We start from the raw sequence: 272,460 nt of genomic DNA, 5'->3' as shown, positions 1-272,460 counted from the left end.
TCTCTACTGCCTGGAAATAGCCGCCATCACAAGTATTCTTATAGTTTCTTGAAAACTTAGATGTTCCCTCATTTTAGTTAAACTTTGACCTTACCTGATGTCGAGTCTCGGTCGGTGTACAGAAAAGGTAGTTCTTGTCGTCTTATATATCACTTCATGTCAAAGGTTATCTGACCAAGTACAAAATTGGCACATTTGCAACATTTTCGTGAAGACCCGTGTTCTGTTAACAATATTGACATTATGCTGGTTGAGACAGATTTATATATTCACCTAAAGTCTCTGGAGCAATGGAAATGATATCTGTTCGGGGCAGGTCTATAAAGAATATATAGTGAGAATATACTACGGAATATAACAATTACTAATAGTCCCTTTGGTGTGTTATTGGTGATTCATTTATATAACTGAATCGATCAATAATTAAAACATTAAGGTAAAATATATCTCAAGAAAATGATTACGCCATCTATATAATTATTCATTCACTTAAAACCAGATATACCAGATCACCGCTACAGTTAAATAAATGCAACAATCACATATGACAGTTATGACAGACATAAAAGATAAACACAAAGTGCACCTAAGCCACTTTGTCAATGGACTGTTCAACTGAACGGATTTGAAAGGTAGGAAAACGGGCAGCGATACGCTACTCATTCACTCGTTACTATGTAGTCAGTGTTGAAATGACTTGGTGATTGATAGTTCGGTAAATTTAACACAATTGTATGTTAACCGTAATATTTTTATGCATATATGTATATAGTTAGTATTTTCCTATTTGCTAAAACTAGAGAAGGTATCGAAGCTTTTATTATTTTTTAAAACCAATTTTCTTCAATTAGCGTGAAACTGATTTTTTTGGATTTTTTTGTTTTTGTTTTTGCTTTTGCTGTTTGCTTTTTAAAATTTTTTAGCGTTGATTTTAAGGAATTCAATGTATAAAGAATGGATAAATAACAATTTGCGATATCACTGTGATAAAGCATGGTCGATATAGGATGTTTTCGTGATATCTGATTGATAGGATTTGATCTAGTATGGACTTTTCGACATAACGAATAATCATGTTACTGGTCTGGGGTCTAAACTCAGTAAGAACATCTTATATTTTTTCACGCTGCTCAGGGTGCAGTTAGAGTGATTTTAACTTATTGTTAACTAACAGTCTTCTATTACAAGCTACATGTATCTTGAATCGTCCGCAGTAACTGGAGTTCTTTGGTTTAAAGACGCATATACTATAGTGGGCAAATATAATCTACATATTGGTTGAGAGTTTGAACGTCTGTGACAATGACGTGTGTCAATATATTTCATTTCGAATAACATGCAAATGATACAGAAAAAAGAATCTAAGCATTCACAAACCGTCTTTTGATTATGCTAATTTTGTTTATTACTAGTATTCATTTTAAATATGCATACTCTAGATACATTTATCAGTTGTAAAAAAAGAAAACATGAAAATATTTTGCACATTTTGGGGGTGGGTGTGTATTTAAAGTTTTAACGCGGTAGATCTAATAAAAGATGACCTGTATTATTTGAGTTTATTGTATCCTTTTAAGACCCATAAAGATAAGTCATACTACATCAGTTCATTTTTAAATAAGTGAATAAATGTAGAAATGAAGATTTATTTCCTTTTTATTATATTTTACACAAAATGTTATCTCTTTTTGTTTTTTTTTTCAAAACATGGATTATGTATAAAATTTACTTTACTAGACCTTAAGCATGCTTATTAATGTTTACAGCTATTGGATTTCCGTGGTTCGGGACGGGGTAGGGCAGTTTAATTCACATATGTTCAACAATGTCATTGTTTACAAAAATATATAATCACACAGATTTTGTTATTTTTTACTGTTATATACTTTCATGTTTAATACTGAAATCTAATTGGTTTAGACGCAGTTCATAATCTGTTCTATTACCCTCAGCGTTAGCAACGCACTTAGCAACGGGTAACATTACGAATTGTTACATGCGCGAACATCATGCGCGTACGGTTCGGCTTAATATTAACGTTATTCCTATATGTATCTAAAAGCAGTGATGTTTTCTTTAACATAAAGACATTCATTATAACAAAATAAATAGTGCCTGTTTGGGAGGATAACAGTTGAAATTGACACCCCGAGAAAACCATTGTCAACCGACGCTTCGCGTCGGTTGACAATGGTTTTCTCGGGGTGTCAATTTCAACTGTTATCCTCCCAAACAGGCACTATTTAAATAATGGCAACCCCCAAAATACTGTACTTTAACAGAGACACATAATTTCAACGGATATATTCAAACATTGAATGCATTCATATAATGTTTTTAATGGGAATGGTATCACTACTGGCTCTAAAAAGTACTTGAAGTACCAATTTTACTGATAACGTCTGATATTTACTGATAATGTACTGAATTTGCTATAAATTGCTGATAATTATTTTGTACTGTATACGTAATTGCTGAGAATTGCTGATATTTACTTATATCTTTACTGTTATTTATGATAATCACTTGATGTTTATAATTACTACGAATATTTTTAACGTCCAAATCATTGTCTTTTAATTATTAAAAGAGACATCATTCAGATTAAATGCGATATTTTTTCAAGTTTGTGTTATGTAGTTATATGTTTAACTTAGAGTTTAATTTATATATAAATTTGATTGTTAAATTGATGGCCTCTTTTGAAGTTATTATTAACACAGGAATAAAACTTTCTTAATGGTGTTGATTTTTTTTTCATTAATGAAATTCTCAACATGATTATTTTTACCTTTAAAATAGAGAATATACCTGATCAGGACTTCAAAATGTCGCAATAATCAACATTGTACATTTTGTAAATTCCCTTACAGAATTGCAGCATAAATGCAGTACATATGCAGCACATTATCAGTATAAAATCCCAGTAGACTATCAGTAGAGCTACAGTAGTACTGCATATGTACTGCAGAGCTTTTAAATGGAAAAATACAATGAAGCAGCAGACTTGCAATATGTTTCAAATATGTTAATTAAGACTGCAATTCTACTGCAAATAAGACTGCCAGGCAGTATATACTGCCAGGCAGTATATGCTGCCCTGCAGTAGAATTCTTGAATATCTCTAAAGTCTACTGGTCTGCACTACTAAATAGTGCTGCTAAGCAGTAGAACTGTTGCAGTGGGTTTCAAATATCTACTGCACAGCAGTACTGTATACCCAAATATGGAAGCTTTGGTTGGCGGTAGAGTTGCAGCATGTTTCAAATATTGAAATTCGTACTGCAAAGCAGCATTGAGTATCCAAATATGAAAGCTTTGGTTGGCAGTAGAGATGTGGCTTGCTTCAGATATTTCATGTTCCCCAGCCGGTAGGACAGCAAAACCACTGACATATAGTGATATACCGTGAATGTGGTTGGCAGCCTTTGTAGAATACAACAACTATTCATAACAACTTAAGTAATATATTCAGGTTTTATTACTCTAGATACATATACATTTAATTATAAATAATTTGGAAATATATCTATATTCCCAATACTCATAATAATTATAAAAACATTACAAAACTTCCAGATTATTTCAGTTACTACAGTTATTACAGTAAAACTATTTATAGCATACGCAGTAATTTATAATGTGTATATACACACGCCTTTATGAACTTTCATTGCTGTACTGCATAGTTAACTTTCCTGCTTTTGGTCCTTGCTAAGTTCAATTTCGCTACCACTATCTGCTTGGTGAAGATCCCCTGTTGTAGCGCAAGACTTGTGCGCTAAAAAATCTGAAAACAAATTAATGATAATAATATATAATTAAAGCATCATTAATTTAAAACATGTTAGGTCTAAAGTGTTTCTTAAAATGCAGGCCATTTAAGAATTGTATTTATACAGAGAGATACAGGAATGAAAAAAAACCCTAGATGGAACTCTTTTATAAATGCATGGAAGGAGGTATAAAAAGCGTTAGATGTACAACACTGATATCAAGTGATACGACAAAAGAGTCAGATACAAATAATTCCATAGATTCTTAACCAATAGAATAGTAATAACTATGAAATGAAAGTTTTTAAAAAAAAAAAATAAGTTACACAATTTTAATATTTAAAATGAACAGGTCAAAACTTAAAAACCTTGAAAAAATGTATTTTAAATAATTTATAACTTAACTTTGACTTGTACAATTTGCATTTTAGAATGCCACTTTCATAGTCTACAAATTTAACTCTCAAACTCTCGAACTATCTGGCCATTTTCACCATCTGAACAGCATCTATTTAAATTGACTTATATGTGATATTATACATTAAGAGAAAAATAATTCAGATTACATGTGGTTCTGTTTAACGAGGCCGAGTACAGAACGAGTACGCACGCTTTCGCGCAGCGTTTCATTTGTATTGTGACGTCATCTTTCTGCTTGGTTGACGCCATGGCGTGATAGTTTCAACTGCAGATATTTAGCGAAAATTGTTGAAAATAGCTCGTATGATGCGTAAAAATAATGTTATATTGTGGAATCAACATAAATGTCTCGAAGTATAAGCTATATTTGGGCTCGGGTCGAAAACGTGAAGAGGGTTCAGCAAGCCTAGCCCTCTGTCACGTTTTCTTAACCCGCCTAAATATAGCTTAATTCATATTTTTCAAGACAGTAGCCATGTATTTTATATTAATGACCCTTTATATGTGATGTTATATATTTTTTTATTACTTAAATATGTTTGAATGTTTTAATAATACTGTATAGATCACCTTTTCCGCCTTTGTCAAATAAAAAACAGCCATTATCTGACGAATCTGGGAAATTGGGCATACAAAAATCAACTTTGATAAGACCCCTGGAACAAACCAGGAGGTAAAAGATTTTTTTAATTTGACCATTTGATGCCTTTTAGCAATCACTTTAATATGTAGAACAGAAAAAGAAATCCCTAGGGCAGAAGTTTTGAAAAAATTTTAAAAATATGCAAAATTGATACATTTCAAGCAAAATCCCATAGGGTCCTATGTTAAAGATTAACAAACTTTGAGATGACCCCCTAAACAAACGGTATGGTAAATGTCTTATTTTTTAATCTTAAAATAATAATTATATCAGTAGAAATTAATGTAAAAAGTTTCATCCAAAAATCTAGGGCAGAACAAATTAGACCCGGCCTCGTTAAGTGTTAAAATCATAAATAATCATATCGTCATCTATAACTATTAACACTTCACATTGAGCATAATTTCTATACATTTAACCTATAGCGACATCAGCCCCGTGGCTGTTACATTCTAAGCCGTGTACATAGCCAACACTCTGTTTGACCAAAACAAATAAACTATTCATCATAACTTAATGTTAATTATATGGCTGTCGAGGCGCTTAATATAAATACGTCAACATTAAAGAATCGACCTAACATTTTAAACTGTTGATAATTTCAGCAAATAATTTAGTGAATAAATTTCATATAGCAAATCATTGTTCGTTACCTTTTTCGACTACCTGTAATTAAAAATACGGCCAAGTCGGCTACTTAATCTGGATACAAACGTTAACCTAACAAACGAAATATCCCAAAGGTAGGTTTCTTCCATCCGGTGCTCGGTGTAAAAATTACCCTTTAAAATCTTCTCAGTCAGCAAAACTTTCTAGTGACAAACCAGTCGGAACATCTATATTAAGGAGTAGAATTAAGTGTGTATTCCCTTTACCAGTTTGGGACACCACGATATTATAGTTATTGAATAAAATGTACACAATAACATAGTTACACAGAATCTTTTGATTGTTACAAACGACAAGTCAATACAGATCAATAAAACTTACACCAACGATAATAATCAATGTCAAGTAATTTAAGTCAAAGAATATCACTACCAATAATACTCGAAAATCAAATTAAAATACAATCATGATTAATGAATGTCGACCAAAATTGTCAACTGGTTGATAATAAAAGTTCAATTTATTCAAATAGTATGTCCATGATTAAATGGCAATGTCTACAAAACATATTTAAGACTTTCATAAATCACAAAAGCATACTTTCTTAGTTGACACAGTTACGCATACAAAGACTTCATAATAAAGTTTTTTCGGTATCCACAGAATAACAGCCAGTCAAAGGAAGGCGTATCGGTGATCGGGATAATGTGTACATAATTCAGAGTTCACGAATTGTAATTGCAGTTTGCAGTTCTCCAGAACTGAGTTCAGATTATTGAATTTTAAACGACTTATTTTAATTCGCTCATTTTACATTGCGAGATTCATTGCATACACAATATTCATTTGTATATCAACGGCATTTACGGATGGCGAGGTGACATAGAGAACATCTGCTGCATTCATCTATTCCTTAGACAAAAACTAGTTTTCTTCAAGGTATTTAAGTGTCAATTCCGAGTCCGGTCTGTAACATTCAGGCCATGGTAAATCATAGTTCCTTCCCCTTCACTCAGTTGGCGCGCTAGTACTGCAAAATATTTTGCGAGCTACCAGTTCCAATTCGTCGGGGTTTCTAAGGGGTCGGGCGTCCTTCACCAAGAATTACGTCTCTAAAGTCTCGTTAAAGTTTCGTTTCCCAGGATTCACAATTTACGAAAAGTCCGCCAGAGCTTTTCTCATCTCTGTCACTACCCCCTTTTCGACAACCTGACCAGCAACCACAGTTAAAAAAAACACAAAAAAAACCAAAAACCTAAATACATCCCATACAAACTGATAATTCAATAGATTGTAAATTACTGTTTTCTGGCAATTCCGCCATGAGTGTGTTCATAGGGAAATCCTTTCTGTCTTTTAATTTGTCAGGATTCTGAAATTGGCATGCTTCGGGACACTTTAGGTATTTACAATGAAACAAAAAAACAACAACATGTCCTTAACTTAAGATATTTATCGTTATATTTTATCAATTGTTTTTACAATTAATCTTAAATATCTAAATTTTCAGTCGTCGATTCATATATTTCGAACTGATAAATCTTCTAACTCCGCATTCACAAATTTCTTGGTGCTACGTTTGTTTTTACTACACTCAGGTGCCAAAAGTTAGTGGTATTTCATTATCCGGTCAAAGGCGTGTAATATATAATTGTTATGCACAATTCATGTGTTAATGCGATTACGAGTAATTTTGGGGATCTAGGTTCCGATACCCATAATTTTTCCCATTAAGGTTAGAACTACTTCAGAGGACCCTCCCTCAGCCACGTCATGATTATAAATATCTAAAGTCGATCATTGTCCCTATTTTCAGTCTCACTTTAACAAGAACGTCTCAAGAGGGCATCATCGATAATTCCGGTATCTAATCTATCAGGATTACTAGACATCTAAAATTAAATAACTTACTTTCCCAGTTTTTTTTACCAATTGCTTCATTCATTTTTCTGCGTATAATATTATATGCAAAGCTTAGGAATATTCAATATCTTTTTTTTTATTTAAAAAACGTTATATCATTTCTTTAATCACGTCAGCCTTTGTCCGTCATAATAACAAGACAATTTTCTACATGCTGTTGTACACTAACCGTTATATTTCTATGCAGTTTGGGGACTGGTTTACGCAGTTTGGGGTTAGGGGTGAAGCATAAACCTACTTCATCCTTCATTTCAAAAATGTCTATATCTTCGTCTACGGGTAGGTTTGGGGAGCCTAAGGGAATCTCATAGTTTTGATCATTGTGTTTACCTTTACCTGCTCCGGGTTTGCATCCGATCCTGACTCCACAGACTGATCCTGCTTATCGTTAAACTGTCTTCTTCGTCTGAAAAATCTTCTCGTGTTGTTTGAACTGTATGGCTCTTCGACATCATTTTCCATAGATACTTCCTCTTCCGGTGGCAACACATAATTGGTTTTTCTATAGAACTGAAAGAAACCAAAAGAACAAACTTAGGTGGTATATATCTCATTGAATGCAGATTGTTCTGAGTTGACATTTATTTCTGTCTAAGAAAAGATAACGTCAGTGTGTCTCCATCGACGCATGAGTTCTAAGTATAGACTGAATTTTTCTTGTTCTTAAAAAAGATCCAATGTCGACTAATTAATATAGAGTAACATATTTTGAGTCAAAGTTTCAACATTAATGTGCAAAATTTAAAGTTTTTCTCAACAAATCGTTGTAGAGAGGATATCTATGAACCCTCTTCATATTTTTCAGATATTTAGATCTTCAAAAAATATGCAGTTCGACAGCTCTTCTTAGTAATTAAAAAGGCATAGTTTTATACTTGTATCATAGGGGCATCGTGTCCCCTCTACACTCTATAACATATATATATATAATTATACACAAGGGAAGAATCGAAAGTAGAACACGATTTGTAAACAATGTCAAAAAACAACTTACTTCACAAAAGTTACGCAAATCCTCGCAAATGTTGTCAAAAAACACGTTCACACTCAAATATTCCTAATACACTCAGTAAAAAGCATTTTTATCCCATTAAAACCGCTGTCTGCTGCAGAAACCCAATCTCTTCGCCCAAGAAAAGATAACTCTGTACTTTCGCCATCCGAAAACTCTCGGGACCATCTATATGTTCAGTCATGATACATTGTAAAATTCCGCTAAACACCAATAACAAAACAAAGAAATAAATTTTATACATGTCATCTGCAGATCTGAATTTGCAGCGGGGGTAGGGGTGAATTTTGAATGATGGACAATCTTATTTTTAAAATAAATAAGTAGAATTCAATTTAAAATGTCAAAATATATGTATAATTTTTTATATAATGTTCAGATCTGCTGTCACAATGTATATTTATGGTGAATGTATTTGTGGTCTTAAATATAATGATAGGAAATTTGAGAACAATGAATTGTTCGACCTACTACTGCAATTACTTTATACAGACCACTAGAGCAAGACCATTTGATTTAGAAGAAAAAGACTCGTATAGTTTAAATTTAAGTAAGGAATATATTTAGTAATTTTAGAATGAACAATTAATGATGATGAAAAAGTGTAGAAACAGTTTTTACTTTTAAATATTTTTCTCTTCTCTAAAATGTTAATGAAAAACTGCGTTAGTGTTGACATATAATTTTTTTAAATTATTTTTTTATTCAATAATTAAAATATTCATAATTCATTTATTGTCTTTGCAACCCATTTCTTCAAAATTAATTGTCGTTGCCTAAGAATTTCAGCATTGTTTTAATTGTCAACATCAAATTACTAGTATATGTACATTTCTACAAAAGATTTAAAAATGATAGGAAAGATATTTGTTTTTAAACAATTTGCATATTAAATTACGCTAATTAAAGTACATGCCAAATATATCGGAACGAATGTTACTATGCCTACGGTAGTTACATAAGACGGAAATATCCCCAGACATTTTACAGTTTATGTTTACCGCCGACATTTCTACTATCATTACTGAAAATATAGAGAGAGAAAGTACAGAGTTATCTTTTCTTGGGCGAAGAGATTGGGTTTCTGCAGCAGACAGCGGTTTAATGGGATAAAAACGCTTTTTACCGAGTTTATAAGGAGTATTTGAGTGTGAACGTGTTTTTGACAACATTTGCAACATTGTGTGCGAGGATTTGCGTAACTTTTGTGAAGTAAGTTGTTTTTTGACATTGTTTACAAATCGTGTCCTACTTTCGATTCTTCCCTTGTGTATAATTATATATATGTCATAGAGTGTAGAGCGGATACGATGCCCCTGTGCGTCAGGTCTTATGAACTTAGCCAAAAAGTATGTCAATCTATTCGTTTTTTGCCATTCCGTTATATCAAACAGACAGAGCGGGGTTGCTTCTCAATTCAATCAAATATGGAAGAGACATCCAAACCAAAACCTACTGGACCCGTTGTGTTTGATGGAATGGTCGTTCCGCCGTTCCCGCCACTTTTACAAGATGCCGGGAAACGATTTGAAGAAATAAAAAACATGGAATGCCGGAAAGACGACGTCATTGTAGTCACTTATCCAAAATCAGGTAATTCTAATTTTTCTAACGATAGCACATTGACATAAACAAATACTAGGTTTACATAACGATTTTTTAAAATAAAGTTCAAATTAATATGACTTATTATTCAGTATACAAAGGAGACAAATCTAATTATCTTGTTATTTTCATGTCAGTAACCTGTAGAACATTTCAAATTATGAAATGGAAAAAAATCATGATTGATGAACATCGGATATTAGTGGAAATAAATAATAATTTAAATGGATTTTGCTGAGTGTAATGGAACGTCCTAAAGCAAAAACAAAAAATAAAAAAATAAAAAAACAAACAAACAAAACAGAACATTATGCAGCATATACAAAAAGTGGCCTTATTTTCGGTAAAAAGACATCGGGTTGAAAAATAAGTGGGTCGCTGTCATCAACAAAAGAACGTAAATGATAGCAGCGTGTATACAGATTGACGTATTTATCTATTTTATTTAATATTTTAAGGTCAGTAACCTGTTTAACATTTAGAAGGTTATAAAATAGAACAACTTTATGGTTTGTGAACAGTGAATATTCAGTGGTAATTAATAATTATTAAAATGGAATTTGCTTACTGCAATTGAATCTCCTAAAGCAAACAACAGTGTGTTATTTATAGAAATGACCTTAATTTTGGATTAAAAAAAACAACAAACAAACAAACATCGGGTTGAAAATAAGTGGGTCAATTACAAAAACAGGTAATTTCTGTGACCGAGTATAACATAATTAAAATTTGAAATTATCATTTGTTTAGAGAAAGTCTAGGCATACAAGATATAGAAAAAATATTAATTTGTTTATTTATAATCAATAAAAGCTTCTGACTAAATAATTGTTTGATTTTTTAGTCATATTACATCTACAATATATATCGTCTTAAAGCTTGTGCATTTGAACGTTTATAGTCTAGCTAAAGGGTTTCCAAGACATTTCCGAGGGATACTTTAGCATAGATTTTTGCATCTTTGAAGGACGAGCAAATGAGAAAAAATATTGTTGTTGAATAAATTGTAATAGTCTTGTGAAAGTTGATGACAAGGCCTGTAAATGTTTCTTTATTTCCATTACGATTTTTTTTTATAAATATAACACTCTAAGTAAAAGAATTAATGTTGTAATCCATATTTCCCAACATGCATATGTTTTTACGTAAATAAGCTGCATTGCTGCTGAATAGAACTGGGTCATTTTTTATACAGAGGTGATAAAACTTATTCAAAAAATATGCCTAAATGTAAAGCAAAATTTTATTCTGTCATGAGAGGACAAGGACTCATTCATTCTATTCTACTGACCTATCGTCAGTAGTTGGTTTGTGTAAAAATTAATAATTAATTTCTTAAATATGAGACCAATGCATTATGAATGTTTGTACGGTGATTTGGCAGTCAGAGTTCAGTGTTCTCATAAATAAAATGCTGTTAATAGATTTCAAATAAATAAAAAATGGATGTTTTTCTTTGTATGGGTCTTTGACTTTTAATTTTCATATAAATGCGCTAGAAATCTTTCTCCCTTACTGTTTTCTAATATTAAATCTTGATGATACGTTTGCCGGTTTGGTTTATGTTGTCAGAAAGAATTCAGGATGCTGAGCAATGTGGGTTTTTTTATGTAGCACATATAATATCCAAACTCATAACAAGATACAGCAAAACTCGTTTAGAGCGAATTTCAGGGGACCACAGAAAAAACTTTGTTATAGCCGTAATTCGTTATACGTTTATAGCGAATTCGCAATTTTTTATAGCGAATTCGCTATAATACTACACTTAAGCTGACAATTCTTCAAACTATTGTACGTTAATAGAGACCATCGTCGGTAAAAAGAAATAGTCAATACAATATTTTACTTTATTCATGTGATTGTTCAATTCAACGATATTGTGCGTAAGATATAATCTGTTTTTTTTTTTAAATGTTGTAACTAGCAAAAATAAAGAAATAAAACTTATCATTATTCGTCATTTAACTTCATACCACAAACTTGCAACCGGATACATGTCTGGCAAATTAAAAATAGAACAAATTCAATAAAGATATATATTTATAGAATTTCTTTTTATTGTGGTAGACAATGAAATTGTATACAATTTATAAACATTTCTTTTATTGTGGCAATCAGTAAAAATGAATTAGATTTACAAACATAGATACATGAATATGTGTTCACGGCATAAACCGGTTTTTATCTCGGGCATTATGCCACGTTAAAGTAATCGTCGGGTTTTAACTGCTTTGATTTACTGGCATGTATGAACTTTTCAATTTCACACAGATAAGTAAAGAGACGTTCTGGGGCATTTTCACTTCATTCAAGACATTGCCTCAACGAATGAATAGAGTTAATGCCATCGTCTGGATTTGGAAGATCTGTCGATTCTACGAGTTCGTCATCATTGTCGCTATCGGCGCTGTTTGGTTCAGAGTTAACGCCAAGAATATCGTTGACGATGTCATCTTCGGATCTTGTCTCAACACTTATCACGTTCTCGTCCACACGAACAATATCTTCAAATGACCCGTTGAATCTCTGAGCATACAGCGCTAACGGAACATCATCATCGTAAACACTTTACTATTTACATCACTGCACAAGACAAATTTAAAATTCTTACGTACATTTTTTAATAAATTTTGCTGAAAAAATATATTCAATATAGGAATTTTCCCGTATCTTAAATGAATTTTTAGTGAAAAAAAATTCGTTATAGGAATGATAAAAAAGTTCAAATTTCATCAGCGGGGATCTTAAAATTACTTTGTTATAACCGTAAATTCGTTATAGCCGTGTTCGTTATACGCGACAATTTTATAAAGGATTATATAAGGACTTGGCCGGGACTTGAAAAAAAAATCGTTAAAGCCGTAAATTCTCTATATCGGTGTTCGTTATAAACGAGTTTTGCTGTAATATGTAACACCTTCCTTAAATGAAAAAAAAATTAGATAACAACAATGTTGATCCAAGAACATTCTATTTAGTTACATGTAACATTAACTGCGGGTGGGAATTCATCCTGAGATTCAAAATCTTCCTCCACAAACTGTGAACATGTGAACTTTGCACATCTATTAAAAGTCTCATTTTGATGATGGCAATATAACAATTTAACTCTGTTGCTAAGCGCTTGCAAAAATGCGATGTATATCACTGACGTCAGCAGTGCTGCCCTTGGATGTTTAGAGATAACTCAGCAGGAGGTTAATGTTTTGAACAATATGGCAGCGATAATGGATTGCGAAAAATAGCTATTATCAATGGTTTGTCTTTTTACTGCAAGAGGCTGTGTCTAAATGGTTTTCAGATATCCTTACATGTGTCATACTGACCAATTTGAGCTTTTTTTTCATGTTCGCTGCCTTTAAGGTCAGACGACACGTTCCTCGAGAAACCTTTTGTATCTCCTCGTTATAAAGAGTTCCAATAAAAAATATTAATTTTGTAGATACTTTAAAAATGATCAAAATTTACTTGTAAGAGGTAATATGTCTGGATGGTCGAGTGGTTAGAACCGTGGCCGCTCAATGCCTGAAGCAAATAGGTTCTAGAGGTCGTGAGTTCAAAGCCCCGCCCCGGCGGAGATGTTTTTCTAAGAAGATTGTCATTTACGTACGTTTTTTTCTGTTCTTGTTTAGGCACGCACTGGGCGTGGGAAATAGTAACCATGTTACTGAAACAAAGAGCGGAATACTCAAAGGAACCAATGGAGTGTTTCTTTTTGGAAGCTATGCCAGATTTCAATTTTGTGCATAATGTGCCTTCCCCTAGGATCTTCAACACGCACATTCCTATTCGATGGTTTCCAAATCAGCATATCGAAAATGGCGCGAAAATTGTCCACGTTCTAAGAAATCCTAAAGATATCGCTGTGTCAATGTATCACCACTTCAAAAATGTTGGGATGCTTGGCGATGTCGAAAACTTTCAAATCTTTTTGGAAAAGATGTTCATGAATCCAAAAGGTAAGACAAAGACAAATATTAATACAGAGAGGGAGCAAGAAGGATGTTTGAAGAAATGTTAATTGGTTAACGTTGGTTGTAGAGTTTACAATCAAAAGATTTTTGGGTTTTCTTCTTCATACAAATGTCAATTGATAAAGCAGAAATTAAAACATATTTTATTTGATAGCTCAAGTTATGGATGGATGGTTTAAGTTTGAGAAGGACTTTGAAAAAGCAAAAAAGAACGACGAACTTGGAGCTATTATAACTGTTCATTATGAGAGCTTAAAAAAGGTAATTTCAATAAAAAGCTGATGACTCCATTTTGGCTACTCCATTTTGTAGCTATTACAAAAGCAAATTATTTTTGTTAACACCAGTATCATTGACGTGTTTAGAAAGAAAACCGTTTTGTTTTATAAATATATTAGGTTAATTAAAGCTGCATATGTTTTGTGGACTATAAAAGTAGAAAGAAATATTTAAAACAAATTACTCTTCATTTTACAAATCATGGTATTAAACTTATTTGCTTTATCAACTGCTAATGACGAAGTCGCATAACAATCAAACCTGTCTTGCTGGGGGGGGGGGGATTAATATTATTATAAATATCACTATTAAATTCAATAGTGGTTAGGGATACCTTTCATTTCAACCACTATTGAAGTAAAGTATTTCAATAGTGGTTGATGATGCATTTCATTGTTTTGTCAATTATTATGTCTGTTTGTAACACTTTCCTTTCTGCTAGGGGAGTTTCTGAATATAAGAAGTATGTCTTATGAGATGATAAATTCCTTTTTGATTATGATGTTCTTTGATTTACCTCTATATGGTCATGTTTCCCATACCACCTGTCATCTGGAACCGAAAGTGTCATGCACAGTCGGAATAATAGGCATTAAAATGACATGCATCTCCACCACTATTGAAATAGTTTATTTCAATAATGGTTGTAATGAACCACATCCTTAACCATAATTGAAATACTTAACTTCAATAGTGGTTGTAATGAAATGCACACCTAACCACTATTGAAATAATTTATTTCATTCAATATTGGTCATAATGAAGTACATCCCCAACCACTATTGAAATTATTTATCTCAATAGTGATATTCATTAAAACATATATCTATAATGGCATGTAAGCTATAAAATATTTTTTAATATGCAGGGGTTTTTAATAGAAGTTATTGCGTTGTCCTCTGGTACGAATAATTTACAATTTTCATAAAACCTGATATATCTATAGAAAGAGAAATAGGTAAAGAAAAAACATGAAAACAATTCTATATGTTAATCTGCGAGGATTGGTTATTTCTGCACAACAATGAAAATCCTAAGATAAGTACATTTATTTCACAGTCTTGATTATCATAACCGTAAAATATGCAAGTCTTTAGTACCTTAATTGTGTATTTGAAATTGTTTGTTAGATAAAAACAAATGTATTTGCATGTTCATTTGCGAGAATTGGTTATTAATTTCTACACAGCAGTGAAAATTGCAACATACTTGTGTATTTGATATTATTCATTAGATTTCTTTTATTTCAAAATAGTTTGCAAATATGATATTCAACTTCTTTTTTCCAAATGTGTTACATTAGTGATTACATAGTTTTATTTATAAAGTAATTCATTCCCATCTACGATTGAAAAAATAAATTTACTAGTAGTTGAACTTTAATGGTGTTTGTAAAGTAGTTCTTTTAATGAAATACATCCCAAACTTCTATTAAAATCATTACTTCAATAGTAGTAGTGGTTGCAAAGTGATACTTCAAATGAAATGCATTCCCAACCACTATTGAAATAATTTATTTCAATAGTGGTTTTATTTCAATAGTGGTTGCAACAATGTTTTTTATTAAACTTTAAAGAAAAACAAACTAATAAAAGGTGAGTCATATATAATGATGTGCTAAACAAAGATATACCAATTACTTTGTACACTTTCAGAATCCAATTCAAGAAACCAAACGACTGGCTGAGTATTTGAATGTTGAACTTAGTAAGGAAGAAATCACAGAAATATCGGATAAATGTAGCTTCAAGAAGCTAAAGCTGGCCAGTCAGACTGTCAAAGACAACTCATTAGTGGCGAATGTTGAACTTTTTAAAAAGACGGAGCCGTTTGTTCATAGGAAAGGTATGGATTTTATCACCATATATTTACATTTTTCCAGTGTCTATGCCTGTGATAAAACTACGTATCGATTTTTACTAATTAACTCATAAAGCCAAATTGAAGCGGCAGCGGGGTTTGCTTATTCATATTTAAACATTTAATACTCTATTTTATAGTACCGCGGCGCGTGCGCGGCTTTCTTAGAGATGACGCGAGAGATTACGATATTTTGTTTACTGGGTGCAAAATGTTCGGCAACCTATAAGGTCATTATCATTATGGGTGCAAATGACCATTGTTGTGTGGTTCACTGCAGTAACAGGAGATCGGCTTTGCCAAAAGGCTACGCTTTTCATCAGATACCGGCAGCACCGATTTCCCGTCGCAATGCGTGGATCAGAGCGACAGGCAGGAAGCTTGGGAAGAAACGAGGAGAATTGACGATTACACAGAATACGAAGGTGTGTGGTTTACATTTCGTGTCGGGAAGAAAAAGCAACGATCCCACTAATGTTGATTATATTCCCACTCAACACTTACCTCTTCAACATAGCACACCTACTTTAAAACGGCGAACAATAAATAGTGAACGTGCTGAAAATTACTCCATGGCACTATCGAAAGCGACTTCTAACAGAAGAAAAACAATACAAAGATCAGGAAACGTTCTATTTCCACTCGACTTAAATGATATCCAACATGAAATTGTAGTATCTGATGATAGTGAAAGTGAAAGTACAGGTAATTCAGACATGCCTCTGTATTCTGGTTCTACACCTGATCATACCTACCATAAATTCTGGGTGACACCAACCAATCTCATTGGAGACAACGCAAGCTCTTGTACCGATAATTCATCGCAAACAGTGTGTGATACCAAAAACACCTCAGTACAAACAGATACTACAAGTGTGTATAGTTCAATTTCTACTGGTGTTCAAGTGGACACTTTTGAGGGACATACCACAAATCTTACCAATATTCAGCTTAAACAGCATCAAAAGCTTATTAGTGAATTAAACTCAAAAGTTAAAGTTCTTGCTAAGGAAACTGCATGTTTGAATCGAAGACTGTTTTGTGTTGAAAACCTTATGACTTGTGACGAAAAAGCTCAGTTTTACACAGGTTTACCAAATATAGCAACTTTTAAAGCCCTATTTTCCTATTTTGAACCAAAAGCATCAGAAATGACATATTGGCAGGGAAATGAAACTACTGTTAGAACTCACAAAAACAAAGGCCCTTCTAGGAAACTGAGTCTTGAAAATGAATTCTTTGCAGTGTTAGTTCGCTTAAAACTGGGGCTTTTGGTTGAAGACATTGCCAACCGCTTTGACATCTCTGTATCACTATTTTCTAAAATATTTAACACATGGATTCGTTTTCTGTGTCTTGAGTTAGAGTTGCTTTTTCCATATCCTTGTAGAGAAAAAGTGCAAAGTTTAATGCCAGATTCTTTTAGCAAATTTCCAAACACTCGAATAATATTGGACTGTACTGAAATTCCTATCCAGAAACCTTTAGCTCTAAAAGCTCAACGAGAAACATGGAGTTCTTATAAACATCGGAACACCTACAAAGCACTGGTTGGAATTACTCCTGATGGCACTGTGTCCTACGTATCATCTTTGTATGGAGGAGCTGCATCAGATAAATTCATTGTTAAAAACTCGGGTGTTCTTAACCTTATTGAAGCTGGTGACAATATCATGGCTGACAGGGGCTTTGACATTGATGTAGAATTAAACAAAAGGGGTGCCAGTTTGAACATTCCACCTTTTCGCAACCAACATTTTCAGTTGTCAAGCGAACAGGTTGAAACTACCCGCCGTATTGCTGAAGTCAGAATCCACGTCGAGCGTGCAATTCAAAGAATAAAAACTTTTCATATTTTGGACAAAACTATGCCACTTAGTTTGCATATTGTTGCAGACGATATTTTCAAAACTTGTGCACTGTTAACCAACTTTCAAACACCTATGATAAAAATGATTCAATGAAATGTGTAGTTCTTGAGGTGATGTTACCGGTAAGTTAAGATCCTGAGTAGTACATCCTTGACTGCAGTTTGGAGAGAGTCTGAATTTAGTACATGTACATTATCTACTTTATTGAGAGTGTGCTTTCTTTAAAGGCAAAACAAAATTATGTGTTTCTAGTACCGGGTAACCTGACTGGCTCTTCTTTTTTTTCTGATTAATTAATATTGCAAATGAAACTTTTAGGTTTGTTGTTTACCAATATCAAAATTGTTGAAATGCAGAACAATACATTTTTAGAGTTGCTTGACCTAAAAGAAAAAAACTTTGAATATTCATACAACTACAAAATTTAGGTTATAAAACGTAATTTGTCATGGTTATCTGTTTTGAAAAAGCTAATTTAAAATTAAAAAAAAAATGGCGATAATATTTGGCATGGCATGATACAGGAAACATGTAATTTTGTGTGACCATACAATAAACAATTTTATCTGGAATTCCTTTTTGATTATGCATATTTGGAATAAAGACCTACAATATACATGTACTTCACATAAATTTGTTTGATGTACCCAGTCAATGTCATCAAAATCATCACATGAAATCAATTTTGGGGGATTTTTTTCTTAACCTTGAATGAGAATCACTGAGAATGAAAGATAATTTGGGGGGTTGGGGATGCTAATATCCATTTTAAAATTTTCAGGCTTAGCTGGAGTACATCAAACAATTTTTTTTTAAAGACGAGACAACCATTGGACTCTATCCATACTTGACCTCAGTTCATAGTATCAGCGGTTAAAAATGCCACATGTATATCATTAATAAGTAAAAGTTTAAACCACAGAAATGCTGGTGCCCGTTTGCGATTGTGATAATTGATAACCTATTTGTGGTACATGTATTGGTACATGTACTTATGAGTGCATGTGCTTAATTTAGAACATTGTTTTCCTTTGAAACATCATCCATATTTAAAATGCCAATATAGACATTTTATATGTTTTTTCCAAGTCTGCAGAAAAAAATGTTTTTAAAGATGCATGAACTATTTCATAATTTAACTGGACATGATTAAATTGTCCATTTTCTGAAAACACTTCAGTTTTGGCTACAAAATTTTTTCTGTGAAAGAAAAGGTAATGATGGACAAAGAATAAACAAAAAGAATTTGGTTTAATTTAGTAGCAATACTTGCATGTAAACAATGCTAGGAAAGAAAAACACCAAAAATGAAACGATGCCACTTTTTAATGTACATGTAATCACCTTTAAATAAAGATGTATCATTACATAATTATCCATTAAAATTTAGATATGTCAATGGCCGGCAAACCAAACTTTACTGAAGGGTAAACAATTTCTGGCAACATAAAATTATCATAAAACTGAGTAAGTTTACATAAAACTTTCCCCCAGAAATGCTTATCAAATGTAACTTTTTCAATGTGAATGTCATTTTTAGTGCATAAAACAAAGTAGCATTTTGAAATATTCAAGATTCCCATTTGTCCCTGAATCTGGGTATAATAAGAATGCTTTATATTTAAGCAGAGTTCATTATTTTCATTAACTTTTAAACATGTCAACTTCTTTGCCGCAGATGAAATGTACATGTCCCATGTTGAAGCAGGATTTTTCAGCTCCAGAACAAATTTTTCACCATTTATTAATGCTATACCATCAACTGAAGCTCCTAGAAATGTATAGTGCGAATCAACAGTCAGGCCTTTCTGTTCCACAATCACTTCACATACACCCTCTGCCTCCAACTTTGATTCAAATTTCTCAATCGCATGTTTTTCCTGCCTAAGTCCAAACAGCATTGCATTTGTTGGTTTTATTTTATTGTACAAAAAATATTTCAAAAGTGTTGATGGTTCAGTTGTACTTCTGCGCACGAACACTTTGTGAAAGTCAGATGCAGTAAGTCTGTATTTTCTAGCATTGTGCCAGTCTTGCGAGCTTGACTGACCCCTTGTTCTCATTTCAAGTTCAGCTATTCCATTTGGATCCAAATTTAAAGAGTCCTTAAAGAACATGCATGCACTTTTGATGTCAAAAATACTAGCAGGTAAATCAAAATCTAAAAAATGTTTCGCAGTATACACTATTTCTTGTGTATGTAAAGAAGATGCTGTATCAACGGGAATGTTGGCAACTGGTTTGTTATATTTCATGAATCCACATGTTGGATTTGCACCACCAAGAACTTCTATCAACTGCCGTGCAGATTCCTCATCCTTAACTTGATGTACCTGTTGCCGGGGATCATATTTCAATGAAGCCAAAGTCTCCCTCCCCTTTAGCACTTTCCCTGGCTCCTGTCTATAATATAAAAAACCAAAATTATAAATAAAATCACCATGATCACAATGAAATAAATTCTTTGCCTTTATATCTACACAAGTGCACAACCGCAGTCCAAACATTTTAATATTGAAATGTAAATAATGCAGGCTTTGTAAATTTAAACATTAATTTACATTTTGTTTCAAATTTTAAAGTATAGTAAACATCAAAGCTTGCTTACAGTGCAGTTCAAGGGACATTCCAATTTGCTTTGTTATAAGCATGATTCACTACTAGTATCATGAGTATGCTCTAGCAATAATTAGTTATTATCAAGACAAAAATTAATTTGGAATAAAAAAAAAATGAATTCATTTTAATTAAGTGTGTTTGCTATGGCTGTTTTTTTACAGTACTGTATGTTTGAAAGTAATATTCTACTACATTACTTTCACATTTTTCTATAAGTGAATGTAAGCACCACTCTGAGGCGAGTGCTCAATAAATTCCTGTATTTACCTTTCTATGAATTCTGACAATTTCACAGTACATGTATTTATTCATTAAGAGTCTACACTATTCAATAGTATTACCCACAGTGACTAATATACATACTTGACTATCCTGATACTGTGAATGGTTTTAGGCTCTGTCTTTCTTTTTGCTGGTTTGTTCCACTGGCACAATTTATCGGTAGAAGACCTGTCTTCTGGTCGATCTATCAGTCCCTTAGCAATAAAGTCGTCCAATGCAAACAGTAATGCTGCTATGTGACTACATGCCTCACCCTTTCTACAAAATATATTTTAAAATATTTCAAATATTGGTGAACTTGGTTTAGAGCAATTTTTATATTTGATGAAGGATTGTACTGACATTAAGATATTAAGAGACCATAGGCGACCTAGAGGGGGGGGGGATCAGAGGCCAGACCTCCCTGCAAAATTCTTTGAATATTTACACTATAAAATTACCAAAAATATGCCTCAGACCCCCCACCCCCCACCCTCTGGCTAACTCAAATAATCGTGAGACCCATATAAAAAATGTTCTTGGTCCGCACATAGGCGACATCACTCCCTATAGATTCTTGCGCCTATGAAGGGTGGAGCCAGGACTGACTAGAGGGGTCTATCTCATAAGCACCATTTTATTTTCTTATATACACATAACACATACACCATCTTATAGCATTCGGATTGCATGTTTCCTTGGAATAGTTATATGATAATATTTGTCTCTCAGTCTGTATGTCAAAGTGGGTTAAGGTTTCAATATTGAATTATAGAATATGGCATATGTATATGATGACTATTGTTAATGTATTTGCTTTGGTCATACACACGATGTTCAACAAATCCTGGATTTATGTATCATATATGCATGCAATGTGTATATTTAATATATTTATTACCTATACCAGGGACGTATATACTAGTATATAGGTCCCTGCCTATACGAGTATTAATGTCAATTTCAATCTTATAAAACGGTTTTTAAAACAGTTCATATCGTATGTTTATGTTGAAAACTCATAATTAAATTATCCTTACCCCGCGACACAATCACATGAGCCAACTCGGACATCGCCTTTTAGACTAAGGCAAACGTAGGGTTTGTAGACTCTCTGCGCCATCGAAGCCATCACTTCAGCTCAAACGAGGAAAGAGTTGTCAATCTGTAGTGACGAAATCTTCTGCACATACCCCTCCTCAAAAAACTTGTACGCTTTAAGTGATTTGTAGGCTCTCATGCCCTCTGTGTCAAACGTCTTGTTTCTGTTTTCTGTCAAATAATATTTTTTCCCGATATCAAACTCGGGTATGTTAGACAAATTACGCACCCAATCACCCTTTTGGTGTAGGAACCATTCACGCGTAAATCTGTCGGTCTTCTCCATCACTTATATAACGGAAAGATACTCGATAACGTGTGTGGTGTACTGTTACGCCATCTTTGCACCGGTTACCCTTTGCACCCAGTTTGTTTAAGTCACGTCCACTCGCGCGTGACTTCGGGTAAAACGCATCAGTGATGCTGCAATCGCATTCGATATAATGTTTACCCTAAAGTAGAGTATTGTACGATGGTGGAAAATTATATAATTAAAATAATAAGGAATCATTCTTTGAATATTATGAGATGATAATTTCGGTCGGGCGTGATCAAATCTATCATAACGCCTTTCGAGCTTTATTGGATTTGATCACGCCCCGACCAAAATTATCACCTCATAATACTCAAAAATGAATCCTTATTCCTTATTTAATAGAAATAACAAATATTGAGTTTGATGCACTAAGCATACTGCAATATAGCAGTGATAAACATTTTGTTTTAATATGATTTTTATGTATTTACATAGCCAAACAGATTTCGCGATTATTGAACAATTTTATAACCCAGGAATATATATGTTCTTCTGTTTCAGGAGAAATCGGAGACTGGAAGAACCATTTTACCGTTGCTATGAATGAAAATTTCGATGCAATCTTCAAGGAGGAAATGAAAAATTCTAATATCCAAGTGCAATTCGAGTGACAATTGGTTTTGAAAGTACCAATTCAATCTACGTTTATTTTGGAACGAATATCAATTAAATGTATAAGGTGACGTCGAAAAGGAAGCATAAAAAAGAACCCGTTTCATATTTTCCTTTTTTTTGTTTAAGGTAGTTTTAGATGTTGGAAGTGCTCACTTCTTGCAAAGCACATTGCATAACTAGGTCACAAATTGAAAGTATTTTGATTTTTTTAGTGCATTGGTTTTTTAAGCTAGTAGTCGTTTGCTTGCAAATAAGAATTAAAAATCTGGTTGAAATAGAGTAATCTAGGATAACAGAAAATATAGAAACATTTTTTTTCACATTGCATTGCTTGGTTACATATTCAAAGGATTTGTTATTTTAATTGCGATGATTTTTAAGACAGTGCCCATTTGCTTGCAAAATGAACTCAAAACGTAGTTAAATTCCACGTAAGATCACGTGTGATGAGGTGCATGCTCCAAAAAGTTGCATGTACTGTGATCATCTTTTTGCATTAAGAAAATGATGTTTGAATACAAACTATGTGCATGAGGCAATTTTTTTCATTCATTTGTTTTGTAATCATTCTAATGTACAAGTAGCGAACATTCTGTATATTGGTTTCATATAACGTCTGTCTTGTGCCAAAAGCGGTTTATCATATTTGTAATGTCACTGACAAACATCAGAAGGAGGAGAAAGATGAAGCATAATTCAGAAAATGATATTTAAATGCAAACAATGTGCATGAGACAATTTTTTTTATTCATTTGTATGAATATGTTTCAACGTCATTGCCTTTATGGTTATTTAAAAATAATCCACATGTTAGATATATTTTAAATGCCCACGAAGAATAAATCTTCTTTTCTTTGCTAAAGAATACTGTAATCTTTTGTGATTTTTTTTTTACATTTAAAAAGGTTTAGAATTTGCTCAGTTTTTTACATGGCTTTTCGCGGGGTTACTGGTAGTATCCATTATTAAAGAAAACAAAAATTAAAGCATATGTAACAGCAAGTATACAAAGCAATCCTTTTCAATCAAAAATGAGAACCGAATGAATTTTTGTTCTAAGGTTAACTTGTTGCAAATGAAAAAAAATCATAGCTCATGTTATGTACTAAGTAAACGTACCCAAATGTTAAATAAGTATTATAATGTCTTTGTACTTGGGCATCGTTGCTAAAAACATGGCGTTTTGCCTTTTTAATCAATCACACCGCGTTATCAGATTTTCTTTGAGGTTCAATTAAATGTGTCCATGTTTCACCACCTATAACAATATTCGATAAACGTCGTCCATTGCAATTTTTGTATATTTTAAGTAATTTTCTACAGATGTTTCCATCTTGTACCTACCTTTTTGAGTCCAAGTTGTTCCTTAAAAATTGTAAATACTGTTCCCGATGAAATGCCTACTAAATTTGCTTTTGTTTAATGTCTAATGGACCATATTCAGTAATGATATCGGTAATTTTGCATCCGTTTAAGCCATACGAGGTGCTCAAAGACGTTGCTTATCCTCGTATTCAGTCTACCTGTAAACTCGGTGACATACACTTGTTTGTATACAAATCACACAGCGTTTTGAAAACTTTGTTCGAGTTTTTACCAAGTATGACACTTGTTTTTATGTAGCCTCTTATTTCAGCCTTATTGAATGATGACTTACCAGTTACATTTTGAAACAGTGTCTCGAGTACGAGTTATATATCAGCTTCTCAAAGAGGTATTCGGTGATGAAACGTGGTCAGATAAACGACCATAAATAGAATATACACAAAATCATGCGTTAAAGACATTGAACCCTGTATTTTGTAGAATCAGATAACTGAATTTATTTTCGAACACTCCTCGTATGGCTACAACTTTCTAGTCATCTTAATTAAATCAAGTGTGTGTCTGAGTGTTTATGAACATCTATAAAATAACTGTTATATATTAAAACATAGCATTATTTATTTAAAAGCAAAATCGGACAACTTGAAGTATCTTTAAGTTAGCTTAAGGCATATGTTCTCCTCATTTAATGTTAAAATCTAGTAAATAAATTGAGCTTACATTGAATTTTTTTAATAATGTTTCATATTATTAAATTACAGTTATAATGTTAACGGGGCTTATATGACAAAAACAAATTGTGTTTTATACTGTCTTTTCAATATATTATGAGGGAAACTTGCAACAATCTTTTTCAAATGGTTTTGATGAATGAAATATATGAAGAACGCCTATAGTTACTAAAAGAATGCTTTTGAAGATATTAAGTATGCGGAAAGATATGTTAATTAGTTTGAACACCGTAACATCTTAATCCTAAACACACTTGGAAATCATTGACTACGTATTTAGCATTTTAATTTTTTATCACAAATATATGCAAATCTTTTGAACTCAGACAAAAAGTAGGTCAATGTATTCGTATTTTGCATTCCGTCAAATTTAAAATTTGTTTTTTTTTTCAATAACACCTTCACAAAAACAAATACCACTTATACTTTAATAGTTTCTTTTTTAATTAAAATAAATATGACTCATTTATTAAAATATTTATTAAAATACAGAGGAGAGAAATGTATCTTAATAGTTTAAGCTCTGCAGCCCGTAGAACATTTAGAAAGTTGTGAAATAAAAAAATCATGGTTGATGAACATTGGATATTCAGTGGCAAGGAAGACTTTTTTTAAATAGAATTTGTTAATTGTATTTGAGCGGCCAAAAATCCCAGTGCGTGGTACATACATAAAGTGACCTTACATCGGGTTGAAAAATAAATGGGTCAATTTCAAAAACAAGTAAAAACAGGTAACTAATGGAAACATGTTCATTTGTGCGTGTATGCTATATAAAATCTTTTTATGTGACTGAGTTTAACAGAGTAACAATATTATAAAGTATTATTAATTTAAGCAAAATCTCGGCATACAAGATTTATTTTAAAGCAATTAACCATCTACTATATCTTGGTGTGCATTTGAGTGTTTACAATTTAGCTTGAGGATTTCAAGGTGCCTGTAATAAAGTTGATTCTGTTTTGTATATACTGATGTTTATATTTGTGTTCCTCTTTAATTTTGTTATGAATGGGTTACCGTATGTGAGTGACGAGTGTCGGGTGAGTGTGCTATTTTTAGATCGAGTATTTAAAGTGACCGGTTTGGGTGTAGTGGTCAGTAGAGGGTCCGGTAACGACATCAGCCGGGTGCCACGTTTTGCAGCTCCTGTTTTAAGATATGGTGAATATCTCCAGTTAGCTTAATACTAAGGAGAAACGGGTAGCCATTGAATTTTGGATTCTGTTAGGCGGGCACATGTTTTCCTAGCCGGTAAGGTTGTTTTGTTGTTATTTTGTACATTTCGCTGGTAATTTAGTTCTTAGTGTAATTGGAAGTATGTTTGTATGTTTATCGGGACTTTATTAGTCACAGTATGTTATTTTCAGTGCGTAAGGGTGTTTGATACAATTTCCTGAAATACAGACTGGTGTGCTAGACGGGAATTTTCCTATGGAAGGTCAGGTGGGCAACTGACGAATGTCGGGGACGCATTCTGTGCTGAGTGGGGCGAGGCTTTCTATCCGGGCAGTGGTCGTAGACTGGAAGCGAGAGACCTGCGAGTCCGGGGCTTTCGGTTAGGATAGCGACAAGAGGAACAGGAAATTTGACGAGGGCAGGAGCGTCTCGAGTGCATAGTGACCTTGAGTTCATTTTCAGAGAGGTTTTAAGTGTTTAAAAGCGACTGTTATTACAGGCTTAATTTTCATATACACAATTTTGAGCTGAAATTTGAACTAATTGTAATATCACGGTATTTTGAATTATTGAACTTTAACATTTTTCTAGTAAATTTTTCAACAAGAGTTTTATTGGTTGAAATAGCTTATAAACAACATTTTGTAGTTTACTTCCATTTTATATCTGATACAGTGTGATTTAATCTTGAATTTAGTTGATAGTATCAGATATTTGTTCATTGGTTTAATTGAATTATTATTCTTTTTTTTTTGTTATGTTCGAATGGCAGTGGTGTGAAAGGGGGAGTGAGAATAATAATTTGTTTTGTTTATTATTTTTTTTTTCAAATTAAACTTGTTTATTTTTTTTTTACAAAATCGTATTGTTCATTCAGCTGACAAAATCCAAAAAGAACTCATTACAGTGCCCTTGGAGTGATACTTTAGCATTGACTGTATCATCTTTTAAATACATGATAAGGCTTTTGATACAATTGTATTACTTCGCAATGGTAAACACTTATTTAACGCTTTTAATAAGAAATATGAAAGGTAACATGCATATGTGGCCATCATTTTAAAAATAGTATATATGTATTAAAATAAAAGAGAAACTATATTCTGAAGTCGTAATGCAATCACACCCGTCTCGAAGTTTTGGGCGAATCTTCATAAGTGTAAACTACTGTGGTCTCCTCTTATGCAGCGTTTGTTTTGTAAAGAAATTTTGCACATCTTTTTCTACTTTTCCAATAAATGACCGGAAAAACAACTGCAATGCTAATTATTATACACATTTCAACACATCCATCGTTTTAACACTTCGCTGTCTTGTTAAGTTTTATTTCAATATGCTTTGAATATGTTTATTTTAACTTTAAGAATAACAAACTAACAAAAGATGTCACATAATGAATGACCATCTCCTTAAAGATAGCTTAAAGGTGCTTAAAGGGGCATGGTCACGATTTTGGTCAAATTCTATTTTTCTGTTTTTATTTTTTACAACGCTTTAGGAATGCATTTCTAATGATCAAATGAAATTTAAGAGCCAGTTTTTAAGTTAGAAGCAAGGCTCACAATTCTTTGTCATGTAAACAAGGCTCGTGCCCTGTTTTTGTTTACATAGGTTAAATATAAGACTAAAAAAATTTAAAGCTGATTTGTCTCAAGGTGCTTAAAGGTGCTTAAAGGCGATCTTTAACCGACCTTTAAGCCACGTTTAAGCTATAAATGCTGCTTAAAGACTCCTTTTAAACGACGTTTAAGCGAACTCTAAAGACAACTTATTGGTCCTTAATGTCCAAACGTATTTAAACCACCTTTAAGCCACCTTTTAGCTATTTTTTATTGAGCTTAGAAATAATTACAGTTGAAAGAATACATTCAATAAACTGATTATTAACTAAATCGTGTATTATTTCTTCTTTTTAACTTTGTTTAATGAACGAATACACTTATTTAATGAAAAGAAAGAAACCCATTGTCGTTGTTAGTTTGTGTGATAGCGTGTTCTTTTACGAAAACAAATTTTGAATAAAAACGAAAAGAAGTAGATTTGTATTGAATTATAAATCCGGTACAATGAAAAAAAATGAATTTAAGATCGCGTGTCACCATCCAAACAGAGAGAGAGAGAGAGAGAGAGAGAGAGAGAGAGAGAGAGAGAGAGAGAGAGAGACAGAGACAGAGACAGAGAGACAGAGACAGAGAGAGAGAGCGTGACAGAGAGAGAGAGAGAGAGAGAGAGAGAGAGAGAGAGAGAACGAGAGAGAGGGAAAGAGAGAGAGAGGGAGAAAGAGAGAGAGAGAGACAAACAGACAGACAGACAGACAGACAGACAGAGATTTCACCGATTAATAAAAGGCAGAAATAATACTTTAATCTTATTCCATGCGCATATCTAGAGATATGGACGGCGCTTGCCGCTACAATAATTTTGAAAAAAATGGACCAGAAAATATTGTACCGGCGATTTATTTTCATCAAATTGTTGTTGATAATGTTGTTGATAATGGCAATATGTGTTCAATGGAGCGGCAAAATGTTTACGCCAGCAAAACCTGGGTGTAGATACATGTTTCTGCATGATGTGTATAGACAACTAAGACCACCATGGACACCAACCCCAACCCCCCAACCCCCCCCCCCCCCACCACACACACACATTTGAAACTTTGTCATCACTCAGATTGCCCCCCCCCCCTACTTTTACAAAAGAGGTCTGGCATTAAATGTCATTGATAAAGTTAACTGATAAAGGAACTTAAAGACGGTGTGATGACGACTTAAAGGTAGCGTAAACGCCACTTAAAGGCGATTAAATGTGGGTTAATGGTGGCTTAAAGACGTTTGGAATTTACTAATAATTTATAAGGACCTACGGTGCTGTCATCCTAAAAGTTGACAAGAACAGGAAATGATAGGATGCAGGATGCACAATACATGATAAAAATATAAAAGTTAAACCCCACTCTATTCTATCCTATCCTGCATCCTGTAGCCAATCAGATTCACGTATAAATTTCAGAGTGATTTTGCAATAGCAATATTGTATTAGGTGTAGCTTAATGGTGACTGAAAGGTAGCTTAAAGATTATATATTTTTTAAGGTGTAATATCCCTCTGCTATTAATTTTGCCATATATTTTTAAAAAAAATTCATATTGATTTTCATCAATGTCAATATCAATCGATTCATATGAAACAAAAATGAAGTGATGAAGCGCTGCTAGATTTTTCAAAAATTGATAATGTGTCTAATCATGATAAGACGAAATCTAGACATAGTGATTAGAAAAGGCAAAATTTTATTATCGAAGCATAAAATTAAAAATCCAAAATGTATATGAAAATAATATATAGTTATATACATTTCCATTTCATATTACAAAACATATTGAAGCGCTGCATTTTAGTTCAGAATTGCACTTTGTTGTATAGGTTTGCAACAAAAATTGCTTCAATCAGCAAGAGTTATCTTTCTTTATCATAGACTTTTGAAGGTTTTACATACATGTTTTACATACACTGCATGATAAATTGCCATAGTTTCTAAATTTTCAGAAAAAGGTTTTCTGTTTTCAAATTTGGATAAGATAATTGTAAATGGATCCATATATTAAGAAATCCAAAAAATGTAAACCAGAGCATAAATTTTGTTATAACACAACAAGGGGAGCAAGCGAATAATCGTCCAGTAATTGGTATAATATCAATATAGGGATTCATTGTCTTGAATCAAATGAGATATTGGTGTTTTCCCATAGCTGCTCCCTCAGAATAGAAAAGCCTAATTAAATTTTAAACATTTGAAATGTTATAAGTTTTAAAAGATTATAACTAAGTATAGAATTTGTAATTGTCTTAGTCACATTTTTCCCAATTATAATTCATTCAGCTCTGTGAACGAGCTATAGATAGAGAAATAGAAACATTCCATCCAAATATTCTCTGGCCTAAAACATCAAACATCAACTGTACATGTAATGAACAAGTACATAAAATTTTGTTATGTTTAAAAAAAAAATAATCCATCGGGGGAGGGGGAGGAATAGTTATGTATAGATACATGTATTGCCTCATAAATACTTAATCATAATGATACACGTCTTGTAATATTTTGTAAAAGTTTTCTTTACTTTTTTGCCCCCTGCTTCAAAAAGCCCTGGGGTTCAATTCGTTCCAGTCAATTTTTTTTCTATATTTGAATTTAAATAAGTGTATCGCCTTCCAACATAAATTAGGACCCAGCACCACCTCCCTTGTTGTTACATGCCTTAATAATTGTGAGTTTACAGAGACAAAGTGATATTTTTTTCTATAGAAGTTATCTCTCTTATCAGAGGGACATTCCACCTTAAGGTAGAGACGGATTGACAGATTTCGCCACTTAGCACCAGCTATTTTTCCGGATTTCTGAACGCCGTCAGATTATTATCTCCGTTTATACATTATTGTCTATCGAAACAAAATGCCCGACGGGGCAGACGATTCAGAGTCGAAACAAATACCACGAATAAAAGGCAAGTTTGTAAGTCGTATAAAACCATGGCGGTCATCTAGATTAAAACATATGAACAAGAAAAGGGATGTAGGTGAAATAGAGGACGACCATGACTATTTCTATGACAAAAATGCCGCCTGTCCACCGGCTCCGTGGCCGGACGTGCCTGACGTTGCTTTGCATTTGGATGTCGAGGACCACGATTCAGAAGATGTCCAATGGTATGATGGAAGAGGAATTGTGGAAATTAAACATTTAGCCGATCAACTGTATTGTTGTAAATGCCGGTCACATTTACACCTCTCTGACATAGTGAATGAAACAAGATACGGACTCGGAAGCTTGTTTAACATTATCTGCAAGAATCAAAGGTCAAATACTAAGTTTCTCTACACTATGTTTCGATCGCCCCCCCCCCCCAAAAAAAAACAAAAAAAAAAAACAAAACAAAACAAAACAAAAACAAAACAACAACAACACCGCAGACATTCTGTTTGTATACAGTTAACAGGAATAGAACTAATTTGCAGACACCACAAAAACAATTTTACAACTCATCGACGCCTTACTAGATGATCATATCGACAAGAGCACCCACTAACCACCCTCGTCTCCTTAAAAGAACACGAAAGCGGCAGAGAATTCAACTTTACTTCGACATATATCATTGAGAGTGTGATAGAGAGGAAACCCGACGATGATAGAAAATACGTATATGATATACAAATGACAAAAACGAATACAGCATGTTATGTTATATTTAAAATTTATACATTATGCACTATTTTCTACTTTATCTATTGATACGTAATATTAAATACGTTTTGCAAAATGATAATCGTTCAAAGAAAAATTAAATATGCACTATTTTTTTTACTCTCCCGTACGTTCTGTTTTCCGAAAAACGACTCACCCTACGTTATCGTTACGTCTGAATAGAAAAGGCCTAGATTCTTTATTTTTCCAAAGATTTCTCAAGAATTGATTACTGCACTTACAAGGTTGATTAATTTTTTAATTGTTTCAACTGTCTGTGACCCAAAACAAATAGCATATATTTTGCAAGTCATGCATAATTTGACCAATCGATTACCGTGAATTTGAAATCTGCTTAATAGTTTCGAAGCGTTTGAGACTTCAAGACGCATTAAGCACTCGGACCAATGACCGACACAGCTTTGACCATCGCTGTTTTCCGTGCGGTATAGATTATTTAGAAATGCTTGCTATGGATACCTATAAAAGGCGTGAACTAGATTTCTTCGTTTCCGCAGCGGAGAAAATCGACTCCCCCATACGTTGAAATCGACTCCCCCATTCTTTTTGTCGACTCTCCTGCGTTAGGGGTGTATACGGTGAATTTCCAATACCCCCTCATCACGCTCAGGGAAATTATTTAAATCGCGTAGAGCAAGTTCTAGTCTAAAGACAATTGAAAGCTTTATTGTTGGGGTTAATTATGAGCAAGCATTTTTTTCACCGGGTGCAGGAAATTAAGAATTGAACTCAATGTCTTCCCAAGTTATACGAGTATAGCCTGGGTTGGGACAGTTAACGCTTTATAAAACGCAAAGCGGATTTTAAAAAAAACGTAAATTGCTCCAACCCAGATTATACGAGTATAACTTGGGTATATATTTCTTTTAAAATAATTTTAATCAGTTCAAAATTCAAACGTAACGTCAAGCAGATAAGTTAGTACATTTTTGACGTTGGTGCATTATGACGTGTCTTGTGACGTGCTAACCGGGTAATACAAATTTGACATAATTTTTTAGCCAATCAAATGCCGCGTTAGAACCAGAATTAAAGTATTCAGAGAAAAAAAAATATTTCAAGTTGCACCCTGGGTATAAATTTTATGACTTTAGGTCTCCATTCTCTACGTTGATAAGCACCCCTTGGGTCAATATTCAACGTTGAAAAATGACTCCTGTTTCAATGTTAAGCCCAGGTCAATATAGAAGCATTGAATGTTTATTTTTGTACATCGCCGGTCCAAAAACACAGCGGGTCGTGTAGACAAATTGAATACCGCGAGTTAGAAACATTTGTTTATATAAACGAGTATATAAACACCAAGCAATTTCTTGAAAATAATGATCATTCACCACAAGAGCATCATAACGATGTCTGTATCAATTCGTTGCTGAATTTTAAAATAAAACAATCGTTGCAGTTTTCACTTCAATTCTTTATTTAGCTACCATCGAATTACATTTTTCACAAAGCAGAAGGATAAAAAAAAACAGCAATATTTGAATATTATTTTCCTCCTGAAATTTTAAATAATATCACCAATTATTATGCATAATATATACAAGCGGAAAAAAGACACCGTGAATTGTAAAATTTAATGTAATTTTTCTATATCTATTGTTTGTATTTATAAAATTTAAACAATCGATAATGGTAATAATTTTGACAATATCGGATGGTTACCGTCCGGGTGCACGGACTTTTTCATGGTTAGTTGTTTATTGAAGAATTTGTACGCACTAGTTTTACGGGTCAATACTGTTGGGAATAAGAACTAGAAAGGATTTGTTTAAATTTTTATTGTTAAGGAAATCACTTTAGTTTCAACAAAATCAACACCTATGTCATGCCACGACTCAACGAAAACTAACGTAATCGTGCTGTTGGGATGCTGCAAGCTGGAATGGCACAAAATACCGTAGCAAGACACTTTGGAGTTCAACAGAACACCACCCAGTCATTATGGAGACGTTTTCAGCAATATGGCAACACCCAGGATCGACCGCGCTCTGGGCGACCTCGTGTGACGTCACGTCAACAAGACAGCAACTTTTACTTATTAGGTTCGTTACTGACTGTTTACAAAAATTTGTGGGGTCGGTAAAGTCCATAGAAGGCGAGGCGGAGCCGAGCCTTCTATGGACTTTACCGACCCCACAAATTTCTGTAAACAGTCAGTAACGAACCTAATAAGTGTTTTGTTTTGTCAAGGACCTACAATTTGATATGTAAACAAACAAAAGATAATATAAAACGATATAATTCATAGCTTAATTCTCTAATTGTTTACCTTCCTCGTCAGTCGTTTGTGCAAACCTCGATGCTATTGTAGGATCATAATATTATGTCACGGGCAAAGGGGGGGGGGGGGTCACTCTTAATATTTTGGGGCTTAAAAATTAAAGGTATGGTTGAACGTTTGTGTAAAAAATCAGCTCAAATAACGTTACGTCCGCCATGTTGCCGTTTAAATTTTGACGCTTGCCCTGTAAAGAAATTTATGAGGCAACCACGTGACGCGATTCGTCCAATGACGTCGAGACATTCTAGTCCGAGGCAAAACAAATTAGACTTGTGCATCTGAGAAATCGTTTCCAGACAGCAAGTTTGACTGTCTGTAGCATTCCAGGGCTTCGACCAATTAGTCCAAGAACTGTGCGTAAACATCAGACCAAGACGTCCAGCGGTGCGCCTAGTACTGCTTCAACGTCATCGTATCGCCAGACTAGCGTGGTGCACACGACATATGCGATTCAGAATACAGAAATGGACCAATAGTCTGTTCACTGATGAATCCAGATTTCATTTGGATAGCAGTAACGGCCGTTGTAGGGTGTATCGTCGCGTTTGGGAGCGTTACCAGGACGCTTGTGTTATGCAACGTCGACAATTTGGTGGAGGTAGCGTTATGGTGTGGGGTGGAATATCAGCACTTGGAAGGACCCCTCTACAAATTGTCAATGGAAAATGTTACCGGCGTACGCTATCGAGATGAAATTATTCAGCGTGAAATTATTCATGTGATACCCTTCATACAGAGACATCAAAATCACATCACTCTGCAGCAAGACAACACAAGGCCAGACGCTGCACGTGTATTCAGGGACTTGTTTGTTAAACAGAATGTCGATGTCTTTCCTTGGCCAGCTGCTTCCCCGATTTGTCACAGATCGAGCACGTCTGGGGTGAAATAGAAAGACGTTTACGCTGTTTACCAAATCAGCCAGTGACATCGGCTGATTTAGGCCAGGCTTTAACCTACATCTGGAACAACATCCCTCAAGCATTTCTGAACACTTTAGTGGCATTGATCAATGAGGCGTCGCTGTCAAGCATGCGTGAACGCAAATGATGGTCACACGCGTTTTTAATCTTGTTAATTCAATTTCAAATAACAGTGACTTTCGAGTGTGCCGAAATTGACGTTATTCGACAATGACATTAATGTGTTCTGAGATGTTGTTAAGAAAACATGTGTTGACAGTATCACAAAAAAAAAATTGTTCATTGTAATTTTTTAATGTTTTTTCATATATCAAATAATACACAGTTTCTTTTTTCCGATAGTATGTTTACGGGTGCAGCATATGATTAAATATTTGTATATTTCCAGTGTTTTTGTCTGTGATAAAAACTACGAATCCTATAAAATCAAGCTCTGTACCTAAAGTTGCCGTCTGTTTACACATACATTGTAATATTAACTGCATGTTTAAATCTGACTATGTATTGCCAGATTGTTTTTATATTTTATAACCAGCCCTCTGAGTATAACACAATTTGATTTGTTACAAAATCTTAGACCGGCCTAAGCATCTAGATCATAAAATCACTATCGGTATCTAAAGCTACCTTTGCGATTCATTTATATAGTTAAATCAACTATGCAAGTTTGAAATAGTACTACTTAAGGAATAAGGAATCATTCTTTGAGTATTATGAGGTGATAACTTCAGTCGGGGCGTGGTCAAATCCAATAAAGTCCGATGGATTTATGACAGATTTGACCACGCTCCGATCGACATTATCACCTCATGATATTCAAAGAACGATTCCTTATTACTTATATTTTTAATATTTCCAATTTGTACACTTCAAAACAACATTATTTTAAAAGCATTATTTTTTTTAATGTAGCATATTCTATGTATTACTAGGCAGGGCAGCCAATACCGTTTTCGGTTATGCTATAACATTCGCCCATTTTGTGTCACTCATGTTTTATGAATTTATTGGGTTTAAGAGTTCAAAATTTATTCGTAATGTTTTTACAGACAAAGACAGTTGAAAATGTAAATAGTATCTAGTAAATAAACATGTGGCCTGTTCCAAAAACTAAACCCCCTCCAGCATCTAGAACATATGGCTCAGATTCAGCATCCAATCTTGTCAGGTGTAATCGTATCATAAAGACGCACCATCCACGCAAGTTTGGTGAAGTTAGAAGCAGTAATAACTAAGATATAATCATCGGAGGGCACTTGCTTCAAAATCCTTAACCTCAATTAAGCATTCAAGCTTGTCTGATGCATCAGTATTATAAGACGTGCCATCCATGCAAGTGTGATGAAGTTAGAACCAGTAGTAACTTAGAATTGCTATCAAAGGCCACCTGCTCTAAAAACTTAAACGTGGTTTAATAACATTAACCTCCTCCGTCATCTGCAATCCATGATCCAGATTCAGCATCCAAGTCTTTCAAGTCCATAAGGTCTAGATGCACCATCCATGCAAGTAAGGTGAACATAGAACAAGTAAAAACTTAAATACAGGACCTGCACCAAAAACTTTAAACAGGTCCGTACGCCGACGCCGGGGGTATAGTATAAGCTTCGCCCGCCTTCGTTTCGGTAAGCTAAAAAGTCAAAATTATCTGTTCTAAAACGCCCCCTCTATCGCTTCAGGTTTCAATAAACAACCAAAAATAGAAAGCTTACGGGGATTTTGCATTGTTAACAAAATTAAGTACTCTGGATGATAACTAAATAAATGTGCGAGGTGTTCCGAGTACTTCCGAATGGAGAAAATTGTTAAAATGTCCCATTTTGAACCTCTGTACGATGTTTGTTTCTGTTCATGTGAAATTCTCCGCGTAGAAACAGATGATCAATTAAATAGGAAATCTTGGATATTTTTTCCCTTTGATCAATTTGAATTGCACTTCATTGACAGGCTTGTTTATTTTAATAAAAAATCTTCAAAATATGATGGAAGCAATAACTTGAAACAGACTATTGTACAAATTTGAAAAAATGATTTTTTTTATTTTAATAAAGGGCGAAAAACTCCTTCAAAAGTTTTCAAGTGCAAAACATTCACTCAGTGTTTCTGAATTATCTCCTGAATTAGAGTTATGCTACTTTCATATTAAAATATATTTTTGGTGTAGTTTATATTCATCAGATTCGTTCTGTTCACCTCAATAATACATGAACTATCAGAATATAAAACTTTGACTTTATCTTAAGATTATAAGAAGGTGACTAACTCTTTTTATTTAGGGAGGTATGGACAGCTGTCAATGTTAGTGTGAAAAAGTACATTATTATCAAAATACTTTCACCGATTCAGAGTTTTTAAATTTTACAATATTTAACTAAAAATATTTTCTAAAACTTTTTGATGACAATTCAAAAAGAAACTATTTATAAATTAAACTTCATTTTATTGTTTATTTCGAAATATAGTAAGTCACAACATGATACCATCTTAAAACTGAAATATACAGATTTGAGTTATTCCCCTTTTACTATGATATTAAGCTAATATGCAAGATTTCCTGTGTACTTCTCAAAAATGAAAAATAAAACTTCGTCACACACAGCAAAAATTTCAAGGGACAGCCTTCACCTTTCACCAAACTGCATCCGGCCTTATAAAAAATGTTTCAAAGAATATAAATACAGGGCAAAAGTGTAAAAATACTGATACTATACCTATTACAATCTACAGAAGTTATACGTAGATAAAACTTATAAAAATTACAATCACTGATTACTGAGTCATATACAAAGAACACAGGGTCCATTGGTGACACTTTATAGTTACAGTACCATAACATATGTAATAAAATAGTAATAAATAAATAATGTTTGTAGCCCTCTGTATAATACCATTATCACTCTAGTGAACGTTATACGAAATGGACATGACATAAAACATAGTACATGTATAGGTCTCTTAAAAAAGAATAGTATTGAACATTATTTTACAACAAATAAAAATGAGGATAATTAAAAACCTAACCAAAAAATCACAAGATAGATAATTCTCAAAAGTTAATTAAATGCTAATTAGAAAAATTGTATTTCATTGTCTTTTAAAAACTTTGAACGGATTTCGCTCATAAGTGGGGATGATCACCATGGATAAATTGTCTTTTAAGTACACACCCTCGATATATTATGTAGCAAGCTTCCGTTGGATCGTAGGGTTCGGTTTATTTTACGGATAGTAATGAGTTCTTGTCCGTGAGCCAATCCACGCAATTCTAGATGGGTACACAAGGGTTTTGTATGTAGGAAGGAATTTTACTGGAAGTCGGTGCAAGTCAGCTAGAATAGAAGTGATATGAATATTTCTTTTTTCTTTGTAACAAGTCGAGCTGCAGTTACTCCACCACAAGGCATGGACATAAAATTGGCTCACCTGCATAAAACAGAAATAACAATGAATGATTTTGTATATGATTATCATTTCTCAAAATGGTTACATGATGGCATATCTAGGAGGGTTAAATTTAATCCTCAAACCTATAATGTTCAATTTTGTTAAAATATCAACTTTATTTGAATATCTGATAGATGTTTTATTCCCTATATAGCAACAGACAGCCATGTTTGGAGTATCTCCAAGTGTGAAATAAACAGGAGTCAGTATTACAGTCCATGTGAATTATACACAGCTCAATTTCAGTTACAGAAGTTGAACAAAGTGACAAACAACATGTGTGGTTTTGAGAGCAGACTAGATTTGTACGAAAACATTTACAACCTGTCAATATCCAAGCTATCTCCATTATACGGCTGGTGTTCAGCTGGACAAGACATCCTCATCAGTTGAGTGTGTACCCTCATATCTTGAGTGTGTATCCTCATCTACAAGAATCATCAATTAGCTGTTCATTAATAGATATTATTAACAAAGCCCATACTTACCAATATATGTGTCAATATGTCTTACTGGCTAATCAAATGACCTCAAATTTATTAAATCAACAAAACACATTGCAGTGGTACTGTACAATGACATCCAATTATTGAATTAATATATCCACATTCTACAAATTTTATTTGAAGAAATAATTTGCAATGACTGGTAGATGCCACTAACCCTGTAACAATGAGCTGTTCATATTGACAAACAATCACACAGATAAACATGTCTTATATATATGTAACTTATTAACTGATAATTAACACGGACTGTGTGTCTTACTTATCTATTTCTAATTAATGTAAATGATAATGACTCAGACTTACCTGTTAGAGCGTCCTGTGTATCTATATAACTGTAGACGCACACCTTGTTGTCCTGTGATCCGACCCAGAGACGGTGAGTGTTAACATCATAACTCAGGCTCCGTGGTTCACCCATCTCTTCTGATTCTGTCAGTAGATGTGACAGGAACTGACCGTCACTGTCCAACATCTGCACTGTGTTGGTCCTACCATCACACACCAGGATGTGTGACAGCGGGTCAGTACAGATTCCATGTGGATCTAGTCCTGATCCTGATGGATGTCCTGTGTAGGAGAAACGATGTCTTCCTCCACGCTCTGTCGACGTCACCACTACAGCACTATAGTCAGACACCACGACATCCCCATTGTTGTTCTCTGTTATATAGTGAGGATGTCTATACAGTCCCAGACCTGTGTTGTCGTTCTGTATGGTCTGTATGAGTTGTCCACTCTGGTTGTATCGGGTTACCTTGCATGTCGCTATCCTTAAGTTCCACATCCCGACCAGTAGATCCCCAGTGGACGGGGACCAGTACACACACCGTGGTATCCATGTAGAGTCTGTTGTCTTTATACATGTGGTAGTTGTTTTCATATCCTTTGACAGTTTGTTGATGTTATATTTCCTATCTATATAAATCAGTTCACTCTCACTGTTCACTGTGTATAATCCATAACCAAGACATGAATCCTCCACACGATGTAGAGGGACACCTGTTGTGTCTGTCAAGATGAGATGGTTATAATCACTGACCCAGACCCGGTCTGATGTCACACAGGAAATGTGATCACAACGATCAACACCTGTCAGTGTGAGAGATTGATGGAACTCAGCACCAGACGTCAGTTTCAGCAGACACTGGTTTCCTACGCATCGGTTTCCTCTCTCTGTGATTTGGATTGCACTCAGTGACTCCATCACATCCTCCTTGTTGAGTGACTCAGTCATGGAATGCCGGCTGGTGTGGAGTTTAACAGCAGTGTCTGCATTAAAATACACATCAGACATGTAATGATATAAATATGATAAATGAATAAAAATAATAAATTTTATTTAAACAGTTGTCTGCATACTAACACACATTCAATGTGTATTAATGCAGTTTATCACTAACATTGTAATTACAATGGCATGTGATTGTATTTAATTGATTCATTAATTGAAATTATAATACACAGATGTATCTAAATAATAATAATATTCCTATGTGTTTTTGAATCTAATAAGCAATCACCTTGCTGTGGTTTTTCTGTCCCTGTGGTTGAGATTTCACTCAGTGACTCAATTACATCAGCAGAGGCTGCAAGAAAATGTGCAAACATCAGACATAAACAGTTTAAATGCAGCTTATATTAACTAATTATGTCATGTAATCGTATTTACCGGTAATTAATTGATTAAATTAAATCATACACAGATGTATCTATAAATAACTAATTATAATAGCATATTCCTTTGTGTGTTATTTGCATTTAACTAGCTATCAACAAAATCTTGTACATGAAGTTAATATAAATAAGGTGCTACTGACAACGTGTTAAGTGTGTTCTTGTATGTCTCAAACAAATCAACCACAACAAGACATATGATACATAAACGTTCTACATGATTGTAAACAACAATGACTCAAACTTACCTGTCAGAGCGTCCTGTCTGGTGATATACCTGTATATAACCACCGTGTTTTTGTCATCTGATCCGACCCAGAGACGGTGAGTGTTGACATCATAACTCAGGCTCCGTGGTGAGAATATCCCTGATGGTCTTATCAGTAGATGTGACAGGAACTGACCGTTCCTGTCTAACATCTGTACTGTGTCGGTTGTATCATCACACACCAGGATGTGTGACAGCACGTCAGTACAGATTCCACATGGATCTAGTCCTGATCCTGATGGAGGTCCTGTGTAGGAGAAACGATGTCTTCCTCCACGCTCTGTCACCACTACAGCACCAGATATAGAGATATAGTTATAGTCAGACACCACGACATCCCCATTGTTGTTCTCTGTTATATAGCGAGGCTGTCTATACAGTCCAAGTCCTGTGTTGTCGTTCTGTATGATCTGTGTGAGTTGTCCACTCTGGTTGTACCGAGATATCTTGCCTGTCAATAGATTATGCATGTACCCGACCAGTAGATCCCTAGTGGATGGGGACCAGTACACACACCGTGGTATCCATGTAGAGTCTGTTCTCTCTATAAATGTGGTGGTTGTTTTCATATCCTTTGACAGTTTGTTGATGTTATGTTTCCTATCTATATAAATCAGTTCACTCTCACTGTTCACTGTGTGTAATCCTCTATCATCACCACTGAATGAATCCTCCACACGATGTAGAGGGGCACATGTTGTGTCTGTCAAGATGAGATTGTTTCTATCATCACTGACCCAGACCCGGTCTGATGTCACACAGGAAATGTGATCACAACGATCAACACCTGTCACTGTGAGAGATTGATGGCACTCAGCACCAGACATCAGTTTCAGCAGACACTGGTTTCCTACGCAACGGTTTCCTCTCTCTGTGATTTGGATTGCACTCAGTGACTCCATCACATCCTCCTTGTTGAGTGACTCAGTCATGGAGAGCTGGCTGGTGTGGAGTGTAATATGTATCTGGGGGAGGGCTGTCTTTATGTAAGAGAGGAATTGCAGCGCACTGAATGTTGACTGTTCATACATGTGTACATATCTCTGTAGGCTGACAATATGTCTGTTTGTTTCCATCTTCTGTTTTAAACATCTGTGTTTGAAATCAAAGTCACAAAACACATTGTTCAATAAATCATAAACCACAAGGTCAATGAGATTATTCAGTCTCTGGGCCTTTGTTAACATCTCTGATTGATAGCGGGAGAATTCTGAGCGACAGGTTTTGATGTCATCTGTGATTCCTGGCAGGAGAACAGGTCTGTAAAAGAGAGCCTCACTTCTGATGGTGTGAATGGTTCCTCTGTGTTGTTGTCGCTTTGTTTTATAAGCTCCTCGTAAGCTAAGAATCTTGTGCTTACTTTGTCGAAAGAGAGAAACAGGAAATCTGTGAGATTTATGTCCAAACCAAGAATCACACACAGGAACTTGACACGGTCCACAGTACTGTATATAAACATAACTAGGATGTCTCACACAAAGTTCTTGTTTTGGGATGTAGTTGAATTTATCACGGTATGTGGCAACATTGTGGTCTATTGTTGTGAGGTTTTTCACATGGTTTTCTTTACACTTTTGACACAGATCACATAGACACGATACACAATAGTACTCTGTGCCCCCCGGACACTTTGAGCACTGATGCACTCTATATGTTGTACTTGCTGGGTCCATGGTCTGGAGGGTCAAGGTCTTTAATCCTTGCCTGCATGTTCAATGAAAACAGAGAGTGTTGTCAATCAGTGTCATTCATGTAAATTTCTTTCTTTCAAAACTGTTTTAGGTATAATATCAAATCTTTAGAAAATTTTAATTAAAACAGATGTTACTTTAAGATAAAAATGTATTTCTCTTCATAAATATATGATGGTTCATCAAACAGTAGAAAAATTAAAATTATTCCCCCAAAATGACTGTGTAGGAGAGAGAGAGAGAGAGAGAGAGAGAGAGAGAGAGAGAGAGAGAGAGAGAGAGAGAGAGAGAGAGAGAGAGAGAGAGAGAGAGAGAGAGAGAGAGAGAGTTTCTCAAATAAAACTGTATAATTTTTAGCAAGTATGATCATCAACTAGAGTTTAACCTCAGAAGTATGCTATGTTCATGTATTTTCTATCTCTCTCACACTTTCTCTGCAAAACGTGTACTTATGTGTATATGCGTCTTTTGTTATACCTAACTTTTATTCTCTTTCAGTCATGTGATTTATTTCTTCTCTCTCTCTCTCTCTCTCTCTCTCTCTCTCTCTCTCTCTCTCTCTCTCTCTCTCTCTCTCTCTCTCTCAAACTCACTATTGTAATTTTAAAATAAATATTCATGCATGACTTGATACGTGTTTAAATTAGTTTTCATTACATGTAAACTTTTACCGTGTAGTTTTCAAGAAGAAGATAAGACTGCTGATGGATTACACATGCACAGCAATACCTTAAGTAACAAGAGGCCAACAGGCCTTAACGGTCACCTGAGTTCCACAGCCTATCCACACACCTTTTGAGGATTATCATATGTATATGCATTTAATTAAGGTTTATTCTGGAGTAAAATGTTTTTAAAATCTTTTATATGGTAATGACCACCACCTTCCTACCTGAAATCTTACACAAGGACATTGATAGGAAATATCTGTTCTATATTTGTTAACTTTCAAGATAGCTTTTTATAATTTACATTTATACATGTTTTCATCGATAAAACAAAGATGGCTGGTATACATGTTTATTAAAAACACCCCTCCTTTCAACAATACCATCTTGCATTTATTCAAAAATGATTGTACACATACCATACTTCAGTATTTTTGGCCAGCCGATTTTTACGTTAATATTAACAAGTCTACTGTTAATTTTTAAAACTTCAAATACTGTTTTAGTTGCTTTGTTTTAAATAAATAAAAGACCTCTTTAACTCTTTTAAGGTCTTTCCACCTTTCAGGTTAAAGACTTGTATTTCTTATGTTTTTTATTATTTTTTTTTCTTCTCTTTTTTCTAGGGACAACTTTTTTATTTCTAGAGGTTTTGAAACAATTTTGTGTTTATGATATTGACCATTTAAGGTTATGGTACCAAATGACCCTTTGCTTGATAACTCTCAGAACCTACGAAGTTATTGCCCTTGTGTACTAAAAGCATGTTATCGCACTCCTCTGAAACCAAAAGAGATGGAGACTTGAAACGTTTACCAATGTCTTAAGTACACTAATAGGGTTCTTCAATATATTCATACCTAAAGGATCTGAAGTCCCCTTCTAGTAGTTATTGCCCCTGAATATATTTGAATTTCTATAAAAAACACTTTCAACTTTTTTATTATTTGTCATACAGACTTCGGACCACTTTGGATGGAAGCGTCTACCTTGATCGAACAAAATGACATAAAGGTCAAAGGTCAAAGTCATTTGAAAATCTGTTAATTAATGAGTTTTTATATCTCTTTTGTTAAGGATGGTACAGAAAAACTTTTCAGGAATGTTTTAGGACTTCTTGAGACATTTCAACATATATATCCCTTCAACGCCTACCTTAAAACAATTGTAGAGTTATAGTCCCTATTGTACAAAAAACTTGTTATTGCTATTTCTCATAAATTGTTAGAGATAGAGACTTGAAATTTTTACTAATGTATTCAGTACTCTTAAATAGGGTTCTTCAGGTTATTAAACCGAAAGGGCTTCTACCCCTTTTATCAGTTATTGCCCCTGAAAGTTTCTAAAGTTTGTTAAAAACACTTACAACTTTTGAACCTTACATCGTAGGGTCATCCAACCTCTTTATACTAAATGTTGACCTTTACCAGTCAATGTGACATAAAGGTCAAAAGTCAAAGTCAAACCCAAAAAATCCTATATTTAAGTTTTTGATTTTTGTTTTATAAAGTTACGCAGAGAAAATGTTTTATTAATTATATTGCAACAAAACATAAAAAATAATGAGGTGGAAAGACCTCTAATTGTTCGAGAACAATTAGTCTACTAGTTATATTTTAACTTCTCAATTACATTATTTTACAATTATATATTATTAAATATGAACAGGCACGGTAGGATAACTCCATTCATTGTAACAACCCCCCCCCTTTTACCCAAATTCTTTCCAAAGGCTTTCATGATATCTTTGATTTTGATAGACAGTTTCATTCATTCTCTTTTCTAAGTATGTACACATTTCTTTTATTAAAATTCAAGAGCTGAATAAAAATTAAAGTTTTTAACATAATATACAGTCCACTCACATCCATTATATGCTTTAATTTTAATTAACATTATAAGACTATTTTGGCCCTACCCTTGAGTCAAAACCCCTTCCCAGGTGGACATGAAATTTACAATTTTGGTAGAGAACTTCCTGTTCTACATAATTATGAATTCAGTTTTCTTACAGATGTGTGGCAGTAGAGAAGAAGATTTTTGAAAGTAAAGTATATTTCCAAAAAAAGAACACATATCAATTTAATATTGCCAAGTGTCAATTTACCATGCACCGGTAGTTTTCAAGATGAAGTTAAAATTGTTAATGGATGACAACCAGCAATTAACCTTAATAATAATACATGTTCAATATATGGGCATATTTGAACCCCCCCCCCCCCCCGCCTGCCCTCAACTTCTGCCCCATGGCCTGGGGACCACGAGCCTCACCATTTAATATCAGGACATTATGAACATAATACCAATGCATGACTTTATCTCCAACAACTGTGATAGCACAGTAGTAAATACCGAGTCAATATACAATTTCAATATGTGGCCACATTGGCCCCACCCGAGGGCCTGAACCCTGACCCAGGAACCAGGAATCTCACAATTTTTGTAAAGGCATTCATAGACATTATTACCATGTCATTAGTTTTCTCAAATATGTATTGGGGTAGAGAAGATTTTTAGTACCGTGGTAATATATTTTTACTAAATATGGCCATATTGGTCTCCCTTAAGACCTGAACCCCTTCTCAGGGGTCATGAACACAACTTCGGTAGAGTGCTTCATAACCATGCATTTCGTTTTTCTCATATGTATATGGAAGTAGAGAAGAGGATTTTTCTAAGATTAATTACATTTTTACTGTATGGCCATATTAGCCCCACCCTAGGGTATGAACCCCTGACAAAGGGGCCATGAATTTTTAAAATTTGGCAGAGGGCTTCATGGACATCATTACAGTGAATTTATTTTTTCCCCAACATTTGTGGAAGTAGAGAAGTAGATGTTTGATATTTAAGCTTTTTTGTATATTCAGCCCATCTATGGCACCCCAGGGGTGGTAGAGCCATGAGTTTCACATTAACAATTTTGATTTCTCTTACCATAGAGATGCTTCACACAAAAAATGGTAACAATTGGCCTTGTAATTTTTTAAAACGGAAGATAAAAATCTAAAATTGTTATTAATGCAAGACACACACCGCACAACGACGAACGAAAACTAATTGCAATAACGGTAGGTCACCTGAGGTGACCTAAAAATACATGTTCAATATATGTCCATATGTATCACCCCTGTCCCCTTTCAACGTATGCCAAGGCTACACAAGAAAGGAAATTCATTCAAAATGGAATTACAAATGGGGTTGGGTTTAAAATATTATTAAAACATGTTTGTTAAACATGTATTTTCAATTAGGAAAAGTATTTAAAATGAAATCAATGTTTATGGTAATTGTTTATAAATGTTTTTATGAATAATTTAAATGAGCAAGTTTTACAAAATCATGTTTCATAATGAAAATGATTCATCATACATGTGATTACCGGTAGTCATTGGTATCCATTTAACAACAGTAAAGATATGAATATGATGACATTGAAATTGCGACCGAACATGATGCTTTGCAAAAACTATTATCTCTCTCTCTCTCTCTCTCTCTCTCTCTCTCTCTCTCTCTCTCTCTCTCTCTCTCTCTCTCTCTCTCTCTGATAAGACTCAATACCTAATATTATTTAACTATTTAATTTAAATTCTAAATTTAACAAAATATTTGCATGATCAAGGGATCAAATCACATTAAGTGCTAAATTCATTTACCTACTTTACATGTACATGTATATATGTTCTGTTTTTATCACTTATTGTAGATGGCTGTTATGTGTTTACTTAACTTCCACTGGCCAAAATATGTGCCTGAATTAAAAAGAAATATTTAAGGTATGGTGAACCAGGACCCCTGTAAGTCTAGTCAAGAACTCTACCACATGCACTCAGCTACCCAGGCCAATATCCTCAGTTCATATAGCCCCATCTACTACACTCCTCCCTCCTCAAGTGATCTTTGCCCTCGAAGCTAGATCACTCCAGGTTATTCCACCGACAGGAGTAAACCTGTTAGTTCCAGGGGCAGGTCACGGTACCAAATGTAATAGAAAAGGAGGAAAATTAAAAACATATGGCTGGACCGGAAATCGAACCCGGGACTCCAACATGGGACCCCTGTAACTCTAGTCAGGAGCTCTACCACATGCACTCAGCTACCAAGGCCGATATCCTCAGTTCATATAGCCCCAACTACTATACACATATATGTACTCTTGCATGAATATTCAATTACATTGACACACCGTTGTTATTTATTCATTGCACCTCTCCAAAAATCAAAGTTTTATTTGAAATTCTCATACCTGATTAAAGATATTGACTACCCTCCTCAAACATCACGAAAAGTTTATCTACATAAACAATTTATATAACACTTGTGTGCTCTCTATCAATCTCCGTGTATCTCTCTCTCTCTCTCTCTCTCTCTCTCTCTCTCTCTCATTCATCGATTCTTCATTATTCTGGTTGAATAAACGTATCTACAATGAGCTAGACCTTATATTGTAATTTGACATTTCAATAAAAGCGGTCCCTTCAATTCCATTAACAGACCATCGTCTTTTTTTCATTTAAATGGAGTTATTGTACAGTTTGAACAAGTCTACCTATTTAATATATATTCCAGGTGCCGTTCTTTTGAATTGTTCGTCCTCGCTCTATTTCGCTTGTGCTATGAATGTGGAACGTTGTTTATTTTTAGAAATTTAAACCTAAGTATCCAAGTGTTAGGCAGAACTTTTCAGTTTATAATGAAAAGAAAAATGCTTTAGGGAAACATAAAAAGGATCATGACGCTGTTGGTTTTTTTTTTCTTGAGCTACATGTACATGTAAGCATTCGGTGTATCGTCTGGTGTTTAAGGTGATTTAATAACAACAACATTTAGTCTAAAAGAGAGAGCGTAGACAATGAATAAACATATTTCCCAAACATTTACTTAATGTTATCTTCATATCTTCTCCAACAATCATCACCTGTTCGGATTACCAGTACCCCCCCCCCCCCCCCCACACACACACACACACACAAATTCGATATACACATACGTATATTTCACTATCATTAATACCCCTGAAGATAATGCATATACCTGTAAGTGATATTCTGTATACTATTAACATCTCTTTAAAAACCAGTGCTAAACTTATATATTATATATGTACTTAAATCAAGAACCTTAACTTACCTGAATAAAGACCAATCCTTATTTACCCATAATTCTTATCCGGTCTTTTTCAGATATTTAAATGTCCGCAAAAGATAAGAATCACTAACGTCACGCATTTGGAATTCAACTTATCATGCCAATACATTAACGAAGCGTATTGCTACCTGGTTGATACCTTTAAATAATTTCCAACAAATGTATATGATTATATATACAACGGATGTCAAGATATCGTTTTTCAGAAAAAAATGCATCCAAATGGAGGGAAGCGAGTTGGTGAAAAGTCAAACACTCGAACCGTCAATGCAACTGTCATTTGTGTGTCTTTAATTACAATGTCAATAAGTATGTTTGCGTCACTACTTATCAATATCAATACAATACTGTAACGGTGTTTTTACTTTTAAAACTTTCCCAGTGGTTATCTTTGGGTTGTGTTTGGTTTCTTCACTTTTTCTTTATATATATTATGGCAGAATTTACTTTTCTATAATTATGGAAAGTCACGTGACTATTTTGGATTTGTCTTCCATGATTTGTATCTTAGGTGGTTGATAGATTAATGACTTTAAACAGACTGCAAGGAGTTCATTTATAATTTGGATCTATATATTTGTTGGATAGAAATCGGTCCTACATGTACATATAACAGGAGGATGTGGTCATCCAGCCCTAAGGCTGTGTCTCCGTCCCTGTCCTCATCAAGATTCTAGGAGTCATCTCGAGGATATTTGTGGAGCTAATCGATTGAAACCCATATATTTACATCTACCATGTATAATTTCCTCTTTTTCTTACGGAAAAATAAAGTCAATTCATACATTGTAGCTCTATAGAAACAGCAAAACTGAAATTTACACGCCCCATTTATCGATTGGTCGAAATCTACAGCGGCTACAGGACTGAAATTGACACGCCCTGTTTATTGATTGGTCTGAATCTACAGCGACCTAAGTAAAATCAAGGACTGCACGAACTAATCATGATCATGCTAGACTCAAAGTCTCACAGGAGACGAATTGGCTGTTTCTTTTAGCTAACGTACGAAAGCCGAGAAGGATCATTCGAGATTCGAGATTCAAAATACGAGATTCGAAATACGAGATTCGAGATTCGAAATTCGAGATTCAATATCTAAATTAACCAATCAAATCATGGATCTGAAACCTGTACCCTAGCAACATCAAACTGTTCTAAATGAAGATCATTCGTACATGCTCTTTCCTACAAATAAATGTCTTAATAGCTCTTATATAGTGGTTATAACATGGTTAAATTAACATTGATGAATTAACCCCACACAATATAAACAATTAATTTAAAAATAACACTGTTGGCTTTGCGAATCTAAGTGGTTTTGTTTGCCCTGTATGTATTTTCCCCCGAACAATTTTAACCCGAAGTGTATTCGCCCCAACTGTGTAAAAATCGGCTCGCGAAGAAAGATCTGTTTAATCTAAATGTTTTAGCTATGAAACGAAACTCAATGAAATAATCGACATGTCAAAATATAGGTTATGATAAAGTTTTAAACCATAGAATATATAATGATTTACAACCTCAAAGACAAAAATCCAGATAAGAATATTGTATTGAAGGGTATGGCAATGCCATTGTCGATATGAGAGAGAGAGAGAGAGAGAGAGAGAGAGAGAGAGAGAGAGAGAGAGAGAGAGAGAGAGAGAGAGAGAGAGAGAGAGAGAGAGAGAGACAGAGACAGACAGACAGACCAGACAGACAGACAGACACAGAGATAGTTTTGTAGTGTCAAATTCAGTTTTGATTTAGAATGTGAAATTGATTTGATTTGTTACAAGCATATATAGACAATAATTAAGCCTCTAAAAGGAGAAAAGAGAGGAGGTAGCTAGGGTAGGGCAGACCAACAAGCAAGCTTTAATTTTAACGGTGTTAGCGCATTAGTGATTTACATCGACTCTCTCTCTCTCTCTCTCTCTCTCTCTCTCTCTCTCTCTCTCTCTCTCTCATCACCTAGCATTTCCTTTTCCGTGAGGGGGTTTTGGGTATTTGTGATGTCTTACATTAGCTAGCGAAAATGATAAAAAAAAAACATGAAATTTTCTTTAAATTGTGTGCGGATGTTGTACTCCAATAATCTGTTTTCAGTATATACATTTCAAGAGGGGGAGGGGGGGGGGGGCTATAAAGTCCTAATTAGTTTGCTAGTTATTCTGTCCCCACTTTGTTTTCTCTTTGTTTTCCAGGGTTTTTTTATTTGGCTCGGCAAATTAATATAAAACTTTTTGTGTAGCTCCATAACGATGCACTGTAGATAAATTATGAGTAGTTTTACTTTTGATAAACAGGTACATATATCCATACTTGATTTTTAATTTGACTCTTATAATCGGATTTAATATTCCAATAAATATAGGGTAGGAAAGAGTAGACGGGACTTTTTTGCGCATATCCTACTGTACCATTCATTCAACACAGGTATTACATGAAGCACTCATCGAGTTTGACTTGCTTTCCTTTTTTTCATCCACTGGATTTAAAGCTATTAATTTTTTAAAATATTTTGAATTTATGGCCTGATTATATATAAATAAGAGCTGCGCTGGTGCATCTATTTACCCAAATGGACCAAAATATAACCAAATGAATATAAAAAATTTGACAAAATTAGTTTTAAACGTACGACTCTTTTTCAATTCTAATCGGGTATGTCCTTTAGAAAAATCTTGAACCACACACATTTTATCAAATAAAACGACAATATTTTCATTTTTTATGGGGAGGGAGGTGGTGCCGGTAAAGGACATGTATCGCTTGTGGCAGTTGTGCTATACTCTCATTTGTTATAATAGGTAATACTACATATTGATATAAAATGAAAGTTTCAAATTACACTGTACATAGCTTCTTTCATGCATTTTGACCCGTGCGATAGTTTAAAACAATTTTCAAAGCATTTAATGTAATTCAACCAATCATTTTTTAAATTTAACTTTCTGGATCCCCGCCTGATAAGTCCGCCTTCTTGTATATTAGAATTACATGTACGTTGACCATATGTACACATTAACTTAATCGGCTATGTTATGGGACGATAACATTTTTTATCAATGTTTTTGCAGGATATGTAACAAATAACAGTCTATTTGTTGGTTTTTGCACTGATTATTTGAGATAATTTGCCGCCATCTTTTATGCATTCCACACACCACTCACAGTTTCTTTATTTGGTGTTCTATGTGTATGGCGACAAATTGGTAAATTTGCACCACTCACCCCTTGTAGCTTCATCCTGATTACATTTGATCTGGCTAAGTGTAATGTAGTAGTATATTAAATACACACATCTTTGTTTGCAGTGCTTATTTACATCCTTAGAGATTTACTTACAAAAAAAGTAAACATTTGTATGACTTATATGTTATTATTGTCAATTTTGGTGCGGGGGGGGGGGGGTAGGAAACTACAGAGAAACTTAACTTGGCTGTGAAACATATGCTTTTAATCTTTCTTATTGATATATCAATGAATGAATTATAACAAAATACATGTACAACAATTAATTTTGAAATATTCATGCACAATCAAATTTTTAAAAAGTTTTACTGTTCTCTGCACAAGAAATCGGCAATGTGAACAAATTGGCACCCTATCATCCCTACCTTTAATTGAAGAGAGTAGGTATCCTTCTATATAGAAAACAATTCCAAAAGTAAGACTCATAATAAGTTGTTTACTGAGGAAAAGGAAAAAAAATTGTATTTATTAATAATTCCGTATAATGTGATAATATCTCAATGATTTGTTTATAATCATAGTGCTAGTGTATCACTGTATGCATACATAGAAACGATAATTAATGCTTATATTTATTAGTGAAACAGGACAGGTTATTTATATTTAGATTATTTAGATACATGTACTAATCTTCATGCGGGGATCTAGAAAGGAGGGGGTCAGGGGATTTGGACCCCCTCCTCGGGAAAATTGGAGCTTATTAAATTTACATAGTAAAATTTTTTAAAATTGGCCTAGGACCCCCTACAGAAAAAATTAGCTACGCCTATGAAGTTCTCTACCATAACCGCATTTTTACACAAAACGGGTGAATAAACCCGGGTTTTAAACTATTACTGGTGGTGAAATACCCCAGGGTTCAAACGCATCTGGTGGAAATGCACCAGGGCAAACAAAATCACTTAGATCCGCGAAGCACACTGCATTATTACTAGTCAACTTAGATATTCTGTGTAAAAAGTAAATACACATAATTATTTAGTTAGGTAGGGAGAAGTGAACATAGCATTTATTAAGAGCTATAAAGACATTTATTTGTAGGAAAGAGCATGTACGAATGATCTTTATTTAGAACAGTTTGATGTTGCTAGGATACAGGTTTCAGATCCATGATTTGATTGGTTAATTTAGATATTGAATCTCGAATTTCGAATCTCGAATCTCGTATTTCGAATCTCGTATTTCGAATCTCGAATCTCGAATGATCCTTCTCGGCTTTCGTACTAACGTGCTTATGTACATTAACAGTAATTGAGTGAATTTTACTAACTTTTCATAATCAATTTATTAATTAGTTAAAGAAAGATGTAAATATAAACACTAAAAGCGGGTTATGTATTCTTCCTGCAATGTCGCTACCTTCAATCAATGAATCACCAAAGAAAGCATTTTATTGTTTAAATGAATCATGTTCCATACGGACCCGAGGGGAGGGGGTAGGGCTACATTAAAATTGTCAAAATTTGATAATTAAAAAAAACACGTGATTTCTACTTCTGCACATCGACCGGCATGCAGCCTAAACAGCATTCACAGTTCTGTAGAACAGCTAGGAAACCGTTGACCATTTGTTTTCTTCTTTAATTAAGGTCTTCCGTTTCCAACGGAAGACCTTATTGTTTTCGTTCTGTTTCTTTTTCTTCGCTATTTTTCTTTTTTTTCCAACAAATTTTGTGCACGCGATTTCTCAAAAACGACTCCACCGATTTTCATGAAACTTTCAGACATGATAGATACTGATCTAAACTTTATACGTAATTTTTTATTTTTATGACGTCATTTCCGTTTTTGATATATTGACGTTTTAGCGATTTTCAGAGGGTCAGCTTGTCCTGGGATCTTCTCCTTAACGATTGAAGATATTGAGTTCAAACTTTCAGGGATTGTAGTCGAAAGATTGTAGATGTGTCTTTAGGCATTCATTAGTGTCTGACTCAAAAGGCGCTGAAGCTCGCCTGGACCCGGAAATTGGGATTTTAAAAACGTCGTTATTTTTTCTGGTTTTCTTTGTTTATCTCTTTTCTAAAAAATATTTTTTATAAACATGTTATGTAAAATGTGTTACGAATTAAATGAACTTTCATTTGATATCAAGAAAAAGGGACTGGCCCCTCAAATTAGGGAACAAAGGGACTCTTAAGTCTTTCATCTGTAGCCCTTTACTGAGGGATATTTTGTGAAAGGTTATAGAAGCAAATATGTTTATTTTACAATTATGTATCCAAGCAACGTAATGATTTTATCATGTGTTACGTAATTAGGGGTTTTTAGGGGCCGAAAGTCCCAAATTTCGATCACCCATATCTCAGAAAGGAAAAATATATTGAAATGCAATACAGAGGAGAAGTTGTTCAAATTAATGTTCTTAACAATATGCAACCTTCAAATTTTCGTTAAACGGCCCTTATAAGGAGATAAGGGATCGGCCCCTAAAACCTTCTTTCTAATATATCTCCAGAACGGTAACGATTTTCTGAACACTTGTTGAACAAAAATTGTTTAGAATTAAATAACCCTTCATATAAAAACAAGAAAAAGGGGCTGGCCCCTAAAATTAGGGGACCAAAGGGCTCTAAAGTCTTTAATCTGTAGCCCTTTACTGTAACATATTATGTGAAAGGTTATAGAAGCAAATATGTTTATCTTACAGTTATGTATCCAAGCAATGAAATGATTTTATTATGTGTTACGTAATGAAGGGTTTTTAGGGGCCAAAAGTCCAAAATTTCTGTCCTCCATATCTCAGAAAGGAAAAATATTTTGAAATGCAATACAGAAGAAAAGTTGTTTAAATTAATGTTTTAAAGAATATGCAACCTTCAAAATTTCGTTAAACGGCCCCTATAAGGAGATAAGGGATCGGCCCCTAAAACCTTCTTTCTCATATATCTCCAGAACGGTATCGGTTTTCTAAACACTTGTTGAACAAAATTTGTTAAGAATTAAGTGACCTGTCATTTAATATCAATAAAAAAGGGGCTGGCCCCTCAAAAAAGGGGACCAAAGGGCTATAAGTCTTTAATCTGTAGCCCTTTTCTGAGAGTTATTTTGTGAAAGGTTATAAAAGCAAATATGTTTATCTCACAGTTATGTATTCAAGCAATGTAATGATTTTATCATGTGTTACTTAATTATGGGTTTTTAGGGGCCAACAATCCAAAATTTCGATCACCAATATCTCAGAAAGGAAAAATATTTTGAAATGCAATACAAAAAAAAATTGTTCAAAATGATTTTCTTAACAATATGCAACCTTCAAATTTTCGTAAACGGTCCCTATAAGGAGATAAAGAATCAGCCCCTTAAAACTTCTTTCTCATGTATCTCCAGAACGGTAACGAATTTTTAAACACTTGTTGACAAAATGTGTTCAGAATTAAATGACCTTTCATTTAATATCAAGAAACCTTTTTCTTGATATTAAATGAAAGGTCCCTTAAATTAGGGGATCAAAGGGCTCTAAAAAAATTATCTATAGCCCTTTAATGAGAGCCATCTTGTGAAAGGTTATTAAAGCTAGATTAGGTATAATACGTTTATATATCCTAAAAATATAATAATTTTCTCTTGCATTACCCAATTAGGGTTTTTTGGGACCAGATGTCAACAAGTTTAATCTTTTCAATCTTCATTGGAAGAAATGCAAGTATTTTAAAAAGCAATGTAATAGAACTTATAAAAAGCGATACAATAAAGCATTAGTAGTTCACTCCTTTTTTCATACCATGTTTTGTTGTCAAAAATCATAGTTGATGATGTCATATTTTCTTCTAAAAATCGGACGGAAGACCTCCTCGTTGCTCGCAACGAGATCGTATCTAGTTTCATGGTCTCTTTGGTAAAAGTTTTGATTCCAGAACAAGGATTATATTGCTATATAGTGTTAATGTGTATATATGTTTAAATTTCTTCTGTTAAATTGATACTAAATTTGATCTGACGACTAAATCCTCTACTAAAATGTTCAATTCCATGACCCCTTTTGGTGAGGGTTTTGACTCTAGAGCGTAATGTTAAAAAATGGTCTTTATTTCCGCTGAAGGTGAATAAAAGGTCTGATGGTATACTAAGAGAGACTCTTCAGCCCTCTACCAAATTTTAAATTCCATGTTGCTCAGGGTAAGGATTTTGACTTTACGGCGAGGCAAATATAATCATATCGTGTTAATGTATATATTACGGGTTAATGTTTATCTTTTTTCCTTGACTTCTACTGAAACCTAATTAAAACTGACTTCATGATTCTAACCTCTACCGTAAATTAAAATTTCACAACCCTCAGGGTAGGGGGTCTTACCGGAGGGCGGGGCCAACACGATCAAGTAGGATACTTTATACAGTGCTTAACAATGTTAATTTTACTTTTGGGGGCTGTAAATTCTCCATATAATCACTTTGTTCCAAAAACTTTGTAAAACGATTCCTCTTGGTTTATCCTACGTTTCCGAATTTCCTTAGAGATGAACTGAAATCAATTGTATGTTATTGTTTTTATTCAAAAGAAAGAAATATGTCTGAAAATCACTGTGAAGTTATTCGTAAACAAGAAATTACTATAATCATCATTTTGTTTTACAATTTGTATGCTAAGTACATATACTGTGGGTATGGGATACATGATACTGAAGCAAAAGACAGAATATTCGAAAGAATCAAAGATTTTTATCTTCATAGAAGCCACGCCAAACCTTAGCATGCATGGTACAAGGAATGCTAGGACATACATGTACACGTATAAGCAACATGGACGTCCTCTACTGATGGCTTCCAAAGCGGCGGGAAAATCATCCACGTGGTTAGAAACCCAAAAGTTGTTGCTGTATTACGTATATATTTAAAAAATGAACTCAATGTTTACCCAAGTTATACGAGTATAACCTGGGTTGGGGCAATTTATAATCCAACAATCTGGCATGTTGTGACTTGTTACTACCAGAATATATGTATCGACAAATAAAACTTGTGTTTGTTTTCATTTCTTTATTTAAAAAAATTACATCATTAGTATATTTCCGCAATTGTCCTTCCTTGTTAAAGGTCAGGATATGCCGTCGGTCCTTGGAGAGATTGGTGATATCAGGTAAGTTGTTGGAGAGTTTGGTGATATCAGGTAAGTTGTTGGAGGGGTTGGTGATATCAGGTAAGTTGTTGGAGAGTTTGGTGACATCAGGTAAGTTGTTGGAGAGTTTGATGATATCAGGTAAGTTGTTGGAGAGTCTGGTGATATCAGGTAAGTTGTGTGGGAGTCTGGTGATATCAGGTAAGTTGTTGGAGAGTCTGGTGATATCAGGTATGTTGTTGGAGAGATTGGTGATATCAGGTTAGTTGTTGGAGAGTTTGGTGATACCAGGTAAGTTGTTTGAGAGTTTGGTGATATCAGGTTAGTTGTTGGAGAGTTTGGTGATATCAGGTAAGTTGTTGGAGTGTTTGGTGATATCAGCTAAGTTGTTGGAGAGTCTTGTGATATCAGGTAAGTTGTTGGAGAGTTTGGTGATATCAGGTAAGTTGTTGGAGGGGTTGGTGATATCATGTAAGTTGTTTGGGACTCTGGTGATATCAGGTAAGTCGTTGGAGAGATTGGTGATATCAGGTAAGTTGTTGGAGAGTTTGGTGATATCAGGTAAGTTGTTGGAGAGTTTGGTGATATCAGGTAAGTTGTTGGAGAGTCTTGTGATATCATGTAAGTTGTTCGAGATTTTGGTGATATCAGGTAAGTTGTTGGAGAGATTGGTGATATCATGTAAGTTGTTTGGGACTCTGGTGATATCAGGTAAGTCGTTGGAGAGATTGGTGATATCAGGTAAGTTGTTTGAGAGTTTGGTGATATCAGGTAAGTTGTTGGAGAGTCTGGTGATATCAGGTTAGTTGTTGGAGAGTCTGGTGATATCAGGTAAGTTGTTGGAAAGTTTGGTGATATCAGGTACGTTGTTGAAGAGTCTGGTGATATCAGGTAAGTTGTTGGAGAGTTTGGTGATATCAGGTAAGTTGTTGGAGAGTCTGGTGATATCAGGTTAGATGTTGGAGAGTTTGGTGATACCAGGTAAGTTGTTGGAGAGTCTGGTGATATCAGGTAAGTTGTTGGGGAGTATGGTAATATCAGGTAAGTTGATGGAGAGTTTGGTGATATCAAGTAAGTTGTTGGAGAGGTTGGTGATATCAGGTTAGTTGTTTGAGAGTCTGGTGATATCAGGCTAGTTGTTGGAGAGTTTGGTGATATCAGGTAAGATGTTGGAGAGTTTGATGATATCAGGTAAGTTGTTGGAGAGTTTGGTGATATCAGGTACCGGTAAGTTGTTGGAGAGTCTGGTGATATCATGTAAGTTGTTGGAGAGTTTGGTGATATCATGTAAGTTGTTCGAGAGTTTGGAGCAAGTTCTAGTTTAAAGACAATTGAAAGCTTTACTGTTGGGGTCAATTATCAGCAATCATTTTTTTCACCTGGTGGAGGAAATTGAGAATTGAACTCAATGTCTTCCCAAGTTATACGAGTATAGCCTGGGTTAGGACAGTTAACGCTTTATAAAACGCAAAGCGGATTTTTAAAAAACCGTAAATTGCTCCAACCCAGGTTATACGAGCATAACTTGGGTAGATATTGACTTCATTCCCTATAATTTAAATTTCTGTAATTTACTGTACTTTAAGTGGCGTTTTCTTTTAAAATAATTTTAATCAGTTCAAAATTCAAACGTAACGTCAAGCAGATAAGTTAGTACATTTTTGACGTTGATGGATTATGACGTGTCTTGTGACGTGCTTACCGGGTAATACCAATTTGACATAATTTTTTAGCCAATCAAATGCCGCGTTAGAACCAGAATTAAAGTATTCAGAGAAAAAAAAATATTTCAAGCTGCACCCTGGGTATAAATTTTATGACTTTAAGTCTCCATTCTCTACGTTGATAAGCACCCCTTGGGTCAATATTCAACGTTGAAAAATGACTCCTGTTTCAATGTTAAGCCCAGGTCAATATAGAAGCATTGACTGTTTATTTTTGTACATCGCCGGTCCAAAAACACAGCGGGTCGTGTAGACAAATTGAATACCGCGAGTTAGAAACATTTGTTTATATAAACGAGTATATAAACACCAAGCAATTTCTTGAAAATAATGATCATTCACCACAACAGCATCATAACGATGTCTGTATCAATTCGTTGCTGAATTTTAAAATACAACAATCGTTGCAGTTTTCACTTCAATTCTTTATTTAGCTACCATCGAATTACATTTTTCACAAAGCAGAAGGATAAAAAAAACAGCAATATTTGAATAATATTTTCCTCCTGAAATTTTAAATGATATCACCCTCGCGTGCAATTATTATGCATAATATATACTAGCGGAAAAAAGAAACTGTGAATTGTAAAATTTAATATAATTTTTCTATATCTATTGTTTGTATTTATAAAATTTAAACAATCGATAATGGTAATAATTTTGACAATATCGGATGGTAACCGTCCGGGTGCACGGACTTTTTCATGGTTAGTGAACACCTGTTGAAGAATTTGTACGCACTAGTTTTACGGGTCAATACTGTTGGGAATAAGAACTAGAAAGGATTTGTTTAAATTTTTATTGTTAAGGAAATCACTTAAGTTTCAACAAATTAACACCTATGTCATGCCACGACTCAACGAAAACCAACGTAATCGTGCTGTTGGGATGCTGCAAGCTGGAATGGCACAAAATACGTAGCAAGACACTTTGGAGTTCAACAGAACACCACCCAGTCATTATGGAGACGTTTTCAGCAATATGGCAACACTCAGGATCGACCGCGCTCTGGACCTCGTGTGACGTCACGTCAACAAGACAACCACTATTACTTATTAGGTTCGTTACTGACTGTATACAAAAATGTGTGGGGTCGGTAAAGTCCATAGAAGGCGAGGCGGAGCCGAGTAAAGTCTATGGACTTTACCGACACCACAAAATTCTGTAAACAGTCAGTAACGAACCTAATAAGTGTTTTGTTTTGTCAAGGACCTACAATTTGATATGTAAACAAACAAATGATAATATATAACGATTAAATTCATAGCTTTGTTCTCTAATTGTTTACCTTTCTCGTCAGTCGTTAGTGCAAACCTCGATGCTATTGTAGGATCATAATATTACGTCACGGGCAAAGGGGGGTCACTCTAAATATTTTGGGGCTTAAAAATTAAAGGTATGGTTGAACGTTTGTGTAAAAAATCATCTCAAATAACGTTACGTCCGCCATGTTGCCGTTTAAATTTTGATGCTTGCCCTGTAAAGACATTTATGAGGCAACCACGTGACGCGATTCATCCAATGACGTCGAGACATTCTAGTCCGAGGCAAAACAAATTAGACTTGTGCATCTGAGAAATCGTTTCCAGACAGCAAGTTTGACTGCCTGTAGCATTCCAGGGCTTCGACCAATTATAGTCCAAGAACTGTAGGTAAACATCAGACCAAGACGTCCAGCGGTGCGCCTAGTACTGCTTCAACGTCATCGTATCGCCAGACTAGCGTGGTGCACACGACATATGCGAATCAGAATACAGAAATGGACCAATAGTCTGTTCACTGATGAATCCAGATTTCATTTGGATAGCAGTGACGGCCGTTGTAGGGTGTATCGTCGCGTTTGGGAGCGTTACCAGGACGCTTGTGTTATGCAACGTCGACAATTTGGTGGAGGTAGCGTTATGGAGTGGGGTGGAATATCAGCACGTGATTGTCAATGGAAAATGTTACCGGCGTACGCTATCGAGATGAAATTATTCAACGTGAAATTATTCATGTGATACCCTTCATACAGAGACATCAAAATCGCATCACTCTGCAGCAAGACAACACAAGGCCAGACGCTGCACGTGTATTCAGGGACTTGTTTGTTAAACAGAATGTCGATGTCTTTCCTTGGCCAGCTGCTTCCCCGATTTGTCACAGATCGAGCACGTCTGGGGTGAAATAGAAAGACGTTTACGCTGTTTACCAAATCAGCCAGTGACATCGGCTGATTTAGGCCAGGCTTTAACCAACATCTGGAACAACATCCCTTAAGCATTTCTGAACACTTTAGTGGCATCGATCAATGAGGCGTCGCTGTCAAGCATGCGTGAACGCAAATGATGCCCACACGCGTTTTTAAGGAAGTATGGGACTCACGATTTTGAATCTACCGCGCAACTCCGAATGACGTAAACCAATTCGCAGTCGTTAAATCTGTTGGTTCAATACTAAGCTATTAAATTACAGATTTTATCGTAGAAATGATTTAATAGCCTCTATTTACAATATAAACAAAAATAAATGATTAAAAAGTTTAATCTAACGCAAAAGCCTTATTTTACGACATAAAAATCGGTTTTCGGCAATGTAAACAGATGGGTAGTGACAGCTCGTCTGCCACTATCATTTTGCCACAATGCGGAGGAAACGTGGGTTTGAATCAACTAAGAAGATTACAAAGTACGTAAATGTTGCTAATGCCCAGAGGAAACGATGGTCTAGTGCCCAAACAGACGCTATAGAACAGACTGATCACAGTTACGTTGATCTGCAGTTGCAGGAAGATGAAGATGACACGACGCCAGCGAAAGCGATCTGTCTGGGTATGTCCTACATTCTTGAGACTTGTAAATTGAGTAAAAGAAATTGTGATTTTAGAATAAAAGCAAGTGAAGCTAAGAAATTAACATTTTTATCTAAATTGATATGTGCATTGCATCGAACATTGATTTGTTTTGTTCTATGTATACATGTAGTATTCCGGCGTAATGCACAGGTGTTTAATCATGCGGTTTATTGGGTATTTGGCTCATGGATATTTACGTATGAGCAAAGGCTCAAGCATCTGTGGTGCCTAATGCCATAAATAAAAAAAAATAATTATAAACATTCATAAAAATTAATCTGAAGTATAAATCGGATTTTGTATATGTATCAATGAAAAAAAATACAGATTGAACACCTTAGATAATTATATTTACATATTCCACATATTGAACACCTTAGATTATTATATTTACATATTCCAGTGTCTTTGTCTGTTATATTAACACTACAAATCGATTTTATAATGTACAGACCAATAGGTATTGTTAGAGGCAAGCAGGGTTTGCATATTTAATCAAAAGAAATGAAATCCATTTAAAAATACATCAATATTTATATATTTAATAGTACAACTGCTGAAAATTACATAATTATATCTTTGAATAGCCTATTACAAATTGTTAATTTTGAGTCTGGCCTGATCAAATCCTTCAGGAATAAAAATTGATTTAAATAATTGTTATATTATGTCCAGACTAAAATTGACAACTCAAAATACTTAAAAACTGATTCCGTATTCCTTAGATATTTGTTATTGGTATATGTTATTGGACAACTAAAAGTAAAGAATAATTATTTACTGCCCTTATCTAATATTAACAGTAATACTATATCCCTTGCCCAGAAAATATAAATGTCTGTCAACTCATGACTGATGTTCAATGTTATATCTGATTTAAAGTTCGCATTTTTATGCATTGTAATACCAGGTACATGTACATATTGATAAACTTTGTTTTTTTGTGTGGTGGTTTTTTATAATAGTTCATCACATTTACATTATATAAACATCACATAAAAGTTTACAAAAATATATAAATAATTCCCAAAATATGAAAGGATATATTAGTTGAAGAATGAGAAAAAGATGGCGATTATGATGTTGAGAGAGAGAGAGAGAGAGAGAGAGAGAGAGAGAGAGAGAGAGAGAGAGAGAGAGAGAGAGAGAGAGAGAGAGAGAGAGAGATTACTAATTTTGAAATGAAAATAAAAACCTTGTCAAGATCGAGCATATATATATTGTAATCAGACTATTGAATAAATGATGTTTTCTATATTGATTGAAATATTTATTATACATGTAATTTTTCTATTGTTATACGGAACAACTTCTTATTAATATTTTTTCATGGTGCCCAAAAAAATTGAATGGGAAAACTTCAAGATGATAAGCACAGATCTGTTTATTTATAATGCTTAATATTACAGATGTTGACCATGAAGAGGTTGTTAAAACGTGTGATTGTGGTTGGAGACAGGGGAGAAGAGTGGTGGAAATATCCAGAATTATGGACTTTCAGCAATACTAAAGGTAAATTGTATTTGTCAAGATGCCAACTTTTGTTTTTATTCCACATGTTTTTGCCAATTTCAAGTTAATAAAGGTATATCTAGTACAGTGGGTATATATATATATATATATATATATATATATATATATATATATATATATATATATATATATATATATATATATATATATATATACCGGACACTGCGATATTTTTTGGATTTAACTATATAGATATAATAAAAAGAAAAAAACTAGCACTTAACTACAAAACATACATAAGCGCTTTCGTTGTTAGAAATCTTCATCTTCAGAACGTCTGAAGATTTTAACAATGAAAGCGCTTATGTTTGCAGTTAGTGTTGCTTTTTTTCATTTATTATATTTTTACCGGACACTGAGAAAATACTTTTGTGATTTGATATATTTATAGTCATGGTATATTATTTTTCCTTTAGATACCTTGCTCCAATACAAACTGTGGACAAATGAACCATGTACCTACAGGAAAAAAGCATGGCCGTGTGTGGGATGCGAACACAAAACTAGCAGCTGGTATATAAAATGCAAATGAAATTTCTAAATGGAATTTTCACTCTACAAAATTTTGTTTTCTTATTTATACAATCATCTCCTTTTTCAGCAATGGTTCACTCAGGAATAGGAGAAAAGCAAGTCAACAGTCTCCTTTCAACATTGAATATACCAGCAGTCTGTCACAAAACACTCTCTTGTCGTCAGAAGGAGATTGGTGCTGCTGTTAATTTTGTTGCCCAAGATTCAACAGAGAGAGCTTTGAAAGAAGAAATAGATCTAACAGAGAAGTATGATCAAATTTTCAAATACATTTTGAGTTCACAGAGTCAATCAGCTAGCGTTCCATTTTAAATTCCTTTGTTATTTCATTTATTAAGTAACAAAGATTTTGTATAGCATCTGCAAAAAAGGGATTTAATTTTTATAAGGCATAGAATAAGGCATATCTCATATACCACAGTTTAACACGTACAATGTACCATCACTTTACTGAACACTTCTATTTGATAAATGAATGACATGATACTCGATCCTCTGGTCAGATCACACGTACACTTTGTTAAAAAAAATGTAATGATATCAGTCTGCATGTGACTCAAAATTGATCTTGTTTTATCTTAAACTAAAATGACAAAATGTAATGGATGGAAACGCATCAGGTGACTGACCTCAATATATCTATATAGTTGATAAGTAGCGAATAATTGTTGGAATCATGGCAGTACGTGGAAACATCCTGTTATATTTTCATTCCACATAATCTTGGCTTGTAAAGTGTGTTGAAAGCTACAGCAGTTATAACAGTGTAATGCACACAGGGTACTCGAAGGTTAAATGACAAGTTTTATTATGACGTCACAAAGGTTGCATGATCGAATGCTATAAACTGCAACATCACAAGCGAAAATCAAAGTTCACGCTTGTGGCTGTTAGAGTAGCTCTTCCATTAATATGAACTTACTCTTAGGACAAGATAGGAATTTTAAGGTATAAATCACATGTGCAGACAAGACAAGAAGTTTAAAAAATGTAAATATATAAGCATCAAATCATGATTTTTTGAAAGATACAGTCTCATAACTGCAGCAATGTGTGCATACTCATTGAAATCATACATGTACTTTCATATTTCATAATTTTTGTAATTACTGATGCAAATTTTTAAATAGTTTCATTTAGTAATGTTACATGCTGACTAGTACTGTTAATTGCCTTTTTTAATTACTAGGAACATGGAAAAAGATGGATTGATTGTTAGTGTTGATGCTGGTTGGCAGAAGAGAGGGAGTGGGAGGTCATATGACAGTTTGTCAGGTATTTGATAAATATATATAAACTACATTGGTAATACTGTGATTGGTTCAGTTTGTGAACGTCATCACCCCTGGGTCAGGGGTTCAAGTCCTAGGGTGGGACCAATATGAAAATAAAGTGAAAATGTATTCAATCTTAGATAAAATTCCTCTCCACAACACCCCTGCGAATGTTATTGTCATTTAAATTTTAGACCACATGATTTTATTTGACCCTCTCAGTGTCGCAGTAAAAATCATGCCTCGTGTTTATTCATCCTCAGGTAGTGCAGATTCAAGTTTGTTCAAATCATGGTCCCCAAGGGTAGGGTGGGGCCACAATGGGGGAATGAATTTTTAAATAAGAATGTATATAGAAAATCTTTTAAAAATCATCTTCTTAAAGGTTATTATGATAGAAAAGCTCAAACTTTGGTGGAGGCATCCTCAGGTAGTGTAGATTCAAGTTTGTTTAAATCATGTTCCCCAAATTATTACATAGGAATATATAGAGAAAATCTTTAAAGATTTTCTTTTCAAAAACTATTTGGCCAATTAAAAGCTCAAATTGGAGTTGAAGCATCCTCAAAAATAATGAAAAATCCTCAAAATGAAAAATATGATGATGACAGGGAAATATGAAGTTTAATTTCCCTGGCACATTATTGTATAGAACCAATCAGATGTCGTGTTGCATAAAATAATCATATTGAGTAATATCAAATGATGCTATTTCAGGTCATTCATCTATGATTGGGACACTATCAGGAAAAATAGTCAACTTTTCAACAAGGTCCAAATCCTGTCACATATGTAGTCTGTATACCAATTCAACTCCCCCACCACACGATTGCAGTATCAACTGGCACGGAAGCGCAAAAGGCATGGAGAGTGACATGATAGAGGAGATGGTGAAGGATGTGAATGAGGGGTCTGTCCATGTGAAAGCAATATAGTTGGTGATGAGGACAGCACTACAATTTCCAGACTTCGGACAAATATTGACACAAATATTGGCAAAATATCAGATGCCAATATTTGTGAAAAAAATCTTTGGGAACCATCTGTACTCAGTGAAAAAACAACACAAAACTTTAACTTTCAAAGTTATTCAATATCTCAAACGATGTTTTAACTTCATCCTTGCCCAAGGAAAAGGAGATGCTGCCAAGATAAGCCAAGGACTCAAAGCTCTTTCCCATCATCCTTTTGGAGATCACAGTCAGTGTATGTCTAGCTGGTGTCGATTCTTGGCAAATCCAAAGGAAAAGTATCACTCCCTGCCCCATGGTAAAGCCTTATCTGACATACAGTTACAGGGTACCATCTATAACATGATGGAAACATATGCAGCAAATTCTGAAAAGTTGGCAACCCTAGGAAGCACCCAAGGAAATGAAAGCTTCAATCGATTAGTGGCATCCAAAGCTCCAAAGGCAAACCACTATAGCTCCTCATGTAGTTTGAAATACAGAGTACAGTGCTGCTATCGTGAAAGTTGACAAAAGTATCCTATCCTATCCTATATCCTGTATCCTGCATCCTATCCTGCAAATAAGCTCTATCCTATCCTATCCTATCCCATACTTTCAAAATATAGGAATGCAAGTTAAATGAAACGAAATTTAAAAATAAAATGATTTTATCAATTAAGGTAGTACTCAAAATGAATAATTAAATCTTAAAACCGAATATTCATCGAGCGGGATAACTTAATTACCTGTGCTACGGTAAAATTAAATCGTACGCGGGATGGAAACAATAACGTAAACAAACAAAGTAAGCGATTAGATTTTTGATTTAATTATATTTATGCATAAAAAACAGATAAATAACTTCGATGCACTTATTGAGGAACTGTTTAGTCACACATTTTTATCAAATTATTTTCTTATCACATATAACTGAGCGTAATTCTCATTATTCGAGCGATTCGTTCGGCGATAAATGTAAACACGATCTGAAAATAAATGATTCCTTTAGGAAGTTTATATCGTTTATAGTTAAACCACTCGGAGTTATTTTTAAAGTATAAATTCTTAAGCCTTTATAGCTATCTGATATTTATTAATTCGATATGTTCAGGTTAATATCGGACAGAAATATGCGTCCCTGTTATTGGGCATCGAAGAAATTATATGAAACGTGAAGCAATGTCTGTTTCTTGTATACATGTTTATCTTTTAAAATGCCAAATTAGTCGTTTATAAATTCAAGCTTTTATTAATTTGCAGACTTTAAATGAAGTAAATACAGAAATTTATTTCTGACGTTGTCAAATGTTGCAACGAATTCTCGCAGTAACTCCGTACTTGCGTACGAATTGACAAAGATGTAGCGCCGACATTTTAGCACGCATTAATGTTATGCACCGCGTTCTTGATAAAATGATTATTCTTAAATGGTTTAACTTGTAAAACGTATTAAATTGACATTGTTTAGCCAATTTTCGTTTCGCAAAATAACTCTGAAATTTATACTCGAATCTGATTGGCTACAGGATGCAGGATAGGATAGGATAGGATAGGATAGAACTTAACTTTTATATTTCTATCATGTATCGTGCATCCTGCATCCTATCCTATCCTATCCTTGTCAACTTTCAGGATAGCAGCACTGTAGCTGCAAGTGTTCTGCAGAAGAACGAAGGACACATATGTAATGCATGTAAGTGATTTCATAAATGCATAATAACTTTAATGATTTTATTTTTTCCTACTCATTTGACCGGTGTAATTTAATCAAGCGAAATTAAATATAATGATATTTAAAATATAGCACAAATATCCCTGAACATATATGGGAAGGGGGGGGGGTGGTAGGGTAGTCTTACCTATAACTTCTTTTTCTTTCTTTATTTCGCTATTTCATATAAAATTATACATACTCCAAAAAAGGGGGGGGGTGCATCTCCATGATAATTCAATTTTTTATATGTTAATTTACAAAAATCCTTGTTGCAAGAAAAAGTGGAATGGGGGGGGGGGGGGGCAGGCCTGCCCCCCCCCCCCCGATGCTAAGTCCCTGTTACAATTTTAAGAGTTTTTGGACAGCTTTCAATTTTAAGTGTTTTGAATATTTGATATGTTTTTCAGGTCAACCGTCGCCTAGGACTATCACCAGGCTACTTTACTGAGAGATTAGCTAAAATTAGAGATCTTCAGCACAAAAAGAGGAAAGCTATTGCCACTTCCTTCAAGGCTAAACAAAAAAGACGACTACTGAAATCTAAAAGGTGCATTATATAATGTTTTTCTCTACATGTCTTTCTTTTCCTATCACTGTGTCAAAAAATGTGTATCTTGTTCTTAAATTAAAGCTTTTTCCTCATAATTGAGGTAAAAAATAACTGCAATATTGATAAAATGCATTATGAATTATTTCCATGAACTGTATTTGTATTTTTGTCTGACCTTTGACAATAAAAATCTTACAGACAACAAGGCAATGACACAGGAAGTCAGAGAGGGTATAACTTATGCAGAGGGAGTAAACTTTGAAGTTATACAACCCACTGATGTGCAGGAAATACCTCCCCCAACTTCTCAGCCATCTTTGGAAGCACTTCCAGTGAAAGAACATGAATCTCAGGATGAAGTTATATTTGATATTTGATATTGAAGCAACAGGTCTAGGTAATTGCAATTTGATTTTACTTTTTCAAAACAGACACTCATAAGGGACATTGTTTGGATGCAGGTCATGCCAATCAATATGAGGGCTCGCTCTGTTGCCTTTCTTAAATGATCAGCCTTATAATCCATCTGAAATCACTTGTTCCGAACACATATTCTCTTCTCTCGGTCCTTTTCAGCTCATACTCTCATACTTTATACATGTACTTAGATAATACTTTTAGGTAAATGGTGTGCAGTGACCTTGAACCACATTTCCAGGCAAAATGTGAAGGTCATAGCAGATCTTAAGACTTTAAGTTATCTCCCAATGGCTCACTCAGATTAAATCAATAGAATGCCTATAATAGTTAATGGATTTGCACTGACCCCGTATTCAAGACTATAAGTCATAGGTGGCTAAGATCTTATTTATGAATAATCATATCTGAATGCTTTACATCATAATGTTCTTTACATAAGCAGGACACTTTCAGTTTGGTCATCACCAAGTGATGTATAGTTGCCGATAATTTTCTTTCTTTATTTACGGTATGCTAACACAGCTCTGTTTCATATTTCAGCAAGAACTTCACACATCCTGCAGATATCTGCGATTCAACAGGGTAAACAATTCAACGAATACATTCTCCCTAAACGACCAATCAGTAAGAAAGCAGGGGAAATAACGGGTATTACAGTGAATGGTGTGAAGATGTACCATAACAACAAAGAGGTGTTTCCTGTGTCAATCAGAGTTGGACTATCCCGCTTTAATGACTTTCTAAACAAAGATTCGTGTAAGAAATCTGTCATCACTGGACACAATATTTTATCATATGATATCCCAGTATTGCTGAAAGCACTTAATAACTGTGAAATAGCCAACTCATTTTCTGATGCAGTTATTGGATTATATGACACTCCTCAGCTTTTCAAAGCTGCCCATCCTGGATTGAAATAATACTCACAGGTTAATCTTTATCAGCATTTTTTGGAAGAGGAATACGCAGCCCAAGACGCTTTACAGGATGTTGTAGCACTTAATAGGCTGATAAATCATGTGAATCCAAATCCTGAGATGAAGCAGAAGTTGACATTCCCCTTTGAGTCCTTTATTAAGAGATTGAATTTTAATGAAGAGGCCAAAATCAAAATATTGTCTCTTTCTCCTCTAACAGATTCGAAAGCGGTCTCAAAAGGAATGTGTCATACAATTGCTTACAGTGGTTTAGCTTTTGAACATCTCAAGCTTGGTTTTAATAGAAATGGGCGACAGGGAGTTATGGATGTATTGACGGAAGAAGTAAATGGAAAGGCGCGAGTGACGCGTTCCAAAAAAGTGGCGGATTCCATCTCTGATTACTTTCAGTGCAAAGCTTCAGAAATTTAAAGTCACAAAGTGTCTTTCGCACAGATAACTCTTGATTTACAACTTTTGGCTGTGGTCATACATATGTTTCTACAATTATTGCTGTTTTTGCAATTGTATATATAAGATTTGAAATTGTAATTTTAATGGGAGTGTTGATTCGGGGGCGGTATTTGTCCGCTCCAAAATTTGTGTAACATTTGAAATTGTAAAATTTATGTAATTTTGATGGGCATGTTGATTCGGGGGCGGAAATTGTCCGCTCCCAAATTTGTGTAAGATTTGAAATTGTAAAATTTATGTAATTTTGATGGGCATGTTGATTCGGAGGCGGAAATTGTCCGCTCCCAAATTTGTGTACGATTTGAAATTGTAATTATGTAATTTTGTTGGGAGTGCTGATTCGGGGGTGGTAAATGTCTGCTCCAAAGTTTGTGTAACATTTGAAATTGTGATTATATGTAATTTTGTTGGGAGTGTTGATTCGGAGGCGGAAATTGTCCGCTCCAAAATTTGTGTAACATTTGAAATTGTAATTATGTGTATTTTGATAGGAGTGTTGATTCGGGGGTGGTAATTGTCTGCTCCAAAGTTTGTGTAACATTTGAAATTGTGATTATATGTAATTTTGTTGGGAGTGTTGATTCGGGGGTGGTAATTGTCCGCTCCAAAATTTGTGTAACATTTGAAATTGTAATTATGTGTATTTTGATAGTAGTGTTGATTCGGGGGCGGAAATTTTCCGCTCAAAAATCTGTGTTACATTTGAAATTGTGATTATATGTAATTTTGTTGGGAGTGTTGATTCGGGGGTGGTAATTGTCCGCTCCAAAATTTGTGTAACGTTTGAAATTGTAATTATGTTTATTTTGATGGGAGTTTTCATTAGGGGGCGGTAATTGTCCGCTCCAAAATCTGTTTTACATTTGAAATTGATTTTATGTAATTTTGATGGGAGTGTTCATTCGGGGGCGGTAATTGTCCGCTCCTAAATCTGTGTAACATTTGAAATTGTGATTATATGTAATTTTGTTGGGAGTGTTGATTCAGGGGTTGTAATTGTCCGCTCCAAAATTTATGTAACGTTTGAAATTGTAATTATGTGTTTTTTGATGGGAGTGTTCATTCGGGGGCGGAAATTGTCCGCTCAAAAAATTTGTGAAACGTTTGAAATTGTAATTATGTGTATTTTGATGGGAGTGTTCATTTGGGGGCGGAAATTGTCAGCTCAAAAAATTTGTGTAACGTTTGAAACTGTAATTATGTGTATTTTGATGGAAGTGTTCATTCGGGGGCGGTAGTTGTCCGCTCCAAAATCTGTGTTACATTTGAAATTGTGATTATATGTAATTTTGTTGGGAGTGTTGATTCGGGGGTGGTAATTGTCCGCTCCAAAATTTGTGTAACGTTTGAAATTGTAATTATGTGAATTTTGTTTGGAGTGTTGTTTCGGGGGCAGAAATTGTCCGCTCAAAAAATTTGTGTAACGTTTGAAATTGTAATTATGTGTATTTTGATGGGAGTGTTCATTCGGGGGCGGCAATTGTCCGCTCCAAAATCTGTTTTACATTTGAAATTGTGATTATGTAATTTTGATGGGAGTGTTCATTCGGGGGCGGTAATTGTCCGCTCCAAAATCTGTGTTTCATTTGAAATTGTGATTATATGTAATTTTGTTGGGAGTGTTCATTCGGGGGCGGCAATTGTCCGCTCCAAAATCTGTTTTACATTTGAAATTGTAATCATGTGTATTTTGATGGGAGTTTTCATTCGGGGGCGGTGATTGTCCGCTCCAAAATCTGTGTTGCATTTGAAATTTTGATTATGTAATTTTGTTGGGAGTGACTTTTCTGTGAAATTTTCGTTAAGGTCTAGCATTGTTATAGTGAGAAATTTGTGAGAATAAATGTTTGATAAACAAATACGTTGGTTTTGATATTTTTATCTACGCTAGAATAGTGGGTTTTGATATTTTTATCTACGTTAGAATAGTTTTCAAGTAAAAATGGCGCGATATTGAAAAACAGACCAGAGGAAATTCAGACTACCATATTTTTTTTTCTGATTCATTGACATATGAGTGTCTCATTTTCCAGTGAAAGCAGAACATTTGAACATTTAATTTCAGTTAAAAAATAAGACTTTGAATTATATCAAAATATATTATTTGACCATTTTGCATTTAAGGTCAACACAAAAAGCAACAAATTAGCACCATACAGAGGAAATTGGGTTGCAGTTTGTAAAATACTGAGGAGGTGTTGACAATTTTTTTGGGGGAAAAAATCATTCTTCTTTTAGTGTGTTAGGAATAGCGTATAAGAAAAATGAATTCAAATAATTGCAAACACTGTAGCATTACCGAATGGCTTAAAATTAAATTCACCCTTTGTACTTTGCATATTGTACATAACGTAATGCTGATTTCGGTCTTTTATATGTTTCAGAGTTGAAACAATAATTATGAGATACATACATGTAGCAAATCATAAATTAAATATTTTTTTGTTTATACCTATTGGAATTATTTTGTTCCTACCTGGTATCTTGTTATAAGGTGCAAATAGTTTAAAAATTTGTACTTTAACAGAGGAATTTCAAGTTAAACAGAGGAAATTTGGGATTTAAATGAATATTTTTGTACTTTTTTGGTGAATTTTTTAAAGTACTAGCATTGTAATAAAGATATTATTATTTGACTGAGTGTTTATTGAACAAAAAGTTGGTATTGATTATTTTATCTACATTAGAATAGTGTTTAAGTGAAAATGGCGCGAAATTTTAAAAACAGACCAGAGAAAATTCAGACTGCAATATCTTTTTATCTAAGTCATTGACATATGAGTTTCTCCTTTTCCAGTGAAAGCATAAAAACTCGAACAAAGTTTTCAAAACACTGTGTGATTTGTAGACAAACAAGTGTATGTCACCGAGGCAAGTTTACAGGTAGACTGACCATGAGGATAAGCAACGTCTTTGAGCACCTCGTATGGCTTAAACGGACGCAATACTTGCAAAATTACCGATATCATTACTGATGATGGTCCATTAGACATTAAACAAAAGCAAATTTAGTAGGCATTTCATCGGGAACAGTATTTACAATTGTTAAGGAACAACTTGGACTCAAAAAGGTAGGTACAAGATGGGAACATCATCTATTTAACAGAAAAACAAAAACAATTGCGGGTTGAGATATGTAGAAAATTATCTAAAATATACAAAAATTGCAATAGACGACGTTTATCGATTTTGATTTTAAAAAGATTATAAATAACGATTAAATTCATAGCTAAATTCTCTAATTTTTTACCTTCCTCGTCAGTCGTTTGTGCAAACCTCGATGCTATTGTAGGATCATAATATTACGTCACGGGCAAAGGGGGGTCACTCTAAATATTTTGGGGCTTAAAAATTAAAGGTATGGTTGAACGTTTGTGTAAAAAATCATCTCAAATAACGTTACGTCCGCCATGTTGCCGTTTAAATTTTGACGCTTGCCCTGTTAAGACATTTATGAGGCAACCACGTGACGCGATTCATCCAATGACGTCGAGACATTCTAGTCCGAGGCAAAACAAATTAGACTTGTGCATCTGAGAAATCGTTTCCAGACAGCAAGTTTGACTGCCTGCAGCATTCCAGGGCTTCGACCAATTATAGTCCAAGAACTGTAGGTAAACATCAGACCAAGACGTCCAGCGGTGCGCCTAGTACTGCTTCAACGTCATCGTATCGCCAGACTAGCGTGGTGCACACGACATATGCGAATCAGAATACAGAAATGGACCAATAGTCTGTTCACTGATGAATCCAGATTTCATTTGGATAGCGGTGACGGCCGTTGTAGGGTGTATCGTCGCGTTTGGGAGCGTTACCAGGACGCTTGTGTTATGCAACGTCGACAATTTGGTGGAGGTAGCGTTATGGTGTGGGGTGGAATATCAGCACGTGATTGTCAATGGAAAATGTTACCGGCGTACGCTATCGAGATGAAATTATTCAGCGTGAAATTATTCATGTGATACCCTTCATACAGAGACATCAAAATCGCATCACTCTGCAGCAAGACAACACAAGGCCAGACGCTGCACGGGTAGTCAGGGACTTGTTTGTTCAACAGAATGTCGATGTCTTTCCTTGGCCAGCTGCTTCCCCCGATTTGTCACCGATCGAGCACGTCTGGGGTGAAATAGAAAGACGTTTACGCTGTTTACCAAATCAGCCAGTGACATCGGCTGATTTAGGCAAGGCTTTAACCAACATCTGGAACAACATCCCTTAAGCATTTCTGAACACTTTAGTGGCATCGATCAATGAGGCGTCGCTGTCAAGCATGTGTGAACGCAAATGATGCCCACACGCGTTTTTAATCTTGTTAATTCAATTTCAAATAACAGTGACTTTCGAGTGTGCCGAAATTGACGTTATTCGACAATGACATTAATGTGTTCTAAGATATTGTTACGAAAACATGTGTTGACAGTATTAAAAAAAAATAAAATTTGTTCATTGTAATTTGTTAATGTTTTTTTCATATATTAAATAATACACAGTTTCTTTTTTCCGATAGTATATTTACGGGTGCAGCATATGATTAAATATTTGTATATTACCAGTGTTTTTGTCTGTGATAAAAACTACGAAAGATAGTCAGAATCAAGCTCTGTACCTACAGCTGTTGTCTTTTTACACATCCATTGTAATATTAACTGCATGTTTAAGTCTGACTATGTATTGCCAGATTGTTTTAATATTTTATAACCAGCCCTCTGAGTATAACACAATTTGAGTTGTTACAAAATCTTAGACTGGCCTAAGCATCTAGATCATAAAATCACTATCTGTATCTAAAGCTACCTTTGCGATTCATTTATATAGTTAAATCAACTATGCAAGTTTGAAATAGTACTATTTAAGGAACAAGGAATCATTCTTTGAGTATTATGAGGTGATAACTTCAGTCGGGGCGTGGTGAAATCCAAAAAAGTTCGATGGATTTATGACAGATTAGACCACGCTCCGATCAACATTATCACCTCATAATATTCAAAGAATGATTCCTTATTGCTTATACTTTTATCATCTCCAATTTGTAAACTTCAAAACAACATTATTTTAAAAGCACATTTTTTTAATGTTGCACATGCTATGTATTACTACGCGGCGCAGCCAATACCGTTTTTCGGTTATGCTATAACACACGCCCATTTTGTTTCACTCAGGTTTAATGAATTTTTTGGGTTTTAGAGTTCAAAATAGATTTGTAATGTCTTTAGAGACAAAGACAGTTGAAAATGTAAATACTAGTATCTACATAAACATGTGGCCTGTTCCAAAAACTAAACCCCCTCCAGCATCTGGAACATATGGCTCAGATTCAGCATCCAAGCATGTCAAGTGCATTCGTATCATAAAGACGCACCATCCACCCAAGTTTTGGTGAAGTTAGGAACCGTTATAACTAAGATTTAATCATCGGAGGGCACCTGATCCAAAATCATTAATCTCAATTCAGCATTCAAGCCTGTCAGATGCATCAGTATCATAAGACGTGCCATTCATGCAAGTGTGATGAAGTGAGGACCAGTAGTAACTTAGAACTGCTATCAAAAGGCATCTGCTTTAAAAACTTTAACATGTTTCAAAAACATTAACCTCCTCCGTCATCTGCAATTCATGATTCAGATTCAGCATCCTAGTCTTTCAAGTCCATTAGGAGGTCTAGATGCACAATCCATGCAAGTATGGTGAAGATAGAACAAGTAATAACTTAGATACAGGAGATGCACCAAAAACTTTTAACAGGTCCGTACGCCGACGCCGAGGGTTTAGCCTAAGCTTCGCCCGACTCCGTTGTGATGAGCTAAAAAGTCCAAATTATCTATTCTGAAACGCACCCTCTATCCCTTTAGGTTTCAATAAACAACCAAAATTGGAGAGTTTACGGGGATTTTGCATTGTAAACAAAATTAAGTACTCCGGATGATAATGTTAATAAATGTGCGAGGTGTTCCGAGTACTTCCGAATGGAGAAAAATGTTAACATATCCAATTTTGAATCTCTGTACGATGTTTGTTTTTTGTTCATGTGAAATTCTCCTCCCATAAACAGATGATGAATTAAAGAGGTAATCTTAGATTTTTTTTCCCGTTGATCAATTTGAATTGTACTTCATTGACAGGCATGTTTTAAATTAATTAATCAAAAATCATCATAATATGACGGAAGCAATAACTTCGAATAGACTATTGTACAAATTTTAGAAAATGATTTTTTTTCTTATTATAATAAAGGGCGAACAACTCCTTAAAAAGTTTCAAGTGCAAACAATTCACTCTTCTGAATTCTCTCCTGAATTAGATCTAAACTACTTTCATATTTAAATATACTTTTGTTGTAGTGCATATCCATCAGAATCGTTTTGTTCACTTCAATAATACATGAACTACCTCTATATAAACCTTGACTTTATCTTAAGATTATACGATGGTAACTAACTATATTTAGGGAGGTATTGGACATCTGTCAATGTTAGCTAGTGTGAAAAAAGTACATTATTATCAACATACTTTCACCCATTCAGAATTTTCAAATAATTTTACAATATTTAACAAAAAAATATGTTCTAAACATTATTAATTGTTTTTTTAGATAAATAGTACGTCACAACATGATACCAACTTAAAACTAAGATATACAAGTTATTCCCCTTTGACTGACATATTTAGCTAATATAAATGATTTCCTGTGCACCTCTCAAAAATGAAAAATAAAACTTCGTCACACACAGCAAAACTTTCAAGGGACAGCTTTAACCTTTCACCAAACTGCATCCGGCCTTATAAAAAAATTTCAAAGGATATCAATACAGGGAAAAAGTGTATAAATACTGATACATGTACCATACCGATTACAATCTACAGAAGTTTTACCTAGATAAAGCTAATAAAAATTACAATCACTGATTACTGATACACAGAACACAGAGTCCATTGGTGAAACTTTATATTACCATAACATATGTAATAAAATAGTAATAAATAAATAATTTTTGTAGCACTCTATATAATAACATTATCACTCTAGCGAACTTTATACAAAATGGACATGACATAAAACATAGAACATGTATAGGTCACTTAAAAAAGAATAGTATTTGACATTATTTTACAACTAATAAAACTGAGGATAATTAAAATTCAAACCAAAAAAATCACAAGATAGATAATTCTCAAAAGTTAATCAAATGCTAATTAGAAAAATTGTATTTAATTGTCTTTTAAAATTTTTGAACGAATTTCGCGCGAGGAATACACATCGGAAGACTGTCACAAGTAGGAATGATCACCATAGACAAATTGTCCTTTAAGTGCACACCCTCGATAAATTAAGTAGCAAGCTTCCGTCGGATCGTAGGGTTCGGTTTATTTTACGGATAGTAATCAGTTCTTGTCCTGGACCTGATCCACGCACTGCTAGGTAGGCGTACACAAGGGTTTTGTATGTAGGAAGGAATTTTAGTGGAAGCCAGTGCAAGTCACTAGAATAGAAGTGATATGACCCTTTTTCCTTTTCTCTGTAACAAGTCAAGCTGCAGTTACTCCACCACAAAGCATGGAGATAAAGTTTGCTCACCTGCATAAATCAGAAATAACAATTAATGAGTCTGTAAATGATTATTATTTATCAATTGAATATTATTATATGATGGCATATCTAAGAGGGTTAAAATTAATTCTCAAACCTATAATGTTCAATTTTGCTAAAATATCAACTTTATTTGAATATCTGATGGATGTTTTTTCTCCATATAGCAACAGACAGTCATGTTTGGATGATCTCCAAGTGTGAAATAAACAGGAGTCAGTATTACAGTCCTTGTGAATTATACACAGCTCAATTTCAGCTGCAGATGTTGAACAAAGTGGCAAACAACATGTGTGGTTTTAAGAGCAGACTAGATTTGTACGAAAACATTTACAACCTGTCAATATCCAAGCTATCTCCATTTTACGGCTGGTGTTGAGCTGGAAAAGACATCCTCATCTCTTGAGTGTGTATCCTCATCTCTTGAGTGTGTATCCTCATCTCTTGAGTGTGTGTCCGCATCTCTTGAGTGTGTATCCTCATCAGTTGAGTGTGTGTCCTCATCTACAACAATCATCAAATAGCTGTTCATTAATAGATATTATACAGTACATGTAAATGTACATGTATTGATAAAGTTAAATTCCCCAAAAAAGTTTAGAACAACTTCATTTTCACATTCTTTAATGTTCTAGCTAGTCAATAGAATTAATTAAAATGAGTTGTAACAAAACACATAATTAAAAATAAATGTGTCACTATGTCTTATTACCTAATTAAAATCACCTCTAATAAACTAAATCAACTACATGTAAATACATTGCGATGGTACTGTACAATAACATCCAATTATTGAATTAATATATCCACTTTCTACAAATTGTATATGAAGAAATAATTTGCAATGATTGGAAGATGCCATTTACTCTGTAACAAAAATCTGTTTATATTGACAAACAATCACACAGACAAACATGTCTTACATGTATCTTATTGACTGTTAATTAACACGGATTGTGTGTCTTAGTTATCTATATCTAATTAATGTGAATAATAATGACTTAGACTTACCTATCAGGGCGTCCTGTCTGGTGATATACCTGTATATAATCACCGTCTTGTCCAACCATGATCCGACCCAGAGACGGTGAGTGTTGACATCAAAACTCAGGCTCCATGGTACACCCATCTCTTGTGATTTTGTCAGTAGATGTGACAGGAACTGACCGTCCTTATTTAACATCTGTACTGTGCTGGTCTATTCATCACACACCAGGATGTGTGACAGCGCGTCAGTACAGATTCCACGTGGCCCTAGTCCTGATCCTGATGGATGTCCTGTGTAGGAGAAACGATGTCTTCCTCCACGCTCTGTCACCACTACAGCACCAGACTCATAGTCATAGTCAGACACCACGACATCACAATTGTTGTTCTCTGTTGTACAGATAGGTTCTCTATACAGTCCCAGTCCTGTGTTGTCGTGCTGTATGGTTTGTGTGAGCTTTCCGCTTTGGTTGTACCGGGTTACTTTGCCTGTCCCTGTCCTATAGTTCCACATCCCGACCAGTAGATCCCCGGTGTACGGGGACCAATACACACACCGTGGTCTCCATTTAGAGAATTTTTTTTTTCATTAACAATGCCTTGGTTGTTTCCATATCCTTTGACAGTTTCTTAATGTTATATTTCCTATCTATATAAATCAGTTCACTCTCACTGTTCACTGTGTGTAATCCATTACCAAATGTATCACCACTCCATGAATCCTCCACACGATGTAGAGGGACACCTGTTGTGTCTGTCAAGATGATATTGTTTCTATCATCACTGACCCAGACCCAGTCTGATGTCACGCAGGAAATGTGATAACAACGACCAACACCTGTCACTGTGAGAGAGGGAAGTAACCCGGGGGGAGACATCAGTTTCAGCAGACACTGGTTTTTCTTGCTGTGGTTTTTCTGTCCCTGTGGTTGGGACTTCGTCTATTGACTCCATTACTTCAGCAGTGGCTGCAATGAAATGTGCAAACATCAGACATAAACAGTTTAAATGTAGCTTATATCAATTAATTACAATGTAATGCAATTGTATTTAATTAATTGATTAATTTAAATCATACACAGATGTATCTATAAATAAATAATTATAATAGCATATTCCTGTGTGTGTTATTTGCATTTAACTAGCTATCAACAGTTAAAAACTTTTACATGAAGTTAATCAATTAATATAAATAATCTGCTACTGACAGCGTGTTAAGTCTGTTCTAGTGTGTCTCAAACAAATCAATCAATACAAGACATGATACGTATACGTTCTACATGATTGTAAACAATAATCACTCAGACTTACCTGTCAGAGCGTCCTGTCTGGTGATATACCTGTATATAATCACCGTCTTGTTGTACGGTGATCCGACCCAGAGACGATGAGTGTTGACATCATAACTCAGGCTGTGTGGTGAAAATATCCCTGATGGTCTTATCAGTAGATGTGACAGGAACTGACCGTCCCTGTCTAACATATGTACTGTGTCGGTTCTATCATCACTCACCAGGATGTGTGACAGCACGTCAGTACAGATTCCACATGGCTGTAGTCCTGATCCTGATAGATGTCCTGTGTAGGAGAAACGATGTCTTCCTCCACGCTCTGTCACCACTACAGCATCAGACCAGTAGTCAGACACCACGACATCCCCATTGTTGTTATCTGTTATATAGTTAGGTTCACTATACAGTCCCAGTCCTGTGTTGTCGTTCTGTATGGTCTGTGTCATTTGTCCGTTCTGGTTGTACCGGGTTACTTTGCCTGTCCATGTATCATTGTTATGCATCCCGACCAGTAGATCCCCAGTGGACGGGGACCAGTACACACACCGTGGTAACCATGTAAAGTATGTTGTCTCTATAAATGTGGTTGTTGTTTTCATATCCTTTGACAGTTTGTTGATGTTATTTTCCTATCTATATATATCAGTTCACTCTCACTGTTCACTGTGTGTAATCCTCCATCACCACTCAATGAATCCTCCAAACGATGTAGAGGGACACCTGTTGTGTCTGTCAAGATGAGAATGTTTCTATCATCACTGACCCAGACCCGGTCTGGTGTCACACAGGAAATGTGTAAACAACGACGAACACCTGTCACTGTGAGAGATTGATGGAACTCAGCACCAGACGTCAGTTTCAGCAGACACTGGTTTCCTACGCGTCGGTTTCCTCTCTCTGTGATTTGGATTGCACTCAGTGAATCCATCACATCCTCCTTGTTGAGTGACTCAGTCATGGAGAGCTGGCTGGTGTGGAGTGTATTCAGGTTGCACAACACTATTAATTTTTACTATATATTCTTACCAAAATTACGCAACTTAAGATACGGGTAGCAAGTTTAAAACAAACTTCTGGGTAATTTCCTCTTTACAACTTTTAAAACAATTGTTCCTAGCCAATTTAGTAGCAGAAAACACACAGCCATCCACAAAGGCACGAGAGTTTGTTTACATCAAAGTTACACATGTGCTTGAAAATCATGTCCGAGCCCTTTCACACCCCTGCCTAAACAACTGGCATCAAAAATTCAAGTGACCTCGTATTTTTACAAAGGTGGGAAAATCAGGCATTTTACATGTTGTTTTTTATCTCATAAAAAATTACAGTCCCTGTCGCTGGCGGAAAACTCCTAAAAGCGAAGGGGAATACGGGAATTTTTTTCACTCAGCCATGTTTTGACGTGAACCTTCGAAAAAATAGTGTTGTGATACCTGCAAGTAATCTATTATTTTACACTCGCAAAAATAAAATCTGAAAACACAAAAACATTTATTGTGGAACACATGTGGAAAGTTTTACTGAATTCTGTAGCTATATCAAAAAGTTATGAGCGATTATTAAAACCATGTTGCTCGCGGTGGCCTATGATTTATGAAAATATGTTAAAAGTTATACTGTATGTAATTTCACGGCGTGTTAATTTTGAATGATTTTCTTGGTTCTAATTTGTGCAAATATGCATGTCTATTCAAAAGACAATGCAAACTTGTTTATATCATGACGACCCGAGAATATATTTTACATGTTGTTTTTTATCTCATAAAAAATTACTGTCCCTGTCGCTGGCGGAAAACTCCTAAAAGCGAAGGGGAATTCGGGAATTATTTTCACTCAGCCATGTTTTGACGTGAACCTTCGAAAAAATAGTGTTGTGATACCTGCAAGATGTATCTGGGGGAGGGCTGTCTTTATAGAGGAGAGGAATTGTAGCGCACTGAATGTTGACTGTTCATACATGTGTGCATATCTCTGTAGGCTGACAATATGTCTGTTTGTTTCCATCTTCTGTTTTAAACATCTGTGTTTGAAATCAAAGTCACAAAACACATTGTTCAAAACATCATATAGCACATAGTCAATGAGATCCCTCAGTGTCTGGGCCTTTGTTAACATCTCTGATTGATAGCGGGAAAATTCTTTGCGACAGGTTTTGATATAATTTGTGATTCCTGGCAGGAGAACAGGTCTGTAAAAGAGAGCCTCACTTCTGATGGTGTGAATGGTTCCTCTGTGTTGTTGTTGCTTTGTTTTATAAGCTCCTCGTAGGCTAAGAATCTTGTGCTTACTTTGTCGAAAGAGAGAAACAGGAAATCTGTGAGATTAATGTCCAAAGCAAGAATCACACACAGGAACTTGACACGGTTCATAGTACTTTCTATAAACATTACTAAGATGTCTCACACAAAATTCTTTTTTTGAGATATAGTTGAATTTATCACGGTATGTTGCGGCATTGTGGTCTATTGATTTGAGGTTTTTCACATGGTTTTCTTTACACTTTTGACACAGATCACATGGACACGATACACAATAGTACTCACGTCCCCCGGACAATTACAGCACTGATGTACTCTAAATGTTGTACTTGTTGGTTACATGGTCTGGAAAGTTTAGGTGTTTAATCCTTACCTGCAAGTTCAATGAAAACAGAAAGTGTTGTCAATCGGTGTCATTCATGTCAACTTCTTTCTTTCAAAACTGTTTTATAGATATTATATCAAATCTTTAGAAATTTTTAATTAAAACAAATGTAACTTTAAGGTAAAAGTTTATTTCTCTTCATAAATATACGATGGTTCATCTTTGTGGTACATATCATAGAAGACCCAAACAGTTGGAAAATGAAAATTATCCCCCAAAAATGACTGTGTAGGGGAGAGAAAGAGAAAAAAAAGAGAGAGTGAGTTTCTCTAATAAAACAGTATAATTTCTGATCAAGTATGATCATCAACTAGAGTTTAACCCCAGAAGTATGCTATGTTCATGTACATTGTATTTTCTATCTCTCTCACACTTTTTCGCAAAACGTGTACCTATGTGTATATGTGTCTTTCTATTTCTCATACTTGCTATACTTAACTTTTATTCTCTCTTTCAGTCATGTGATTTATTTTTTCTTCTCTCTCTCTCTCTCTCTCTCTCTCTCTGACTTTATCTGATAAATATATACTTGTGCTCTCACTTTCTATCTCCATGTCTTTCTGTCTTTTTCTACTAGCATGTACTTCTCTCTCTCTCTCTCTCTCTCTCTCTCTCAAACTCACTGCTAAACATGTTCTTTCTCTCTCTTACTCTGTGCAACATGTACATGTACTCTTCCCCCACTTTCTCTGTCTGTCTGTCAGTCTGTCTCTGTCTGTCTTTCTCTCCCTCTCTCTCTCTCTCTCTCTCTCTCTCTCTCTCTCTCTCTCTCTCTCTCTCTCTCTGACTTCCTCTGCTAAACATGTATTCTTTTCCTTTTTTCTCTGATTTCCTTTCCAAAACAGGTACTCTTGCTCTTTTTTTCTCTTTCTATCTACCTTTCGCTGCTTAAGCTTTAACTTCCTGTCAATCATACAGTATGTACATTGTAAATTTATCATACTTATGTACTTTTGCACACTGTCTTTCCTCTCTTTCTCTCTCTGTAATTTTGCTCTCTTTCTCTCTCCCTTGCTTATACTTTCTTTATTAAATATGAATATTTTCCCTGTCTTCTTTTCTTAACATGTACATGTAGACTTCCTCTCTACACCTCTCCCTTTTTTTCTCTGTATGTGTATCTCGCTTTCTCTTTTTCCTCTTTCAAACAAACTTTTACTCACTCTTTCTTTCTCTGATCAATACGTACTTATGCTCAATCTATTGAACTTTCTATGTCAAACATCGCGGGTAGGTTAAGGCAACTCCGAGTTTAATGACCGTAAAAATTATGATCAATTTAAAAAATGTTTATTTTTATGAAAACAGCGCGGGATAATAATACCAAGTGAAAAAGTTCACCAAGATATTATATTTCTACTTTGGAATCGACTCAATCTTTGAAGCTGCCGTGCCATGGTATCACGTGACAGTTAAAAATAGATCACTTTTTTACCTTAACAAAAAATCAAAAAGTGTAACACTACCCCGAAGTTCATTTGTATGTTTGCTACAATAATTCGATTGGCAATTAGTTCATGTTTATTAGTATTACTGCTAGAATCCTATTGTACATCGCATAAAATAAATATTGTAACTATTTATCGGAAACCCTCTCAACTTCTAAAATTTCATTGAAAATACTACGTATTTTTCGTTTAAAACAACAAAGCACACGATTCTAGCAGCACTTTTCAGGTAGTTTAGGTCATATACCGTTGCTATTCACCAAAATCATCTTTCCTAATATCCGGGGTAGTGTTACACTTTTGCCATTTGTTGTACACACTTACAGGGGAAAGGCTGGTCAAGCCATATAAATGTCGATCTGCTTACCTTATAACACTCGCTGATTAAACAAAATATCCATGCCTGTATTATCCTGATTATATTCTAACTGCCACTCATCTAAATCTTAGGTATCTGTATTAAATAAGTCTTATTTCGGCATTGTTTACACTGCATTCCGATAATTTGTCTCCCGACATGATCTTCTCTTTTAAACATGCTTGTGACGTCATAAATGTTAATTATACGTGATAGAGAGAAGTTGAAGATATATTCAGTTAGAAGAGTTTCTAGTGATATTTTATGTCTGTAGTTTTTATAATTTAAACCAGAGATAAAGTTAAAATCGACATGTTTCTGAGTAAAATATGACATCATGCTGCTTATTGTGACGTCATATCGATCAGAGGAATTTGATCGCTGTTAGTTGCCTTATCATACCCGCGATGTACGAGGGTTGTCCAAAACGTTCGCGGACAATCGCGCTTTCGTCATTCTAAATGGGTTTATATATACATATTGTATATCAAAATCTTTGTCATAAAATTTTAAATCAAACTAAAGTGGTTTTGAATGTTTTCAATAAAAACAATAGTTGTTTGTAAAACACTTATGCCCCCCTCCCTTGGAAACATCAACATAGAAAATGAACGTAAATTGCAAATATTTGGAATTTTTCTAAGTCTAAGGGCCATAACTCTGTCAAAAATTGCTCGACCTACCCAATATCGTACTTGACCTAGATATTATCTTGATAAAGCTGTATACTAAATTTCATTTCAATATGTTCATCCTCTGCAAAGAAAATGAGCAGAAACTGCAAATAACTGGAATATGTCTACGTCTAAGGGCCATAACTCTGTCGAAATTGCTCGATCGTACCCAATATCAAACTTGACCTAGATATTATCCTGATAAACCTGTATACCAAATTCCATTTCAATATGTTCATCCTCTGCGAATTAATGAGTGGATACTTCAAATAACTGGAATTTTTTTGCGTCCAAGGACCATAACTGTCGAAAATTGCTCGACTGCACCCAATATCGAACCTAGATGTTATCCTGATAAATCTGTAAGAAATCTGTAAGAAAATGAGCGGAAACTGCAAATAACTGGAATTTTTCTAAGTCCAAGGGCCATAACTCCGTCAAAATTGCTCGACCGTACCCAATATCGAACGCGACCTATATATAATCCTGATAAACCTGTATACCAAATTTCATCTCAATATGTTCATCCCCTGCGAAGAAAATGAACGGAAACTGTTGGTGGACCGACCGACAGACTGACGGACCAACAGACCGACAGACAGCAGCAAAGCAATATGTCCTCCCTTCTTCGAAGGGGGGCATAATAAACTAAATTTCTAATGTATCAAAGGGTCGCGGAAAGTAGGCACAGTCCAGCGTAAAAATTGTCCAAAGTTTGTAATTGAGTTTTTAACTATGAATAGTTATAGTTTTTATAAAATATTTCCAAACTTCATAATCTTCTATTGTGATGTAGTCTGTATGGTGTACGTCATTTACATACGTAATTTGAAGCTATTTTCAAACTAGCAGAGGACTTTTAAAAGATATTGCGGCAATAACATGTCTTTAAAAACGCCTGAAAAAGCGACTACAACTGACCGCACGGAACAGCGCGCCATTATAAAATTGTATCAACTGAGGCAAATCATCGAAAGAAACAAAATAAATGGTGGAGGAAACAGGAAAAACATCGACATAGTTCGAATTTACTTATTCAAAAGTGGGACAAGCGATATTGTGATGGAGTATGCTATTTTACCATCTGACCGATCGGTGAAAGTGGCATATTACTCTCAGATAAACCCAGGACTACAACGTTATAGAAACGTCATTATAACTCGTCGTCAGACTGGGCCATGCGGTCGGTATAGGCAATGAATATATAAAGACAACTTCAATACAAAAACGTACATTGCTCTTATTTATATACATATACATTATTTTACACTATATTAAGATATTATAATACTTTCTTGAAAATGTCGCCATGATTTTGAAAAAAAATTACATGTGTCCACGAACGTTTTCGACAACCCTCATACTCTCTTTCTCTCTCTCTCTCTCTCTCTCTCTCTCTCTCTCTCTCTCTCTCTGACATTCTCTCCTCAACAAGTACAGACTTTTCTCCGACAATGATCTCTCTCTCTCTCTCTCTCTCTCTCTCTCTCTCTCTCTCTCTCTCTCTCTCTCTCTCTCTCTCTCTCTCTCTCTCTCAGATTTTCTGTCCTTAACATGTACTCTCTATTTCTCTGTAAGACCTTCTCTCCTGAACATGCAGCTTACTAGTACTATACCTCTCTGTTTCTCTCAAATTTTCTCTCAATAGTATGTACTATCTTTCTCTGACTTTCTCTCCTTAACATTAATGTACTCTCTCTCTCTCTCTCTCTCTCTCTCTCTCTCTCTCTCTCTCTCTCTCTTGCTCTCTGTTTTACATGTAATATGTATTTTTCCTTTATCCCTCTGCTTTCTATCTGTCATTCTTTCTCTCTTTCAGACTTTCTCTAAACTAGAACTTGATTTTGATTTAAGAGAAGATGTCTGACAACGACTTTGCCTTTTGGTTGATCCTGGTTTTTAAAATAAATTGGCCCATAACTACTGCATTTGTAAGTTATAGTATTAAAATATACGACGCAGTTGTGTCTCAGCTCCAGGTAGAGAACAGACTATAATTGTTATCAAACCACAATTCACATCTAGTTATCAAATATGGGCGAAACAGGAACACAACAAGTTTTATATGAGGTCGTTTGACTACTGGCTTATGGCCCATGCTTTGCTATTCTACATAACCTGGCTGATTATTTGACTGTCCCCCATGGCAAATAATTTGACAGTATTCCACATAACCACATGGATTTGCTCCCTTGTTTGAAAAAACAATCCCTAAATTGGAATGAGGGCGGTTCTTATTTTGTTAATCTCTTTGTAAGAAATTGCTATGCTCTCAAGCAACAGTTCTTACCATATGATTAACACAATGACTACTGCCTCATACCCATTTAAGAGCTGTATTCTATAATGTCTAAGAATGACACACAACAACGAACGTATGATAGCAATAGGTCACCCAAGTAACCAAGAAAGGAACAGATTAGCTGCCTTATGAACAGTTTATAATATTCATGAATACTATACCGTATACAATTCCTCTTTTCTTTCTCTTTTCTACTGTATCTGTGAAAACCATACTCTATAGACCTAAAACGAGACCACACAATGCTACACAATAGTAAATGTATTAAAAGACAAACAGGAGAACATACATGTTAAAAAACAAATACTGAACAAATGCTGATTACAGAAACAGTTAAGAACTATTTAGCTGTTCAGCTACTTAAATCAATGATGGGTAAAAATCTGAAAAACTTGACGGTCAGACCGGTTGGGATGCCGGCGCCAGATAGCTCAGTTGGTAGATAAGACTAGAAATTCAGAGAGTCTGTTGATTGAATCCCTGTTTGGTATGTCATTATTTAAACCATCCAGTTATATAATCAACCATTGAAAGTTATTGGACACATAAACATGGATTGATAATCAATTCTGTTTAAAGCTGATGATAAGAAAGAAATTATGTAGGATTTCTGGGGAGAGGAATTGACTTGTAAGCAATCATCATCATGTGTTCGTGTCTGTCGGGAAGTGTTTGCATTCAATCATTTCAGGTACATGCATTTATTCAAGGAATTTTATACTAGTATTTGATTAATTTCTTTAGGATATTCTGCATTTTACTTATATTCTGATTGGATAATGGAAAAATTTGATTACTCTGTGCATTGCTATCTATATTAAACATGAGTGTCATGATCTAAGATCAGAGAAAAAATTGTACAAAAAAAGGAAATTGAGTTGTTTCCCTTTTCACTCAGTTTGACCAGAAAGACTTTTTGATCTAACATGGTAGTGTCCAAGACACTTAGCTGAATCAACCTTCACATTTGTTTGTAAACATAAAATCTAGTTATCAATTCATCAATTTATTCTATTATTGAAAGAAAACAAAAAGATAAGCTCATAAAATATGATTAAAAAGACCAACATTACCGCTTTAAGGTAACTCACTACACCTAGACTTATACTTTTTGAGACACGACGTCACAAGATGTTACAGTACCCGGAACGTTATTTTTTACAAGATAAACGATAGGATAGGATTCACGCACGATAGGAAAGGATTAACGCACGATAGAACAGTAAACACACGCACGATATGATAGGATTGATACACGATGGGAAAAGATAAACGATGTTCATGATAAACGTATTACCGCATTAAATGATCTTCACATTTAACCTGACAATGGCAGATTTTGAGAAAAAACTCGTACAAATCAAGATATACATGGCATATTTCTTGTTATCATCAAACGCCCAGTTGTTGTAATCGCTGCATCATTTATATAATGTATCAAAATGACCAGTTAAATTTTCTTAACAAATATTATGAGCTGAAATGATCAACTATATGTATTGTTTACATTGTTTTCAATACCGAACAACCCAGCCAATCGCCGCGAACATTTCAACCCGAGAGCAAATAACACGGAAAATAGCGGACTCAATGAAAATACAACTCTTGCTCTAAATAAATATAAAATTTATCATAAATACATTTATTTATTTATTTATTTATTACACATATACACATTCCGCGTACGATTTGTTGACATTGTTTACATTACCGCGCACCCAAACCGATCGCTGGGAACATTTTAGCCCGAGATCAAATATCACACGGAAAATATAGCGAGTTCAATCAAAATAATACTTTTGTTTTTAGTAAATATTAGTTATATAATAATTACTTCTGTTCCCATAAACAATGATGCATGCAAAACGATTTATGTTACACACAAGTTAATGTTTACACAGGTACAAAGTCTGCGTACGATTTAATATATTCGACATACAGGTAAATATGTTACCTTGTTCCTAAGAACTTCAATAGTTTAAAATCATTTTTCACTTCCACCGCTTACAGATATGATTTACATGTACTACTGGTTAATTTGATCTAAAGAATTAGGGATTTAGTATCAGGATAGAATGCTAGATAGGAAATCACATTTTTTGTTCGATAAATGTCCGTACATGTGTAGCGAGGCACGCATTTTTGTTATAGAGTTACCTCCCTTAGTTATATAGATTTACATCATTAAATGCTTGTTAATTATCTCTAATCATTAGTATATTGTTTGATCTTCTTTACAATAATAATCATTGTATATAAATACTTAGATTTAGAGATAACAGAGGTTTCTGTATAATACAGGCAGTATTATTTATTCAAAGTATGGCATGGATGAAACTAAACACCCATTTATTGTTGAGAGCAGTTTATTTATATAAGGCTCTTCAGTGTGTGTAAAGGAGAATGACTACGTGGTTATAGCCTGTGTACGTCTCTCTGAAACTCTTGTCTTTGAGTACTCTACGAATTAAAGTGTTGATCACTTTGGTAGCGGTTACGTTCTCGACGGAGATAGGGGTGTTGGCATCCTCTATCGTTAAGCTACAACTCGGCAGAGAACTTGTAAGGCTAAACGCATAGTGAGTTAAGATAAGAGAAGTGTTGGTATCTTCTCTAGGGTATCGGGCTCTTCGAGGTGTTGGTATCCTCGGTTGAGCATCTTGGCTACAAGGGGTGTTGATATCCTCTATAGAGATCTGGGCTATAGACCCGGTAGTAGCGCAGATACCCTTGTTACTGAGAAGTAACCTGGTAAAGGCTCACCAGGTAGCACATAGACCTTGTGCTTGGGCACTTGGTTAGAGACAGGTTTGGGCCACGGGTCTAAGACACCTATCTGAGACAGTGCTCGGTTTCATCCATAGCCTGGTCCAGGAAGACCAAGATCTTGTAAATACGTTGTGTCAATCTGTTTTGTTCTCCGAGGTCTGATTCTACGCAGACCCTTATCCCATAGTAACGTCAGACAGATAGTCTACCCCCTACACGTTATACAAAATTTGGTGGCAGCGGTGGGATATCGGAGAGCTGCAAAACATTGTAATAAGTCATCATGGATGAAGTTGAAAGAGAAATCTCGTTCATAGATCAAAAGCTGAAGAAGCTTCAGGATAGTTTGGCGCACAGAGACCACTCCACCCCTCTGCCCAGAGAAACTAAGGAACCTGCTTTATACGACTCTGGGATGGACACGGGACGTCCATCTATGTTACCAAGACGAAGTGCATCACCAGTCTTGGCAACAAATGCAATGCCTCAGACACAACAGCCTGGTGAAAGTCCAAGAGCGCAGAGCACCGAGGTTTTAAACTATGCTGGTATGGGTGCCAGACCAAAAGACAAAAGACCTTCCAGGACTGAGTTCTTAGATGATGATTACTTGGAACCGAGAGAAAAAGTGTCTCCTATGACTAATTTCTTAGAGGATGATCACCTTGCTCCAAGCGTAACAGTGCGCAAAGCACCTAGAGTCAGGTTCCCATCTCCTATTAGGAGAGATGCCCATGACACACGCGAAAAAGCGAACAAATCTACTGGTGTGAATATGAAGCCAGCCACATATGATGGTTTGATCCCTTGGCAGGACTATCATAGCCACTTCGAGGCCTGTGCAGATTTAAATGGTTGGACAGAGAGAAGTAAGGGCACTTACCTAGCTGTATCGTTGAGAGGAAATGCATTGGGGGTTCTTGGAAACTTTCCCAAAGGAGCGATTCCTGATTATTATGAACTGGTTAAAGTTATCGAGGAGAGATTTGCCCCTCCAGGCAAGACAGAACTATACAGGGTGCAAATGAAAGAACGTCGGCAGAGACCAGGTGAATCACTCCCAGAGCTAGCCCAAGCCATTCGTAGACTAGCGAATCTGGCATACCCCACGGCTAATTTAGAAATACGAGAGACCCTGTCCAAAGATCAGTTTGTGGATGCTCTGGTAGATTCTGACATGCGAATCCGGATAAAACAATCGCGTCCCACAAACCTCAATGAAGCTGTTAAGTTAGCTGTTGAGTTGGAAGCATTCAACAGGGCTGAACATAAGAGCCATTTAAGAGCCACAGTGAGTGAAACAGTAAACGAGGTACAAAGTTCAAACGAGAGTGATCTAGCGATGATGATCAAAGACCTCACTAGCAAGTTTGATAGGCTCCAAAGAGATGTAGACAAAATACGACAAAGAAAACCCTCGTCTTTGGCAGCAAGTGACGATAGAAGGGAGCATACAAAGAGAAAAGTCATAAAGTGCCATTACTGTCACAAGCCTGGACACATGCGCAAAGACTGCTTTGCACTAAAGAATCGGGAGTCGAATGCTGGGAATTTTAAACAGCATGAGGAAAAGCAAAAAAAAGCAAGTGAGTGGTTCAGTAGGCGCCAATACGATTGGTGTAGAAGCCGGAATGTTTCTACGGTCCAGACTTCAAGGCATTGAAGTGAACCTACTGGTTGATACGGGTGCTACTCTGACACTTGTTTCCTCAGCAATAGCCTAAAGAATTGCTCATGACCGCATGCCTGCTCTAGAGCTTATGCAGAAGAATGTACTAGATGCAGGTGGGAAAATGTTAAATGTGTCTGGAAAGGGAACGTTTCTTTTGGAGATCGACAATTTTTCCTGTAATGTCACAGCCGCTGTAGCTGAATTAACTGTCGATGGTATTATTGGCCTAGACTTCCTAACAGAGTATCGTTGCATGGTCGATGTGCCGAACCAAGAACTTTGCATTGGGAAGTTTAATAAATTTCACATGGAGAAGAAAGGTCATTTTGGTTGCTTTAGGGTTGTGAATATGAACCAAGTTACGATCCCTGCAAATCAAGAAGTTATTGTGTCTGGTCAGATTTGTGTACCTAAAGGTGAATGTCTCTACAATTGTGATGGTATTATTGAACCTGTGGAGAGAGATAGAAACGACTTACCAGCAATTGTTGGACGAACATTAGTACAGAGTGCTAACATAGTACCTGTAAGATTGCTGAACCCCTCTGACGAATCATGCTTAGTCAGAAAAGGAACACTCTTGGCTCAGATAACTCCTGTTGAACATGTTGGTATCGTGCACAAAAGTGCCGCACAGTCCTCAGGCCTTGATGATCAGTTGAAGAGTTTGTTAGGTCGTTGCAGTGAGGACTTGTTAGACCAACAGAAAGAAGCTGTGTGGAGTCTTCTAAGAGAATACAATCATTTGTTTGCAAAGGACAACTCTGAGCTTGGTTCTACCAATGTTGTAGAACATGAGATAAATGTTGGTAATGCTAAACCAATAAAAGAGCCTTTGCGTCGACTTCCATATCATTCCGCTGATACCGTAGATGAGCATGTGCAAGAGATGCTCAGGGATGGAATCATTGAGCCGTCGTCCAGCCCATGGGCAGCTGGAGTAGTTTTAGTGCGTAAGAAGGATGGTTCCACACGCTTCTGTGTTGACTATCGGAAGCTTAACAAAGTGACAATACAGGATGCTTACCCGCTTCCCAGGATCGACGAGTCATTAGATAGCTTGTCAGGCAACAAGTGGTTTTGTACTCTCGATCTATTTTCCGGGTATTGGCAAGTCTCAGTTAAGCCAGAAGACCGTCCAAAGACAGCATTTATGACAAGGAAAGGGCTGTTTCAATTTAAGAAAATGCCATTTGGTCTAAGTTGCGCACCGGCAACATTTCAGAGACTGATGGAGAAAGTTATGACAGGTTTGCAGTGGGAAACCTGCTTGATCTACCTAGACGATATTATCATCGTAGGGAAGACATTTGAAGACATGATCCAGAATTTAAGAACCGTGTTTGATAGACTTCTTGATGCTGGCCTTAAACTGAAAGCTAAGAAGTGTACATTGTTTGCCAAGAAAGTGTTGTACCTGGGCCATGTCATTTCAGAGGAAGGGATCTCAACAGATCCAGAGAAAGTTGAGGTAGTGAAAAACTGGCCCGAGCCATGCAATGTGAGCGAGGTGCGTTCTTTCCTTGGTCTCTGTGGGTATTACAGACGGTTTAGAGCACAGTTTGCTGAAAGAGCCAAACCGCTGACCAAGCTTACAGAGAAAGGAAGTGCCATGGAATGGACAAAGGAATGCAGAGAAGCCTTTCTTGATTTAAAAGAGAGACTATGTAAGGCACCTGTACTGGGAATGCCAAATTTTAGCCATGAATTCATCCTGGATACGGATGCCAGCAATATGTCGATAGGGGCCGTTTTATCTCAGAGCATTGACGGTGTAGAAAGGCCCGTTGCCTACGCTAGTCGTACTCTCTGTAAGCCTGAGCGCCAGTACTGCGTCACCAGAAAAGAGTTGCTCGCAGTTGTCTACTTTACCAAGTATTTTAAACATTTTCTATATGGAAAGCAGTTTACAGTTCGCACAGACCATAGTTCCTTGCGTTGGCTTCTGAACTTCAAGAATCCCGAAGGACAGTTGGCTCGGTGGCTGGAGTCGCTAAGCGTTTTTGATATGAAAATTGAACACCGTCCCGGCAAACAACATGCTAATGCTGACGCACTCAGTCGCAAACCATGTAAGCAATGTGGTTTTACTGCGGATCAGGAACGTGAAACTGCACAAGTTGTCTCTCATGTCGAAGTTAAACCTTCCTCCATGTCTATGCAAAGTCTCCAAGACAGTGACCAACGCTTAAAGATGGTCAAGCAATGGGTCGAGAGTGGAAAGAAACCCGATTATGCTACAATCAGCAGCGAAGGACTAGTCCTTAAGTCACTTTGGTCTCAGTTCGAAATTCTGACCATTGACAACGGCATTTTGTATCGGAAGTGGGCTGATGACAAAGGTACAAAGATGCAAGCCATTGTGCCATACAGTGAGCGACGCACGGTCCTGGCTCAATACCATGACAATAGATCATCAGGACATCTTGGTGTGTCTAAGACAATATCAAAAATCCGTCAGGGCTATTATTGGCCAGGGATCCAGTCTGATGTTCGGGCATACATCGCTGGATGCGACAAATGTAGTCGAAGAAAAGGGTGTCAGAAAAACAAACGAGCGCCCATGCAGATAATACAGACAGGAGTGCCAACGGAGCGCATTGCCACTGACATACTTGGAGAACTACCAATGACAGAGAAAGGGAATAGATATATCTTGGTAATTTCTGACTATTATTCCAAGTGGACAGAAAGCTTTCTAATGAAGAACATGGAAGCTGAAACCGTTGCAAAAATTATTGTGGAACAATTCATTGTGAGGCTTGGGGTTCCCTATGTAATTCACTCTGACCAAGGCTCGCAGTTTGAGAGTCGCTTATTTACCGAGGTCTGCAAGCTTTTAGGGATAAAGAAGACAAGGACAACGCCGTATCACCCCAAGTCTGACGGCATGGTCGAGCGCTTTAATAAAACATTAGCAACAATGCTTAGCGCCTATGTAGATGAACACCATAAAGACTGGGATGTTCACTTGCCGTACGTTATGATGGCATACAGGTCTGCAGAGCATGATACTACGGGGTTTACTCCAAACTCTCTGATGCTTGGGAGAGAGGTTGCGACACCTCTCGATATTATGTACGAGATGCCACCAGATGTTAATGAAGTTCCACAGCATAAATGGGCATGGGAGCTAAAAGCTCGTATGGAAGAAGCGCATAGTGCAGTGCGTTATCACACGGGGCAAGAAATGCGCAGACAAAAGCGGTATCATGATGCAAAGGTGCACTGGCAACGCTTTGCTAAGAACAACAAAGTGTATGTTTTCTTCCCACAGAGGAAGGTAGGCCACAGTCCCAAGTTTTCTAGTTACTGGAGAGGGCCATACACTATTGTAGGCAAGAAGTCTGACCTGCTCTATGAGGTAGACTGTGGATATCGGGGCAAGTTACAGGTCATTCATGCAGACAGACTGAAGCTACACAAGTCCCAAGTGTTGGCAGACGAAGAAGTAGATGCAGATCTAAAGGCTGATGATGATGAGTTACCAAGATCCGATGGGGACGAATCGGATAGGGAAAGCAATCTCGAGGGTGTTTGCTCAGAGAATAAGCGAACACGGAGACCACCAGTCTGGTTGCAAGACTATGTTAGATATTAGCCAGTTGTCTTAGGCAAAGACATATTTTATGCGAGGGCGCATAAACTTAGGGAGGGGGTGATGTAGCGAGGCACGCATTTTTGTTATAGAGTTACTTCCCTTAGTTATATAGATTTACATCATTAAATGCTTGTTAATTATCTCTAATCATTAGTATATTGTTTGATCTTCTTTACAATAATAATCATTGTATATAAATACTTAGATTTAGAGATAACAGAGGTTTCTGTATAATACAGGCAGTATCATTTATTCAAAGTATGGCATGGATGAAACTAAACACCCATTTATTGTTTAGAGCAGTTTATTTATATAAGGCTCTTCAGTGTGTGTAAAGGAGAATGACTACGTGGTTATAGCCTGTGTACGTCTCTCTGAAACTCTTGTCTTTGAGTACTCTACGAGTTAAAGTGTTGATCACTTTGGTAGCGGTTACGTTCTCGACGGAGATAGGGGTGTTAGCATCCTCTATCGTTAAGCTACAACTCGGCAGAGAACTAGTAAGGCTAAACGCATAGTGAGTTAAGATAAGAGAAGTGTTGGTATCTTCTCTAGGGTATCGGGCTCTTCGAGGTGTTGGTATCCTCGGTTGAGCATCTTGGCTACAAGGGGTGTTGATATCCTCTATAGAGATCTGGGCTATAGACCCGGTAGTAGCGCAGATACCCTTGTTACTGAGAAGTAACCTGGTAAAGGCTCACCAGGTAGCACATAGACCTTGTGCTTGGGCACTTGGTTAGAGACAGGTTTGGGCCACGGGTCTAAGACACTATCTGAGACAGTGCTCGGTTTCATCCATAGCCTGGTCCAGGAAGACCAAGATCTTGTAAATACGTTGTGTCAATCTGTTTTGTTCTCCGAGGTCTGATTCTACGCAGACCCTTATCCCATAGTAACGTCAGACAGATAGTCTACCCCCTACACGTTACACATGTATACGGCGCACTGATTGACTCCTAACTTTGATATAATGTACTTGCTTATTAAAATGGATAAAACGATTAACAGGATAGGATAAACGGAAAAACTGTTAAAATTAAACGATAATCCGTATAGGATTAACGCACGATATTATAGAATTAACACACGATAGAACAGTATACACGCACGATACACACGATAGGATTGATACACGATACGATATGATAGGATTGTAAAGAATAACATTGCGGGTACTGTAAACTGTTTAGAAAGTACGATTGGGTTGTATATCGTAGTAGCTCAGTGGTTAAAGTACCGGTATTGGGCTTCTGAACCACAGATCATGAGATCGAATCTGCCTGGAGTTTTTGTTCATGTTTACTGAATTAAATTTTCAAAAATGTAATTTTTCATCAAAACTTGCACATTTCTGCCTATTCGACTTAAATACTTCTTATCCATTATGATATCTATCATAACGAGGTAATTTTCTGCTGATTTGAGAAAATGTTTCAAGGTGTAGTGAGTCACTTCAAAACTGATTAGGAATAAGTGTCAGCTTCATTCTGGCGTAAAATAAAATCTAAAAAATGGTAATGACCACCACCTTCCATAGACCTGAAATCTTACAAGGACAGTGATAGGACATAATTGTTCTATATTTGTTAACTTTCAAGATAGCTTTTACATTTATATGTTACAAAGATGGCTAGTATACATGTTTTATTTAAAAACAACACCCCCCTAACGATACCATCTGACATTTATTTTAAAAAATATAGCACACATACCACACGCCAGTATTCTTGGCCAGCCAATTTTTACTCTAATATTAACAAGTCAACTGTTTATTTAAAAACTTAAAAAACTGTTTTGTTGCTTTGTTTTAAATAATTTTAAAAAAAACCTGTTTAACTCTTTTTATATTCTAACTTCTTATTTACATTTTTTTACAATGATATATTATTAAATATCAACAAGAAAGACTCCATTCATTGTAACACGACCTCCCCAACCTTCTTACCCAAGCTCTTGCCAAAGGCTTTCATGATACCTTTGATTTTGATAGACAGCTTCATTCATTCTTTGTTCTAAGTACGTACACATTTCTTTCATTAAAATTCAAGAGCTGAAAAAAATAATTTAAACTTTTAACAATATATACAATCCACTGACACCCATTATATGGTTTAATCTAATTCAACACTTTAAGACTATTTTAACCCCACCCTTGAGTAAAAACCCCTTCCCAGGTGGACATGAAATTTACAATCTTGGTAGAGAACTTTCTGGTCTACATAATTATGAATTCAGTTTTTCTTACAGATGTGTGGCAGTAGAGAAGATTTTTGAAGATTTTTGAAAGTAAAGTAGATTTCTAAAAATAAAATACAAATCAATTCAATATTACCGAGTGACAACTTCTGCCCCATGGGGACCACGAGCCTCATCGTTTAATATCAAGACATTATAAACATAATAACATAGTAACAATGCATGACTTTATCTCCAACAGCTGTGATAGTACAGAAGTAAATATCAAGTCAATACATTTTCAATCTGTTGCCACATTGGCCCCGCCCTAGGGCCTGAACCCTGACCCAGGAACCAGGAAGTTCACAATTTTTGTAAAGGCTTTCATGGACATGTTTACCATGTAATTAGTTTTTCTCAAATATGTATGGTAGTAGAGAAAAAGATTTTTTGTAATATGTGTTTACCCCCTTACTAGTAAGGGTCTGAACACCTGTCCCAGAGGTCATGAATATCACAATTTAGTTAGAGAGCTTCATGGACATCATAACCGTGCATTTAGTTTTTCTCTGAAGTAAATGGAAGAAGAGAAGAGGATGGATTTTCTAAAATTAAATACATTTTTATATGACCATAATAGCCCTACCGTAGGGTATGAACCTGGATTTTTGTATATTAAGCCCCATCTATTGCGTCCCAGGGGTGGTAGAGCCATGCATTTCAAATTGTCAATTTTGATTTTTCTTACCATAGAGATGCTTCACACCAAAAATGATAAAAATTGTACATGTAGTTTTTAAAAAAGAAGTTAAAATGTAAAACTGCACACCACATAACGACGGACGAAGACCAATTGCAATACCGGTAGGTCACCTGAGTGACTCAGGTGAACTAAAAATAAATGTTCAATATATGGACATATTTATCACCCTAGCCCTCTTTCAACTTATGCCAAGGCCATTTAGCAGAAGTTGAAGAATTTCACAATTTAACATCAGGACATTTTGAACACATGAGCAATGCATCTATCTCTTACGGCTGAGATAGTACAGAAAAAAATATGCAATACATTTTCACTTTGTGGTCATATTGGCCCCGCCCTAGGGCCTGATCCCCTGTCCCAAGGACTTTTTTTAGGTAGAGGACTTCATGGACATCATAACCATGCATTTAGTTTTTTACAAATAGGCAAGGGCGAGGCACAGAACATTTTCTAAAATTTACTACATTTTTACTATATGGCCATATTGGCTCAACCCTAGGGCCAGCATTCTTGTTCCAGGGGTCATGGATTTCACAGTATAGATAGATGGCTTCATGGATATCATTATCATGCATTTAGTTTTTTCCCCAAATGTGTGGGTTTATAGGATATGTTTGATAATTTGGCTATTTTACATACATGCATTTGGTCCAATTTTTCTGTTTAAATTACTCCCACCATAGAATAACACACTTGATCTAGCAGCTTAGTTGATCTAAAAACACATGTAAAACATGACCTGTAACTTGGACGAAAACAAACTGTTCATACATCATATGAATCTGCATAGAAAATTTGTTCCTAATTCCATTATCAAGGTAAAGCTACCCAGGAAACGAAATTCCTTAAAAATTGATATTACAAATAGGGTTGGGTTTAATTAATTCTAAATGCATGTTGGTTAAAATGTATTTTCAATTAGGAAAAGTATTTATAATGAAATCAATGTTTATAGTACATGTCAATAAATGTTCTAATAGATAATTTAAATGAGCAAGTTTTATAAAATTATGTTTTATAATGAAAATGTTACATCATACATGTAATTAGTCATTGGTATCCATTTAACAACATCAAAGATATGAATATGATGACATTGAAATTGTGACCAAACATGATGCATTGCAAAAACGCTTCAATTCCAGTCTTGCCAATATCTGTGCCTGAATTAAAACAAACTATTTTAAGGTATGTTGAACCGGACCTCTGTAACTCTACTTAGGAGCTCTACCACTGAGCTATCCAGACCGATATCCTCAGTTCATATAGCTCTATCTACTACACTCCTCCCTCCTTAGGTGATCTTTGCCCTCGAAGCTAGATCACTCCAGGTTCTTCCCCTGACAGGAGTAAACCTGTTCGTTCCAGGGGCAGGTAAAGGTGCCAAATGTAATAAGGAATGAGGTATATTGAAAATATATGGCTGGACCGGGAATTGAACCCGGGACCCCAACCTTGGACCCCTGTAACTCTAGTCTGGAGCTCTACCACATGCACTCAGCTACCCATGCCAGGCCGATATTCTCAGTTCATATAGCCCCAACTACTATACACATATATATGTACTCTTGCAGGAATGTTCAATTACACTGACACTCCGTTGCTATTTATCCATTGCCCCTGTCTAGAAATCAAAGTTTTATTTGAAATTCTCATACCTTACTTAAAAAAATGACTTAGTAACCCTCCCCATAGAAACATTACGAAAGTTTATCTACATAACAATTTAAATATTACACATGTGTGCTCTCTATCACTCTCTGCGTATAAGTTCTCTCTCTCTCTCTCTCTCTCTCTCTCTCTCTCTCTCTCTCTCTCTCTCTCTCTCTCTCTCTCTCTCACCTGTATTGTTGGATACATGTGTGGTGGTCAGGGTTATTGACCATGCGTATGATATCCCCTCAGTGGTAAATTTTCTGACTATGCACGGGTCCCGGGTTTGCCTCCTGTACAACGTCATGATAAGAAAAAGTTCATTGATATAAATTTGGTTCAATACCGGAAGTTGCATTAGTTTTTAGCTTACCTGAGCTGAAAGCTCAAGTGAGCTATTCTGATCACCTTTTGTCCGCCGTCCGTCCGTCCGTCTGTCCGTCTGTAAACTTTTCACATTTTGAACTTATTCTCTTTAACCACAAAACCAAATTCAACCAAATTTGGCTTAAAGCATTCATATGGAAAGATGAATATAAATTGCAGAAATGATAGAAAAATTTTCATTGAAAGCGAAGAAAACCTCAAAACTGTTAAAAAAAAAAAAAGGGGGGGGGGTTGCATTTTAAGAAATCTTCTTCTCAAGAACTACTGAGGCAAGTTCAACGTAATTTAGCATGAATAATCCTTATGGGAAGGAAAATATAAATTGCAAAAATTATGTGCTAATTCTGTTTCAAATCTGAGTTATTACGAAAATAATAAGAAAGAAAAGGCGTGTTTCAAGCAAATTATAGCATACATGAGTCTTGGTTAAATGGGTAGGCAAGACCGGTCCAGGGCAAAACAAAAGATTAACAGTTATTAATATGCCAATCTCATTAAAATTTCAAGATATTTACTGACCAGTATATTTGTATTCGCTGTAAATATTGCTGCCAAACAATGCGTAATTGGAACTGATGATTGCCGATCTGCCCCGGCTTTTATTTTGCCCCGGCCCGGGTTTGCTTACCCATTTTACCAAGACTCGTATTCCATAATTGTAAAACGAGGTTCTTTGTTTAAAGCAGCCATGACACTATATGATAAACGGGTCGATCTGACAAAGATGAATTTATTTGTTGTGCAACAGTTCGTGTACTAAGGGAATCTTTGAAACATGCAAAATACATTGGTGCCGATTTTATGAAGTAAATTGAGGCTAGATATTTCAATGCGTTGACAGTTTTCTCATATGACGGTGGTGTTAGCTGGTTGTGATTTCGTTTCGTTTTCATTTATGCATTGCGTTGACCTGGGAACTGTCGCTTGTTTTTCTTGATTTTTACGTATCAGATCAAACAAAGACTTCGGTAAATCAAACAGTAAGTCTTACGTATATATATATATATATATATATATATATATATATATATATATATATATATATATATATATATATATATATATATATATAATCACGTTTTAAAAACTGTAAAAATTTTAAACGGCCATATTGCTATCTCTAACATTCCTGACCAGTCAGGAGTTAATGCATTTTGCAACTTGTATATACATGTATCAATGGTGTTAGAAGCAATTTGAAAGGGGGGTTAGACTGTTAGACTTCAAATCAAACAATACGTAATTTTTTAAAACAACGTTTAACAGCTCAAGCGTGCACCCATCCGCACCCCACCCCCTGTATTATTATGGAGTGAATAAAATGTTACAGAGAAAAATTACAACAGAATCTACAATGAGTGAGGGAATGATTTGTTTTGTAAATCAATCCACGTGAGTGCTCAAATCAAATTTTAAAATAACAGTTATATTTACTTAAAAAATATCCACATTCACTCATTGTACGCATATCTACTCAAAAGGTTTACAATTAAAATGCCAAAAAATATATGCAGTACCTTTATCCGAGGAATATCAAAATACACCGATACTTCAGAAACAATAGCATGTGTTTTTCTTAAGCTGTTTTCCTATCCCCATCAATCAAGATCATTTGACTGATTTGTAAATAAAGTACCTTGCTTTAGATATATAAAACTCAATTTACTTGGAAATAAAGCTAAAAACAAGGATTCATTAAAAAAAATCATACCCTTGAAAAACCTGTATATTTTAATTTTAAAAAATATCGAAAGGAGAAATATAAACTAGGAAAAAGTAGAAGTTAGTATTGGTGTTGGTATTGGTGTTGGGTTTTAAGGACGTAAGGAATAGATAACACTTTTAAAATTACCTGCATGTTGTTTATCTCTCTCACTCTCTTACTCATTGATTCTTCATTATTCTGGTTGAATATAATCGTATCTACAGTGAACTAGACCCTATTTTGTAATTTGACGTTTCGATCAAAGACAGTCTATTCAATTACCAATAACAGACTGTCGCATTTATTCTTCATTTAAATGGTATTGATTTACAGTTTGAACAACTTTACCTGTTTACATGTATTCCTAGTGCCGTTCTTTTGATTCTTTTGTTTATTTGGAGAATTTTAAACCTAAGTATCCAAGTGTTAAGCAAAATTTTTCAGTTTAAAATGAATAGAAAAATGCTATTTGGAAACATGAACAGTGACTCTGTCGTGTTTTTATTTCTCTTGAGCTACATGTATGCATACGGTGTACCTTCTAATGTTTAAGGTGATTTAATAACAGACATATTTTTTTCTAAAAGAGAGAGCGTAGACAATGAATAGACATAATTTCTAAAACATTTAGTTAATGTTATTTGTTGTCTTCACATGTTATCATCACTTGTTTATTAACTGTACCCCCCCCCCCCCCATTTCCACACACAATCGATATACATGTTCTCAATTTTAATATCATTAATACATGTAACCCTGAAAATGTTGCACATACATTTAATGGTATTCTGTATACTATTAACATTTCTTTAAAATACTAGTACAAACTAATAAAGTTATACTGTAAATTCCTAATTAAACGCGAGGAATTAATATCCGCGTAAAATCGCGAGAAGCCCGTCTCGCGAATTTTAAAATCTCGCTTTTAATTTTCAAACATATGTAAACAACATGAAACTATGCTAAAATTCGACATTCGCGATTTTATGTTCTCGTGATTTGGTGGAAAACCGTTGAATCGCAGAATTAAGTACTCGCTTAAAATAAGGAATCTACAGTATCTTATATATACTTTAATCAAGAACCTTACCTTATCTGAATAAAGATCAATCCTTATTAACCCATAATTCTTATCCGGTTCCTATCCGGTTTTAAATATTAAAATCTCAGGCCTGGATACTCCATATGTAATTCTACGCTTACATTTCACTTACGTCACGCACTCGGAATTCAACTAATAATGCTTGTACATTTACGAAGCGTATTGCTATCTGGTTGTTACCTTTAAATATTTTCTAACAAATATATATGAATACACAATCGATTAAATTCACATAGAATATCGTTTTTCAGAATACATGCATCCAAATTGAGGAAACCGATAAATGAAGAGTTAAACACTCAAACCAAAATGTAACTGTCACTTATGTGTCTTTAGTTTAATAAAAATGTCAATAGATATATGTGTGTGTCATTACTTACTAATATCAATACAGAACAGAGTACTTTTCAAACTTTTCCTATGGTCTTCTTTGGGCTTTTGTGTTTGGTTTCTTTTCTTTTGGTGTTTGTACATATTTCGGCAGATTTACTTGCCTATAATTATGGAAAGTCACACGACTATTTTGGATTTGTCTTACATGATATGTATCTTAGGTGGTATATAGATTTAAATTTACATTCAGTGTATATTTCCCCTTAAGTCTGCATTGGAAATCGGCGATGTTCAATTTTCTATGAATACACTTTGCTAATTCATACGCCATGAGCACAAATATAAACGTCACGACATGTTTAAGTATATTTAATTTTGTAAGATTAAAAGAAACGTTCAACCTTACATGACCAATTTGATAGGTCCTTTTGAAAAATAATGATTAAATTATATCTACATCTTAATTAACTAGATGCTGTCATTAGACAGTAATACCCGCACCAAGTGTTTGCCCTAAATAACACTGTTTTGTACCAGTTTAATTAAAAATGAAGACCACATGCAAACTCCGGTAATACATTTAAAAATTATAATTTTCATAACTGAAGGATGAGATCCCTTCCCATATGATAATACATATGAGCAGCACTTTATGTGCAATTTGGGGTTAAACTGTTTGCAGTGAATTTTCAGTTAATCAATAATCTTAACATTTGATGTCACAGAAAGTATAACGGTCTATATAATTATTACAAACAAAATTAAAAATTAAATTATGCCCCCTCCCCGTGGCTGTTGCCGGTTTTAGATTTGCTTCTGTGTGCATACATATGTACATCATCGTGTGCACATGCAGATTTAGAGAAGGGGTGGGAGTGAGGGGTCCAGACCCCCCCCCCCCCCATGAAAATTCAATTATATCAATTGTAAAATTACCAAAAATACACCTTGGACCCCAATGCTCTTACAGACATGTAAACGCTCTAACCCACTGCGCTTCAATGTTAGGTAACATTTTTGGGGGGTAAATATTTAATTAATATTTAATATACTTTGTTGTTTATCTCAAAAGGAAGTATACATCACAATATGCAGGTGTCCTGCACCACCTTAAAGCTGTTATTTACCTAATACAATGGTGCAAGTGGATTTGAAGAATAGGTCATAAAAATACATCCATGTTACAAATAACTGATCTTTGTCTGAAGTTACGTACACAACACAGGTCTGCAGGTATCATTAGCGGGTACTAATTTTACCCAGCTCTTCGATTAGATGCGTTCGCGTGTATACATACATGTCTGTGTTTTCCATATGCAGAAAAGAATTAGTTAAGATCAGCTAAAGGAATTCATTATTGTGTTTTAATTGGATTATCATTATGATGCTGATAAATATAGGTAAGCATAATACATGTAGTAGCAGTAGCACAATATAATGAGATGCCAGCATACATAAGTTCTACTTTCACTTTCTAAATGTGATCTCCCTTTGACAGCATACTGTATCATCATCTTTTAATATTTAAATATGCTTATCATCGTTACCTATCCTATCCGATTTGTAAAGTTTCTGTCATTTTAGTTGCAAAAGTTTTTTTTTCATTTGTCAGACTTGCACTATTGAGTTGACCCCATCTTGACCCTGTATAAACAATTTCTTATTAGATTTGTGTATTACATGTAAGTAAGTGTACTAGACACTTAATTATCATTTTTATATGAGTAGAGTATTTCTTTCTTATTGTATTATAATGCATCAAATAGTGTAGGTCATGGCCTTATGGGACTAGCTGTTCTGACCCCACGAAACAGGAAAATACAAAATATCTTCTAATGTCATTATGATGCATCAAATGGTGTAAAGTACATTAATGACCCCCAGGTGTTGTCTTTGACTCGCTTTGCCCGAGTAAGTGCATAGGAGAGTTGAATAAAATCAACTCCCAATAAAGTATTTTATCTTATTCATATGTTACAGTAGTGTTTGATCCAGTGGGTAATTCCTAGCCTAATGATGTCACTGCTTTGTTTAGAATTGCCCCAAATAGGCGAATACACATGCATATAACATTTTGTTTATAAATCTTAAAAATTGAATTAAGCAATTTCAAAATGTTAATGTTCATCAGGAGAGAAAAAGCAATCAAGAAATGATTTAAAATTTATTACTGCACACATGTAAGAATGTATTAAGATGACTGAATCTTAAGAACCGGGTTAGATTGGGGGGGGGGTGAATGTGGAGTATGACCATTTATAATTTGAATCATTTATTGTTATTAATTTTAACTTGTCAATGAATACTAGTTATGCCTATCAAAAAAGGTGTGTGTTTAGGGTAACACTGATGAAAAAATTAGGTTAGGTAGGTAGGGATATTTTTTTATTTTATCATTTTTTTTTTGCATGAATCCTAAGAATGTTTGTTTGTGTCATATCTAAAAACAGATTTTTTAATAGAAATAATATGAAATTCACAATCGGATGAAAACAGACATATAGAAATGGAAGGATTGGGGCTTTTTTCTAGGTTAGGTCGGGTTACCCTAAATACACAACTTTTTTTTTTGGCCTTATTGATCCTAAGGTAGAAATATGACCTTTGATCATATCTCAATAGATCCTTTGTCAATTATGCAAGGTGTAATGTAATTTGTTTAAAGAATAACATTTTTTACCAGTTTATAAAAGTTTTTAGACACCCAAATTCTATTTTGATTTAATAGACCATTCGACAATTAAGGGGGGGGGGGTTATATTTGAGTTTGTTTGGGGATGGGGGTTCCAAGTCATATATTTGACAATTTTTTAATGTAATTTAAAATAAGACTAAGCCATACTACAGTCATGAACATGAATAGTATAGAACAAAACACAAACTAATACATGTATATATACATAGGAAGTATTACAATACATAGTTGATTGATCTATATCTGGGTTCTTAAATTGAGTCATATATCATGTACATATTATATTATTGTTTCTTTGTTCAAGACATTTCAGATGGTATGTAGGTCATGATCCCAAGTGCTCTTCCTGAAATTATCAAATATCATAAAAACCATTGAGATCCCCACCTTAATCCAAAGATATTATTCCTCCTTCCTCTGGCGCATCAGATCATTATGGCATGTAAGTCATGACCCTAACGGGTGTCAAAATGGTGTGGGGTCTAACATTGAACCTTGTAGGAAGAATCGTAGACTCTATTTTAAATGATAACTTAATATAGGGTTTTCATAATCATATATTGACTGTTACTGGCAATATATAGGGTTTATTAGATCTGACCCCTGGGGTCATTCCCACCCCCAGGAATTTGAAATTACCATATATCTCAGAATCTGTTATAATCATGACCCCTAAACTATATATATTCATGTTTCTGATGTCAAGGGGCATCAAATGGTATGTAGGTCATGGGCCCTGTGGGTGGTCCTGACCCCCTCAAACAGCAAGTCCCTTAATATCTTCAAAACAGTTGAGATCCCCACCCTTAAACCATATATATTCTTGTTCCTTGTGTCAAGGGGCATCAAACGGTATGTAGGTTATGGGCCCCGGGGGTGGTCATGACCCCCCTCGAACAGGAAGTACACGAATATCTCGAAAACAGTTGAGATTCCCACCCCTTAACCGTATATATTCTTGATCCTTAAAGGGCATCGAAAGATATGTAGGTAATGGGCCTCAGGGTTAAATTAAATTTTTCAAAACCGTAATGCACATCTACATTGACCTATGGAACAGTTCCTATCATATCCCAAGATATGATGTGTCTATTCATTAAATCATAAAAGGATTTCTAGGATCTATGTTTTTTTTAAGTGATAAACGTCAATTTTCTGCTACTTTTTGACTCCCTGGATGAAATCTAAATTTTTAAAACCTTACTGCACATCTATATCACAGTCCCTATCATATTTCAAGATATGATTGTCTATCCATTAAATCATAAGAGGAGCTCTTGGATCAATGTTTTGTTTTTTAGTAATAAACGTCAATTTTCTGCTACTATTTGACTCCCTGGATGAAATTTAAATTTTTAAAACCTTATTGCACATCTATAGGACAGCCCCAATTATATCCCAAGAGATGACGTAGCTACTCCAAAAGTTGTAAAAGGAGTTCTGGGAACCATATTTTTTTGGCCAAAAAACGTCATTTTTTGTTGCCCACTGATCCCCTTAATAAAAAATAATTCTGGAACCTGATAACGCCTCAATATGACATCCCCAATCATATTATAGAAGATCATTTGGCTACTGCCAAAAAAAAGTGACGTTTTTGAAACCAGTTTTTTGTAAAAAAAAAAACAAGTCATTTTTCAGCCATTAAATGACCCCCAGGACAAAATTGAAAATTCCGAAACCTTATTGCGCATCTATAGGATACCCTAAAACATATTCCAAAAGATGATTTGTCTACTGTTGAAAATGTAGGAGGAGTTCGAGGAAGAAGGTTTTTTGTGAAAAAACGTCATTTTTTACCAATTATTTGACGCCCAGGACTAACAGAGAATTTTTGAAACCTTTTTACAAAACAACATGATACCCCAAATCAAACTCCAAGAGTTCAGTTTGCTGGTTTATAAGATGTAAGAGCAGTTTGAGAAAGTAAAACGTGACAGACGGACGAACAGACGGACGGAACAGAGTAACAACAATATACCCGAACTTTCTTTAGAAAGTGCGGGTATAATAAGATTTGTCTCCACAAAGTTTCTGGCTCTTTATTTTTAGCTGCAGAAGCGTACTAGATAACATGTTAATATTGCTGTCCCATGTATGTTTCAAATCCCTGACTGAGATCTAAAGCTTATATAATGACTTTACAGCGACGATACACATATATATCATTCAAAAAACATCATTATGAATATAAATATAAGCATTTAATGCTTATTTTTGGATGTCATCGGTCCTATGGCACACCAAGTAGTGCAGACAAATTATTATACCGCGCTAACGCGCGATATTAAATTTCTCTGCACCGCATAGATGTATCATATGACCAACGACATCCAAAAATAAACATTCAGTGCTTAAATGGCCTTGGACAGAATGGAGTTTATCTATTATTCAAAGCCATTTATTTGCAGGATAGAAATCGGTCCTACATAATAGATGGATGTGGTCACCCAGCCCCAAAGTCTGTCCCTGTCCTAATCCGGATTCTAGCAGGCATCTCTAGAATATCTATTGAACAAAGCGATCGGACCCATACAGGAAATGTTATTTTTAACAACAATGCTAACAAAAATGGAGCCAACGTTTGGACAATTTTGTCTAGATTTGTTTTTATTATTTGAGTATGAAAGAGGGTTTGGTCATCAGATAAATAATTACTGATGATAAAATAAAGAAACAACTCTTTAAGCTATAAGAACACAGAACAATGGCTTTATTGGGACTCCACACTGACACTGTTTAAATCGGCATTGACAGAACGATACCACTGATCAAAGACAGATTCCATGGGCTTGGTATTAACAAAACACTTGAAGATGTATGATTGGGAGTTGTAATTGTCACATGTCGAGGGAGACTGCTTATAATATCAGAGCATCTTTAGTGAAATTAGGGTTAAGAAAATTAGAAATAACAAAAGTCAATTTATAAAAAAAAAACATGTACTCTTTTTATTCTAATTAAACACCTCTATTTGTTTTATTTATTTATTATTATTATTATTTTTGGCACTAATAAGACACACGAAGATTGGATTGGGAGCTGTGATCGTAACATGTCGAGGAAGAGGCTTTTTATTTGCTTATTCAAAAAACACAAACAAAACCCCTCCCTTATATTTTTGTCTTAAATATACTCAAATATTTAGTTATGAAGGTGTTTGTGTGCGTATATGGGGGTGGGGGGGGGGATTCAACCGGTTGATGGTCAAGGGAAACGGGAACCAAACGCCGCTTTCAGAGTGCAATTCTCTTCAAGAAATTATCAAAAAGACATAAAAAGGAGAATAATAAATTTGTTAAAGTATACACGTACAAGCAAGTTGAATGTTATTTTTCTACTAACATAATTATTACATGTTATAATTCGACTGTATATGGTAAACATATTGTTTTCCTTTGAGTCAATACTGTGTTAAACACTGTGTGATGTTCTTGATCCGTCGAGTCAGAGAAATGATATTGGGTGTATACCTAGAACTCATAGGTGACCCATGTCGAATATTACCGTCTTTTTCTCTTCATCGTGTTGGATACTTGTTTTCTATTTGAAAGGTTGATGTCTGACTGATATAAGTAAGTAAGAATTTAAAAGTTATCAATTTAATCTAAGCCATCATTTCTCCTATATTTATTTTTTTCCATTTACATTTGGTATATTTTAATTAAATTTGGTAAAAATGATACTTCATTCTAAAAGTAATAATGCTGAGCGGGGGAGGGAGGGAAGACGGGTTAGAAATTCGTGAATACCTTTCCTCTTTATGGATTAAGGAACTTATTGTTTGTTACTTGTTTGATAATACTTGTACAATGGTAACAACAGATTAATGTTAAAACAAAATCCTATTTTACATGTTTACAATGCAAAACCGCAGACATTCTGTTTGTATGCACTTAACAGGAATAGAACTAGTTTGCAGACACCACAAAAACAACTTTACAACTCATCGACGCCTTACTAGATGATCATATCGACAAGAGCACCCACTAACCACGCTCGTCTCCTTAAAAGAACACGAAAGCGGCAGAGAATTCAACTTTACTTCGACATGTATCATTGAGAGTGTGATAGATAGAGAAAACCCGACGTTGATAGCAAATACGTATATGATATGCAAATGACAAAAACGAATACAGCATATTATATTATATCCAATTTATTAGTGCGCTTATATAAATGAAAACAATCGAATTACACACACACACACACACACACACACACAAAACCCACAGGAAATAACAAATTACAACAATTTTGTGAATGTTGCTTTGTACCTCACATGCAATTGATATGGTGTGAGATACACAAATTATTAGAAAAGAGAACAAGTAAAGTTGTTAATATGATATATTTTATTTGAACACATATTTTGCATTTCTACCTACTGTTTACAAAACCCTTCATATATACTACATGTGTACTTTATCTATTGACAATTATTATCAAATACAGTTTGCAAAAAAATAAATGTTCAATGTAAAGTTTATACAGTATGCAATATTTTCTACTCCCCCGTACGTTCCGTTTTCCGAAAAACGACTCACCATACGTTATCGTTACGTCTGAATAGAAAAGGTCTCGATTCTATATTGTCCCTAAGATTTGTCAAGATTTGATCATTGCACTTACAAAGTTGACTAATTTTTTGATTGTTTCAACGGTCTGTGACCCAAAACAAATCGCATATATTTTACATGTCATGCATATTTTGACCAATCGATTACCGCGAATTTGAAATCTGCCATATAGTTTCGAAGTCTTTGAGACTTCTAGACGCATAGAGCACTCGGACCACTGACCAACACAAGTTTGACCATCGCTGTTTTCCGTGCGGTATATATTATTAAGAAATACTTATAAATACCTATAAAAGGCGTGCCCTAAATTTCTTACGTTTCTGCAGTGGAGAAAATTGACCCATACGTTGAAATCGACTCCTCCATACTGTTTGTCGACTCCCCCGCGGTAGGGTTGTGTACACGGTGAATTTCCAATACCCCATCAACACTCTCAGGGAAAATTTCAAGTAGTTTTATTTAAATCGCGTAGAGCAAGTTCCAGTTTTAAGTCAATTGAAAACTTTTGTTGTTGGGGTCAAATGTCAACAACAAAGTTTTTTTTCACAGGGAACAGAACATTAAGAAATGAACTTAATGTCTTCCCAAGTTATTCCAGTATAACCTGGGTTGAGAAAGTTTAAGCTTTATAATAAGCAAAACGGTTTATAAAAAACCGTAAATTTCTCCAACCCAGATTATACAAATATAACTTGGGTTGATATTGAGTTAATTCCCTATAATTTAAATTTCTGTAATTAACTGTACTTTACGTGGCGTTTTTCTTTAAAAAAATAATTTTAATCAGTTCAAAATTCAAACGTTACGTCAAGCAGATTAATTAATACATTTTTGACGTCGGAGCATTATTACGTGTCTTGTGACGTGCTTACCGGGTTATACAAATTGAACTTAATTTTTCTAACCGATCAAATGCCGCGTTTCAACCAGAATTAAAGTATTTAGAGAAAAGAAAAAAGTTCAAGCTGTACCCTGGGTATAAATTTTACGACTTCAAGTCTCCATTTTCTTCGTTGATATAAGCACCCCTAGGATCACTATTCAACGTTGAAAAATTACTCTTGTTTAAATGTGAAGCCCAGGTCAATATAGAAGCATTGAATGCTTATTTTTTATATCGCCGATCCTAAAACACATCGGGCCGTGCAGACAAATTGAATAACGCGCGTTAGAAACATTTGTTTATATAAACGAGTAAATAAACACAAAGCAATTTCTTAAAAATAATGATCATTCATCACAACGGCATGATAACGATGTCTATATCAATTCGTCGCTGAAAATTAAAATAAATCGTTGCTGTTTTCCCATCGATTTTTTGATTACCGAGCAGAAGGATAAAACACTTCAATATTTGAATAATATTTTCCTCCTGAAAATTTTAATAATATCACCCTCGTGTGCATTTATTATGCATAATATATCTACGGGTGCAGCATATGATTAAATATTTGTATAATTTCAGTGTCTTTGTCTGTGATAAAAACTACGAATCCTATTAGATAATTAAGATCAAGCTCTGTATCTTCAGCTACCGTCTATTTACACATCCATTTTAATATTAACTGCACTATATATGGGCAGATTTTTTTAATATTTTATAACCAGCTCCCTGAGTCTAACACAATTTGAGTTGTTACAAAATTTTAGACATGTCTAAGCATCTAGATAATCAAGATCACTCTCTGTATCTAGAGCTACCTCTGCGATTCATTTATATAGTTAAATCAACTATGCATGTTTGAAATAGTACTATTTAACGAATAAAGACTCATTCTTTGAGTATTATGAGGTGATAACTTCAGTCGGGGAGTGGTCAAATCCAATAAAGTCCAAAGGGCTTTAAGACAGATTTGACCACGCTCCGATCACCATTAATACTTCATAATATTCAAACATGATTCCTAATTACTTAAATTTTTATTATTTCCAATTTGTACACTTCAAAACAACATTATTTTAAAAACACTATTTTTTAATGTAGCACATGCTATGTATTACTACGCGGCGCAGCCAATTCCGTTTTTCGGTTATGCTATAATACAAGCCCATTTTGTGTCACTGATGTTTTATGAATTTATTGGGTTCTAGAGTTCAAAATTGATTCTTAATGTTTTCACAAAGACAGTTGAAAATGTAAATAGTATCTATATAAACAGGTGGCCTGTTTCAAAAACTACACCCCCTTCAGCATGTGGAACATATGGCTCAGATTCAGCATCCAAGCCTGTCAAGTGCATTCGTGTCATAAAGACGCACCATCCACGCAAGTTTGGTGAAGTTAGGAGCAGTAATAACTGAGATATAATCATCGGAGGGCACCTGATCCAAAATCCCTAACCTCAATTCAGCATGCAAGCCTGTCAGATACATAAGTATCATAAGACGTGCCATCCATGCAAGTGTGATGAAGTAAAAACCAGTAGTAACTTAGAATTGCTATCAAAGGGCACCTGCTCTAAAAACTTAAACCTGGTTTAATAACATTAACCTCCTCCGTCATCTGCAATTCATGATCCAGATTCAGCATCCAAGTTTTTCAAGTCCATAAGGTCTAGATGAACCATCCATGCAAGTATTGTGAAGATAGAACAAGTAAAAACTTAGATACAGGACCTGCACCAAAAACTTTAAACAGGTCCGTACGCCGACGCCGTGGGTATAGTATAAGCTTCGCCCGCCTTCGTTTCGGTAAGCTAAAAGTCAAGATTATCTGTTCTAAAACGCCCCCTCTATCGCTTCAGGTTTCAATAAACAACCAAAAATAGAAAGTATACGGGGATTTTGCATTGTTAACAAAATTTAGTACTCTGGATGATAACTTAATAAATGTGCGAGGTGTTCCGAGTACTTCCGAATGGAGAACATTGTTAAAATTTCCCATTTTGAATCTCTGTACGATGTTTGTTTTTTGTTCAAGTGAAATTATCCTCGCTTAAACAGATGATGAATTAAAAAGGAAATCTTGGATATTTTTTCCCTTTGATCAATTTGAATTGTACTTCATTGACAGGCTTGTTTATTTTAATCAAAAATCATCAAAATATGAAGGAAGCAATAACTTGAAACAGACTATTTGTACACATTTAAGAAAACGATTTGTTTCTTATTTTAATAAAGGGCGAACAACTCCTCAAAAAGTTTTGAAGTGCAAAACATTTACTCAGTGTTTCTGAATTCTCTTCTGAATTAGAGCTATGCTACTTTCATATTAAAATATATTTTTGGTGTAGTGTACTATATTCATCGGATTCGTTCTGTTCACCTCAATAATACATGAACTATCTGGTAGTATCACAATATAAACTTTGACTTTATTTTAAGATTATAAGAAGGTGACTAACTCTTTTTATTTAGGGAGGTATTGGACAGCTGTCAATGTTAGTGTGAAAAAGGACATTATTATCAAAATACTTTCACCGATTCAGAGTTTTTAAATTTTACAATATTTAACTAAAACTATTTTCTAAAACTTTTTGATGACAATTTAAACAGAAACTATTTATAAATTAAACTTCATTTTATTGTTTATTTCAAAATATAGTACGTCACAACATGATACCATCTTAAAACTGAAATATACAGATTTGAGTTATTCCCCTTTGACTATGACATTAAGCTAATATGCAAGATTGCCTGTGTACTTCTCAAAAATGAAAAATAAAACTTTGTCACACACAGCAAAAATTTCAAGGGACAGCTTTAACCTTTCACCAAACTGCATCCGGCCCTTTAAATTAATGTCAAAGGATATAAATACAGGGCAAAAGTGTATAAATACTGATACTATACCTATAACAATCTACAGAAAGTTTTACCTATATAAAACTTATAAAAATTACAATCACTGATTAGTGCGTAAGTCATATACAAAGAACACAGAGTCCATTGGTGAAACTTTATATTACCATAACATATGTAGTAAAATAGTAATAAATAAATAAGTTTTGTAGCGCTCCATATAATAACATAATCACTCTAGCGAACTTTATATAAAATGGACATGACATAAAACATAGTACATGTATAGGTAACTTAAAGAATAATAGTATTGAACATTATTTTACAACAAATAACAATGAGGATAATTAAAATTCAAACCCAAAAAATCACAAGATTGATAATTCTCAAAAGTTAATTAAATGCTAATTAGAAAAATTGTATTTAATTGTCTTTTAAAAACTTTGAACGGATTACGCATGAGGAATACACATCGGAAGACTGTCGTAAGTAGGAATGATCACCATAGACAAATTGTCCTTTAAGTGCACACCCTCGATAAATTAAGTAGCAAGCTTCCGTCGGATCGTAGGATTTGGTTTATTTTACGGATAATAATCAGTTCTTGTCCTGGACCCGATCTACGCAATGCTATGTAGGCGTACACAAGAGTTTTGTATGTAGGAAGGAATTTTAGTGGAAGCCAGTGCAAGTCACTAGAATAGAAGTGATATGACCCTTTTTCCTTTTCTCTATAACAAGTTAAGCTGCAGTTACTCAACCACAAGGCATGGAGATAAAGTTTGCTCACCTGCATAAAACAGAAATAACAATTAATGAGTTTGTAAATGATTATTATTTATCGATTGAATATAATTACGTGATGGCATATCTAAGAGGGTTAAAATTAATTCTCAAACCTATAATGTGCAATTTTGCTAAAATATCAACTCTATTTGAATATCTGATAGATGTTTTTTTCCCTATATAGCAACAGGCAGTCATGTTTGGAGTATCTCCAAGTGTGAAATAAACAGGAGTCAGTATTACAGTACATGTGAATTATACACAGCTCAATTTCAGCGGCAGATGTTGAACAAAGTTACAAACAACATGTGTGGTTTTTAGATCAGACTAGATTTGTACAGAAACATTTACAACCTGTCAATATCCAAGCTATCTCCATTTTACGGCTGGTGTTGAGCTGGAAAAGACATCTTCATCTCTTGAGTGTGTATCCTCATCAGTTGAGTGTGTGTCCGCATCTACAACAATCATCAATTAGCTGTTAATTAATAGATATTATACAGTACATGTAAACATACATGTATTGATCAAGTTAAATTCACAAAAACAGCTTCAATCTCACATTCTTTATTTTTCTAGCTAGTCAATAAAATTGATTAAAATGAGTTGTAACAAAACACATAATTACAAATATTTGTGTCATTATGTCTTATTACCTAATTAAAATGACCTCTAATAAATAAAATCAACTACATGTAAATACATTGCGATGGTACTGTACAATAACATCAATTATTGAATTCATATATCCACTTTCTACAAATTTTATTTGAAGAAATAATTTGCAATTACTGGTAGATTCCACTAACCCTGTAACAATGAGCTGTTTATATTGACAACCAATCACACAGATAAACATGTCTTACATGTATCTTATTGACTGATAATTAACACAGACTGTGTGTCTTAGTTATCTATATCTAATTAATCTGAATGATAATGACTCAGACTTACCTGTCAGAGCGTCCTGTGAGTCTATATAACTGTAGACACACACCTTGTTGTTGTCCCGTGATCCGACCCAGAAACGGTGAGTGCTGACATCATAACTCAGGCTCTGTTGTTCACCCATCGCTTGTGATTGTGTCAGTAGATGTGACAGGAACTGACCGTCTTTGTCCAACATCTGTACTGTTTTGGTTCTCCAATCACACACCAGGATGTGTGACAGCGCGTCAGTACAGATTCCACGTGGATATAGTCCTGATCCTGATGGATGTCCTGTGTAGGAGAAACGATGTCTTCCTCCACGCTCTGTCACCACTACAGCACTGTACGAGTCAGACACCACGACATCCCCATTGTTGTTCTCTGTTATATAGTTAGGTTCTAGATACAGTCCCAGTCCTGTATTGTCGTTCTGTATGGTCTGTGTGAGTTGTCCGCTCTGGTTGTACCGGGTTACCTTGCCTGTGCCTGTCTTTGTATCATAGTTATACATCCCGACCAGTAGATCCCCAGTGGACGGGGACCAGTACACACACTCTGGTCTCCATTTAGAGAATTTTTTTTTCATTAACAGTGCTTTGGTTGTTTTCATATCCTTTGATTGTTTCTTAATGTTATATTTCCTATCTATATAAATCAGTTCACTCTCACTGTTCACTGTGTGTAATCCACACCTATCTAAATCACTACATGAATCCTTCACACGATGTAGAGGGACACCTGTTGTGTCTGTCAAGATGAGAATGTCCCAATCACTGACCCAGACCCGGTCTGATGTCACACAGGAAATGTGATAACAACCATCAACACCTGTCAGTGTGAGAGATTGATGGAGCTCAGCATCAGACGTCAGTTTCAGCAGACACTGGTTTCCTACGCGTCGGTTTCCTCTCTCTGTGATTTGGATTGCACTCAGTGACTCCATCACATCCTCCTTGTTGAGTGACTCAGTCATGGAGAGCTGGCTGGTGTGGAGTTTAACAGCAGTGTCTGCATTAAAACAAACATCAGATATGTAATGATATATATATGATTAATGAATAAAAATAATAAATCTTATTTTAAACAGTTGTCTGCATACTAACACACATTATTCTAGGTGTATTAATGCAGTTTATCAATAACATTGTATTTACAATGGCATGTGATTGTATTTAATTGATTAATTAATTGAAATCATACACAGATGTATCTAAATAATTATTTCAAATAACATATTCCTATGTGTTTTTGAATCTATAAACAATCACCCTGCTGTGGTTTTTCTGTCCCCCCTGTGGTTGAAATTTCACTCAGTGACTCCATTGCACCAGCAGAGGCTGCAAACATCAGACATAAACAGTTTAAATGCAGCTTATATTAATTAATTACAATGTCATGTAATTGTATTTAATTAATTGATAAATTTAAATCATACACAGATGTATCTATATATAACTAATTATATTAGCATATTCCTGTGAGTGTTTTTTGAATTTAACTAGCTATCAACAAAATCTTGTACATTAAGTATATATAGATAAGCTGCTACTGACAACGTGTTAAGTGTGTTCTTGTATGTCTCAAACAAATCAACCAAAACAAGACATATGATACATATACATTCTACATGATTGTAAACAATAAATACTCAGACTTACCTGTCGGCGCGTCCTGTCTGGTGATATACGTGTATATAACCACCGTGTTGTTGGACTCTGATCCGACCCAGAGACGGTGAGTGTTGACATCATAACTCAGGCTCCCTGGTGAGAATATCCCTGATGGTCTTATCAGTAGATGTGACAGGAACTGACCGTCCTTGTCCAACATCTGTACTGTTTTGGTTCTCCAATCACACACCAGGATGTGTGACAGCACGTCAGTACAGATTCCACGTGGCCGTAGTCCTGATCTTGATGAAGGTCCTGTGTAGGAGAAACGATGTCTTCCTCCACGCTCTGTCACCACTACAGCATCATCATCAGACACCACGACATCCCCATTGTTGTTCTCTGTTATATAGTTAGGTTCTATATACAGTCCCCGTCTTGTATTGTGATGCTGTATGGTTTTTGCGAGTTGTCCCCTCTGGTTGTACCGGGTTACTCTGCCTGTGTCTGTCCTATAGTTCCACATCCCGACCAGTAGATCCCCAGTGGACGGGGACCAGTACACACACCGTGGTCTCCATGTAGAGTCTGTTCTCTTTATAAATGTGGTAGGGATTATCGTATCCTTTGACAATTTTTTGATGTTATAATTCCAATCTATATAAATCAGTTCACTCTCACTGTTCACTGTGTGTGATCCTCCAATACCAGTAAATATATCACCAATACATGAATCCCACACACGACGTAGAGTGACACCTGTTGTGTCTGTCAAGATGAGATTCTTTCTATCATCACTGACCCAGACCCGGTCTGATGTCACACAGGAAATGTGATAACAACGACTGACACCTGTCAGTGTGAGAGATTGATGGAACTCAGCACCAGACGTCAGTTTCAGCAGACATTGGTTTCCTACGCGTCGGTTTCCTCTCTCTGTGATTTGGATTGCACTCAGTGACTCCATCACATCCTCCTTGTTGAGTGACTCAGTCATGGCCAGCTGGCTGGTGTGGAGTGTAAGATATATCTGGGAGATGGCTTTCTTTATGGAGGAGAGGAATTGTAGCGCACTGAATGTTGACTGTTCATACATGTGTACATATCTCTGTAGGCTGACGATATGTCTGTTTGTTTCTATCTTCTGTTTTAAAAATCTCTGTTTGAAATCAAAGTCACAAAACACATCGTTCAATAGATCATATAGCACATAGTTAATGAGATTCTTCAGTGGCTGGGCCTTTGTTAACATCTCTGATTGATAGCGGGAGAATTCTCTGCGACAGGTTTTGATGTCATCTGTGATTCCTGGCAGAAGAACAGGTCTGTAAAAGAGAGCCTCACTTCTGATGGTGTGAATGGTTCCTCTGTGTTGTTGTCGCTTTGTTTTATAAGCTCCTCGTAAGCTTAGAATCTTGTGCTTACTTTTTCGAAAGAGAGAAACAGGGAATCTGTGAGATTTATGTCCAGACCAAGAATCACACACAGGAACTTGACACGGTCCACAGTACTTTATATAAACATTACTAGGATGTCTCACACAAAGTTCTTCTTTTGGGATATAGTTGAATTTATCACGGTATATGGCAACATTGTGGTCTATTGTTGTGAGGTTTTTAACATGGTTTTCTTTACACTTTTGACACAGATCACATGGACACGATACACAATAGTACTTTGTGTCCCCGGGACACTTTGAGCATTGATGCACTCTATATGTTGTACTTGCTGGGTCCATGGTCTGGAGGGTCTAGGTCTTTAATCCTTAACTGCAAGTTCAATGAAAACAGAGTGTGTTGTCAATCAGTGTCATTCATGTAAACTTCTTTCTTTCAACACTGTTTTTAGATATAATATCGATTCTTTAGAAAATTTTAATTAAAACAGATGTAACTTAAAGGTAAAAATGTATTTTTCTTCATAAATATATGATGGTTCATCATTCTGGTACAGATTATAGAAGACTCAAACAGTAGGAAAATGAAAATTACCCCCCAGAGAGAGAGAGAGAGAGAGAGAGAGAGAGTTTCTCTTATAAAACTGTATAATTTATGAGCAAGTATGATCATCAACTACAGTTTAACCTCAGCAGTATGCTATGTTCATGTATTTTTTTATCTCTCTAACACTTTCTCTGCAAAACGTGTACTTATATGTATATGTGTCTTTCTCTTTCTCATACTTGCTATACCGAACTTTTCTTCTCTCTTTCAGTCATGTAATTTATTCTCTCTCTCTATCTCTCTCTCTCTTTCTCTCTCTCTCTCTCTCTCTCTCTCTCTCTCTCTCTCTCTTTCTCTCTCTCTCTCTCTCTTTCTGACTTTATCTAATAAATATATACTTGTGCTCTCGCTTAATTTCTCCATGTCTTTCTGTCTTTTTCTACTAACATGTTCTCTCTCTCTCTCTCTCTCTCTCTCTCTCTCTCTCTCTCTCTCTCTCTCTCTCAGACTTAACATGTACTATTGCTCTTTTTTTATTTGCTCTTTCCATCTAACTTTCTCTGCTTAAGCTTAAACTTCCTGTTAAACATATAGTCGATACATTGTAAATCTATCAGACTTATGTACTTTTGCACACTGTCTTTCCTCTCTTTCTCTCTCTGTACTTTTGCTCTCTTTCTCCTCTCCCTTGCTTATATTTTCTTTATTAAATATGAATCTTTTCCCTGTCTTCTTTTCTTAACATGTAGCCTACCTCTCTACTTCTCTCTCTTCCTTTTTTCTCTGTATGTGTATCTCTCGTTCTCTTTTTTTCATCTTTCAAACATACTTTTACTCATTCTTTCTTTCTCTGATCAACACGTACTCATGCTCCATCTATTGAACTTTCTGTGTCAAACATGTACAAGGGTTGTCTAAAAAGTTCGTGGACAATCGCGCTTTCGTCATTTTACATTGGACAACCCTAATCTCTCTCTCTCTCTCTCTCTCTCTCTCTCTCAGATTTTCTGTCCTTAACATGTACTCTCTATCTCTCTGTATGACCATCTCTCCTGAACATGCAGCTTACTAGTAGTATCTTTCTCTGTTTCTCTCAAATTTTCCCTCCTTAGTATGTACTAACTATCTCTGACTTCCTCTCCTTAACATGAATGTACAGTCTCAGCCTCTCTCTCTCTCTCTCTCTCTCTCTCTCTCTCTCTCTCTCTCTCTCTCTCTCTCTCTCTCTCTCTCTCTCTCTCTCTCTCTCTCTCTGTTAAACATGTACTATGTATTATCTCTATATCCCTCTGCTTTCCATCTGTCATTCTTTCTCTCTTTCAGACTTTCTCTCAACTAGAACTTGATTTTAATTTAAGAGAAGATGTCTGACAACGACTTTGCCTTTTGGTTGGTCCTGTTTGTTTTAAATTAATTGGCCCATAACTGCTGCATTTGTAAGTTACATTATCTATAAAAAGCATTAAAATATACGAGTGCGACGCAGTTGTGTCTCAGCTCCAGGTAGAGAACAGATTGTTATCAAACCACAATTCACATTTAGTTATCAAATGTGTGCGAAACAGGAACATAAACAGTTTTATATATATATATTTATATATATGAGGTCGTTTGAATACTGACTTATGGCCTATGCTTTGCTATTCTACATAACCTGGCTGATTATTTGACTGTCCCCCTGCGCAGATAATTTGACAGTATTCCACATAACCACATGAATTTGTTTCCCTTGTATGAAAAAAAACAATCCCTAAATGGGAATGAGGGCGGTTCTTATTTTGTTAATCTCTTGGTAAGAAATTGCTATGCTCTCTAGAAACAGTTCTCACCATAGGATTAACACAATGACTACTGCCTCATACCCATTTAAGAGCTGTTTAATATAATGTCTATGATTGACACACAACAACGAACTTATGATAGCAATAGGTCACCTGAGTAACCAAGAAAGGAACAGGTTAGCTGCCTTATGAACAGTTTATAATATTCATGAATACTATACCGTATACAATTCCTCTTTTCTTTCTCTTGTCTACTGTATCTTTGAAAACCATACTCTATAGATCTACAAAGAGACTACAGAATTCTACACAACATTTCACTTATTAACAAAAACCAAAAGACGAGCAGGATAACACATATGTGTAAAAAACAAATACCAAACAAATTTCAGAAACCATAAGTTAGGGATTACGCTATTCAGCTACTTAAAACAATTATGAGTAAAAATTGTGAAAACTTGACAGTCAGACCCGACACTGGTTGGGATGCCGGGGCCGGATAGCTCAGTTGGTAGAGAAAACTAGAAATCCAGAGGACCCCGCAATGGAATCCCTATTTGGTCCATCTTTATTTAACCCATCCCGCTACGTATACATAATCAACCATTGATAGGTATTGGACAATAAAACACGAGATTGATAATCAATTCATTTTAAAGTTGATGATAAGAAAGAAATTAAGTAGGGTTATCTTCGGAGAGAAATTGACTATGAACAATCATCATCATGACTTGTGTTTGTGTCTGTCTGGCAGTGTCTTAATCAATCATATCAGGTACATGCATTTATTCAAAGAATTTCACATTAGTATTGGATCAGTTTCTTTAGGATACTTTACATTTTACTTATATTCATACTAGGTAATGGCTTAAATTTGTTACTCTGTGCATTGGTAGCTAAATCAAACTTTAGTGCAATGATTTAGGTAGATGAATAAATTTAACATTAAATAAAACCTTGCTTTAAAAAACATGTGAAAGGGGGAATAACTCCTTTTTGTTTAAGCTGGTGAAAAAATGAAATGGAGTTGTTCCCCTTGTTACACAGTTTGACCAGTAAGATTTTTTGATCTAACGTGGTAGTGTCCAAGACAATTAGCCGAATCGACCTGCACAACCGTATGTAAACATAAAATCTAGTTATCAATTAATTATATTATTGAAAGAATCGGAGAGATAAGCTCAGTAAGATATGATTAAAATGATCAACATTACTGCTTTAAAACTGATTAGTAATAAGTGTCAGAGAATGTTAATTTACCTCGACTTGTATGAAATGTAAACAGATATTAATCAATTCACCAGACTTATACCATTGTTGAAAGAACAAAATATCTGTGAGCCAATGCTCACTAGTAATACCAATACTCCTGTTCTGAGGTGAATGTAGAAACTAAGTAAATTAAGTCATCATTTAACAGGAATTAAGTTGACGTCCAATTGGTACAAAACTAAATCCCATGAAATGGCATGCCTAAAAAAATAGTGTGTTAAAATTTCAAGCATCTGCATTAAACAGTTACTGAGAAATCTTTAACAAAAATTTGTTTGAAAATATAGGCTGAAAATAAATAAAGTCATCATTTAACAGGAAGTTGACGACAGATTGGTACAAAAATAGGTCTCAAGATATGGTGTGCATATAAACAAATGGTGTGTTAAAATTTCAAACATCTGCAATAAATAGTTGCTGAGAAATCTTTAACAATAAACAAAGTTGTCTTTAAACACGAAGTTGACGTCCGACTGATACGAAACTATATTCCGCCAAATGGCATGCCTTAAAAAAATAGTGTGTTAGAATTTCAAGCATCTGCAATGAACAGCTGATGAGATAAATGCGACAGAATTTTTGTTATGGACAAACAGGCAGACGGACAGAAGGACGGATGGATGGACAGATTGCCACACACGGGAAAAACAGTATACCCTGTATTCCCTCGGAGCAGGGGTATAATAATGATTGATTGTCTGTATAAATCATTAATGTTTCATAATTGAATACATGTACATACTAAACCACGACTATTTGTTGGTTTTCCATAACTGGACAAGTTGTTACTTCCTTGAATGAGGATAAAACCTAAAAAGTGAGCACATCATATTCGAATAAATATTAATGCATCACTTGATACGTGTTCAAATTAGTGTTCATTACATGTAAACTTTGACCATGTAGTTTTCAAGATGAAAAAAACTACAGCTAAAATTGTTAATGGATTACACATGAACAGCAATACCCTAAGTAACAAGAGTCCAACGGGCCTTAACGATCACCTGAGTTCCACACCTTTTGAGAATTATCATATATGCATTTAAATATATATTAAAAAAAAGCACTGAATAGAATCAACAACACTAGGCATCTTTAAGGTGTCGGATCTAATATAAAGATACTAAGCCAGTAAACTGAATATATAAAGCACTAAAAATGGCTAACACCACGTACAATAGAAATTGTCAAATTTTTGGGACAATCCTTCACACCAAAAATGGCAACAATTGGTCTCGTAAATGACATCGAAAAATAATGTGACTATTCCGGAACTATCGTTTCCGTTCGTATTTAGACTTGGTTCCCAAGGGTAAGAACTGTGCACAATAGAACTTCCGGTTTAGGGACACAATGTAAGCAGATGCTCGCATTTGTAAGTTTATTACTTATTTATGGGTTGGGGAAAATTTCAGAGCCCTATCGATTTGATTGGGCCGATTTTTTTGGGGTTTAAATCATGCTCAGCGTTTTTTTTTTCATTGTATATATGTTATTTCAGTTTGTGTGTTAGTATGAGAGGAAAAAATGTACAGAGTGGAATTACATGTTTGTGTCAATATACGTGTCTCTTCTCTTCTCATGAGCCATTTTCAGTCATACATAATGCATATTCTCATTTAAGAAAATCTGCAATATGTTCTTAACATTATCTATTATAACGGTTAATGAGTTTGTCTTTACTACCTTTTAACTGTAGAGGTATGCATGGTATAGAAAAGAGAAGGGATGTTTTTAACTTTTTGAAACAGAAACAAAAGTCAATTTTATTTTTTACAAGATACACATTTCACAGAAGATGATGTTATTATGGTATGATCAGTGTGGGGATATGAAATCTTTATTAGCCCAGGTAAAACTGACTCCAGAGGGGTGGCAATCGTATTTAATAATAATTTTGAATATGAAATCATTCAAGTAACAACTGATGAAATTGGTAACTATTTAGCAATTGATCTAAGAATAGAAAAAAACAATATCCTTCTTATAAATATATATGGCCCTAATCGTGACTCACCTGATTTTTATGAAAATATTCAAAGTAAGGTTGAAAACTTTTATGGAGACTGTTGTTATAGGTGGAGATTTTAATTTAGTTCAAGAAACACCTCTAGATTATTATAACTACAAACTCATAGGAAATCCAAAAGCAAGGAAAATAGTTTTAGAATTAATAGAAAAACTTAACTTAAAAGACCCATGGAGAAGCTGGCACGAAGATCAAAAACAGTATACATGGTTTGGTCCATCCAATAAAAAAAGCAGAATAGATTTTTTTTTGGTCTTTTCACATTTGTTAAATTTTGTAAATAAAGCAAAAATAGATATCACTGTCGTGTATCCGCGCCGGTAGTGACGTGTTTGGATAAAGTGAAAATGGTGGTTCCGTTTGCTTCTTGAAAAGTTTTCGTGTTATTTAAGGCATACATTGTCTACTTTTACATGAAAAAGATCGTGAGATCTATTTAAAAGTGTATAAAATCTTTAAAGTTCTACGAAGTTTATGTTAAAATTATGTAAATAAGCAGTTTATGTCGATTAATTGTGAACAACGGAACAGGTTTGGATGACCTTGTTTTTCATAATAGGAACGGTTTGAATACGCATCTGATACGGTTTGGATGTAATTAATATGTGAGTGTAAACAGTTCCTTTTATTATCCCCTTGCGAAGGGGATATAGCATCGCTACTGTGCGATATACATGCCCTCACTGAAAATGCTTTCAATATTATGGATATCATCATGTAATAGACATATAAAGTCACATTGTTTAAAAAAATAAACATACACGTTACAGACTTGTGCATTTAAGCCAACAAAGCTTAGAATACCGTAATTTGAATTTAAATTTTACACACACTCCAAGTAACTTGCAATTGGCTTACAAAAATGGCATACAGAGTGCTTTACAAATATCTTAAATCTGTTGTATAATCATTCCATCGATATTAATTTCGAAAGATTTAGCCTTACCAAAATCTTTACCGACACAAAAAGCATGTGTTTACGACAGTTTCAATTGTTATGCTTCTATAACGTTATCGGCTTTAAACGTGAAAACGTCAAAAAATCAAAAGAGATCAGTCAAATACAGAATTATACCAACTTTAAAAAATTTAAAGTCTGTAAAATCATCTAATGATACAAATATTTTTTTCTCTTTTAAAATTGAAACGATATAATATATGACTGCCGTCATGAGAAAAGGGCCCTTATCTTTTGACGTCACAATGCTCAGAAAACGACGTCAAAGTTGCGGCATTGTAAACGCATTTTTTTTTTCTGTTTCTATTTTTTCTGTGTCTGTGTTGTGTTTTCTGAATAATTAGAGTCTAACCTTGTTTTAATACCGCGATTGATATTTTTTTTCACTCCAATATTACATGTTGATTAAAAAAATAAACATTTTATAAATGAAATATACACATTTAACGTCAATATCTACACATTTCGAACGCGTAATATTGCACACAAGATGATGCTGAGACGTCATAAAATTGCTGCTTTTGCATCCGCTATGAAACACCACAATTTACATTCTAGTGTATGATGAAAAAATGCTCTAATTGGGAAATCACTTTTTCATAAATCATCGTTGAAAACCAAAGGCCCGCCTCGCATACACTTACTCATTGCGTATAATTCAATGCGAGACTGGTCGTGGATTTCCGATGATGAGTTATAAAGTAATCTGAGTAAAATTATGCAACTTTAGTTTGCATAATCAAAACATGTATGATTTAATAAAGTAAAAAAACAAACAAAAAAAACCTACACTGCACACTCTTTGTTGATAAGAGGGGTTGAAGGCTGAGACCTACCGACCTACCTAATCGATGCAGAGCAGTATTGTTCAAATCTAACAGTTATCTGTGCAGTAATTACTGTGAAACAATAAAAGTCAAATATTTCAAATCATAAGTATGGAAGTTCCCTCCCTGGAGACGATTCTACACTTTTTGAATTAGTCGGAAGGAACACGAGAGAAGCTATGTCTCAATTATAGTGCTACCGCCAACATACAAAATAAATTCTAGCATATTCTACGTGTATTACAATTTGCGATCAAATTTTGAAATTATTTAACGAATAAAAAGCTATAATTAACGGATAAAAAGAGTTTGAGAAATATTTTGACAGGATAAAAATCTACTCTGATATGTCGCATTTGATTTCATGGAAAAATCTGATTCTTGGTGACATTTTCATGTAAAGTGCCTTTTTAAAATGAAACAACATAAAAGTAAATATACCTGTACGAATGAAAAAAACTTGTTTATTATTTGAGCGCAACATTTTTTTTTTTGTGCAGTTTAACAACCCAAATCCACATGTGTACTTTTTGAGCTAACTTACATTAAAAAAAAAATCAGTTATAACATGCCTGAAAACTCACCACATGGATTTATAGCATTTTATATGATTATGTTCATCTCCAATCAGTTACATACATGATCGATTTAAAATTCCTTAAATTAAATAGGTTTGTAAATGCAATCATTATACATGTACTACAATACGTTTGATATCAAGTCGATAAAATTTATGTTTTATAAATCAATTCATGTTTATCGATAAATACATGTATAAACACTACATGTGCGACATTTACAATTAATAACATCCATAGCAATACAATTTGGCTTCATAGATGATGGTTTCTCATCTTTTCTTTTTTATACAAGAAGCAAATTTCGATGATACTGAAGTCAATTTTTATGTGTGTTTGTTACAATGTACAGCAATAAAAAAAAAATCCGAGAATCGCGATATTTCTTAAAACTTCGGAATACCGTATGCAACTTTATGCACTCTATAAACGTTTATCATTTAATTTGTCATTTTGTTTAAAATTGATAATCACTTGGCCGATATTTGAGAGAGAGAGAGAGAGAGAGAGAGAGAGAGAGAGAGAGATTCAATCATCGTTTAACATCGATAATAAGAAAATGAAATTTAGTCAACATTTAAAGATGTTACTTCTCACTGAGAATATGCTACGTTTATCGGCACGTACTGTACTACCAATTAGTGTAAAAGATAAACATAATTATTGCAGAAGTCTTATTGAAATTTACCTGCAATCTTGCATTTTGAAAAAAAAGTGAATAATGCTGATATAATATTTAATTATTTCAACGATTATGGTTTATAAAAATCGCATCACAAAAATACCACGGTATGCGTGAACTTACAAAGCGATTAAATAGAAGTGTAGATTCAGCACGTGGGGTGACTTTTGTACAGTGTTGGTCTGTCGTATTTGATACACTTAATTAGGTGTGTACGACTATTTTAAAACAATAAACCTAAACAAAAGGTAGCGATCAATACCGAAAAAATTAACGTAACCCGCGTTCTGTAATGTGGCTATCTTTATAGCCCGCGTGTACAGGTATTGCCGAAGAAAGCATTTTATTGCTTTTATTTACATCTTTCATTTAATAAATTAATGAAATGAATTGATCGTAAAAAGTAAGTAAAGGTCATTAAATTATTGTTAATGTACACCAGAACGATAAATGAAAGCTATAGCCAAAGCGTCTTATATGGTATTTGAGTTTGGCATTATCATGATTATATAGTTCGTGCAATCCGCGATTTTTCTTAGGTTGCTGAAGATTTCGAACGATCGGTAAACTGCATGGTTAAAATTGGACCGAGTTGATTTCAGTCCTGTCTGTTTCTATACAGCTGTGAATTACAATTAATTTTCGTAAGAAATAGAAGGAATCATACTTAATGGATTTAAATTTAAATCCATAAATATAAGATGCCATTTTTGTTAAAATCTTTTCTCTCAAATCAACTGTTCACATTCTTGTAGTTGTAATTACTTCTCAGTGAGAGAGTCGAAGACGATTTTTTTCCATTGGTAATTTTATAAAAAATTAAGTGTTTATAACGTATAAAAGAGAAGAGCAATCATGACAATAATTTAACACAATAACACTCGAGTTTCAAAAACAGCTATGATTGATTTTAAACTTGCTTCAGAACTATGAAGATACTTAATAAGTAATATCAGTAAATATGCGATAAAATTTCCGTGCAAAAGGTTAATTAAAAAGAAAAATATTTCTCTTTTTGAAAATAAATTCGTGTATGCAATTTGACTATGCCCCGAAATTGTGGAAACATAGGCATCGAATTTGACCATCTTTATGTTTGTTACATGTTTGCTTACGAAAAAACTTTGATGTATTTTAAGGTTGGGAGAAGTATTTGTTTTCCTTAGATATCCTTTATGTATCCATCTTACATGTATGTTGGGGGGGGGGGGGGGGGGGTATTGCATGTGGAGTCATCACAAGTGTGCAGAACTTAAACTATATCTGAATATTCAAAATGTTTTTTTTCTCTTTTGTTAAAATTGTAAGAAATCTAGAATTGTAGAAATTTATTAATTAATTCTACTTCAAACAATTAAAGACGATGTGAAAGGAGGTATAGAAGAAAAAAATTTAATGCAAAAAAAATTTTGACTTTCGTGACGTCGTGACGTTTTTAACGAGCTACGTCAAAGTGTGTTAACATATCTTACTAAAATTGTCATAAAATGCTTAAAACACACAAGATCTTGGATATCTTTGTATATTTGTATTCGGAAAGAGTTGACTAATCAGAATTAACAAAAAAGTGAGTTTGTGAAATTTTGACCTTAAGGGCCCTTTTCTCATGACGGCAGTCATATAGATACACTGCACAGAACAAACCGTGATAACGTGGATTTTTAATTACTGGTTTCCTGATATGAGTTTCATGAAAATGAAAAAAAAATCACTTTTGATACAGAGTATTTAACTTATCAAACATCATACTTGTCTATTTTTTTAAATTAAAAATAGAAACGTCCCCAAACAACTTTTTAGTTTTGCAACAGCCTAACAACTGCGCTTTGGCAAATTTTTAACTATGAAATTTTTATCATGATACTTTCATGTTAAATACTAACGCGGGTTTTGTACATTTTTCTGCAGTAACGCCAACTTCATTTCCCGCATGAGTCACCAAAACTTCTTGATATACATTAATACATATTTATCGTTTTGATTTTCTGGTGAGAATTATGATTGAATAAATGTACATATAAAATGGCTATGTTTACTTAGGTCTCGACATCACTTGAATTTTTGGGACCAACTATTTCTAACAACAGAGTAAATATATGACTTGGCAGACATCTATGGTAATTTGTAATATATCACTGGTAGTGAAATAATTGTAGAAATTTCTTTGTCTAGCGATGTACAGGCTTGGATTGAATGAAAACGAGGCTCACTTTCATAATATTATTACCAAACACGTTCTCCGTTAAACGTACTTCACGATTATATCATTTCAGAATAACTAAAAAACACATCATATAGTCGCTTGCCATAAAAGTAGTAGATAGTTGTCTGTTAAGGTGTTAATATGATGTATTGCTTTTCAGGTTAAAGGTGAATTTTTTTTTTATTTTTTTTATTTTTTTTTTTACATTTTATTGTGTTCCTCATGTTTCATCTCATATTTTCTTTATAATTTAGAATTAAAGAAAGTATTCTTTTGAACTGTTAATAAAAAAACTTGATATAACTATATTTACATTTTTCAGTGTTTTTTTCCATGTGTTAACACTAAGTATCAATTTGTTCATATTCAGTCCAATAAATTCAAATGACGTTTGCTTATTCAAATATTTGAAAGTACAATTGCTGTGAATATTAAATTAATATAAGTAATGAGAAATCATTCTTTCGATATTGTGAGGTGTAATTTCGTTTCGAGCTTTATTGGGTTTTACCACGCCCCGACCAAAATAATCAACTTATGATATTCGATCAAAGAATGACTCCTTTTTCGTTAAATAATCAATTTCTGATCAATTGTATACCTAATACATTTGTATACCATTTAATCAGAGGAAAAAAACATGCTTGTCAAAAGAAATGAACTAGTCATCCAATTTTAGTTCCCTTCGAACATGTGGAAGTAATTTGGTTTCATCACATTTATAAAAATGTCGGATAGGAAAGACAAATTCATCGTCTGTACATTAAGTTCTTTTCATCTGACTTTAAATACATCTTTTGCATGCTGTGTAATTGAATGACCCAATATTTTTTAAAAAGATGTATCTTCGGTTACACACCGATAAAATGCAAACTGCTCTCTTTATGTCTAAAATATCAAAAATGCTATAACTTTAAATTATTATTCAAACCGTACCATTTGCACAATTTATATTTTAGCATCCAAACCGGAATAATTTATTTATCCAAACCGTACTACTTCTTTAGCAGGTGCATGAAGTTATTGCTATTTTTATACATATTAATGTATTTAAAAAACATCGGTTTGATTTTATTTGATTAATTTAATGTTTTAAATAAATTTTGGCTGCTTCAGATTTTTAGTATGTGTTATATTATCTAAGTAATCTAGAAATAGTTCTTGGTTTTAGCGTTAAAATGACACGTTAACGATTGATTTTTCTACAAATAAGTCGTTTTTATTAACGATGAACAAAAATAACGCACACTCTTTTCAACTGCAAAACCTTCAGAAAAATATGAACGACTATTACAATATTTTAATTAATATTTACCTCGTTGTCGATAGAAAAAAGGACACAACACTCATTGTTTTTGCAATGGATACGCCATTTTCACGTTATCCAAACATGTCACTACCGGCGCGGATACACGACAGTGGATATAGGGTATAGGTCAGACCACTCTATTGTACTTATTGATATTGTTTTCTCACATTTTGTCAGAGGGAAGGGATTTTGGAAATTTAATTATTCTCTGTTGAAAGATCAAGAATATGTAGTTGGGGTGAAAAAAGTTATAGTTTCTCTAAAACATCAGTATGCAGAAAAATCTGACTCACTGGAAGCTATAGAACAAATACCTGATGCCCTGTTATCTCTAACTATTGATTACCAGTCCTTCTTTGAGCAGATCTTACTCCATATTAGAAGATATACAATTGAGTACAGCTCGAGAAAAAAAAGAAATAGAGTAAATATGCAAAAAGAAATAGAAGAAAAGATGAATACTATAAGAAATAATGAATATGAAACTAATAATGATGAACTTATTATTTTGCAAAATGAGTTAGAATTAATCAGAAAAGAACACATGAAAGGTTTAATGGTAAGAGCTCGTTCTAAATGGATTGAAGAGGGCGAAAAGCCTACAAAATATTTCCTTGCTCTTGAAAAACGAAATTATATAAACAAAACAATATCCAAAATTGCCAATGACAGTGGAGTTTTAATCACAAATCAACAAGAAATACTTAATGAAAAAATACTTTTATCAAACCTTATATAGCAATAAAGATAATGACTTGAATGATGTTGATATAGAAGAAATTATAGATAAAAGCTTGGTAAACATACTTGATAGTAATATGTGTGAAAAACTAGAAGGAAAAATAACCTATTCAGAAGCCTTAGAAGCTCTAAAAAATATGAAAAACGATAAATCACCAGGTTCAGATGGCTTTACCGCCGAATTTTTTTTAATTTTTCTGGAAAGATATATGCCACTTCTGGTGAATGTCAGCTAATGAAGGCTTTGAAAAGGGACTACTATCAACAACTCAGAAACTAGGAATAATATCTATCTTGCCAAAAGAAGATAAATGTAGAGAATATTTAAAAAATTGGAGACCAATATCACTTTGAAATGTATCTTATAAACTAATATCAGCAAGTATCGCAAACAGAGTAAAACAAGTACTAGACTACATTATAAATGAAAATCAAATGGTTTATTAAAGGGTAGGTTTATCGGAGAAAACACCCGTTTTGTTTATAATATTATTAATGAAACAAAAATAAGGCAAATTCCTGGAATGATATTACTTATTGATTTTGAAAAAGCTTTTGACTCAATATCATGGTCTTTTATGTTCAAAGCACTTAAATTTTTCAATTTTGGTCCAAATATTATTAGATGGGTGAAAACACTTTATACAGATGCAAAGTTATGTGTGATTCAAAATGAAATTTTTTCAGATTTTTTCAATATTGGGCGCGGATGTCGACAAGGAGATCCTATTTCACCATATCTTTTTAATATATGTGTAGAAATCATGGGTATTATGATAAGACAAAATAGACTTATCAAAGGTATACACATACAAAGAGATTTCTGTTTGTTTCAATATGCAGATGATACACTTATGTTTTTAGATGGAACAGAAAAAAGTTTAAAATCAGCTTTAGATCTTCTCTTTCAATTTTCAAAATATTCAGGGTTAAAACCAAACTTCGGAAAAACCAAGGCCATTTGGATAGGGTCAAAGTTAGGAAACAAGGATATTTTATGCTCTTTTTTAAAAATACAATGGACAAACGAGGATTTCAATGTATTAGGAATTAAATTCAACTCAAGTCTAAATAATATTACAAAAATAAATTTTGACCATAAACTTTCTTTGATAATCAAGGAAATTAATAACTGGAATAAAAGGCAGTTAACCCCCTTAGGAAAGATAACTGTTATAAAGTCAATATTACTACCTAAACTGACACAACTTTTCATAACGTTGCCTACACCAAGTAAAGAGTGGTTAAAACAACTGAAAAAAACTTTTTCCAATTCATTTGGAATGGAAAAAATGATAAAATATCAAGAGCACTATTAATTCAGAAGTATACTGATGGGGGGCTCCAAATGGTACATTTAGATTCATATATCAAATCACTGAAACTGTCTTGGTTCAGAAGAATTTTACAATCAAAAGATAATCTACTGAGTACTTTCTATAGCGTAATTACAAGAAGTACAATATCTAAACTTTTGCAATTGGGATCTGATTATCCAAAAAATCTCTCAAATAGTATCAACAACTTATTTTGGAAAGAAACTTTAATATCATATAGTGATTACATTGACATTGTACATAAATCATCGGATGCACAACACATTCCTGTCTGATTTAATCCCCAAATCAAAATTAATAAAAAAAAATCACTGTTTTTTGAAAGTCTATATAAGAAAGGCTTTATGTATTTGTCTGATTTTTTTAATGATCTTGGAGAGTTTATCCAGCTTGATGAATTTGGTGTTAATCTGCCATTTACCACTGTACTTGAATTAAAAAAGTCATTTGTCTACATATTAATGACAACTATTATGCACATAAGCAATTTCCTCTCCTACCAGCATCTATAAATATTTTACAAAAAAATAACAAAGAAGTGTATAATGTGTTTATTCAAGATATCCATTTTTGTGCTAAACATGAACATAAATGGGAAACTTTACTTGAGTTAGATGATACATTTAGTTGGAAATCAAAGTATAATGCACTTTTTAATTGTACAAAAGACAGTAAACTATTATGGTTGGAATATAGGATATTCCATAGAATTCTAGGAACAAACAAATATGTATTAAATTGCAAAATCACATGCAATAACAAATGCAATCTTTGTACAAAAGAACCTGAGTCAATTGAACATTTATTTTTTTATCGTCATAAGAGTAAGCAATTATGGGTGCAATTAGAGCATTTTTTTGTCTTTTTATTGTCATTTTGATATAAACTTCTCCTTAAGTGAAGTAATATTTGGCTATACAAGAGAAAAAAATGATATTGTTAATATGTTGATATTATTAACAAAACAATATATTTTTTACAAATCAAGAAAAAGTTCTGATCTGCATATTAGTGAATTATTGAAATCAATATTGGCATATTATTTTGTAGAGAAAAAGTTGTTTGCAATAAAAATGAGATGTGATGAATTTATTAATAGGTGGAAACCTATTAAGAATCTTATTGCAAACATTCATGTTTAATTATTTTTAATCATCTCCATATGCTTACTTGCTATAATAGGCATTACACATATATCTATATCAACATGTAAATTTGAAATGCATCATATACTGCAGTAACCCCTTAGTAACCGTGGTAAATGTACATTTAGAATGAGTGTGAGCGTGAAAGTTTGTGTTCTGTCTTTTTGGTGTGTTTGTCTTTATGTAGAACTATTGTATTGAATGGTAATAATAGAAATAAAGTATGGAAAAAAAAAATTGGTCTTGTAGATTTCAAAAAGGATCGAAGTAAAAAATGTAAAATTGTTAATGCAAGCAATTCATTTTTATTATGTGGCAATATTTAATTGGACCCGTCCTAGGGCCTGATCCCCTGTTCCAGGGACCATTAATTTTAATTTAGGTAACGGACTTCATAGACATCATAACCATGCAATTAGTTTTTCACAAGTAGGCAAGGGCGCAGCACAGAACATTTTCTAAGATTTACTACATTTTTACTATATGGCCATATTGGCCCCACCTTAGGGCCTGCATCCCTTCCAAGGGGTCGTGGATTTCACAATTTAGGTGGAGGACTTCATGGATATCATAAATATGCCTTTGTTTTTTTCCCAGGGGTCATGAATTTCACAATTTAGATAGAGGGCTTCATGGACATCATAAGCATGCATTTAGTTTTTTCCCCATTTGTGTGGGAGTGTAGAAGATGTTTGATTATTTGGATACAATACCGATCAGACCCAACCTAACAGAAAGTAAACCAAACTAAACTCTAAATTTACTTTCTGGGTTTATTCGGGGTTTACTTTGGGTTTTCTAGAGTGGACCCAGAGTAAACCCAAAGTAAACACAGAGTGGACACAGAGAGTAAACCCGGTCAGAAGTATACCCCTAAAAGCAAACGCTAACTGTGTATTAGGAATACACAAGAGGCAGAAATTATAGGCAGTGGGATGGTAAGATAGAAGACAGGTATGCTTCACACTTCAATGCATAAATTTGACCCCAATAGCCATTTCCAATTAAACCCAAAGTAAACCCCGAGTAAACCCAGAGAAAACCCCAAGTAGACCCAAATTTTCAAAAAAGTAAACACAGAGTAAACCCCAAAATTAAACCCCGGGTCTGATCGGTACTGTATTTTACATACATGTATTTGGTCCAATTGGGGTGGTAAAACCATGCATTTACCATTTTTAAATAAGGAATCATTCTTTGAGTATTATGAGGTGATAATTTTTTTTTCGGGGCGTGATCAAATCCAATAAAGCACGAAGAGCTTTATGATAGATTTGACCACGCCCCCACCGAAATTATCACCTCATAATAATCAAAGAATGATTCCTTATTACTTATATTTATATAATTTTAGGCCATCGCACGATTAAATCTTTAAATATGAATAAGCAAACCCCGCCGGCGCCTCAATTTGGCGTCATTTGTATTATGGGTTATATACTACAAAATCGATACGTAGTGTTATCACAGACAAAGACACTGGATAATGTAAATATAATGGTTTATTGTCGCTTGGAATACGCCGAAGGAGTTGATACATTACTCATAGCTTTGCTTTACGATGCTTATTCTGATGACCGATCATGTACGAAATTTGAACAGTAGTGTTATCGTGAAAGAGTATAGGCCTATATAATCGTTATGTTTATTCCGAAAAAGGAACAGCCAGCCTCGCAGTAATGTTGATTGATCTCAAGCAGACGAAATCGTGAGAAGACGCTTAACTTTCTATTTCATTAATCAAATAAAGTGTATTTTATTATTTTAGAAGGTTAAACTTACAAGTTTTTTTGGTTATAAAGTTGTATTTTGTTTGCTGACAATAAAACAAGCACAACTTTACATTTTGTTGACAGTGTTTATTTTGGAAATTCCCGTTCTATAAATTGTGTTAGATCAGAACAGTTGAGAAAAGTAGATCCGGCGAAAATTTTGTTGATGCAGGTATCAAAGAAATTTTTCGACTAATCAGAAACGCCGATATCTCATCAAACGAATAAATATTAAATGATATACATTTAACAACAGTGGAGATATAAATATGATGACTGTGAAATTGTGACTAAACATGATGTATTGCAAAAACTATTCTCTCCATTTACCCATCCATTTACCTACCTTACTTAATACATGTTCTATATCATTGATTGTAGATGGCTGTTATGTGTTAACTTTCACTGGCCAATATATGTGCCTGAACAAGTTGTTGTCCTTTAAAAAAGGACTACAATACGTGGACCATTTGCACGTGTTTCCAACGAAAACGTGAAAGCCTTAAGGTAACTCCATGCTCGTAAACTTCTCTATTGAAAGTTGAAAAACCGAACTGATTTCAACTAAATAGACTTGAATTTCATCAATTGTTAGAAAAATATACATGTCATCACACTTTTTGAGATGCCAGTTAAACATAAACTAAAGCATATTTTAGTATCAGAAAACCGTATTTTTGTTGGTCATAAGTAAATTTTTTGTAGACAGAAATTTGTTTAATTTTATTTTCAACTTTATCAGAAAACTAAAACTACAAAAATATTTTAAAATTATTTGTTTGGATAAGAAAAACTATGGCATTTAGACATACAACTGAAAGAAAAGTCAGGAAAAGAGTTATAAAATTAGGCTGCGAAAATACTTTGAACTTAACAGTATTTCTAATTACATCCATGTGATTATATTCACATAAGATAAATTAAACTATCTTGCACAAATTTTAAGATCTCAAAGTTTAAAAAAAAAGTATGACATCACAGAACACTGGATCTTCTCTATAATTATCAGAGATTCCACTCACTCTAGCCACTTGCTTTTAACCACCAAATTTGTACGTTGTATTACGTATATGTATAGCCCTGATATTTTATCTCAGAAATTAAAGGGTTCATACTTCTAAGATAATTATGATATATCTATTAATAAAGTTAGCATGTATAGTATCAGGCATTCGGCGAATACTACTACTGTTAGCCAACTTTTATTCCCTTGTGAAAAATCTCCGCGAGGTTCGCGAGGGCCTCGTTGTGGCGAATATTTCCCGCAGCGAACCATTCGTCGTCGTATGGCTGTTATAGTAATGCCGGTATGGAGAAGGCTTGGCCGCGAACATTAGTCGTAGCGAACCAATTTATCAGAAGTAAATCGCGAAATAAAGTCGTCGCAAATAATAGTAGGTTTACAGTACTTGCGCACACATTACGATTTGCACTACTTTCTTAACTATGCAGTGACAGGTTTATGTAAATTAATTTCATTTTTCTTGATATTTAGACTTTTATACAGTGACATATTTATTGAATCATACTTAAATGCTTAAAAATGTTTAATCGGGAAGTACTCTAGCCTAATAGGAAATGAGGAATAATGATAACATATGGCTGGACTGGAAATCGAACCCGGGACTCCAACCTAGGACCCCTGTAACTCTAGTCAGGAGCTCTACCACTGAGCTACCCAGGCCGATATCCTCAGTTCATATAGCCCCAACTGCTATACACATGTATGTACTCTTGCATGAATATTCAATCAAACTGACACATCGTTGTTATTTATTCAGATATCAAAGTTTTATTTGAAATTATCATATCTGATATCATATAAATATTGACTACCCTCCCCACAGAAACAACACGAAAGGTTTATCTACATAAACAATTTATATAACACTTGTGTGCTCTCTATCACTCTCTGTGTATACAGCTCTCTCTCTCTCTCTCTCTCTCTCTCTCTCTCTCTCTCTCTCTCTCTCTCTCTCTCTCACCAGTATTGTTGGATACATGTGTGATGGTCAGGGTTATGGTCCATTCGTATGATATCGCCTCAGTGGTAAATTTTCTGACTATACGAAGGTCCCGGGTTTGATTCATGTACAACATCATGATAATAAATCGTTCATTTATATAAATTAGGCTCAATACCGGATGTTGCATTCGTTTTGTTTTTTTAATACCGCTCAAGTACATAAGAATTTTTTTTGAAACTTCCCGTGACATGATCACTGGTATTTTACGAAAGTCCTAACGTTAACCTAATTACAAGTTGTTCGATGGTGAAAAATTGCAAAGCAGATCACATCGTACAATGTAAACATAATTTAAGCAAACTTGCATATTTCTTTTCTCAAACAGTCACAATTTAAACTAAATGAATACAATCGTCCTTGCTCTTTCTACATGTTCATAACACGGCCAAATGATGTTTGGACGTTTAGGCATCAAATAATTCGACCCCAATTCGTTTTGGTCCCAGATAATGAATTTAAGAAATATTGATAATTATTATTCAAATAATCCGTTTTAATGCTATGATTAGCAATAGCTACAATTTGTAAGTTAATATGAAATAACTATCTTTATTTCAGTCATCAATAGGTCAATACTTAAAGATATCACTTTTTTGAGTTTGTGGGGATTCAACCGGCATATAAGGCATCAGAAAAGGAAATATTAAACCTTTATAACAAGGGCTGTGTTGAATATTATAGAAACGTTCTGTATATACGAGTTAGTTGGTGCACCGTGGGGTGGGTTGATCCATGTTTGCAAGTACGTATAAAATAGTTTTGATGCCACATATGATTATAACATTCCTATATTTACAAGAATCTTTTGTATTAGGTCAGAAAGAAAGATAATGCTCATCATAAAATAATGCTACACAAGTTAATTCACCAGTTTACTGCCCATTTGCACTGCATTGTCTGTTTACTTCATTTATTTTACAAATGCATATACTGTTTATAAATAATCACGTTTTAAAAGAATGTATAAATTTTAGAATGCCATATTGCTACCTCTACCATTCCTTGCCAGTCAGATGCTGACGCATTTGTCAGTGACTTCGGACTTGTTTGCAATTTTAATAAATTTCATCATTTAACTGGATGTCAGATTCTGACACCATGTCTGACACCAGCAATCGTGTTTTTTTCAGCAGCAAAACCACCGCACACTGCCACTTGTTGGTAGGAAAGCTTATATACATTTATCAGTAGTGTCAGAAGCAAATTGAAAGGAAGGGCAAAACTGCTAGACTTTTCAAATTTCTTATGGTTATGTATAATTTCTAACTTTTCAGCAAAAAAAGAGGGAGGGGGGACTAAGCCCCTTAGCCCCCTCCCCCCGGTCTCGGCGCCTATATACTATATGTATATAATGAAATATCAAGCATTTTAGGTATATCATGAACTTCTGTACTAAATAAGATAATCAATGAAATCAAATTTAACTGTTGAAATAAACTATGCGTATTTTTTTGAAATGCGTTTAACAGTTCAAGCTTGCCCCCATCCGCACCCCACCCCTACATTATTATGATGTAGATCAAACGTTTAAGAGATAAAGTACAACAAAATCGACCATGAGTGACAGAATGAATTCTTTCGTAAATCAATCCACTTGAATGCTCAAATCAAATTTAAAAATAACAGTTATATTTACTAAGAAATCTATTCAAGATAAAATATCTCGAAATTTTTATCATTGACCTTATATAATGTTAATATCAACATAATTCAGGCAATAAAAACAGTTTTATTCGATTGTTTTGAGCTCCTATAAGTCAGTGCTTTTAAAAACTCGATCAAAAATGGGTACAATTTTGGAAATTGATAGAGGAAATTCGGACTAAATTAAACTTAAAATTTGAGCTTCAAACGATTCATTCAAGAATAAAATTAATAAAGCTATTCATATTATATCATTTCCTAACCTACAAATTGTTTTATTGTTTCTAATAATAACAAAATAAAGAAAACCTTGAAAATGGTGGACAATTCTGACAAATTTTACAATTTTTTTCCAAAAAAAACATTCAGAGGTCACTAGCACAAAAAGTAGGTCATTAACCTAATATTTTGAAAGTGAAAAATAGCTCCACATTGGTGGGGCTATAATTTACAATACGTAGTTTTCGTTCTTACATTTATTATTGGATTTTTTTTCGCCCCTGAGTAAACGTAATCCTTAAGAAAAGTCCAAATGATCAGATATGACAAAAAGTGAGGATAATTTATCTGCTGAATAGATAGTATATGCGTAATAAGCTGTGCAGTGGAATGTAATGTGACTTGTTAAATAGGTGTGTTACATCATCCGACAACAACTAGTACAAATTCGATCATATTTAGAGGTTACTGGAACTGTACCAGTTAATCGGCTAAAAAAATTAACAATTTCTTTTTGTATTTCCTAATTTCTTGATATATATCGATAAAATAAGACATACTTAACATGTTGAAATCCTTATTTATCCTACGATTAGCTCTCGATTATATCATTATTTAGAACCAAAAAATCGTGCTTTTGTGCTTTATAACACGTCCCAAATTTGCCGAGTTTTTACGATGTACTGTACCAGATATCGGCTTCGTTTACACTAAGACCCTCTAGCACCCCCCCCCCCCCCACCATCGGTTCCGACGCTTATGTAAGTGAGTTTAATTACATCTGATATAAATTTAGCTAAACAACACATAACGAGTTTTTTTTTTAAAGTAAAACAAATGTATGCATGTACTCAGACGCGAAAGTCGTTTTACTTAAATGCGTAGTTTTCTGGCTTGTAATCTCAAAACTATATATAAACTATAATCGATTTTCATAAGAAATACAGAAGTACATTGCTTATATAAAATAAATCACGACCTGTTATATAGAATACGTGATAAGGACGATTTTAAAAGAATGTATTTGAAATAATTATAATATTTTGACTAAGATTGAAAAAATCGTCATTTAGGTAACTCCATATACTCGTAAAATTCTCTGAGGAAAGTTGAAAAACCGAACTGATTTCAACTTAATAGACTTAAATGTCATCAAATGTTAGAAAAAATTTATATGTCATCACACTTTTTGAGATGCCAGATAAACATAAACTAAAGCATATTTTAGCATCAGAAAACTGTATTTTTTTGTTAAAAGTAAAATCATGTAGGCAGAAATTTGTTTTTCTTGTTTAATTTTAATGTCAACTTTATCAGAAAACTAAAATTACAAAAATATTTTAAAACTAATCGTTGGAATAAGAAAAACTATAGCATATAGACATACAACTGAGAGAAAAGTCAGAAAAAGAGTTATTTCCCCTTTGCATAGATAAGATGTATAAAAATTTGGAAATTTATGATAAAATTAAGTGCGAAAATATCTTGAACCTACCAATAATTCTAATTACATCCATGTGATTATATTCACATGAAATAAATAAAACTACCTTGCACAATTTTTAAAGAATTCAAAGTTTTACAAAAAAGTGTGACACCACAGAACACTGGATCTACTTTAAAACAGGATTAACAGTTGTTTTAAAAATTTATAGATCCAAAAGAAAGGGGATCCGGACCCCCGGATCCCCCTCCCCCACCCATGATCGCCATTAAAACCTACCTTTTTAGGCTAATTAGGATTCAAATGATTGTAAAGGTGCAACATAACATAACCCTTTTTCTTTGTAGGCGGTTTATCAATCAGGACGTCTTATCTAGGGTAAAGTCGTATATCAGTTTATGTAAATAGTGTGTGTCTGAACGCGATCTCTCTTTAATCGCACACAAATTTAAAATAGCAATCTCCTTCCTTCTGATAAAGATGACGAAAAGGACATTTGAAAATGCATAAAGCAACTTCACGAAATGATTACGTATGTATGCTTAATTAAAATCAATTACATTTTATTACATTTAAAAGAACACTGTTTACATAGGGAATTCTAAAATTGATGATGAATATTGAATATTATCTGGATATTTCTACTGATGTGAAGAGGATAACGTACAGTAGAATAATATTCATATTACTTAAGATTTTTCACATTGCCTTTATGTATATATAGAAGTATCCTAGATTATCTTTTTTTGTTCCTACAAATACATAAATATAGATTTACAATCTGGCGCTTATCAAAAATGTTACATTGTAAGTCAGACTATTTGTTCATGAACACGATAACCGTATCTTATCAATAATTCCATGAGTTTTATAATTCAATATATGACGTTCTATATTCACATACGCAAATATCTATTTACTGTGCATTCGTTCCTAACCCTTCACAATTCAACATTTGCGTACTAATACACCGTTCTTTTTTATGTGTACAACCAAATTCTGCTTTCTTAGTGCAATTGCTACTTTAAAATGCTTTATAAAAGTTTGAAAAAAAGACATAAAAGAGTGAATAATAAATTTAATTTTTAAAGTAAACATCGTACATGCAAGTAAAACGTTATTCTACTGCTAACTATATTGTTACATGTTACAATTGGAATGCATATGATACACATCTTGTTTTCGGTGAAGTTAATACAGAGCTTTTCTCTAGAGACATGGTTATTTACTGTGTGGTGTCCTTGATTGGTCGGCTCAGAGAATTGATATCGTTGTTTATATTAAAACCAAGATGTCATCCAGGTCGTATGTTAAAGTCCTCATCTCCTGATGACCATGGTGTTTACTTGTTTTCTATTGCATGGAGTGGCAGGTGGTCTGAATTAATAAAAGTTATTTGAAAGTTTTCGATTTTATCAAGCAGAAACCAAGTGGTCATTTTCCCTTGTGACGTTTTATTATTAAGATATTTAGGGTTTTTTTTAAATTTACATTTCGTATATTTTAAAATTTAATTTGATAAATATGATACTTTTGAAATTTTCCTCTTTTGAATAAAACCTGGAAATATTTAAAGTGTAAAGTAATTCCGCCTCACATGTTTTCTTCATACGTTTAATTACCGAGATCTCTATGGGGTTTGTTTTATTAACATTTGGTATATTTTAAGATTGAATTTGATGAATATGATACTTAAATATCAAGCAGTTATGCCGTTGGTTTTTTTAAAATCCCTTTTTGAAGGCCCCTACTTAAAGTTAAACGAATTTATTTAACGAAACAGGGGGGTGGCTGCCATTTAAAAGCGCTTTTATCTCTGTACAAAAAAAATTCACTTAAATGTTCTATAACTCTTACTTTTTTTCTAAAACTTTTTGATGACAATTTAAGAAGAAACTATTTAAAAAATTTAACTTCATTTTATTGTTTATTTCAAAATATAGTACGTCACAACATGATACCATCTTAAAACTGAAATATACAGATTTGAGTTATTCCCCTTTGACTATGATATTAAGCTAATATGCAAGATTTCCTGTGTACTTCTCCAAAATGAAAAATAAAACTTCGTCACACACAGCAAAAATTTCAAAGGACAGCTTTAACCTTTCACCAAACTGCATCCGGCTTTATAAAAAAAATTCAAAAAATATAAATACAGGGCAAAAGTGTAAAAAATACTGATACTATACCTATGACGATCTACAGAAGTTGTACCTTGATAAAACAGATAAAATTACAATCACTGATTACTGCGTAAGTCATACACATAGAACAAAGAGTCCATTGGTGACACTTTATATTACTATAACATATGTAATAGAATAGTAATATATAAATAATTTTTGTAACGCTCTCTATAATAACATTATCACTCTAGCGAACTTTATATAAAATGGACATGACATAAAACATAGTACATGTATAGGTCACTTAAAAAAGAATAGTATTGAACATTATTTTACAACAAATAACAATGAGGATAATTAAAATTCAAACCAAAAAAATCACAAGATTGATAATTCTCAAAAGTTAATTAAATGCTAATTAGAAAAATTGTATTTAATTGTCTTTTAAAAACTTTGAACGGATTACGCATGAGGAATACACATCGGAAGACTGTCGTAAGTAGGAATGATCACCATAGACAAATTGTCTTTCAAGTGCACACCCTCGATAAATTCAGTAGCAAACTTCCGTTGGATCATAGGTTCGGTTTATTTTACGGATAATAATCAGTTCTTGTCCTGGACCCGATCCACGCAATGCTAGGTAGGCGTACACAAGGGTTTTGTATGTAGGAAGGAATGTTACTGGAAGCCAGTGCAAGTCAGTTATAGAAGTGATATGACTCTTTTTCCTTTTCTCTGTTACAAGTCAAGCTGCAGTTACTCCACCACAAGGTATGGACATAAAATTGGCTCACCTGCATAAAACAGAAATAACAATTAATAATCTTGTATATGATTATTGTTTCTCAAAATGGTTACATGATGACATATCTAGGAGGGTTGAAATTAATTTTCAAATCTGTAAAGTTCAATTTTGCTAAAATATCAACTTTATTTGAATATCTGATGGATGTTTTTTTCCCTATATAGCAACAGACAGCCATGTTTGGAGTATCTCCAAGTGTGAAATAAACAGGAGTCAGTATTACAGTCCATGTGAATTATACACATGTCAATTTCAGCTGCAGATGTTGAACAAAGTGACAAACAACATGTGTGGTTTTGAGATCAGACTAGATTTGTACAGAAACATTTACAACCTGTCAATATCCCAGATATCTCCATTCTACAGCTGGTGTTGAGCTGGAAAAGACATCCTCATATCTTGAGTGTGTATCCTCATCTCTTGAGTGTGTATCCTCATCTCTTGAGTGTGTATCCTCATCAGTTGAGTGTGTGTCCTCATCTACAACAATCATCAATTAGCTGTTCATTAATAGATATTATACAGTACATGTAAATGTACATGTATTGATCAAGTTAAATTCACAAAAAAAGTTTAGAACAACTTCATTTTCACATTCAATTTTCTAGCTAGTCAATAAAATTAATTAAAATGAGTTGTAACAAAACACATTATTACAAATATATGTGTCACTATGTCTTATTACCTAATTAAAATGACCTCTAATAAATTAAATCAACTACATGTAAATACACATTGCGATGGTACTGTACAATAACATCCAATTATTGAATTAATATATCCACTTTCTACAAACTTTATTTGAAGAAATAATTTGCAATGACTGGTAGATGCCACTTACCCTGTAACAATGAGCTGTTTATATTGATAAACAATCACACAGATAAACATGTCTTACATGTATCTTATTGACTGATAATTAACACGGACTGTGTGTCTTAGTTATCTATATCTAATTAATGTGAATGATAATGACTCAGACTTACCTGTCAGAGCGTCCTGTGTGTCTATATACCTGTAGACACACACCTTGTTGTTGTTATGTGATCCGACCCAGAGACGGTGAGTGTTGACATCATAACTCAGGCCCCGTGGTACACCCATCTGTTGTGATTTTGTCAGTAGATGTGACAGGAACTGACCGTCCTTATTTATCATCTGTACTGTTTCGGTTGTATAATCACACACCAGGATGTGTGACAGCGCGTCAGTACAGATTCCCCATGGCCGTAGTACTGATCCTGATGGATGTCCTGTGTAGGAAAAACGATGTCTTCCTCCACGCTCTGTCACCACTACAGCACCAGAAAAACCAATACAGTCAGACACCACGACATCCCCATTGTTGTTCTCTGTTATATAGTTAGGTTGTCTATACAGCCCCAGTCCTGTGTTGTCGTTCTGTATGGTTTGTGTCTGTTGTCCGCTCTGGTTGTACCGGGTTACCTTGCCTGTGTATGTATCATAGTTACACATCCCGACCAGTAGATCCCCAGTGGACGGGGACCAGTACACACACCGTGGTCTCCATTTAAAGAATTTTTTTTTCATTAACAGTGCTTTGGTTGTTTTCATATCCTTTAACAGTTTCTTAATGTTATATTTCCTATCTATATAAATCAGTTCACTCTCACTGTTCACTGTGTGTAATCCATTACCGAATAGATCACCACTCCATGAATCCTCCACACGATGTAGAGAGACACCTGTTGTGTCTGTCAACATGATATTGTTTATATCACTGACCCAGACCCGGTCTGATGTCACACAGGAAATGTGATCACAATAACCAACACCTGTCAGTGTGAGAGATTGATGGAGCTCAGCACCAGACGTCAGTTTCAGCAGACACTGGTTTCCTACGCGTCGGTTTCCTCTCTCTGTGATTTGGATTGCACTCAGTGACTCCATCACATCCTCCTTGTTGAGTGACTCAGTCATGGAGAGCTGGCTGCTGTGGAGTTTATCAGCAGTGTCTGCAATAAATCAAACATCAGCCATGTATTGCTATATATATGATTAATGAATAAAAATAATAAATCTTATTTAAACAGTTGTCTGTATACTAACACACATTCTATGTGTATTAATGCAGTTTATCAATAACATTGTAATTACAATGGCATGTGATTGTATTTAATTGATTAATTAATTGAAATCATACACAGATGTATCTAAACAATTAATTTAAATAACATATTCCTATGTGTTTTTGAATCTAATAAGCAATCACCTTGCTGTGGTGTTTCTGTCCCTGTGGTTGAGATTTCACCCAGTGACTCCATCGCATCAGCAGAGGCTGCAAGAAAATGTGCAAACATCAGACATCAACAGTTTAAATGCAGCTTATATCAATTAATTACATTGTCATGTAATTGTATTTAATTAATTGATTAAATTAAATCATACACAGATGTATCTATAACTAACTAATTATAATAGCCTATTCCTGTGTGTGTTATTTGCACTTAACTAGCTATCAACAGCTTAAATCTTGTACATGAAGTTAATATAAATAAGCCGCTACTGACAGCATGTTAAGTGTGTTCTTGTATGTCTCAAACAAATCAATCAATACAAGACATATGATACATATACGTTCTACATAACAACAAACAATAATGACTCAGACTTACCTGTCAGAGCGTCCTGTCTGGTGATATACCTGTATATAACCACCGTCTTGTTGTCCCCTGATCCGACCCAGAGACGGTGAGTGTTGACATCATAACTCAGGCCCCATGGTGTGAATATCCCTGATGGTCTTATCAGTAGATGCGACAGGAACTGACCGTCCCTGTCCAACATCTGTACTGTGTTGGTTGTATCATCACACACCAAGATGTGTGACAGCGCGTCAGTACAGATTCCACGTGGCTGTAGTCGTGATCCTGATGGAGGTCCTGTGTAGGAGAAACAATGTCTTCCTCCACGCTCTGTCACCACTACAGCACCAGACCTAGAGATAAAGCTACAGTCAGACACCACGACATCCCCATTGTTGTTCTCTGTTATATAGTTAGGTTTACTATACAGTCCCCGTCCTGTGTTGTCGTTCTGTATGGTTTGTGTGAGTTGTCCACTCTGGTTGTACCGGGTTACCTTGCCTGTCTTTGTCCAATAGTTACACATCCCGACCAGTAGATCCCCAGTGGACGGGGACCAGTACACACACCGTGGTATCCATGTAGAGTCTGTTGTCTCTATAGATGTGGTGGTAGTTTTCATATCCTTTGACAGTTTGTTGATGTTATATTTCCTATCTACATAAATAAGTTCACTCTCACTGTTCACTGTGTGTAATCCATATAAATCACTACATGAATCCTCCACACGATGTAGAGAGACACCTGTTGTGTCTGTCAACATGATATTGTTTATATTACTGACCCAGACCCGGTCTGATGTCACACAGGAAATGTGATCACAACAACCAACACCTGTCAGTGTGAGAGATTGATGGAACTCAGCACCAGACGTCAGTTTCAGCAGACACTGGTTTCCTACGCGTCGGTTTCCTCTCTCTGTGATTTGGATTGCACTCAGTGACTCCATCACATCCTCCTTGTTGAGTGACTCAGTCATGGAGAGCTGGCTGGTGTGGAGTGTAAGGTGTATCTGGGTGAGGGCTGTCTTTATGGAGGAGAGGAATTGTAGAGCACTGAATGTTGACTGTTCATACATGTGTACACATCTCTGTAGGCTGACAATATGTCTGTTTGTTTCCATCTTCTGTTTTAAACATCTGTGTTTGAAATCAAAGTCACAAAACACTTTGTTCAATAGATCATATACCACATAGTTAATGAGATCCTTCAGTTTCTGGGCCTTTGTTAACATCTCTGATTGATAGCGGGAGAATTCTGTGCGACAGGTTTTGATGTCATCTGTGATTCGTGGCAGGAGAACAGGTCTGTAAAAGAGAGCATCACTTCTGATGGTGTGGATGGTTCCTCTGTGTTGTTGTTGCTTTGTTTTATAAGCTCCTCGTAAGCTAAGAGTCTTGTGCTTACTTTGTCGAAAGAGAGAAACAGGGAATCTGTGAGATTTATGTCCAAAGCAAGAATCACACACAGGAACTTGACAAGGTTCACAATACTTTCTATAAACATTACTAGGATGTCTCACACAGATCTCTTGTGTTGGGATGTTGTTGAATTTATCACGGTATGTGGCAACATTGTGGTCTATTGTTTTGAGGTTTTTCACATGGTTTTGTTTACACTTTTGACACAGATCACATGGACACGATTCACAATAGTACTCCGTGCCCCCCGGACACTTTGAGCACTTATGTACTCTATATGTTGTACTTGATGGGTCCATGGTCTGGAGGGTCTAGGTCTTTAATCCTTGCCTGCAAGTTCAATGAAAACAGAGAGTGATGTCAATCGGTGTCATTCATGTAAACTTCTTTCTTTCAAAACTGTTTTATAGATATAATATTAAATCTTTAGAAAATTTTAATTAAAACAGATGTAATTTTAAGGTAAAAATGTATTTCTATTCATAAATATATGATGGTTCATCATTCTGGTACAGATCATAGAAGACTCAAACAGGAGGAAAATGAAAATTATCCCCCAAAAATGACTGTGTAAGAGAGAGAGAGAGAGAGAGAGAGAGAGAGAGAGAGAGAGAGAGAGAGAGAGAGAGAGAGAGAGAGAGAGAGAGAGAGAGTTTTTCTAATAAAACTGTATAATTTCTGAGCAAGTACGATCATCAACTAGAGTTTAACCTCAGAAGTATGCTATGTTCATGTTTTTTCTATCTCTCTAACACTTTCTCTGCAAAACATGTACCTATGTGTATATATGTCTTTCTCTTTCTCATACTTGCTATACCTAACTTTTATTCTCTCTTTCAGTCATGTGATTCATTTATTTCCTCTCTCTCTCTCTTTCTCTCTCTCTCTCTCTGACTTTATCTGATAAATATATACTTGTGCTCTCACTTTCTATATCCATGTCTTTCAGTCTTTTTCTAATAACATGTACTTCTCTCTCTCCCTCTCTCTCTATCTCTCTTTTTAAAACTCACTGCTAAACATGTTCTTTCTCTCTCTTACTCTGTGCAACATGTACTCTTCCCCCACTTTCTCTGTCTCTCTGTCTCTGTCTCTCTGTCTCTGTCTCTCTCTCTCTCTCTCTCTAACTTCCTCTGCTAAACATGTACTCTTTTCCTTTTTTCTCTGATTTCCTTTCCAAACAAGGTACTCTTGCTCTTTTTTTTATTTTCTCTTTCTATCTACCTTTCTCTGTTTAAGCTTTAACTTCCTGTCAAATATATAGTATGTACATTGTAAATCTATCAGACTTATGTACTTTTGCACACTGTCTTTCCTCTCTTTCTCTCTCTGTACTTTTGCTCTCTTTCTCTCTCCCTTGCTTATACTTTCTTTATTAAATATGAATCTTTTCCCTGTCTTCTTTTTGTAACATGTAGCCTTCCTCTCTACCTCTCTCTCTTTCTTTTTTCTCTGTATGTGTATCTCTCTTTCTCTTTTTTCCTCTTTCAAACAAACTTTTACTCACTCTTTTTTTCTCTGATCAACACGTTCTCGTGCTCCATCTATTGAACTTTCTATGTCCAAAAAGTTTGTGGACAATCGCGCTTTCATCATTTTAACCCAGGCCTACGACGTTATAGAAACGTCATTATAACTTGTCGTCAGACTGGCCAATGCGGCCTGTATAGGCAATAAATATATAAAGACAATTTCAATACAAAAACGAACGTTGCTCTTATTTTTATACGTATACATTATTTTACACTATATTAAGATATTATAATACTTTCTTGATAATGGCACCAAAATTTTTTAAAAAAATTACATCTGTCCATGAACTTTTTGGACAACCCTAATACTCTCTCTCTCTCTCTCTCTCTCTCTCTCAGAGTTTCTGTCCTTAACATGTACTCTCTATCTCTCTCTGTAAGACCTTCTCTCCTGAATATTCAGCTTACTAGTACTATCTCTCTCTGTTTCTCTCAAATTTTCTCTCCTCAGTATGTACTATCTTTCTCTGACTTTCTCTCCTTAACATAAATGTACTCTTTCTCTCTCTCTATCTCTCTCTCTCTCTCTCTCTTGCTCTCCCTGTTTAACATGTATTATCTCTATCTCCCTCTGTTTTCCATTCTGTCATTCTTTCTCTCTTTCAGATTTTTTCTAAACTAGAACTTGATTTTAATTTAAGAGAAGATGTCTGACAACGACTTTGCCTTTTGGTTGATCCTGTTTTTTAAATTAATTGGCCCATAACTACTGCATTGGTAAGTTACAGTATCTATACAAAGCATTAAAATATACAGGTGCGACACAGTTGTGTCTCAGCTCCAGGTAGAGAACAGACTATAATTGTTATCAAACCACAATTCACGTCTAGTTATCAAATGTGTGCGAAACAGGAACACAAACAGTTATATATATGAGGTCGTTTGACTACTGGCTTATGGCCCATGGCTTGCTCTTCTACATAACCTGGCTGATTATTTGACTGTCCCCCTGGGCAGATAATTTGACAGTATTCCACATAACCACCATCTTCGCTAGCCAAGGGTTTTCGGTCCACTTTGCTCCCCATAAACCATTGGCGGATTTCATTACGAAAACTCGGTGATGTGGTGGCGCTATCTAGTGAGCAACTTGAGTTGCGCCCCTTGCATATGTAGTAGATTTACAAATACATCGGGTTCGTAATTCATGTTCTCTTTCATCTATTAGGACACAGACCACAATTATTTTTCCCTCTTATTCCTTTATACAAAAATAAATCATATAAAAAATTCCACCGGCTCAAATGAGTTCAAATACAGCATACCTATAGAATGACACTAGTCCAACAACATATCCAAACTACAGGAAAATCAATCGAGAGGGGACTGAGATATGGGCCCCAAAATAACCCCTACCATGAAAAATTCACTTTCACTTTGGAATTTGTGTAAACATTGGCCTCCTCACACCCTTTCTATTGCGCCTGTAAAGATAATTTTTCTAAATTTTTTCCTGTCTGTATTTTTTTTCAAACCTTCTTCTTTCCATCCATGCTAATAAAGGAACCAAATTCGACCATTTAGTACCCCTAGGAATTTTTGAAATAATACATACATTTTTAGAATGGAACTACTTGCGTGGTCAATGAGCACGGGGTAAAAATAGTGGTATGTGACCATTATAAACCGTAAATTCTTATTGGCCAATTCTGTTAAAAGTGTTCACTATTGTTTAACAAGTATATAAACCCGAGCACATTCGTGCGCGGGGCTTCTTCTCTGAACCTTGCATCAAGGTACGAAGTCGCCCTCCTTGTGGCAATTTTAAGTTGACTCAAATTCCATATTTATTTTGGGAAATTATTTTTTTTCTTTAAATTTTCGTTATTTATTTTGGTCACTAATTAAGGTACACTAGCTCCTCCTCGTAATTAATTATTGTTTAATTACGAATAACTTATATTTTCAATTTATCAAATTCTTCTGTTTTTCTTCTTGTTAATAGCCTTAACAGGCGGACTCAAAATTATCTGGGTTAAATATTATGTAAAAACACAACGGGAAGTCAAAATATATTCATATACAGTAGTGTAAAAGACCAAACTACTACACATATTTACATTTTAATCGAATTTAACAACAGGTTGTATACACACTACGGCATTAATACAACTTGAAAACATGTTGACTACCGAATATCGGGACATAATTAACGATGCTATTAAATAGTTATAACCTAGGGAAAGCACGGAATGTTTTATTCATAGTGTTTTGTAAGGACCTGTACCGGGAGTGAAAAAGTCGCCGATTTATATGAAAGCTTTCATGCCATAAAATCAGGAATCGTTGTCGTGAATATTGCGGACCAAAGAAATTAAATAAAGCAGAGCTCACTGAACCTTTAAAAGCAAAAACCATATGCAGGAACGTATATACTAACGGGATAGGCAACTTCTACATTCGCCATTCTTACTTCCCATATCCTATCACGCGAACCTTGACAAGTTTGTAGAACTATGGTCCATCCCAGTAAAATATATAGGTTTTTAAAGTGATCTGGTTAGACCATCGTTGGGGAGGCACTGAACTCGAGAACTTGTGTCTCAACTTGTTAAAAGCACTGAATGTTTTACAAAAGATCACACATGTGTTTTCTTTTAAAGTTTATATTTACAAGCACTGTGATTGGATCAGCTACTCGCAGCTGCAGCCAATCATAAAACGGAGCTTGTCATCGAGTTTTCGTAATGAAATCCGCCAAGGGTTTATGGAGAGCAAAGTGGACCGAAAACCCTTGGCTATAGCGAAGATGCATAACCACATGGATTTTTTTCCTTTGTTTGAAAAAACAATCCCTAAATGGGAATGAGGGTGGTTCTTATTTTGTTAATCTCTTGGTAAGAAATTGCTATGCTCTCAAGTAAAAGCTAGTTTTTTACCATAGGGCTAACACAATGACTACTGCCCCCAAACCCATTTAAGAGCTGTTTAATATAATGTCTATGAATGACACACAACAACGAACTTACGATAGCAATAGGTTACCTGAGTAACCAAGAAACAGTTTATAATATTCATAAATACTATACCGTGTACAATTCCTCTTTTCTCTCTCTTGTCTACTGTATCTTTGAAAACCACTCTATAGATCTAAAAAGAGACCACACAATTCTACACAATGGTACATACCGGTATATTAACATCAAAGGCCGAAACGGCCACAAAGGCATCGAGCTGACATTTTTTTTCATTTATATAGAATGATATCAATAATTTGAATTTCTGTACTAATAGTCATATCAAATAATGTTAGACTTAGAATAGAAAAGTATATGAATTCTGTTTTCTGCTGCTTTAAGAACAAAAATCAGTATATTTTCTTCTAAAATAGGTAGTGGTGCTTTTATACTACAATAACTCATCATAGTTGCAAAAATCGAAGAAATTTTAAAGTTCAAAAATAATTTTTTTTTATTCTTTCTGCTTCAGTCTTTGAACAACTTTCACAGGTTCATAATTTGAATGCATTGACAGTGTGTCCCTGATTATAATAATTAAACATACATTTATTTATTTCAATAATGAAACAAGATTTCCTATGGTATGGTTGTTTACAAACAAATCCACAACACGTGCTATCTAAAATGCTCGACCGAACCAACTGCATTATCGTTTTTATTTTTTGCAACAAAATTGCTAGATACGTTTATCGCTTACAATTATTTTGGAGACCGTGCCCGATAACAAATAAATTTACATCTAAAATGTTATTTCTATCGGGCACGGTCTCCAATTAAAATGTAAGCGATAAACTAATATAATATTTAGTGAATCTTTACACCTAGGCCTGATTGTATTCGTCCGCCATTTCTTGATTAAGGAAATTTATTCTTATGCAATGAGTTGTCAATAACCAGGGAGGCAAAGTTGGGTTTTTTTGTACACAATTTAGTTGAATAAATGGAAAAAAATCTTGTAATACGTTTAATACTTTAAGGAACTTATTTCTTATGCGCATTTAAAAGGCGGTGCAGAGCATGAATTTTTGGAAGATTGCCAATCCAGACAATCGCTAGAAGGCTGCCGAGCATTAGCTCGACGCCTTAAAAAACCAAAAGACAAGCAGGATAACACACATGCAAAAAAAGAAAAAAAACAAACAAATGCTGATGGCAGAAACCATAAGTTAGGGATTGAGCTATTCCGCTACTTAAAACAATTATGGGTGAAAATTGTGAAAACTTGATGGTCAGACCCGACACCGGTTGGGATGCCGGGGCCAGATAGTTATTGGACACTAAAACACGACATTGTCATAATCAGTTTTGTTTAAAATTGTTGATAAGAAAGAAATTAAGTAGGGATATCTTGGGATAGCAATTGACTCTGAACAATCATCATCATTACTTGTGTTTGTGTCTGTCTGGCAGTGTCTTAATCAATCATTTCAGGTACATGCATTTATTCAAAGAATTTTACATTAGTATTGGATCAGTTTCCTTAGGATACTTTACATTTTACTATTCTGACTAGGTAATGGCTTAAATTTGTTACTCTGTGCATTGGTAGCTAAATCAAACTTCAGTGCAATGATTTAGGAAGATGAATAAATTTAACATTAAATAAAAAACTTGCTTTAAAAAAACATGTGAAAAGGGGAATAACTCCTATTTGTTTAAGCTGTTGAAAAAAAGAAATTGAGTTGTTCCCCTTTTCACGCTGTTTGAGCAGTAAGACTTTTTTGTCTAACGTGGTGGTGTCCAAGACAATTAGCCAAATGAACCTGCACATTCGTATATGTAAACATAAAATCTAGTGATAAATTCATCTATTAAATCTATTATTGAAAGAATACAAAGATATGAGCTCAATTAAATATGATTAAAATGAACAACATTACTGCTTTAAAACTGAATACATAGGAATAAGTGTCAGAGAATGTTAATTTACCTCGACTTGAGTTTTGTATGTAATGTAAACAGATAATAATCAATTCACTTAAACCATTGTTGAAAGAGCAAGATATCTGTGAGCCAATGCTCACTAGTAATACCCCCGCTCTGATGTGAATATACAAAATTAGTAAAGTCATCATTTAACAGGAAGTGAGGTCAAATCTAATTTGTGTAGCGATCTAATAGGAGCGGATCAAAGATCTAATTTTAATTAGATTGAGTGAGGTCCGATTGGTACAAAAAAATATCCCACTATATCGCATGCCTAAACATATAGTGTATTAAAATTTAAAGCGTCTGCAATAAACAGTTGCTGAGAATTCTTTGACAAAAATTTGTTTGTAAATTTAGGCTGAAAATGAACAATTTCGTCATTTAACAGGAAGCTGACGTCCGATTGGTACAAAAATATGTCTCACGATATAGTATGCCTTAACAAATAGTGTGTTAAAATTGTAAACATCTGCAATAAATAGTTACTGAGAAATCTTTGACAAAAAATTGTTTGAAAATTTAGGCTGAAAATAAACAGTCATCATTTAGCAAAAAGTTGACGTCCAGTTGGTACAAAAATATATCCCACGACATGGCATGCCAAAACAAATAGTGTGTGAAAATGTCAAGCATCTGCGATACATAGTTGCTGAGAAATTGTTGACGAAAATTTGTTTGAAAATTTAGGCTGAAAATAAACAAAGTCCTCTTTTAACAGGAAGTTGACGTCCGATCGGTACAAAACTGTGTTTCATGAAATGGCTTGCCTAAATAAATAGTGTGTTAAAATTTCAGGCATCTGCAATGAACAGTTGCAGAGATAAATGTGACAAAATTTTGGTTACAGACAGACAGACGGACAGACAGACACACAAGGGTAAAACAGTATACCCCCTAAGGCCTAAAAAAAAAATTGTGTGTTTAGGGTAACACTGATGAATTAATTAGGTTAGGTAGGTAGGGATTTTTTTTTTAATTTTATCATATTTTTTTTTGCATGAATCCTAAGAATGTTTGTTTGTGCCTTATTTAAAAACGGATTTTTTTTTAATAGAAATAATATAAAAGTCACAACGACAATCGAATAAAAACAGACATCTAAAAATGGTAGGATCGGGGCATTTTTGTAGGTTAGGTCGGGTTACCCTAAACACACAACTTTTTTTTTAGGCCTAATGGCTATTCCTTCAGAACGGGGGAATAATAATGATTGATTTTCTGTATAAATTATTAATGTTTCATAATTGAATAAATATACATACTATACCACAACGAGTTGTTGGTTTTTCATTAATGGACCAAATGTTACTACCTTGAATGAGGATAAAACCTAAAAAAAAAAAGAACACATCATATTAAAATAAATATTCATGCATCACTTGATACGTGTTCAAATTAGTGTTCATTACATGTAAACTTTTACCATGTAGTTTTCGATAAGAAGTTAACTGCTGATGGATTACACATGTACAGCAATACCCTAAGTAACGGGAGGTCAACAGGCCTTAACGGTCACCTGAGTTCCATAGCCCATACAAACACCTTTTGAGGATTATCATATATGCATTTAATTAAGCTTCATTCTGGAGAAAAATGTTTTTAAAATATTAAATATGGTAATGACCACCACCTTCCTACCTGAAATCTTACACAAGGACATTGATAGGAAATAACTGTTCTATATTTGTTAAATTTCAAGTTAGCTTTTTATAATTTACATTTATACATGTTTTCATCGATAAAACGAAGATGGCTGGTATACATGTTTAATTATTAAAAACAACACCCCCCCCTTTCAACAATACCATCTGGCAATTATTCAAAAATGATTGTACATATACCATACTTCAGTATTTTTGGCCAGCCAAGTTTTACTTTAATATTAACAAGTCTACTGTTAATTTTTAAAACTTCAAATACTGTTTTAGTTGTTTTGTTTTAAATAAATAAAAGACCTTTTTAATTCTTTTTAGGTTTTTCCACCTTTCAGGTGAAAGACCTTTTGTATTTCTTATGTTTTTTATTTTTTTTTTTCTTCTTTTTTTTCCAGGGACAGCATTTTTATTTCTAAAGATATTGAAACAATTTTGTTTTTATGATATTGACCATTAAAAGTTATGGTACCAAATGACCCTTTGCTTGATAACTCCCAGAACTTACGAAGTTATTGCCCTTGTGTACTAAGAGCATGTAACCGCACTCCTCTGAAACCAAAAGAGATGGAGACTTGAAATGTTTACCAATGTCTTAAGTACACTAATAGGGTTCTTCATTCTATTCATACCTAAAGGATCTGAAGCCCCCTTCTAGTAGTTATTGCCCCTGAATGTATTTGAATTTCTATAAAATCACTTTCAATTTTTTTATTATTTGTCATACAGACTTCGGACAACTTGGGATGGAATCGTCTACCTTGGCCGAACAAAATGACATAAAGGTCAAAGGTCAAGGTCATTTGAAAATATGTTCAGTACACTAAGAGGGTTCTTCAGTCTATTCATACCGAAAGGATCTGAAGCCCCCTTCTAGTAGTTATTGACCCTTAAAGTATTTAAATGTTTAAAAAATCACTTCCAACTTTTTCATTTTTTGTCATACAGACTTCGGACCACTTGGGATGAAAGCGTCTACCTTCTATCAATTCAATATTGCCAAGTGTCAATTTACCATGTACCAGTAGTTTTCAAGATGAAGTTAAAATTCTTAATGGATGACAACCAGCAATTAACCTTAATAATAATACATGTTCAATATATGGGCATATTTGACATTTGACCCCCCCCCCCCCCCCGCCTCAACTTCTGCCCCATGGCCTGAGGACCACGAGCCTCACCATTTAATATCAGGACATTGTGAACATAATACCAATGCATGACTTTATCTGTGATAGTACAGAAGTAAATACCAAGTCAATACAATTTCAATCTGTGGCCACATTGGCCCCGCCCTATGGCCTGAACCCTGACCCAGGAACCATGAATTTCACAATTTGTGTAAAGGCATTCATGGACATTATTACCATGTAATTAGTTTTTCTCAAATATGTATTGGGGTAGAGAAGATTTTTAGTACCGTGGTAATATATTTTTACTATTATATGGACATATTGGTCCCCCCTAAGACCTGAACCCCTACTCAGGGGTCATGAACAGAACTTCGGTAGAGTGCTTCATAACCATGCATTTCATTTTTCTCATATGTATATGGAAGTAGAGAAGAGGATTTTCTAAGATTAAATACATTTTTACTGTATGGCAATATTAGCTCCACCCTAGGGTATGAACCCCTGACCCAGGGGCCATGAATTTTAAAAATTTGGTAGAGGGCTTCATGGACATCATTACAGTGAATTTATTTTTTCCCCAACATTTGTGGAAGTAGAGAAGTAAATGTTTGATATTTAAGCTTTTTTGTATATTCAGCCCATCTATGGCACCCCAGGGGTGGTAGAGCCATGAGTTTCACATTAACAATTTTGATTTCTCTTACCATAGAGATGCTTCACACCGAAAATGGTAACAATTGGCCTTGTAGTTTTTAAAACGGAAGTTAAAAATCTAAAATTGTTATTAATGCAAGACACACACCGAACAACGACGGACGAAGACTAATTGCAATAACGGTAGGTCACCTGAGTGACTCAGGTGACCTACAAATACATGTTCAATATATGGCCATATTTATCACCCCTGCCTCCTTTCAACTTATGCCAAGGCAACACAAAAAAGGAAATTCATCAAAAATGGAATTACAAATAGGGTTGGGTTAAAACAATAATTAAAACATGTTTGTTAAACATGTATATTCAATTAGGAAAAGTATTTAAAATGAAATCAATGGTAATTGTTTATAAATGTTTTTATGAATAATTTAAATGAGCAAGTTTTACAAAATCATGTTTCATAATGAAAATGTTTCATCATACATGAAATTATAAGTCATTGTTATCCATTTAACAACAGTAAAGATATGCATATGATGACATTGAAATTGTGACCAAACATGATGCATTGCAAAAATTATTCTCTCTTCTCTCTCTCTTGCTCTCTCTCTCTCCCTCTCTCTCTCTCTCTCTCTCTCTCTCTCTCTCTCTCTCTCTCTCTCTCTCTCTCTCTCTCTCTCTCTCACAAGACGCATTACCTAATATTATTTAATTATTTGATTTAAATTCTAAATTTAACAAAATATTTGCATGATCAAGGGATCAAATCACATTTATAGTCTGTCCCAAGATATTTATGCAGCACATTTGGACGATTTAAAAAAAAATACACATACCTGTGAAAGAAGTGCACTTTTAATAGTTGAAAGGGATAATTTCCAAGATAATTTCATTGACACATTATCAACTGTCACTCAGAAAAATTCACAGGAACGAAAACAGATTCCTTACGGAGATTTATAATGGGGAATGTTCGGCACGTCTTTTAACCCCAAGGAACCCCAAGGAAACCCCAAGGAACCCCAAGGAAACCCCAAGGAACCCCAAGGAACCCCAATTATAGAATTTAATAACTATTAATACCCTAGGGGGTCTCATTAGAGTACAAGGGTCACCCCTCGGTACCCCAAGGATACCCCATGGATACCCCAAGGAACCCCAAAGATGCCGAAATAATACAGATTTATAACTCTTGATGCACCATAGAATCCAAAGGAACCTCAAGGATACCCTAAAAATAAAAAATTCAAACTCTTGGTACCCCTGGGGACTCATTAGTATCCAAGACCCACCTCTAAGAACCCCAGGGAATCCCATGGATATCCAAGGAACTCCAAGGAACTCCAAGGATACCCTAATAATACAGATTTATAACTTCTGATACACCATAGAACCAAAAGGATACCATAATAATACAAAATTAAAACTCTTGATACCCCTGGGGACTCATTGACTTTCCAGACACACCTGTAAGAACCACAAGGATATCCCAAGGAACTCCAAGAATACCCCAATAATACAGAATCATAATTCTTGATACACCATAGAACCCCAAAGATATCTCAAGGAACCCCAAAATTACCCCAAGGATACCCTTATAATACAAATTTAAAATTCTTGATACCCCTTGGGACTCATTGTTATCCCTTACACATCCTACAGATACTTCAAGGAACTCCAAGGATACCAGTACACCAGTAATTTAAATTTTATAATTTTTGATATCCCAAGGAACCCTAAGGATGCCCTAATAACACAATTTTATATCTCTTGATACACCTTGGGGTCTTTTTGATATCTCAAACACCACAAGGTATCCCACAGAACCCCATGGATACCCCATGGAACTTAAAGGATACCCTTTTAATACAGATTCATAAAAGTTGATACCCCATAGAACCCAATGGAACCCCAAGGGGACTCATTGGTATCCCAGACTTACCTCTAAAAAGCCTAGGGAACCCCACGGAAATCCCAAGAAACTCTAAAAGATACCCTAATAAAACAGACTTATAAATCTTAATACACCATAGAAAAGGATACCCTAACAATACAAATAAAACACTTGATAGGTCATCACTAGGTATCCGAAGGAACCCTATGGAACTCCAATGATACATCCATACATTTATGACCTTTGATACACCAGGGCACTTAGTGTATACCATTAATACTCTGTGTAATTTGGTTCAATTGGAGACCATAATACATCATATATGCTTTATATGCATTGTTTTTCAATGCCTATTTGTGACGACTTTATTTCCCAAATAACCTAAGATAAACTCATCTATGGTGACTTATTTTTGCGATCAACCTTAATCTACAACTGTGTTGTTCTAACACCTATAGGGCAAGAACTGATTCTTAGCAGGAAATATTTGTGAGGATGAGGTTCCCGGGACCTCTTGAAAAATTCTTTCCCGCAAGTAAAAGTTAATTGCTTTCCAGTATTTGATAAACACACATGAAAAAAATGACATTCTCAAAAAAATGTCAACCCGAAGAACCTTAAATATACTCTAATGTACTCGAACAACACTCCAATTGTATGGTATTTACATGTACCTAGTATTACCTAAATTGATAAACTAAAACAAGATGCATTGATTATTTGAATGACTCCTTTTAGGAAAAAGGAACAACTAGCTCTCGGTCTTTATACACAAGTTATTTACTGATGATATCTGTTTAAGCTTAAATAATAAGCTTAAAATGGTTGATATAAATCAATGAGGTTTTTTTTAATCATTATTTTTAGTTTAGTATGTAAAGTTCTACTATGTAAGGGGGGGGGGGTATATATTTTTCGCACAGTAAACAGCACTCCTTGCACACGCTTTTCACCGCTGCAACCCGAGTTCGATCCCCTATCGACAGCGGTTGTATGTGATAGGGTATAGCGGTCGCCTGCTTGGACACGTGGGTTCTCTCCGGGTACTCCGGCTTCTTCCCACACCAATGACCCCCTCGTTTTAACATCCGTGCCAACGAGAGATATTAATATTAATATAAGTTGTAAAACTTGCTTATTAATCGTTGTAAAATAAAAAAAAGTTCAGTTTTTTAAACAGCATTTCTTGAAACATATTTTCCAAGTTTTTGCATCCTCTTTTCCTTTGATTTTTATGCACATCATAAGTTTAATGTACCTCAAATACAACCAGGCTGGTATATACTTTTTATTATTCTTTCTCCTTGTAATTTTATTCAAATTTTTTATTGTCTTATAAAAAAAAAACCTTTTTTTTAAGGATTTTAAGTAAGAGAGAGGAAGAGAGGAAGAGAGAGGGGGGGGGGAGAGAGAGAGAGAGAGAGTATTAATAAAATTGTTTGATATCGTCAATTATCAATCAATGGCCTACATGTCTATGACTCAACAAGTTAATGAGAGTAATATAATAGTTCAGATTTCATCTTTGTGAAAAAGGGCTAAAACTATTCATTGTGTTTTAATTTGAGTTTTGATAAACAATTTGCTGTAGGGATTCTCCAGATGTACATTTTTATTAAACATAATTAATCAATACAAATTCAGCAACAATTAATAAGGATTGTCTTGGGTCCAAACTGTGTACTGCTTTTGCTTTGAATTCCCCTTGTAATCCAGACAAAAAGTCCATTGGAGCTAACCAAACTTCATGAGGGTTGTCTACCCCCAATAAACAAGGAGATGTAGGTATGAGGGTTGTCTACCCCCAATAAACAAGGAGATGTAGGTAAACGTAAATATATTGCAACAGTGATGGTGAAGCCATTGTGTCTACATGTAAAGGGTGATGTTGGCCCTTTAATCCCTGTCCAAGAGCTACTACGAATAAGGAGATTAATAATAATTTAGTTTAAAATGACCATCCAGCCCTCTTAAGGTACTTCACTACACCTAAACTTATACTTTTTAAGACACTAGTCACAAGATGGCGATATAATGTTTTTTAAATTTTGTATCAATCCATTCAGATGTATATCGTCATAGCTTTGTGGTTAAAGTATCAGGCTTGTGAACAGCAGATCATGAGTTCGAATCTGCCTCTGGCTTTTGTTCATGTTTACCAATAGAAATTTTTTAAAATATTGTTTTTATCCAAAATCGCACATTTTTTTACCTACCGGGTATTTGACAATACTTCTTATCCTTCATGCTCTCTATCATAATCAAGTAATTTTCTGCTGATTTGAGAAACTATTTGAAGGTGTAGTGAAGTACCTTAAGTCAGATAAACTTAGTATACATGCTGCAAATGAACTCAAAGTAGAATATCCCTCAAAACTTGCATTGCTCCATCATATCTTCCTTTCATCGCCTAATTCTTTTCATCTCCCTATGTCAAGTGCTTCTGGCATACTCCGAGTAGTGGAGGGATCGGAAACCCTTGACTTAGGAAGATGAATTCATCTATTCTCTATATTGCTTCAAAACAGTTTGAATTATAAGATGGTTTATACCTGATGTGTATACACAACTTGCACAAGCATTGTTAATAGTGTTGTCAAGATGAACAATTTTTAATCGTTGATCAGTTAAAAAGGTTGTCAATTTACATAATCGATTTTGATATTAAGATCAAGTCTATTTAAGAATCAAAATTCGGTGGCCACGCATAGTCACTGATTATCTTCGTACTTTAAACATGTTAAAATTTGATAGATTTTAATAAGTAATAAAGCCTAACAACATTTATTTGTTGCTATGTGGTCCTGTTGTCATGGTAACAGAGCATAAAGATGTAAAAATGACATTTTAATGCTTATTAGAGATATTATTGTAAGTAATGTACATAACCTGGGGCTTTTAGGAATGAATAAATTATTGAACAAAATTGTCATTTTTCAAGTAAAACATTTATGGGGAAACACATCTTTTAAAAGTGTTTCCATGGTAACTAAAGAGAAATTTCAAAATATGATTTTATCTTTTAATTTGAATAATAATTGTAAATCTCTGTTTTTTGGTACACACTATCATGGTTTTTTTAAATTCAGATTTCAAAAATAAAAATTGAAAACCGTTGCTATGGTAACAAGCTGAAAAATAAAGTATTTTTATAAATAAGGTTACCCAGAGATGTTTTTATGATATTCCATTGAGTCATTCGGTATTAATTAGAAATATGTTTTACAGTAAAACCATTGAGGTGGTTATTAGATTGTATCATTTGGGTACCTTGGGGTTCCTAACTTCCTACAGGTATCCTTGGGGTACCAATAGTTGACCCGTAGACTCCAATAAGTATCCTTGGGTATCAATAGTTATCAATTTTTATCATTGTGTTATCCTTGGGGTTCCTTGAGGTGACCCTTGATATCAATGAGACTCCTGGGGTATCACTTGTTACTAATTTCTATTATTGGGGTTCTTATGAGTATCCTTGGGGTTCCTAGGGGTATCCTTGGGATACTTGGAGGTGACCCTTGGATTCCAGTGAGATCCCTTCGGTATTAATAGTTATTAATTTCTATCATTGGGGGTACCTTGGGGTGAGCCTTGGATTTGAATGAGACCCCTGGATTTTCAGTGGTTAATAATTTCTATCATTGGGGTTCATAGGAGTATCCTAGGGTTTCCTTGGGGTGTCCTTGGGGTACTAAGAGGTGACCCGTGAACTCCATTGAGACCCCTTGGGTATTAATAGTTATTAATTTCAATCATTGGGGTTCCTTGGGGTTCCTTGGGGTTCCTTGGGGTTAAAAGACGCACCCGGGAATGTTTAAATCTTTACTCCATTTGGAATACACTCGGAATACATCGTGCAATTTTTCAACGTTATCATCTGGGCTTGCTGCAATACAAAATCTCTGTAGACATCACATTTTTTTGCATTGAATTGAAACCTGATAAGCTAACAGGGGCGTTTTGACTGAGAAATCTTGGATTTTTATTATACTTTTGAATGAACATCGTTTGAACTCTGAAGTATGTATAAATATCAAGCAATTAAGCAAAATGTGAATCCAAGATATATTGGGACAGACTATAGTGCTGAATTCATTTACCTACTTTACTTTATATATGTTCTGTTCTTATCACTTATTGTAGATGGCTGTCATGTGTTCACTTCCACTGGCCAAAATCTGTGCCTGAATTAAAAAGAAATATTTTAAGGTATGGTGAACCACAACCCCTGTAACTCTAGTCAAGAGCTCTACCACATGCACTCAGCTACCCAGGCCAATATCCTCAGTTCATATAGCCTAAACTACTACACTCCTCCCTTCTTAAGTGATCCTTGCCCTCGAAGCTAGATCACTCCAGATTATTCCCCCGACAGGAGCAAACCTGTTATTTCCAGGGGCAGGTCACTGTACCAAATGTAATAGAAAAGGAGGAATATTAAAACATATGGCTGGACCGGAAACCGATCCCAGGACTCCAACCTGGGACCCCTGTAACTCTAGTCAGGAGCTCTACCACTGAGCTATACCCAGGCCGATATCCTCAGTTCATATAGCCCCAACTACTATACTCATGTATGTACTCTTGCATGAATGTTCAATTAAACTGACACACCGTTGTTATTTATTCATTGCGCCTCTCCAGAAATCAAAGTTTTATTTGAAATTCTCATACCTGATTAAAAATATTGACTACCCTCCTCAAACATCACGAAAAGTTTATCTACATAAACAATTTATATAACACTTGTGTGCTCTCTATCACTCTCTGTGTATACAGCTCTCTCTCTCTCTCTCTCTCTCTCTCTCTCTCTCTCTCACCTGTATTGTCGGATACATGTGTGGTGGTCAGGGTTATGAACCATGCCTATCATATCGCCTCAGTGGTAAATTGTCTGACTATGCACGGGTCCCGGGTTTGAATCCTATACAACAACACGATAATTAATTTTTCATTGATATAAATTTGTTTCAATACCGGATGTTGCACATCTTTGCTAACCAAGTGTCCGATTCGTTTTTCTCATGGAGATGAGACAAACGAATTTGCATTAGTTTTTGGTTTTTTAAAATACCTCTCAAGTACAGAGTAAAAATTTTAGAAACTTCCTGGTCACTGGTATCATACGGAAGTCCTAACATTAACCTATACCTACATGTTCGAGGGGAAAATAAATTACAAAGCAGATCACATCGTACAATGTAAACATAATTTAAGCAAACTTACATATTTCTTTTCTCAAACAGTCACAATTTACACTTAATCAATAAAATCGTCCTTGCTCTTTCCTACATGTAAAAAGTCGTCTGTTCATTACACGGCCAAATGCATTCTCTCACCAGAGGTCGTGCTACAGCGAAGCAGCACGAGGCAAGATGTTTAGGCCCCAAGATGTTTAGGCCCCAAATGTTTAGGCACCTGTTGTTTAGAATAATAACTGATAGTTGAAAGAACATGGCTTTTAAGCACTTTTGTAAGAATATTACCAGAAGTTGTTGCAGCTAGTGGCAATATTCTAGGTGCATGTTAATATAATTTTTTACAGAAATTTATAACTCCAATAGTATTGCCAGAATGTTGCCAGAAGTTATTGCCACTAGCGGCAAAACTCCAGCAGTATTGCCACAATGTTACCAGAAGTTGTTGCAGCTAGCGGCAACATTTCAGTATAGTCTGTCCCAAGATATTTTTGCCGCTTATTTTCTTAAATTATTCAATATAAATACCTCTTGGTTCAGACGATGTTCATTTAATAGTATGAAAAAATCCCAAGATTTCCCCTTTGAAACGCCCCCTCAAGCTTGTCGGGAATAAGAATATGACCGTGCTTAGAATCGCGGTGAAAATTGGACAAGTCAAGACTAACTTTTCAGTAAACAATATATGGCTCTATCATATTTAGTTTGGCAAAATCATCAGTACATGTAAATAAAATATAGTTAAAGACAAAATCTGATACATATGTCTCATTAAAACTTGTTTAATTTCATTAGACATTTGTAAACAAACGGTCGGCCATTTTTTTTTTTTTGGTTAATCACGTGTTACAAATACAATTGTAACAAACACACGCCAATACTTTGTCGTATTTAACCAGGAAATACTGACTCGGACAGTTCTTATTTAAAATAAATATACATGTAAAAAGTATACTTTTCGGTAAAAAATGATAATTTTGATTAAACATTATTCATTTTAAACTATCCCAAGATGCACTTTTCCAAGGTTTAGCGGGTTCTGATTGGTCAGTATTGGCGCACTTAAAATGGACAAGAAGGTGCTGTTGTAAAATGGAGAATTGAGAAGCATTAATAGCCTCTACAACAAGGAGATAATGCAGGAACGAAGAACTCATGTCAAGGTAACTTAATTCACAATATAGATACTCCCAATAACATTTTCAAGGCTCTAATATATCTCTCATTTGTAAACGAGATCTCGCGCCATCAAATCAAAATGGCGTCATTTTTTCAAACTTGGTTCGGCGTTTTAATTTTTATTACCGTATCTCTTTTAAATATACGTTTTGACCAAGTTAACCATTAACCAACTTTATATGCATGATAATCAAGATTATCCAGGGTATACACATATATAAACGTCCCTAATATATGAATGCTTGGTTGGTAAGCAAGACGAACAATGGATCTTTCGCACATTATACAATTTACAAACTCTAAATGTAACGAAAAAAAAATTATTAATTAAATCCGGAAAATGAAATCTTTCACGTTTTTCTCTTTCAGCATTGACAGCATACAAAGTCAATGTTTCCGGTGATTAGTTGCATCCTCTGTTCGGTGATTCGGGTGAATGTTTTGACCAGCTGGACGATGTGAACGCAAGGTATTGCTTTGAAATTGATTATTAACACCATTAACTTTTACATGTGTTGGATGTTTATAATTAACTGTAGTAATTTTTGGGAAATCCAGGTCTAAGTTCTTGAAAAGGAGGTTGATGGGGGGGGGGGGGGGTGAAACACACTTATTGTTGATAAGTTTTTCCATTGTTCAACAAACAATAATTGAATCAAAATGAAAATAACAAAGCTTCAAACATAAAATGAAACATTTTAGACCAGATACTACTGTAGTCATTATATGACATAGTTTAAACAGCAACTGGCAACTGCATAGTAGCTTCTGTATTCAGAATTTTATTCAGAATGCTTTTATTACATGTTAGGCTGAATGACTTATGTTTATTGTTTACAAATCTAAATGAAACTTTATTATTCATGTTTAAGATAAATAGAACAGACATAAAGTACAGCCCAGTGAAAGGAACAAGTTCATCGCAAGAAGAAGAATTTTAATGCTACCACTGTCCAGAACTACTAAGTCTGCTGTAGCCATGATGTGATCATATGAGTGCTTCACCGGTCTGGACAATGCTCGAAAGTCCCCCAAAAAGGCCTATTTCCATAAACTACGACTCGGGTTACATCAACAACAGCCAAGGACACTCCTTATTGATTCGAATAGACACATCTCTACGACCCGACTAAACCTCTGAAGAACAAGACTTTTTAACTGTAAAGTATTCTCATTTCAAAAAACCTATAAACTATAAAAGTACTTTTCCTATATGATCAAATACCAGTATATTACAATGTCTGTCTGTAAGCTAGAATCTTAGAAAATAAAATGGTTTTGACTTATTAAATGATTGATTAGACCTTGCAGATATTAACTTTCATTTTCTTAAATAATTTGTTATATTTGCAAATATTGCATAAAATATTAGACTCCATGTAACATATATCCTCACACCTCCAAGTTGATAAGTGTTAACTACTTTTTTTCCATTTTCTTTGTTTAAACATTTATTGATAACTTAGATTTTATTTGCAGCAATATATGAAAAATTAAGAAACAAATCTTAAATGTAAAAACACTGCATTAGGAGATGAATGCATGGGTCATAGAAATGATAAAATACACCAAACAATATTCAATTATGTCGTATATGAAAATATATAAAGACAACATATACCCCATGTATTACAATTTTTATATAACAAAATTACTTGGATGGAAAGTGGGTTTTATTTTAAACTGTGTTATGTAACTAATATATAATTGGAATTAGCTTTTATATCATAAGTAAAATGCTGGTATTGATGAGAATTGTAAGCTGAATGATCTGTGTGATACTTTGTATTTTATACATTCATGCTACAAAAAGCAAGTACATGTACATGTTGTAATACTTGTCATATATAAACAATGTATATTTTACTTCGTGTCTTGGATTTAAAAATATTAATGTAGGTAAAGTAGTGAAATGTAGGAAGGTAAACCATGTGTAAAGAAGAATATTCATCAGGAATGAAGTGTGTTGCAATCAGCATAATTAATTAAATGTGTACATCATATTTTTGCACATGATTTGACAGACTGCTCCATTGTTAGCTTTTTATTGGCCAACAAGCTTTTCATATCTCCCTCTGGGTCATCTATTAAATACTGACAGGCTTATGATATTAAAATCTGATCAGTTGGTACATCATGGGTGGAAATGAAAAGTTCACTTTGGACTTAATGGATTATCAAAAAAATGATATCAAATCCTGTTCTATTGTAAAACATTAGATTATATTACTAACAAAGAAAAGGTTTATCCCAACTTGTAAGTGGGTCACTTTGACCTCATTTTGGATTTTATTGACATATTCAAATCAAATCTGGGTCAAACTTCTATAGTCAACTACTATCTTGTAGTGTATTTTTTTTTTTTAAAGATGGATACTTTAGAAAAATATTTTATGGTGTACATATTCATTGCAGTTCAAAACAAATTGAGACAAGTTTATCATGTTCATGTAACAGTGAAGTTTTCTTTGTTTATTCATGTACGTGCAGTTATTTTGTAAATTGCATTCATATTTTTAAAAAAGTAAGATCTTTGTTGCATTTTTAAAGGGAGATTTGATAGGCATTTAATCGAGATGAAAAAAAATACAAATGTAAAGATTTCTATGGGAGTTTTTTTTTCTTGTGCAATTTTATCATTTTTTAAATAAAAGTCCCTAATACGGGAATTGCCATATGGATGTTTCTCCATTATTGTATCTTGGCTGTATTTTATTTATTATTGGAAACAATTTCAGATTTTTGAACAAAATAAATTTGGAACTGTTTGAAATTGTTTTGTTTTTACATAAAGTAGAAACCTTGCTCAGCTTTTGTGAAAGCAAAAATATAAAAAAGTTTCAGTAAGTTTCAGTTGCGGAAACCCTTTGTAAACAATATGTTTCCCAATTGTATATGGAGGTTGAAACTATGCAGAAACTTCAAGTTTCAGTAAGTTTCCGTCGCGGAAACCATTTGTAAACAATATGTATCCCAAACGTATATGGAGATTGAAACTATGCAGAAACTTCAAGTTTCAGTAAGTTTCCGTTGCGGAAACCATTTGGATTCATGGACAGCCTAAGTTTCAGCACTGCGGAAACTTAATGAAACTTGAAGTTTCCGTGCTGAAACCTGTCGGAAACTTAAAGTAACCTTAAGTTTCCGCAGAGTTTCCAAAGGGTTTCCGCAGCGCTGAAACCAGATATTTCATCCAGTGCTAGTTCGATCACAAACCACGGTCGCCGTAGTTCGACTAAAATGAAACCGTGGTCCAACCAACAGAGAGTCTCTGGTCTGTCTCTGGTCAGGTAGTTTAAAGATGGCGCCGGGAAGCCAAACCTCCAAAAATTGCTTTTTTTAATCAGCACAACATGCAATGTGTTAAATGTTAGCGCGCACACTTATGATGTAATGTGTTAACAAGGTATTGTCCGTCCTTTTCATGAACAGTAAACTTATGAGTAGCAATTAACATCTTTCTCATTTTTTTAACCAGACATCGACCAATGTGCGTTCGAACACAGACATGCGCACCATACGTTTTCCTTACTACCGTGGTTTAACTCTAGTTAATGATCGATCTCGCCCGATGTTTGGACGTTTCGGCATCCAATAATTTCGACCCCAATTAGTTTCGGTCCCAGATAATGAATATAATAAATAATTAAATATTGATAACTATTCAAATATTCCGTTTTAATGCTATAATTAGCTATAACTACAATTTAGCGAGTTAATATTACTAAAATATATCTTTATTTCAGTCATTAATATACTCAAAGATATAACTTTTTTGAGTTAGGGGGGATTCAACCGACCTGTAGTCAGGGAAAAAAGGATAACGAAAGACTAAACAAACGACATTAGAAAAGGAAATATTCAACCTTTATAGAAAGGGCTGTGTTGAATATTATAGAAACGATCTGTATTTATATACGAGTTGGTTGGTGTACCGTGGGTTGCTGTTTTTCCTATTTTACAAATGATCCCCGTCAAGATCATGTGACTGATTTGTAAATAGGGTACTTAAAATTACTTGCACGTTATTCATTTTTCTATTTGTCTGTCTGTCTGTCTCTCTTTCTTTCTCTCTCTATACATATCCCACTCCATCTCTCTCTCTCTTTCTCTCTCTGTACATCTCTTTCTCATCTCTCTTTCACCTGTTGATTACCCGTAACCCCCCCCCCCCCCACACACACACACACAGAATCGATGTACACTTAGGTATATTTTTATATCATTTATTACCCTGAAGATAATGCAGATACCTGTAACCCAGGCAGTAGACAGAACACCAGTGAGGGTCATACAATGTATTTATTCAATATATACGAAAAACCTGAAACATACAACATTGACTCATTTGACAATTATCTCAGAATACGGTACAATAACTTGGATAAAGATTATTTAATATATAGCATGGAATGGTTAAATTATAAACATAGAATATATTTATAAGTAATAAATTACACAAGAATTACCAGACACCGGCAGCTAATCGCAGACAAAGCTTGCGCTTAATCTTCATACAGGTCTGTCCCCTCTCAAGGCAAGACAAAGTGTGCGCGGGCCTGGTTAGTTAGGCGGGAATATTGGTTAGTAGAAGTTAAATTTAGAATGTTGTCAGACAGGTCAAACGGGTAGTCGAATGGTCAAATAAAAATAAACAATTACACGTGGACAATCTCACCTGGAGATGTAAATAAAACACACACACATGCACACAGAAACAATTACGTTTACAAATAGACAAACATTATATATTAATTACTTACACTGGTTACATATTCCCCCCTTTTGTTTAAATGGCTCCTGACATGGTCTGAAATAAACAATTTATTTATTAATAAAATTCTATTGATCACCAAGCAATCATAACCACCATAGCACAAACACTAAATATCAGGGAACTTCACTCAAGATAACCACCAGCTTGATATATAAAACCCATCATCAGAACAAATAATCACTATTTACAAACATATACATAAACCTTAATCCAAACCAATTCCTCTAACTGAGACTTTCCCCAGATGACCAACATCCATGATCAACAACAAATGGATCAAGAAATGTACAATGCACCCATGACAACTTTACAGTTGAAACCGATCAATTCTCACATCAACAGCAATTTTCAAATAGCATTACTGCCTAAGGTTGCTTAATTTGCATATTATATATTAGGGATTCAGTTAAACAACATTCAGTATGGATTAGGTACAAATTCAGTTTATTACCCCTCAATTATAAACACAACCATATGACAACAATTATGACAATTAATATAAAAGATGGTTAAAATATCAAATCATTCACTTTCACTTTGTCTTTTCCACATAAAAACATTCTATTCACTACTTGTCTGTCCAATTCCCATACCAATCTGGTCTCCTCTTTTCTCTGCCTGATCGTCTAAGAGGCGGATTCTTTTCCCTTGTAGTTTTCGTCTCTTCAATCTCTTCGTTTTCTTCCTTAGCCATGTCCTTCAATTCTGTCAAATCCATATGGGTTGGAAGGCTAAAATTCTGTTCTGCTATCTTATTTGCTTCCATAGGATCGATGGAGGCTGGATGACTAAAATTCTGTTCAGCAAACTCATCCACTTCTGTAAGATCACTCGGATGTGACTGGTTAACATTCTGTAAAGGAAAAGATATATTTTTAGTTAAAGAACTTTCTTCCTCAGAAAAAATTGAACCCACATCCTCTGAATCATTGTTCCTATCAGTCGTACGAGTAACATATCTCATAATAGCCACATCAGAATCAGAATCTGATGAATTAGAAGACATCCGCTCTTCAATCAATGAACCATCAGATGTGCCTTTAGATCTCACTCTGTCATGCTTTTCTTTAGGCTGGGGCTTCTTCCCCTCTGAAAGATTGGGACAGGGTAACAACATGTTCCTATGCAATGTCCGCATTCTACAGCCCTCTGTTTTTACTTTATAAACTGGCAAATCAGGAATTTTCTCTTTCACAATATAAATTGGTTCATCCCACTTATCAGCCAATTTATTTTTTCCTTTTAACCCCACATTTCTGGTCAACACTTTGTCTCCCACTTCTAACCTTGCTTCACGTATCTTAGCATCATACCTCTCCTTGTTCTTCTCTGCAGACTTCTTTGCTTCAGCTGCTGCTATGTTGAAAGCTGTTTCCATTCTCATCTGTAACTTACCAACATAGTCGCTGTGATTCTTATGTTCCTCCTCATCAGGATTGATACCTAAAAAAGAATCAATAGGAAGCCGTGGGTGCCACCCAAACATTAAAAAGTGTGGAGAATAACCTGTCGCGTCACTCTTTGTTGCATTGTACGCTTGGACTAAAGGAGCTACATGTGATTTCCAATCTGCTTTCTGTTCATGTTCCAATGTACCTAACATTTTTAGGAGGGTCTGGTTGAATCTTTCAGCTGATCCGTTACCCATTGGATGATACGGAGTGGTGCGAGTCTTTTTGATGCCTAACATTTTACACAGTTCCTTGATAACCTTAGACTCAAAGTTCCTGCCTTGATCACTATGCAGTTTTTCTGGAAAACCATAGTGCAGGAAAAAATTTTCATATAATGCCTTTGCTGTGACCGTGGCTCTTTGGTTGCGGCAAGGTATGGCCTGCGCAAAGCGTGTAAAATGATCAGTTATGATCAATATATCCTCTGTCCCCCCTTTGCTTTTCTCAAGACTTAAAAAGTCAATGCACACTAATTCCATAGGGTGTGTACTTTCAATTGGGACCAACAGAGCAAAAGGCTTTGCTGGGGTTTTGCGCCTAATACATCTAGGGCAATCGTCTACCTTCTGACTAATTTCCCTTTCCAAACCTGGCCAAAAATACCTATGCTTAGCTAACCAAAGAGTCTTGTCCTTACCTGGATGACCGGTATCTCTATGAATTCCCTGAAAAACTACTTCTCTGTACACCTCTGGGATAACTAACTGATTCACCTCTCTGTCCTCAATTTTCGCGTTCCTGTATAAAATCCCATCTTTAAGATGAAGTTTCCTCCATTCCCTACAAAATCTCTGGACGGGAAAAATCTCTCCCTTCACATTATTGGTAAATCTGTTGGGATAAAATCCTTGTTCAATAAGTCCTATCACTCTTGCTATCACCTTGTCCTTCCTCTGTTCTATTCTCCAATCTATATCACTTATGTGTTGAACATCTCCAGACTCCTCATAATTAGCTACAGAGTCAGCTCCTATACTATGACAGTATGGTACAGCACATAACACAGACTGGCAAATGGCCTTGACAGCATCGGAGAACAGCTCTGGCTGTCTGGACAATCCATCCGCATCAGCATTCTGCCGACCGGGCCTGTAGGTTAAAGTAAAGTTATAACTTGCCAATGCAGCTACCCACCTTTGGCTTGTTGCATCTAACTTAGCTTTATGAAGCACATAGGTAAGAGGATTGTTATCAGTGACTACCTGGAAAGATGTTCCATATAGGTAATCATGAAATTTGTCACTGATCGCCCATTTGAGAGCCAGAAATTCCAACTTGTGGGCCGGATAATTCCTCTCACTTGGTCGTAATCCCCTACTGGCATATGCTATAACCTTTGTCTTACCGTCTTGCACTTGGTAAAGAACTGCCCCTAAACCAACACTACTAGCATCTGTATGCAAAGTAAATGGGAGTTTGTAATTTGCAAAACCAAGAATTGGAGGTTGGATAAGTTTCTGTTTAATAGCCTTAAATGCCTCATCCTCTTTATCAGACCACTTCCAGGGAACAGGTTTTACCTTGTTTGTGTATTTCTTCATCTGCTTGTTGGTTCCATGTCCTTTCAGAAGATCATTCAAAGGAGCAACTATCTGGGCAAAATGTGGGACAAATCGACGATAATAGCCGGCAAACCCCAAAAACTGTCTCAGCTGCTTGAGGTTTCTAGGTGCAGGCCACTCCTTCACAGCTGACAATTTCTCCGGGTCTGTCTCTATTCCCTTTTCTGAAATAATGTGTCCTAAATAAGTCACTGACTTTTTAAACAATTCACATTTTGATGGTTTGAGCTTGAGACCATGTTCAATCAATTTGGAAAAAACATTTTTCAACCTTCCACAATGTTCCTCAAAAGAATTTGAAAAGATTAAAACATCATCCAAAAATATTAAACATTCTCGCAAATGCTTTTCCCCCATACACTTTTCCATGAGTCTCTGGAATGTGGCCGGTGCATTTGTGAGACCAAAACTCATTCTGTTACACTCGAAAAAGCCCAAGTTACCCACTGAAAATGCCGTTTTATGCTTGTCTCTCTCTTCTAACTCCACCTGCCAGTAGCCTGATCTTAGGTCAAGTTTGCTGAAAAATTTCGCGCCATAAAGGGTATCAATAATGTCATCGAACCGTGGCAACATGTAACAATCTTTTCGCGTTTTTGCATTCAACATTCTCATATCTAAACAAAACCGCAATGAACCGTCCGATTTCCGGCAAAGTACGACATTGGAGGAGTAATTACTATTTGACTCTCTTATCACTCCCGCATCTAACATTTCTTTAATATGTTGACGCACTTCGTCATACATACCAGGTGGTACGCGGCGGTATGGTTGTTTAAATGGAGTATGGTCCTCTAACTCAATTGAATGCTTAACTAAGTTAGTTTTTCCCAAGTCTAATGGACCTGTTGAGAATACATGACTATATTCCCTAAGGATGGACTTCACATACTCATATTGCTTGTCACTCAGTGCATTGGAATCAACTTTGACTCCTAACTCTATAGGGTCACACTGTATAGTATTGGGTTGGGGTGCTTGTATGGGCGTAAGGTCATCTACCACCTTAACCTCTTGTAGACTACAAAGCACAGTACCACGTTTTATCGAAATAGGCTTTGCAGAGATGTTACATATCTTAACTTGTACACATGGTTTTGAAGTCAGAGTGGACAACTTTACTATTCTGGGGCACACCGTAAAAGTGGAATCACTATTACAGTTTTCAGTAACTACCGTCATATGCTCTTTGACAGGAATACCCTTAGTAAACCCTTTGACCATTACTGATTCATTTGGTTCTACCATAATTGTCTTCTTAGACACAGACCGTACACAGTAAGATTGACATTTTAAGCCCTCAAATGCATTCTTCCATTGTTTGGGTATTTCACTGAGACTTTGAGTAGCATCACTTAAATCTCTACAGAGTCTTAGTACATTTGTACCTATGATCATAGGACAGGTTTTGTTAAAGTTAGTGTCTGGTACAATTAACACAGGGACAGCTAAATCTATGTTCATAAATGGAATTGTTATACAGCACTCTATATAGCCCATGTACTTCAACAATGAACCATCTGCAATAGAGACTTCTAAACCCAAGCTTGTTAAATTTCTCATTTCAGGTTGGTTTTTCAATGAATTATAACCTGTTTTTGACAAAGTAGTAATCATTGACCCGCTGTCAATAAGTGCATTTACATTTTCACCTTCAACAACTATCTCTATTTCATTAGACTCACCTATTAACTCACACTTGTATGATTGGCCTTGAAAATTGTCTTCGGTCCCTGGTCGGCCCTCATCAGAGACCTTCATGCGTTTGGGTTACTCGACTTTGTAGCTTGGTATCCTCTTTGCCCTTGATCCTGAACTTGATAATTTCTCTTATCAGAATAATTTCCTCTGAAATTTCCTCTGAAATTACCTCTTTGGTACCCTCTCCCTCTGGAACCTCTGTGGTAATTTGTCCTCTCTCCCTGTTCATACCTGTTATACTGGGTTCCTGGTCTTCCATCTAGCTTCTCTAAGATTTTGTTGAATTTGTCATCCATCTTACCTTCTAATCTTTGTTCTAATTCACCTATTTTCTTGTTCAACTTGTCTTCCAAGTCATCCTCGACTACTGACATCCCATATTGATGAACTGGTTTTCTGTCTTTAGAGTTTGAAATAAAAATCTCTCTCTCTACCCTTCTTATCTCTAATAAGAGCTTGTCATAATTTTTTATGGAATCATATTTGTGCCTTGTTTGACCTTTTAAATTCTCTGAACTGAGCGATGTCCAGAACTTGTGTCTAAGCAAATCATTCTTTGCAGTTCTTTCTAAATAACCAACGTGTAAGTGATATTCTGTATACTATTAACATCTCTTTAAAAACCAAAGTGCTAAACTTATATATTATATATGTACTTAAATCAAGGACATTACATGTACCTTACCTGAATATAGACCAATTCTAATTTACCCACAATTCTTATCCGATCTTTTAAAATATTTAAATGTCAGGCCTGAATAATCCATATCAATTCTATGCCATTCCTTTACCCCCCCCCCCCCCCCCCCCAATTGTTCAAACTGTTCTGTGTTAGTCATAGAGACATCAACATATAAACATCACATACGTCACGCATTCGGAATTCAACTAATCATGCTAGTACATTAACGAAGCGTATTGCTACCTGGTTGTTACCTTGAAATATTTTTCAACAAATATATATTAATGCACAACCGAATAAATTCACATATAATATCGTTCTTCAGAATGAATGCATCAAATAAATGGAGGAAACCGATAAGTGTAGAGTTAAACACTCGAACCTATATGTAACTGTCATTTATGTGTCTTTAGTTTAATTAAAATGTCAAAAGATATGTGTGTGTCATTACTTCTTAATATCAATACAGTACAGAAGTTTTACTTTTGAAACTTTCCCTGTGGTCATTTTTGGGCTTTTGTGTCTGGTTTCTATTCTTTGTTTGTACATATTTCGGCAAAATTACTTTTATTATAATTATGGAACGCCACGCGACTATTTTGGATTTGTCTTGCATGATATAGTTTTAGGTGGTAAATAGATTTATATTTACTTTCAGTGGTAAATAGATTTATATATTCACTTTCAGTGTATATTGCCCCTCATGTTTGCATTGGAAATCTGCAACGTTCAATTTTCTATGAATACACTTTGCTAATTCATGCGCCATGAGCACAAATATAAACGTCACCATGTGTTTTGAGTATATTTATTTTTGTAAGATTAAATAAACATCCAACTTTACATGACCAACTCGATATGTACCTTTGAAAAATAATAATCAAATGATATCTACCTCTTAATTAATAATACTTTTCTCTACAAAGTTTCTGGCACAATATTTTTAGCTGCGGAAGCGTACTAGATAACATGTTAATATGTCTGTTCCATGTATGTTTCATATCCCTGACTGAGAGCTTATATAATGACTTTACAGCGACAATACACATATATTTCATACAAAAAACATCATAATGAATATAAATATAAACATTTAATGCTTATTTTTGGATGTCATCGGTCCTATGGCACACCAAGCGGTGCAGAAAAATTATTATACCGCGATAACGCGCGATATTGTCTGCACCGCAGTGGTTTGTCATAGGACCGACAACATCCAAAAAACAAGCATTCATTGCTTAAATGACCTTGGACAGTATGGAGTTTATTTATCATCTGGAGCTATATATTTGCATGATAGAAATCGGTCCTCATATTAGGAGGATGTGGTCACCCAGCACCAAAGCTGTGTCTGTCCCTGTCCTAATCAGGATTCTAGCAGGCATCTCTAGGATATATATTGAACAAAACGATCGAACCCATACTAGCAGTGTGAGTTTTAACAACAATGCTAAAATAAAATGGAGCCAACGTTTGAACAATTTTGTCTAGATTTGTTTTTATTATTTAAGAATAAAAGAGGGTTTGGTCATCAGATAAATAATTACTGATGATAAAAAAAAAGCAAACAACTATTTAAGCTATAACAACACAGAACAATGGCTTTATTGGGAATCCACACTGATACTATTTAACTCGGCATTGACAGAACGATATCACTGATCAAAGACAGATTCCATGGGCTTAGTATTAACAAAACATATGGAACGCCTCAACTGCCTTATGTGAATTAACTTCACTATATGATTGATTATACTTTAACATTACATAATGGTACTTCAACATTACATGATGGTACTTTAACATTACATGATGGTACTTCAACATTACATGATGGTACTTTAAAATTACATGATGGTACTTTAACATTACATGATGGTACTTCAACATTATATGCTGATAATTCAACATTACATGCTGATCTTCAACATTACATGCTGATAATTCAACATTACATGTTGATACTTCAACATTACATGCTGATACTTCAACATTACATGATGTTGCTTTAACATTACATGATGTTACTTTTTCATTACATGATGGTACTTTAACATTACATGGTGATACTTCAACATTACATGGTGATACTTCAACATTACATGGTGATATGTCATAATATGTTGATACTTTCTCTTAATATGATGATGATTTATTGTGTTTTTGTCAGTTGATTTTCATTAAACATTTACTGAAAGATCTTAAAACCTACTCCAGAAGCGTAATGTTGCAAATATTGGAAAAACTTGGATTACAATTATGAACATTTTGAAAAAGAAAAAAAATAACGCCGGGTATTGTTTGTAAGTTGTCTGTCCAAGAATTCGAAGCCGTTGGCATTTCAAATGGGGCGGAGATGATGAAAATCAGAATTGAGTGTGTACAGTTTGGACGATTTCCACCGAATAGGATTAAGGGTAATGTAGGACCACCTATGTTTGACATTCCAAAATCAACAATTTGCTTGAAAATAACTTTGAAATTTCTGATATTGCAACACTGTTATTGGTATCCGAGAGGACTATTTATCGCAGAATGGGTTGAGTAAAAGTGACTTTTTCGAACTTAATGAAAACGACCTCGAAGGACAAGTTGGTAAAATACAAAATTTCCTCTTTGTGGTGAAAATTTGCTGAGACAAATGTTGCTTTCAAAAAATATTCGAATTCAGAGATGGAGACTCAGAGACTGTATTCATCGAATCAGGCCGACTTTATAGGCGCATTTATAATGTCAAAGGTCCAAACCACCTATGGCACATAGATTTAAACCATAAACTGGTACGTTGGAGGTTTGTTGTAATCAGTGGTATTGGCGGTTTCAGTAGACTGGTTACGTATTTGAAGTGTGCTGACAACAACACATCTAGAACGGCATTACATTGTATTTTGCTCGGTGTGCGCACTTATGGACTCCCTATGAGGGTCCGGTCAGACAAATGACTGGCAAATGTATCAGTCGCAGACGACATGATATAAGAACGAGGTGACGGAAGCATGATATCTGGAAAAAGTACGCATAATCAAAGAATAGAGATACTTTGGAGGGACGTTTTCGAAGGCGTGTTATGTTTCTTTTATAATTTATTCTATTTTATGGAAGACCAAGAAGTGCAAGTGTGCTAAAAGATTTAGCTGCACTGCACTACATTTTTATGGATGAAATAAACAGAAGGATTTGATTTTGGGCTCGGGCGTGGTCACGTCATAGAATCCGCACAGTAAAAGCTTCCCCGATTCAATTATGGATGAGTGGACAAATTCAAAATCCTGTTGGCATTCCCCTCGACAGGAATGATTTACAAGATTATGGTATTGAAAGTTACGTTGATCACACCGATGTTGAATACAGTGACAGACCAGTATTTGAACCAGTTTCACAAATGCTTACTGAAGACTGTAGAGTTGTATTAACTGTAGACTTAAGAAGAAATAACAGAAATTTCGGAATTGACGACTATTAAAGTGTTTAAAAATTATAAATAGATTTAAGAAATTTCCCATTTTAATCACAATAAATCAAAAGGTGACAATCTACTCTATCTCTTTTTTATTCGAAAATACAGAGCAGGTTATCTTTAAACAATATAAAATGCTTTCTTTTATGATTCATGCGGGATATGAGGGTGGCGACATTGCAGAAAAAACATGTATCGCGTTAGCGGGTTATGTATTATCAATATTTTTTTTGCAATAATGGATGAAGTAGTTTGTGACCACAAAATTATAATAGGCTAACTCTTTTTTTCATGATACTATATTTCTTTATGAAACAAAAGTACTTGAATGTTGAATACACAAAACTTTCGATATGAACCAACAGGCACATACCAAGATGCTCCTCCTTATCATAGAAGGAGGTATATAAAGAAGTAAAACGTTCAATACTTGTAACATGTATTATCAAATAATTTTTTTTTAGCTTAAACTTGCAATTTTGATGTGTGAATTATACAAAAAGAAAACAGCTTTTGATACCAGTAATTACTTAACAGTTTTCAAAAATCTTACCTTTATTTATTCAAACTAATTTTGAAATCTAATCCTAATTTGAAGAAAAACCTGTATTACTGTTTTTTCATAGAATTGTTCATAGTTCATATTTGGTTTACAGTTTTAGCTAAAATATTCAATCATTTTTTTTAAATCAATCTTATTCAGAAAAAAAAATTATCATATATATTTCAACATTATTGTCTGAAATGTTAAACACACTGCCTCTGATTCTTTTAATTATGTTTCATATTGGCAAATTTTGTCAAGAAATTCAGCAAATCAAATTAAACTACATCTGTCCCGGTGAAAATTGTACCCTTGCAAGGCTGTTATATACATGTACTACTCTATAAACATGATTTGTAAACAATGAACTTGCAATACAAATCGCGGGGCATTCCGTCTATGTAGAGTATGAATAATATATATAGAGTTATAGACCCCTAATTGTAATTTTAAAAAAAGATTTTCCATTTCTTTACCTTTCAAAAGTTACTCATCATGAAAAAAAACAACAATAAATTGTGAAAGTTGGAGCATCATACATCATAGGTGTGGATAAAAGTTAAAAAAGATAACTTACAAGTAATATTATCAAAATATTCTTCACAAAAATTGCAAGCCAAGAGGAGGAAAAATTACTGTAAAACATCATAAACCTGGGCCATAAAGCTCTCTTTTTGACTCTTTTAAATAAAAGATAGTTGAATAGAGTGTGCTGATGATTTTTTTTTCTCAGATCCAAAGCATAAAAAAAGAAAATCATAAAAAACAATTTTCCTTTCTTAAAACTGAGAGTTTAAAAAACAAGGTATGTATTCAAAAAAATCGAATATCAACAGACCAACAGACCCTAACAGTCCCCTGAGAACCACAGCTAATACACAACACCTGGCAAGAATTCTCTCTAATATATATATATATATATATATATATATATATATATATATATATATATATATATATATATATATATATATATATATATATATATATATATATATATATATATAAACACAAAAATAAGTCCAATGCTCAAACAGCTTTTATCTATAGCGCTTTCGCCCTACCAGGCTCTTCAGTAGATTTAAAAAACAAAGTAAACAAGAACATTATGACGTCAATATTTATCGATCAAGAAGCTAAAATTCTTTTCTCATTGATGTTTTAAAAATTCAAGGAAAAATTGTACAATGTTTTTGTACTAGCTTAGAGTACCCATTTCACTAATAATTTTGGATGTGTTAAGTGACAACAACAATATAACCAATGTGAAGGTCAAACAAGGAAAAACATACCTTTTTCTGCTATCAGCCTTTTCCAGTGAAGGGATCCTTTAACATAAGGGGTATGAACCATATGCAAAATCCTTCTTCCATAACATTTTCAATTGAAGTGGCAAATAAATTACACCAGCGGCCATATTTAATCACTGTGTTAAATCTTTAACCAAGGTACTGGGGGTGGATTAAAGTTAACACCGAGTTAACACATGGTTAAACTCTAACACACTTTTGAAAAACGTTTAACCATGTGGTTAACTTTAACACCGAGTTTAACACAGAGTTAACATGGTGTTAGAGTTAACCACCTTTCGAAAAACAGTGCCCAGATATATGTCATGATTGAAAGGATAAATTGATTTTTTAATCAATAAACTTTGGTACTTACATTAAAATTTTAAAATAACAAATACAAAATCATACCTAATCAAAATGCTTTCAATTCAGAGCATATAAACAACTTTACCCAATACACTTCAAAATACACCAAACCAGTGCAACAAAAACTTAAACAATGAAGTGATTTTCTAATGGTTCATGCGGGATATATAAAGGTAGTGACACTGCAGAAAAAATACATTAGCGGGTTACATATAAATATACATTTTTTTGCAATGATCGCTACCTTTATAACTCGCCTTAATCATCAAAGTATTTTGTTGTTAATAGTTATATATTTCTCAAAACAAATTAATTAATTGATCGTAAAAAGTAAGTAAAATAACTTTAAATAAATTATTGGTAATGTACTTCAGTACGTTAGATAAAAGAAGCAGACAAATTGTCTTCAATGGGAATTTGAGTCCGGCATAATCATGATTATTTCGTGCAGTCCGTGAATTTTTTTTAGGTTGCTGTAGGTTTCGACCAATCGATAAACGGGGCGTGTAGATTTTAGTTCTGTCTGTTTCTAGAGAGCTGTGAATTACAATTAATTTCATTTAGAAATATAGGGAATCATACACAGTAGATGAAAATTCAAAGATAATATTTTTTGAGAGAGAATGACATGCGTCTTCTTAGACTAGATTTAGTATTTTGCAAATGATCCGCATCAATCTGATCTTACGGTTGTGGTTTAAGATGTCGTGCCTCATTTTAACATGAAAGTATTAAGCTCTTTATACAATAAAAGAGAACTCAATATCCGTGAAAGACATATCATTTAGTAGTTTCGTCAAACAAATCCATAATCATTTCATCTGCCAGAATGATAGCCTAATTTATGTCCTCTGTCTCCTCTTTCTACTTCAAATAAGAACAGAGACATGTGTTTAGATAAATAAGCGTTATATTACAACGTTATCAACAATTGACATGCTGATTTATTTAAGAGATAAGGAATAAACCTTTAAGTGAAAATATCGCACGGAGCGTAATCAAATCGAATAAAGCCCGAAGTACCACTTCCTCCTACATTTCACAAAAAGTGCATTAGAATACTGAAATTATTAGAAGTCAACAGGATTAGGGTAAACATAATTGATTCGTCACTTTATGTCTGCCATTTCTAAATGTCCGCCACTATTTCGAAAAAAATCATCACGTTATCTCCACCTTTACAAAAGTTCCCGTATATTACCTCAAAAGTCATTTCCGTATGTCGTCGCCTTAAAATTTCGGAGAAATTGTATTTCATGTACCGGCTATGCACGTCGCTAAAATCGTCAGCTTTTTTTTTTTTTTTTTTTTTTAGGAATTATCGTCTAATGTCTGCCACCAATGTTGAACACACTACTCTAACGTTTTATTTCTAAATACCATATTTGCTGAAATTAATACGATTTCTCCGAAAGTTAAGGCGGTGGACATAATATTACGACATTTAGAAAATAGGAGAACATTTGAAAATGTCAACAACTTATAAACACTCGTTAGTTTGAGTGTATTTTTTCATTTAGATTTATTTATTACAAACTGTAAAAACTCGTACTTTTTAAACTTGTCTTAAGCTGGTTAACAAATGGTTTATTTTCGTAGAAAAATTCAAAGAAATGACTTATGCAGAAAAGATTGGACACACTATTATTTTTAGTCAAAACCATGATTGCCAAATGTCAATGACAGATCCTGTGATGTATACAAGTATACATTGTATACATTAAAATAATTTTGATCATTTGTATGGTATAGTTTAACGTTTTGATAAAAAAAACGGTTTTCAAATTGTATCGAATTAAATACATGAAGTCTGCTGTCTTTTATTTACGTAGCTTAGTCTAATTATTTCTACCCTAGATATTTTCATGATATTTCTTACATGTAATGTAGTTTTACTTTTATATTAATTATTTTTAGAAAAACCGATTTTCTAGGGGGTCGTCTCGAAAGTTATCAATTTTTGTTATGGGACCCTATGAGAATTCGTTGAAAAAAAATGCCAAAATTTCACATTTTACCCATTATGTTTGTATTTCTGCCTTAGGGATTTCTTTTTCTTTCAACAGTATCAAAAACTGTTTTTCCTACCAAAATTGGCATATTGCGGTATATGTGCGCTTATGTATTGTTTTAACGAACTAACAACACTGTGCAGAATAATTATGCCAGTGCCAAGGTGGCATTTTTCACCCGTCTAAGCTGCGTGTGTCAAACAATTTGAATATGCCATATGATAGACCATTGCTTAAAGAGTTTGTACAAGTAATAGCTTTCCAAAAAGCTTGCCTGACTAAGCAAAATTATTCAATGAAAGTATGTATGTATCAATTAGACTACCTTATCAGAAATAAATTTTAATTTTCGCTGCTGATCATAAATTCATAAACGGAACGTGCAAATTTAAGACGAAATGTGTCTTTTCTTCGATCTAGAACAAGTACATATATATCACTTGAAATTCAATTATTTTATTAATTCATTTTTTAGGTATGTACACATATCATATAAGTGCATGTACATGTGTCCATGTGAGCTTGAAACCAGGGGCCCGTTTCTCAAAAAGGCGTAAATTTGGGCCTAAGTTAGTCCGACTAACAAAGTTACGCCAATATTTAGTCGCGTCTAAGTTGCGTTTCTAAAAGAGGCGTAATTTAGGGTTTAAATGTCAAAGAACTTAGGTATCTCCGCTGAGTACTAAGCATGCGCATATCGTATTTTGTTTTGCTTTGAGGCTATGATTATATGTGGTGGATCAATTTTCCAATTCATAGTACATGTACTCGAAAGTACACGTTATACTATACCACTGAATGTGCATAGTTCAGGTTGTTCATAACAGTATATATTAATGATGCCTACACACTTCTTAACATAATGACATTTTAGAGAAATTGTTGATATGAAAGAGGCAGATATAAGAGGTTTCAGAAACCAAATATATGACAATTAAATGCATTGTAGACGATATTGAGGCACACTCGTACATATTAATTGAACGAAACAATGCACAGAAATTAACTCCAATATTCGTGTAAAATTCAAATATTTATAGAATGCAGGGGCAGGGTACAGTAGGTACGTCTGCCGAATGATAAGTATGCTTCAGTAATAAGGCTCGATTTTTTTTAACATATCACTGTATCATTTATATAAAATAATCTGAACATGAGTTAAACGGCAACCAACTGAAATCGAAATTATCTACTGTATAAATAACATATACATGAACCTTATCCATGTCTACAGAAGGAAGAAAAGTTCAATCCTCTGTTCCAATATTGAAAGAATGTAGACAATGACATGGAAACGATTCTTGATTTTCTGCGATTCAAATGATAATAGTTTTGAAAGATATTGTCAACAAATAACAACACAGGAATTATCATCATTTCAGGCCGGGGTCTCTCCAACTTCCTTTCCTGTTTTTGGTTTAATAAGTTGTTTTGTCTTGGGGTTTTTTTTCGGGGGGGGGGGGGGTTGAAAGTTATATACATTGTATACCGTATACAGAGAATTATTCGGCCCCATTTAATTTTCAACCATTTCACCCTTAAGCTTGTTGTCAATGGGTGAATTTAAGACTTTTCCATTTTCATGATGTTGTTTATACATATATCTAAAATCAAAGACTTTAATTCAAATTTAAATTCCAAATAAGGAATATAATGTATCATGAAGAAGCAATAGATTTTCTTTTTATATGTGTTAAAACTGTAAGAGTTGTAGGACTTTGTTGACAAACCATCGTCATTTGAGAGACAGTAGAAGGGAGTCTGTCGTCTGAAATGAAGCACTATCTTCTAGAATTCAAAATTATCGAGAGAGAAACTTCCCTCCTACGCAGCTTCGTTATGAGTCATATTCTTTCACTGTGATTTCGTAAGTTTCCCGTCAGATTCCATTCATAAAGATCCATACTGTTATAGCAACTAGAAAGTTGTTTGAGAACGTACATGCATGTACATGTAAGCACGTCCATTACTAGTACTTTAATCCCTTAATTTTTACAGTCATATCTCTTGGTTTCTAAGATTAAGTCTCGTTCCATCTTCTCTATATCCTCCATAATTTAAACGTTGATTGATATTAAATAAAGCGTGCTATTGTTCTAAATACACAACCGTTCTGTGGGTTACCTCCCCTTACCTGGATACACATCACTCTTTGACGCTATTTTTGAATTATTGTTTTTCAATTTTCGGTAATAAATAAAAATATTCCGACGTGTACGGTGATAATTTGTATTATATATTCGTAATTCTATCGTTATTCCACAAACTAGTCTGAATTTAAAGCAGATATATATGGAAATTATCGATTTCAAATGTGAGGGCAATACACCCCCTTGACGACGGGCTGAGACAGAGAAATATCAGCCCCGACAGCCCTAGCTTTAGGTTGCTGTCTCACCTAGTCCAAAACACGTGTATCAGGGCTGATTCACTACTAGGTATATGATATAAAAAATAACCCTGTGTACAGTATCTTGACTAAAATATAGATATAAAAGCAGTCATCTAAGAACCCCTAACCTATTTGAAGACAGTTTTATAAATAAAAGGTTTATAAAAGTTTAATGGAAAAGGCATCTTAAAACTCCCCTCCGGATGATACATTTTGCATCTTTTCGGTTTTAACAAGTACATTTGATTATTACTTTTTTCCCCTATCTGCTTTGGGTTATTGGGGTGGGGATGTTTACAATTGTTGATATAATAAAAATGACAAATGCAAGCTAGTTAATTGTGTAAATAATGCACACTATTGTAAAACTGCTAATATAACGTCTTTTGTATTGCAAGTCGACAACTTCGAAATTAAAAAAAAATTCCCTTGATATACATACATCTTAAATATGATGAAACAAAACTATCATGATATCAAGTACACTAATTAAAGATCAGTTCAATTATATGAGTACAAATACACAACACATATGCATATGCACGGAGATCATTGATAGTAAACCATGCCTATTTTTTAAAGAATTAAATCGATGTTCAATATCAACGCAATTGATCACTTAATCCTAGCATTTATAAGATTAATGAATGTAATTTCCGAAAATTCAAGGAGGTGTGCATGTGAAATTTTAGAATCTTCAAGATCCTTAACAAACGCTTGACAATAGATCTAAAATTGATACACACTCTGCATTCTAAAACATATTTTTTAATTGTATCTAAATGCGAGTTTATAAACATTCAAAATATCAGGCGGCTTCCATACGGTTTTGTAAAGATACTATAGGAGTATCGTAAGAAATGAGAATGCATACGCTTACAAAAATTGTAAGTACATGTAACATAGGTAAGGAACATACAACCACACACAAGGACAAATTACAACTGTAAACGTTTTGAGGAGTATTCTCAATATTATGAAATCAGTTTCGTTTCATATGTTAAAATTTGATTAGAAACATTAAATTCGAGTCTATGCTTACTGAGTATTGATTAAAAAAACAATAATCTATTCGCACTTATACAATATACATCTATATATCTTGTTAGGAAAAACATAATTAATTTAGAATTATAGAATCTTTTTAATTATTGTTGTTATATCATGTATCGGGGTATACCCATCTTTTCTTCATACTTATAGTAGATTTCATTAACGAGTAGTAATGTATATTATATGCGTTTGATAAGGTAAGCCCATTAATTATCAAATTGTTTTAATCTTAATTTATTTAGAAATAGGAACAGTTATCGAACGATAGGTATTTTTTTAAGTTATACGTACATGTACAAATATTTCAATAAATGTGAAGGTTTACACTAATAACACGTACAAACCAAAAATTATAAATCTCTGTTTATTTTGCCTTAATAACAAAAAAAAACTCGCTATTCTTGTGCACAGACTAAGGACTTACGCCTACCCATTAGCAGGCGTAGATTTAAACCCAAATTTAGTCCCGACTAATTTTCCGCCTTTTTGTGAAACGCAACTTAGTCTGGTTTTGAGGTTTAGTCCCTGTTTAGTCCGGACTAAGTTTACGCTTGGACATAGGCCTTTTTGAGAAACGGGCCCCATGAGATTAAATAGTCTATTTGTTATATTAAGATGCAAAATATACTGAAAAGTATTTTTAAGCAATGAAAAAGGGTGAATTATCGGATTAATTAAAAAAAAACCTTACCGTAATTTCAATTCAATTCCATTAGAAGTCCTTTTTTGCAGTTTTATTTAACACATGCACATATTCCTGCAAAGGTGAAGGCAAATCCATGATATCTCCATTTATTATATAAAGTTCAGAAAAGTGCAAAAAAAGTGGGAAGGGGAAGCAGCTCCAACCCATCACCCCAACTCCGATGCTACATATGTACGTGCCTGTGATGTAAACACACGGTGTGCTCTGGGGTATTCGCATGATCCCAGCAGACTTGCCACTAATCAGTGCGCAAAAACTATGAATGAGACATAATGGCGCGAAGTCCCGCTTTATCAATAACGCAACGGCTGAGATCTTCATCCAATTCCTTGAATGAACTCATCCATTTGCAGAAATCCATGGGGAGGGGGTCAGATAATTTTTTTTTTTACATTTGTTTTGTAGCAGCTACATACATGTATATTATACTTAGGATCGTATGTTTTGGAAGAAATCTATCGAATTAACAAACACACACTTGATTAGTAACTGTTAGATTTTAGTAAGACGCACGATTTTTATGCTCCCTTTTCAAGATTAATGAAAACGCCCAAATGAACAAAAATCGGGTCAAACCCCGCTTTTGCGATTTAGTTCCTCCAGTAAACATTCCAGCTGTATAAATATATATTTGTTCTCATTCAAACTGATGACTCTCTTGTCATTATCATAATCCAATATCAATTATTATTTACACGCTGTTTTTATTACATCATTATTCATCAAATGTGAGTGTAAATGCTTAAACATGCATCGTTTAATCTTTTTTCTGAAATATCATGATATTGCTTGCTTCCATTGCTTGCGCTGTTTTGGAGAATGCAACTTTTAAATTTAAAATATGACTGAGGTCATGACATCAGGCAATAACCACTTTTGTAGTTAATTTATCTCACTTATCAGGTGAAAAAATAAATTCCTTAAGGAAAATATTTGTTTTCTTTAATGAGGATATTCGGTATTTCCTACGGGAATGAAAAAAAAAACTTCCTATAGGAATTTAAATCCGATAGGATTCGAACGAAAAACCGATAGAAAATCTTATTCTCCTATAGGAAAACTAACTGTCTGAATCGAATTCCCACAGAACATACCTTTTTCCTACAGTAAATATAATTCCTACAAGGTTTTTAGAAACTCCTATAGGATTGTCAATATTTCTTGTAGGAGAATTATTGCTCCAATGGGAAATACTATTTTCCTATAGGATATCAATTTTCAAAGGTCAATATCTCACCTGTCAGGTGAGACACACTAAAAACAAAAGGGGTTATATACTATCTAGACAATGGTCTATTATTTGGTATTGAGGAATTTAACAAATCTGCATCTTAAGCGAGTGCAAAAATGCCACTCTGGCATTGGCATAATTATCCAGCACATCGTTAACAATTTTAAAATGATTAAATGTCTTCCTTCAGTTCTGTCAATAAATTCTCTTATTTTAAGAATCCATCACCATCTCAAATATATGAGCGAATCATACTTTTTTCTTTGGCTTCATGAATCTTATACAATACCGGAAAACGATGACGCGTAATAGCCATTTTAACACTTTCCCATTTCAAAGTCATATAACATATTCATGTGGTATAAAAACACAATGGAAAAGAATGTTTCAACTTTGCACCAACAGCTGCAGAAAAATAAAAAGATGGACAAAGCCATGCGCACTCAAACTATCCTCGGCCTCGTAACAGTAAATGGATGTGCTTTATAGTTTATATTGACCTACTTGTGTGTCCTTGATGTCGTTTAATTGAATGGATAGTCCTCGCTCTATTTCTCTTGAGCTCTCGATGTTTAAAACGATTAGCAGAAGATTTGTTTAGTCTATAAAAAAATTGAAAGATTCTGTAAAAAAAAATGACGTTTCTCAAGCAAGTACTTCATGCTAATAAACTAAATTTAGCATCATATTTACTAATAATTTACATCTTACCTGTATATAACATAATCTTTATCCGTGATGTAAAAATAATTAAAATATTAAGGTCAAGATCTAGTAAATGAAAGGTATTCAAGATATAAATTCTTTTAATAATGCTTCATAACAATATCTTTGTTTCATAGGGTGTACCGGGGCTTAAATTATTTTAAAACACGATGAAAAATCATGTTTTAAACAACAATTTTCTATGAAATATGAAGGATAAAAGTAACAAATCTCAGAGTTTTGTCCATTTTAGGTTAATGAAATGTATCTAGAATGCCTACAGTCTTATTGTTTTATTTTCTACATAATTCCTTTCAAGCAGTAAAATACAGGAAAAGATTCAGCAAATCAATTATGACGTCATGATGGTTCCAACACCTGAAAGACACTCTGGAATCATTTACTAGATCTTGACCTTAATATGCCCGGTGTACAATGCTCTACATGATACCTGAGCGCAGGTGTACCAGAATTTATGCAGGATTTGTCAATTTATCATTTTGCACCCAGCAACAGAACTGCCACCTGATTGGTAAGTTTGTTGTACATTAAGTGCCTCGCCCTGAAAGCCCTACTAGGTATTTTAAACATATGTTTGTCATTTTATGAGGATTTATTTTAGATGTCCCACTGAATTGGTTAAAAAATTCAAACCAAACTAAATTTTATGGATTATTATGTATATAAAATTAACTCATGTGACAGAAACTTAAGTTTGACAATATGTCGGTGTGATGAATTAAGTCATATTTTATTGTTATAGTACTCTCTCTCTCTCTCTCTCTCTCTCTCTCTCTCTCTCTCTCTCTCTCTCTCTCTCTCTCTCTCCGTATTAGTATGCTTAGAACAAGTTGTAATGTGTAGAATGTATTTGAGTCCAGTATAAGACGGCTGAAATTCTCAGTGTAATATTAAGGTGGCTCGGTGGTCAAAAAATTAACCATCAGGCCTCGGGATAGCTTGAATTAAAATTGTATCATAATAAAACGATTGAAATTTGTTACTTACAAATAAACGTTTTATGAAGACTCTTTAAATAGCATTTTAATTTTGTCGATGATTTCAGACATTTAGGCAGTCCAGAAATTTTGACTTAAATCTAAAATTGCTTCATGACCCCTGGAGCCAGGTCTGCTTTAAACTTGGACATGATATTTTTGACCAATAACTGACATTTACTAAAGAATAAATACAGATATTTTAGCTTTACAAATTGAGCATTGTTCTATATCTTTATAAATGTGTACAGAGATTTATTTTATGATGAGGTAAATAAAGCCTAAAAATTGCCACTATCATCGAGTCTTCTTAATCGTGTCATTTTTTGAAGTACTTGTATAAGAAAGCCATTATAGTGGCTAGATTGATCTATTTACACAACTTATTTAACTATACTCTCCAATTTAAATTAGATACTGTGATAAATCAATGCATATTGATATGCATGTTTAAATCAATGATTCTAATACAGACTGTGGCATTATTTAAGAATTATAAACAAATACGTAAAACATATCTTGTAGCCTTCCCACGTGTCGAAATATAGCGGGAAAACGTTGTATGATATTAACGTGTTCCGATATATGTGCGTAGGAATACAGGGCGGGGACATAGGAAGGCCAGTATGTAAGGGTCAGTGTAAATGATAGAAGTTATTCTAGTCAGTTTCATGCAGCAGTTTTTTATTTACCTTTTTTCTCTCTCATATGTTTTAAATTGTATATTTGTACATGTGTTTAAAACAAAATGTAAGCATAAGTCCGATGTTTTCCCTCTAGACGACGTTATTTATACTTGCATTCGGGCACAGTTCTCCATATTTTTTTTTTAAATTGTATCTACGGTTCTTCCTTGGCGTCATGGAGGTGTATATTCAGATATATTTACTTTATGTAAACATGCGCTTGATGATGTGTTATCATTAAAGGCCAGTTGCCCGCAAAGCTTGTCTGGCTCATACCTAAGTTGTGTTGTTGTTAAATGTTTTTAAAATATTCTTCTTAGTGTATATATTTCTTTCCAATTTGCACCCCTCTCTCTCTCTCTCTCTCTCTCTCTCTCTCTCTCTCTCTCTCTCTCTCTCTTCTCTCGTTGACGTTTTTATTTAAGACAGAGATTTCTCGATGTGATGCTTGACCTGCTACTCTCCGCATTCATGTCTTTTTAAATGCCAAGATATCAGATATGCTTTTCTGCACCGTACAGGTAAAAATAATGAAATACGACACCTGTTTACCCACAATAATGCAAATCTGAATAACAGCCAGCATATATTGTAACTGATAGGCGTGTGAATGGATTACCATTTCTATAATCAAAAGCAACCTGTCTTAAAAGAAAACAACTGTAAGCCTTTGCTAAATTTAGTGGTGATTCTTGATTTGGAAAAGGATGATTGCTACATGTGTGACTGTCTAATATATTGCAGCATGAAAGGAGGAATAAGTACATAAATACAATGAAAACACATGGCTGGACCGGGAATCGAACACGGGGCCCCTGCAACTCTAGTCAGGAGCTCTACCACTGAGCTACCATGGCCGATATCAACGGTCCCTATAGCCCCAACTCCTGCAATATATTTTTCAGTCATTACTAACAGATTAATTTATGCAACAATACTTATTCTACTCATATACGAAGTTCTATTCCAAATGATGAAAAGGTATTTTTGTTACCCGATTTTAAAATCAACGTCATGTTTTGTTACCTCGGCGCACGGTAACATTGAACTCATCACGTGAAGATGACCCACGCACAGTTAATAGAAATATCTAGTCTTTATATCTCGGAGTCTTTTTCGCATTTCAGCATTTAATTTAAATCGTCAATATGTCACTTGTCATCTAATTTTTTCCACATTTGTTCGAAAAGCATAGGTTAGTTCCTCGAAGTTTCCTTTCTTTTCTTTCCCTTTTTTTTTTACCGCATCAACCGTGTCTCTTCGTTCACAGTTAAGACATCCTTGAATGTCAAAAGACGTTGTTTATTTTTTGATAAAACATTTCCAGATATTCTACTATCTTTCGTATTGTTTGATGTTCAAAATACATTTATCACAACGCCACAAAATGTGTTAGAGTTCGACACAAATGTGCAAATAATTTGTTAACCTATTTTTCTACCATTTTCACAGTTTTTATCAGCTTTTTCCCGAGCTAGATGCATACGGCGCCGGCGAGCGAAGCCAGCTTTTAGAACCAGTGTGCGCGGGAAAAAAGAGCTAAACCTACAGTTCATCAAACAAATATTTTGGTCTACGTCCCATAATGCTCTCTAATGTTTTCACCCGTGGTGCTATGCCAAAAATGGCCGACTTTTAAGTCGTAATTTACGGTGACTTAAAGCTTAAAGACACGTTTTGAGTGTTGCATATGCGTTGGCTAGACTCAAAAGATTTGTTACATGCTTCCATACCTTCGTATTGAGTCGAGAAACGTAAACAAAGACTAACAAAATCATGGATGACGTCACAGTGCACTCGCACAATATTTCCCGCGACAAATTTAGAGGTGGATCAAACATCTGTAATGAGTGTACTAGCTATTTCAGTAAAGACTGCGAAAACTGCCTCATTGACATATAATTTGTTTTTATTTTTTTTAATATAGAGATTATATAAATAAATACTAGCAAGAGCCATACTTTACTGTCATATCCATCCATTTTTAAGCGAATTGTACATGCATGTACAGTAGGCAGGTATACAAGTATATGAGTAGGGAGGGAATAAACAATTTAGGACATTTTGAACTAAATAAAAAAGGGAAAAAAAAATAAACAGTTAAAAAATGTATGTAGATATTGCATATAGTCTGGCCATTAAATTTAAAAGTGGGAAATTACACACCTACAAACAGGGACCAGGCTCTCTCTCTCTCTCTCTCTCTCTCTCTCTCTCTCTCTCTCTCTCTCTCTCTCTCTCTCTCTCTCTCTCTCTCTCTCTCTCTCTCTCGGGGTAGGGGGTTGCGCTGTATGTATCATAACCATTAAAACTAATACCTTAACCATACTTATTGTAGAGCAATACTCTCTCAAAAATTCTTAAACGTTCGTTGATACCTATAAAAAAAATAACACTAGGTTGACAATGATGCAAGGTATTTGTAATTCTTGCTGCGCTCGCCAGAACGGTAGCACCGTAAAACATATTACTTTTCGTTGCACCGTGACGTCCGGCGACATCTATTTTAAAGAGGACTGTATGTCTCTAGTCACTGATATCTGTTCAGAAAATCTATATACTCCGTCATTATTTTGTACATAAAATATCATGACAACTTTTGATTTTAGGTTTCAATTCTAGTTGGTTTTAAGACCAATTTATGTAAGTGTGCACATATACCATTCACGCATGTTTATTGTTTAACTACTAGATTATGCAGTTTGTGTTTATAATCCGTTTTTAAACTAAACTTAATAAACAAAGGACAATTATCATTATGTATGCTATGAGATATGTATATGTAGTTCTACTTTCCCAGTATATGAAACAAATGTGACAATTTTCGTCGCTTTTATCATTTGTTCGTGATTTATTTTATTACACATGAGATTTGATGTTCTATTTGCTTCTGGTTACATACAACTAAGAGGACAGTTTCTTGCAAGGGGAATCAAAAGACAATATGCAGCATGTAACAATTGACTTGTTTTAGGATCTTAAGTCTCATATCTTCTTTGAAAAAGTATGTCCCAGGGGATAAATGCGTTCACAAACTCAAACGTGTATACATGCGATAACAACGTGAACAAAACTACGCTATGTAATCCCCTAAATCATTTCTTCCTGTCTTTACGACTTCTAAACACTTCTCTCTCTCTCTCTCTCTCTCTCTCTCTCTCTCTCCTCTCTCTCTCTTTCTGTCTCTCTTTCTCTCTCTCATTGGTGCTTTTATTCTGTAAACAGTTTTTGCGATATGATGCCTGACCTCCTTTCCTCCCAATTGCGTCTTTTTCAAAAGCCAAGTTATCAGATATGATTGCTTCTTTACACCGTACAGGTAATAATGATATAATATTACACCTGTTTACCTACGATAATGCAAATCTGAATAACAGCCAGCAAACAATTGTAACTAATAGGTATGTTGAAGGATGAAAACATTGTAGAATCTATACCAAAAGTTGAAAACAAACGTTTGCTAACTGTTGCGAATAATCTGGTATCAAAACCGACAATGTAAACAATATAGAAAATCACAACAGCAAAAGATAAAATACTAACTTTAAGATATAAAACTACAACAGGTAGGTGAGATCATCTTCCTCTCCCTTTAATGAAGAACACAGACATCTTTATTTTTAAAGTTTAAGTAGGATTACAGAAAAATGAAATATTCATTGTAAAATGTAATGAAAAAGGGATAAGCATTATGTATATTACTGTTAATTAGATATAAACACAGAGGAGGATCAACTACCACCGAAGTCAGAATCGATTTTATTTACAAGGGAAGTCTCGCTTCTCATCTGCATTTTAAATTTCATCCATTTTTTTCATTGCTAGCTAACGCAAATATAACATATCTCCTCTTTTTTGCTATACTTTACTGGGTTTTTTTTTCTGAATTTTTAAAAAATATACATGCAATCTATACTTTTCTTATCAGTTTGTACATTATCGCTGTATCTAAAATCAACATATGTTTTTAACTTTCTTTATTTCCATCAATTTTCATAATGTAATGTAAACATAAAATTAAGCAATAGTCAAGACAGAAGACAAGACAAGATATTGGTCTTGTCTTCCTGGTGACAAAGGCGGAATTATATTTTAAATGCAATTTTTCCTTCTTTCTGATCTTTATCGTTTCATATTTTTCTTTAGCTCAACGGTCAGTTGAATTTTGAAAAAAAATAAATAAAAAGTCTTTAGAAGAGTTATAATCATACATGTAAACTGATATTTCCAAACCAAATAAGAAAATCTCTCTCTCTCTCTCTCTCTCTTTCTCTCTCTCTCTCTCTCTCTCTCTCTCTCTCTCTCTCTCTCTCTCTCTCTCTCTCTCTCTGTGTGCAACGATTTATTAAAACTTTATACAAGTAATGCGATATAACAATTGATGAGGCGTTTTCAACATAAACGGCGTGGTTGTTTTTTCCACACGTTGCGTGTACATTTGTATTTAATTTGTTTTTACCCTTGGTATGGTGAACTTATATCAGTGCATGCGTGCTTAATGCAACATTTTATATGTGCGTCATGTTTTTAATTACATATATAGAGGGACATTGTGGTCATTTAATATTTAATTTGTTGAAAAAAGTTTACGTAACTTTGAGTGACTCATTCATGTCAGCATATAAAGACCAACACAAATATTAAAAAAATAGAAAAGCAATATGAATATAGTTATAATCATATAACAGTTATGATAAAAAAAAAATAGCAAGAATTTATTGATACATGGAGATAGTTAAATCGCCATACGTCAAAAGCGTTGTATGAGCGATTCTTTGAAATGGCATGACCACATGCATACATGTTGCTGCATAAAGGTGTCTCATTAGACATCATATTTTAACAATAATTCCGACTTTCTATCATTCAGCATAATATTTAAACTAGAGTTTGAGAAATGTAATTTAGTAAACCACCTATCTTTTTAATGTTTTAATAATGATAAGAAAATGTTTAAGTGCAAAAGAGGAAGCATAAATAAAGATCTGTTTCCTTCTGGTGCCTTACAGGAATTGTTTCAAAGAATGATTTTCGTGTATTGGGGTTTATCACAAAATTAGGCAAATTACATTGATAAGGGACAATTAATGCCTAATTCACCTCATTTCTAATCAGGAAAACACAAAATATAGAGACAAAGTGGGGTTTTATTCACATCGGAATACCTGCTTGCAAAATTAACGTATTTTGATATATTTAATTGATTTTTAAGACAGTGCTCGTTTGCTTGTAAATATAACTAAAGACCTAGCTGAAATTGTACGTAAAATCACGAGTTATGAGGTGCATACCAAAACTATTTTTATGTACATGTACTTATAACACTGCGTAGAATGATTATGTCAGTTCCAATGTGGCATTTTTGCACCCGCTAAAGATTCAGTTTCAGAAAAAATCCATATATACCAAATGATTGACCATTGTCTAGAAAGTATATAACCACTTTTGTTTTTAGTGTGTTTTGCCTGACAGGTGAGATATGTACCTTAAGAAATTAATATCCCACAGTGTTTCATGTTACTTTTTTTTTTTTTTTTTTTTTTTTTTTTTTTTTTTTACAGAAAATGACATTTGAATGCAAACAATGTTCATGATACATTTATTCCATTCATTTGTTCTATAACCATTAAAATGTACAAGTAGCAAATATTTTGCTTTCTTTTTTATAAAACATACTCCGAATCATGTTTGATATAACGTCTGTCTTTTTCCCCACAGCGGTTTATCAAATTTCTATAATATCGCCGACAAGCTTAAAAAAAGAAAACTTTTAATTTTAAAAGTGAAATTTAAAATTTAATCCTATTGATATATAATTGGTTTTATTCAATTATAAGTCCCTACCGGTTTTCACCGGAAGGGGACTATAGCTTTCCTCTGCATCCGTCAGTCCGTCTGTCTGTCCGTCCGTCCTTCCGTCCATCCGTCTGTCTGTCCGTCAGTTTTTCTGTCCGTCCGTCTGTCTGTCCAACTTAAGTTTTCCATACTGTTTTTCTTTATGCGTTTGAGGAATGATATGAAATTTGCTGAACAGCTTCAAAATATCAAACTACAAATCAAGTTTACACTTTTGTAGCGTCTGGTTGACATATTTTTGTTTATTTATTCAAATTGTTTAATGTTCGGGTTCGATATTTTGCATAACAGGCATTGTTTTCAGAATTTCCACAAACGGGTAGGGGACGTGTATTGCTTACGCAATACTCTCAGAATGCTTGTTCATAATGTTCTAATGTGTTTCTACTTCCATAATGTGTTTTAAAATCATATTTGCATATAACTGCACTATGTCACAGATAATTGTCCAGTAAATAAACGCATTAATCTGATTATATGTCTCTGCTGGTTCATGTAAACATTGTCTATTTTATAAATATACGAAATTTTATAGTGTATCAAGTAAAGAAAAAAAGGTAATAATTCATATTGAATAATTTTTGTGAAAGCGTTATTATTTACACGGTTTTTGTTTTTGTTTGTTTGTTTGTTGTTTTTTTGTTATTGTAAACAAATGTTGAATATATAAATCATTTTATGAAATATTCACTCTCTCACTTCTCACATACTTACATTTTCATCCCATGTTGTATTATAAATAAATAGTAGGGTAGTTGCTTGTGATAGTTATGCCTAAGCAGTAAAACTGCAATCCATGGAAAAAAACAAACAAACCAAGGGGAAAAAAAACAACAACAAAAAACCACAAAAAACCAAAAACATAGGAAATATTAAATTGATGCATTATTGAACACATGTTAGTTCTAAACTACCAGATGATTAATAAAATCATCCCAAGAGACCATGCTTTTTTAAATTCATCAATTTTTGATTTCTGAATATAAATATACTTAAGTTTTCAGTCTTGTATCTTTGATTTAAATAGTGTAAAAGCCTTAAAAAATTTGGCGTCTTATTTTGTTTTAAACATAGAAATATATATTGCTTTGTATATAGGATTACAAAGTTAAGAATTCTGTTCTCCCAATCAAGGGAATAAACACCAAATAATACATTACAGACATCAAAACTAATATTTTTGTTGCATTTCTCATATATAAGTATACTAAGGGCATTCCATAGAGGCTGGATTTTCTTGCAAGTTGCAAAAACATGTTTTATAGTTTCAGGCATATCATTACAAAAAATTTAGCGGTCAGAGATAGTAATTCTGATTTTCTTAAGATAATATTTAACAGGAAGAATTATATGGAGTATTTTATTGTAACCAATTAATAGTTGAATCATTGGTAGTTCTAAAACATGTTTTAAACACATCCTGTACACAGAGTTCATTTGGCAAAATATCACATAACTCAGCATTCCGTTTGTTTATAGCTGTAGTTACGCAATCATATGAGGTTAAACATAAGTAGATATGCTTTGTTACGTTTTCTTTCAAAAACATAGACTCGTGATAAAATGGCATTAATGTAGTACAGTCTCTGTTCAAAGTAGACTTATCAATAAACAAATATGTCAAGTATTTTGATATCGCAAAAATAACATTATGATATAACATTCGAGGTATATAAGAAAAAGGGAATATTTCAGTAAAATATATTCTTGACAATATATTTCCATTTTTATTCAAGAAGTCTCCAATGATTTTAACCCCTTTCAAATACCAATCTTTGATAAATACATATTGATATGCAATTTTTATATTAGAGTTGTACCACACAGGAATATTAAAAACATTCTTGGTATTCAATGAGCTTTTAATCATTTTCTTAGTATAGCAGAGCCAAGAATTAAAAACATCTTGCCAAAAAATATTTTTTCTTTGAGCAACCATGCATAATAGAAAATCATCACCAAATTCAAAAATTTTTTTTTTGCAAAGTCATTACCATTTTTTGATAAAAAAAAAAATAGTCCATCCATGGTTTGTAGCCTTCAGTCAATTTCTTAATCCATGCATATTGAAGAGATGCCATGAAGTTAGAAATGATAACCATTTTTAACCCATCTTTAGGTAATCGAGAGTAGCAATTTCTCTCTTAACTTTATTAAGGTCTTCCGTTTCCAACGGAAGACCTTGTACTGATTCTGATGGTTCTTCTTCATTATAATTTTTCTTCTTCTAGACGTTTTTAAATCCTCAATAACTTTTTTGTTTGTCATCTGATTTCATTTAAATTTTCACGGTATATTGTAAATTGAATTAGGTTTCTAGAGCACAAAAAAAATTGAAATCGCAACTTCCGGTTTTGAGTTATTCCCCTTTTTCTAAAATTTTAGGGGCGTTAGTTTCCAGACAAAGGCTCCGAAATCGTCCGTGGCAAATAATTTATAGTTAAAAATCTTTATTATTGACACTTTGAATATTGTCCTCTGATTTTTGGATTTTAGTTTCTTCCAATTATTCCACTCGAATTAATCAATCGAAATCTATGTTTTGAAAATTGCGAAATTTTTCTCATGTTTTAGCTCCGTAACTTTTTAGTTTGAAATATTTCCTAAATACATATAGAACAAAAGTTGTGCATAATGTTAAGGGCTTTCATTTGACACCAATAAAAAAAGGGCTGACCCCTTAAATTATGGGCCAGTAGCCCTCAAAAGATTTTGCTTAATAACTTAAAAACGGTTAGGATTTCGATATTGCTGTCGCTGGAAAAGTTGTTTGTTGGGATCTCATAAAGGTCGTTACCATGTTTTTTTGTAAGTGATTTGTGTAGTATGAGTGTAAAAAGCTTTACATGTTAACATGTACCTGCTTTCATTTGGCAAGTTAACGAAAGTCTTTGCGCGTAAAACTGGCAAAAAGTTACCACAGAAGGTATGATGGTTTATACAGGAGGCTTTAATTCATGAGAAAAAAATTAGAACACATGTTTTTTTTTTATAGAAGTTAAAGTCATTGTTGTTTAGTTCTTATAGTGCACAATCTTTAAAGACGAGAATCGAAAAACAAAACATTCTTTTTCTTTTCTAGTACAACACAAAATACTTATTGAAAAGAAATTCTGTGCATTACATTTTAGTTATCATACTGCATGCATTTAAAATCCACCTTGAATCAGAGATGTGTATTATTACGTAAGCTATCCCTCGCCCACGGCCAAGAAAATCGGTCACCATGGTCGCGGCTGGACTACCTAGCGGTCAGCGGTTATCTAATACACGAGAGTTGCGTCTCTCATATATGAGTTAATCTAGCTGCGAACTGAAGAATTATTTCAGTTTTGATTACACATTAAGGTTTATTCTTCAATTGGATTAAACGATAGGGTGTCAATTAAGAAATCGTTCAGTTAATGAATAAAAGCAATGCCATTCTCAATCTAATGCAATATCAGACATATATATCAATTGTGGGTTTTAAGTAAAAAAGAATTTCTATTTGATAGAATTTAGTCATTAAATTGCAAACTTTTCAAATCTTCCTAGGTTCTGAGCTGTGAGTGTGTATGCGTTAAACCTTTATGTAATCTATCCTTCGCCCGCGGCCGAGGAAATCATCCACGGCTGCACTACCGAGCGGTAAACGGTTATCTAATACACAAGATTCGCACCCGCACATTTACATGAATATGAACGTGTTTGAGTTTATATAGCCGTTAATACACTGTACACTGTTTTAATTTTATGTTATAAAAGTTTGTTCATTTTGTATTTAGTTAAATTAAACATTGGATAGTAAATTAAAAAGTCGTTCTGAAAATTAATAAAAGCGATATTACTCCAAATCGGAACTACTCGTGAGACATATTTGAATGGTTGGTTTGTAAGTCTTAAATGTTTTAAAAACTGTACAAATAATATTTTCAATCAACAACAAAAAAACAACAACACAAATATTAAAACCTTTAAATAATGATCATCCCTCGCACATGGCCGAGGAGATCCCGTGCGTGACCTCTACATGTACCTTATCACGCGTGCATGTTTGGTATTTTGTACGAACGCATCTATTTTTATTATGTTTTAAACTATTATATTGGTTTCAGATGAACCGATAAATTTATTTTACTCGTACAGTTGATTTAGCTTTGATTTATACGACAGCGTACAAGGTAATTTAAAAAATCAAATCAAATTATGATCAAAGTGCCATGTTTTAATTTGCGGTAGGTGCTGACACGATAAGAGAATGCCCTGAATTAAGGCATTCGGTGATTATTTTAAAGAATATTCACATGAGTTTTGAAACAAGTTTTGTTTAGATTCTATCGGTCACATATTAATAACTTCTGTAGTGTTTCTACAGTCGTTAGTTTCATTGTGAAAACGAACTTATTTCTGTGTTGCCCTCCCACCGTCCCGCTGCCAAGTGCTCTTTTTTTTTTTAAATTCCAGATCTGTCGAAAATCATTTGATAGTGACTTCTTATGTGTAACATTTTCTCCTGAGCGTGTTTCTCTTTCCCACCCGTTTTTTTATTCGGTCAGTCTTTGTAAATTTCAACTTTCTTTATTGCGTAAATTCAGTCGCCACGTGCTACCGAAAATCTTGTGTCACTTTGAACAGCGCAAACAGCTCAGAACATATATAGCACCAGCTTATTTATGGCTGCAGATCATCAATTGTTATGTAATTAATCAACAGTTCGAAGGGTGCTTTCTTCAAAGTGGTCAATTATCAAACAACAAGACTTTCATTTTCACATTCAAGGATCTGAGAACGTGGCTATAATAAATTAACATGTCGAACACGCTAAACTTCTATTATATATAGTTATGAACAGAATGATATACAGTGGAGCCTCAGTTATCCGGACGCTTTCGTTCCCAAGTCCAATCGTCCGGATAGGTGAATCGTCCGGATATCTGAAATGTGTCTTGTTGTCATGAATGATAATGTATTTGTATACAATGGCTCCCAGTGTTGATACTAGGTTTTTTTGCCTTTCATACCATATAGCAACACATGCTAGAATTGTCTGTTGATATGAACTCTGCTTTATTTTATTATTTTGTCATGAGATATTAACCGGACAATAATGATAACCGAATCTAGCTAAATTCTTTGTGTCCAAGTGTGATGTGTGTGTGATACTCTGTTGCTCGCAATTTTCCAATTTTTGAAAGTGATTTGGGAAGTCAGTGTGTTTATACAAGCTACTCATGAAGGTCTAGCATGTAAAAAGGGTGTGAAACTTAATTGAGAGGGGTAATCTTTTGTACTGAGTAGGGTATCATCAAATTTTACCGTTCGGTTAAATGAAGCAAGATTAGTAGTAAATCAGTGTTTTGTGGTAAAAACAGACCGTCCGGATCCGGAACGCGGAATTCCGGATAAATGAGACAAAACAATGTATAACTAATCTGTTCCCAAATGAAATCGTCCGTAAACTGAAGCGTCCGGTTATTTGGCGTCCGGATATCTGAGGCCCCACTGTATATTATAATTAAAAGTTTTAAGTCAAATGTAATGTTTTCTTGGGATAAGATGTTATGAAATACGACTACGTAATGCTATGCAGGTGGTCGCCATAGAAATCATCAAAGTATTGCAAGTTAGGACAGATTAGTTTACTTGACTTACAGACTATAATATAGCGACATATCTGCCGCCAAAAAAAAATATGCGCTTCTCAAAGTTACACTTCAGTGAGATAGACATGTGTTCTTGGGGGTTTTCTTTATTGCTAATTATATGAAAATTGATTTTTAAAAAAAAGTTTAATTGAAGTTGTGTGGTATGAGGATGTCATGCAACTTAATTTACTTACAAGGTTAGCTACAGCCAGTGGAATACTAATTTTAGGTCAACAATCACTGGCGGATTTAAAGGGGGGGGGGGCGTGGAGGGCGCAGCCCCCCCCCCCCCCCCTCCCCCTAAAATTTTCAAAGTATGCATGACTGTAGATGATTTGATAAATATTACATAGAAAAGTTAGCATTTTGTGTTTCACTTTATTCATAATTATGCCTGACTCAATATTACACCTCACTGATACATTAGCTGTGCTATGCTAACTGTAATTCTGCTGCTCTATAAACATCTATAAACATCTAATCCTAATGCATGTTGACAGGTTCTGATAACAAACCAATTAAACTGTGTTTAAAACAAGCAGTGTTGGTCATTTCATTATGGTGGCTGCAACAAATTCCCCAGGGCCTTGAACTTGGGGCTTCGACCAAGAATCGACTGGAAATCCCAGCAGTTTTGTTTCAAGTGTAGACTGCGCTGTCATTTCCATATTGCGACGCAAGCAGAAATTTCCGTGTATAACTGTATATTTTTGGATTTTTTTTCTAGGTAAATAGACTATTTTAATATAAGAATATTAAAGATTTGATGCATCAGATATTTCTAACAGCTAATAGGAATCGGATACCGTAACGTCATTACAATGTTGTAACTTTGATAAGTTAACCTAGTTAATTTTGGGAGTTCATAAATGCCCAAACTTTTTTGTTTTTAATCCAATACATGTATTAGGTATAAGTAACAATATGTGTCAAATTGTTATATATATATGTAAAAGGCTTTTGTGTAAAGTGTACATAACTGAAAAAATATCACTATTTTGAGCCTGGTTTTACCTTCAAAATACACGAAAACCCAGGAGCTTCCGGGGGTTTCGCCCCCTGGGCCCCCCTCAATAATTTTATGAACGCCCCCCCCCCCCTCCAACTACAAATCCTGTATCCGACCCTGACAATGATTACCCAATCTATTAAAATACAAGATAAATAGAGAAGGCAAATATTGCTTGTGACATGTACGTTTTTATATATATATATATCTTTATGATAAAGCAGAGAAAAGCAAAAAAAAATAAAAAAAAAAAAAAAACCCCACAAAAACAAACATGGAACTTGCATCAAATTTACTTCATGTACATGTTACCAAAAATCCGACCAAATATGCGCCTTTGTCACATTTAATTAAATTAACTGAAAATAAAAACCGTAACACCATTATTTTCCGCTTATTTTTATTGAAGTTTCTCCTTTTTTTTTTTTTTTAAATACGTAAACTTTCTCCGAGAGAATAACTGTTGATCCGATAAAGGAGAAAAAACTGACTTAGAAATAGGGATGTTTAATAATTATTATTGCATCGTAGGGAGAAGTAATATTCATTTCTGTAAATAATGTTATTAAATTTTACGTTACATAGCGGCGTCTGTATATCAGGAGTAAAATTTAGACGCTCACTTATGCATAAATTCCCCCGATGATCTTAGATAGCTGGTTATTATTTTAAATGTTCAAGTCTACTCGTATTATCAAAGAATATCACCCCTGAATAAATGTTCATAGATGCCATCAATTTTGGCTATTTACCAAATTTTGACAGCACGAAACAAATTCAAACTTGCTCATAGTCTTCAAAAAATTAAACAGATTTATTTACAGAAGTAACGTGTTTTTTATGCACGTTTTTACTTACATTTCCTTACATGAATCATGAGTACGTGTAATATATAACAATCCATGCTACCCTGAAAAATTTAACTCGCCATTAAACTTCTCATTGTTTAAACCCCTGTCACACTGGAGCTGCGTCCTCACAGCGATCCCGCTGCGTAATTGAATAATGTAAAACGCCATGGTAAACGAACTAGAGTCTTCTACAGCGCCGTAGCAACTCAACGGCATCTTCGTTCGCCGCGGTGGGATATCCTAGCCTAGAACATTATAGAACGCCATGCGACGGCGCGTACTTTGAACATGCACAAAGTACGCGCCGTGGCTCTGCGTTCCGATAAACATGCCGTAGAAGTGGAGTAAGGTCGCCATGACAGCGCCGTAAAGTCTCCAACAGCGCATGTGCACGCAGAGCACGCTGTGGATGCGCGGTAAAAATTCCTAGCACGTCATGAGCGCTCGGCGGATACCCAGCTAGAGGGCAGTCAATCGCCAAGTAGAACTCTGTGGAAACGTAGTTGGGAGCTCTGTAAGAACGCCTTTCTGAATTTTCCTTGCGATCCTACGGCGATTCCATTAATTTTACAACGCCGTGAACACGCACTGGGAACGCAACTTTGTGTGACAGGGCCTTAAAGAATTTTCAGAACAATTACACAAACTGTGTTCGACAAATAGTTTTCCTAAAACATTTTCTTCCTGTCTTTATACAGGCTTTCAATCACAGCACGTTTTTATAACAAAAGCAGAAGTGAAATTTTAGTCATTAGTCATTATAATCGTTTGACACCAAATCACATAAATTTTCATCTCGCAGCAACAACGGAAGACCTACTCGTCGCTTTGCCACGAGCTCTGCTCTAGTTACCCTTGGAATTCCAAATGAATTTGAACAGGCTCTTACTAAGAGATAGAATGACATCTTGTTTTGGTTTGGGAAGTGAAATAAACAGGTGCTCGCTCTCTCTCTCTCTCTCTCTCTCTCTCTCTCTCTCTCTCTCTCCTGTAATGTTGGATACATGTGTGATGGTCATGGCTATTGACCATTCGTATGATATCACCTCAGTGGTAAATTTTCTGACTATGCACGGGTTCCGGTTTTGATTCCTGTACAATATCACAATAAAAAAGGTTAATTTATATAAACTTGGTTCAATGCCGGATTTCGCTTAAGTTTTTTTTATATCCACTACAGAGGAGATTAGAAACCCCGTGAAGAGGTATATATTTACAAGTAGCGTGAGGGGAGAATACATAACGTTATGCAAAGCAAATCACATCGCTAAAAATGATTTAAACAAAGGAACATATTCTTTCCTTATTGGGCACAATTTTAACTCTCTCGTTGGATAAAAATGTCATTCCCTTAAGCTTTTCTCTTTCTGAAATGTCGTCTGTTCATGCAATACGTGTCAAAATGAAGTTTAGTCGTTTTGGCATCAACCAATTTCGACCCCAAGTCGTTTCTGTCTAACATAATGAATATAATAAATAACTTTAGCAACAAAAAGGTCGTCTGTTTCTCATGTATTAATCTGTTACAAAAATGCGTTCCTCTCGTAAAAAGAAAATGGATGTTATATATTATGTAAAGAATATTTCCAGTAATCATTTCTAGATAAAACAAAACAAAAATAATACAAAGTCAATTGTTGTGTACTTTTTATGACGACCGGAAGTTATGCCGGATCAAACAGAACATAGTAAACATATCTTTATACATTTCTCTGTCGTTCCTCAAAGTTTAGATTTTCAAGTATTTGTTAGATATGAGATCTCATAGAGAAAAGGTTTTTGTCTCGGAAGCGGAAAAGGACAAACGATAGTGATTAAAGAAATTTAATGCAGATATTTTTTCTTTTGAAATATAAACTTTAAAAAAAAAAACATGTTTAACAAATGTCCATCATCCATATAAGTTTTTGTATCTTGATCTCTTTAAGTTTTTGAGATTTGGCGGGTACAAAATTTTTATTAAAAAAAGCTACCTGAGATGTTTGAGATGTCTCACCGGAAATACAATTTTTCTATTGATTAGATGTTACTTCCATGTTAAATAGTAAAAAAAAAATTAAAAATCAAAATTGGGTGTACTTCCTGTGACGACCGGAAGTTAACCCGGATAAAACGAAAAAGGTGTTAACACATATACATACATAGATCTATCATCCCTCAAAGCTAAGTTGTTTAAGTTGTCACCGTTTTTGAGATCTGGTCGAAATAAGGTTTTTTGTCTCGGGACAGGAAACGGACTAACGGAAGTGTTCAATGTAAATTTATTAAATATTTCTTGTATTCTAGTCTTTTGTACATTATTGTTAATTGAGCTAACTACATATGTAAAAGAAAAACAGTTACTCTGAGAAACAGTTCGCTTTGTTTGAACTCTCCCTGTATGAACTGGAAGTGACGGCAGACAAATGAAACCAATCAAACACATCTTTATTCAAATGTTTATCATCCATAAAAGTTTCGTGCTTTGATCACTTACAGTTCCTGAGATCTGGTGGGTACAAAATGTGTTTAAAAAAGCTACCTGAGATAATTGAGATATCTCACCGGAAGAGGATTTTTTTTATATATAATCCCATAAATAACCTATGTATAGATTTATACTTATATATTTATTCTATGGAAAAGAAGTTGATGCGTAAAAACATTTTTTTGAAGTGCTTCTGGTGACAACCGGAAGTTACGACGAACAAAACAAAATAGGTAAAACACATTTACAGTTATAGGTCTATCATCCCACTAAGTTTAGGTGTTTAAGTGTTTTCCGATTCTGGGATCTCGAGGGAACAAGGGTTTTTTGACGCAGGACAGGATAAAGATAATCAGAAATGAATTTTGAAAAAAAAGCCTTGATATATTATCACTATCTATCAGTCTTAAAAATTTCAAGAAAATCCATCCAGCCATCACTGGGAAATTTTGTGGACAAAAAAAAATGAAAAAATAAATTAGAAGAAACACTGCAATCACTAAATGGATATAAAAAGACCTTAATAAGTAAATGGCGTGATCGTTGAACCGAGCGCAGATTAAACACAGTGCAGTTTGATTTTTGTACAATAATTTATTTGAAATGCAATGAGAAGGATCTGCCTGGTTGCCTTCTCAAATCATAAGTCAAAGTTAAACTAAACGTTTCGCGCTTAATCTACATCATGACGTCATGTTTCGTACGTAAAACTTACAAGTCTTGTTTACGAAATTTGCCGGACACTCCAAAAAAAATCTTCTTTTATTCTGTATCAGTTTAATTCCTATGAAGACTATCAGTAATAAAATAGAATACTTTATTTCGTATTTAAAAGATCAGTTCCTTGATGTCAAGAAGATTTGATTTTCCATCGGATAATTTGATAAGACATACCTAGAACTATTCGTGATTCTTAATTGAAGATAATATTGCAATCTGGACTTCATTTTTTTTTTTTTTTAATTACCTTCAATTGAAACACTGTAAAGTTTTTTAACCGAGTTTAGGGACAATAAACATCGATAAGTTCCAGCCAATCAATGATCAAACTAACTTCTTAACAAGAGGCCCATGGGCCACATCGCTCACCTGAGGAACAATAGGTATGATAAAATCAGCTTAATGGAGTCATAATACAAACTATCTGGACAATGTACAATAATACATGTAGATCCTGTATAAATAAAATCCATTTTCCCCTGGATATTCTTATGTTTATAATCATTAGTCCCTTTTCTAACAAGATGATTTTATAGTCTTATCATATGTTGAGTATTGCAGTTCTCAAAATGATCCTTAACAATAGTTTATATATTAGATATAAACGTACATCAAACTATGAACCTTCTCGGGAGGCCAAAGAATTGTCCTGGGGCCAAAGTCTTAACAATTATAAAGAAACATCTGGCTGATTAGTTTCTGAGAAGATTTTTAAAGATTTACCCTATATATTCCTTTGTTAAATTTTGACCCCCCCCCCCATTGTGGCCCCACCCTACCCCTGGGGATCATGATTTTCACAACCATGAATCTACACTACCTGAGGATGCTTTCACACACGTATCAGCTTTCCTGGCTGATTAGTTTCTGAGAAGAAGATTTTTAAAGATTTACTCTGTTTATTCCTATCTAAAACATCGACCTCCCATTGTGGCCCAAACCTACCCCCAGGGTTATGATTTTCACAAATTTGAATCTACACTACCTGAGGATGCTTCCACACAAGTTTCAGCTTTCCTGGCTAATTAGTTTCTGAGAAGAAGATTTTTAAAGATTTACTCTATTTAATCATATGTTAAACTTCGACCCCCCATTGTGGCCCCATTCTACCCCCAGGGGTTATTATTTTCACAACTTTGAATCAACACTACCTGAGGATGCTTCCAAAGAAGTTTCAGCATTGCCGGCTGATTAGTTTCTGAGAAGAAGATTTTTAAAGATTTACTCTATATATTCCTATGTTTAACTTCGATCCCCCATTGTGGCCCCACCCTTCCCCCGGGGGTCATGATTTTCACAACTATGAATTTACACTACCTGAGGATGCATCCACAAAAGTGTCAGCTTTCCTGGCTGATTAGTTTCTAAGAAGAAGATTTTTAAAGATTTACTCTATATATTCCTATTTTAAACTTCGATCCCCCATTGTGGCCCCACCCTACCCCCGGGGCCATGATTTTCACAACTATGAATCTACACTACCTGAGGATGCTTTCACACAAGTTTCAGCTTTCCTGGCTGATTAGTTTCTGAGAAGAAGATTTTTAAAGATTTACTCTATATATTCCTATGTTAAACTTCGATCCCCCATTGTGGCCTCACCGTACCCCGGGGGGGTCATGATTTTCACAACTTTGAATCTACACTACCTGAGGATCCTTCCACACAAGTGTCAGCTTTCCTGGCCGATTAGTTTCTGAGAAGAAGATTTTTAAAGATTTATTCTATATATTCCTATGTAAAACTTCGATCCTTCATTGTGGCCCAACCCTACCTCCGGGGATCATGATTTTCACAAATTTGTATCTACATTACCTGATGATGCTTTCACACAAGTTTCAGCTTTCCTGGCTGATTAGTTTCTGAGGAGAAGATTTTTAAAGATTTACTCTATATATTCATTTGTTAAACTTCGACCCCCCATTGTGGCCCCACCCTCAGGTGAGCTAAAAAGGTTAAGTTTACAATACAATAAGTTGTTAAAGTTGGTTTCTGGAAGAACAGACTTTGAAAATTTACTTAATAAATATTGACAAATATTTTACTTTTTTAAGCTTTAGTTTTTAAGATCTGTGTACAAACATAGAATTGTGAGCAAATCGCTGTATCTTGCTTATAATTCGAAGCTTAACACTCAAATATGGTTAGTAAATAGAAATTGTAAACAATTAAACACAAGAAACATGCACTACATGTATAACAAATAAAGAACACAATTTATTTTTTCGAAATGAATCATATATATATACATGTATATACCTACATATTTCCGTCAGCGATATCAAACTCTATTTAAACTGAATAAACTCGAAAAAATGCCGAGTATCTCAACAAAACCTATTGCATTAATCTACATGTACCATTACGCAAAAGATAATGCCGAATTACCGATAGAATGAATTGTATTTCAGTACCCGTCCCCTACATCCGATTTTGCTTAATTTGCGCAGGTAAACAGTTAACTGTTTGATTTACCGAAGTCTCTGTTTGATTTGATACGTAAAAATCACGAAATACAGACGATAGTTTCCAGGTTACAAAGCATAATGAGAACGAAACGAAAATCAGAACAAGCTAACACCAACGTCATGTGTGAAAACTGTCAACGCATTGAAATATTTAGCCTCAATTTACTTCACAAAATCGGCACCAATATATTTTGTATGTTTCAAAATTTCCCTTCATACGCGAACTGTTGCACAACAAGCAAATTCATCATAGTCAGATCGACCCTTTTTCGTATAATGTCATGGCTGCTTTAAACAAAGAACCTCGTTTTAGAAGTATGGAATCATTTTACCGGATGCCGAACCCGAAGCTATTAAACTGATTGAAACACGCATTTCCTTTATTATTATTTTCGTAATAACTCAGATTTGAAACAAAATTTCCACTTAATTTTTGCAATTTATATTTTCCTTCCCATAAGGATAATTTATGCTAAACTATGTTGAATTTGCCTCGGTAGTTCTTGAGAAGAAGATTTTTAAAAATGCACCCCCCTTTTTCTACAGTTTCAAGATTTTCTCCGCTTTGAATACAGATCAAACTTTTATTTCTGCAATTTATATTCGCCCTCCCATAAGGATGATTTGTGCCAAATTTGGTTGAAATTGGATAAGCGGTTTTAGAGAAGAAGTTCAAAATGTAAAAAGTTTACAGACGGACAGACGGACAGACGGACGGACAGACGGACGACGGACAAAATGTGATCAGAATAGCTCACTTGAGCTTTCAGCTCAGGTGAGCTAAAAACAAAATAGCGGCCAATTTGACTGCGCCTAGGGCTGGAAAAAGTTGTTAAGCCCATAGTACCCCTGATTCAACTCTCACTTTTTACTGATTTTCTTATATATACGTGTTACCATTAATCCTCGCTTCCTCCGCCTGTCGCTGCGCTCGGTATATAATATATTGATAACTATTCAAATTACTATTGACTTAACTACATGTACATGCATTCAATTTGTACTTTTGACATTTATAAATTTCATATTTTAAACAAGAAGATGATTTTTAAAAGCACTACTATATATCTTTTGCAAAAGTTAGAGCCCTGTATAAAAGAAAGTCTTATTCTGACACCACGTCTGACTGACGCCGGTAAGAAGATGTTTTCAGCAGCAAAAACATCGCACTTGTTAAACGGAAAGAAAGTTTTAATATTGGGCTTTAATTGATTTGATCATGCCCCGACCGAAATTATCACGTCATAATACTCAAAGAATGATTCCTTATTCCTTATTTAATTTCCTTAAAAAATAGAGGAAATCTCAATCATACTCAGTAGATGAAAATTCAAAGATTTTTTTTTTTTTTGAGAAACAATGACATGCGTCTTCTTAGACTAGTTTTTGTATTTGTAAATGATCCGCATCAATCTGATCTTACAATTGTGGTTTAAGATGTCGTGGCTCATTTTAACATGTAGTAAAATGCCCTTTTTACAATTAAAAGAAACTCAACATCCGGGAAAGACATATAGTTTAGTAGTTTCGTAAAAAAAATCCATAATCATTTCATCTGCCAAAATGAAAGCTTAATTTATGTCCTCTGCCTCTTCTTTCTACTCCGAATAAGATCGAGCAGAGATGTGTGTTTAGACAAATACGTTTCATAGTATAACGTTATCAATCAATGGTCATGCTGATTTATTTAAGAAATAAGGAATCATCCTTTGAGTGATAATATCGGTCGGAGCGTAATCAAATTGAATAAAGCCCAAAGGTACCCCTTCCTCTTAGATCCCACAAAAAGTGCATTAGAATACTGAAATGATTAAAAGTCAACAGAATTAGGGTGAACATAATTGATTCGATCCCTTCTACATGTACATGTAGCTACACCACCGCCGATTTTTTTTTTTATATAGTCACGTTATGTCCGCCATCTCTAAATGTCCGCCGATTTTTCGAAAAAAAATCATAACGTTATGTCCGCTTTTACAAAAGTCTCATATAATCCCTCAAAAGTCATTACCCTATGTCCGCCGCCTTAAAATTTCGGGGAAATTGTATTTCATGTACCGGGTATGCACGACGCTAAAACGTCCGGTTGGTTTTTTAGGAAAATGTATCGTCTAATGTCTGTTTCAAATGTTAAACACAATACTCTATCATTTTATTTCTAAATATCATATTCGCTGTAAGCTAATACGATTTCTCTAAACGGTATGGCGGCGGACATAATGTTACGACATTTAGAAAATAAAAAAACAACCTATAGACACTCGTTAGTTAGTATTTTTTCATTTAGATTTATTTATTACAAACTGTAAAAACTCGTACTTTTTAAACATGTCTTAAGCTGGTTCACAAATGGTTTACTTTCATAGAAAAATTCAAAGAAATGACTTCTGCGGAAAAGATTGGACAAACTATTATTTTTAGTCAAAACTGTTATTGCCGAATGTCAATGACAGATCGTGTGATGTATACAAGTATACATTGTATACATTAAAATAATTTTGATTAATTGTATGGTATAGTTTAACGTTTTGATTAAAAAGACGCATCAAATTAGATACATGTAGTCTGCTGTCTTTTATTTACGAAGCTGACTCTAATTATTTCTACCCTAGATATTGCCATGATGTTTCTAACATAAAATGTAGTTTTACTTTTATATCAATTATTTTTAGATAAACCGATTTTCTAGGGGGTCGTCTCGAAAGTTATGGGACCCTATGAGAATTCGTTGAAAAAAAAAACCGCTAAATTTTCACATTTTCCCCATAATGTTTGTATTTCTGCCCTAGGAATATCTTTTTCTTTTAAAAGTATCAAAAACGTTTTTTTCTACCAAAATTGGCATACTTCGGTATCTGTCCGCTTATGTATTTTTTTTACGAGCTTACAACACTGTGCAGGATAATTATGCCAGTGCGAAGGTGGCATTTTTGTACCCTTCTAAGCTGCGTGTGTCAAACATATGATAGACCATTGCTTCTTCAAGACGAAATGTCAGCCTTTTCTTCGACCAAGGCCATGTACATATATATCACTTGAAATTCAATTACTTTATTAATTCACTTTTTAAAGGAATTTACACATATCATGTAAGTGCGTGTACATGTAAGCTTGGAACCTGGAGATTAGATAGTCATTTTTGAAAAAAATGTATTTGTTATATTAAGATGCAAAATCAACTGAAAAGTAATTTCAAGCAATTAAAAAGGGTGAATTTTCGAATTTATGAAAAAAAAACCTAAATGTAATTTCAATTCAATTAGAATTCCTTATTTGCAGTATCATTTATTACATGCACATGTTCCTGCAAAGATGGAGGGTGGGGGCAAATCCATTATATCTCCATTTATTATATAAAGTTAAGAAAAGTGCCTGCTGCAAAAAAAGTGGGAAGGGGGAAGCAGCCCAAACCCTTCACCCCAACCCCGATGCTACGTATGTACGGGCCTGGGGTGTAAACACACGGTGTTCGCATGATCCCAACGGACTCGTTCACTAATTGATGCGCAAAAACTATGAATGAGACATTATTGCACAAAGTCCTGCTTTATCATTCACGCAACGACTGAGTCGTTGAATAACTCATCCATTGGCAGAAATCAATGGGGAGGGGGTCAGATGAATTTTTTTTACATTTCACAGGATGAATCTCTGCCATTCAGTAAACTGAATGGTAACTGAATGGTCTGGAAAGGTGACTGAATGGCATAGCTATGCCATTCAGCCACTTTTAAGTTACCTTTAAGTTACCTTTTAGTTGACTAAATGGCAAAGATTCATCCTGTGTTTGTTTTGTAGCAGCTACATACATGTATATTATACTTTGGATCGGATGTTTTGGAAGAAATCTATCGAATTAACAAACACACTTGATTAGTAATTGTTAAATTTGAGTAAGACGCGCGAGTTTTATGCCCCCTTTTTTAAGATAAAGAAATCGCGTAAATTAACGAAAATCAGGTCAAACCCCGCTTTGGCGATTTTATCCCTCCAGTAAACATTCCAGCTGTATAAATATGTATTTGTTCTCATTCAAACTGATGACTCTCTTGCAATTCTCATAATCCAACACCAATTATTACTTACATTGTACCGTAATAGACAATATGTTACAAACTGTTGCGATGACCTCCTCCCTCTTTTCCACCCTTCAAATATGGCTAATCTATTTTTAAATCAGGATTACACACTTGCACTGCATGGCGAACATCCATTTTACTTGAAAACCCTTGCTCACATGTTAATTCATATAACATTTTCATCAATTGTGAATGTAAACGCTGGCACATTAAACTTGCATCGTTTAATCTTTTTTGTGAAATATGATGAAATTGATTGCTAATTCCATTGTCTGCACTGTTTCGGATAATGCAACTTTTAAACCTTAGATTTGCCTGGAGTCATGACGTCAGGTAAAAACCACTTTTGTATTTAATCTATCTCGCCGCTCAGGTGAAAAAATAATTCCTTAAGGAAAAATTTTTTTCTTTAATTAGTATATTTGGTATTTCCTACGGGAATGAAAAAAAACATCCTATAGGAATTTAATTCCGATAGGATTCGAACAAAAATCTGATAGGAAATCTTAATGCTCTATAGAATAACCAACAGTCTGAATCAAATTTCCACAGGAAATACTTTTTTCCTACAGTAAATATAATTCATACAAGGTTTTATGAAACTCCTATTGTCGATGTTTCTTGTAGGAGAATTATTTCTCCAATGGAAAATATTTTTTCCTATAGAATATCAATTTTCAAAGGTAAATATCTCACCTGTCAGGTGAAACAGACTAAAAACAAAAGTGGCTGTATGCTATCTAGACAATTGTCTATCGTTTGGTATTGAGCATTTCAACAAAGCTGCATATTAAGCGGGTGCAAAAATGCCACCTTGGCTTTGGCATAATTATCCGGCACATCGCCATTTTAACACTGTACCATACCAAAGTCATATACATGTAACATATTCAGTTTGTATAAAAACACAGTGCAAAAGAATGCTTTAACTTTGCACCAACAGCTGCAGGAAAATAAAAAGATGGACAAAGCCATGCGCACTCGAACTATACTCGGCCTCGTTACAGTAAATGGATGCGCTTTATAGTCTATACTGACCTACTTGTGTGTCCTCGATGTCGTTTAATTGAATCTATAGTCCTCGCTCTCTTTGTCTTCAGATCTCGATGTTTAAAACGATTAGCAGAAAGAATCGTTTAGTCTATAAAAAAAAGCATTGAAAGATTTTGTGAAAAAAATTAAGTTTCCTAAGGATCATATATTAAAACATTTACATGTACCCCCCCCCCCCCCCAACGCATAGACAATCTCAAGAATTCGGTTTAGTATTATTCCATACAATGAATATACTAATAATTTACATCATTACATCTTACCTGTATATAACATTATAATCTTTATCCGTGATGTAGAAATAATTAAAAATTTAATATGCCCGGTATACAAAGCTCTATATAATACCTGAGCGCATGTGTACCCGAATTTATGCAGGATTTGTAAATTTATCATTTTGCACCCTACAATAGAACTGTCACCTGATTGGTTAGTTTGTTGTACATTATCTGCCTCGCCCTCAACGCTCTACTAGATATCTTAAACATAGTATGTTTGTCATTTTATGAGAATTTTATTGAGATGTCATACTGAATGGTTAAAAAATTCAAACCAAACTACATTTTATGGATTACTATGTACATGTATATAAAATTAATTGATGTGACAGAAACTTGAGTTTGACAATATGTTGGTGTGAATCGTTAATTTTATTGATATAGTGTACTCTCTCTCTCTCTCTCTCTCTCTCTCTCTCTCTCTCTATATATATATATATATATATATATATATATATATATATATATATATATATTTGAGCATGCGTGTGGTTTTGATACAATAGTATGCTTATAACAAGTTGTAATGGGAAGAAAGCCTTTGAGTATCACAACCGACATCTGAAAGTCCCAGTGTAATATTAAGGTGGCTGGGTGGTCAACAAATTAACCATCAGGCCTCGGGATATTGAAGCAATTAAAGACGTTGGTCAAAACTCCAGTCCTTCATGAAATAAAATTTTATCATGATAATAAAACGATTGGAATTTGTAACTAACAAGTATGTAACTAACAAGTAAACGTTTTATAAGGACTCTTTTAATAGCATTTCAATTTTATCGGTGATTTCATATAAACAGACATTTAGGCAGTCCAGAAATGTTGACTTAAATCTAAGATTGCTTCATGACCCCTGGAACCAGGTCTGCCTTAAACTTTGACATGATATCTTTGACCAATTACATTTACTAAAGTAAAAATCCAGATATTTTAGCTTTAAAACTTGAGCATTTTCCTATATTTTAATACATGTGTACAGAGCTTTTCTTTATGGGGAGGTAAATATAGCCTAAACACGTCCACTACCATTGAGTCTTCTTAATCACCGTGTCATTCTTTTGAAGTACTAGTATTTGAACGCCATTACAGTGGTTGGATTGATCTATTTACACAACTTATTTAACTATACTCTCCAATTTTAATTAGATACTGTGATAAATCAATGCATATTGATATGCATGATTAAATCAATGATTCTATTACAGACTGGCATTATTAAAGAATCATAAACAAATACGTGAAATATATCTTTTAGACTTTCCATGTTTCGATGAATAGCGGGAAAACGTTGTATGATAGTAACGTGTTCCGATAACTGTGCGTAGGAATACAGGGCGGGGACATAGGAAGGCCAGTATGTAAGGGTCAGTGTAAATGATAGAAGTTATTCTAGTCAGTTTCATGCAACAGTTTTTTTTATTTACCTTTTTTCTCTCTCATATGTTTTAAATTGTATATTTGTACATGTGTTTAAAAAAATGTAGGTATAGATCCGATGTTCGCCCCTAGAAGTTATTTATACTTGCGTTAGGGCACTTTTCCGTAGTTTTTTTTTTAAATATTTTATCTACGGTTTTTCATTGGCGCGCATCATGGAATATGCCAGCAGAGCAATTGCTATTCATAACGCCATGTTCACTCAATAACGTTGTTTATTTCTTAAATATTTACTGTATGTGAACATGCGCTTGATGATGTGTTATCATTAAAGGCCAGCTGCCAACAAAGCTTGTCTGGCTCACACCTAAGTTGTGTTGTTGTTAAATGTGGTCAAAATATTCTTATTAGTGTATATATTTTTCTCCGATCTCTCTCTCTCTTTCTCTCTCTCTCTCTCTCTCTCTCTCTCTCTCTCTCTCTCTCTCTCGTTGACGTTTTTTATTTAGGACAGAGATTTCTCGATTTTATGCCTGACCTGCTACTCTCCGCATTCGTGTCATTTTAAATGTAGAGATATCAGATATGCTTTTCTGCACCGTACAGGTAAAAATGATAAAATACGACACCTATTTACCAACAATAATGCAAATCTGAATAACAGCCAGCAAATATTGTAACTGTTAGGCGTGTGAATGGATGACCATTTCTATAACCAAAAGCAATCTGTCTTAAAAGAAAACAACAGTAAGCCTTTGCTAAATGTTGTGGTTCTTCTTGATTTAGAAAAAAAAATGATTGCTACATGTGTGACTGTCTATTATATTGTAGTATTAAAGGAGGAATAAGTACATAAATACAATGAAAACACAAGGCTGGACCGGGAATCGAACACGGGACCCCCACAAATTTAGTCAAAAGCTCTACCACTGAGCTACCAAGGCCGATATCCACGGTCCCTATAGCCCCAACTAGTGCAATATATTTTGCAGTAAAGTCATAACTAACATATTAATTTATGCAACAATACTTATTTTACCGATATACGCAGTTCTATTCCAAATGATGGAAAGGTATTTTTGTTACCCAATTCTAAAATCAACATGTTTTGTTACCTCGGCGCACGGTAACATTGAAGATGACGCACGCAGAGTTAATAAAAATATCTTATCTTTATATATTTCTGAGTCTTTTTCGCATTTCACCATTTAATTTAAATCGTCAATATTACACTTGTCATCTAATTTTTTCACATTTGTTCGAAAAGCATAGGTTAGTTCCTCGAAGCTTCCTTTTTTAATTTTTTTTATCGCATAAACCGTGTCTCTTCGTTCAGAGTTTAGACATCCGTGAATGTCAGAAGACGTTGTTTATTTTTTGATCAAACATTTACAGATGTTCTACTATCTTTCGTATTGTTTGATGTTCAAATACATTTACCACAACACCACAAAATGTGTTAGGGTTCGACACAAATGTGCACATAATTTTTTAACCTATGTTTTCCACCATTTTCACAGCTTTTTCCTGAGTTAGATGCATACTATTTATACTTTTTGTTGCGCCGTGACGTCCGCCGACGTCAATGTTTTAAAATCAATTTTAAAGAGGAGTTTATGTCTTAAGTTACTGATATCTATTCAACAAATCTATATTCTCCTTTAAATCCATTCATTACTTTCCAAATGAAAGCTGAATACTTTGATACTAGTAAATAACAACACATTGTGTGGAATTAACAACGACACGCTGCAGCTATTTAATATTTGGCATATTCAATATACATACATAATTATGGCATAAAGTTGGATCACATGATTAATTTATTTTAATAAAACAATTCTGAAAATTTAACTTTCCGCTGTACGTGTCGTCCTAAACTGGTATTTAACACCTGAGCAATTCTTTATATAGCCTTGCTAATAAACCGGTTCTTAAGAACCAGGTGACACAAACAGGTATTCGAATGAAAACCTTATATATCCGGATAATTAATTCATTATTATACCAAGTAGAAATTGATTTCTGTCTAATTCGTCCCTCAAACGAAAGAAATCATATTTCTCCTTTAAATCCATTCATTACTTTCCAAATGAAAGCTGAATACTTTGATACTAGTAAATAACAACACATTGTGTGGAATTAACAACGACACGCTGCAGCTATGTAAATATAAAGAACGGGGAACTAATGCTACTATTAATATAGGATATAATAACGTAATCCAACTTCATATATGTTCAGAAAAATCAATACAAAAAGATACAATATAATCAATAAACAACATGATTACAACTATTATAAACCAAGTTCTTTGGAAACACTTAAATGTTCACTAAGCGGATCCTGGACATATCCATCCTTAGCAGATTCCGAACGCCAACGTCCATGTCTCTTGAATATCCTGTCCGGAATTCCCCTCACTGCCGACGCAGTCGCTCCACCTGACCGCAAACTGTGAAGTCCATAAACTTTGATGTTATCTACAATTCCTGTAAATGCTTCGATGAATAATTCACGAACCCTGGTGTAAGACAGAGGCTTTTCACGATTACGCAACCGGTAACCACTTACCGATTTCGAAATAGCACAAAATACATATTCCTCTGAATCGTCTTGAATCCCAGCTAAACGAAGATACAATTCAAAATTAGAAACAGGACACATATATGAAAATGTTCTTGCTATAACAACTCTTGTACCGTCTCTGTAGATATCAGTCTTACTAGACTCGATGAATATTTCAATATGATCAGGTAAAAATTGAATATCAGATCTCTTGATATTTACGAATTCGCTGCTACGTAAAAATCCAGCGAATGCCAACAAGACCATACAAATGATTCTTTGATTATAAAGATTATTACATTCAAACAGTTTCAAATACATACAACGTAAATTTTCAACAGTTATTGGTTCTTTCTTTTGAAAAGGTTTTGCCACTATACGTTTCCCACCTTCCATAATGTTTTTAACAAACTGATTGTCAGTCGGAGAATTGAATCCCACAAGATCATGAGCCCATTTGATTCCATAGAATGTGTCAACAATAGGGGATGGAGAGTTTGCCCGTTGAACCAAGCATGCTAAATAAATAGATACATGTAAAGGTTTTGAAGGAAATAATTCACTTTCCTCGGTTCCTTGTTCTTTTGCCCACTTCTTAAATCTCAGGAAACTGTTACAATATTTGTTTATAGTTGAATCCGCTCGTGACGCTTGCATAATCCCAGGAAGTGCATACACCTTTTCACACAACTTTGAAGGCTACTGAATCAAATCTCTTTCAAATACCTGAAAAAACAAATTTGTAAAGGAACACCAATAAATATTTTTTCACTTTGAAATTATCTTCCGGATATGTATAAGAATACATATATTTATATCTACATATCAGCTTAATTAAGATATTCAGCACATTTTCTTCAGAAATGAAAATATCAGTTTGATAAAAAAACCAAACTTGCCAAATGGCAAACCACAAATGTGGTGAAAGAAACTTCAGTAAAATCCATAGTGATAAAATATTTATCTCTATAACAACATAGCGCAAATTGCCTGATATTTCTCATACAAGTTTATGGGAAATAATTCCCAATTAATCAATAAATTTGTTTATTTTGAAGAATTTAAAACTGCCGAAAAACAATTTTGAAATCAAACTCTGAAATCAAAAACAAATGCAAGCATTCTAAACTTTAAATCTTCTTTACCAAAAATACCAGATCAAGTTTACCACTTGTGTAAAACTCCTTTGCTACTGAAAGATCCTTCCAATCTACAATGTGTGACCTGTAAACTTCAGAAATTAAAATTGGCCAAAAGGCTGATGATTCTCCAAAACTCTTGGAATAAGATAAAATGGCGGTACGATCCATGCATTCCAACCTGTCCAATTAATAGTAAATGCATCAACTGCATACGTAAAAGGATTCCAATACCTGGAACAAAATTTATCTACTTTTGCATTGTAATCACAAGCAAATAAATCAATATCATACGGACCCCATTCCCGTGATAGGTCATCAAAAACAGTTTTCACGATACCCCAATTATCAAAGTCGACAATTCTGCTCAAATAATCTGCTTGCTCATTGAGTTCTCTTGGTATCCATTCAATTTCAATACCAATCTTATATTCTAAACAAATTTCAAATATGTTCATTGCAAGATCTTGTAAGTTTTTTTTTTTTTTTCATACTCCCTTTTTGAACAATGGAAACAACATTTGCGTTGTCTGTAAACCATTTTATATTCTCACCTTTGAGAAATTGTACAAATGACCGAAGAACTCTATCCACCGCGGCCAATTCTCTCCATGTGGAACTCATAATTCTTTCATATTCTTCCCATAAACCATGAAAAACAGTTTTACCTGTCCGTACGCAATAACCGCCATAACCAGTATCACTTGCATCTGTGTACACTACCAGATTAGAACTTGGTTTAACTTTCAAATCCCTTCTATTCAACATATCTAAAGACGATTTCCAGAAACTTATGGTTTTTTTTTTTACTTTCCTCGGAAATTAAAATCATGCTATTCCATGTTGGAGAAGACACAATGTCAATACTAAGACATTTGGTCATTAACTGAGCTACACTTCCGATAACAACAGACGTAGATACGATTTGTCCAACTAAACTTGCTAGTCGTCTTACCTTTATTCTGCAATTCTGGTTCATAAAATGCTCAATTTTGAAAAAAAAAAAAATTTGAATCTTAAATATACGCTTTTCAGGAATGTAAATTTCCCCCATATTACAATCCAAAACAACACCAAGATACTCGATAACTTGACAAGGGATCCACATGGACTTTTCCACTTTAGGCACAAAACCTGAACAAACTAAATCATACTGTACCTCTTTGGATATTTTTAGATGCTTCGTCATACTTACTATGGCAGCCAAACCCATCATCTAAATACATAAGCAAGTGTTACCTTCTCTACGCCATTTCTTAACTAAGGGTCGTGTGAGTTTAGTAAAAATATATGGCGCAGATGTGAGACCAAATGGCAAAACATTAAAACAGAAATATCGATCTTGAACACCCAATTTCCATGGAAATCCTAAATATTTTCTATGGTCAGGAAAAATATCTATATGGTGATATGCACTTGTGATGTCAAATTTAAAACACCAACTATTTTTATTTGTATACATAAGAGCGATTCTTATATCGTCATATTTCACAGACTGTTTCCATACATGCTTATTAACTTCCCTTAAATCTAATATAAGCCTTCTTTTCCCACTGGAGTTCACTGAAACAGAAAGAGGATTAGTAACCAAAAACTCTGTATTTTGTTCGGATATCAAACCGTTTTCTAATAGCTCCATTATTGCTCCCTGCACGAAAACATCTTCCTGTAAAGCAGATTTATTATTATGCGAAAAGCTCTGCTGTGGTAAAGAATAAAAAGGTATTTTATAACCATCCTGAATAGTATCTATGATATAATGACAAGCATCAATGCATTTCCAAAATTCAATATTTGATTTTAATCGCCCTCTAACAGACTTTGCCACCTTTTTTATACTCATAGCATTCGTTAAACTCATCAACACAACTTTTTCCATCATAATACTTATCTTTTATCAAAGATGATTCTTTAGACTGTTTAACCTCTCTATTTAGCGGACTTAAGCTCTGGGCATTCTTTTCTTTGGTGATTGGGTTTTCCGCAGTGGAAACAGCCAATGGGAAATCTGGATGCAGCTGGCATGATGGGGAAGCCAAAGGGCGTTGGGCCACGAAAAGGCTGTCTAGCTGGAAAAGGAAAATAAGGAGCACTGCTCCTAACATTAGAATAGCTACTCTTAGATTTTAGTTTTCCTTTTTGCTTCTCCTTTTCTTTCTTTTCTTTCATGGCTTTATTTTCCGCTTTAAACATTCGTTTTTCGTCATCCGAATCATCAGCCAATGGATTGGTTACATACTTTTTCACTGTACTCCACCCAAAAGGTGATGCATCAGCCATTTTGATAAGTTTGTTACGCTTATTACAAAGTTCAGCTGATTCATGAATAAGTTCCTTGCAATAATCATATTTATTGTTATTCAAGGCCCACGAAGCCTGCGTCAACGTATCAATAATCTTCTCGTTATGTTCAAATTGATCTTTGTTACCTGGATGTTTCCAGACTATCGCTTGTTCTGACTTTAACTTCTTCACTTCAGACGATACGGAGGAAGTTGCTCCCTGTAATTCTCTTTTAAAATTATCAAGTTGCATTGCCATAGTATTCTCCATGTCCATTTTCTGTTCATTCATTTTGTTGAGAATGGCTTGTAGCATGTCTGCCTGAGCCCCGCCCGACATCTCCTCGTTCTGCATGCCGAATTTAAACTTTCCGCTGTACGTGTCGTCCTAAACTGGTATTTAACACCTGAGCAATTCTTTATATAGCCTTGCTAATAAACCGGTTCTTAAGAACCAGGTGACACAAACAGGTATTCGAATGAAAACCTTATATATCCGGATAATTAATTCATTATTATACCAAGTAGAAATTGATTTCTGTCTAATTCGTCCCTCAAACGAAAGAAATCATATTACCCCGTCGTTATTTGGTACATAGAATATCATGACAACTTTTGATTTTAGGTTTCAATTCTAGTTGGTTTTAAGACCAATTTATGTAAGTGCGCACATATACCATTATATAAATAGTGCCTGTTTTGAGGGGTGTTAATTTCAACAGTTACCCTACAAAACAGGCACTATTTATTTTATTATACTGAATATCTTTTTTTCAAAGAACATTTTACTGCTTTTATATTGAAATGAAGTGAATTTTACGGTGAACCGTCCGCGCATAATTTACGCGCATGTAACAATTCGTTGTGTTACCCGTTGCCAAGTGTGTTGCTAACGCAAAGGGTAATAGAACGGATTACCAACTGCATCTAAACCAATCAGATTTCAGTATTTAACATGAAAGTATAATAATCACGCATGTTTATTGTTCAACTACAAGATCATGCAGTTTGTGTTTATAATCCGTTTTTAAAGTATATGAAACAAATGTGACAATTTTCGTCGCTTTTATCATCTGTTCGTGATCTATTTTATTACACATGAGATTTGATGTTCTATTCGCTTCTAGTAACATACAACTAAGAGGACAGTTTCTAGCAAAGGGAATCAAAAGACAATATGCAGCATGTAACAATTGATTTGTTTTATGTTCCTAAGTCTCATATTTTCCTTGAAAAGTTATGTCTCAGAGGATAAATGCATTCACAAACACAAACGTGTATACATGCGATAACATCGTGAACAAACATACGGTATGTAATCCCCTAAATCATTTCTTCCTGTCTCTCTTTACGACTTCTAAACACCTCTCCCTTATCTCTCTCTCTCTGTCTGTCTCAGTATGTCTGTCTCTGTCTCTCTGTCTCTGTCTCTGTGTCTGTCTCTGTCTCTCTGTCTCTCTCTCTCTCTCCCTCTCTCTGTCTCTCTCTCTTCTTGATGCTTTTATTCTGTACAAAGTTTTTTTACGATATGAAGCCTGACCGCCTGACCTCCTTCCCTCCCAACTGCGTCATCTTTAAATGCCAAGATATCAGATTTGCATGCTTCTTTACACCGTACAGGTAGTAATGATATAATATGACACCTGTTTACCAACGACAATGCAAATCTGAATAACAACCAGCAAACAATTGTAACTAATAGGTATGTTGAAGGATGAAAACATTGTAGAATCTATACCAAAAGTGGAAAACAAGCTTTTGATAACTGTTGTGAAAAATCTGGTATCAAAACCGTCAATGTTAAGAATATAGAAAATCACAACAGCAAAATATAAAATACTAACTTTAAGATAAAACCATAACAGGTAGGTGAGATCATAAGTGAGCCATAATTGTTCTTACAAGAAAAGTTATATTTTCTTTTTCTTTTTTTTTTGATAACACGGAATTATACCCTCCCCTTATAATTTCTTAGTAAAGTATATCAATTGCACGAAGTTTAAATATTATGGACAAGTAAGTATATGTATCCTGTTACTTTTACTTGACTCCTTGTGTGTAGAGTTATCTGACAGATCCATAGAAACAAAGAATAAAATGAAAGTGTTGAAATTTAGGCTAATTTGTTGGTAAATTAAAACACAAACAATCGACTTTAACGCTTTTATACAAAAATACAGAGCAGTAATTAACTAATGTCAGTGATAGTGATCTGTATTGACTGAGTACTTGAAGAAGCAGATCTAATGTCCTTTTGGTGTGTGTCATGTATTGAAAAAATATATATATTTGCTACATGTATATATAAATATGACAGTCTTTTGAAGAAGCATCCATGTTTATTTGTTTTGTCCCCCCCCCCCCCCCCCCCAAGCATTTTTCGTGTTTACCTCTAGAAAGGAACATACTAGCAAGGCACTGAAAACTAGTCCCGTTATCTCGTTTTGTCTTAGGTCTTTCTAGTCGATACCATTCTTGTCCTCCATACGATCATTGGTTTCATCAAATATCTTTAAAACCCCTGTCACACCGGGGCTGCGTCCTCGGGGCGATCCCGCTGCGTTCTAAAAAAAATGCAGAACGCCGAGATGCGCGCAGTGGAGTCTCCTACAGCGCCGTAACAACGCAGTTGTTCAATCTCCATTGGTCGCCGTACGGTCGCATAGAACGCCATGCAACGGCGCGCACTTTGAGTATGCACAAAGTACGCGCCGTGGCATCGCGATCTGATCAACACGCAGTAGAAACGTAGTGGGGTCGCCGTGACAGCGCGGTAAGGTCTCCAACAGCGCCATGAGAGCGCCGTGGGCGCGCTCTGGCAACGCATAGCATCGCAGTAGAGACGCTGTGATAAGTCGACTGCGCTTGCACAGAGACCTTTCGGAGTCCAAGGAGATGTCACCGCGTTACCACAACGACCTCACGGAGCTGTCACTGCGATCATTGCGCTCCCGTGACGTTTCTACCGCGTCAATGAGTGTAAACTTTATAATGCACTCCAGGGTGTTTCTAGATAGTTTTCAGTCAGTCCACAACACAATTTGGACAATGGCTGTTGTACAACAGCAAGCGGGGTTGCTCCTTGGATTAATTTATCTTGAGCAGATCCAAGAGGATGAAGACCTAATCAATCTCCTTCGAAGACGAAGACAGAGGAGGGCTGCAAGGCGAAGGAGGACATGGGTACGACAGTGGCTGGACGTCGGCAGAAGGTTTCATTTTGGTCAATACCATCGGCTCATGCCTGAACTGCGGAATGAGGACCCTGCAAGTTTTTTTAACTTCCTCCGTATGCCACCCGCCATGTTTGATGAACTTCTTGCCAGATTGGTTCCTCTTATCACCAAACAAGACACACATTATCGAAATGCCATCGAACCAGGTTTGAAGCTTGCCATGACAATACGCCACCTAGCCACTGGGGACAGATACGCAAGCATGAAGTTTTAATTCAGAGTACCTCACAATACAATATCTCTTTGCGTTCGTGAAATATGCCAGGCCATCGTTAGTGAGTACAAGGACGAGTGCATCCAGTGTCCAACCACTGTTGAGGAATGGCAAGCAATTTCCTCAGAATTTAGTCGGAGATGGAACGTGCCTCATGCGTGCGGTGCACTTGATGGGAAGCATATTGCCTGTAGACGTCCTCGCAACAGCGGTAGTTTGTATTTCAACTACAAAGGGGTTTTTTCTCTTGTGTTAATGGGCCTTGTTGATGCTGACTACAAATTCCTGTGGATCGATGTAGGCGGCTATGGGCACATGTCCGATGCTCAAATTTTCAATGCGTCCGAGCTGAAGGAGTGTCTTGAGGACAACAGCATTTCCGTTCCAGCAGCAGACCCACTTCCGAATGATGATATTCCAACGCCGTACTTCATTCTAGGCGACGATGCGTTTGGACTTCGCACATACCTCATGAAACCCTACGCACAGCGCCAAATGACAAAAGACTAGAGAATCTTTAATTACAGGTTGTCGAGGGGTCGGCGTATCGTTGAGAATGCATTCGGCATCCTGGCTCAGCGCTGGCAGATCCTTCTTACTACAATGCAACACGATCCTACCACAATCGCCATCATCATTGAAACGTGTTATTCTTCATAATTTGATGCGTTTACGATATCCTGCAATCCAAAACGCTGACATGGACGAAGAAAATGCCAACTACCAAATTATTCCTGGTTCATGGCGCGCCAATGCAGCTATGCATGATGTGGACAATATAATGGGCCCCAATCGGGACAGTACTGCTGCAAAGAAACAGCGCGAGTATTTGAAGTTGTACTTCAACGCCCCTGCTGGTTCTGTTCCTTGGCAGGATCGCATGATTTGAGTTCTACTACGATACGAACATAATCATAGACATTCTTATTTTTTTTTAATTGTTTATAAAGTGTTGCTTTAGTGTTTTTAAAAGTTGATATGATCAGTCATATAATGTGTTTGATGTAAGTAGCTCTTCATTGATTTTGTTTACCTATTTAGGATGAATTTTTTGGAAGATGTTGTTTTGATTTTGCTCACAAGATATTTCGTTTTTATGTCTACCTTATTTCATAACATTATAATAAACAACAGAATGTTTCATGATTTATAATTACCAGTAAAACATTACGGTACAAAATGTAAAATCAAATGTCAAAATCCCTGTGTGTTGTACAGAAGTACAGTTTGGGAAATTAAACAACTAGCTAGTTTACACTTCCTGTGTATATTTGAATAATGGTAACACAATATGGGATGTTAAACAAAGTTATGGTTCATGCTTTTTGATGTGTCGAACAAAATAGTGCCAGTATCACTGCTTTTCACGCTCCTTACATTCATCAACGACAGCCCTATCAAGGGAGGTATTGCACATTTCCATACTGCTGTTGACCAGGCTGCTTTAGTTAAATGATTGTTCTGCAGATTGGGTAGGGGTGCTTGTGGTGGCTCTGTTCGATAAGGGGGATGGAGTGTGTCCACAGGTCATCATTGCTCTCGGCTGTAGGTTGGTCATCTGTGCCTGGACCCAGACAGGATTCTGCGACCCCCACACAGACGTATTCTGTTCGACGGTTGTAGGCCACTGCTGAGGAGGAGGTTGCCACATTGCGCTTGTCGATGCAGTACCAGAGGAAGTCTCCGGAAAAGCTTGGCACTGCTGTTGCTGAGCTGAATATTGCAGTTGTGGAACAGGGAAGACCTGTTCACTGGCAACAGGATGAAGGAGTTCTTCACTCTTCTCGTGGTAAGTATACAACAGGTTGGTACATTCCCTTTGGAACTTTAGCCACAGTGACGGATGCAGGTTAACCATTACTTCCTTTGTCCAGTCAGCGTAGGCAGTTCTTTCCGTTGTCTTTTGTGGTGCCAACATCTCTAAGACTTAATTTAGTCTGAAAAGCCATGGACTGCTCTCCTCTGTTTGCGATATTACTTAGTAGTCGTTCTTCCTCTTGAATTGCTTTCTTGTTGTTCGAAACTGATGGGAGCGGCTCCAGCCGCTGACGAGAGGTAGTTTCTGCTTCGGGTGGTTTCTCCAAATCGTCATTCACGTCCTCCACAGATGATGCAGCAGATATCTTATCTCTCATCTGCAAAGACAAAGAAAAAGTATTCATGAGCTATTAAAAAATTCTGCTAAACACGATTAAACATACGTCATTGAAGGGTAAAGGTCATCGCCCCATCCTTAAAAAATGAGCGTTTTAATTGTACTTACACTGACTGTTGTTTTCTTTTTAACTTCGACGACGTAAACATTCAGCCAAGCAAAGTTCTGAAGGATCCAGCGGTCCCTTTCTGTCAACTCACCAGAGCCGTCCCCAGACTTCCTATGCATAAGGCGTGTAAAGCGTGTGCGGATGGATCTGTACCAGGTTTTTAGAATATCCACATCTTTGTCCATGTCTGCTGCTTTGGATTCCCATAGAGCATCTTTCTTTCTGAAATCCTTGTAGGCGTTTAGCTTCTTGTTATAGATGAGGTCGTTCACCTCAAGCCATGATGTCATATCTTGTTCCAGTCAGGTCAGTCGTTGTCTTGGCCTTCTTCTGTGGCTGGGTTAGAAAAACGTGTGACGTAGACGGGTTAGAGAGACCACTTTCACGAGAGGACATCGAACAAGGTGAGTCATTGCGTACTGGACGAGGTGATGGCCTTGGGTTTTTATCAAGTGGTGTTGGATTTATATTCAATGGTGTTGGGTTTATATCCGGTGGTGTTGGATTAGGATCAGTTGCATTGCAGCAATTTTTGTCCAATGTTGAAGGACAAGTCAGTCTCGGTTTTGTCCGTTTTGAGCTCCTCTTTCTTGTCATGGTGGAAAGAAACTGATCAATGATGCTCAAGAATCTCCGTTTATATACCCAAGAGTAAGAACGCCGTGAACACGCAGTCAGCGCATTGAACACGCGGTGTAAGCGCGGTGAACGCGCAGTGAACGCGCAGTGAAAACTCTTAGCACGCCACGAGCACTCCGTGGGAGCGCAGTCAGTCGCCAAGTAGAACTCCGTGGAAATGCATATGCACGCCGCGGGAACTCCGTAGAAACGCCCCCGTCGCCGAGAGGACGCCGTGACATCTCCGTCTTTAACAAATCCAGTGAAAAATTGTACATTTTTCCTAAATTTCCCTGCGATCACACGGCGATTCAAGAAATTTTACAACGCCGTGACAACTCCGTGTGAACGCAACCCGGTGTGACAGGGCCTTAACAAACAGTTTAAGTCTTGATGAAAATTGCATGTCAATGTTTTCATGATCACTGAACATTGACTGCGTATTTAGCATTGATTTATATGACCAAAGCGTGAGATTGTCAATCAAACTAAAACGCTCTGTGTGTTTTATTATATGTGTAAGATTATGTTTGCTTTTAACATAAGAAGTGTTTAAGCAAATCAAATAAACCGACTAGACCAATCCTGAAAAGACAAGTAATATACATGGATATAAATTTCAGCATGAATGAATATATTAGCGCATTTTTTTCTAAACTCTGTCTCGAGTTTTTGCTTCTACCACTTTTTACTTGATATTTCGATAATCCTTACACCTTTGTGTACAAACTACGTTTATCAACTAGTATTAAAAATGCCCAGTATATCTGTTTTGAAACGCTTCCTCTATCGCTTCAGGTTTCAATATACATCCCAAAATAGAAAGTATACGGGGATATTGCATTGCATTAGCCATTAATAAGCCCGGATGATAGCTCGATATTCCGAGTGAGTTCCGAATGGAGAAAAGATGTCAACATCTCCCATTACAAATCTCTGAAAGAAATTTGTTTTCGTTTCTGTGAACTTTAATGAGTGAAAATTGATAATAATTAAATGAAGATATCTTGGATATTTTACCTTTCATTGATTTCAACTGTATTTCTTTCACAGATATGTGTATATTTATTAAAATTTATCAAAAACGGGATGGAAACAATAACCTGGGACAGACTATAAATGCTTTGTAAAGCATAGTTATTTGTTTCCTTTATAGACAAACTAAATTTATTTGTTAATGCTTCTGACTTCTTCAATTTGCATTAGTATTTCGTCAGTGATATTCAAGTATTCCCAGACGGTCAATTTAAAAAAGAAAATGTGTGCCGTCAATATATTTCGGCGCTATGTAAATAGGTTAGCTTACAGTGCACATGCCGCGGTACAGACTGGTGCTGAGATTCCCAGGGTCTCCACAGCGGTGGTTGTAGCACAAAACACCGTGCAGGCTCCGGCAGTCAGTTGAGTTCCATGTGACGCAAACCAGTGCTTGATGACGTCAACAGCCTAATAAACTGAACGTAGGAAATAACGCAACAACAACCGTTCACGTCAACATAAAAATCAATTATGATTGAAATATTATTCATAGAGAAATGCAAATGTTTTATATGACGTTGTAAAAATGTTTTAAAAAGAAGTTATCCAATTTGTATTATATCTCTTATATATGCCTCATTCGAACAGTGTTCGAATTAACACAATATAGAACTATACTTTGTCCCAAGATATTTATACAGCACATTTTCTTAAATTATTCAATAATTATAAATACTTCAGAGTTCATAAATGTTTATTAAAATCATTCCAAATCTTCCTATGAAAACCTAATTACATGTAGCTTATAAGATCTGGAAACACGGTTAAGCACAAACAAATCTACGAGGCAATGCAAGCGAGATGAAAGTATCCGGATGTTAACGTTGTGAGGTTATCCAAGGGACTTTTGAATGGAGAAAAAAATGTCAACATTTTCCATTATAAATCTCCGAAAAAAAAAATTTCGAGTGAAAAATTATGTTTCAATGAAGATGTATTGGAGATAGTCCCATTCGTCTATTTAAATTGCCTTTCTTTAGCAGGTACATTTATTTTTGTATTAAAAACCGTTCATATGTGTTGCATAAATATCTCCGGACATACAATAATCAAAAAAATATATATATATTTATTTTTTTTTTTTTTTTAATGAACAAATATTTATTTTTTTCACAAAAAGAACTATTTTGTGGACAATTCCAGAAAACATCCCCATTAAAAAGAATTATTAAGAGCGGTTGATATATGATTAATATTTTTGTAATTAACCTGACAAACGTTCCTCTGGGGTAATTCGTTTGTAGTTCTCCAGACCAACATCGTCAGTCATAGAGGCAAACAGACAAGGAAGACAGACCAGGAACAACACCATGGTTCTCATCCTACGGACATTGTATAAACAAACATTTTAACACTTTTATTTAACTTTATTAAACGTTTACAATAATCTTGTTCATTCAATATCTAGAGAGCCTTTTATCGGTGAGTCAAACAATTTTTTCAAAAGATTGCAAGGGAAAAATTCGACCTTAGGTGATGCGTTATCATAAAGAAAAAGTTTCTTAAGGTAATAATTCAAAGCTATGCAATCCATAGATTAAATGATACATCGATCCTTAATTTTTAAGTTCATTACAAAATCTCGACAAGATAGGATGTTGAGATGCTTGAATGATGTTCTGTGAAGACAATATATGTAAAACAAGAAGAAAATATGGATTGACGGAATAAAGGACTTATTTATTTTTCAAAGAACATCTTTGGAACAAATAATAGTTTACTAAGTCGTTACATGTTTAGCAGAATCTTATTTTTTTTTCCATGCATAAAATCAATATCGTGCATTTGGACTCACAATATAAAGCAAAACAAGGATATTCACTGAATAATATTTATAGAATTTAAAATGATTAAGTTGAACATCTGTTTAACCCGATTTTGTGATAAAACTGTGATGACCCCCATCTTTCGAATCTTATATGCAATCTTATTATCAAGTTATCAAAACTGGTACATTGTCAGTCGAATTAATCGTCCATGAACACGATTTATACTGGGATAACCGTACGTTATCAATAATTCCATGAGTTTTATAATTCAATCCATGACGTTCTATATTCAAATACGCCAATAGCTATGTCCTGTGCATTCGTTCTAAACACTTAACAAATTCAACATTTGCATACTTATACACCGGTTTTTTTTTTATTCGTACAAACAAACGCCGCTTTCCTTGTGCAGTTGCTTTTTTTTTTGGTTTCTAAAAGTTTGGGGAAAAACATAAAAAGATGAAAAATAAATTTAATTTTTAAAGTAAACACCGTACATGCAAGTAAAACGTTATTCTACTAATACCATTATTACTCCATGTTATCACTGGAATGCACATGGTAAACACGTTTAGGCACAGGGACCAAGCCTGTTTAAACATTAATTTCAATTTAACCATAAATAAAAACAAGAGGCCCATGGGGCCACATCGCTCACCTGAGCAACAATGGGCGTTCAAAACATATTGTGCCGTATGGTCCCTCGGTAAAATAACAAAAAATAAAAATTGTAAAATATTCGAATTTTACACTAATTTTTGCATACACGTAATCTTTGACATTGTACCTTCATGAAATACTATTTTTTTTACCAGAATAAGAAACCCTACGCAAGATATAAAACTAAACATTTGGTAGGAGTACACTGTTAAGTTGTTAACTTACTTTAATTACTTTACCCTGCAACAGAAATGTGTCAGAACTATGGAAACTGTTTTAAAGATGTCGTTTTTATTTACCCGTGTCTGAAAAACTATCAAAATTGATGTAGATTTCACATTATTTATTGTATAAAGAGGGGGCCCCAGAGAGTAGGTATATACAGAATATCATTCTTTATTTTGTTTGTACAAGTATTTAACATAGGTACTCTAATTCATATAGAATTTCTAATGTTCAACCAAAATTTCAGCGTCAATCGTAGAATTATACGCAAGATACAGAGCTCACAGTTCGCCTAGGTTTAAGTCATATTTTGTTCACATGAGTTTATTACATTCAGCTTAAGATTTTTAACTTGGTATTTCCTATTCAGCATTTAAAATGAAAAAAAAGAATGGCCTAAGATTTTCAATTCATTTATTCACTCAAGACCAAGTTCACTGGTATTTGAGGTTCAAGATCAGTTTATACAAATGTACACAAACAGTCAAGGATCACATGCACAGTAGGAGTAATAATGACGAAAAAAGGTTAAGTTTACAATTATACAATAAGTTGTTAAAGTTGGTTTCTGGAAGAACAGACTTTGAAAATTTTCGTGATAGCGAGCGCAGCGAGGCGGAGCGAGCTCCAAAGACAACGTGTATGAACGGAGGAAATTCGAGTTGAAATCTGCACATTGTTCAAAGACATTTTTATGAGGCCACGTAAAAAAGTTCTACTATCCCAGTGATCCTTTGCGGTGCATAACAACATGGTGTAACAGGAAGCGTTTCTACGGAAAATTCTTACCTCTAAATCGCATACATCATTTTCATTTAACAATAAAAAATCCTTTTAAAAATATTGTAGTAAACAACACATATGCTTACGTTAAAAACTATACCTATCTGAACTTTTGCTGACATATGACGTCATTTCGTTCCCCCAATTTGTCCAACAATTTACGAAAACTGTCGAGCGCAAAAGAAAGTTAGTATGACGTCATGGTGATCTCGCGTTTTAATTTCCCGCGATACATTTAGAGATGGATCATTATTAGATCTACGTGCAGCCACGACATTTTGTAATTAATAAATAAAGGAAAAAATTAAACTGTTAAAATATCTACATGTATTTGTTATAGTTGCATATGTGGTCAAACCTTTCAATTATATTGGATATCACACACTGAAAAGGGATGAGGGCACATGTCTTCAACGCTTATATAGCGTACAAAAATTAAAAAGATTAAAAACAAAATTGATGTCACAGAGGAAAATAATTAAAACACAGGTAACAACAAGGAACAAAATTAGAAATGACACAGACACACAATTTATTGATTACTGATCATTATTAAAAAGGTAAAGGAATGATAAAACATAATTGTATTTACATAAAAATAAACCCAAACGGCTTTGTGTTTATCAAAATATTTTAATAAGTCTGTTTAACATTTTATTAAATAAATGCTCAGTGGTAGTTTGTTTAAGTGTATAAGCCTGGGAAGGGACCATTGGAATAAAAGTTTGACAACGGGTTCCTTGCGGTGGTAAAAGTTTTCGAGACAAAGCCAGAGTTTTTTGGTTAGGGCAAGTCCAAGGGTTGCATTTAACAATGATGAGAGATGTGTGGTTCCTTCTGCGCTAGCCCCAACGGTCACACCGTAAAACATATTAAATATTGACAATTGTTTTTACTTTTTTAATCTTTAGTTTTTAAGATCTGTGTACAAACATAGAATTGTGAGCAAATCTCTGTATCTTGCTTATAATTCGAAGCTTAACACTCAAATATGGTTAGTAAATAGAAATTGTAAACAATTAAACACAAGAAACATGCACTGCTATAACAAATAAAGAACACAATTTATTTTTTTGAAATGAATCATATATATACATGTATATACCTACACATTTCCGACAGCGATATCAAACTCTATTTAAAGTGAATAAACTCGAGAAAATGCCGAGCATCTCAACAAAACCTATTGTGTTAATCTACCATTACGCAAAAGATAATGCCGAATATTACCGATAGAATGAATTGTATTTCAGTACGTTATTGATATATCAGATTTTGCTTAATTAGCGCAGGTAAACAGTTAACTGTTTGATTTACCGAAGTCTCTGTTTGATTTGATACGTAAAAATCACGAAATACAGACGATAGTTCCCAGGTTACAAAGCATAAATAATGAAAACGAAACGAAAATCAGAACAAGCTAACACCAACGTCATGTGTGAAAATTGTCAACGCATTGACATTTTTAGCCTCAAGTTACTTCACAAAATCGGCACCAATATATTTTGCATGTTTCAAAAATTTCCCTTCATTCGCGAACTGTTGCACAACAAGCAGATTCATCATAGTCAGATCGACCCTTTTTCATATAATGTCATGGCTGCTTTAAACAAAGAACCTCGTTTTGGAAGTATGGAATACGAGTCTTGGTAAAATGGGTATGCAAACCCGGGCCGTGGCAAAATAAAAGCCGGGGCAGATCGGCAATCGTCAATTCCAAATACGCATTATTTTGCAGCAATATTTACAGCAAATACAAATATACTGGTCCATCAAATATCCTGAAATTTTAATGAGATTGGCAGATTAATAACTGCCAATCTTTTGTTTTGCTCAGGCCAAGTCTTGTCTACCCATTTTACCGGATGCCGAGCTCGATTGAAACACGCCTTTCCTTTATTATCATTTTCGTAATAACTCAGATTTGAAACAGAATTAGACCTTAATTTTTGCAATTTATATTTTCCTTCCCATAAGGATAATTTATGCTAAACTACGTTGAATTGGAATCAGTAGTTCTTGAGAAGAAGATTTTTAAAAATGCACCCCCCTTTTTCTACAGTTTCAAGGTTTTCTCTGCTTTGAATATAGATTGGACTTTTATTTCTGCAATTTATATTCGCCCTCCCATAAGGATGCTTTGTGCCAAATTTGGTTGAAATTGGATAAGCGGTTTTAGAGAAGAAGTTCAAAATGTAAAAAGTTTACAGACGCACGGACAGACGGACGGACGGACAGACGGACAGACGGACAGACGGACGACGGACAAAAGGTGATCAGAAAAGCTCACTTGAGCTTTCAGCTCAGGTGAGCTAAAAAAAAAGGAGTCAAACTTTTGCCCAGTTTAAAATCTACCAGCTTGCTTCAAAAGCCAAATAAATCATTTTTTTTTTATAAAACTCGCAATATGCATGTATTGTTCAGAAAAGTAATGTCTAAGATACACTCATGCCGAATTTCAAGTTTATTTGTCTTAAAATAGTGGAGATATACGTCATTAATCTCTTGAAGTCGCCAGTTTATTTTTACTCAGACATTAACAGATTCCTTTTGAACCTGAAAAATCGAAGCGGGGCGTTGTAAGAATAAAGTGTGTTTCAGTGATGAAAGGCGTCAAGAAGGGAATTTGGAATTATTTTTAAAATACCTGCCATTCATAGGTAAAGTAGTTCCTCATATATTTACAAAGTTTACATTGCAAACTAGTTGTGTCAGAAATCTTGACTCAAATTACAAAAGTCTTGTCGGTTCCTTTTTACTTTAAAAATTTAGTATTTTTGAAGTCTCTCTCAGTAAGCTATCGGACTTCCAACTAGGCATTTAGGATTTATATTGAATCATTAGGCATATTTGTCACAATCAAATCCTAGTATTTGCTGTAGTGTAAGTTGTTTTTATATGTAGTGGAATTATCCCGTACTGAATCCCTAGTGTTTTGATAGACTTTATATTTTTATCCCGTATGGAGCCTCATATTTTTCAGTTTGGCATTGGTCAGCATAATTGACTCTACCCGCATTGGGCTTTATAAGGTTTGAATTTTGCAGTTCTGGACAGAGCGCACGATTTCCCCACACGGATTTGACCATGTGTATTTAGTTTTGTAATTGCCTGGTAACTAAATCTCCAGACGGGGTCCCGGGGTTAGTCACATTCTATGCATGGACGAGGCTCTGTGTATTGGCCTGAGAGGTGATGGTGACTGACGGCCTATTGTGGACGACCGGAAGAGTTTCCGGTAGTTGATTACCTGGAGCAGGTGAAGTGGTGGACACGGTGGATACAATGGACGATGATTCAGGGTAGCATGGTGATGGACGGAGAGAGGAGGATTAGAACCTAAGGACCATCTCGCGTCGTATCTTGCCGACTCTTTATTATATTTTTGTAATTTTTGTATATAGATATTTTATTGCATATAGTATTGTTTTTGGTACTGATCAGAGGCTCGGTCATGGTGACAATATTGCATATTTCTATTTAAGAATAATCGTTATAAATTGAATGACATTTTTCAGTTTTCAGTTTTATTCTGTTTCAAGCTGATATTTTTAGCTGTTTATGTATTTACTCATTTCAGTCGGTATAGTCCTAGTTAAAGATTATCTATAACGGTTGGATAGAGAGGCATTCAAAGTGATTTTTTTTATTAGTAATACTGTTAAAGCAACATCGAGTGCACCGACTGCATGGACTTGCACGGACTGAACTCAAACTTCCAAGTAGCTGTAGTTATCATTGCCACGGAAACTTTCACACATAAGGACAATGGACTGTTCCTTCTCTGTAACGTTTTGTCAGTTATCGTGTTTAACGTACTTTTTTTTAATGAAAAATTGATTACATAAATCATTGGTAGATGTAAATATATAAACATGCAGTAAAATGCTTTTTTGGTGATTTATAGGGCTATGATTGTAGCAAGGATATCAAGAAGTATATATACGTAAACCGACAACTCATGCTAACAGGAGAGAACATTTACACGCATATTGCCTGCTGTTTGATCCAATTCAATGCATTTTTTCATGCTAGCTGTTGGACCATCATTGGTCAACTGGTTGTCTGCGGACGTTTCCGGTTTTTTTTCTGATTACGTCCTAGGCAGCTGATCCTATCTCCATCTTTTTAGACGTCCGTGTTGCTCTGCTTTGAATTCCTATTTCGTTTTGTGAATTTTGAGATGGTTGACGGTTTGTTATTGTCATTTTTTTTTTATTTGTATATTGAATAAAATACTTCTTAAACTAAACACGAGTTACAAAATGTAAACTTTTCTTCAATGCTAATTATCATCATAACCGTATAAATTACAAAAAAGCATTTTATTGTTTGAATAAACACAGTTGGTGAATATACTTGTAAAAAGCATATATTATATGGGGTACAATATGTGAACAAACATGTATTTGTAATTCAAAGATCAAATACTAAGTATTTAATTTATAGTTTTTCTATACTATGTTTCAATCGGCCCCAAAAGAAAAAATCAAAGGCCTGAAGGGCCATAATGGCTTACGGATTTGATATGACTATATTTACATGGATCGAGTATGATTCCTTCTATTTCTTACGGAAACTTTAGTTTATTTATAGCTCTATAGAAAGTAACTAGCTACATGTAATTCATAGATCTATAGAAACTAACAGGACCGATATCAACATGCCCCATTTGTTGATTGGTCGAACCTTAGTGACCGAAACAGACATGATTGAAATCTAGACCCCTCTTTTATCAATTGGTTGAAACCACCACTGCTTTTAGGAAAATCATAGACTGCATGAAATAATTATGATTATGTCAGACTCAAACTCCAATATGAGACAATTTGTTTCTTTCTTTTATCCAACGACTGAAGTACATCAACTGTAAATTCATTCAACTATATAGGACACAAAAGCACTTAAAACCAACAATGAACATGCTCTCAAATATCAGTATACCTTGTATTCCTAAGCACTATGAACTTGCGCAAGAGTTGGTGCACGGTGCTACGTAACAGCGCCAAAGCCAGCGCGAAATCACTGCGCGTAAAAATAATATAACCAAATGATGAAATGTACTGCATGTTATATGTACTATTATTAATGAATTTTATGAAATCTACACCAACAAGTATTATTCCATTTTATTTGTATTTCATAAATGTATATTTATTCATATTTTTCTGGGTTTTTTCTACTTTTTTAAGAGGCTGACCTTCACAAGCTTTAAAAGAAATATAAATTCACAAGGCAGTTCCAACACCTTCTGTTTTATTTTTTTCCCTTTGTACAGAGATAAACTCTTTGGGGGGGGGGGGGGAAGAAACAGGCAGAACTATGCAATTACAGCAAACTTGTTTTGACACCAAATTTAATTAAAATTAATTACTGCACTATAACTTTGCAGTTAGTCTCTCTTCACATGACATGTGTACACAGTCATTTTCAGAGGCATACTATACGATGTCTCTATGTATAGTAATGTGACATCGCTTCCGTATATGACTTGCAATCAATCTTAACTGTATATTGTTTTCTTATTTGAGTACATTTGGTCTCAAGTTTCAAATATTTTTACGACAAATAAACAGTTCAACCATAGCACAACCAAGGTAACTCCATCGAGGGAACATTGTGCTATTTTTAGATCTTGGAAAATCCCCAACATTCGATAATGGCGGAGGTGTCGAAGAAGGCACATTATATTAAAACAAGTAGTAATTGCCCCTCTATTTATGCATTTATTACCGATTTATAACCCCAGTTTCAATGTATCTCAATCATAAGTTCAGTCCTTTAACCGTTAAACACTTTCCCCCTTGCTGAGATCGATGTCGATCGAAGTTAGCGACGCTGTCTGCGGGTGCAAACGTTTTTATGAAGATTGAACGAAATAACGACAACTTAACATTTACTTATCACTGTTAGGATCTGAATTAATTGGGAAAAGATTTTTTTTTTGCTTATAATACAGGTAAGTATGCATAGTGGAAAGCATGGCGGCAATGTGTGATGCATGGCGGGGGCCTAAACCTCTATGCAAAAACAGCCTAGGGAAAAACACTGCATTTAATATTCATTCGCGTTAGATTTCGAGTTCATTAAATAAAGTCAATTCATATTGGTTACAATAACATAAGTGATAATAACATATGGAAAATATAATCTTGCTTAAAGATATTTATTATGAACAACAAACAGTTAACTTTTCAACATTCGAATAGAACTATTTTTTGTCGCGCATGTTCAGATAATTGAACTCTTTGCCGTAAAGATTATTGTCCGGCAACTAGATGGCCGTAAGCCATAAAAAGCAGACGTTCTGTTTGTACGCCTTACCAGATGATCATATCGACAAGAGCATCCACTAACCACCCTTGTCTCCTTAAAAGAACACGAAAGCGGTAGAGAATTCAACTTCACTTCTACATATATCATTGAGAGTGTGATAGAGAGAGAAAACCCGACGATGATAGCAAATACGTATATGATATAGAAATGACAAAAAACGAATGCAGCATGTTATATTATATCTCATGTATGTGCTTATATTAATAAAAAAAAAAACAATCGAATTACACACACACACACAAACCCACAGGTAAATAACAAATTACAACAATTTTGTGAATGTTGCTTTGTACCTCACATGCATTTGATATGGTTTGAGATACACAACTTATTAGAAAAGAGAAAAAGTAAAGTTTTTAATATGATATATTTTATTTGAACACATATCTTGCATTTCTACCTACTGTTTTTAAAACCCTTTATATATACAACATGTGTACTTTATCTATTGACAATTATTATCAAATATGGTTATAAAAAAAAAGGGTTCAATGTAAAATTTATACAGTATGCATTATTGTCTACTCCCCCGTACGTTCTGTTATCCGAAAAACGACTCTTCCTACGTTATCGTTACGTCTGAATAGAAAAGGCCCCGATTCTTTATTTGTCCAAAGATTTGTCAAGATTTGATTATTGCACTTACAAGGTTGATTAATTTTTCAATTATTTCAACTGTCTGTTACCCAAAACAAATAGCATATATTTTTCAAGTCATGCATATTTTGACCAATCGATTACCGTGAATTTGAAATCTGCTAAATAGTATCGATCGAAGTGTTTGATACTTCTAGACACATAGAGCACTCGGACCAATGACCAACACAAGTTCGACTATCGCCGTTTTCCGTGCGGTATATATTATTTAGAAATGCTTGTTATAAATACCTATAAAAGGCGTGACCTAAATTTCTTCCGTTTCCGCAGCAGAGAAAATCGACTCCCCCATACGTTGAAATGGACTCCCCAATACTTTTGTCGACTCCGCCACGTTATGGGTGTATACGATGAATTTTCAATACCTCCTCAACACTCTCAGGAACAATTCAAGTAATTTTATTTAAATCGCGTAGAGCAAGTTCCAGTTTAAAGTCAATTGAAAACTTTGTTGTTAAGGTCAATTATCAACAACCATTTTTTTTTCACGGGGTACAAGCCTAGGAAATTCATAAATGAACTCAATGTCTTCCCAAGTTATACGAGTATAACCTGGGTTGGGACAGTTTACGCTTTATAATTCGCAAAGCGGATTATAAAAAAGCGTAAATTGCTCCAGCCCAGTTATACGAGTATAACTTGGGTATATATTGAGTTCATTCCCAAAAGTTAGAATTTCTGTAATTTACTGTTCTTTACATGGCGTTCAAAATTCAAACATAACGTCAAGCAGATTAATTAGTACTTTTTTTTTTTACGTCGGAGCATTATGACGTGTCTTGTGACGTGCTTATCGGGTTATACAAATTTAACTTAATTTTTCTAACCAATCAAACGCTGTGTTTCAACCAGAATTAAAGAAAAGAAAAATATGTCAAGCTGTACCCTGGGTATAAATTTTACGACTTCAAGTCTCCATTTTCGACGTTGATTAGCACCCCTAGGATCAATTAATGACTATTGTTTCTATGTTAAGCCCAGGTAAATATAGAAACATTGAATACTTATTTTTTTTTTTACATCACCAGTCCTAAAAAACAGCGGGTTGTGCAGACAAATTCGTTTATTTAAACACCAAGCAATTTCTTGAAATTAATGATCATTCATCACAACGGCATGATAACGATGTCTGTATTAATTCGTCGCTGAATTTTAAAATAAAACAATCGTTGCTGTTTTCCCATCAAATCTTTGATTTACCTACCCTTGAATTACATTTTTCACCGAGCAGAATGATAAAATACAACAATATTTGAGTAATATATTCCTTCTGAAATTTTAAATAATATCACCGTCGCGTGCAATTATTATGCATAATGTGCTGTTACGATAAGCTATATTGTTTTTTCCCGTCGGGTTCGAAATTCGTTTAATTTCTAGGGTATATATATTAGACTTCTTTACTGAAGAGTGTTAGTCCGTGCAGTTTTACCGCCAAAGTAACTGTAGTTTGCAGTCAGGTCACAAATGTAAGTTTACAAATTATTTTCTGTTTTAATCAAAGTTTACTAATTATTATATCAATTCTCTTTTGTTATAACATTTAAGTCTTTTCTATGATACCGTAGTATTTACATCTTAAGTGAAGTTTTTATAAGTCTCGATAAAGTTGCATAGTATTTTAACGAGTAAACACATGTAATAGTTATTTGTGTATTGCATTAATGTTAAACGTTTATAGTATTTTCTGTGTTTGCGGAACATGCCTTTTGGGTTATGATATATGTATTGATATTTTTCCTGTCTGTAATATTGTAGCTTTTTACCCATACATACACAAGTACGCAAGAATAAAGTGGATAGGTTTACTATGCACAAGGCATTATACATAATATATTTACGGGTGCAGCATATGATTACATATTTGTATATTTCCAGTGTCTTTGTCTGTGATAAAAACTACGAATCGATTTTGTAATATCCAATACAGTTCATAGATCACATTTTTTTTAATAATTAGGAGTACAATTGCTTAAAATCATATGAATGCCGACACGGGAAAAAAAGGCCCTAAAGGTCAAAATTATACAAACCCAGTTCCCGTGCTTCCTAAGATAATCAAGATCAAGCTCTGTATCTGAAGCTACCGTCCATTTACACATCCATCGTGATAATAACTGCATGTTTAAGTCTGACTATGTAGGGGCCGATTTTTTTATATTTTATAACCAGCTCTCTGAGTCTAGCACAATTTGAGTTGTTACAAAATCTGAGACCGGCCTAAGCATCTAGATCATAAAATCACTATCTGTATCTAAAGCTACCTCTACGATTCATTCATATAGTTAATCATCTATGCAAGTTTGAAATAGTACTATTTAAGGAATAAGGAATCATTCTTTGAGTATTATGAGGTGATAACTTCAGTCGGGGCGTGGTAAAATCCAATAAAGTCCGATGGATTTATGACAGATTTCACCACGCACCGATCGACATTATCACCTCATAATATTTAAAGAACGATTCCTTATTACTTATATTTTTAATATTTCCAATTTTTTCACTTCAAAACAACATTATTTTAAAAGCATTATTTTTTTAATGTAGCATATTCTATGTATTACTAGGCGGCGCAGCCAATACCGTTTTTCGATTATGCTATAACACTCGCCCATTTTGTGTCACTCATGTTTTATGAATTTATTGGGTTTAAGAGTTCAAAATTTATTCGTAATGTTTTAACAGACAAAGACATTTGAAAATGTAAATAGTATCTAGTATATAAACATGTGGCCTGTTCCAAAAACTAAACCCCCTCAAGCATCTAGAACATATGGCTCAGATTCAGCATCCAATCTTGTCAGGTGTATTCGTATCATAAAGACGCACCATCCACCCAAGTTTGGTGAAGTTATGAACAGTAATTACTAAGATTTAATCACCGGAGGGCACTTGCTTCAAAATCCTTAACCTCAATTAAGCATTCAAGCTTGTCTGATGCATCAGTATCATAAGACGTGCCATCCATACAAGTGTAATGAAGTTAGAACCAGTATTTACTTAGAATTACTACCAAAGGGCACCTGCTTAAAAACTTTAACCTGTTTCAAAAACCTTAACCTCCTCCGTCATCTGCAATTCATGACCCAGATTCAGCATCCAAGTCTTTCAAGTCTATAAGGAGGTAGAGATGCACCATATGGTGAAGATAGGACAAGTAATTACTTAGATACAGGACCTACACCAAAAACTTTGCATGTCCGTACGCCGACGCCGGGGGTATAGCATAAGCTTTGCATGCCCGACTCCATTTCGGTGAGCTTAAAAAATCCAGATTATTTGTTCTGAAACGCCCCCTCTATCGCTTCAGGTTTCAATAAACAACCAAAAATAGAAAGTTTACGGGAATTTTGCATTGTAAACAAAATTGAGCACTCCGGATGATAACTTAATAAATGTGCAAGGTGTTCCGAGTACTTCCGAATGGAGAAAAAATGTTAACATATCCCATTTTGAATCTCTGTACGATGTTTGTTTTTTGTTTATGTGAAATTCTCCTCCCATGAACAGATGATGAATTAAAGAGGAAATCTTGGAAATTTTTTACCCTTTGATCAATTTGAATTGTACTTCATTGACAGGCTTGTTTATTTTAATCAAAAATCTTCAAAATATGAAGGAAGCAATAACTTGAAACAGGCTATTGTACAAATTTAAGAAAATGATTTGTTTTTAATTTTTATAAAGGGCGAACAACTCCTCAAAAAGTTTTCAAGTGCAAAACATTCACTCAGTGTTTCTGAATTCTCTCCTGAATTAGAGCTATACTACTTTCATATTAAAATATATTTTTGGTGTAGTGTATATTCATCAGATTCATTCTGTTCACCTCAATAATACATGAACTATCACAATATAAACTTTTACTTTATTTTAAGATTATAAGAAGGTGACTAACTCTTTTTATTTAGGGAGGTATTGGACAGATGTCAATGTTAGTGTGAAAAAGTACATTATTATCAAAATACTTTCACCGTTCAGAGTTTTTAAATTTTACAATATCTAACTAAAAATCTTTTTCTAAAACTTTTTGGTGACAATTTAATAAGAAACTTCATTTTATTGTTTATTTCAAAATATAGTACGTCACAACATGATACCATCTTAAAACTGAAATATACAGATTTGAGTTCTTCCCCTTTGACTATGATATTAAGTTAATATATGCATGATTTCCTGTGTACCTCTCAAAAATGAAAAACAAAACTTCAATACACACAACAAAACGTTCAAGGGACAGCTTTAACCTTTCACCAAACTGCATCCGGCCTTATAAAAAAAATTCAAAGAATATAAATACAGGGCAAAAGTGTAAAAATACTGATACTATACCTATTACGAACTACAGAAGTTATACCTTGATAAAACATATAAAAATTACAATCATTGGTTACTGCTTAAGTCATATACAAAGAACACAGAGTCTATTGGTGACACTTTGTATTACCATAACATATGTAATAAAACAGTAATAAATAAATAATTTTTGTAACGCTCTATATAATAACATAATCACTATAGCGAACTTTATATGAAATGGACATGACATAAAACATAGTACATGTATAGGCCACTTAAAAAAATATAGTATTGAACATTATTTTACTACAAATAAAAATGAGGATAATTAAAAATCGTAACCAAAAAATCACAAGATAGACAATTCTCAAAAGTAAATTAAATGCTAATTAGAAAAATTGTATTCCATTTTCTTTTAAAAACTTTGAACGGATTTCGCGCGAGGAATACACATCGGAAGACTGTCATAAGTAGGAATGATCACCATAGATAAATTGTCTTTCAAGTGCACAGCCTCGATAAATTAAGTGGCAAGCTTCCGTCGGATCGTAGGTTTCGGTTTATTTTACGGATAGTAATCAGTTCTTGTCCTGGACCCGATCTACGTAATGCTAGGTAGGCGAACACAAGGGTTTTGTATGTAGGAAGGAATTTTAGTGGAAGCCAGTGCAAGTCAGCTAGAATAGAAGTGATACTAGCCATTTTCCTTTTCTCTGTAACAAGCCAAGATGCAGTTACTTCACCACAAGGCATGGAGATAAAGTTTGCTCACCTGCATAAAACAGAAATAACAATTAATGATATTGTAAATGATTATTTTTTATCAATTGAATATTATTACATGATGGCATATCTAGGAGGGTTAAAATTAATTCTCAAATCCACAAAGTTTAATTTTGCTAAAATATCAACTTTATCTGAATATCTGATCAATGTTTTTTCCCCATATAGTAAAAGAGCCATGTTTGGATGATCTCCAAGTGTGAAATAAACAGGAGTCAGTATTACAGTCCATGTGAATCATACACAGGTCAATTTCAGCTGCAGATGTTGAACAAAGTGACAAACAACATGTGTGGTTTTGAGAGCAGACTAGATTTGTACAGAAACATTTACAACCTGTCAATATCCCAGCTATCTCTATTCTACAGCTGGTGTTGAGCTGGAAAAGACATCCTCATCAGTTGAGTGTGTGTCCTCATCTACAACAAACATCAATTAGCTGTTAGTTAATAGATATTATACAGTACATGTATATATACATATATTGATATAGCTAAGTTCACATAAAAAGTTTATAGACCAACTTCATTTTTTAAATCTCAAATGTTTTAGCTAGTCAATAAAATTGATTAAAACTAGTTGTAACAAAACACATAATTACAAATATATGTATCATTATGTCTTATTACCTAATTAAAATGACCTCTAATTAATTAAATCAACAAAACACATTGCAATGGTACTGTACAATAACATCCAATTATTGGGTTAATATATCCACTTTCTACAAATTTTAATAGAAGAAATAATTTGCAATGACTGGTAGATTCCACTAATCCTGTTAACAAAGATTTGTTTATATTGACAAACAATCACACAGATAAACATGTCTTACATGTATCTTATTGACTGATAATTAACACGGACTGTGTGTCTTAGTTATCTATATCTAATTAATGTGAATGATAATGACTCAGACTTACCTGTCAGAGCGTCCTGTCTGGTGATATACCTGTAGACACACACCTTGTTGTTGTACCCTGATCCGACCCAGAGACGGTGAGTGTTGACATCATAACTCAGGCTCCGTGGTTCATCCATCTCTTGTGATTTTGTCAGTAGATGTGACAGGAACTGACCGTCCTTGTCTATCATCTGTACTGTTTCGGTTATATCATCACACACCAGGATGTGTGACAGCGCGTCAGTACAGATTCCATGTGGCCATAGTTCTGATCCTGATGGATGTCCTGTGTAGGAGAAACGATGTCTTCCTCCACGCTCTGTCACCACTACAGCACCATACATAGAGAGAAAGCTACAGTCAGACACCACGACATCCCCATTGTTGTTCTCTGTTATATAGCGAGGTTCTCTATACAGACCCAGTCCTGTGATGTCGTTCTGTATGGTCTGTGTGAGTTGTCCACTCTGGTTGTACTGGGTTACCTTGCCTGTCCTTGTATCATTGTTAAACATCCCGACCAGTAGATCCCCAGTGGACGGGGACCAGTACACACACAGTGGTCTCCATTTAGAGAATATTTTTTTCCTTATCAATGTTTTCGTTGTTTTCATATCCTCTGATCGTTTCTTAATATTATATTTCCTATCTTTATAAATCAGTTCACTCTCACTGTTCACTGTGTGTAATCCTACACCACGACATGAATCCTTCACACGATGTAGAGGGACACCTGTTATGTCTGTCAAGATGAGATTGTTCCAATCACTGACCCAGACCCGGTCTGATGTCACACAGGAAATGTGATCACAACGATCAACACCTGTCACTGTGAGAGAGTGAAGTAACTCGGGGGGAGACATCAGTTTCAGCAAACACTGGTTTCCTTGCTGTGGTTTTTCTGTCCCTGTGGTTGGGATTTCTCTCAGTGACTCCATCACATCAGCAGAGGCTGCAAGAAAATGTGCAAACATCAGTCTAAACAGTTTAAATGCAACTTATATCAATTGATTACAATGTCATGTTATTGTATTTAATTAATTGATTAATTTAAATCATACACAGATGTATCTATAAATAACTAATTATAATAGCATATTCCTGTGTATTATTTGCATTTAACTAGCTATCAACAAAATCTTGTACATGAAGTTAATATCAATAGGCTGCTACTGTCTCAAACAAATCAATAAATTCAAGACATATGATACATGATTGTAAACAATAATGACTTAGACTTACCTGTCAGAGCATCCTGTCTGGTGATATACCTGTATATAACCACCGTGTTGTTGTACCATGATCCGACCCAGAGACGGTGAGTGTTGACATCATAACTCAGGCTCCATGGTTTGAATATTCCTGATGGTCTTATCAGTAGATGTGACAGGAACTGACCGTCCTTGTCTAACATCTGTACTGTGTCGGTTCTAAAATCACACACCAGGATATGTGACAGCGCGTCAGTACAGATTCCTACTGGATCTAGTCTTGATCCTGATGGAGGTCCTGTGTAGGAGAAACGATGTCTTCCTCCACGCTCTGTCACCACTACAGTACTAGACCATCTATATATATAGTCAGACACCACGACATCCCCATTGTTGTTCTCTGTTATATAGCAAGGTCTTCTATACAGCCCCCGTCCTGTGTTGTCGTTCTGTATGGTTTGTGTGAGTTGTCCACTCTGGTTGTACCGGGTTACCTTGCCTGTCTCTGTATCATTGTTATACATCCCGACCAGTAGATCCCCAGTGGACGGGGACCAGTACACACACTGTGGTCTCCATGTAGAGTCTGTTTTCTCTATAAATGTGGTGGTTGTTTTCATATCCTTTGATAGTTTGTTGATGTTATATTTCCTATCTATAAAAATCAGTTCACTCTTACTGTTCACTGTGTGTAATCCATTACCTAATGTATCTCCACTCCATGAATCCTTCACACGATGTAGAGGGACACCTGTTGTGTCTGTCAACATGAGATTCTTTCTATAACCACTGACCCAGACCCGGTCTGATGTCACACAGGAAATGTGATCACAACGATCAACACCTGTCACTGTGAGAGATTGATGGAACTCAGCACCAGACGTCAGTTTCAGCAGACACTGGTTTCCTATGCGTCGGTTTCCTCTCTCTGTGATTTGGATTGCACTCAGTGACTCCATCACATCCTCCTTGTTGAGTGACTCAGTCATGGAGAGCTGGCTGGTGTGGAGTGTAAGATGTGTCTGGGGGAAGGCTTTCTTTATGGAGGAGAGGAATTGAAGTGCACTGAATGTTGACTGTTCATACATGTGTACATATCTCTGTAGGCTGAAAATATGTCTGTTTGTTTCTATCTTCTGTTTTAAATATCTGTGTTTGAAATCAAAGTCACATAACACTTTGTTCAATAGATCATATAGCACATAGTTAATGAGATCCTTCAGTCTCTGGGCCTTTGTTAACATCTCTGATTGATAGCGGGAGAATTCTGTGCGACAAGTTTTGATGTCATCTGTGATTCCTGTCATGAGAACAGGTCTGTAAAAGAGAGCCTCACTTCTGATGGTGTGAATGGTTCCTCTGTGTTGTTGTTGCTTTGTTTGATATGTTAATTGTATACTTTTAAACTTGTGCCTTCTTTTTATAAGAGTAATTGGGAATCTATGAGATTTATGTCCGAAGCAAGAATCACACACAGGAACTTGACTAGATTCACAGTACTTTATATAAACATGGCTAGGATGTCTCCCACAGATCTCTTGTGTTGGGATGTTGTTGAATTTCTCATGATGTGACACAACATTATGGTCTATTGTTTGGAGGTTTTTCACATGGTTTTCTTTACACTTTTGACACAGATCACATGGACACGATACACAATAGTACTCTGTGTCCCCGGGACACTTAGAGCATTGATGTACTTTATATGTTGTACTTGCTGGGTCCATGGTCTGGAGGGTCTAGGTGTTTATATCATAACCTGCAAGTTCAATGAAAACAGAGAGTGTTGTCAATCAGTGTCACTCATGTAAACTTCTTTCTTTCAAAACTGTTTTATAGACTTTAGAAAATTTTAATTAAAACAGATGTAACTTTAAGGTAAAAATGTATTTCTCTTCATAAATATGTGATGGTTCATCATTCTTGTACAGATCATAGAAGACTCAAACAGTAGGAAAATTAAAATTATCCCCCAAAAATGACTGTGTAGAAGTGAGAGAGAGAGAGAGAGAGAGAGAGAGAGAGAGGGAGAGAGAGAAAGAGTCTCTCTAATAAAACTGTATAATTTCTGAGCAAGTATGATCATCAACTAAAGTTTAAAATCAGAAGTATGCTATGTTCATGCATTTTTTATCTCTCACACTTTCTCTGCCAAACATGTACTTATGTGCATATGTGTCTTTCTCTTTCTCATACTTGCTATGCCTAACTTTTATTCTCTCTTTCAGTCATGTGATTTATTTCTTCTCTCTCTCTCTCTCTCTCTCTCTCTCTCTCTCTCTCTCTGACTTTATCTGATAAATATATACTTGTGCTCTCACTTTCTATCTCCATGTCTTTCTGTCTTTTTCTACTAACATGTACTAGCGCTTCTCTCTCTCTCTCTCTCTCTCTCTCTCTCTCTCTCTCTCTCTCTCTCTCTCTCTCAGACTTCCTTTGCTAAACATGTACTCTTTTCCTTTTTTCTCTGATTTCCTTTCCAAAACAGGTACTCTTGCTCTTTTTCTTTTTCTCTCTCAGACTTAACATGTACTATTGCTCTTTTTTTAATTTTCTCTTTCTATCTAACTTTCTCTGCTTAAGCTTTAACTTCCTGTCAAACATATACATATAGTATGTACACATGTAAATCTATCAGATTTATGTACTTTTGCACACAGTCTTCCCTCTATTTCTCTCTCTGTACTTTTGCTCTCTTTCTCTCTCCCTTGCTTATACTTTCTTTATTAAATATGAATCTTTTCCCTGTCTTCTTTTTTTAACATGTAGCCTTCCTCTCTACCTCTCTCTCTTTCTTTCTTTTTTCTCTGTATGTGTATCTCTCTTTCTCTTTTTTCCTCTTTCAAACATACTTTAATTCACTCTTTCTTTCTCTGATCAACACGTATTCATGCTCCATCTATTGAACTTTCTATGTCAAACATGTCCGAGGGTTGTCCAAAAAAATCGTGGACAATCGCGCTTTCGTCATTTTAAATGGATCTATAAATACATAATGTATATCAAAATCTTTGTCATAAAATTTCGTATCAAACTAAAGTGCTTTTGAATGTTTTCAATAGAAATAAACTAAAATTCTAATGTATCAAAGAGTCGCGGAAAGTAGGCACGGCCCAGCGTAAAAATTGTCCAAAGTTTGTAATTGAGTTTTTAATTATGAATAGTTATAGTTTTTATAAAACATTTCAAAACTTCATAATCTTCTATTAATTTATGATGTAGTCTGTATGGTGTAAGTCATTTACATACGTAATTTGAAGCTATTTTCAAACTAGCAGAGGACTTTGAAATATATTGCGGCAAGAACGTGTCTTTAAAAACACCTAAAAAGCGACTACAACTGACCACGGAACAGCGCGCCATTATATAATTGTATCAACTGAGGCAAATCACAGAAAGAAACAAAATAAATGGTGTTGGAAACACGAAAAACATCGACATAGTTTGAATTTACTTATTCACAAGTGGCACAAGCGATATTTTGATGGAGTATGCGATTTTACCCTCTGACCAAACGGTGAAAGTGGCATATTACTCTCAGATAAACCCAGGCCTACGACGTTATAGAAACGTCATTATAACTTGTCGTCAGACTGGGCCATGTGGCCTGTATAGGCAATGAATATATAATGACAACTTCAATACAAAAACATACATTGCTCTTATTTTTATACGCATACATTATTTTACACTATATTAATATATTATAATACTTTCTTGATAATGGCACCATAATTTAAAAAAAATTACATGTGTCCATGAACTTTTTGGACAACCCTCTCTCTCTCTTTCTCTATCTCTCTCTCTCGTTTCTCTCTCTCTCAGATTGTCTGTCCTTAACATGTACTCTCTATCTCTCTCTGTAAGACCTTCTCTCCTGAACATTCAGCTTACTAGTCTATCTCTCTCTGTTTCTCTCAAATTTTCTCTCCTCAGTATGAACTACCTTTCTCTGACTTTCTCTCCTTAACATAAATGTACTCTCTCCTCTCTCTCTCTCTCTCTCTCTCTCTCTCTCTCTCTCTCTCTCTCTCTCTCTCGCTCTCTCTCTGTTTAACATGTACTGTGTATTATCTCTATCTCCCTCTGCTTTCCATCTGTCATTCTTTCTCTCTTTCAGACTGTCTCTAAACTAGAACTTGATTTTAATTTAAGAGAAGATGTCTGACTACGATTTTGCCTTTTGGTTGATCCTGGTTTTTTTAAATGAATTGGCCCATAACTACTGCATTGGTAAGTTACAGTATCTATACAAAGCATTAAAATTTACAGGTCCGACGCAGTTGTGTCTCAGCTCCAGGTAGAGAACAGACTATAATTGTTATCAAACCACAATTCACGTCTAGTTATCAAATGTGTGCAGAACAGGAACACAAAAAGTGTTATATGAGGTCGTTTGACTACTGGCTTATGGCCCATGCTTTGCTATTCTACATAACCTGGCTGATTATTTGACTGTCCCCCTGGGCAGATAGTTTGACAGTATTCCACATAACCACATGGATTTTTTTCCCTTGTTTGAAAAAACAATCCCTAAATGGGAATGAGGGTGGTTCTTATTTTGTTAATCTCTTGGTAAGAAATTGCTTTGTTATACTTTCATGTTAAATACTGAAATCTGATTGGTTAAGACGCAGTTAATAATATTTACTATTACCCTCAGCGTTAGCAACGCACTTGGCAACGGGTAACATTAAAAAATGTTACATGCGCGAAAATTATGCGCGTACGGTTCGCTGTAGAATTCACGTTATTCCTATATAAAAGCAGTAACATTTTCTTAAAAATTTTTAAAAAGACATTCAGTATAACAAAATAAATAGTGCCTGTTTGGGAGGATAACAGTTGAAATTGACACCCCTCGAAAACCATTGTCAACCTCCGCTTCGCGTCGGTTGACAATGGTTTTCTCGGGGTGTCAATTTCAACTGTTACCCTCCCAAACAGGCACTATTTATATAATGCTCTCAAGTAACAACTAGTTCTTACCATAGGGCTAACACAATGACTACTGCCCCCATACCCACTTAAGAGCTGTTTAATATAATGTCTATGAATGACACACAACAACGAACTTACGATAACAATAGGTCACCTGAGTAACCAAGAAAGGAACAGGTTAGCTGCCTTATGAACAGTTTATAATATTCATGAATACTATACCATATACAATTCCTCTTTTCTTTCTCTTGTCTACTGTATCTTTGAAAACCATACTGTATAGATCTAAAAAGAGACCACACAATTCTACACAATGGTACATGTATTAACATCAAAGGCCGGAACGGCCACAAATTAAGGCGTCGAGCTGACATTTTTTTCTTTTATATAGAATGATATCAATAATTTCAATTTCTGTACTAATAGTCATATCAAATGTTAGACTTAGAATAGAAAAGTATATGAATTCTGTTTTCTGCTGCTTTAAAAACAAAATTCGGTATATTTTCTAATAAAATAGGTAGTGGTGCTTTTATAATACAATAACTCATCATAGTTGCAAAAATCGAAGAAATTTCAAAGTTCAAAAATAATTTTTTTCTTTCTGCTTCAGTCTTTGAACAACTTTCACAGGTTCATAATTTGAATGCATTAACAGCGTGTCCCTAATTATAATAAAAAAACATACATTTATTTATTTCAATAATGAAACAAGATTTCCTATGGTATGGTTGTTTACAAACAAATCCACAACACGTGCTATCTAAAATGCTCGACCGAACCAACTGCATTATCGTTTTTATTTTTTGCAACAAAATTGATAGATACCTTTATCGCTTACATTTATTTTGGAGACCGTGCCCGATAACAAATAAATTTACATCTAAAATGTTATTTCTATCGGGCACGGTCTCCAATTAAAATGTGAGTTGTCAATAACCAGGGAGGCAAAGTTGGGTTTTTTGTACACAATTTAGTTGAATAAATGGAAAAAAAATCTTGTAATACGTTTAATACTTTAAGGAACTTATTTCTTATGCGCATTTAAAAGGCGGTGCAGAGCATGAATTTTTGGAAGATTGCCAATCCAGACAATCGCTAGAAGGCTGCCGAGCATTAGCTCGACGCCTTAAAAAACCAAAAGACAAGCAGGATAACACACATGTAAAAAAAGAAAAAAAACAAACAAATGCTGATGGCAGAAACCATAAGTTAGGGATTGAGCTATTCCCCTACTTAAAACAATTATGGGTGAAAATTGTGAAAACTTGATGGTCAGACCCGACACCGGTTGGGATGCCGGGGCCAGATAGTTATTGGACACTAAAACACGACATTGTCATAATCAGTTTTGTTTAAAGTTGTTGATAAGAAAGAAATTAAGTAGGGATATCTTGGGAGAGAAATTGACTCTGACCAATCATCATCATGACTTGTGTTTGTGTCTGTCTGGCAGTGTCTTAATCAATCATTTCAGGTACATGTACATGCATTTATTCAAAGAATGTTACACTAGCATTGGATCAATTTCTTTAGGATGTTCTTCATTTTACTTATATTCTGACTAGGTAATGGCTTAAATTTGTTACTCTGTGCATTGGTAGCTAAAGCAAACTTCAGTGCAATGATTTAGGAAGATGAATAAATTTAACATTAAATAAAAAACTTGCTTTAAAAAAACATGTGAAAAGGGGAATAACTCCTATTTGTTTAAGCTGTTGAAAAAAAGAAATTGAGTTGTTCCCCTTTTCACGCTGTTTGAGCAGTAAGACTCTTTTTATCTAACGTGGTGGTGTCCAAGACAATTAGCCAAATGAACCTGCACATTCGTATATGTAAACATAAAATCTAGTAATCAATTCATCTATTAATTCTATTATTGAAAGAATTTTATACAAAGATATGAGCTCAATGAAATATGATTAAAATGAACAACATTACTGCTTTAAAACTGAATACATAGGAATAAGTGTCAGAGAATGTTAATTTACCTCGACTTGAGTTTTGTGTAATGTAAATGTAAGTGTAATGTATTATCTGTAATGTAAACAGATAAAAATCAATTCACTTATACCATTGTTGAAAGAACAAGATATCTGTGAGCCAATGCTCACTAGTAATACCCCCGCTCTGATGTGAATATACAAAATAAGCAAAGTCATCATTTAACAGGAAGTGAGGTCCAATCTAATTTGTGTAGCGATCTAATAGGAGCGGATCAAAGATCTAATTTTAATTAGATTGAGTGAGGCCGATTGGTACAAAAAAATATCCCACTATATCGCATGCCTAAACATATAGTGTATTAAAATTTCAAGCGTCTGCAATAAACAGTTGCTTAGAAATCTTTTACAAAAATTTGTTAGAAAATTTAGGCTGAAAATGAACAATTTCGTCATTTAACAGGAAGCTGACGGCAGATTGGTACAAAAATATGTCTCACGATATAGTATGCCTAAACAAATAGTGTGTTAAATTTGTAAACATCTGCAATAAATAGTTACTGAGAAATCTTTGACAAAAAATTGTTTGAAAATTTAGGCTGAAAATAAACAGTGATCATTTAGCAAAAAGTTGACGTCCAATTGGTACAAAAATATATCCCACGACATGGCATGCCAAAACAAATGGTGTGTGAAAATGTCAAGCATCTGCGATACATAGTTGCTGAGAAATTGTTGACGAACATTTGTTTGAAAATTTAGGCTGAAAATAAACAAAGTTCTCTTTTAACAGGAAGTTGACGTCCGATTGGTACAAAACTATGTTTCATGAAATGGCTTGCCTAAATAAATAGTGTGTTAAAATTTCAGGCATCTGCAATGAACAGTAAAATGCAGAGATATATGTGACAAAATTTTTGTTACAGACAGACAGACGGACAGACAGACACACAAGGGTAAAAGAGTATACCCCCTAAGGCCTATACAAAAAAATTTGTGTGTTTAGGGTAACACTGATGAATTAATTAGGTTAGGTAGGTAGGGATTTTTTTAAATTATTTTATCATATTTTTTTCTGCATGAATCCTAAGAATGTTTGTTTGTGGCTTATTTAAAAACCAATTTTTTAATAGAAATACTATAAAAGTCACAATGACAATCGAATAAAAACAGACATTTAAAAATGGTAGATTCGGGGCATTTTTGTAGGTTAGGTCGGGTTACCCTAACCACTCAACTTTTTTTTAGGCCTAATGGCTATTCCTTCGGAGCGGGGGAATACCGTTATAATGATTGATTCTCTGTATAAATTATTAATGTTTCATAATTGAATAAATGTACATACTATACCACAACTATTTGTTGGTTTTTCATTAATGGACAAGTTGTTACTACCTTGAATGAGGATGAAACCTAAAAAATGAACACATCGTATTAAAATAAATATCCATGCATCACTTGATACGTGTTCAAATTAGTTTTCATTACATGTAAACTTTTACCATGTAGTTTTCAAGAAGAAGATAAAACTGCTGATGGATTACACATGCACAGCAATTAATACTTTAAGTAACAGGAGGCCAACAGGCCTTAACGGTCACCTGAGTTCCACAGCCTATTTACACACCTTTTGAAGATTATCATATGTATATGCATTTAATTAAGCTTCATTCTGGAGTAAAATGTTTTTAAAATCTTAAATATGGTAATGACCACCACCTTCCTACCTGAAATCTTACACAAGGACATTGATAGGAAATAACTGTTCTATATTTGTTAACTTTCAAGATAGCTTTTTATAATTTACATTTATACATGTTTTCATCGATAAAACAAAGATGGCTGGTATACATGTTCATTAAAAACAACACCCCCCCCCTTTCAACGATACCATCTGGCATTTACTCAAAAATGATTGTAAACATACCATACTTCAGTATTTTTGGCCAGCCAAGTTTTACTTTAATATTAACAAGTCTACTGTTAATTTTTAAAACTTCAAATACTGTTTTAGTTGTTTTGTTTTAAATAAATAAAAGACCTTTTTAATTCTTTTTAGGTCTTTCCACCTTTCAGGTGAAAGACCTTTTGTATTTCTTATGTTTTTTATTTTTTTTTTCTTCTTTTTTTTTCCAGGGACAGCATTTTTATTTCTAAAGATATTGAAACAATTTTGTCTTTATGATATTGACCATTAAAAGTTATGGTGCCAAATGACCCTTTGCTTGATAACTCCCAGAACTTATGAAGTTATTGCCCTTGCATGTGTACTAACAGCATGTTATCGCACTCCTCTGAAACCAAAAGAGATGGAGACTTGAAATGTTTACCAATGTCTTAAGTACACTAAAGGGGTTCTTCATTCTATTCATACCTAAAGGATCTGAAGCCCCCTTCTAGTAGTTATTGCCCCTGAATGTATTTGAATTTCTATAAAATCACTTTCAAATTTTTTATTATTTGTCATACAGACTTCGGACCACTTGGGATGGAAGAGTCTACCTTGGCCGAACAAAATGACATAAAGGTCAAAGGTCAAGGTCATTTGAAAATCTGTTCAGCACACTAAGAGGGTTCTTCATTCTATTCATACCGAAAGGATCTAAAGCCCCCTTCTAGTAGTTATTGCCCCTGAAAGTATTTAAATGTTTAAAAAATCACTTCCCACTTTTTTATTTTTTGTCATACAGACTTCGGACCACTTGGGATGGAAGCGTCTACCTTCTATCAATTCAATATTGCCAAGTGTCAATTTACCATGTACCAGTAGTTTTCAAGATGAAGTTAAAATTCTTAATGGATGACAACCAGCAATTAACCTTAATAATAATACATGTTCAATATATGGGCATATTTGACATTTGACCCCCCCCCCCCCCCCGCCTCAACTTCTGCCCCATGGCCTGGGGACCACGAGCCTCACCATTTAATATTAGGACATTGTGAACATAATACCAATGCATGACTTTATCTGTGATAGTACAGAAGTAAATACCAAGTCAATACAATTTGAATCTGTGGCCACATTGGCCCCGCCCTAGGGCCTGAACCCTGACCCAGGAACCATGAATTTCACAATTTGTGTAAAGGCATTCATGGACATTATTACCATGTAATTAGTTTTTCTCAAATATGTATTGGGGGTAGAGAAGATTTTTAGTACCGTGGTAATATATTTTTACTATATATGGACATATTGGTCCCCCCTAAGACCTGAACCCCTACTCAGGGGTCATGAACAGAACTTCGTAGAGTGCTTCATAACCATGCATTTCATTTTTCTCATATGTATATGGAAGTAGAGAAGAGGATTTTCTAAGATTAAATACATTTTTAGTGTATTAGCCCCACCTTAGGGTATAAATTTTAAAAATTTGGTAGAGGGCTTCATGGACATCACTACCGTGAATTTATTTTTTCCCCAACATTTGTGGAAGTAGAGAAGAAGATGTTTGATATTTAAGCTTTTTTGTATATTCAGCCCATCTATGGCACCCCAGGGGTGGTAGAGCCATGAGTTTCACATTAACAATTTTGATTTCTCTTACCATAGAGATGCTTCACACTGAAAATGGTACTAACAATTGGCCTTGTAGTTTTTAAAACGGAAGTTAAAAATCTAAAATTGTTATTAATGCAAGACACACCGCACAACGATGCACAAAGACTAATTGCAATAACGGTAGGTCACCTGAGTGCCTCAGGTGACCTACAAATACATGTTCAATATATGGCCATATTTATCACCCCTGCCTCCTTTCAACTTATGCCAAGGCTACACAAAAAAGCAAATTCATTCAAAATGGAATTACAAATGGGGTTGGGTTTAAAATATTATAAATGCATGTTTGTTAAACATGTATATTCAATTAGGAAAAGTATTTAAAATGAAATCAATGTTTATGGTAATTGTTTATAAATGTTTTTATAAATAATTTAAATGAGCAAGTTTTACAAAATCAGACATGTAATTAGTCATTGGTATCCATTTAACAACAGTAAAGATATGAATATGATGACATTGAAATTATGGCAAAACATGATGCATTGCAAAAACTATTCTCTCTCTCTCTCTCTCTCTCTCTCTCTCTCTCTCGCTCTTTCTCTCTCTCTCCACTGGCCAATATCTGTGCCTGAATTAAAAAGAAATAGTTTAAGGTATGGTGAACCAGGACCCCTGTAACTCTAGTCAATAGCTCTACCACATGCACTCAGCTACCCAGGCCAATATCCTCAGTTCATATAGCCTCAACTACTACACTCCTCCCTTCTTAAGTGATCTTTGCCCTCGAAGCTAGATCACTCCAGATTATTCCCCCGACAGGAGTAAACCTGTTATTTCCAGGGGTAGGTCACGACACCAAATGTAATAGGAAAGGAGGAATAATGATAACATATGGCTGAACCCGGGACTCCAACCTGGGACCCCTGTAACTCTAGTCAGGAGCTCTACCACTGAGCTATACCCAGGCCGATATCCTTAGTTCACATAGCCCCAACTACTATACACATGTATGTACTCTTGCATGAATGTTCAATTACACTGACACACCATTGTTATTTATTCATTGCACCTCTCCAGAAATCAAATTTGTATTTGAAATTCTCATACCTGATTAAAAATATTGACTACCCTCTTCAAACGTCATGAAAAGTTTATCTACATAAACAATTTATATAACACTTGTGTGCTCTCTATCACTCTTTGTGTAATAATACATCTCTCTCTGTCTGTCTGTCCGTCTGTCTGTCTGTCTGTCTGTCTCTCTCTCTCTCTCTCTCTCTCACCTGTATTGTTGGATACATGTGTGATGGTCAGGGTTATGGACCATGCCTATCACCCAGCTGTAAAACTTCCATGGAATTCTATGGATATTCCATGAAAATCCATGGAAAAAGTGTCCATGGAAAAAGCCTGGAGTATTTGGACTCCTTGTCCAGGATATATTTGACAAAATAAGGGTGGAAAATAACTGGAAAATGTCCATGGCAATTTAGCACAAAATGCCATGGACATTCCATGGAACCATGGACAATCCATGGAACTACCCTCTCACATTTCCATGGAATTACATGGCATTTCCCTGGAAGGTTTTTCATGGAAGGTCCATGGAAATAGCATGGAAATCCATGGAAATAGCCTGGAAATCAGTACATTACAAATATTGCTCAAATTTCAATATCAAAACTGCCTTACTTGATTAAAGGTTCAATGAACATAAATAGTATATTGTCCAAGAATCATACAAATCTTCAGTATAACTACAAATAAAAAAACTACAACATTTTAAATTATGTAATCATGTATTCTTAAATTTTCAAAAATTTCAAGACAATATTTTTTTTCTCAAAACATAACCCGAAACATAAACGGATTATGCATAATCAATATCAATGAGGTATAATGAAAGAAAAATTAAATCCAATGCAGAACTATCCACAGATATCCTGGGACATCCACATTATAATAAAATATATAATAGAAGCAAAACTATAAAAGCCTATATATATATATTATATATTTTTCCTGAGAAAAATATTACTGGTATAATTCCAAACACTCCAGGTTTAAATGCAATAAAAATGTTGGAACAAAACAGGATAATACTACAAACTGGCTTAAATTTCAGCGTAGTTCTTTGTTCCTTCATAATCAGTCTCTCTTATATGTCCTTGTTCTTATTTTCTTTTCTCTTTGTCCTTGTTCTTCTTACTTTTTTCTCTTTTTTGTAGCTAGAGTAAAAAAAAATCGATATTCTCTAATATATAACTACGTAACTTTATCTATACACAAAAATATATATCCCAACAATTTAAAATCGCCATTTTGAAATGATTAACAAAACATTACTTGATTTGTTTCATTAATTTAAAGTTACCATGTTAATCTCATTTACACTAAAAGTGATTTCAAAATGAATTATTTTACCTTTCTTATCATTACTCTGAACTACATTTGCTGCATCATCTTGATTTTTCAATGTTCCATACCACTTGTTGAAGATCTGTCTGCTTCTTTTAAAAGTGCGTCATCATTAGGCGGAAGTGACGTTTAGAGAATCAAAACAACACGTTGACATAATATTCTGATAAATTTGGACTTCGATTTGGTTTTACTTATACAAACTTTTTGAAACAGAAGTTGATCATAATAAATTAATTCGTTTAAATTAGACTGAATTTAAGGTACTAAAGGTGTCATTATCATATTTTCAGAATTTGATGGAACGTACGAGTTGTTAAGTACGCAGTTAACACAAGTCGTGTCTGTTTAATTTAAACCCCTCTGGTTTTGAACCCGCAGGCTTTTGAAGTTATTAAATCATTGGAACTCAAATAAATATAATATAATACTTTATTTCTTTATCTTTGTACTAAGTTTAGTAAGTAATATCTACATTTTTACCGAACATTAAGTTTCTTGCATCTTGAAGTTCATTATGCATTTTGTAACGGCGACGAATTGACCAGACACCTCATTAACAATGGCGGACACTTCGAAAATAAGAGCGTAACTGCTGGAGTTTTAATCGTTTCTGAGCAAATGCATGAGTGACAGTGGTCATACAAATATTTACGAAACAGAGTGATAACATCTTCGAGATGAATTGCTTTCAAATGTGTGCTACAGTGATGCCATTCACATACAAATAACATTTCGCGACCGAGTATAAATTACAACGGAATGCATCTTTCGTTCTCGCAGGTTGTATACATAATGTTACTGATATACAGAACTGACCATGTATTAACGGTGTATTAACTTGCTAAAATGCACCTCAATCAAGTATAAAATTAACTATAGTTTTCCCTAGAAACCAAAGATGTGAAACAAACTAATTTAATTTATTATGACAGTGTTGTGAAATAATTAAGTGAGCATTAGTTCACATTCCCTATTTTTCGTATAAAATTTTATGTACTTGACAATGCTGTACATAATGAATGGCTGGCAGGGTATGCATTAAGGAGGCTAGATGTAAACAAATTAACCACCAGATCTACCTAAAAAAAATTAGTAAAGAAAATATCCATATTATTTTTATTTTTATATTAATTTTATAATTTGTTTATAATTCATATTTTCATATAGAGCTTTTCTTCTAAAGGAGATTAATGTTAAGTCTTACAATGACCATGGCCATTGGTTGAACCCTCAAACAATTTTATTTTAAAATGAGCATTACTCCTAAATAATCATCAAATCAAAACTTCCTGCAAGTACAAACATTACACATCTACATGTATAATTTTGTATTAACTACAACAAAGTTGTAAATTCTCATTTGAAAGGGTACAAGCGTTAACTTAGCTTCATAAAGCAAAAATCTATTTTTGGATACAATAACAGTGGAACAAGTTACAGATTTTAAAAAAAAAATTCATTGAATGTCACAATTTTCGACTTAGAAAAAATTCACAACTGACTTCTGAAGTGTCCATGTTATTCCAGCTTGTAAAATTTCTAAGTTCAATTATTATGGTAAATTTCTAAGTTCAATTATTATGATAAAAAATCGAAGTCCAACTTTCCAGTAATTTACCACCCTTTTCCATGATATTTATGTTATCCATGGACATTGTACATGGAAGTCCAGTCTGTTCTTGTCCATGTATCCTGGACTATGTCCATGTTTTCCAGGCATTTCCATGGAATTTCTATGGAAAAGCCTGGAATCCATGGAAAAAAGAGACATGTCCATGGAAGTTCTACAGCCGGGCATATCGACTCAGTGGTAAATTTTCTGACTATGCACGGGTCTCGGGTTTGATTCCTGTACCACAATAAGAAAAGCTTGCAGATTTAATGCCGTGTGCTGCATTAAGTTGTGATACTGTACTGCAGTACCGCTCAAGATACAGAGGAAATTAGAAACTTCCTGTGACACTATACACTGGTCAGGTCCTGCTGGTATCATAAATTAAAACTTACAAGTTGTGCGAGGGAATTCGGTAATAAATTACAGAGCAGATCACATCGTACAATATAAACATAATTTAAACAAACCTACCTATTTCTTTTTCTTAAATAGGTACAATTTACACTATCTAATTGACCATTCCCTTTCCTGATCCTGTTTCTAAAATGTCGTCTGTTCAATAGCCTACACGTCATTTGATGTTGTTTATTTCGGCATCAAACGATTTCGACCCCAAATTGTTTCGGTCCCATATATCAAATATAATAAATATTGATTACTATTCAAATCATCCGTTTTTAAAGTTATAATAACAATTCAATTGTTGTTATCACCTAATTGTATCTTAGTTTCAGTCATCAATATACTCAATATACTCAAAGGTATAACTTTAAGAGTAAAAATCAACAAGCATCAAGCATTCCATGGAAAGTGGAAAAATTATTTTTTGAAAAGCTGCTTGTATATTATTGAATTTAATCTACTTCACACAAAATCCTTGATAAACAATGATTTTTGTCATACTATGGGACTGGTATCCAAGGAAATTTATTTCCTTAGTTACGGGTGCACAAATCTTTGAAAATAAAACAATGATTTTAGCTAAACATCTACGTAAATTATTCCTTTACATGATATTATATAGTATTTTGCTTTTTGTATTTATTATAAGATTGAGTTTTCCCATTTTTAGGAAAAAATAAAATTTTAAAATATTTCATTGTAATTGTTGCCATGACAACAGGAAGAGAACATGCATTTAGACGCTTATCAATTTTCAAAAATTGCACATCTTTATCACTTTATATGTAAAATCTACAACCACTGCTGGAAAAATGAATTATGTATTTCTGTTAGTGATCATCTGTACTATAAATATGCAAAATAAAATCCATAGGCAACTTTGAGGGGGGAAAGTTGTACAAGGTTTAAAAGTATATCAAATTTGCATTTTAAGCTTTTACAAAGGGGTAAATGTAACATAAAAACCAAGTATTATTAAATTGAATAGATCATATTGTACCTTAAAATATTCCCTGGTTCAAGATGCACAATAAGTCAAATTAATTTTTCTATTTTATAAAGTTTTTTTTTAAAATGACATTTTAAAGATCAATCATTTTCATCTAAAATTAGAAAACATGGACACACGGACGTAAGGGCAAATATAAGGTAAAATACTTATTTCATTTATAAATGAGGTATTTTACTCCTCAATGTGGTTGAATCATAAATTTAGTGAAAATCTGCATACAAAACAATCATTTAAAATATTATGTACCAAGAAAAAACAAGGGAAGGAGGTCAGGTTTTACCCTCTGAGTTCATTTGATTTGACCTTTTTGTACTTAAAGTGCAATTCTCAACATAATGAAAAATGACTTAGATATTCTTGACAAAAAATGTGAACAATAACATCATATACCAATATTGTTTTTCATTATATAAGTACTATAATGATGGTCAGAATGAATATATAAAATAAATATATAAATATATATTTTGTTTAAGTTGCATCTTTCCTGACCTTTTTGTACTTAAAATTAGCCAACTTTTAATAATAAGTGTGATTTGAAATAAAAGCTTTCTAAATGTTTAGATTTCTTATGATTTCAATGCAGTTTTCTGGATATTTTTGTTTTCCATTTCATAAATAAGATATCATATATAAATGTTTAGAAAGAGGGCTTTAAATGTAAAATTCTTACAAAAATATTCGAGGTTTTTTCTTTTTATTTGAAACAGTTTACACTAAAAGTCTATCACCTATAAAGCTCTCTGAAGGGCGCGTAATTATTTAAAATGACCTCAGCTTAGAAGAAAGATATGCTCTTCATCTCTATATGTAATACTGAATCTCCAGTCTACTCTAACATGTCTAAGAGATTTCAAGTTGTTCTGATAAAATCAAACACCAATAAGATTATTGGGGGGGGGGGGGGGGGGGGGGGGTGGAAGTCCATCATAATTCATTTTTCAATATGTATATTTAAGAAAAAACATTGCTGCATGAAAAAGTATGTGCAGAGATGTTATTTAAAAAGTGAAGGTCAGAAAAAGAAAGGGGGTAACTTATTCCTCAGAAGGCGAAAAATCCAATTTAGATGTTCATCTGATTATCATATTATTTTATAGTTGAACACAGTCACCAATAGTTTCTTTCTTTCACTGATATCAGCCCGAATCATATTTGGATGTAACTATAACAAATAATTGACAATAATTATTTCAGTTAAATTGGTCATATCCGCCCCCTCCCAGCACCCATGCATGCAGAAATTTCACATAAGAAAAATTGTCTCAACAATATATGTATATGCTTACTTTGAGAATTGATCTACTAAGCCACTTTTAAAAAGTGTTCTGTCCATCTCCCTACTCGATCAGTAATTAAACTTTTTGTCATTAAGATGGGGAAATATTATTTCTTCAAAATCTAATAATCAATTATTTTACATAAAATTGAATTGGTCTGCAGAAATTCAGAGAAATATTTTGACAGTCAGCTGATATAGATAGTACAGTAGCCTTAATATCAATATGTGAATTGTTGGTTTATATTCTTATGCATGAATTTATTTCCTATTTAGTCTTGGTTTTGTCAATGTCATCAGGTTAGTTCAAATAGCTAGACATAAACCTGTATTACTGCTTTTACTGCAGAACTTTCTGAATGTTCTATCTAACATGGATTTTATTCTTTATTTAACAGTGTAAAGTTAACACAAATAAAACAATCTTATGAATATCAACTTTAATTTTTACCATCATTAATTGTAATAATTTTCACTGAAAATAATTCAACAACTCAAATGATCAAGTGGTAATAAATCATTATGCATCAGCATTGACATATGAACACATCTTATTTTCAAAAATAGACAGAGTATAAGTCAGGCACACATTTCCTTTGAAATAGTTCAGAAAATACTTGTTTGTACCATTGTATTTAACCCAAATATCCCTATATATAATTATATATAATTTTGAATTCTATTTGATAAGATTTTCAGTTTAAGTTGAAAGCCAGCTCTTCTTTTCTGTGGAACAAAGTGGTTAATTAACATAGCTGTTTATCTTCAAGGGTGAAAGAAATTCTGCTAAAGAAAATCATCCCTTGTCAACTATTGTATTTGTTGGTCTGGGTTTTTTTCAATTGCACTTTCACCCTCTTCTTTTGCAAAATTTAAATATTTCAAGCATTGTCTCTGTCATCTGTCTGGTATGAATATTTTAATTTTTGTGTAGACATGGTAGATTTTATAGTGTCCATCCTCATTTAAGTTGATTCATTTGGCTTGCATGTGACACATTTTCTGTTTACAACTCACTAAGTTATCTGTAATAAAACAAAGAACCCGTTTTAACTAATACACCTTTCCATCCCCTATTTAATTAAACTGTCTTGAAAACTCATACAGTAAAATATTTTACTGTTATAAGTCATTTAATATATGTGTAAAATCTTGACTTTTTCTAGCAATATGGTACAAATAGTTGATTTTATGTGAATACAACATTAATTACCAACATATAGAATAATAAGAAGACTGATCAATTATTCACACAAGATACAGTTAAACATGGATTTGTATACATGTAGCTACCATATAGTCTATACATGTATGTTAATACATTTTTCATTAAAAGTTTATTGTCCTTGATGCACAAACACTATGTACAATAAGCAATCACGTATACATTTTCTTTGTCATGTTTAAACTTTTATTTATAATGTTGTGTGCATTGACATGTTAATCCGAATTTTCACGAAGATCTACAGCATCCACTATTTCTCCCGTTAAAGAAATGTTTGCCAGTAGAAAATAAGAAACTAGTAAAAGTTGTCACTTACCATGATGATGAACTAAATTAACACTTCTATAATCCAGAAACTAAAATCCATAGTCGTCTCACTTCAGCTCCGTAGAAATATTGGATGTAAACAATGTAAACAAAATACCGTTTTTACCTCCTTTCGTAAGAGAGTCATATCAAAGGGAGGTAATTAGAGTAAAACTTGCACGTTTCCAGGTGTATAAAATCAGTATTTATTTATAAACGGGTGACTTGCCTAAAGATTTTTTAATTGATTCTTCTAGAACAAATGTCATAATATAAATATGTAGTGTTAGTTAACCTTGACATGGTTGTAGAATTTTATAAAAGTGCACTGAATTGACTGGTGTTTGCATGCAAAATTAACAAGATAAAACGGGTATAAATATCAAAGGATGAAGTAAATGTAAATTCTTGATGATGTTTAAATTACAGCAAAGTGTTTTGTAGTATAAAAAATTATTGATAGAGTTTTAAGATGATATTGTATTTGTATATTGTATTTGTATATACAAAAAATCTTCATGTTAAAATGAAGTACAAATCAGTCAGTCTAAAAGCACGTGGTTTCCATAGTAACAGCACGAATAAAAAAAAAATACCCAAATATTTTTAATACAATCTTCATTCTGATTATCTTTATATGTGTTTTTATCATTATTGTTTTTATGTCACTTTCCATATTTTTCACAAAATGCTCGATGCTTGCTGATTTTTACTCTTAATTTCTTTTAAGGTTCAACCTGCGGTCATGGAAAATAAGGATAAGGCTGAACAAACGACACTATCATGTAGAAATATAGAAAATTCAACCTGGGTTGTGGTGAATATAGAGAAGCTCTACATACAAGTATATGGAGTAGGTGGGGGTAGATCTACTGTTGAATTCATGTAGGCTATATAAAGTAGATTTGATTTCATAGATGCGGATACCAAGCTGAATCCTATATTTTTATTCATTATACCCCTCGAAAAAAAACTGATTTTTTTTCGGCGATGCAGAGTTTGTTGATGAGTTATCGGACTTTGAAGTAAACGTGGCCACTCTGATTACACCAGAGGTGTTCCGAGTTCAACGACGAGGGAAATCCAATGCCGCCGGTAAATAGTACATGAATTCACCATGGGCAGAAAGCACGGTTCCAAACTATTTCACGGTTAGGCATGGTTAGGTCACCCTAAAAAATGTTGTTTGGAATATGCCGCCTTGGGGTTTTCAGACCCAGGAGGGAGGAAAGGGAGTTTTTTTTATTATCAAAAACTGATAAGAAATAAAATACTGAATAAACAGAGGAATAAAATACAATGTATTGAATATAAACAGTTGACATTTTATATCTTTTCTTTGACCAGTTACAATAAAAAAAACAACAACAACAGCAAAACAAAACATTTTGCCGAACAAACTAATATATTGTATAAGGGAAAAGGAAATGATAATAAAAACGTTCTTCAGTTTTGGCTAATAAAATTTCATCATGGGTATTTCAATGGCCTTAATAGAAGAGCTAACGCAACTTTGCGCAACGCACCTTCGCACTAGCTCACAAAGCACCGTCGCGCTATAACAAAACTTTGCACAACACTCCGTCGCGCTAACACGCATAAATGCCTCTAAATGCAACTCCTATTCACTGCGTATAAATTTGAAGATGGGTGAATAAGGCGAGTGGATTGCCCATTCAGCGACGGTTGATGTGGTGTTATAACAATGTCTTCAAATATTAAAAGAAAATCCAATTTTCATTTTAAAAACTTCCATATTTATCATACTAGCCATCAATTTCTTTTGAATATTAAAAACATTTCCTACACTTTGACTTGAAATGTCCATGTACCAACAAAACAGATAAAATACACGTAAAAGTAATAAGAAAACTATTTTTTTAGAAAATGAGTGGGTCAACTCTCCATTTTTTTTTTCATTACTGAACTGAAATGGTTAATCAAAAAACTTGCATTTTCAAAAGTAAAAAATATGGAGACATTAAGACCAACTCTATGTGAAAAACGAACTTTTTGTATACAGTTTCCAACTCTTTCTATAAAAATTTTTAAGTCCATTTAAAATAATAGTAACTATTTATGCTGACACTGTTTCTATCATGACCTGATGTAGCGTAGTGGAAAAGGCGATGGGAAATTACTCTGAGATTATATTGTAGGCGGTTCGAAACCTAGTCTGGTCGAAATTTTATTTGTTTACTTTATTTAATCATTTGACAATGCTTTCTCGTGGATTAATGTAGTTCCTTTAACAATTTGAGGATTAGTTTTATTTAAAATTGATATTTACAATAAATAAAAGTTAAAGTTTTAAAAAGTATATGCAACAAGAATAAGTTTCGAATGGGCGGCTTATATTTATACATGTAGTACATGTAAACGTGAGTAAACAATGGGTTCACCGACTCGATACGGCTGCTGTGTATGTAAAAAGCAAGTAAAAGGGAAGATAAAGCGTCTCGTAAGTAAAGGCCTTGTTAAGATTCTACAAGACAGAGGTGAAAATATCGACAAAAACAGTCAAATTTGCAATCCGTGCAGACTTACAGTGTCACACAGAACTGCTAAAGAGGTACAGAACAGACCAAAAACTACTACTTATTCAGTGTCGATTCCTTTTTGCTCTGCGGGAAAATCACATAATAAGTGTGCATTTTGTAGCTCTAAGACAAACCTTAGAATAATTCCAACAGAAGCCAGAATTGATTCATTTGTTTTGTTTGGTTTGCTTGTGCCGATAGGATGTAAGTGTTGTCCAAAACATTTATTAGGAAAAAGACTGAATCCCAATCAAGAAATTGATATGTCCTCTTATAGGAAGAAAACGTCTCTCCTCACATCAAATGAGGTATCCGACTTACTTTCAAAAATCAAAACAAGAGCATCACACAACTCGACCAATTTCAAGCTTGATTTTGAACATTTACATGATGAAGACTAAAACAATTTGATAGGAATTTCAAAGGAAAACTTTTTTGATTTGACATCAAATATAACCTCGCTTCGAAACACAAAATGTAGATCAGTAAAAAATGCGATCGGCATACTTCTGTTCAAACTGAAATCAGGCCTGTCAAATGGAGTTATTGCTACACTTTGTGGCATGCGCAACAGACGTCAGGTAGCTGAAATTGTAAGAACCGCGCGTGTTGCAATGATGAAAGATTTTGTTCCCATGAATCTTGGTTTCAATCACACTTCTCGGGAAAGCATCGTTGACAATCACACCACAGACATTTCTAAAAACTCTTTAACGATCCGATTTCTGATACTGTTATACTGGTTTTAGATGGGACATATATTTACATACAAAAAAGTTCGTCTTACAAGTTCCAACGCCTTACATACTCAATGCATAAAAACCGACCTTTAGTCAAGCCTTTCATCATGACAGTAACAGACGGATACATCGTAGATGTGGTAGGTCCATTCTTTGCCAACGGTCGCAATAATGACGCCTCCATTCTATCTCATATTGTGAAAACAAACGCCGGCAATTTCATGGGTTTTTTAAAAGAACAAGACGTACTGGTCGTTGACAGAGGTTTTAGGGATTCGGTACGATTTCTTCAAGAATGTGGCTTTCAAATAGAAATGCCGTCATTTCTTCCTAAAACTAGAAAACAACATACAACAAAAGAGGCCAATTCGTCAAGGTTGGTGACCAAAATTCGGTGGGTTGTCGAGGCAGCTAACGGAAGGATAGAGAAATGGCTATATCTTAACAATGTGGTCCATAATAGTCAAATTCCGTACATAGGAGATTTTGTGCGAATAGTGTGCAGTATGATTAATAAATACAGACCGCCACTTAAAACCTGCGACAATGGTGATCTTAGTCTTGGTTATAAAATGTTAATAAAATCTCGAGAAAACGCAAATGCTCTGAAACAATTGAGTACAACAGCCACGCATGCATTTAGAGCTAATTCAAAGTCATGGACAAGAATTGATGCTAATGATGTTGTTGTTGATTTTCCTGTTCTTAGTGAGGATGAAGTGAGAGAGTTAACATTTGGTGTATATCAAGTCCGGCAAGCAAATTCCTACGTCATAGAGCACACTAAAAACGGCTAGTACCACATAGACGTGTCTGAAATTGAATCTGGATTAATTCATACAAGAATTCAATCTAGACATCGAAACAGTACTCTTTACAACCTGTGGGTAAAGTACACTACCAACAGTGTGTGTGGTTGGTACTGTCAGTGTAAATCTGGCGCCCGCACTGTCGGATGTTGCGCCCACATCTGTAGTGTCATTTGGTATCTTGGGTACTCTCGCCATCAGTGCAATTACGCTGTTAGTGCTAATAAACAATTCATTTCAAACATTAATGATGCATACGAATGCCAAACAGATTCTGATGACTTTTTCTGACTAATCATATTATTAAAATAAAACGACTACTTGTACATTGAAAATTGTGTTTAGTTTTCTATATTCTTGAGCGAGACATGACATAACTTTTGTACCAATCTTTACGAAATCTAAAGCACAGGTAAGTCGGAGTGGAATTTAAATACCGTTTAACTCAACAAGCGAGCATTTATGAATGGGCATTTCACACGGCTTCCACCCCCATCTTCTTTACGAGTAATTTACATAAGCAGCTCTCAAACAGTGATTTCTAATTTATCGGTTAAAAAATTTATTTCATGAATGTTGTCAAAACACCATGTTTTATAAATATTCAACAAAAGTTGACTTTATTGTAAAAGCAACATTTAAAGAGTTATTTATCATGGATTATATTTTCATGCTCGTCGATCTCATCTCAACAGTCTATGTGAGAACCAGTTTAAACTGGTTTTACAAAACAGCTGTTTCATATATAAACGATGTAACTGTTTGGCCGAGTTTCATTTGCCTACTCAAATCATAAGCCAAAGTTAAACAAAATGCCACGAGCTCAGAACGGGAGACCTTAGAGTGATTGAAGTGTGTGGTTTTTTGAATTTATTTCTTATCCACCCCCCCCCCCCCCCCCTTTTTGTCGACAAAATTTATCAGAGATGTATAAATAGATTTTCTGCAGTTTTCAGGATGATAGAAAATAAGTATATCTCAGTTTTTTTCAAAATTCTTTTTCCGGTTGTCAGTTTCCTGTCCCGCGACGAAAAAGCTTGTCAGCTCAAGATCTCTGACACGATAAAGACTTAGTGGGATAAGAACTATATAGCTGTTTATGTTTTTAAACTATTTTGTTTTGTTCATCGTAAATTCCGGTTTCCAACGGAAGCACTTCAAAAACATTTTTTACGTATTTTATTTGTATTGCATGGAATAAATATATTAGTATAAATCTTTGTATGCCATCCATGCGATGTTAAATAAGCAAAAGCATTCTTCTTCCGGAGAGATATCTCAAATATCTCGGGTGGCTTTTTTTAAAAC

General features: G+C 34.5%; 4 protein-coding genes, 2 long non-coding RNA genes and 5 pseudogenes across 18 annotated transcripts; 3 read left to right on the top strand and 8 right to left on the bottom strand.

Annotated features, from left to right (window-relative positions):
- Positions 1 to 3,483: 3,483 nt before the first annotated feature.
- Positions 3,484 to 8,504, bottom strand: LOC128160672 (uncharacterized). 2 transcript variants are annotated; one of them, XR_008240320.1, is made up of 3 exons: positions 8,366 to 8,504; positions 7,702 to 7,881; positions 3,484 to 3,790 (listed from the first exon to the last, which is right to left on the bottom strand). It is a non-coding gene; the product is annotated as an uncharacterized LOC128160672 (long non-coding RNA). The 2 variants fall into 2 exon arrangements; XR_008240319.1 differs by having other exon boundaries at positions 7,708 to 7,881.
- A 942-nt stretch (positions 8,505 to 9,446) lies between these two features.
- Positions 9,447 to 23,949, top strand: LOC128161316 (sulfotransferase 1E1-like). 2 transcript variants are annotated; one of them, XM_052824568.1, is made up of 6 exons: positions 9,447 to 9,595; positions 9,778 to 9,976; positions 13,624 to 13,950; positions 14,120 to 14,226; positions 15,900 to 16,089; positions 22,774 to 23,949. In XM_052824568.1, the coding sequence occupies exons 2-6, from the start codon at positions 9,811 to 9,813 to the stop codon at positions 22,881 to 22,883; spliced, it is 900 nt and encodes a 299-aa protein (XP_052680528.1). In that variant the 5' UTR covers positions 9,447 to 9,595; positions 9,778 to 9,810; the 3' UTR covers positions 22,884 to 23,949. The 2 variants fall into 2 exon arrangements, with proteins under 2 accessions (XP_052680528.1, XP_052680527.1); XM_052824567.1 differs by having other exon boundaries at positions 9,447 to 9,976.
- On the bottom strand, positions 19,175 to 22,370 carry LOC128161315 (uncharacterized; annotated as a pseudogene).
- Positions 23,950 to 37,720: 13,771 nt separating the features above from the next.
- Positions 37,721 to 42,180, bottom strand: LOC128160049 (uncharacterized). Its single transcript, XM_052823314.1, has 4 exons — positions 40,471 to 42,180; positions 38,852 to 39,817; positions 38,364 to 38,467; positions 37,721 to 38,018 (listed from the first exon to the last, which is right to left on the bottom strand). The coding sequence occupies exons 1-3, from the start codon at positions 42,161 to 42,163 to the stop codon at positions 38,403 to 38,405; spliced, it is 2,724 nt and encodes a 907-aa protein (XP_052679274.1). The 5' UTR covers positions 42,164 to 42,180; the 3' UTR covers positions 37,721 to 38,018; positions 38,364 to 38,402.
- An 18,273-nt stretch (positions 42,181 to 60,453) lies between these two features.
- On the top strand, positions 60,454 to 69,180 carry LOC128160050 (uncharacterized; annotated as a pseudogene).
- Positions 69,181 to 76,474: 7,294 nt separating this feature from the next.
- Positions 76,475 to 81,689, bottom strand: LOC128160047 (uncharacterized; annotated as a pseudogene).
- Positions 77,167 to 116,737, bottom strand: LOC128160051 (uncharacterized; annotated as a pseudogene).
- Positions 113,464 to 216,174, bottom strand: LOC128160045 (uncharacterized). Of its 10 annotated transcripts, XM_052823310.1 has the most exons (11): positions 216,037 to 216,174; positions 215,759 to 215,861; positions 189,755 to 189,856; positions 163,753 to 163,832; positions 155,575 to 155,642; positions 152,453 to 152,513; positions 146,501 to 148,221; positions 146,098 to 146,163; positions 144,851 to 145,840; positions 144,199 to 144,344; positions 113,464 to 114,480 (listed from the first exon to the last, which is right to left on the bottom strand). In XM_052823310.1, exons 7-10 carry the CDS (start codon positions 148,188 to 148,190, stop codon positions 144,202 to 144,204), a joined length of 2,889 nt encoding a protein of 962 aa, XP_052679270.1. In that variant the 5' UTR covers positions 148,191 to 148,221; positions 152,453 to 152,513; positions 155,575 to 155,642; positions 163,753 to 163,832; positions 189,755 to 189,856; positions 215,759 to 215,861; positions 216,037 to 216,174; the 3' UTR covers positions 113,464 to 114,480; positions 144,199 to 144,201. The 10 variants fall into 10 exon arrangements, with proteins under 10 accessions (XP_052679270.1, XP_052679262.1, XP_052679260.1 ...); XM_052823302.1 differs by lacking the exon at positions 146,098 to 146,163 and having other exon boundaries at positions 163,749 to 163,832; XM_052823300.1 differs by lacking the exon at positions 146,098 to 146,163.
- LOC128160052 (uncharacterized) lies at positions 165,891 to 167,195 on the top strand. The gene is made up of 3 exons (XR_008240230.1): positions 165,891 to 166,009; positions 166,395 to 166,494; positions 166,898 to 167,195. It is a non-coding gene; the product is annotated as an uncharacterized LOC128160052 (long non-coding RNA).
- An 11,826-nt stretch (positions 216,175 to 228,000) lies between the features above and the next one.
- Positions 228,001 to 232,099, bottom strand: LOC128161154 (uncharacterized; annotated as a pseudogene).
- A 13,045-nt stretch (positions 232,100 to 245,144) lies between these two features.
- Positions 245,145 to 256,678, bottom strand: LOC128160048 (uncharacterized). Of its 2 annotated transcripts, none has more exons than XM_052823313.1 (6): positions 256,644 to 256,678; positions 253,578 to 253,640; positions 248,446 to 250,173; positions 247,223 to 248,155; positions 246,636 to 246,718; positions 245,145 to 246,193 (listed from the first exon to the last, which is right to left on the bottom strand). In XM_052823313.1, the coding sequence occupies exons 3-5, from the start codon at positions 250,139 to 250,141 to the stop codon at positions 246,657 to 246,659; spliced, it is 2,691 nt and encodes an 896-aa protein (XP_052679273.1). In that variant the 5' UTR covers positions 250,142 to 250,173; positions 253,578 to 253,640; positions 256,644 to 256,678; the 3' UTR covers positions 245,145 to 246,193; positions 246,636 to 246,656. The 2 variants fall into 2 exon arrangements, with proteins under 2 accessions (XP_052679273.1, XP_052679272.1); XM_052823312.1 differs by having other exon boundaries at positions 245,148 to 246,288.
- Positions 256,679 to 272,460: the final 15,782 nt, after the last annotated feature.

The sequence above is a fragment of the Crassostrea angulata genome, chromosome 8 (assembly GCF_025612915.1).
Source record: "Crassostrea angulata isolate pt1a10 chromosome 8, ASM2561291v2, whole genome shotgun sequence".
In the NCBI taxonomy this organism is placed as follows: domain Eukaryota; kingdom Metazoa; phylum Mollusca; class Bivalvia; order Ostreida; family Ostreidae; genus Magallana; species Magallana angulata.
Note: the sequence above shows the minus strand (reverse complement) of the source record. Positions and strands in the feature narration are given on the sequence as shown.

Coding starts and splice junctions, on each gene's coding strand:
- LOC128160048 (XM_052823313.1), bottom strand. CDS start 250,141: ATGGACCCAGCAAGTACAACATATAAAGTACATCAATGCTCTAAGTGT. Junction 248,156..248,445: donor CAGACAGGATGCTCTGACAG/GTAAGTCTAAGT, acceptor ATTTTCTTGCAG/CCTCTGCTGATGTGATGGAG. Junction 246,719..247,222: donor CAGACAGGACGCTCTGACAG/GTAAGTCTGAGT, acceptor TGTTTGTTGTAG/ATGAGGACACACACTCAACT.
- LOC128161316 (XM_052824567.1), top strand. CDS start 9,694: ATGCCCCTGTGCGTCAGGTCTTATGAACTTAGCCAAAAAGTATGTCAA. Junction 13,951..14,119: donor GATGTTCATGAATCCAAAAG/GTAAGACAAAGA, acceptor TTTATTTGATAG/CTCAAGTTATGGATGGATGG. Junction 16,090..22,773: donor GCCGTTTGTTCATAGGAAAG/GTATGGATTTTA, acceptor CTTCTGTTTCAG/GAGAAATCGGAGACTGGAAG.
- LOC128160049 (XM_052823314.1), bottom strand. CDS start 42,163: ATGGACCCAGCAAGTACAACATATAGAGTGCATCAGTGCTCAAAGTGT. Junction 39,818..40,470: donor CAGACAGGACGCTCTGACAG/GTAAGTTTGAGT, acceptor ATTTTAATGCAG/ACACTGCTGTTAAACTCCAC. Junction 38,468..38,851: donor TACACAGGACGCTCTAACAG/GTAAGTCTGAGT, acceptor TGATTCTTGTAG/ATGAGGATACACACTCAAGA.
- LOC128160045 (XM_052823310.1), bottom strand. CDS start 148,190: ATGGACCCATCAAGTACAACATATAGAGTACATAAGTGCTCAAAGTGT. Junction 145,841..146,097: donor GACAGAAACACCACAGCAAG/GTGATTGCTTAT, acceptor GATTTATTGCAG/ACACTGCTGATAAACTCCAC. Junction 144,345..144,850: donor CACACAGGACGCTCTGACAG/GTAAGTCTGAGT, acceptor TGATTGTTGTAG/ATGAGGACACACACTCAACT.